Source organism: Serinus canaria, chromosome 2 (assembly GCF_022539315.1).
Source record: "Serinus canaria isolate serCan28SL12 chromosome 2, serCan2020, whole genome shotgun sequence".
Classification (NCBI taxonomy): domain Eukaryota; kingdom Metazoa; phylum Chordata; class Aves; order Passeriformes; family Fringillidae; genus Serinus; species Serinus canaria.
In genome coordinates this window covers 126,229,049-126,517,406 of record NC_066315.1, presented here as the reverse complement: position 1 = coordinate 126,517,406, position 288,358 = coordinate 126,229,049, and the positions used below count along the sequence as shown (strand labels likewise).

General features: G+C 38.6%; 6 protein-coding genes across 17 annotated transcripts; 2 read left to right on the top strand and 4 right to left on the bottom strand.

Moving 5' to 3' along the window:
* Positions 1 to 53,154: 53,154 nt before the first annotated feature.
* CALB1 (calbindin 1) lies at positions 53,155 to 69,250 on the top strand. Its single transcript, XM_030238521.2, has 10 exons — positions 53,155 to 53,226; positions 57,681 to 57,755; positions 62,384 to 62,467; positions 62,556 to 62,612; positions 65,575 to 65,652; positions 67,912 to 67,967; positions 68,065 to 68,104; positions 68,196 to 68,249; positions 68,382 to 68,453; positions 68,862 to 69,250. Exons 1-10 carry the CDS (start codon positions 53,161 to 53,163, stop codon positions 68,973 to 68,975), a joined length of 696 nt encoding a protein of 231 aa, XP_030094381.2. The 5' UTR covers positions 53,155 to 53,160; the 3' UTR covers positions 68,976 to 69,250.
* A 7,178-nt stretch (positions 69,251 to 76,428) lies between these two features.
* DECR1 (2,4-dienoyl-CoA reductase 1) lies at positions 76,429 to 92,922 on the bottom strand. Of its 2 annotated transcripts, none has more exons than XM_050971855.1 (10): positions 92,775 to 92,922; positions 87,539 to 87,741; positions 86,562 to 86,619; positions 86,331 to 86,417; positions 83,847 to 83,994; positions 80,532 to 80,631; positions 79,209 to 79,281; positions 77,102 to 77,248; positions 76,724 to 76,786; positions 76,429 to 76,631 (listed from the first exon to the last, which is right to left on the bottom strand). In XM_050971855.1, the coding sequence occupies exons 2-10, from the start codon at positions 87,658 to 87,660 to the stop codon at positions 76,572 to 76,574; spliced, it is 858 nt and encodes a 285-aa protein (XP_050827812.1). In that variant the 5' UTR covers positions 87,661 to 87,741; positions 92,775 to 92,922; the 3' UTR covers positions 76,429 to 76,571. The 2 variants fall into 2 exon arrangements, with proteins under 2 accessions (XP_050827812.1, XP_050827811.1); XM_050971854.1 differs by lacking the exon at positions 92,775 to 92,922 and adding an exon at positions 90,972 to 91,118.
* A 168-nt stretch (positions 92,923 to 93,090) lies between these two features.
* NBN (nibrin) lies at positions 93,091 to 116,022 on the top strand. 2 transcript variants are annotated; one of them, XM_018911315.3, is made up of 16 exons: positions 93,091 to 93,252; positions 95,016 to 95,149; positions 96,713 to 96,858; positions 98,123 to 98,282; positions 98,696 to 98,799; positions 103,545 to 103,662; positions 103,930 to 104,120; positions 105,207 to 105,307; positions 106,759 to 106,900; positions 107,333 to 107,593; positions 107,869 to 108,337; positions 110,548 to 110,619; positions 111,825 to 111,980; positions 112,988 to 113,101; positions 114,068 to 114,117; positions 115,822 to 116,022. In XM_018911315.3, exons 1-16 carry the CDS (start codon positions 93,222 to 93,224, stop codon positions 115,850 to 115,852), a joined length of 2,280 nt encoding a protein of 759 aa, XP_018766860.3. In that variant the 5' UTR covers positions 93,091 to 93,221; the 3' UTR covers positions 115,853 to 116,022. The 2 variants fall into 2 exon arrangements, with proteins under 2 accessions (XP_018766860.3, XP_030091788.2); XM_030235928.2 differs by having other exon boundaries at positions 110,548 to 110,637.
* A 2,787-nt stretch (positions 116,023 to 118,809) lies between these two features.
* OSGIN2 (oxidative stress induced growth inhibitor family member 2) lies at positions 118,810 to 139,113 on the bottom strand. Its single transcript, XM_030236044.2, has 6 exons — positions 138,836 to 139,113; positions 135,797 to 135,951; positions 130,963 to 131,099; positions 129,198 to 129,389; positions 128,445 to 128,536; positions 118,810 to 126,494 (listed from the first exon to the last, which is right to left on the bottom strand). Exons 1-6 carry the CDS (start codon positions 138,877 to 138,879, stop codon positions 125,447 to 125,449), a joined length of 1,668 nt encoding a protein of 555 aa, XP_030091904.1. The 5' UTR covers positions 138,880 to 139,113; the 3' UTR covers positions 118,810 to 125,446.
* Positions 139,114 to 170,583: 31,470 nt separating this feature from the next.
* LOC103813390 (Y+L amino acid transporter 2-like) lies at positions 170,584 to 189,758 on the bottom strand. Of its 8 annotated transcripts, none has more exons than XM_050971850.1 (12): positions 189,405 to 189,757; positions 189,212 to 189,306; positions 189,052 to 189,100; positions 182,259 to 182,776; positions 180,744 to 180,869; positions 178,058 to 178,202; positions 177,070 to 177,193; positions 176,236 to 176,339; positions 175,863 to 175,959; positions 174,696 to 174,845; positions 172,257 to 172,440; positions 170,584 to 171,570 (listed from the first exon to the last, which is right to left on the bottom strand). In XM_050971850.1, the coding sequence occupies exons 4-12, from the start codon at positions 182,758 to 182,760 to the stop codon at positions 171,479 to 171,481; spliced, it is 1,524 nt and encodes a 507-aa protein (XP_050827807.1). In that variant the 5' UTR covers positions 182,761 to 182,776; positions 189,052 to 189,100; positions 189,212 to 189,306; positions 189,405 to 189,757; the 3' UTR covers positions 170,584 to 171,478. The 8 variants fall into 8 exon arrangements, with proteins under 8 accessions (XP_050827807.1, XP_018767324.1, XP_018767298.1 ...); XM_018911779.3 differs by having other exon boundaries at positions 189,249 to 189,306; XM_018911753.3 differs by having other exon boundaries at positions 189,212 to 189,757.
* Positions 189,759 to 190,305: 547 nt separating this feature from the next.
* RIPK2 (receptor interacting serine/threonine kinase 2) lies at positions 190,306 to 213,734 on the bottom strand. 3 transcript variants are annotated; one of them, XM_050971847.1, is made up of 11 exons: positions 213,404 to 213,734; positions 209,552 to 209,705; positions 208,249 to 208,404; positions 205,816 to 205,973; positions 202,725 to 202,774; positions 202,199 to 202,360; positions 200,737 to 200,822; positions 200,448 to 200,537; positions 199,500 to 199,605; positions 195,506 to 195,685; positions 190,306 to 194,380 (listed from the first exon to the last, which is right to left on the bottom strand). In XM_050971847.1, the coding sequence occupies exons 1-11, from the start codon at positions 213,592 to 213,594 to the stop codon at positions 194,055 to 194,057; spliced, it is 1,659 nt and encodes a 552-aa protein (XP_050827804.1). In that variant the 5' UTR covers positions 213,595 to 213,734; the 3' UTR covers positions 190,306 to 194,054. The 3 variants fall into 3 exon arrangements, with proteins under 3 accessions (XP_050827804.1, XP_018767354.3, XP_050827805.1); XM_018911809.3 differs by lacking the exon at positions 213,404 to 213,734 and adding an exon at positions 212,152 to 212,307; XM_050971848.1 differs by lacking the exon at positions 190,306 to 194,380 and adding an exon at positions 194,470 to 194,717.
* Between the last annotated feature and the right edge of the window lie 74,624 nt (positions 213,735 to 288,358).

Sequence of the window (288,358 nt, the reverse complement as noted above, 5' to 3'; positions counted from 1 at the left end):
TTTGCATATATTTACATATTGCTACCTGCTTCTGTGTTGCAAGTCTTGTAGAAGCCTGGACCTCCAGGTCTCCAGCAAGAGGCTTGGTGCTGATGGAGGGGGAGCTCTTCTCATGGTCATCTTTTAGCATGCACAGCAAAGTGCCTCAAATGGAGGCTTTCACACAATTTCATTTACTACCAGAGTTTTCCAGGATCTCCTGATCAGCTGTTGGACTGACATGAACTCAGTGACCTGCTGGAGGCCAGCAGTGCTTCCCCCATCACTGGTCCCTGCAGAGGTTGGGCAAGTGGGGGTGTCAAAGTCTGCCTCTGCTACAAACAGCTGAGAAAGGAACTAGCTTACATCCTGATCAGTGGAGGTGAGAAATCAGCCAGGGGAAATACAAAGGTATTATATAGGTATATAAATATACTAAAATAGAAATAAAGATATATATTTAAACCTTTACAGGATAAACCATAGATATATATAGTTTATCCTGTAAAGAATTCAAACCCAAGAAAGTGGAACAAAACTGCACCCCACGGTGGATGCTATTGTTTAAGAGATATATAAATCTCTGTTATGTATCTCACAAAGGAAGACAAGGCATTTTTTCCTCATTGGTAATTATATTCCAGCCTGCCATTTTGTTTAATGAACATAGTACTAGTTCTGTGAATTTTGTACAGGAGCAAAAACCTAAAGATATGCCAGTGTCTTATTGCATATTACTGACACTACTTTTGAGTGGATAAAACAAAGGTAATGTGTTAAGTAATGCATTAAGTAATGCATTAAGTAATGCATTAAGTAATGGCTGATTATTTTTAGGTACATGTTTATCTAAAGAAAAAAAGGCAGAAAATATTTTTTTGTAAACATCTGCTTAAAAATTACAACACGCTCTTTCTAAAGGCTTGATAAAGATGATGAAACTTGTCTGTCTAGCTCAGATATACTTTTTAATATACCAAAACTGTGGTATCCTAAAGACTTTATGCCCGAATTGAAGAAGTTTTTAATATCACAGCATTCACTGGAGGGCACTGATGACTCCAGAATCCCACCACTGTGACAGGGTGCATCTTCCAGTCTTGGGAGTCTCTGTGTTCAGGATGGGCCCTGAGGTGTTAGAAAGTCTCTTTTTCCCAGCCCCGAGATCGAAGAAAGAGGCAGGATTCCTTGACTGTGGTTTTCAAGGTTGTTTATTCTCTGTTATCTATAAAATTCTTTTTCTGACCTGCTGAGGTCTGTCCAGAAAGTCAGTCCGTGGCACACTGACCACCCCAGAGGCAGTGTTATCTTTTTATACTTTTTATACTGTACATTATCTACAATAATTTCCCAATACCTATCACCTATGTTAGACAGTGTGTTTCTACTGTCTAGAAACAATCACACAGAAGATGGAGGCTAAGAAGAAGAAGAAAGAAGAAGGACAGGGCACACCAAAATCCCTCCATATTGGCTTCTGAACCCCCATTCTAAAAACCCCAAATTTCTACTTTTCACCCTGTGACAAACTAACTATCATTTTACTTAAACTGTCGTGGCTTGCAGATCCTCATATAAACTTAGTAATTTTTTCCATGGGTCAAAATCAGAGGCACAGGTATCTTGGGATCTGTGCCAAGGTGTCTGAGACCCCTGCCAGGGGCTTTAGCCATCCAGGGCAGCCAGAGGGATGTCCTGGGTTCCAACATTCCAGGAGAACCTGTGTGCCAATGTACGAAAGGGAGACTGATCCTGACAGAAAGGGATAAAAGAAGGAAGAGCACTGCATCTAGACAAAGCAAGACCAGAAAAGCAAAACCCCCAAAACAGCACCAAGAAACCCATCACTAACAAATATACTGAAAATCACTGGCTAGCTGCTGGATTATGAAAGCTGAAGTTAGAGAAACAATTGATTTGTCTCATATTCCAGCAAAGAGATTATCTGGCCTATCAGCACTGGGAAAAGAAAACACAATAAAAACCTTCTTATCTTACTGATTTCCACTGAGAGCTGTCTGGTTAGGGGTGACAAATAGGCAGTAGAGTTTGTCTAACATCATTGCTAGGAATTAGAAGTAGGAAGGTGCCTGCTAATGCCATCATTTTATTTTATAATAGAAAGATGGAGACTGGAAGGAAGAATGTTTGTGTCAAAAAAACCCCAGCTTGTGTAAAGCCTGCCATGCTTATAGTTGCCTGCTCTTAAGGCAGAGGGAGCCTGTTACATCCTTTTACACAATTTCTGCTGCCATGCAACCATTTTCAGAAGAAGAGCTGTTATTGTAAGGTTTTAGCTAGCAAAAGCATTAGAAGTTTGACATAATAAAAGTCTAGTTGTAATTTTCCACTGTACCCACAGCTAGTACTCATTGGATTAGAATGTGCTTGTTCTCTTTCACTGAATACAGTTCAGAATTTTTCATTTCAGTTTCTCCAGTCTGAAATCTGTCTAATGGGAAGGATTTATCTCTGGATCAATATTTTGTTTAGTCTTTTTTTACAAGCACATAATGCATGCAAATATGAAAAGAAAAATTTTTAATGTTACATCAAATAGTCTGGATATAAAAAGTCAATATCACCAACATTCTGTTTTGACTTTAGAATTCAGAATGAATTATTTTTGTTTAAAAAGTACTTCTGTCTGCAAACCAGGCTCATGTGAGGTGTGTTCTCAGTGAACCATGGTGACATCCATCATCAATGACAGCAGAGGAGATATGTAAGGGAAAGCTTTTGTCCAGCTAGCACAATATAAAATCTTTTTCATTGAAGGACATAATCACTGTCAGGTGAGAAGAACAACAACCACCCTGTAAGCAAGGACTGCAGGGAAGTCTCTGGGAAGCAGGATCAGTGCCTTCCTATACTGCAGCTACTAAAGGGGACCCTTTGACAAATTACTTACCTTCTCTGATCTCAGGCTTCCTCCATTAAAAAATAGAGATAAAAATATTTCCATACTCCACTGAAATGTTTTGAAGTTAAGAACAGTAAAAAGCTGAGATAGCCTGATCCCTTTACAATAGGCCATGTGAGTGCATGTGATAGATGCTACAAACAATATTTTTGGCTCTGTGAGTTACCACCATTGTGCTAACAATAAAACAACTGACCTCCTCAGCAGCAGGAGAGACAGCACTATCAGGAATCTCTCATTTCCTTGCTGCAACAACATAAATCTCTCAAATCAGAGTATGTTCAGGCTGGGTTTGAAACTGAAACACTACATAGCAGCATCTAAGATGAAACACAGGAGGTTCCCTCTCGAGCATCAAGAAGCACTTGTTTGCAGTCAGGGTGACTGAGCACTGGCACAGGTTGTTCAGAGAGCCTGTGGAGTCTCCATCCTTGGAGTTATTAAAAAGTTGTCTGGACACGCTTCAGCACAAACAGCTTTGGGTAGCCTTGCTTGAACAGGAGTGTTGGGCCAGAGGACTCCTGATGTCCCGGCCAATCTCATCCATGTTGGAATTCTGTGAGATTCTGTAGCAGATGTCAGATCCAGAAAAGATAGCAGCAAATTTCCAGCCCTCTTCAGTTAATGCACCTAACTGATGGAAAAAATTCTATGTAATTTTCCTTCAGGCAAAAAAATCATTTGGGGAGGAGTAGTGTGGTATTGGCAGGAGAATCCTAGGAGTTCTGAAAGCAGAACTGGGATTTTAAAAGGTTGTTCTACATTTACTAGGAGACATGTGAACTTAACTAGGATATACAGATTTAGGAGGTTTTATGACTCTTTTGCAATCACTGTGCTCTAAAACCAGGTGAACATTTCATACCCTTAGGAACTGTACTACTGGTCTCATTATCATTGCAAAACTAATCACCATTCCCATCTAGCTGAAGAGAAATCTTTTCTTGGAAAAAAATATCATATTTTCTGTAATCTAAATTATTTAGAATACTGAGAAAAGGCTTTGCTCCAATTTCATTTCCTTGAAAACTATCTGTTACCTTTGCAACATTCAGAATGCTTTGTCTTTTAAGTGCAAATAATTGAAGTGCAATATGCCCATATGAAAAGAGAGAGCTCTTTCTGCTCCTGTTACACTTCAATATAAATTTGACCTCTTTGAAAGTAAAGAATAAAATTATGAAAAATCTAAATTTAATTTTTGCTTAGAGATTGTCAGTGATATGATATTGACACTTAGCAATAAGCTAGGCATTGGTGTAGGACAATTAAAAACTTGGTACTCTTGAGCAAATCCTATGGAAAAAATAAATGAAAAACGACAACAATAAAACATCTACCTGACTAATTATTCTAGATATAAATTAATGGGAAAAAAAGAAGAACCAAAAAAGAAGTCTATGATTTACCAGCAGAAACTCTATTCCCTCATTGTGTGAGAAGTCAAAAAGGATACAGTCCTTTCTGGGAAGGCATTCATCAGCTTGTCCTAGATTTTGGGGTAATTTCACAATATCTGACTGAGGAAATAAAATTTTAAAAGGATAGTGCCCATGTGGAGGGGAGGGGAATTTTATTTCTTTTTTTTTGTTTTAGTACTTTCCAATACATGTTATGCTCATAGGACACATTACATTTTTTTTGGCAAAAAACCTATTTGGTGGTGCAGCATGCACATTATGTTACTACAAGGTGACAATCCAGAGCTGAGGCTGCCAGAGCCCCTGATTGTTCACACTCACTGGACATTAGTCCTCTCTCTGGCTTTCTTTCAGAGAAGTTAAATTTGGGGGCAGCTCAGGCATGGTGCAGGCTGTAGATGTGCTTTGCTCCACAATACATGCCCACCTCACTCCAGAGCACAGGAGACAGGTAAGGGAAGCCATAGCATGGTGCAAAGCCCAGCTACTTATTTTAAAGACCTGTGAAATATCTGCATTGAACAGAGTGCTAGGAACCCTGATGTCATGAAAAAACACCCAGGTGACTGTAGGCAGTTTGGGAAGCCATGGCAGGACCCCCAGAGCACCATCACCCTGCCACATCTGCTGTTGGATACTGAGCACATGTGTCCTGTGCACCGCATCCCAGGAAAGAGGAATGGGGGCCTGCCCATGTGCAGGCAATATTTCCAAATATGCTTCATGAAGATGTGCTGAGCAGCTTAAAAGAGAGGAATTTTTCTATTCCCAGTTGTGTAGGAAGGGATTTCTGCAGGGGAAGGTGTTTTGTGTCCTGCAGTATGAGAAAAGCTGTGGCACTGTGTCCTGGCATGGATAACCTCACCGTGAGAACCTTTGAGGAGAGGTCTGGTGTGAGAGACCAGGTTCACCAAAATTATCCTTTGGTTTAGTGGCTTGGGATGGTGAGTGCTACTGAAAGTCAATGTACTTGAGCTCTTAAATTGATTATGTTTTACTGCCCTGCTCTGCAGAGAGCAGACTGCTCAGTACTATCTTCTGATGTTAGTTCTGCTTGCTAACATACATTGTGACCTCACATCAAAATTGAAGAGTCTATTTTTATTGTTAAAAGACACTTGAAAATAATCAGTGCAGATCAGATGCAAGGACTTTCTGGACTGTAAATGGACAGCAATATCCTACTTTGACTGTTACTTTCATCTCAGCATTTGTAGAGAACAGGTTGCTCTTACATTTGGTGACTGTCCAGGGGCCAGGCTTTCTATAAATATAACACACCTAATTCATAACCATGCAGCTAATATGTACTTGTTATCTAGGGGATTGAATTTATGCGCCTAACTCTTTGTAACACTAATTGCTCTGTTGTAGGTTGCAAGGTGAGTCCTCTGTGCATAGGGGAGGAAAAAGCTTTCTCACTACCTGCAAATCAGTAGAACACAAGATTAAATTCCTGCAGAGAAAAACTCTTTCTTGATCATATAGGGGTAAAATATAACTTCAAGGCTCAGTTTGAAGAGAGGATAATGCAGAACAATATGTCCCAGAGGAAACACTGTGAGACGTTCTGCTTCTTGGAAATGCTTGGAAACATTTCAATGCCTGAGAGTCTCACTATATGAGAAGAGTATACCTGCATGTCAAGGGTAGACAGTCCATGTCTTAGTGCCCAACACCTTTGTTTGGTGACCTGGAAAACATGATTAAAGAGAGCCTGTCTCCCCTCAGGCAGTACTGACATCTTGGGGAATATCACCCACAGGACATTACGGGACAGAACAGGAGAGGTGAGTATCTCTCTTTAACCTCAATTTCCTTGGTCAAAGGTTGACTTTTGCAAGACCCCTCAGAAACACATAGAAAGTAGCCCCTCCCCTTGCATCCTCCCCTTTTCCATTTTCTCTTCTCCCTCTCTGCATCCCCCTGCAAGGATCAGGAAGACTTCAGCTTACAGGCATTCTCAAGTATTCACTGACTTCTTAAGGAGGAGTGATAAAACAAGTGTCCCATCAAGCTGCAAAATCAGAATAATGGAGGTGACAGAATTTAGAACATAACCCACATTTCACTTGGACCCTTTCGGGACCCTTAGTCACTTTGTTTCTTTCATAACACATCCACACACAGAGCTTTCCAGAGAGAGCAAAATGGACAGGAAATAAAAAAAGGCAAATTCTTTCTTCATCTTTCTTTTTAATTTTATACTATGCTAGAGTGACTCAGAACTAAAGCCAAAATCTAAATTTTTAGTTTTGATTTTAGCATACAAAAATTATAGATATTCTTGACCAATACAGTTTTTTTTTCAGGAAGTTAGAGAAGAAGATTTTGAGATGTTTCAACATCCACTGTTCCATGTAAGGAGTTACTGCAAGTCAATTAAAAGAATCAGTTAAAAATAGCTTTCCCTTGATAAAGGAGATATTTCTCTCATTAGGACACATTGCTACGTTCTATAACCTTACAGGGAAACAGCATTATCAGCTAAACTGCCCCGGTTTACTTTCTTTTGTCTAATTCTGTAACACCCACGTGTCTTACAGGGGAACCAGTTATGGTAGGTGTGGTGGAGGGTTTTACCAGTATTTGTCCTGGGACCTGATGCAGATGAAAATAAAGAAAATATATCCAAACTCAGGGGAAATTAGAAAATTATCTATTTAGAGAAAAAGGCTTATGCAGTTTTAGGATAAAAATTAAAACAGTTTAGTTTTGCAGGAGGAGGGAGAGAGACCATGCAAAGCAGCAGATTTGGAGAGAGTTACTTGTATGAACCACTTGTATAAACTTGTTACACTATAATTACAGGGAAACTTGGACCTTGAGCTGTGGCCCTTGAGAGTGCTCCTTGAGCTGTATCCCTAGAGAGGTGGCCTGAAGGTTTTTCAGAACAGGAGCCCTGCACTGAGAACGTCTCCAGGATGCAGCGATGAGACCGGGATATGGGCACACAGGCTCACGAGAGCCCTTGCATCATCAGATCCACTTCCCTGCTCCTGCAGACTGACAGATGGCACCACTCTGTCCATCAGCTTATAAAACCCATCTTACAGCTAATCAGGCTGCTGGGTCTGAGATTTCTGTCCAGGAGGGCTGCACAGAGCAGTGGCCAGGTGTGGCACCTTTTGCTCTGCAGATGTTTTCCCCTGTGCCCTTGTACAACTGCTGAGGGCTCTCTCCCATTGGGCCATGGAGAGAGAAGATGCCCCTGACCACAGAGTTATAGTTTGGGCTCAGTTATCAGGTTACCTGAAGGTCTAATGCATTTTTTGTAACAGTAAAATCTGCTAGTGAACTGACTTATTTTCCAGTAAAAATGCAGATAGAGTTGGAGGTTTTCTCTCTGTTCAGATATTTCTTTCTAAAACTTAAATAAAATATTTCTTTCATAACCTTTTAGTTTAGCAGGTAATGTAGAAGCTCTCTTCACTGTAGCTTTGCTGCTGCTTCCCCATCAGGGAAAGAAGTTTGAAAGGTGCAAATTTCAGAAAGACATGCAATATTTGTAGGCTGTCTGATAGAGCTTTGAGTCCTGTGGGGGCTTTGTGTCTTTTTCTTACAATCTCAGAGCAAGCAATTACATTGAAACGAGCACACATGAGAAGCCCAGAGCTCAGGGAAGCTGCTGTTGATGCCATGCTGCAATCACCTGTACCTGCTCCATCTGCAGTGCCTCAGTGGGCAATGCCTTTCTCCACCCAGCTCCATCACAAAATTTTTAGCCTTAGGGTTTCGGTGTTTTCTCAGCGAAGGCCATCATCCCTCTTAACTGGTGCATGGCTCACAGAGTGATCACTGCTGGTGGCGAGAGAGTAGCAAACATAGAACCAAGACTTAAGTTTGCCACTCACAGAGCATCTCAACCCTATGCCAGAAATCCTCAAGACCATTCTGGTAACACTTAACACTGAGATTTTTATTCCTCAGGCTACCCAGGCAGAGCTTGCATGTGGACAGATGCTCCAAGACAGGCATGCAGAAGGAGCTCTCACATTCTCTGCTGCAGCTCCTCCCGAGGTGTCCCCTGTCACAATACAGCACGAAATGAATGACAATTGCACTCTGAGATGTCCAAGGTGAAAAAGGGACGTTTATTTTTTGACCTTGATATTTATAAAATTCTCATAAGTGACTATGGATTGGAGGATGAAATTGCTACCTCTCCAACCACTCTGGTCAAACCAACAGTCCATTAATTCTCTTTTTCTCCAGAAAGGAACGCAAAACAATCATTATTTACATGAAATGTGCATGAGAAACTCCATTACAAAAATGTAAACATTAGAAGGCTTAGAAGAACTTGAGAAGAATGGGGGGACAGTCCCCTTGTCCAGACTCTCTACAGACTATGGGATCTATTCCTGCAATACACACACTGGGGATACCTTCAGGACAGGCTCTGGGGAAGTGTGAACGTTAACCAATGAAGGGACTGGGCTAGGAGCAGACCATGGAACTCTAAGGTCTGACAGAACATTGCCCTATTCCCAGGAATTCCTGTCAAAGTATCTGCACACATTCTTGCCCATAGCTGGCAGAGAGCTTTTAGATGTCTCACATAAACAAGATGCCTCTTTGACCCACACAGGTTTTTCATCTTGGTCTGAGGGCATGGAGATTTTACTGCAGAGCACAAGGAAAAGCAGTTCTATTTCTGCCCATCAAATGACCAAGAGAAGGAGCCACCTTTCCTCTTGATACAGAATATTGCCATGGTTTCATGGAAGAAAACAAATATATATTTCATCTTCTGAAAAATATAATGATTTTACATTTCCCCAGTTCCTCCTCATACAGTTCTTGTCAGACACAGGAACACACTTATTTATTTCCCGTCTGTGTTTACAAAGTCTTGCAAATAGTCATAAAGGATTCTGACACCTAGAATTATATTTCAGGGCCAGGATGTTTTTCCCTGCTCCAGCAGCACACAGCACCTGTAAAACTGCCTTCATTACCCTGCTCTTGGGGATTTCTTTTATGTGAATCCATGGTTTATAAATTGCTCAGGGTAGTAGAGCATACTGATCCCCAAAGAGCCAGTTTTTGCAGCCTCACTCAGAAGGTGTGCCATATCACTTCATCGTGCTTCTCACGGATTCCAGTGCTGAATACTGCAGCAGCTTTGTATTAGAGCTTTGATTTTGGAGAATATCTGCAACTAGCTGAATTTTCCCTCCAGCAGCAGAAGATGTCTGCGTGTCAATTCACACAGTAGTTCACCAAGAAGCTTGTAACAAATTATTTCCAGGGCAATCCTTTCAGGTCAGCAGTTTGCAAGAAAATTTTCAGATACAATTAAAATGTTTTATTTCCCCATAGGCATGAGGGTAATAAACAAAAGAATCCCTGTAGTCAATATGTGTCTCCTTCAGAAATTCTTCGTTTTCCTTGGAGTCTGGCCTGACATACCTCCTTTAAATTTTAGTATAGGATTTTGCTTTTAAAATGTTTTAAAGAACCATATAGTTCATGTGGTTATTAAGTTAGATGAAATTTAGTCTCTGAAAGGTGGGGATTATGCCTGACAGAAAATCCTTGAGTAAATAAATTCTTGTAAAGAATACAAGTTCAGTTGCCTTTTCTGTAAATAAGGGAGCAAGGTCCAATTTTTTGAGGTTATTTGAATTGTCAGTGAGTTCAAGGAAATTAAGACCCCTGATGCTAGGAGCCATTTAAAGAGAGGCCTTTTGAAGTAATAGCTACATTGTCTATTGCCTGTTTCCCACAATGTTCTGGTAACAGCAGATTCACTAAAATGGCTTTAAATTTTAAAGAGTAAGGTATTAAAATGAATAAAACACTACAGAACCCCAGGTGTCCAGCCAAGATTCTCTGCAGCAGAAAAACACCCAAACAGAGCTGATTTTTTAATATCTTTGATGCGAGAGAAGGCATAATGAGCTCAACAGTATTAGTTTCTAAGGAGACACATGCAGACATTAGCTCCATTTTGCTTAATAAACTGTTAAATAAAAATGGTTTTGATGTTAGACTTGGCAAAGATGAAATCTAAATTTTTTTTTTTCATCTGCTCTCTGGGATGTTCTTATTTGAACAAAATAAAACTCATCTCTCTAAATTAATGAGATTCTTCATTTCAGGATCTTAGTTTGAAAAGTGTGTATTAGATCTAGTCAACATCTGTTAAATTAAAACAGCTATTCAAGTACAATTAAAATTTTTCTAGTAATTTTTCATTTTGGTCCATGTTATAGTCTGGTGTTGACAAGTAGATAAAGTGACTCAGATGAATTCATGCTATCTTCATAATAAATGTTATTGTCTGGAGCTTGTTAAAATTTTGGGTTTGAGGAGTTCATTAGCAACATCTTCACAGTGAACCTTACCCTCTTTAAACAAATCTTTTTGGGTTTTAGAGTCATTTTACCATGTGTAAACAAAATCTTTGGAAATCTAGAAAAAAAAAAAAAAAAAGAAATCAAGCGGCATTTAAGCAACTTAAATAGATATTTCTCCAAACCTAACAAGTGAAGGAGATACTTCCTCACTCAGACTTGCTTTCTAGTATGGAAAACTGGAGCCACTTCCACAGTGAAGGCAACTTGCTGCACAGCAGATTCCCACTCTTTCCTGCGGGATCTTCAGGGCAGCAAGGCCAGTGGGGGTGGTGGGTCTCCCCATGGGCCACAGGGTTCCATCATTCCCATTCCCAATGGCAAGGAATGGCACACTGTCAGTAGACCTGCTTTCAGCCCAGTCCTTTAGCCACAGTGAGGGGATTTAAGAAGAAGAGCTCAGGTGTTTCAGCACCACACTGAGATGACAGTGTTGGCACACTGCATCCTTCCAGAAATTTCTGCAGCATTTTGAAGTACCTTGAGTTCAAGGAATTGAGGCAGCAATTGTAAAGATTAGCTAGCTTTACCTTGGTTATAGTGACTGACATTTATATATATAGTGAGTACACAGAGCTGAAAAACTTAGTTTCCCTAGCCTGCTTAGTCATCAGGATAGGTTGATCACTTGTTAACATATTAAATATTAATTTCTGTGGGAAAATTTCTGTGGGTTCATTTAGGATATATCCACACCTGCATACCTGTCCATAGATGCATGCTAACTACATGCCTGAGCTAAGCCCTGAGGAGGAGCAGAGGAATATGTAGTCTGGTTCCAGCAGTAACTTCTGCATGGAGCTGCCCAGAGAGGCTTGCCCTGAATCCCTGAGGATGTCAATCACACCAGAGAGCTTGTAGTAGAGCTGTGGCACTGCAAAGAGATTTCACAGGCATCAAACCACATCTGGCACCACAGGTGGTAACTTGCTGTTGGGGTCTGCTGCTTTACTCAGCATTCACCCCTTTCTAAAGCTGGAGGGAATATTAAAAGCAGAGTTCTTTAACACATCAGCCAAAGTTTCAAATAGCAGATATCACTAATGCTTGCTCAATTCCTTCTGAAATTTGTCATTCCAAGTCTAATGTCACTGCCATTTTCTTTTTTTTCTTTATAAATAAATAAGCAAATAAACAACCCTTAGACCCATGGAATAACAACTGATAACATTTCTTTTAATGACTACATTTTTCCAAGTCAGTGGAAGAAAATTTGCTGTGTTCTAGTCTCTCTGGCTCATTAACTCCAGAAATCTGATAACGGTTTTAATGTAAAAGAATCATGTTAGGTTTTAAATGGGGACAAAATAAAACATGCAGAGGAATAAATTAACCTGTTACATCTCCCGAACAATTACTTGCCCTGACCTGGAATGCATAGACAAGTGCCTTATAAACAAGTACACAAACCTGTGGTTCAGCTCAGAATATTGAAAATAGTTGGGAAATTCTGTCCCTATAGATAAGACCCTATGTTAGGCATCTTCTGATCCTGCTCCTTCCCATGGTATCTCCAAATCCAGAGCAGTGCACAGTAGCTGCAGCAGGTACAACAGAGCAGAGTAAGAATTAGCAAAGGACAGAAGCACTTCTGGTCCTTGGAGCATCAAATGCAAAAGCAAGCACATTAAGGCTTTTATTAAACCAGAACAGTCACAGCTGTTATTTCCATTCCAGCTTCTAGTGACTGTTGCTCAAGAAATCTCATGTTCTAGCATGTGTTTTGAGCTCCAGCTTTGGTGTAAATGCGCATTAGAAGAACAATCTCTTGGTTGAAAGGTGGTAGTCCTTAAATGTGATGTAAGTTGAGAACCACCAAACTTTTTGTCTTCAGAATTAGCTGGAGGAGAGTGGATTAAGGAGAGCTATGGAAGATTACAGGAAGTTTCTCAGAACAGAACAAAACCACTCTGGGCATCATATAAGGAGCTTGACAGTTTGAATTGCAGAAGTCAAGAGGCAATGAGCAGGAACTGAAACACAAGAGGTTCCTTCTGAGCATCTGAAAACACTTTTTCACTGTGAGGGTGACTGAGCACTGGCACAGGTTTTACAGAGAGACTGTGGAGACTTCACTCTTGAAAATATTCCCAGTTTGTATGTACATAGTCCTGGGCCAGTGGCCCTTGGTGGTCTTGCTTGAGCAGGGGCGTTGAACCAGATGACCTTCAGGGGTCCCTTCCAACCTCCACCATGCTGTGGTTCTGAGAGATCAGAACAACTAGAAATGAGCTAATGTAATGATTACTAGGTAACACTACCTAATAGGTATGCATTTGCAATGCACATGAGGAACTGTTCCCACTGACCTTCACGTGTAAGCCAGAGTATAAGCAGCAGAACCTCAAAATTGCAAAGTTACAAGTTATGTGAAGAAAGGGGAGTTTAAGAGAAACTTAAAAAACAACTGGAAACAGATCTGTTGACTCCTCAGGAAAAACCCTGGGAAGTCATTAGACAATTAAAGTTTTTATCCAAAATACAGTTCTTACTAAGGACTGCAGAAGCATATTTATTTCCGCTGTTCAAACTTGGTAAAACTGTCAGCTCTTCATGGAGAGCATGGCTGTCCAACACCTTCAAAACATTTCTGTTATAACCCATCAGAATGAGCAAGAAAAAGAAACTATGAATGAAAATTTGTATTTGAGAGAAGAGTAATTCGCTGAAAGTCTGAGCAAGGCTCAACCAAATCAGGTAATCTCTTCATCTACTCTCCATCCTTGGCACTGTCTGAGCATACTTCACAGGGCAATGTGTTCCTGCAGGATATTTGGGCAGCAGCAGAACATTTTCCACTCCTAGGGAAAGGAAAAAGGCTACTGCATTTATGTGTTTTCTTCAGGATAGTGCTGAGAACTTCAGAAAACATTTTGACATAAGTATTCCAGAAGCAAAAAAAGAAGGAAGTCGGAGGGGTGGTTTTTTGGTTGGCTCTTTTTCCCAAGTGGAAGTATAATAAATACTTCCTTAGATTGAAGGCACTGTTTGTCTGTGGAAGGAGGAATTATTCTGTAAATCTGGTTTGAAAAAGAGTCCATGTGTTGGAGAGGTCTGTGTGGAGGCTAGGTGAGAAGCTGCACCTCCAGAGGCACCAGGGAACCAGCCAAAATCACATGCTGGGTTTGTGAGAGCCTAAGATACAGGGAGAAAGACAGCAGCTCTTGAGTTTGCCAGCTGGAGTCTTAGGTAGGGTACACATCTGTGTTTCTGAATGCTTATCTGTCATCATCACATGCTTTGTCTGGAAAGATTTCCAGTTGCTCCAAAATGTACCAGGGAATGAGCTAACTCTGAGACACCCAAATCCACAGGTCGGCAGTGAGCATCTTCATGCCTCTCCTTCCTTAAAGGCAGCAAGCAGATCTAGTTTTAGAGGCTGGATGCAGTCCTTCTTCCTGCTGCAATTGGATCTTTAGCCTGTATCTGAGGCACCCATCACTGCAATGTAATCCCCTGTGATATGGAAATCCTTACCTGGTGAAACAGGACTCATTTTAGGAGTATCCTAGTCCACCAGGCTCATTCTCTGCATTCACAGGGGAGGGAATTCCAGGTTCATCCTCAGATAAAACATCCTGCTCTGAAGCAGGACACTGATGTGTTGACAAAGCATATGGTAACTGTGGAAAGGCAACATGATGCCATGACATGTGATGCCTCTATCCTCTATCTACAAGAACAGGAACACCATCACTTGCAGACGTATCAGATTTTTCATCAGTTAGAAGTGCAAGGCCTGAAACATGCTGCTAGCTCCGTGTCCATACAGACCAGCTTTTGGAATTGAGACATGCATATCACTGGTAGGGGCTAAATCAGGTTTGCTGCTGGTCTAGCAGCTAAGCAGTGCCTCTCTCTGCTCCTTTCAGAAATGTATCCCCCACTTTTGGGGAACCTGAATTTAAAAGAAACAAGCCTGTGTCCTGCCCATCATGCAACTGCCCAACACAGGCTGGCTTTGAAGGAACAGCACTTCTGGAGATGACACCTGTGGATGATTCAGAGGTCAGTATGTGCTAGTGACCATTCCCATTTATTAGTACACCCCTTTCATCTTGGTAAGGGGTGCAGATGCTCCTTAAGCAACAGACAACCTAATTCCTCTGGCTCCTCATACCACAGTGAACATCACAGCACCTCAGGGAAACCCCATTGGCAAAAAAAGTTATATAAAACTTGTAAAAACACTGATTAAGAAACCTGTCCTCCTTTCTTTTACTGGTCAAGTGGTGATACCTTCCACTCATGAAAAGTGATCCATGGGTAACTAACTACTTCCTCTACCTTTTCTGGATATTGAGGTAATAATCTCTAAACTCCTTAGTGTGGCCAAGGGCAGAGAGAGCTACAAGGAGAGGAGATGGCAGTCTGTATCCCAAACATAGAATCTGCCTTTCCTCTACCATGCCATTGGTTCAGAAACCAATGTTTGGTTTGGAATTAACATAGCAGGAAGCCACAAACCACAAGGACAAGACACAGCTTCTCTGGCATCCACTCAAACTTTGTAGACGAGGAAAAGTTAGACCTAAATCATGTCCAGGATGGTCTCTCTCCAATCATCCTAGGAGTGTTGGAGTCTTCAGGGAATAGACAGAGCAGAGGCCTCACCTTCAAATCTGGCTCTTTTTAATTAATGGAAGGCTGAACCCACCTGCACAAGAAACCACCTGTGCAGGGCCACGTACCCATCCTAGTTGGGAGGTTTGGCTGAGGCTCTGCCTGGAGTGCTTTCTGTCTGTGACTCTGGCCAAAGACAGCAATGCACTGTAGTAGCACTTCTCACCTGTCTTCAGAAATATTCAACACCCACTTATGGGATATGCTGTCAAATATAACCCCAAGATTATTAGAAGTTACTACTGACACTCTGCATGTGTTTTTGAGCAATTATCCTGGGGTGACTGAAGGAACTTTATTGCTTTAGAAAAAGAGGAACGACAAAAGTTTTGGGGTTTATTTTATTTAGTACATGGAAACTATAATTACAAAATTAAGGTTTAAAATTGCTGAAGAGTCTTCATAAAGGCAAACAAAAGAACAAAGAATAAACAAACTTCTGTTTGAGCAATTTTCTTAAGCATTTGGGAAAATAGAAAAAGGGAAGAGGTCCTTTCAGCCAGGTTGCTGAAAGGAGCTAACTCATACAAAGAGAATTTTTCTCCTCCTAATGGATTATTTTTCTGCTAAAAGAAGCATACAGGGAAGAATAAGATGACAAAAAACTGCTTTATCACTTTACAAAAAAAAAAAGAACAACAAAAAAACACTCACCATGCTCTGAAAAGCAGGATGGGTGAGTGGTGAGCAAAGGACAAAGGGAACTTCTGGAAGCCTAATTTTCCCAGTCAGCATGTAGCAGACCTTCCTAGAGGCTTCTCTTCTCAGTTTACCATGGCAAAGGAAATAATAGTTCAGCAGCTTCTGAATGCCCTGGCAAAGTAGGCAAGTGTAGTGACCAAAGGTGGAGGGAATTGTGAGATATCTGGGAGACAGTTCTGTATGAATCTCTATTTTACTAGCACGTGGTATCCCAAATTAGATGTATCCTAGAGGTAGCCAGGCACTGAATTAGAAAGAGGATCAATTTTGCACAATACCCCTTGTTCAAGTTGTATGCCAGTAGGCAATCAGCAGCTCCCTGGAAAGGTGACTTCTTTTTTACAGGGAATTGGTATAAGATATACTTTTCTTAAAATTGCTTCAGGTTTCCTGAAAATGGTGGTGTTATCAAGCAGCATTCTGAATAATCAAAAATGTTATCTTTCACATGGGATATAGTTCAAAGGTGGAACTCTGATATAGGGTGTTGGGGAGACCAAAATATCAGTGCATTCAGCAACTCAACATATTGCTGGAGAATTTATAGATAAATGCAGCTTCCTACTCCAGAGATCTCTAAAATTTTTTTTCCACAATGGAGAAATTATGTTAGGGAAAGAGAGTAAATTAAGAGGTAATATCCAGGAAGATATACAAAAAGAAGCATCAGCCAGTCATGTCTATTTTTTACACACAGTCTTCAAGACTTTCATTACTGGGTGGTGCTGGAGATACAGCTCTCTGCGCAGTATTTTCATTCATTCTTCACTCTGTATATTTTATTGTGACAAATATTATGATTAGATACTTGTGTGAATATAAGATCCCACTTATCTTGATTGTTTCCTAAGTGCTCAGCCACCAATGCTCGGCTCACTTCCAACCAGAGGTAAGAGCGAGGAGGAGCATGTCATGGACATCAGTACTTTGGCAATGTTGATAGCCAGAATACCACAGTTCCACTATTAAAGGCCTCTATCTACAAAGTGGGCAAGTTTGCCCTTCATTTGAGCAAGTCTCTTGAAATTTACATGGCTACATTCAGTTTAGAATAGGCAGGAGGGCATTTTAAGTACTTGCTATCAGAGTCACGAGATGTCCTAAAAAAATTCCAGGATTAACCTTATCAAAGTTCCACAGCTACCTATTAGCCTTTGGTATAACTTGACTCAAGAAATGTGAAGATGTACTGAACTATTCAAGGCCTTCATTGCTACCAAAAAAAAAAAAAAAAAAAAAACCCAAGGAAGGTGAAATTGCATACAGGCCAGTCAGCAGGTTCGGTGTTTGTGTTTGTACTTTCTTAATTGAAGCTAACAGCTCTCCCTGCAAGAAGTCAGCTGACAGAGATCTAGTTCTGCAAAATTTACAGTTTGTGGACGTACAGATTAGAGCTGACTGCAGAGTATGCACAAGCATTATTTTTTGTGGAGCCATTTGCCTGACAGCTGCCTTCTCAAGAGGAACAAGATACAAGCTCGTTCCGGTTTACAATTGATGGAGGAAACAAGAAATCCTTTCTGGTGTTTGGGTGGAAGCCAGGCGTGAATGAATGAAAATGTAGATCTACGTTTTTCTTACACTGACAAAGGATGTATGCCTCTTTCTCTGCTTTAGTACAGGGAACAGCCTGCCATCAGCTCTTTGAAAATCAAAACAGATTTTTGAAGGAAGCTTACCATTTATTGATTCAAGAAGTGCACGAAAATCCTATCAGTTGTACAAAACTTGAGGAATCTTCCCTCAAAAATCTTCTGAAAATTTAAGAAAATAACTTGGGAAACATATGAATCGTTCCCCTAATGAATGATTGTTCAAATTACAGTGGAATAAAAGTTAGTGAGCAAATAAATAAAGCCATTCTCACCATTCCAGAACTCCCATTTTGCTAATTATGAATGTTTCAACTTCTGTACTAAATTTAGGAGCTCTACATGAAATCTTGGCTCTATTGAAATTAATGGGAGTTTCTGTCATTTTGAGGAGGTTCTAAATTTAGCTAAATGAATTTTCTCCTCAGTAGTTCAGTGCCTTCTCATAGTTTTGCTGACACTAGCCAAATCTCCTTGTCCTTGCACTAAACACTAACAGCCAGTGTTTTGGGTGTTTTTTTCACATTAAATTCTTGTTTCAGCCAGTATTTAATTATTGATCCCCACACTCTACTTTGCTTCCATACATCTGAGAGAGACCTTTACAATTTGACAACTCTGAATATGTTCCTAAAAACTGATGGAATATATTCAGTGTTGAATACATAAAGGTGTCAGGCATAAAAGAGTTTAGAGCCTCACAAGGCAGAGTGATCTGTAAATCATAAAACTGTGCTTTTTTGACTGTCCCATAGTGAGATAATCTGACTACTGGTGGTCTGAATAATCTTTCAAAGTCTTCTAATCAATTTTTATGTATGTTAGACCCCTCTATTCTTGCAAAATGGGAAATCTTCAGAGATGGAAGAAGTTTGGTAATTGGTTTATTTTGCATTTCCCTCTGAATCAGGCTTGATGAAAATTGTAAGTTATGTCACAAGCTGATATGTGTAAAAAAATCCTTCCCTGATCCTTAGAATTTCCACTGGTGAAATTTGGGCTAAATTGAGTAACAGAAAGCAAAGACCTGGGGATGTCCCCAAGTAACCTGCACCAAAATAGACAAGTAAGAGACAGAGATAATGACCAAACTGTAATATTTTATTATGCAGAGGTAAAGAACCAGACATAGTGGGGACAACCTCAAGTGATTTGTGTTCATCTTTACAATATATTCTTTTTCTAACAGGAAAAAGCAATACAAAATGTCAACACATTAACACAGCTAACATTGATGAAGCACATGTCCAGAACAACTTGTGAGAAAACAAAAATGGAACAGGAATGTCCTGTCTTTTTTTTTCAAACTGCAGAGAATCATTAAGTTTCTCTGCACAATCCTAATTGAGCAGAATATCTCAAATCGTCTCTAAATGAAATAGTAAAAGAGTTTAAGTCCTTTAGGAGGTAAATCAATTAGAGACACAAATGCATCTGTAATGCTGCTGGGATTCAATCTGGTACTTTTCTAATTTGGCTTCAGATCTAGGATTTCCATTCTTTCCCTGCCTGTCACTGAAAGAGCTGCATGCCTTTCCAATAGTATTTTTCTCTCCAAAGCAGTGTAGGTAGAAAAGGTAATATCAACTTCTTTCCTTTGCAGAGGGTAGATTTAGGATGAGGCTCTTACAAACCCAGCATTTAGTGATATTTCTGAATTTGTGTGTTAATGGCTGCCCCAGGAAAACACGGAAAACCAGTTGAAATTTTGCAAATCTGTCTTCCTGGGCAGCCAGAAGACACCAATGGACTCCAGTGTCCCAACAGGTCCCATATTCCCATGCACTCAGGCAGGCTGCAAAGCAGCTCCCAGTGTGGGTGTGGGGCAGGCAGATCCCTGCCCTGGGCACCATGGAGAGAGCCATTGGCTTCAGTGGGACTTGTACAGCAAGGAGCTTTGAATTCTGTGGGAATGACCTGCAGGCTGCTTCTGGTACCACATGAAAAGACAGACAGAGTCTCCATACTTTAGGTTCTATTTCCATACAAGAAAGGCACATGGATAATAAAATAAGAACCCACTATAAGTATTTAAACAACTTGGTTCAGGAAATACTTGAGTCTTAAATTTCAGACAGTTGAGATCTTGGAGGACATGATGCTCTTGTCCCTTCTGTGTACTTTTCCCAGTGTGGGTTATCATCAAAGAAGGATGATGGGCCACATAGATCTTCAGTGTTTCTCAAATTCTGGTACTGTCTGTAGATTTCTTGTCCAAATACAAGGTGGAGGAGCACAGAGCCTGGTGGTGATCAGACCTGGTGTTGGCAGCATTATCCTCACTGGCATCTGGAGAGGAGTCAGTAATAATATAATCTGTACATCTTTTCCAGATGGGCAGCAAAGGTGAGGTTCGTGCCTAGAGTAGCTGCATATGAGAAGTTTGGTAAATACAAAATGCAGAGGCAGAGTTAAGGAATTTGAATTAATCTAAAATTGATGCATATTGATCTAAGCTCACTGCTGTCCAGGGCTGTCATCCCTGGACCTCCTGCACATTTCATTAAGAGATCCAGTTATCAAAACACACTGGTCTAACCTGAGTGTCTCACCATCCTCTCTTGAAAGATTTCATAAGAGTCAGAGTCTGCCAGCTTGGAGAATGAAATAATTGTTCTTCCTCCATATCTTGAAGCTATCTAAATGAGTAAGCTGAATAAAGCTCTGTCAGTTTTCCAGCTAGAAAATTTACACAAAAATATTTATCTGTCTTCGTAGGTAAACTTCATCCTTCTCCTTCCCTACTCACCCATCACACAAGGAGCAAATCTTGAGATTCTACCTTATCCTAAATATCTTTATCACACATACATCATAGCAGAGCAAACGTAAGGGCTGCAGTGACGGCTAGAGGCATTTAAGTACTAGAAATCTCTTGACAAGAGAAGCTGTTAAGAACCCAAGGAGACATTGATCTTTTTATACATTGAGTCTCTTGCAAATTCAGTTTATTGACATGTCAACTGATGCAGTACACAATAGGGATTTTTCTGCTACAAGTTTTATTTAGAACTGGCAGATTCCAGCAGAGCCAATTTTGGCTTAAATCTGTTCATACAGATGTAACATTGGAAATCTGTTGGGATGCTCAGTTGAGTTCTGTGTTCAGAGAGTTCCGTTCTCCTTCATTTCACAGTGGAGTTTGGTGGTAGTAACACCAAACCTCATCCAGATAAGCATCTTTAAAGATATGGTGTGTGAGTTTGCATCCAAACCTCAGGACTTGGCCTAACTCTCACTAAAAAATACTGGATATGGTTCAAAAACTCACTGTAGTGAATGTGTTAGACCAGACAATCCAGAGCTAGCTGAACTTTCTGGTGAACAATTTATTCACTCAAATATTCAGGGCTTTTTTGGCTTAAATTCCTAAAAATTTTTTAGGAAATAATGTATACTTTAAAAAACTTAAATTTAGAAAGGACATTTAAAGCTGGTTTGCCAATGAACCCTCCCAACACACAGACTCAGTATATCATTTTGAAACCAACTTAAAGCTTGGCAACTAATTCAAAATTAGGAGATTTTTCACTCTATTTCAATATGTCAGAAAATATAAAATTGACACTGAATATATCATTTAAATTATTCTCCTGTTTTGCCATGAAAACAAATGGAATTATTGTGTATCACTAATGGAATTTGATTCTTTGTTGTAAACATAAATAATCCATCTGAAATTATTGCTTTTTATAAAATTGAAATCAACTTCCTAAGCCTACTTAGGGAGGCTATAAAAACTCCAGGTGGGAAACAGCTTGAGCAGAGCAGATATAACCTTAGCAGCCTGAGATCCTGCACACACAGGAGCAGCCAGGAGGGCAGGCACTCACTGCCCTGCAGCAGCGTCACTCAGCCACAAACACCCTGAAAGAGACTTTAAAACTTCTGAATATTTTATCCTTTACTTTCTATTTTATTGCATTTAGTCCTGTTGTGGACTTAGGCAGGGACCATTGTGACCATCACTGAAAATACTGAGTTGTAGGAGCCTCTGCCCCAAAATGTGCTGAGAAATATGTATAATCTTGCAAGGCTGGGGTGTCACCAGACCAACATTCTTTCTCACTGAAGCTTTAAGTACATCTGGAAAACAAGATTTCAGCACAGACCTGAGGTGTGGCTGTTTGTAGCATGCCAGTGTTAAATGCAGAACCCCAAACCAAACTTACTGCATAAAAACAAGCATCCATGACATGAAGTACAGTTGTTAAAGACTCGTCTCAAGTGGGGATTGAAAAGCTTCAGCTGGAGCTAATGCAAAGAAAAGAGATTTTGCTGCATATCCTGTTGAATTTCTTTAACAGGATCAAAGTTGAAGACACGTAGGATTTCCATAAATTGCACTTTTGGTCAAAGTGTTGTGAATGCTCAATTTACTCCTTGATCAGCCCCATGCTGTGCAGGTTGAAATAAAGCAAAAGACAGACAGTAAAAACACTGAACGGAAAAATCAGTATTGCTATTGTGCCTGTTTATTGTTTGGAGCAAGAATTTGAAATGTTAATCTTATTCCTTTTAGCTATGAATGACTCACTTTTTGCCAAAGAACAGCAGTTTTGAGCCATTTTAAACAGCTGATGTCATCTTTATCTTGATAAATCAGGAAGCATGAAAAGAGATAAAAATCAAGCTCTCCAGAGAGTGATATTAGGAAAAGAATGACACCCACTCTCCCTAATCCATCATACTCCACAATCAGACACAAATGTGTGCAATAACAATGTTTGTGTATAGTGTGAAAAAAAAAAGATTTTAGGATGCTTTAAGGGAAATGCTTTCATTCCTGACTTCTATCAATGCCATGTATATTGAGATTGCAAAGACAAAGCAACAGACTTGGACCCCGGGAAAATGGGATTAACAGTGAATTGGATTAATAACTTCCTAGGAAAAGAGACTTTTTCTCTATGCAATTTCAGGTGGCCCAACATTCAGTGTTATATCACTTAGATGTAGTTTCCCGGCCTGGCAGAGTTATTCAGAACCCACAGCTGACCACTGTCGTGGAGATGGTCAAAAGGCTGAAGGTTTTAACTTAGTGACTTTCAGCAAACACCCTCTTCACAGAGGTGGATGAGGGGCACTACTTGTCCTCTGGTAAGATGCACACAAGAAGCCAAGCACAGCAGCAGCAAGGACCTGAACCACAGTGTCTCAATTGCTAGCAAGAGGCAGACTGCATTTCAGGGTGATGTAGACTTTGTGGGATCCAGCTTGGTGACAGTCTGGGCTGTCAGACCCCACACAATTTCTTTATTTTGACCATCCTGATCACTGTCCTGGCTGCCTAGGAAGCCCCATGACTGCATAGGGAGCCCTGTTGCTCACAGCCATGGTAAACTCTCCAATTCATGCCAAACATTTATATTACATAGCTGTAGAGGGCAGCCTGAATCCAGTTCCCATTTCTCTCCATTGCTTGGAGAAGCCAGATCTGGCAGTGTGGACTATCAGGTGTGCTGCCCTTGAGTACAATACACAGCATGAACACCTAAATCTTCAGGACATCTGAGTGAAGATCCTAATTTTCCTCTTCTGGAAAGCCCTGGGCTAACCACGGATCAAATAAATAAGCAGATCACTGTTGCTAAGATAGTCTGGTCTCCAGTTCTTTCTGACCTAGGTCTTTCTATTGAAGCTGTTTACAGAAGAACTAATTATAATGTCAGACACTTTTATGCTGAGACATTCTCAGTCAGGAAGGAAACAAGGAGCATTTAACACTGCTCTGTGGGCAACTTCTAGAAGATAGAAAGGTATGATTGCAGCCAATCTGCATCAGACTTTATTTACTTACTTTAAAAGAAAAGCATTCAGTGTCCTAATTACAAGACTCAGACTGCATGGCAACCAGGTCCATTTTAGTCAAGCATGTTTGTTTGTTGCCTTGTAAAAGTGCAAAGGAGGGTGAAAGGTTTGAGGGACAAGGTAAAAGAAGAGGTCACAAAGAAATACAAGAGGGACATTGGACAAAATAAACAAAATAAAAATATGTAATATCAAAACAGATTAATTTTCTTTATTTAATTGAATACCCTTATTTATTGATTAAAACTGAAAAGGACATTTAAGAAAAATTAAAGGAAAAGAAAGGACTTTTCTTCCTAAATGAGAAAGAGAAGCAATCCTGATTATCTCCTGTTCTCTTAACTTCCAGGAAAATATTGGATTTGCCATAATGTATGGTATCTGCTCTTGTATATTAGAAGGTTTCATGCAGTGTATATCAATATAATATCAGGGTCAACAAGGGCAGGAACCAATTTGATTTGCAAACTCTCCTCCTGCTAAACTAGGACTTAAAGCAAGTAGGCATTGTTCTGCAGGTTCAAGAGCAGAGCCTTGGTCTCCTATAAGCTTCAGCTCACCTTAAATCTTATCAGTTCAAATGTGCAGCAGTTTTGTGAGATCCCATATGGACCTGGAAAACGACGCAGGTAATCTCAGGATTCAGGCTGGAAGGCTTGAAGTAATCTAAATGTGAATGACAGAGGAAAACCTTTGCTTTAACCATCACCCAAATTTTTCACCATACTCTAGACAAATTTCTTCATCCTTTTTGGCAAGTAAGAAGGTTAGAAAGTAAGACCCACAGATTTAGTATCCAAAAAAGTCCCTTGAAGAAGTTTGCCTTATTTTAGTAAAGAACAGGAGCTCAAGATATATGCCTCCTTTGCATTCCTGCTTTGGGGATAAAAATACTAGAAATCACACACAGTGCTTGGAGATCAGAATCAAAGCTTTTCGTAATTAAAAAAAGAAAAAGAAGAAGAACTGGACTAATTTACTGGGAAAAGAAACAATATAGCTTTGGCCACTGACCGAAATGCCACATTCTGTCGAGCTACCTTGTCTACGTAATGCTTTTCCCCATCTCCTTTCACATCCCATGACTCTGATGATGGTGCTAACCTGAACTTTGGATATCATGCTATCCCTGCAGTCTCTGTAACTACTCTTTTAATACTGCAGCTGTTTTTTACCCCTGAAAAGAGACATCAGGGCGGAGAGAGAAAAATGCAAGCACATCAGGTTCCTGTACATAACCCTGAAAACTTTTTTAGCAGTGTAGCATGAAACTTTGTGTTAGAAGGTGAGATGGAAATCAGCCTTAGATATGAAGATTAAAAGCAATCAGGGAGTTATCTCTTCCAACAGCTGTTGGACTCCCAAAATCTTCCATCAAGAAGGGGCATAAACAACTTGGTACTCAGCTTCCCTATCTCATTGTGCTGATTTACTTTCAGGATGTAACAATTATTTTACACTGGGTGAATGTGTGCAGATTGTGGAAGTATTTCACTCACAAATCCCTTAATAAGACATTCCATTCCCCAGCATATTGCCTTACCCTGCATCCCATCCTGATTGCACGTGCTTCAGCTTGGGAACAAAGCTGGAGTCAAAAAAGGGAGCTTAACTTGTATTTTTCTCATTGATACTCTGTTTAAAACAGTCATCCCTTTTAATGTGAAACTTCTGCTGAAAAGAGGCTAATGAGTGGGAAAGGAACAGAGATCCAGTTACTGGCTGGATGCATAAATTCATGTTCTCTGTTCTAGACGCATTTCCTTTCCTCTAGATTCATTTCCTATTCGATTATTCCAAAGTGGTCTCAGCCACCTTGTGATTTATTTCTTAATAAGAATTTAGGGACCCATATCATTTACACTCTATGTAAGATTCTACATGAGATTCTAAACATTCTAAGCAAGGGTCTAGCTTTGTTCTTTAATGCCTTGGACATGTTGTGCTGCCCAGGATCAAGGTCTGCCTGTGCTAACACCAGTGTGGAAAACTCCTGAGGAGGAGGGGAGCCTCCCATGCACTCCTGGGTCCCTGGGCTACACAGATGACACAGCTGGTGAGCTAATCACAAGTCATAGTGTGCTTGCTGTTTCAGCAAAGCCAGATGTCCCTGCACTTTCAACCCCTTTCTGGCCTCCTACTCACCCTCTCTGGTATCGGCCTTTGTCTTTTTCCTGAAGGAATTCTTCCAACTTTCTCTTATGTCTGGGACCATAGTGCCCATTTCTCATCTGCACATATCCTCTGGACACCTGAGTTTTAACACCCATAAAGTGCTCCACAAAACTGTTCCCAATGACAAACTCAGCTCTTCAACCACTCTTCCCAAAACCAAACCACTACTTTTTCAGAAGCAGGAACACAATTTATTACACCAGGAGAAGAGCACATCTCACATTTAACCACTCATCTTCTAACAGAGACTGAAAGATGCACTGCTCTACAGCCAGCTATGTTTGCATTAGAGTTATGCCATTTCTTTATCACCAAACAGACTGTGACCATGGTGTTAAACAGCCTCCAAGACAAACTGTGCGTGGGTAAGAGTCCCCAGCTTGCACTGGGCCTCAGATTTCATGGAAACTGTATGGAAGAGTGGCAGCCAGCCTGAGCTGCAGTGGGGACAGTTTTAACAGTCTAGCATAGTGTATAATAACATTTTACTGCCCAGTGACATTTCCTGACACCGTTTGGCAGAACAGACACTGCAGAGAGCCCTGTTAGCTGCTCTCCAGTGGAGGAACCATTCTTCAGAGGTCCATGGAGACTATGTGTGGCTTCAGCGTGTCTCTGTCCCAGCTATAAAACAGGGAATTCTTCCTTTCATGGTGAAATTCTTCCTGTTTTCCTTTCTTTTTCCTTCTAGAGACTTTGTATGGAGAGACAAACTGGATTTAAACAACTAGACTTTAAAATCATTAGAACAAGAGGAATAACTGTCTTGCCCCTTCATCCCTGCTGCTGAGGAATGCTTCTCCATGGTCTAACAAGGAATCAGTGAATGCATGAATGAAGAAGAAAGATGGGACTTGCAAGGAAGCTGGATGCACATTTACTCAGTGAAGGTGTGTGTTTCCCTGCTAATGTTCCCATAGAATTGGGTCGTGTCAGATTTACACAATGACTATGAAAAAGTTGTGCCTTTAAGATCATGAGTTCTCTGCCTTGTAAAGAAGTTTGATAAAAAGCCCCAAGCACTTCTCCCTCCCACCACATGTTTGTGGAGGTCTCATGCATGTAAAAATCTGTTTCTATTAACCTGTCACATATGACAGTTCCTCACACCATCCCACAGCCAGGCAGCAGAAAATTCTGCAGAGATGAAGATGCAAGACACTTAATCCTCTAATACACTTCTCATAATATCAAGGAAATTTAACACTCATAGGGAAATGGTAGACACGGCCAGCATCTTGCACTTAACCTCTGAATATTAACATCAGGATCTCCCATATAGGCAGACCCACCAGATTTGGGGCCAGCTATGTTCATGGAATTTGTGATGTCACTCTCCATCCACATGGAAAGGAACACCTTACAGAAGTTGAAGCATCTTGTAGCAGTTTTAAGCACTGCTAACAAGAACTGGCTGTGAACCAGTTAAGGGACAAAGGGTTAGTTATATACACATCTATACATTTAAAGGGGAAGAAACATTTTTGTTGATTCTGCTTATCTATCTTCACCTGCTTTCCATGAATTTTTCAAATGGTGGTGTTGAAGCAGGAATTTGCTGTCAGTCCTCATTAGAAGGCTGCACCAGCTAGTACATGGAAGGTATATGGTTTTCTGTAGGAGTACACTCTCTCCTGCTCCCTCTCTGCAACCAGACTGCTAATGAACTTACTGCTTATTCAGTTACAGGGCTCCTCATGAAAAGCTGGGAGGTGTTTATGGCTCCAAAGGCTCATAAATGAGAATGGAAAAATTATTCCTGCTGACTGCACAGCAGGGCCCAGAGAATACAGCTAGCTCTAATAATACTGTTCAGACACTTCATGCTTCCAAGTTAAAGAGCAAACTACCTAATTGAAGTAATACACGTGTCCAAGATAAAGCATAATATCCCTTAAAAAGGAGTTTCCAGTAACTTGTGTCCTCAGCAAGAAGTAATTTACATGCACTCTTAATTCTACTGTATTGCTTTTTTTTAAGCAGGTCACTGCTTTTTAACAGCTCTTGCTCTGCTTGATGATGACATCTCTACTATCCCAATTCTACTTTTTTGGGAGGGATGTAGAAACATCTTGTGCTCTTTAAATGACTAACTTTTCTGAAATGGGATGTCTAATGAATCAACATTCAGACATGAATTTCTGAATTCCTTTCCCTGAATAAGGGTTTTGCAGATCCACTGAGTTAACTGTAGTTTTGTTTTAAAATTTAAGAGCCCAGTTTTCATGCTGAGAAGTGTTATGGACTTAGACTGTTCATGTTTTCTTAAAGGAAGGCAAACACTGCAGTAGAGCACAAATGAAAACTACTCCCACTGCACAATCATAGAGACTGAAGACCATTAATTAAAAATCATGTAGAACTGATTAATGTTTCACACCACTGCAGCTGCTGCAATGTGAAAAATATTACATTTTTCAAACCTTTCTGGAGGTTTGAAGAAGATCAATTCATTACAAGGCAGCAAAATGTACATAAGTCTCTGAAGTGCCTTACACTTACTTGTAGCGCCTCAAGGTCAGTATTAAACAGGATTCAATAGGCTGCCCAGAAGTCTTTGAATCATAGATTCATAGTATACTTTGGGTTGGACAGGACTGGCCAACCTGGCCTTGAATGTTTCTAGTGATTGGGCATATACCACCTGTCTGGGAAATCTCTTAGAGTGGCTAAACACCCTCATTGTAAAAAAATTCTTCTTTTTCCAGTTTAAATAGACACTCCTCTAGATTAAAACCATTAACCCTTGTCCTATGTGAACAGGTTCTACTAAAAAGTTTGTTTGCATTTTTCCTGTAGGTGCCCTTTAAATATTTAACAGCCTCAATAAAGTTTCCCTAGAGTTTTCCTGTCTCCAGGCTGAACAGTCCCAAATCTCTTACAGGAAAGGTGCTTCATCCCTCTGATCATGGCCCTCCTCTGGTCCCACTCCATCAGGTTTATGTCTCTCCTGTGCTGAGGACCCCCAGGCTGGACACAGTGATCCAAGTGGGCACAAGGGCAGAGTAGAGAATCATCTCCCTTCACCTGCAGACCATCCTTATTTTGATGCAGCCCAGGACATGACTGGCTTTCTGGGCTGTGAGTGCACATTGCTGACTCATGCACAGCTTTTCCTCCCCCAGTATCCCCAAGTCCTTCTCCACAGGTCTCCTTGCAACCCCTTCATCCTGCAGCCTGCATTATACAAAGATTGCTCTGATCCAGGTGCACCACCTTGCAATTGGCCTTGTTAAACCTCATGAGTTTCCCATGAGCCCTCTTCTCAAGCTTGTCCAGATCCCTCTGTATGGTATTCCATCTCAGGTGTGTGGACTGCAGCACTCACCTTGGTGTCACCTGCAGACTTGCTGAGGGTGCACATGATCCCCCTCTCTGTGTCACTGAGGAAGATATTAAACCATACTGCTCCCAATAAAGACCCCTGAGGGATGTCCCTTGTCACCAGTGTCCATCTGGACATTGAGTCATTGACCACTACTGGCTGGTGACCATCTAACCAGTTCCTAATCCAACAAACAGTCCAAATTACAAATTCATCTCTTTTCAATTTAAAAGGGAAGGATGTTGTGGGGACCACATCAAATGCCTTACAAAAGTCCAGATAGATGACATCTGGAGTTCTTCCCTTGTCCACTGATGTAATCACTCCATCATTGAAAGCCACTAGGTTGCTCAGGCAGGATTTGTCCTTGGAGAAGCCATGCTTTGGCCAGCATTTTGTTCATAACCAGTTCTTTGTAATTAAGAATATCCTATTGCTGTGAGGAAGGTAAAAAAAAAAAAATGTTCTACCCATCTGTTATTTGTCTTTAAACTGTAGTCCTCTAACCTGTTTCTCATGGAAGAAGTGACTCTGTACAGCATTTTACCTCTCTTTAGTCTACTAATTAACCAGATGTTTGCTAGTAGCATAGAGTGAGTCTGTTGGGGAGGGAGTGAACAGACCTGCCTATCATTTTCATTAAATCCTTTTTGTTATATATATGTGTGTGTGTGTGTGTGTGTGTGTGTGTGTATACATACACACACACACAGTAGTTTACAACTGGCATTGGGATCTTTCACTTTGATGTTGCTTTAATGTTGACAAGCTCATGATGATACTGAGTTCAGTGGCTGGAGAGGATATGTATGTGCATGACTACTTCCATTGAAGTAGTGGGACTCATGAACTGTAATGTACATATATGAATTGTGTGGGACATGGTGGTTTTACCATCCTTGGAAGTGTTCAACACCAGGTTGGGTGGGGCATTGAGCAATCTAGTCTGGTAGAAGATGTCCCTGACCATGGCAGTGAGGTTAGAACTACATGATCTTTAAGTGCCTTTCAGCCAAGCTTTTTTATAGTTCAATGTATATATATGATTTTAAAAGTCACTCCTGTTGTACAAGACATCTGGAATAGAGCTCAGGGTCTTCATATTCAGAATTCAGCAAGCTGATGGAATAGGTCTTCACCCAGAATAAAAAGGTTACAAGCATGAAACCTTCTGAAAAGACCCATTTATACAAAACCAAAGGAGGAAATTTGAAAAAAGGGTTTTGCATTTCTTTAAGCCTTTTTAAGAGTGTTAGAAACTCTGGACTCAGTTTTTCCAAACAACTGGGGCAAACTCTCAAAATCCTGCATGCCAAGTCATACAACAGCACTTCAAAGCCTTGCCTCAGCATGTATCAAAGTGTCCCATTCATCAACAATATGTCTCAAAAATATTGCTTTTAGACAACTATTTAAATAGCTTCAGGATGTGTAAAAGATTTGGGTTTTTTCTCATGTCACAGAAGGATGTTTGGATATTAAACAATAATAAACTAAATTAAAATAACTTCTGCTTCTAGTCCTCTGTTGCCCCTTGCTGGGATTAAAATACAAGATACATGCTGCTGGTGTTTGACTGCTGTTGTGGATCATTCAGTTGTTTTCCTTCTTCACTTCAAGTTATTTGTAAAGGATGAACCAAACCCAGCTGTTACTGAACTACTTGCACCTGAAAGAGAGCATCTGTGAGAAAGTGAGTGATGCAATGGCTGACATACAGGATGTGATATGTCCTGAAACCTTCTTACCTGTATTTTTGATGTCATCCTTTGAGGTGATCTTCTAAATCCAGCTCTCCTGGACACTGAGTCTTTCCTTTTTTCCTTTCAGGTAGGATGCCACGTGAACCCTTTACCGCCCTACTGAGACCTGGAGCCACTCTATTGCACCACAGTCAGCTGTCAGGCACCATGTCACGGAGTCACCATTTCTCCCTTGCCATACTGTAAATGCCAAGTTTAAAGTTCATAGGGATAGGAAGATATTTTCCAAGCAAACTAAAAAATTACAAAGGCATTGTGTTGCTTTTGCTACTCAAAGAGTTCACCAGGCTAACAAAGAAACCTAGTGCATTAATTTCTCCTCAAAATAAAAGTAGCAAACTGCAGGAAGAAATAAGTGTATTAATAAGGTCAACAACAGCTCAATACCCAGAGCAAAAGAAATCCAAGGGAGACAGTAGCCCTGTTGAAGAGGAGGATTACATTTCCACCACCTGAATAAGATGATGAATTCAGTAGGTGCCTGCTTGTTGGAGAACTGCAGAGAACCTCTGTGCTGGATCTGCTGGGATCATGTGGGATAACCTTGGCCAGTGAGTATCTAAAAGAGCTCTCCCACCTGACTTCTGCTAAGTGCCCTGCAGCAGGTGTGAAGTCAAAACATGTGTGGGCTCCAAACAGTGCCACTAGATAATGAAAAATTTACTCTCCATTCAAATTTGTTTGAAGATCTCCTCAGCCAGATGCGTCAAAAGTCTTCTGAGGTTTTTGATAATTAACATTATGCATAGAAATACAACTGGAAATATTTGCAGACACACAGTCAGAGTGGAGTCATTCACAGAGCTCCCAGAGAGCCAGGATCTGCTTAGGGCTGGGGACTTCAGGGGCTGCCCACAGGGCAGGGCCAGGCAGCCCTCAACCATCCCAGTGCCCCAGCCAGGGAGCCGGGCAGCCGGGGCAGCTCCAGACATCAGGCACCTCCCTGGGCAAGGACACAGGCTAAGTACTCCAGCAGCATTTAGGAGGTCACCACAAGAACAAAGGGGTTTGTGGGCTCTGCCTTCACCTTCCCTTTTCCTCCATTCCTTTCTAAATGGCCAGGCCAATCCCTGACTGCTGCTCTGCAGGCTGGCAAACCTGCTCTGAGGAAACACTGAGGAAACCCTTTGGATGAGAGAAGGTGGGATGGAAAGCACCACTCCATGCATTCCACTATCAAGTCCTGCTTTCTCAGCCTCTTCATGCAGCTGAATCACTACAGAGCAGCAGCTCACAGCTGGATTGAAAAAGCTCCCTGAGGACCTGAGACAGGCAAAGACCTTCACAGAGCTGCTCTTTGCAGAGCTAAGCTGAGGAGAGGGTGGGGTTGATATCCAAAGTGGAGTGATAAGAGATACTCATTGGTGAAGAGGAACGATGCTAAATGGCTTATTTACAACATCATTTCCTCTTGACTTGCAGATGCTATCAATATTTGTGCATGTGTGATATGCCTCTCTATTTCCCTAAAATTATGTCCATTTTCTGCACCCTAATAAACAGATTTCCTACAATTAGAGAGAGCTAGCAGTTGGAAGTTCTGCCAGCACAGGGCACAGCTCTGTGATTTGGGACTGAACCTTGCTCTGTCACTTGTGAAGAGCAGTCCTAGACATACTGAACCTGGCCTTTTTGCTGCTATTAGTTACCTGGCAGAGAGTTTACAATTGTCCTGGTATGTTTGCCCTGACAAAGTTTGGTTCTGAACATGCCTATGAACTCTGATAATTGAGAATTCAAAAGAGCATCAAAGACAGAAATTATTTCTACTCTGAAACTGCCCCAATCTTCTTCCTCTGCTCCTAGACCAGCAGTAGTAAAACTAAGATTTGTTACAGAGATAATAGGAATTTTAACACGCCATCTAACTGAAGCCTTTCAGGAAAGACAAAGTGGCAGAGCACAACTGAATGGCCCAATTAACCTCAGCGTAATATCTTCAATTGGCAATATAAAAAGCAAATGCCAGAAGTTCCTCATCTAATATCATTCAACCCTCTGCCATGACTGCTTATATTTTAGAAATGACCAGAGCTGAGATGCAGTTTAGATACTAATTTATGGGGCTTTTTTTTTCTGTCAAAATAACAGTGGCAGAAAAAAATGCAATTTGAAACTAGCCCTCAGTCTGGGAGAAATTCAACTTTTGGATATAAATAGCAGCAAAACCTGCCTAACCTAAATGCTCATTTTACTTTAAACTAGTTTAATTTAAGCAATAGAAGTTACACTTACTTTTAATGGGCAGCAGCTGTTCATTAAATTTATAATGACATTTGGGTACCCTGGTGATAGACATTCAGAAATATCATATACATAGAGACAGAAATTCATTAGTAGCACTACTGAGATGGCTTGGAAATGAAATTAACTTGAAAAGAGACACTTGTTTCCCCTCCATCTGCAGTTTGAAAACGTAGACTGTTATCTAAGGCATGTAAATGCATCACAGAGTGGTATTAGCCAAAGCCCATCCTATAAAAATCTGAAGAATTTTCACTGTGAGGACACACACATGCTTAGAATTTTTCTAAAATTTATCATGGTGCTACTACCACTGAAATATACATTGGTTTCACTTTCATTTCTATACAAAGACACACAAATCTAATACAGAGATTGATATATTACCACCACAGCAGTGGTGAGTGCATTAGGGTTTATGCACGTGATGGTATTTGCCTGTCAGGGAACTGCTCATCTCTGATGGACCCTGGCTCTGTCCTTCTGATGCCAGGTGGATTATTTTTAACAGCTTCAGTAGACAAAAAGGTTGACCCACACATGGTGAACTAACACAGAATGTAACTACAGAACTCTGGTAACCAAACAGCTTCGGTCTTTTATGAATACTGTCTCTTGGTCCATTAATTATACATTAAAATCCAACTCCAGTCTCTTAGCTTGGGTCTCTTCTTCATGCCAACTCCATTTCTCCTCTCTGCAAGTAGCACTGCTAGGATCTACCTGTACCATCTTACCTGTACATATAAGGTACATGCATTACAGCCCAGAGAACTCAGCAGGGGATCAGTACTAAAAATGTTACTCCTACTTGCATTAGTAAGGCAGCCAAGGTCAAATAAAGCTGTGTGCATGGACTCCATGGCATTTCAAATAGTCTGCAGTGAGAGCTTTGTAACCTTTTTTACTTCAGTGCAATTGCCAAATGCTATCTTTCGCATTTCATTGAGCAAGACTGTTGATTGTACATAGGAATGGACCAGAACATGACAGGATTAGAAGAAAACTTGTAAAATGGCACACAAAACCAAACAGCAGCTTTGTTAGTTTGGTTAAGCAAGAATTGATGATACAACCTCCATCTGTATTATTTAATTTTGTGGATCAGTAGGAGTAGATTTATACAGGGAAAGAGTCTGAGAACCCAACATCCACATAGTACCTCTCACAGGGTTTTGTTTTGCCTTTTTCTCCAGAGCAGCTCTAGTCCAGTCCCACAGACTGAAGACCTGTTTGAGGTTGCAATGCATTAGCTAAAATACTAGTGAGCATTTTCCCCTTTAGTTTGATGCAGAGGAATCCAGTTCAAATTTCAAATACATGACAGGAACCAAAGCATGAGCAGAGACATTTGTTTCAAAACACTCTTCTGATCCAAAATAGTGCAATAAAGTAAATAAAAAGCATATAAAGCAGGGGGTTTTTAATGTATAGAAGCGACAGCTCACACTGGACCTGCTCTGAGGACTGTGTCTGAATAACTCTGATAATTTAGAAGCATTATACCCTCACTTAGTTCTTTCTGCACGCTGTTCAATATTTTTTCTGTTAAGTAAGTCCTCCTGTGGCAGGAAACTCATTAGCAAATTCTTTGCTGAAAGTACTGCTTATGTAAGTTGAAGAATAGCACATTATCAGAAGAATCTTTTGATTAATTTGCTGTTCATTAATGATACATCTCTGTGGCTTAGAGTAAGTTCTCTTTTGAAGACAACTATAACAATTATACACAGATGCATTTTTTAAAGAAACTAGTGTTCTGAGAACACTTAATAACTTCTAACAAACGTTTGGTCTTTGTTTGCTTCAGGTCCCCACTTAAACTCTAGCCCACTGTTCAATATGACTGGTAATCTGAGGTCCCAGAGGGCTTCTTCCAAGAAAGCTACAATTGCAGAGCCATAAAAAGTCTTCCTGGTGTTAAAAGGTGACCAGGTTTGTGTGTCCTGTCAACCATGAATCAGAGGTAGAGAACATATATCAGCTTTAAACAGAAAACTTGCAGTAATTGCTTTTTCCAGCAGGTCAACCTGGGTGCTTACTATGATGTACCTTAATCTGGATCATGCTTGCTTTACTTCCAATGTCATTGCAAATCCAAAACTTTGACCCTATTTCCTTAAATGATATGCACCTTTTTGTGACCTTTGTCAGAATACCTAGCTTGTGTGATATAGCTAAACTGGATATATCCTTCTTTTTATCATATTAACAATTAGTGTTCATTGTGAGGAAAGTTAGTGTTTCTTGTGAGGGAAAGTTTAAAAAAAAAAATAAATTCGTAGCTTTGCATTTTTTACTCTGGGAAAAAAAAGATTTTAAATGAGGGCTTTATTTCTGTACTGCATCTCTGCACTTCTCCATTTTAAGGGGTATTGTGGTGATGAAGACATCATCAGTGTTTTGACAACATCTAACAGCTACAGGTGTTATATCACTCCCAGTAAAAATAGCTGTCCTAGTAACAGCACTGTGCCAAGCTGGTACTAGGTAGTTATATTTGGCCAACACAACCTGCTACTAGATAGGGTGTTCTTCACTGCAGTGCTACCATGTGTGCTAACAGCAAGGCCTCTTTCATTCACTTATTGTTACTACGGGTAAAGCAAAACAGTCCTCACACACTGTGTGTATTTCTAGGTTTCTAAAGAGCTTTATGATACTTAGGATGAGAACACGTCTATAAATGTAAGTAGGCATACTCTCATTTTCCCCACCGTTTGTCATCTGCTGAATTTTTTCAACAGGTTTGCCCAGAATAATATTTTTCTAGCATTTGGTTTCAGATAAGCCTGGTCTGCTCAAAAACCTGCTCACAAGGTTCACTCAGCTGAGCAAAGATTAGCTGGAGTGACTTACCAGTTAATAATTGATTAAAAGAAAATGGCTCTTCCTCCAAGACATCTTCTCACTTTTCCAGCCTGTATCTTTAGATGAGTGGGAGTCTGCTATCACTGCTTCCATTCCTGTTTCTGCTGGAGCAAAGAGGGAGAGTACTGACCAACAAAAAGACATCAGAAACACAGCATGGTATGAACAGCTCTTGATCATTAAGGAAAACAAAGGGCTATATTTCAGGCTAACAGCACAACATCTGCCAAAAATCTTCACAGAGCAGTTATAAACACAAATGGGTACTTTGTGAGCACACTTCAACCAAATAACTTGAGTGAGCAGGTAGCTTTTCAAATGCCTTCCTAGCTTTAATCCCAAGGCAGGATGCTGTGCACAAATCACGGAGCTCAATAGCATTACCCTATGGAAATGTGTCCCCAGGGTCCAATGTTCCCTCTTCTTTCTCTAGTACCCTGAAAATGACTCCTGTTAAAACCAGAACTTGCTGCAGAGATAAAAAGAGCTTGAAGAGTTTTGTCCTCACATTTTCACCAAACAAAAGGGAAGAAATTGAAAAGCATGATCAATAGGAACATCATGAAGCTCTGTGGAACATTCCTTCCTGCCTTGCTGTTAAAACAAGTTAAAAATTTGTTTCATTTCTTTCTCTAAAGACAGAAAAGATCTGACTGCCTTCAGTTTTGAACTATTGTTATGAATACTAACAAAGGGCTAGAGACACAAGGGATCTTAGACAGCTGTCCTCTAGCCCTGAGAGGGAGCCTGCCTGGCTTACACAGGCTGGAAATAGAGCAGCATTTCTAAAGAGACAGGCAAAACTGCTAACCCAGGGGAAAGCCACCTGAGTCAGCAAAGCAGAAAAGCCCCTAAGATGTGTCTTAAAATCATCCCTTCTGGCAAATGTTAGCTCAAAATCTCCTCCCATCCAGGTAAGCCCTGAGGTCCTCAGGGAGATGGAGGTGGCCTTTCAGGAATTGGTGTCATACCAGGCAAACTTTTCCAGACTGCAGGAGTTACACTGGGTGCTGGTTAGTGCTGAACTGTTGTTGCCACAGTGCTTGTAAATCCTGCTGAAGTTTGCTTCTTTTCTAAACCAATCATAACACAGCCCTTTCATTCAAACCTTTGATGGGGTTCTGCTTCCCCTGTTGGTGTCTCCAGCTGCCTGAGATGCAGAGCTCTGCATTTAGCTTCTGCTTTTGTCCTAACAGGTTTGAACTCTGAGCATAGGAGGGCCCTGTCTACGCTTCTTTGTGGCCTGCGAAAAAGGCATCTCCTCCCTGACACAAAAGCCATTCATTTTGGCATGGAAGAGGAGAAAAAACATTTTCTCTGTCTAGCAGCTGAGGAAGTTTATATGAGAAATAAGAAACCTACGAGTTACTATAGGATTTATATCAAGTAATTTTCAATAAAAGATCACCACAGAAAATCTGAGGAGTCAATTTTTATAACTTTTCAGGAACTAAAATGGGTTGGTTGCATAAAATATTTATTATTTACTTTAGTATTTACTGCAAATGAACCCATTTTGCCTCAACGGGGGGATGCTAGTTCAGCACTTCACACTGGGTGCCACAGCTTACCCAGCTCCCCTGGTCCCAGCTGGAGCCACAGGAATGGGTCAGGTTTGTTTGCATGGCACTGAACTGTGTGGCATTATACTTTCATTTCTTCTGCATAGAGAGAACTTGCTCAGAAAAGTTTTGTTTCCCATCTGAGACATCTCACTGACTCTAACAGTCCTGCCAGCTGACATCACCTTTCCTTGCAATGAAAAGCAGGTATGCTTCAGCAGAAGTGGGACCTAAATTCAGAATATTTTTCTTCTGAGCAAATATCACAGGAATAGTCATGAGTCTTTTGGACTCTGCAGCCTGCAGTCAGTCAAATAAGTTCATTACCTTAAATACATATAATAATTTCCAGAAGAATGCGGTTTAATTTTCCAGAGGTCTCAAGAATGATCAGGGACTAAGAAGTTTTGGAAACAAACCTTGTGCTTTCAAATAAGGTTTCTTATAGCCTTCCATATTACAGAGCTAGCTTAGCATGTCATGGGAAAACAAGAGGGACTTTAACAAAAGAGCATTGTCGGCCCTTCCAGTTTTCCCACTATGTTTCTTTAATCCATTCAGAAGAGACTGACCTTTTTTCTTTTGTATTGGTCTTCTATTCTTACCATATTGCACAACTGAAAATCTGACATCCTTAGCTTCTCAGGTATTCATTTTCACCATACTGCTCCAAGAAAGAAAATTCATGAATGGGGAATTGAAGCACCAGAGACCCAAAGAGCTCCCAGAGCCATTCAGGGAGTCGGTTCAGGGAGCACTGAGTCCAGACCTCCTAAGTCTAACAGCAGGACCTCAGCTATTCAATCATCCTGCCTTTCAATTGCACCATTTACCTGTCCAGAGATCACTTTCACATGATAAGTCTTTTTAATTTAAAAAATACTTATATTTTCAGTGTATGTTCATAACAAGAGAAGCAGAATATTTTTACTGAATCGTGTTCATTCTCTATCAGTTATTTATGAACACCAGACCTGTCTCTCCTTATTCAATAAAACAGCTATGTATTAATTTAAATTAATGCAAATAAGGACCATTGATTCCTCTGACCCCTTTAATTCATTAGCCAGGCTGATTAGTTTTTTAGATAAAGTTGAAGGGAAAAAATATACCCAAGGTGAATTTTGAAACAACTGTGTCAAACTGAAACTGAGCCTGGAGTGATCCTTATCTGCAAACTACAGGATATTTGTTCCACTGAACGTCAGAAGGATAAAATCTGTCTAAAGTCTCATGTTAGCAATGGACAGCCACTTAAGAGCCCTGCATCTGAGAACAGGCTTTACTTTATTGACCATAAAAGTAAACAGTGTGTTTCGCCATCCTCCTACTTAGGCACCAAAATTCTCTGAGATGGCAAATTTCTAAGTTTTACATACTGTAAGTATACAATTTCTAATGGGCCAGTACTTTGTTGAAAGACAGTCCTCAGCACAGACCTTGAAAAACCCATCCATTGCACCAGTAAATGTTCTGGCCAGGTATTCTGACCTTTGCCTCCAGACTTGGGAGCTGGGAGCTGGACCAAGGCAGGGACGAAGATTCTTACAAACCAAGTGGAAATTTCCAAAGTGCTCAGTCTGGTTGGGGCCACCCAGGCCCCAAGGGTATTACCCACAGCCCCTAAATGCTGGCTGCATGATGTGATAGTGAGGTATTTTAAAGCATTTCTCCTCAGAATAGTTATGTCTCCTCTTACAGAGTAAAGAACACTTAAGAATGGGGCAGCCACAGAACAGTACTCCTTCTCTTTGGACAAAGGAACATGCAGCTACACAAATCAGTGTCAAACAACTGCAGGGCAGGACGGGAGAGAGCCCCAGCCTGAAGAACCCCACCATGTGCTGACTCACAGGCAGAAAGAAGAGGGCAAAACTGCTCTTTACAGTTTTGGAGAGGAAGGAAGAGAAAGGGGAGAGGTACAAATCCTGGACTAAGTTAGATTCCTCTCCAGGGTCCACAAGAATTGGAGTCCACTGCAATCTGGAGCAACTGTAGTTTTGGGAATGATTCTCCTCTCCTGAGCTCAACCTACCCTTCAGCAAAGAAAGAGGGATTTGAGGGAAACAGAATTAAAGAAAGGTGACATCTAGGGCTGCACTAGCAGGTGTCACAAGCCTGGGAAAAGCAGCACTAGGGTTTAATATCTGACATTCAGGAGAAGATCTCACAACCTCTGAAGAGAGAATCGAGGCAGAGGACCCATGTGTCCCAGTTTGATGGAAGCTTATGGCCATCCACCCTACACATCAGTGAAAGCACGACTTGCATTCCTTGGTTATTTAGCTCTGAATCACCCATGAAAGTGGGAAAATATTCCTTGAAAAATGTACCTGTGCTCTTTATATGCTTAATTTTAAATGTGAGTCATAGAGTCAAGTGCCTTCTGGATTTTTAGGTTATGCAGAAGAAATGAAAGACAAGAGATTCCTGTGGATAAAGAGAATTTGTCACATCTATGCCATACCCAGCTGTCACCACACAAGCCATGGTAACAGGGTTTGAGCAAGCAGAACCAGCATAGAAAGAGGTCTGTGTCCTTCATCAGATGCAGGTCACCAGCAAGAAGTCGACTTACACAATAAAAATTTAATTCAAACCTGTATTAAACAAACTGGAACTTTTTATGTCTAACATGTAAATAATGAACTCTATGTCACGTATCTTCGAAGACTGATTAATCCTTTCCTGCATTTCATATTACCCAAGTGAACTAGATACGAAATAGTGTCTTGGATGGTTTTAAGAGATACAAATCTGCACACCTGGGACAAATCTGCACACCATTTTCAATACAAATGCATTTCAGGCTTCACTCAGATTCCTCTGGAGAAAACGGGATTCTTTTCTTCTGGGTCAGACTTGCTCTGCAAGCAACATTTGTACTAATACCTTAAAACAAAGAAATACTTTGTAAAACAAAGTATTTCTAAGCTTTGTCTACATACAAATGAAGAAAAGTGGGATTCGTCAATTTTGGAGGCATATTTACCTCAGGTGCAAAAATCTTGAAGATTGACCCTACAGGTCTTGAAGCTGTAAATGTCAAGAAAATACAAATAACAGCAACTAACTTAGAAAAGATTCCCACTTATTGCTTTTTTTCTGAATTCCCTTCCTTTATTAGATTATTATATCTATTCTGCAGGAGTTGGCTTTCCCTCCAGGAACCATATTTTATTTAAAGCACAGGTGGGAAGAAGAAATTGCCCAAATCATTTATAAGCAGGTTAGTCACTAGTATAACAGTAAATGTGGAGTACCATGCAGTGAAAACCAAAATTTAGGCTTCTATGCATTAACACAAATATATAGCCACAGAGACCTGCGGTGCTGCTCATCACTTTAATGAGGAAGCACTTAGGTGGCTTTTATGCCCTCTGACCTGGGTGTTCACCCTCTTCTTTGTCTCCCCTACATGTCCTGTCCTGGTCATTAGAGATGCTGAAGGATTTCTCTAATTACTGAGAGTAATTTTCTCACCTACCCAGCTGCCTTGGTCCACCGAGGTGCCATGGCAGTTGTCAAACTGATTTTTCTCAGTACCAAGGGTCACCCCAAGCTGGGGTTCATCTGGAGACCAGTTAATCTGATGTCAGGGCTGCTTTGTGTGGGTGATACAAAGCTGAGCTAGAGGAGTGTTTGGACAAGAGTATTTGGGACTCCTTCCAGTGGTGTGAGATTTCTTGGGCATGGTGACCTGGTACTGGTAACGAGGTGCATTACTGAGCCAAGACTGCAGGAGCTGGTAAAACAAGGGTATTTCCTGCAAAAGCTTAAAGGACCTCTCTCCTTACCTTCTCCCAAATAAAAACCCTGAGAGGGAAAAAAAAAGGAAAATGAGCAACTAATTTTCTTGTTTTCTAACACCACAGAAACTGACACATTTGAAAGGTTTTGTTATCACTTTTACCCCTCACAAACTAAAAAAATAAAAAAAACTCCAGAATATTCAGAATTATACACAAATGGACAAGTTTTTTCTTAGAAAAGAATTCAGGTCCAAAGTGAGATAGAAGAAAAGCCACAACACACAAATCAGAAAAGCTGATAGTGGATACTGAAGCCAAGGTACATCTCTAAGACTAGCACTCCCTGACAGCTAACAGCACCTGCATGAGCAGTGATTTAAGTCATATTTTTATAAACACCACATACTTAAAGGCATTAGAAAGACTTCAACATCATTAAGGAGAGCTACTAAAACAATTGTACCAAATTCCCTTTGATGGTTCCAGACACTTTTATTTGCCAATGTCAAACACTTATCTGTGATCACTCTATAGCTGCTTTGTCTCTGCTTTAAAGAAAGTGACTGTATAAAAACTATATATTCTAGTAAGAGAAGGAATGAGAAATTTTACCTGGTAAGGACAACACCTTCTAACAAAAATAGAAACCTATATTTAGGTTCTGTTACTTCATGCCTGGTTAATCTGGAGAGCATGTCCGGGAGAGCAACTGGTGTTAACCAGTCTGAGAGTGTGATGCCTGCAGCAACACAAACTTGTTAATCTTAAGTTTAAAATAGATCTTCACAAGCAATTCAAATTAACTATATCTGATCCAACTAGTTTTATCTTAGACTAGTCACTACATGTCATCTCTTCTCTTTCGGTGGTGGGAAAAACTGATACAACATTTTGATCATTATGTAGCCTGCACTGAATTGTAGATACAGGAAATTTGTGGACTTTCCAAACTTATAACTTGAGCTCAGGGGAGTTAAATGATACATCAGACACCTAAATATGAAGACCATTCAGGCACAGTTATCCATGTTTCTATGGCCCTTGCAGATGTAATCATAAATTAGCTATGGTCCTGATAAATAAAAAATATTATTCCACTTAGGAAATTCACTTTCTTCCATCTTGAGCTACAGTACACACCACAAAAATCCTAAAACTTATAAGGATGATCATCTTTACCACCTTCAGGAAAAAACCTTCAGGAAACAATGGTGAGCATCTGCTGATTCTAATGCTTAATAGGATCTGTGTGTATTTGACTTTTGGAAAGTCATGCAGTGTGTTCACAGGTGCCTAGATACAGACTTTGGAGACAGATACATATCTCTAAACTGTATTGCCTTTATCAGGCAATTTGATTAAACAATACGTATTATTCTCTTGCAAAATTTTCCTCCTTTTAGGAGAAAGAAAGGATCCACTTGAAAAACCAAGCTGTGGAGTGTTACATTTTTACTTGCTTTCTAGCACTTTTAATGACTCTGGTTCCAAGAACAGAAAATCACATTGGGCATTCACTTAGCTCAGTGCATAGATCCTGCTTGAACTCCTGCTGCTCCATGGGGATCATCTCTGGTGGGTTTTCCTGGGCCATGTCTTCAACATGCAAGTTACAGATACTTTCTGGCTGCCAACAGTTTAGCAGCACCTATTGCTGTTTACTTGTGCTTTACTGCCTTTTAATGATATGGAGAGAGAGGAGACAGTGAATTGCAATTACCAGTGCTCTCCCCATGAAGAAGTGACCATGAAGAAAGCTTCCGCCGACTTTGTTGCCTAAAGAATCCAGCCTGCCCACTGTGCCTCCTGTGAAATCAAAGCCTCCTCCCACTTTCTTGAATTGTATCTGCTTTGGACATTAGTTTTAATACAAATGACCTTGAAGCTGTATGTGTAGCAAAAGGAAAGAATATGAGTCCTGTGTAAGAAACTGGAGATGTATTATGGCTTTTATAACAACATGCAAAGCATCAACAAGCCAGACACACACATGTGCATTGTGAACTAAAAAAGTCCTGCCCTGGCATCCAGGGAAGATGCAGCTTGCAGTATTTAAAAATACATCTTCAGGTTTCTGAAGATGTAATCTTTACAACATTATTTGTAAAGATTAAAGATTGATCCCACTCTAGGAACTCGGTTCGTCAATGAAAAATGTATTGTGAAAGAGATTGCTCTAAGTCTTTAAAAACAGTACTTGAAAGGCTCACTGAAGTTAGCAAACTTTTCTCAAAGCTAAAGCTCTATGTGTTTTAGAATCTGAAGAGCAGCCATGCAAAACACACCTAATCTGCAGACTAAAGAATATCACAAGAAAAGTGGAAAAGTGCCACCCCTAAAGGCATATAGGATATTCATGAAATATAGGGAACGATAAAGTTTGGCAAATCAGAATGGCAGAAGAACAGCAAATCAGAATAAGCCTGCTCTAAAGTATGTCAGGTACCCACAGTGCAAGATTTTGGTCAGTCAAGCATATGCTCCATTACCTAAATGCAGGACTTGAATGGAGCTTATTACCAGAACAAATATTTACTTTCTGGTGTGTCTGTCCCTTAGTCTGTCCTTTAGTCTGTCCTTTGGAATGACTTCAAGAGAAGCTACTGGAGCTGTCTGCATCAGAACAGTTCATCTTCTTAGGTATGGCTGGATAGAGACACCCCCTCATACAGGTGGAAGAAGAAGAATAATCCTTTCTTGGGTGCTCCTTCAGATCTAACTCAGGCTCTCTCAGGCTGCAACAATGCTGGTGTTAAAGCTCACAAGTTCCACTATTTCTCAATTTCTCAGTTGGTTTATTCTCTTTTTTTTTTTTTTTTTTTTTTTTTTGTAGCTTTCTTGGATATTTTCCTCTGTCTATTCTGGCCACAGATTCATAGATTGTTTCAGGCTGTTTCACACTCATTTTGGGAGTACAGTTTTTATCTGTCACTTTTGCCTTTTCCATGCTTTTCCATGGCACAGAGGCAAGTACTGCCTTACTTTCCTCCAGGCTTTGGGAAGAGTAGGGATATGTTGAGAAGCAGAGGGAAAGACATTTCAAAAGAGTAATTTTGAAACTGAGTGACTGATACAGCCAGTGAGATGTTGCTGAAAAGTTGTGGGGAACCTCTGGCTATTATTCTCATTCCCAGCAAGTCTGAAATAAGTTCACTGCAGACAAACAGGCATCTGAGAGCCAGCCCAAGCACCTGAATGTGTTGGATTACTTCATGTGAAGAGCCTAACTACAGCTAATGGTGGAACATAAAGAAAACCTGTCTAAAAATCCTGCTGGTTGGACTGTGGAAGACAAGAGGCTGTCTGGAAGTGTCTTTATGATTCTCACACAAACTGCTGTGGGACTAGAAGCCTGGAGCGGAGGTCAGTCTTGTGCTGCGATTGGTGAGACCAAGACAAAACCACTTGGGCAATTAAGTTTGTGCCCTGAAAGTACAGAGACCAATTGAAGTATGAATGGTAATTTTTCCAGCATGAGTGCAAAATTTCATTGGTTTTGCCTAGTTCAGAGTTATTTAAATATAGGATGAACTTTTCCTGATTTACTTTGCGTCCACTTGGTCAAACCGGCAGCCCTGCTGGTGGCCCCAGCTAGTCCTTAACTGAGAAGAGAAAGTAAGCACCTCAAAATCTTTCCATGAAGGTACTAAATTCTCACATTCCGTGCTGAGGAATAATGCAGCAGGTTGGTCTGCACAGCCCATACACTTCTGCTGGCTCCCACAGCAGCAGTGCTGCACGAGGGACGGTGGGAATAGCCGAGCAATCCAGGTCGATCTCAATCAAAGAGTAACAAAGAAGTCAGTGAGTTTGGAAAGAGGACTATGAGGCTAAAGTTGTAAACTGATAACAGGTTGGACACACTGCACTGTTGTGTTGTGAAAGCCTAATGTTTAGCTTCTGTTTGCTTTAACTTGCTAACATTTTCCATTCTCTGGCTGTTGTAAATGTCATTTCTTTCCACAATCATGAGGTGAGGCCCTGATCTTTGCTCAGAAAAGGGTCCAGCTTTTATATCAAACCTTCTAATCATAATTTTACTGCAAACCTTGGACAATTTTGATAAGTAGTTATGTTATGAATTGTTGTAAGGAAAGCTTCTAATATTGAACTTGAGTGCAGGCATTTACAAGGTTCCAAGAAGCCGCTGTTCTTATCAGATGCTGCAATCATTTCCAGGAGCTACTTAGAAGAAGCTGTCAATTACCTTCAAAAGTAATATGCCTAAGAGAATTAAAAAAGGGATTCCTTACTAAATTTCTCTTTTCTAATTTTGAACTCATCTACAAAGTAAATGATTTAAATTTCTAAAGAACTTTTTATTTTTAATAGATCAGGGGGATGGAAAACAGTGCTCTAAAGTCTGCTTGCACAATAAAATATTCTATATTCTTAAAAAAACTCACACACATATTTTAATATGTGGATAAGAAAGAAGATGGTGGAAACATGAAACGTAGAATAAAAGTTAGAAATAGAAGAATGCAAAAGTCTATGTAAAAAGAGCTCATATAATTTGGGAGATAAACAGCATAGAGAAGAGTTATTCTCCCTTTGACTTACAGGATTACCAGGCACTGATCTTCATTGAGTGCTGTGCATAAGAATGGACTTTACAGCTGAATTACAGTTATGGTGTTTGTGTGGAAAAAGTAGACAGAGTTACATGCCTGCTTCTTAGACTCCTAGTTGCAGTAATAATTGATTATACATAGTTTTGTCCATACCAAGAACTCACAATGCTGTGCAGCAGCATGCAATGACTGAAATTTTTATTACAGTGGCACTTACATCATTTTTGCTGAGCTAGTTTTGAGTTCAGCACAGTTGGAAGATGAACCTGTTCACCTTATAATATTGTTTGCTTTATTTATTGTTTTTTCCATATTACCCTTTGAGACTCTCACCGTGTAATTTTATGGCTTTGAAGTTGTTTGGGTTGACCTATAACTGTAATAAAAGAATTTGGAATGAGATAACACAAGTTTTTCCATTACTTACAAAAGGTTGAAGCTACTTATTAAACAACTTCATATTCTGTAACTTTGCTAAATTTAGTACTTTTTCAAGCAACTGTTATGTTGTGGTAGAGCCTTGCAGCACACAGATTGTATGGGATATGCCTGTGCTGTGAAACCAAACAAGAAAAAGACTATGGTTTATGTTTTTAATTCAACCTCTATGAAGAACATTGCATTTCCTAGTTACAAATTAACAGTATGCCATCATCCTACATAACTACTCTGGGACACAGGTTGTGTTTCTCATGATTCATGCTCTTCTTGAAGAGCATTGAGTTCAGCTCAGATGATGGAAAGAAAACAGAGAGGAAGATCTGTCTCTCATTCTGTCCCAGGGCATTGACCCACCAAACCACTCAACACGGATCCCATCACATCTAACATACCCCTAGGTTCCATGCCTTTGGTCACACAATCAGCTTTTCCTCCAAGCAGAACAGTGTCCTGTGGATGTGCCTGGCCTGCAGGGCAGGTGTGCACCGGAGTGCTCCCCACAGCCCTGCTCCCCCACTCACCAGGACAGCAGGACCTGTGGGTGTACTATTTTTCCTTTCAGCTGTCAGCTCAAGTTTCTTTGCAAAAAAAAAAAAAAAAAGAAGTCAGTGCTCAGGAAGTGAGGACTCTGGGAACAGGGACCACTGACACACACCCAGCTCTCCTCCCACTGCAGAGCTAATGCTTGGCCAAAGCATGCATACTGCCCTGTAAACTAGACAGTCTGAGTTCTCCAGAATGCAAATGTCCTAAATACTCTATAGGAGCTCTAAAATTCTCCAAAGAAACAGGCAAACATTTTAAATTAGATCCTAAATTTCCAGCTGTCTTCCAGTAAAATGTCTCACAAGGCAGATCTCTGGAGGCTTTAGTAACTACCACCACTAGTAGTAGCACTACCATCCCAGATAAGTACTTACTACAATTAAACTAGGCTGAATTTGCTTGGAATTGCACACAAACATACATTATCCAAACAGTGGAACAGGACAAAAATCCAAACAAAAAGAAAATAAAAATCCAGTCTGTCCTATAGCAACAGAAGCCACTAAAAATCCCACTGAAATTCACTGAAAATCAAGGATGAACACTGATGCAAGCAAACCTTGATCAGGCTCTCATGGATAGCACTGTGTCCAGCAACCTGCAGCCCATCCCCAGGCAGTGTGTGCCATGGAGAAAACCCAAGGCAACAGCTGAAGGTCTCCTTGTGCCCCAAGAAGCTTTGGCTGTAGCAGCAGCTGCACAACACCTCACAAATCACCAGGGTAAAGGTATTATGGGATTGTGGCAGGTGGGCAAGAGGATCTGCTTTTCCTGGCATGAGTTAGGTCATTCCCAAACTGCTTTCTACTGGTATGAGTTAGGTCACCCCTAAGGCTCTTTTAAATCTCATAGTTAGCCAGGGACTTAGCAGTAAAATACAAGACAATACAAAGTTAGGCATTATCTTGGGAAAGCTGAGGCTACATGCAAGAATGCTGCATGATTTCTGTTTTCTGCTTGGCTAGAGCTGGTCTATAGCACCGAAAAGATCATCACACAGATCCCATCCACATCGGGTGTTATTCCTGGTGGTACTGACTCTGACAACCCAATACAACTTTCCATGCATGAACATGGTGTTGTGTTCCTTCAAACAAAAAAGCTGTTTCCCCATGTCTGGAGCCACAGGCTATCATGCTCCCAGCTCTTGGGAATGGCTGGGTTGGAGTCAGGTCAGTGCCACCTATGAGGTCTGTGCTGGGCATCCATTTATTTCTTGAAGGAAGGGAGCTGCAAAGTAAAAAATGAAATGTTCTGATGTCTCTGAGGTTCTTACAAGGGATCCCTTACAAGCATCTCTGAGGATCTCTGAGGGAAGACATGGCAAAGCATGGTTCCATAGACTATTGGCCTTCTAATGCTAACAGAACTGCTAAGCATTGCCTTGTCATTATGCTCCTTGGTAAGCTACAGATGAGACTGTAAAGATATAAAGTAGATTAGAAAGGGATGAATTAGGCCCTAGCTTCACCTGTCAGAAGGTTAAGGCTTGGATTATGCTGCAATCTGATTCACAAATGACTCATCAATTTGCACTTTCTATTAAAACATATTTTAAGTCCTCAAAATTATTTTGGACAATTCTGTCTTGTGCATGAAAAATATATTTCTGTCTCTATATAATACTGTCTGCAGAAACCAGCAAAGGCTTGTGTACTATTTACATAATATATTTCCTGTGCCAATAGTGGTTTACCATAATGACTGTATAATCCAAGGGCAGCTTAACACAGAGAGTGCATTTCAATGCTGCATTTTCTTTTTCATTTTTAAGGAATACAAATAACTGATTGAAATGTAGATGAAGAAAAAGTAAGCAATAAACTATTCTGTAGTATTAGCCACATATTCTGAAAAGACACATTCCTCCAACCACAGGCAGCCATACTTGGTGGTATTTGCACACATCTCAAGCTGCATTCTAGAGCCCAACAAATTCTGCCACTGCCCAGGTACCAATACTGTTCCAGCTTCTCTGCCTGGTTTATGTGTCAGGCATAAGCTTGGGGATCCTATTTGAGCACGTGGATCAAAGATTTAAAAGAAAAAAGTCTTCCAAGGTTTGGGTTCCAAGGATGACTTTTTAAAGCTCACCTATCATCTGGTCTGTACATCTGTCACCATTAAGACTGACAATAGCAGTATTTATTATGTTATGCTATGCTATACTCTGTATAGGTACAAGGGTTTTCCCTTTTTGAGAATTAACGTAATCTTCATACTTTTTCTCTTATTGAAGACTTCCAGTTATTAGATTTTTCAGATATGTATTTTAATTTTAGAGTGCAGAAGAGCATGAGAGACCTTCTCTGTATCATGAAAAGGTTATAATTAAAATCTCTGAAATCACTTGCTTCAAAATGCTTTTTACTGTTATGGTTCCATATGGAAAAACAGGTAACTTCAGCCAAAGACCAGGAATTCCTTCTACATCTTTCAGGATGTAGCCACTAAGGATCTTACAGGAAAGAAGAAATTCACAAGGCAAATCCAGCCACAACTCAAGATTGTGGCTTTTCAAAAGAGAGGCAACAAAAAAGTCCCTGCCTTTGATATAACTTCTGATGAAGGACTGAGAACAGGTAAGTAAACAATTCTGTGGTCCTCGTGGAGCTTTTGTGTCATTCATGTTGGACATGTTCATTTGTTCATCTCTTTTGATCTCTGCTCAACAAAATCAAGTTTGTGTTGCTTCAGAGGATGCTTAAATTTTTGTGTTTTCTGTCTGAGAATTACTTGCCCTGCTATTTATTTGGGGGATATTCTATGTTATAATTGGCATGTTTGATTCCCACACATCTTGAGAACTCCTTGGGCTATTATCATTAGGTGCTTTCCTGAGAGTGAGAAGTCTGGTAGTCAAAGTTAAGAAGTCTCAGAAAAGCTACATTCAAAAAAATATTAATGAAAAGCATTTGAAAAACAAATGTTTTCAAAGAAAATCATCATCACTCAGATACTGGGTCAAATTCCCAGCTGGCTTCAGTGTAGGTCTTCTGATTTCTGCCAGATATGGATCTGGCTCGTGTAGCTCTTGTAAAAATGAACGACAGGGCTTGGGCTTCTCAGTGAAGTAATTCATTAATCAATACATGCTTATCATACATATAATTTCTGAAAATGATAAGAATTTTGTCCTTGCATAAAGCCTCTAGAATTACTGGGAAAATTTGCATGGATTTCATTGAGTTATGGATCACATCCTGTATATATCTACATTTTTAAATCTTTTCCAGTGCTTCCTCTTTCAATGGAAATTAATAGCTTCTTGAATTGAAATGACCAGTTTCCGATTTAGTTTTGCATAAGCAGAGTCCAGTGGGATTAAATATGAATGCTGGCTTGCTTATTCATTAATCACAAAAATATGGTGCACAGTTAGTTATGTAAGTGATTATTTTGGCATGGAAATGTCTGCTACTTTTATGCCTGTGCAGAAGGAACATGTCAAGTGCAGCAGAGAACTAAGAGACCCATTCACCTTGATATACTGTTTTATAAAGAGCACACAAAGATGCATAAATTGCTCTGGAGCCAATCCTGATTTTGTAGATGTTAGCATAATGAGAGGTCAACGTGTCCAAGCATCTGCATTCAATTGTACAGTTACAGGGAGAAGCAGCAAAAGTTCATATGAGACTTCTTTTAAATCCTCCCGGCCACATATGACCTATGTAAAATATTTTATTCTGAGAACATTTTAAAATGTAAACATCGCAGCTCCTCTTTGTTTAAAAGTCTGAAGAGTCAGATGAACAAGGTTGAACTGGCCCCATACAATTCTTTGCTCCCGTTGAGCTACAATCTTTTGGGTCAAGGAAAAGGGACAAGAACAAGATGTGATGTGCCATTGGAAAATGGTAAGCAGCAAGGAGCAAATCAACATCAGATGCAAGTCAGAGGTTTGTTGAAACAGGTTCAGTACTTGGTTTCTTTTCCTGCAGACTTGCTGGAAGCTGAAATTCTGCACTGGACAGGGTAATTCAATACACTTGGCGTATAAGAAGTTGCCTCACTGGCACAGACATCTTCTATCTAAAAATGAAGGAAATGCTAGTTCCACCTTTGTCTCCTTGCAGTGTCCTTGCGTCACTGGCACCCCATTGTCTTTTCCAAGAACAAAGAATAATCCCAGGCTTGATTCACTGTGCTTCCATTTGTCGAGGCAGAGCACTGCCATGTCCTTGCTCCTTGTAAAAAAAAGCCTCATGAATTCTCTCTTTTCTGGTCATTATTGCTATTTTATGGAAGGAAACGTGTTAAGTTCAGATCTTTATTTTCAAGAAAAGATGTAGGCAGATTACAAAAGTTTCATTATACTGGTCCCTCTAAAGTCACCTTCTCTGAGAAAGCAATGCCTAAAAAGTAGTTCCTAGATGGGAAATTGGTCCAGTCTTGAATTTTTATTTCTTTTTTACACAGTGAAACCCAGAGCCTGATTATAAGAAAATATAAAAATTTCTTCAGCCCTTTTGTAAGTATAATGGGTATCTGTGACGGCAAAACTAGTATAAACATTTTTCACTAATACAAATATTTGAACTGAAGAGATTTATTAATCAGTTTCTTGTGTCTTTTCTCTTAGCTGCTGCTTTGTTCAGTAGCTAAAAAACACAGGCCAACCTGGTGCAGCTCTTGTACAACTCACAGCCAAACAGCAGCACCAGAGGGAGAGAGGGCTGCACATAACAGGTGGAGAAACAGGAGAATGGAAAGATGGAAGGAATCAAGTATTAGGTCTCATGATTTCTTAATCACTATGTCCACATCTTGTTCCATAATGCATACAAGATTTCAGCCACCCAATCTACTGAAATCCCTCTCACAACATGTAGCCTTTAACTAAACATCCCCCCCGCCTCATCCTGATGGGTTATCCCTCCCCATTGGCATTTTGCTGTCTTCTGCATTACCCTGTTATTTTGTATGCTCACACTATTTGTGAGTCTTAACATACTATTGCCCTCATGTTAGTCATGCCAATCACTTAACACATGGAGATTTCTGGGTTTCCCAGCTGTTTACATCTCTCATCTTTACTGTACTACCTACTGCATTTGCCAGTGTCCTGCCAGCCAGTCATCTTGACCATCAAACCATCGTAATCCAGTGTAGCATCTGAAGGATACTGCTGGAAGGAGAAAGGCAGTTTCAGTGCTTCAGAGTATCCAGGTGGCCCTAATGACTAAAATTAATCATCCCAGAAGGGACTCAGTCAGCATTACCAGCACAGCACCATGTTTCCCCACTGCAAGAGGAAGATTTTTATAGGCTGCTCTGTTCCCTTCCTCCAACTCACTGCTTATAAGAGAGCAAGGCTCCAAAGCTGGTCTATGAAAAAGAAGCTCTTGCTCAGTCAGAGCAGACTGTGGTAGTGCCCCTTATGCCTCGGCACTGTTTCTAGGCTGTCTCAATATGGGTATCTCAAGATCCCATTATATCTCAGAAGGAAGATCAGGTAAAGGGTTGTGGCTCTTCAGATCATCTCTGTGCAAAACTGTCTGCAGCTCTGGACTGGGGATGGACCAGTGAAAAACGGGGTCCTTGCAGCCCACATGGTGCCCCCAGCGTTTGTTTTTGTTTTTTTTTTTCTTGTACCGGGACATCCTGAGATGCTGCAAGCCACGCTCTAAAATTCAGGACCCTCTTCGACATGGAAACCCCACGGCTAAACTGGGAGGCTGTGCTCACCCTCTGCCCCCAAGTCTCCCGGGCATGCTCTCCGCAGCAAGGGATGCGCAGTAACTCCTGAGTGGGTCGCTCAGCGCTGCTCCCTCTGCTCGGGGCTCCTCGCTCGGTACCCCCACACCCCTCCCACGTCGCGGGGTGTCGGTTCCCGAGGGCTCCGCCGCGGGGCTGGCCCCGGCCGCGGTGCCGCCGTCGGGAGACCCCGGCCCCCCCTCACAGGGCGGGGAGGGCGCGCCGGGGCCCGCGGAGAGGGAGGGCAGCGCCGGGGGGAGTGGCCCGGCCGGGACGGCCTCATAAATAGCCCTCGGCGGGGCGGCGGCGGGAGGAGCCGTCGGAGCCGCCGCTGTCGTTCCGCGCCCGCCGCGGTCAGAGGCGAGTCAGGACCGCGGACAGCGCCCCCCCCCCCCGCGCCGCCCCGCGCCCACCATGACGGCGGAGACCCACCTGCAGGGCGTGGAGATCTCGGCCGCCCAGTTCTTCGAGATCTGGCACCACTACGACTCCGACGGTGACTCCTTTCCCTCCGGGGCTGCGGGGGCGCGGGGGGCGAGGGGGGCGAGCCCGCGGGAGGCTGGGGGGACAGCACCGCTGCCCGCCCGAGAGCGGCCCGGTCCCCGCCCGCCGCCCGCAGCCCCGGCGCCATCGGGAGCGGGGCCGGTACCGGGAGAGGTGCGCGGGGAGCCGCTCGCCGGGAGGGAGCAGCCGGGTCGGAGACGCCCCTGCCGGCGCTGGAGAACGGAGAGAGTTTGGAGGGAGCGGTGACGGCGGCCGTAACTCTTTCTGTTGTTCATTCAGGCAATGGGTTCATGGACGGGAAGGAGCTACAAAACTTCATCCAGGAGCTGCAGCAGGCACGGAAGAAGGCAGGCTTGGTAGGTTAATGTTTCGCCCCACTTTTCCATCTTCTTCGGGAAAGAAGAGTTTTGAGCAAACTCCGGTGCCCCGGTTGCTTCTGATCTCTCTTGCCATCCCGCGGTTCACGCACCTGCCGCACCGGGCAAAGGGAAATAGCTTGGTTAGAAATGAGCAGGTTGCACATCTGATAAATCGTCTGCTTTGGAAAGGTGAAACCAGGGTCCACCTCACCGATGAGCGGCTCCCGCTCGTACCTTGCAAGGCTTCAAGCTGATACTTCTGACGGTGCTTAAAAAGAAAAGTCAAGGAATGTATGGATGCTGTCTTTTTGTCTTGGATGGGACCTTGTCCCATTGCAATCAATCTAATCTGATCCAGATATCTAAAACTGGAGGGAAGAGGGACACACACACACACACAAAAAAAAAAAAAAAAAAAAAAAAAAAAGACGAAGGAAAAGAAAAAAGAGGAAGAGAAAAACCCATCACTTCAGGGTAGCTGGACTCTTAATTTCACACCTAATGGGCAGCACGGGCTGAAATGCGTTTCTGCCCCTTGGTGGTCACTAAATAGATCTGCAGATGACTCCTAAACACTTATTGCTCTTCACCAGGAGTATGAGTACCAAATCCTGGCTGTTTAAACGGCTCAGAGAGACAGCAAAGTTTTTGATAGTGTTGTCAAAACACGTCTGTGAATGAGTTACTGAAAATTTATTATTAGTTATTGAAATTTATTATTAATTTCCTCCAAAATATGCCCATGCGAGGGGGAAAGGAAAAGGGAGAAAGAAAGAAAGAAAAGAAAGGTTCTGTGTAAAAATACAACCACTTTTAGCGTCAAAGCCCAATATATAACTTAATGGAATCGGTCTAAATAAATCTATGTTAAAAAAATTCTGAAGAAACAGAAAAAAAACAATTTAAGTCGATGATGTGTGCATGAAGAAAATAGATTAATATGTTTTAATAAGAATTCCTCCAAATTGAGAAATAGCTTTTCTATATCTAACTTTGCTTTGAAAGTTCCTATATATTTTAGAACTAAATGCAGAAAAAAATAATTAATATGAACCTTAATTGTTTTTGTGGAATATTGTATAATATAAATTGTATGAGGACAAACTTTATACATATGAAAATCTGTCTCTCACTAATGTCTCTAATGTTACTGCAGTCTAGGTAGCAGTTAATTCTTATAGGAGATGTTGGTGTAGGCTCTCATTTTCCTGAGCGTAAGTTCAAACTAAAATTAAAAATAAAATAAATCAAAATTGAAGTTTAAAAAATTCAAAACAAAACAGAAAATTGGAAAATCAGTGTGGGTGTTTTAGAAGGAAAAGTTCTATTTTTTTTTTTTTTTCCCAGAAAATATTAAACAACTTTGATGCATTTCAAGTACTGCAACAGAACAAATCTCTCTTCTATGCTAAAGTGCGGGAAACTCCCAAGTTTGCTCGGTAGAAAGAAGATATTGAAGCCTCTTTATATTTAGTATGAATGGCATTGTTAGTAGAAATGCTAATATATTATTGAGTAGTTAAAATTGATTAGAGGCTCAAAGTAAAAAAGTATTTATAATTTTAAGATCAGGATCTTTTCTCTCTCGAAGCAAGTGTGCATCTCTTTAAAACATAGCCTACTCAAAGCAACAGAGAAACACTTGCAGGATTATTCTTATCTGCTACAAATGTTATAATGTATGTGAGTTTTTTTAAATAACTCCTGACAGTATCTGACACTGTATTCTAAAAATGCTCAGATGTTTTAAGTTTTCCTGTCCCATTTCTCTGATTCAAACCTAGCTTTGGGGTGTTCTGCTGAAAAGAGCAATCTACAGTAGCAAATTCAGCAGCAGGTCTGTGGGCTCTGGAGTACAGCTATATGTCATCTTAGGTTTCAAATCTAACCTGATTCTTGCATTTGAAGGCTCATTTGCTAAACAACCATCTCATTAGTTCATTTCTTGTCTCACGGGATACTAATTCAGTATCTTGAATATCTATTCTTTTGCCAGGAGGGACACATTGAGAAACTAGTGTAGGTTATATGTCATTTCCTTGTCTGTCCTTCTTTTAACACCCCAAAGCTTCTTTGTCATCATTAACTTCTGCATTTCAGGTCGCTCTTCTGCTCACTATTTTTGAAATATTCAATTATGCATTCTTCATAGCTGGATTTTACATCAGTCATGCCATATGCATTAAAGAATCACATTGATGCTGTCATTGAATAGGATGGTTTAATATTTCCCAATATTCTTTCCAGCTGCAGAACTGTTCTAATTATGTTCTGATGCTAATCCTTGCATTAATCCACTCAGTAAGCCTGTACTTTCACAGCTGCTTTTTCTCAGACAGGCGAGCCCCCTGGAAGGGGGGAATGTCTGCTCAGAAGGTTTAGTGCTTGGGCTTTGGAAACATCAGGCCTTTTTGTTTCATGCCTCATGGTAGATACTAAATTAATCTGGTATACCTTCAGCCATGCTAAAAGAACTTTTTTTTAAAGATAAAAGTCACAAAAGTGTACCAACATAGTTTCTGTTTATTGTGACCTTCATTTATGCAATCCATTCTCTATTTGGGAGTGCCAATTGCCAAAAGAAATGCTGGGGTGTAAGTGACCAGCACAGAGGTTGATGAAGTGCCAGTAGGGGGGTCTTGTCTGAGCTATTCCACATCCATTTCCCACTTTCCCTGCCTGTATAGATAATGACAATATTTCTGCACAGAAGGATGTTTTTTATGAGTACAATTATGTGAGTGTTTCTGTAGTGCCAGTTATCCTTACATTGTCAAATTGTGTCAGGAAAAGCTAATTTTTTCCACTTGTTTGAGGTATCTTTTCTGAGGTATCTGAAGGGCTAGTTTCTTTATTTCAAAAATTGAGCACTGCATCTGTGTCAGCTTTTGGACAAAGTTAAATTTAGGCATTTTTTTTTGACCAAGAGCATTTATTTGAATAACATAACTAAAATAACTCTTCAAGCAGCTCATGAGCAGGTTAAGTGAACACCAAAACACTCACCATAATTTCTGAATAATGAACTAGAGGATAAGTTTCCTGGTTTGTTTAACCTGTAATCAACTGTGCCTCCTTCGATGGCTGGACACTGGATGAATGTCCGGCACTGCAGAGCTGCTCTTAGAAAGATTAGTAAAATATTTAACCAGGACTAATTAAAATCCAGCTGTCTAATTCTCCATTCTATCTGCTAAGCAAACTTGTCCCCCACACTGGGATCGTTAGATGAAAGGTGACTTTGAAGTCCATTGTATTAATAACCACATCTCTAATTAAAGCCACGGCAAATTACTAACTTGCTATGGATGACTTTGACAGAAATAGGATACTAGGCCGTGACTGCATCAGCTACAAGGAACTGACATTTTAGTTAGCTTTGGCAGGTGAAATTTGGGACAAGCTACAGTGGACTTTGTACAGCTGAGAGTCCCTGTGTCTCCAGTGAGAAAATCACTTAGGTTCTTTATAATCAGATCTATTATAACAGCTAAACCTTTAATTTCCAAAGTCTGACATAACTTCATTTATAACTGTAGAATTGTCCATTGTTTCAATATAACTGTAACCCTGTTCTTGCTGAATGGTTTCACTAGCTTCTACCTCTAAGAAATTCAATGAAAATTAAAAGTTTAATCGGTATTGAAGGTTGATGACATCTCATATCAAAGAAAGGCAGGTCCAGTTGAAGTGTAAAATCAAATATTTAGATATTTACCCCAAAGCTGGCACTTTTTGCCATAGCCTAGAATGAGAATAGTCTTTAGAAGACAGATGTTTAGCAGGGACCATAATTTATATGGACAACGACGATGGCTTTATTCTGTTAGATTTAAGGTACTGCTTAAAGTTTTCTCCTGACTAAATCTCCCTTTCTACATTTAATCAGTGACATTTTGACTCTGTTTCCATGATAACCAAATACTAAACAGTGAAAAATATGATATTGTGATGAGATTTTTAGGACTAAAATAGCATCCATTGTTCAGGAAAAATCCACTCAAAGATGTGGAAAGACTATTTTGGTGTTCAGATGTATAACACTGAAATTTTTTCCTTATTTTGAAAGATGCTGCACTGCCTTCAAGTTACTAATTTAAAAATGAAAACTGAGAAAATGGAGTAATAATTGCCTATGAACTTCACTGTCACCATCTCAAACAAAGGAACTGTTAGACACATCTTCCAACACATCTGTCTTTATAATTTCTTCATTCTGTAAAATAAAATAGTGTTCTAAGCATTTAGATGCCAATCATTCACACTGGCTATATTAGAATTCCCTAGGAAGTAAAATTTAAAAAAAAAATTTAAACTTGACGAGTGTAGCTGCAATGTGTGAGTACTTCATTAGATATGGTATATTATTTGGCAAATAATAGATTATTCAAGTATGTTTACATTTGTTTCTTGTATTTTAAAGTAATGATTCTATCATTGTAACTTTGTAGGATTTAACGCCTGAAATGAAAGCTTTTGTGGACCAGTATGGGAAATCTACTGATGGAAAAATAGGTATAGTTGAGGTAAGACAGTTTGTAACTTTACTTTTAGCACAGAACAATGTGAGCATAATGTGCCAATACTTTGGATTTTTTTTTGATTTTTAGAATATTTCTTCCTCACCCTTAATATCTTTTTTTTTCTTTTCACTAATGAAACTTCTTCATTAACAAGTAATGTATTCCTTACCACATTCCAGACATTTCACCACAAGTCATTCAACTTTTCTCTCTTCATTCAATACAAATAAGCATCAACAGCAATTTGGGTTTTCTACAAAGCAGAATAAAGTTCTATTTCAGAAATTTAAATTAAAAAGGTAATTTGAAGAGAAGTAATGTGATGTAGTGCTACCTGTGATTTTGAACTTGTGCTCTGTCACCATTCCTGATAGTGATGATAACATCTGAGTGAAGTTAATTGGGCATTCACTGTATGTAATCTATTCTAAAAAACCCCAAATATGTAACCCAAGTAAGCCAGCATGTTAATCATGACTAAGGATGAATTTCTTAGGATTTCCTTTCTTGAACTTACAGAACTTACAGAACTGCAGGCAGAAAATTCTCACATTCCTTACTCCCATTTTCTGAAGAGGCTGAAGATAACCAGCTTCTCTTCGTACAGCTGCTCAACAATTGTATAACTTAGACAACTTGATAGGAAGCAGGGAACCATTGTGTTTTCTCTGAATTTCACTCTTCAGCACTGCAATTCAACAAGGAGAGTTTGTTGGGTTATAGGGTTACAGTTTGAGAAGTCACTTCTCTGAACTTAAATCAACGACTCATTTATGTCACTCTGAGTGCAGTGAGACTGTGGTTTTATTATTAAATGATACTGTATTTTTTTCCTGATAATAAGAAATCTGACCTAGAGAGCTAATTAAAAAGCAGCTGGAAACAAGCCAGGCCTGCAAAGTTTCTACAGTGACCAGCTTTGGGTCAGTATCTAATTTTAAAACTGAGGACTGAATAGAATCTGTAGAAGTCAATAGAAAGTATCACTGCTGATACAATAGATCATTACAAGATACCTTTTCTCCTCTGCTGTATGTCTGAATTTTATATACTTGTTTAAAGGCATATGTAATTATGACTAAACTACCACAGAAATGTGAACAATTTGTTTCACTTGCAGCCACAATTGATTTTTAAAAGTGCATCTTTTAACAATACTTAGCATTGATCAAATAGCTTTGCATTTAGAAAGAAGTAGAGTTTATTTGGTATAACAACTCTTTTTGTTTTGGACTAAAAAATGCTAATTTATTTGTTATTGAAGAATTTTATTCAAATTAGTCTTTTTGAATATCTGTGGAGTCAGCACTGATGCAAGAAGAATGTGTGAACAGTGCCTGAAAAAGACTGTTCTTCTTCACTTAGGGAAGATAACTGGGAGTTTTACCTTTCAAATTCTATTTCTGATTCTGATGTTTACTTAATGAGGGAAGATGAGCAAATCCAATGGAGTCTGATATGGCTCACCACCCCCAGTGAAGGGCCAAGCATGCTCAGCATTCACGGAAGCAAGCGAATAGTGATAGTATGGAGTTCAGTGACTGAAGGGACTTTCTCCCTTAATATAGCAGTTTCCAAACCCAATAGCTGTATTTTGTTTCCCTTACATCAGCATCAAGCTAGATTTGGAAACTGCTGATGGGACTCATGAAATGTGTGGTACGTGCCGAGCAGTATGATATTAAAGTTGGTACTGGGACTTGACTCTCCTTCCTTATATTAAAAAAATTAACCAGTAATTCCAGATTGTTCCCATTTACTCAGTACATCAAATAATTTTTCTGAAAACTGTGTGAATGCTGTTCAAGAAAACTTAGGTAAAGCCATTCAGGCTCGCGGCTCTCAAAACGGACACCCAGCATTTGACAAAGAATGTGCCAGCCAATATTGAGTTTTCAGGAAAGGTCTGTTGACTGAGATAAAGAGGAGGCTTGGCTGGCTTCACAGAGGGAGAAGTGGATTTTCAGCTCAGTTCAAGTGTTGGTTCTGTCTTTGCAAGCACACTGCAGTTAATTTGCTGGCTATTATCCAGTGTCCTCCAGCTAAAGGCAGAGCCCGACCTGCCCACTTTCTTTCCATTGTGTAAGAGACCTTTAATTCACCTTTTGTACTCATTGAGACCGATGCTTTTACCAAAATGTGGCTGTGAAATCCAAGGTTTCAAAACTCAGAGCTGCAGCAATTTCTCATTCAAATTATTTGAAGATTACTGCTGCCAAAAAATCGACTACTTATTAGCCTAAAATATTCTTTGTACTCCCATGCTCTATTATGGGATTTTAAAAAGCAAATTCACTCTGTCAGGCGAAAGGAATTTTAAATAGCATTAAATATCAACGGAATTTACTTAGCGAACAATGTCTAGAAAATAGTTCTGATATTGGTTTAGGTACTGAGAGTATTTTTTCTGCTAGGTAGCCTATAAAGACACACCTCAGCCTGCAGCTGACCAGAGAGGAGTCAAACCAGTCTCAGGCTGGTAGTTGTCCTCTATTATTTGCAATCCAGAGACAACCAACCTTCTCTTGAGCAGCAAATCTCAAGGCTCACTAAACTACTATTGCTGCCCTACACAGACTTGCAGTGGTCTGCACTCTTACTCAAAGGTGCTCACAAAGTCCCCCCCTTCTTTGTGTGCTTATCCCCACAAAGAAGTCATCACTTAAAATAGCACCAGGTTTCCATCTTTCTTCTTGGTAGTGGTATAAAACTGGGACTGGGAAGTTGAACCAGTTTCCACACAATCTACTCATCCCTTTAATACTGCAGAGTTTTCCACAAAAAGCAATTTAAGGCTTTCCCCCGAGACTTACAAAGGGTGAGAGGTATAGCTTAAAATTAGGTAATTTTCTTTCAGAGGTAATATATTCTGTGCCTCAATTACAGTTTTGTACTGCTAATAAGCTGTTAATGATCCTTTGGACAGTTACTATTTTATGGTGCCCTTGCTAAAATTCACAGGAGTTAGCTATGTCATTGAACGACATCTTATTTATATTTTCCACAAAAGCAAATCCTTTCCCATTGTTATAATCAGTCACTTCACCCAAACTATCTTTTTTATTCTGAATAGTTCTTCCATTCAACATTTGCTGTGAAATAGGAGCATACTCCAAAAATCAAAGCTTTTCTGTCATGAGAGAAATGAAGATATTTTTTTCCTAAATCAGGACTGAGTTAGACACATTTAGCTATTGCATGCACATAAATATATACTCACCCATACGTGTATGTTCTATTTATGATGGAGTAGGTTTTGAAAGCTGCTGACAAAAACGCATTTCTTGGGTTGGTTTTGATTTTGTGTTCAGCCACTCAGCAAAAGCACTCAGAAGGTTCTGATGGGCCTGACAGCCTGTCATCAGCTGCACCATTCCGGTAAGGAGAGCGCTCTGATGTGTCTCTTCAGCTCTACAACACTAAAAGAATTTAACTGATTCCTTGCACATGTCATTTTAGAGAAACAAGAGATATGTCTCCATAACTTTGTTGTGTCTGTGAGGTGAGAGCTGAAGCCACTTATAGCTCTGCTGGTTCCCAATAAAAAAGCCTCAGCAATTAGGCAATGGCACTGAAATAGGCAGAGCAAAAGATTTGAGGGTGTGAAATGAAGGCAGAAAAAGAAAAATTTGAATCAAAATTTTAAGATGGGACTCCAGAAAGTCTGCAGATGTCATTTTACATAAAAAAATGCAGCTAAGAAATGCAGTCTTTCTCCATTTTCTCCATAGTAAGCACAGCTGGTCTATTCTTCAAGTAAAAAGTTTTTTTAATCAAAATATATTTCATACATTTTGAGGACAGAAAAAATATTGGGCTTTTGTTAAAAACAAATCATTAATTTACATTAAATTATACAGCATACTTTCCATCTTCTACATTTGTCACTTGCCAAAATTGAGTTATAGTAAATGAACATTTTCAATAATCAGTACAATAATGTCTGATTTTAAAAAAGCCTTTTGTAGAGAAGAGGCATTGGAAGAACCATCCCTGGTTTTGCAGGGCTAAAAGCCCTCTTGATTTCTTCCTGGTATTTATAGCTCTTTTTGAGCACATTTCTGTGACTGACAAATGAGAACTGCCATCCCTTACCCTCCCTATTTTCTGGGTTTTTTTCTCCTGGCTTTTCCTTATATTTAACCATTTACATTACACACACGTTCTTCATGTCAGTGTTCCTTTCTTTCTTGCTCTTCCTTGGTATCTGAGTGGTCTATATTTCTGTTTTCTAATTCGTGGTCCTTCACACTTATCCTCTGTGAATCCTTGTGTTGTGCTTTCCCTTCATGCTGATTCAATGGATTTTAATACAGATTCTAATTCTGCATGGGTGATTTTTTTCCCCCTTTCCCCAGCTACCCTTTTGGTAAAGTGCTACCTTACTCCCTCCTCTCAGACCTCAAGTTCTGTTTGACCTTGATGACTGTGACAAAGCTGCAGGCCAGCAGCCTTTCAGAGGCACCTTCCAAACACTTCAGCTAGCAGGATGAAGCTTCCAAGTGGGCCACAATACAGTAGCAGCAGTATGAGCAAAAAGAATTCCATACACTTTTAAAAATCTTCATGCTCTATTACAGGCTCAGCAGGCCTGATAAAGAGCCAAAATTTAATCTAAAATTTTCTTACAGCTTGCTCAGGTATTGCCAACGGAAGAGAATTTCCTGTTGTTCTTCAGATGCCAGCAGCTAAAGTCAAGTGAAGATTTCATGCAGGTACAGTACGAAAAGTTGTCTGTTACAAAACCATCAAAGACCTGCTTGCCACAAACATTTCATTAAAGCATTCCCATTCTGATTGCAGACATGGAGGAAATATGACAGCGACCACAGTGGCTTCATTGATTCTGAGGAACTTAAGGTAAACCAGTATCATCTATGAGCATGAACAACATGAGAACAGGTGTTGGATTACAGCCTGTGCAGCTATCTCTTTCTTCAGATACCCACCTGTGCATGTTTTTGCATTTCAAACATGACAAAAAATGCAATACAATTAGCTGATGTTTTTGTGGCCAGTAAATTATTTAAAGGAAAAGTCTAATCTCTTAAAAAACAATGGTTTTTTTAAGCCATGTTTTAATTCAGGTCAGTGTTGGTATCAAATGACTTGGGGTACCAGCTAGCTTAAAAGTAAGAAAGATTAAGAAAACAAGATGAGTCTCTGACAGCTATGTTGGTTATTTTTTTTTTTTTTTGGCCTCTTAGGGAAAAGAGCTGCTTTGTTGTGTTTTTTCTTAAGAGCATCACTACTATTAAACACTCTACTGCTGGACAGTTGATGCTGTCTCTAGTACCACATAACCCTGCAATTTCCTAACTTTAATACTGCTAGACTAACACTAATGGTACTGTGCTGCCTCTGCTTGGTTAACCCAGAAGGATTTTGGTATCAGCTTTAGTATGCACAAATAAGAGCAGGATCAAGGTTACCCCATTAGCCATCTCAGCCTTGCACAGTTAAGAAATCTTGAAACAAGGGTGATTTTATTTCCCTAGTCATACAACCGACATCAATTTGTCAATGTTGTGTTAGGATCACAGAATCATAGGGGGTTGTTAGGAACCTCAGGAGGTCATCTGGTCCAGCCCCTCTGCTCAAGCAATACCACCCAGAGCCAGTTGCCCAGGACCTTTTTCATTTGGCCTTTGCATGTCACCAAGAATGAAGACTCTACAGCCTCCATGGGCAACCTCTGCCAGTGCTGTGTCATCCTTGCAGTGAAAATCTGTTTCCTGATGCTCAGAAGGAACATTTTGTGTTTCACTTTGTCACCATTGTCTCTGGTCAGTAGCCTGGCTCCATCCTCTTTTCACCTTCCCTTGAAGCACTTATATACTTTGATGATCTACTGAAGCTCCTCTTCTCCAAGCTTAAGTGTCCCAATTCTCTCTGCCTTTCTTCATAGCAGAGATGCTCATATACAACAGCTTTCTGAGTAGAAAGGTGCCATTTTCCACAGCTGAACTGCATTTGAGTCATTATTGTAGCTAAAAGGAAGCATTGCATTCAAAGGAATCAAAGCAATTCATAGCAAGAGAACTATCTGTGTTTATCCATCTAATTTGGACTATTTTGTCCATATGTGGTATAAAGAGTGATGTAAGTTTTAAATAAAGCACCAGGAGATCAAACTGTTCAAAATCTTTACTGTTCTTCTGCTCAGAAAAGAAATCCATCACAGAAAATTCACATCTTTTTTCCTTTTCCCTTTCTCTTTTGAGTTTGATATCTGTGTGACATTTGCTGAGGATTTAAGCTCAGGGTAACCCTCAGGCAGACAAGCCCATTCTTTTGCTGACTGGGTGCACCAGGCCAGTGTTTTTAAAGTTGCAGGATCAGGAAAAGGTAGCACTTGAGAACTCTCCAGCTGTTAGATGATGCCTGCTGACTGCTATATTTTAAAATAGATTTTAAAAGGCAGGGTTGATTGAGGGCCAGCTGAAGAATGAAGACATTTTAACTGAATCTCTAATGGTTCATCTCTCTTGTGCTGTGAGGTTTCGTTTGCATCAGAGAAAGAGGTCATTTTAACACTGAAAATAAGACATAAATGTCCAGTTTTATTTTTAGATCAGTATTTCTTGGCAAGCCTAAACATTTTAAAGTATTTGCAATGGGAGGAGTACACCCACTTATAACTTTGTAAGTGAAATTTAAGCTGGAAATCAAGAAAACTTTCTAACAATAGTAATGACAGTAGAATATGTTGTCTAAGGGGGAGGCAGACTCTTCATCTCTGCCTGTATTTAGGAAAGGTTTGGCAATAGCTCAGATCAGAGACTAATTCAGGAAGTTTAGATAGATAGAATTCTTTCTTGAGACTTGGACTGAATAACCTTTTAATTTCCCTTCCAGTTCTATTTTCCATTGAAGCACACAAGATTAAACGGGTTTCTGTAACATCCATTCACAACATTTCAGTCCTGTTCTTCATTATACAAACTACCAGGAAGGGCCTCCAGCCTGGAGGGGGCCAGGCTGAAAGAACTATAGCGAGTGTTAGTCATACCACTATTGACATGGTTGCATTCAGGTCCAGGAATACAAGTATATTTTCTTATCAGCTCTCCCATTTTCTGTCTTGAAATGTGGTCAAAAATTCTGCAAGGATAATGACACTCCAGCTGATGACAGGAATTAGGTCTTTCATCAGGTCTTGCAAGGCCCTTGCTTTATAATTTGCTATCTTCCTTTATTTAATGTCACAGATCTAGTACAGAAATTTAAAACATGGAATGGGTGGAAACCATCTTATTTTTTAAAGTAAAAATGGCTGGTGTTTCAAGTCATGTGACATCAAATTCTCATTCAAAAATGCAATGAAATTGGCTGCACACATTTAAAATACAAACTAGGAAGAATCAATGTTCACTTCTAGCATGAGGTAATGCCATAGGCAAGGACAGAACTCAATTAATCATTGAAACTTTCTGTAAAATTGTTCAGATGCTGCAAGAAGTGATTAGGCATACAAGTTTTCAAGGAGACTCAAGGTTAATTAGTTTAGTTTACTGATAGTGCATATTAAGAAGCAGTATACTTGAAAGCCAAACTTTTTTCCAAATTCACAATACAACTAATTGCATACAATGCAGGAAGTTTTATTAGTTACTTTTTCCAAATAAAATGCAATATACTTGAACTTTCCAAAAGTTCCTCTTAACTGTTAATAACTATTTTTTCGTACTTATTGGCACTTCAGTAGTAGATACTAAAGTGAAAGTAAAATACTATTGCCCATTACTTTAATCTGAAGTTAGCAAGTCAAATCTTTTATACTGTAGATTAAAATTCACCTATTACTCTATTTATTTAACAGAGCTTCTTGAAAGATTTATTACAGAAAGCAAATAAGCAGATTGAAGACTCAAAGCTAACAGAATACACAGAAATAATGGTAAGTTTATTTAAAGGCATAATGGGGTAATGGGAAGTTACTCAGTAACTTTCCATAATGGGCAGTACTGCTCAAAAAGAAAAGTCCAGGAATTTTTAACCTTCTTGGTTTTTATATAGTATCATGCCATTCCATTGTATTTTCCCTGGTTTGCTCCCTCGTGCTGCTAGCTGTAAAACCAAAGTCTTCACATTTCATAAGAGAAAAATTGTTCTTGTCATAATTATATTGTTTAGATCAAATTAACTGGGTGTTACTTTCTATATTTTGCCTTCTTTCAGTGCTGTGTCTGTCTCTTGTCTTAAAAGATATCACTGCATGGTGGCCTCCTTACATTTACAAATACCTCACACTTTCTTTTCCCCTTGCTTCAAGGAAGATGATTGATATTTTAGATAAACATTATAGCAAAACTGTTGCTTCCTTGGTCATCCCATCCTTTGAACAATCCATCCATCCCATTGCTATGGCACTCCACGGTAAGGACCAGTACTGGCTTCTGCATGGGCTTTTCAAGAGAAAAAAAGACAGAATTCTGGTCTTCAGGAAATGTATAAATCTATATCTTTTTGTTTTACCAGCTTGTTTTCATCCTACAATACTTGTAAAAATCAAAAATGTGCACTAGGCCTCAAACTGGCTTAAGATTGGCTGAACAAAACTTGTGTTTCTCCTGGAAAAAGTCTGCTGGTTCATTGTACCAGTATAAACCATTTACATAAAATTGTCACTGTTCATTCACTGCTGAAGATAATATTTTCATTCAGGGAGCTTTTTGACCTCTATCCTAAAGTGTGCTATAAGTTCTGGCTTCTGCAGAGACACACATTGACAAAGAATTTAGGTAAAAGAGAAAAAATAAGCCCAGCTCTCCAATCATTCCTGGAGAAAACAGAAGGACAATAAAAAACACACAAATCCTGAGCAGATGCTGGCAGGCAGAGCCAGCCACTAGCACATCAAAATACAAAATAAATTCACTTCACAGCTGCACTGCTTACCTCCCTCAAATGTAAATGTGTGTTTCCTGGGAAATGCACACAAGGCAGATGCTTTTATACAAAGGAAGGAAATGTTAAAAGGAACCATGGTATTGTGTAGAAATAGGTGTTTGTAGAATTGGTCACTTTTTCTGGCATCCTTTGTCATTTATTGTGTATTAACAAAGTGAAATCAGGCCTTTTTTCATTGCATTACATTAGCTCCCTCTTAAAAAGGATATATATTTATGTAGATATGGCAATACAGGATGTTGCTTTTCCTCTTGTCTATAAATGACATCTAAAATTACTGGGATTGCAGGTGATGGGATGGAGTGTGGCTGGTGGTGCTTTCCATACAATGCTTTGTAGTCTGCTGCTTTTGTGACTCTTTTATTGCACAGAAAGTACAATATGGTGTTTGAAAATAGAAAAATGGAACTGTACAGACATAAATACTGGAAGAGAAAAGTCCTATGCAGGAACAATATCTTCATCTACTTCTAACAGCTATTATATGCTGTTCGTGCCTTTCAAGTGGCAGGAACTCGTTCTTTCAAGGCCTCAAAGGAAAACACTTTAATAGTAGAGCTATTAAAATTATTAGATATAATAATAACAAGTTATTTTGTGAAATTATATTAACATAGTTGTTACTATAATTTAATTATGCTTATTTTGAGAGACTTATTTTCCTATTTTCATGACATCAAGAAAATAGGATCATCTACAGCATCTGTTCACTTTTTTTTTAAATATTTCACAGTAAAAATATACTGTCTTTACTTATATAGTTAGACCTGTTCAATTGAATGAAATGTCTTTTGCTTTCTGTCTTGGGAATTGAATGCCTTGGATTCTATTCTTGCACTTAACCCAACAGTTTTACATCTTTATGACTAGAGAATAATGATTCTATTACCCAATCATGACATGAAGTCAAAAAAAGTGTTATCACATCAACACTCCTCTCATTTATAAATAATAACGTGCACATTTCTCATACAGGGAATTAATTCAGCAGTCTAGGCAGGCTAAGACTTACCTTGCTGCAAGTTAATCAGAATTGTTTATCTGTTTTCTTATCAAGATTTTGCAGTAGAATTATTTACTTTAAATTACTTAGTCAGTACATAAAATAAACTGTGTTACACAGCAAATGTGACCCGGGGACATAATTTCAGGACAAAGTTAATTGGATTTAAGTTTTCCAAATAAGTGTTTTCTGCATTAGGTTGATTAATTTTGATTGATATATTAAATATATAAATTCTTTCAGCTCAGGATGTTTGATGCAAACAATGATGGAAAGTTGGAGCTTACTGAACTGGCCAGGTATGTCTTCTATTTCTTTTCACAAGAAATATCATATGTCAAGTGCTCTAATGGGAACAGTTAAATATTTTGACCTTTGTTTTTTTTCCCTCCAAAGACTGCTCCCTGTACAGGAAAATTTTCTTATTAAATTTCAGGTATGAATATTCACATTCTTTAGGTAACCGCTTACCATCACACATAACTGGTGTCATTAATGGGTTTGTTTTCTTTCCTTTTGGCATTTAGGGTGTCAAAATGTGTGCAAAAGAATTCAATAATGCCTTTGAGATGTATGATCAAGTAAGTCTTTAAAAAATGTTTTTATTAATGGTGTAGTTTATTGGCACTTATTTTCTGAACACGTGGAGAACTAGCTGTAACCTCTGGAACTAAAAATAAATGTTTAAACTTGTCTTTCATGGTATTTTTCAGGATGGCAACGGCTATATAGATGAAAATGAACTTGATGCCCTACTGAAGGATCTCTGTGAAAAGAACAAAAAGGTAATCCTAGAGGGCTTCTTTCCCCTTAGAGATTAGATTTAATTTGGATTTTAAGGACACTTTAATCCACCCTAATAAGATAAATATAGAGCTTCTAAGTCATAATTCCTGAAGTCAAAGTACAACTAAAAATTGTGGTGGAAATAATAGCAGTGTAAATCCTGAACTAGGGGAGTTGTGATTACACTGTCAAGAGCTTGCTTGCTTCTGAGACACCAGCTAGCAGCAGGCTAACATATGGCTATCATATAATGGATAACATACAAATATATAAAAAACATCTTAGCGTGTTACTGTTGGACAGGCTGAGAATACCTGGGATTTTTTCTCATTTCCTGCCATTGGAAGTAAACTTGTTCATGCTGATAACTAAACAGGATTATAAAGCATTATCTGTTCTTTAAATAGGAACTAGACATTACCAACCTTGCAACATACAAGAAAAGCATCATGGCCTTGTCTGATGGAGGAAAGCTTTACCGAGCAGAATTGGCTCTTATTCTCTGTGCTGAGGAAAACTAGAGCTCTTCTATCATGTCCACTTAACTAGTGATGTACTCTACACAATAACTGTGCACTATAAGGGAGTAGGCTGTATTTTTAAACTGCATATAGAAAATTAGCCAGGATGTGTGGCACATTCCTTTCAGTTTGTTTCTATACTGTTTGTAATGTACAGTTTTTGTAACAATAAGATTGATAAAGAGAATGTCAGTGTTTGGGCCAGTCTGTATATTCAAAAAGAAACTAAATATGTCAGGGTTGGCTTTGGTTGGGTTTTTGCTTTCATAAACACGGCTGGAGAAAAATGAAACCTGCTGACATTGCTGTGGTCATCATATCCTTTGACACTTGCAACATTTCTTGTTAAACTACATAACAAAAAGATCTACACATAAACACCTATCTTTCCCAAAACAAATAAATGTGGGGTTTTTAAATATAAAACATGAATTCAGATTAAATATGATCTAGGTCTGAAATAGGAAAGAGACATTGGCATGTCTGAATCAAAAATTTAATAAGGCACTAAGAAATATTTTGAGTTGTTAAAACACCCACTCACAGGTCTGTACTCTCTGCAGTTTTACAATTACTCTTCTCATTGCAAATTCATAGCATATAGACAAAGCATTTATCTGGAATAGATCTCCATGCAGTAGTTGATAAAAATATAGTGTTCTCAATCTAGGTGTTTTACTGAATTTAAACATAGGCACTTCAGAAATAAATGCCTTTAATCTGTCTTGAAATCCTGGCTAAATGACAGGTAGTATAGTTAATACACAGATTAACATATGATATTATAAGTGTACCTTTCATGACTATTGCTGTGTCAGAGAATATGACAATCCATTTTCTAAACTATTTTCACATTTGCAGGTTATAATTATTCTAGTAAATTGCTGTTTTTACATCATATTCTGTGTAATCTATAATTAAATTTAATATCCTAAGATTATTGGTGTCTAGTTTGTGTATCTCCTGGATTCTTGTATCTGTACCATGTAAAGGACAAACTGACTATTTTAGAAAAATGTGCCTCCTTGGATCTTACACTGAATTATTAGTCTATCTCACTAGCATTAAAATTTGACATTAAATGAAGAAAAAAATAGTACAGATTTTATAACAATTTATTAATTTAGTTTACATGGTGGGCTCTGCTTTTTATTATATTAGAGATGTATTTTTAAATGGGAACTATACTATGAAGCAGCCCTCTCTTCTTGCATCCTTGGGGTTCTTTTGGCCTGGCTCCCTTTTTACTTTACACCAATTTTATGCCAGAAAACTTCATGAATGTCCAGGCCACTGCTCCCAGTAAGTACTGGAGAAGGAAGGAAATTGGGCTGTCTCTTAATGCCAATAAACCTATGCTGCCTCCATGTACAACTGTTTTGGAAGCAAGTCCAGGTTAGCAGATTAGCTGTATACAACTTCTCAGATGCATTTCTGTGTCTTATTTAACATATGGAAGCAAATGCATTTTGCTTGAAATGTGTCTCAAACAACGAGGCTCAATCCTTCAAGATTACATCAATGAACTCCCACTGAAATGAATCCTTGAATTCCTCAGGTGAACTCAAGCAACTCAATACCATTTCAGGAATGGCCTAATGGCCCTGGGCTCTCTCCAGCCTGAGCCTCAGAAAGTTAAGGGGTTGGTGGTGCTGAATGGGGTCTTGCTGGGAATAAAAACCACACAAAAAACTAAAATAAGGTTAAGCCAGTTCATTCTCACTGTTTTACTCCCACTCCATGCACAGTGATTTAACGTCTTACCTGCTTGTCTCCTCTTTTCTCTATGCAATGTGAAATACAATTGTGTACATGAAGTGAAGGAAAAGTGAATCTGCCTATCAGTACAATAAATGATTGATATTGTTCATATTGTCCACTTGAAACCCTGGATTTTGCCTTATTTTAACCATTTTAAAATTGTAAAGAAAAAAGCCCCAAACCTTGTGTGTAAAAATATGTTTGCTGCATCATTACTGTGAGAGATAAAGCTTTTAAAGTGTTTTTGACAGTCACCACAGAAATGAAATCTGTCTTCCTGAACTTAAGTAAGGGTAACTGTCACAGATCCGTTCTGAAGCCACCCTTTTGCTACTGCTGCTGCCCACCAGCTGGCTCTGCTGCAGGACACAACACAGAAAGCAGGTCTCAGTTGCCCACAGGCAGGCTGTTTCCTGCAGTTATTTCTCTAAAATAAAACTTGGATTAAAAGGCAGCAGTTTAGAACCCCAGTTCTAGCAAAGGTGCCTACTGTCAGTGCAAAGCAAATTGTGACAAGTATGGCTAAGTCAAAACTGCTGTAAAATCCCCTGGTTTTAAACTCTAAATCACTCCTGGGCAGACTGATTTTTAAATGTCAGGGTTGGGGCAGAACAAGGCATAATTATAAGAGAGGTGATGATAGGGAAGACTTTTTCTTCCTTCTGGTGACCAAAGAAAAATCGTAGCATACACAAAGACTATTTACATGTTGTAGTTCAGATATGCCATATTCCAGCTAAACACAGAAACTGAGAGCTACTTGGGATCCCCTTCACTGAAGCTATTAACCATTTTGCTCTCTATTAATACTACAATAAACATGCAAAGAAACCCTCAAACCAACAAATACCAAAAATCACTGTCCTCCAAATTACAAGTATGCCGTAAAATGTTTTAGCCCATTCTAGTTTAAATATGTACAGATTAAAACTTAACGTAGCACTAGGTAGTCAAATCAAAGATGGTGATCTAGAAATTTTAAAGCACAAACAAGAGAACTGAAAGAAAAATAGCAATAGTAATGATGAGGCCCTTCAAACTCTTGGCATTACAAATGCAGTGTTTGGTGACAGAAGTAAACCTTAGCAGTACCAAGTCAGGCAGAGTGAGTGCCTGCTTCCACCTGAGCCCACAGTACTGTCCACCAAGGCACCTCAGGGGCCATTAACAACACCCAGCTAACCATTATGGAGAATATCATGTGAATTTCCACCAACAACTAAATCAGGATTCAACACAGACCTTGAAACAAATACATTGGATTTCTTTTGTTCACTGCTTCACTATCATCAACAGTTCATGAGCAGCACTGATCTCATCTTCCCTGTTTAGAACTTAGTTATCCACCTTTGAAAATATTATCCACACAAGCTGATGAAATTTCTAAACACTATATTCCTTGAGCAAATGTCAAATACAGACTAGGGTGCTGACAGTCATCAGCACTTTTATGCAAAATGAACCTCATCAATTAATAAAATACATACACACTGCTGCTAAACTCCCCTTAAACCTCAGTTAAGGCTGTGTTTCTTTACATAAGGTTTGCTTTTCCTGATTTTTACTAAGCCCTCATCATAATCATGGTTATAGCCACTGATTATGGAGGGCAACTGAAATCCACTCCTACTTGCTGTGGCTTTGAAAAGATACAGAATACATACTTGGGCACCTGAATATACATGGCCTGATTTTCTGAAGTGTTGAGCACCTCCAATTCCCTATGAAATCAACTGAAGTTCTTCTTCAGCAACTAAAAGCAGGTCAGAGCACTCAAATCCCAAAGACTATTTTGTTTTATTGCATATTAAATTATTGCATATTAAAAGACTGTGGGGTTACCTTTGTTCAAGTGGCATCACTTATTTAGCAGTTGCAACACAAGATGCTATATTGGAGGAAGACAATGGTACAAAGTTTCTTACAGTTCAGTGTCTTTAGTTACATGTTATCAGTATGGGAAAAAAAGAAAATATAAATGAGCAGTTCACAAGAACTTGGAAGCCACTACGGACAGCTAGGAACTCACAGTTCCCTCAGATAGTATCATCTTCTGTTTGTAAAGCAAATCCCCAGCTTGGGAAATAGAAGCAATATTCTCAACAGTAATTAAAATACTTAAGAGGAGAGAGTTCCCAGAACTAGGAGAACTAAAGACTGACAGCAGTTCTGGTATCATAGTGAAGAGGAAATACAACAAATTTCTCTCATTTGCAATCTTAAATGATTTTCAAACCTTTTTGATAAGCCCCTACTATAGCACAATAACACTTTTGCAGCACTGAATTAATCTAATAAATTTTAACAGGTTCAAAGACAGTAAATCACCAGCAGAAATAAAAAGGGTAATATCAAGATTTAATTAAGCAGACAAGATGTACTTTTCAGTTGAAAACAAACAATGAATCCTCTTTGTGGGCATCTCCAAGTTGAGCTCATGGAAGTGATAAAACCTTTCACTGATAGACCATGCAAAAGTCATTTTTAAAAAGGTATTTGGATTTTAGGGAAGCATCCTTGTGACTCATAAAAATTAAACTGCCTCTGCACCCCCACTGACTCCTGTTGCAATCTCCAATGTACACCATCACCTTTTCTGACTCATGCCTCCATGATCCTGTCCCTCCAACTTCATAAAATGATTTTGCCACAAAACAATACTATTTTTTATCCTTCCCTTTACATTGGGGCTCACTGGCAATCTCACGGTGAGAAATGTAAAAATCTCAGGGCAAATATGCCAGCCTAAGACAGCATAGATATTACCTCTCCTACCAGTTTATCTATTCCAAGCTACTTTGGAATAAAGTAGCTTTTATTTCACTCTGTGAGTAATACAAAGCTGTGGGGCATGCTTATGGATTGGACACCTCTTGGGTTTTAGCAGTATTTTATGCCTTTTCCAGGACAGTCTAATCCTCATCAGCATTTAGGAACAGCTTCTTTTTGAGTTTCCAAATCAGACGCTGCCTGGGTTAAGTAGTAGTTATAAAGCTTCTTTTTCTTATTCTTTTCCTGAGTTCAGGTATCATCTGTTGCTACTTCAGTAACAATTACACTGTATTTAGGCAAAGCTGTAAACTTGAGATGTTTAGGATTCAAGTCTTCATAGTAATGTTCCTTTCCTGTCCCTACCAAGTCTAACAACTTTTACTGAAGGAAATGTGTCCCAGCCAGACTAGTCCATTACCCTGTAGCAGTGGATGACAAGATCAGTTACATTTTTTCACTTAACTAAGTCTATACATTAGCAACTATTTTGTAAATTAAGTAACATACAACTCTTAAAACATTAAATGCCATTTCTAAAACCTACATATTGTATACACCTTGTCAAGACAAAATGTTCAGCATCTAAAAGCAACTAACTTGTGTAGTTTGAAATGGATGTCACTGGCATAAGCAAGATAAAAGAAATCCTATTCTTATTATAGATGCTCATTAAAACTTAAAATGTGATTTCTACTTCCATTGCTTTAAAAATAGGTTTTCTGTCACTTTACAATTAATAATTCATTTAGATATGAACAGTTAACAGGTAGAAGACTTCAGAAGCAGTACCCATTTCTACAAATGACAAACGTTTTGTTAGTAAATAAATCCCCAGTATCTCTTTGCAAGACAGGCTTTAAGAGGCCTCCCTTCAATATTCTGACTATGCCAGATGAAGCAAAATCTGCTATCCTATGTTACTATTATTTTATACACAGGGAGATCCATATGACAGGCAGAAGAGCTTCCTAGCACCCAAAGCCAAGCACAAACTGGATCCCAGCTTCATGCTGAGACTAGGAATATGCCTCTTTCTTGATCTTTCACACCTGAGGCCCACACAGGACCTATGTTTTGTGAGCTAGAAGAAACTTGCCAGTCTTCTTGCTTCAGATGACCAACTCTGAGGGAATACTGCAAAGTACACCTGTCCTGCTGTTCACAGGCTACAGACCTGAAATGACTTCAGGTCACATGAAGTCTACAGCGATTTCAGAGACTGAACATGGTTATCTCCAGTCTCAGTCCAGTACTTAAACACACAACACACCTAGCTACAGTAAGTCGCAGAAACCCACAGATGCAAGAGACTGAGAGGAACTTATTTTTACTGACAGCCTGCCACCAGAGGATAACCTACTAGACATTCCAGAGAAATAATTGATGCTACCACATCTCACAAACATACATTTGAATTTTTCTCTGAAGCACTTTTTTTCAAATGTCAAAGTCTTATATGCAACTGTGTCCCGTACAAGAAGACACCATAATTATATGCAAAGGATGACCTGCAAAAAATTGTATATATGGGCCTAACTTCTCAATTAAATCACTTCTTAGGGAAAAGATATGGCTGTCATGTCAGAATTTGATTTTGACAACACACCTACCAAACCCAAGTTACCATAAAAAAGCTTTACATTGTGAACCCTGCTCCAATAAATACAGTTGATTTGTTTTATTATCAGTGGCTGTTCAATCCCAGACAGGACCATCACTCACAGGAGAAAGGCACATGGAAGCCTGCAGTCCACACTTTCAGCAGAATACATCTTAGCTTGCTTCAGATTTGTAATAAAGCAATCAAGTGACTTCAAGGACAGATGTTGGCACATGTTAAGTATGCCCTGGACTGTGCCAAAAAATACATGACTGCACCAGCATCTGAAGGAAGATATCCTTCAATTGACTCTGTTGTCCTGACTTTTAAATCACTGTATCAGTCTCAAAGCACATAAAACTATGTACATGCTTGTATGTGGTGACTGGCTGGAGCTCTGATTAAACACCAAAAAAAAAAAAAAACCATTGATTTCAGGTTGTAAAGGCCAGAGGCTGATAATTTCTTTGAAGAATTCCAGCCGTTGTCTGAAGCATAAGGGACAAAATCTACCAACTCTCTAAATTTGGATAAAAGAGGAAGAGCGATTTTTTTATCACCTGTTTATTTGGGATGGATAAATTGACTAGATTCAGCGGTAATGCCATCTAAATGTTTCTTTAGTACCAGCCTGCGAATGCAAATGAAACCTAGGGATTTTTATACATTTCAACAAATGAGGTTTCAACACTTTCAGTCCCAATATACCAACATCCCTTTAACAATAAACTGCTTTTTATGGAGAGCTGCCATAGTCACACATATGTAATAACAAATGATTTTCAGCTTCTCATTTTCAAGAACATTAACTTCATCACGACAAAGAGCAAACTCCTTAGAAAGGCACTGCAGGTCTGTAAATGCCATTTTTAAAGTTCAGAAAAAGATAATTAACAGACTGAAAATGTCACAAAAGATGAGATCAAGACCGTCAGGCATTTCAAGATTTCCTAAGTAACCACAGGAGTTACATCTTTTCTCAGAGTATGTAGTCCTGCTAATAATGTGAAACTGTATCTGCAAGTTTAGAACTTCTGGTTGAAGTGTGAAGATTAGGACTTAGTATTTTGTTTCTCTCTTCAGATTAATGATTACATTCAGTTATGAGACTACTGAAAAGCTGTTGGTATCACAATATTAATAGACACTTGCATATATTTGAGAAAAAATCCTCAGAGGATCAAAAAAAAAAAAAAAAAGGCTGATTGTAGACCATAGCATGGCTTTGTAAGACAATCTAAAGACCAAATATTAGTGACCAACTGTTGTTCACTACTGGCAAGAGAACAGATTTTACACTGAAAAAATATACAAACTATATTCAAAATACCACAATTTCAAAATATTTTATTGAAATTAGCATAAAAAAGATTTTGAAGGCTATTTCTCAATTGCTTATTTCTAAATATCAATGAAAAGGTAGTGGTTCATTTCCAAGAATCTCCACCATAAAGTCATGTACTTTAGGAGCCTTTTGTTTTTCTAATCATTGCTTCCATCATATCCCACTGCTCTTTGGTAACCTAACAAAAGAAAAGAGATTTTATTGGAATTTCATATAACACTTGCACATCAAAGTATCTGAATGTAAAATAGCAAACAAGGAAATTAATACCTTCTTCAAAGCGTTGAATTCTCCTGCCATAGAAACATATTCTCCACCATCCATTCTGATAACCTAGAAAGAGCACAAACAGTGTATTTAGTAATTGTGTGATTTCTGCAGTATTCCCTTGTTATGAACTGTGAAAATTAATTTTACTGATTTGGGTGAAAAATGCCCATACTAAAAATAATGCAATACAATCACTTTGAAAAGTCCTTTTGAAATGTGCTAACAACCATGCACTACACTTAAAAGATGAATAATACTTGTAAAGAATTTTAAATCAAGATGTTCTGTTTCATTTCTGAAACCAGGGCTTTAAAAAAAATCAGCAATACTCACACCCTCATCAGTTTAATTGTACAAACAAGATCAACCAAAACTCACTGCTCCATTAACCCAGCTTGCATAGTCACTGCAGAAATATGCAGCAAGATTTGCAATTTCTTCTATAGTTCCCAGACGACCACAAGGAATCCTTTCAATCATCATCTTCTCAAATGCGCCTGTGGGGTCAAGGCGGCTAAAAGCACCCTGAGAATTAAAAGGAACATTAAAAAAAGTCATACCGACACCAGAAAATAAAATCCAAGAGAGATTTGACTCCACATACACAATATGGAAGTTAATATTTGTGAGGAAGCTGTCTACACCCTAATTGTCAGTAGAATGAAAAAGAGAGAAGTAGAAAAGAAAAGCAATTTATCCCTGTTGCACTGATTTGCATCTACTGATGATAAGTTGGAATTTAATCCATTTGGGATAGTCACCCACCATCTATCTGTGAAAAACAAAAGGGTTTAATCATCTTATTTTCCTCAAACACCCTTGACAAACAGTTGAGGAAATAACCAAGACTCAAAATTGCTGCATGGGCAGAGGAGATGAACAAGAGGAGAACAGGAACAGGAAAGTGACCAAAAATAAAGTATAGGTGACATGGTAAATCAAATGGAAAAGAAAAAACCACCAAGTTCACTTAAATTGCAGCAACTGCTAAAGCTAAAGGAAGTCATCAGAGGCTTTAGTACTTGAATAGCTTAAAATGGCACGGGAAATAAAAGGAGTTTTTTCTGCTCCTCCACAAGGAAATAACTGCCTCACTCCAAATCAGAAATGTGTCAGTAACATTTAGGCTAAATTACTGGAGTTATGATTTAAAGCACATTGTAATTCATGTAATCATGGCTGCAAGCATGCCATTTAAGTCTACTATTGCCATGTTTTTAATTGCCGGTTTATAAGCCTAACAGTGTTGTGCTTGTATGCCTTGTTCTTTTCCTATTATGACTTAAAACAGTTATGTTTTAAAGCCATTGATATTGCTCCTAAGGCAGAAAACCTTGATTTTGCAATATGCTGTCTGCCCTTTTATGCTTTCAGGGAAACTTCCAGTTGGAACCATATACCAAATGTAGCATTTTATTAAGAACATACAATATCTCAAACAAGTTATACACTATTAGTTCAAAAAAGGAACATTAACTGGAGATAGCACTATAGACACTTAAATCCCTCAACTTGCCAAGTGTTTTTCTTCTACTAAAAAATACACAAGATACAAGGCCTGGAGAACTTTTGGTCTGATCCTCTAATGGTACTTCAATATTTTTATAATCCTGCTAATTTTGCCACTTAGTTTTGACTCTTTCCACTAGAAAGAAAAATAAGTTTTCCAGTATAGCATCTAAAACTGACAAGAGGGAAAAAGGAAAGAATAGTAAATAAAACAAACACATAAAAAAGTAAAAAAGAACCAACACTGCACCCCTATTCCCAAAACAACGGCAAAAACAACTGTGACATATTTTATGGAAGAAGTAATACCATTATTAGTTGTTAGTGCTCATAATCATAATAATTTGATTCAATGGGAAATGGATCTTCCTTTCTCTTCTTGCAGGACTGCTTTCTTTATTCTTCCTGTTCCAGCTGCTCTGGATTACTTCCTTCAAACCCTTCAGTCCTCCTTCTCACTCACTTCAAAGCTTCTCATTTCCTTGTCAACTTAGTTTTTCTCTTTCTAGTTCTGAGATTTTCAACAAAACTAGTGAGATTCTGTTCTCATATACCTAAAAGAGATCCTAAGATTTTGGAATGTTTCAGATGTTTTATTTAAAAATTAGGGGTTAGGCAGAAACAGGAACTTTACTCCAACAACTGTTAAGATTCACTCCACTTGACAAACTAAGTACACAGTACACTAAATAAGAATCATTATTAAGTACTTGGATATATCAATTCTTTGAAACACTAAAAAAAGAGGTTCTGTTTATATCAAGTGTAGTAGAGGGGACAGTGGCAGGTATCAGAAGTTCAAGAAATCCTATTTTACAAAAAGACTAGGAGGGAAGTGTGCTCAATATTCCAGCACAGTCTTGACTATCAGGGAAATCATATTAGAATTTACAGCTACAGAAAAGTTAGACTGTTGTGAAGTTAGGTCTGTACTACAAAGCATATTCAAGGCTGTGTTTCACTTCATGCCATGTACCTTTGTTTTTATTGGACCTGGTTGAATCACATTGAATCTCATGCCATATCTACCCCATTCAGCCGCAAGAGACCTAAAAATTCATTAACAGAATGCATCAATATTTTAAACACAATATTGTAATCCTATTCAGAAAAAATAAATTAAAATTTAATCAAATGTATAAATATTAGAACATTCCTGAACCAGAAAATTTCTACTTAAAATTTCTACTTACTCCATTATTTTGTGCTTTACAAAATAATTTCAGAGAAGCAAAAAAAATCTCATTCACCAACAGAGGAATATATTGCAATCATAGGTAAAGTGGGGTGAAGGAGCAATTCTCTCTCCCCTGCAAATCACGGATGGTGCTGGCACCGGAATTCCTTCATTAGGCCATCATCTTTCTGTGGCAATTTAGACTTTCCCACAAGTATACATTTCTAACATTTGCAACATAGCTCTCACATTATGTTTTGAAAGAAAACAGAGGATATATTTTAAAACATGACCACTAGAATAGTTTTGCTTTATGAGATTTTTCTCGGCATGAAGAGTACTTTGGACTTTGGATCTTCTATGGTGAATGAACTAGCTGAGTCATAAAGTCTCTGAAAAGTACACATTTCCATTACAGCTCTGCAGAATAGAAATCAAGACCATTACTCAGTCCCTCATTTTCTTCCAGATAAAGAATTCTAGTTACTAAGAGGCTTCCAATCTATTCAATTCTTTCTGCTGAAGTGCAGAGGAAAGATCTATGTGCTATGACGGACTAGCCTGAAATTAAAAATGAGATAAATCCTTTTGTTTGCTGAGCACAATGGATATGTCAACATGACGCTGTTCTGAACTAAGTAGAACTGCCGACTTTAAATAGTGACAGGAAACAAATTTGTTGAGTAATCTAAACAGAGCTGAAGCCACACTATACTGCACCCAAATAACAGGCATGTATTTTCCTCAGACAAAAGAATGTAGAAGGTGCTACAGATCTCAAACAGTCCCCTCATAGCTGTCTTTAGATGCTGGTTCACCAATGAAAATGGAAGAGAACCTGATTACCAAAACTCTGTGAAACAAACTTTGGAACTTGCCAACATAAGTAGTTCTACTTGTTCTTATCTCAGTCTTGTAAAAAAACCAGTAGCAGTTAAAACTTCCCTCTGTAAGAAGCTGCCAGCATACTATTTTCTTGCTAGGATACTAGAGCCTGAATTGAACTCTTGTGGAACAGTGAAACAGGGGGACTACACTAATAAGCTCCATTTTTATAGACCAATTAATTACCCCATGTTAAGGATGTGAAAACCAAAGCACACATTTTCCTGTATTACTCACTTGCTCATTGCTTCTACACCAGCTTTGGCAGAGGCACTCGGCAACACAAATCCTGAACCACTCCCTGCATAAATTGTTGTAATAGCCAGGAATGCTGCTCCTAGAAGGTGCAAAAAACATTTAAAAAACAACCCACACTACACAAACCAAACAACCCTAAAGATCAAACTCTCAAGTTCAGGTAAAAGCAAGATAATTGGTAGAGAAGTTTTCAGCTCAAGTAGTAGGGATACCTTTCCCCTCTGGGCAGTGAAAAGGCATTTTAAAAACATAGTGTTTGAAACTTTCTTTCCAAGCCTTTTTATTTCAGTTCCCTCTTTTGCATGAGCGTTAAAAGTTGTTCCAGATAAGTGCAAATAGCTACTGATTATGTTCTGAAGGTCTAAGCCCTCAGACTTCCACTGATAATGAACTTAACGCATAAATTAGTCTAACTGGAGTGAAAACCTAAGAGCTTACAGTGTTTTTTCAGAAGCTGCCCTAGCCTAGTTGTCACTAACCAGACATTTTGCTCTAAATTCATCAATTACTGAGTGGGGGGAAAAAACCCCAAAAAACACAAAAAAAAAAAAAAAAAAAAAAAAACCCAAAAAAACCCCCAAAAAAAACCCCAAAAAAAAACCAAGGAAAAAAAATCAGCATTAACAGTTAGGTTTGGCATAATCTCTAATTAACAGCTGAGGGCTTGAGTTAACATTTATGCAGAAAAAAAAAAAAGATTTTTAAGAAATTTCCAGAAGCTTTTTCTGCAGCAGAGCCAATTACAGAGTGAACCTGCATAACTTGTCCTACTATTATCACAACAAACTCCATTATAAAAGAACTACTTTCTTTGATATGCTATATTTTATAACAGAATTAGCAAAAAACATTCTAGAATATAATGGAAACTGCAACTGCTTATTTAGTCTTTCTTTTATAGAATCCTGCAAATTATGTCTGATCAATGACTGGCATGAGCTTACTGTAGCTGGGAAATGAAGGACAAGGGATGACAGTTCACTGCTTATGTCACAGTAACTAAAATAACTGTTCTACTTACTATATTTCAAAAATAATTTCATTAGAATAGCTGCCCAGGGGATATTTCTAAAACAATATACACTACTGATAAATTGCATGTAAGTAGACTCAGGTTAGAAATTACAGTAATATTACACAAGAGAAACTAGAGAACCAAAAACAATCACTAATTGAAATGCCAGCAGATATCCAGAAATCATGGGCCCTGTTTACAAAAAAGGAGTCTTCACTGAGAGACTTTGAAAGGCAAAAAAACCATAGAACACCTTTGAAGTTATCTAGAGATTATTGTTAATTACATATTTTGTAGAACTAAATCACGGATTTTATTTTAAAATATAGGTTAAATATATGTAAGCTAGGTGAACTTAACACAGAAGCAAGAATAACTGAGAAATTTACAGCTTGATATTTAAAGAACACTTCAGCTTTTATTTCTAAAGCCTATATTCCTAAAATGGACAATAACTGATCAATTAGCTCCTCTCACTTTGTAAAAATAAATAACATACAAGCAGAATAAAAATTCCTTTTAAATACCAGCACAAACTTGCAGTCTAAGAGCAGAGAACTTTTATTTACCACAGTAGACTTAATGTAGGTCACACTGCAGACCTAAAAGACATCCCAGTGTTCTAGAAACTGTCAGATTCATAGTGTCCTCATAGACTGCTCTGAAATATTTGCACTAGGTAGCATCACTTTAGAAACTAAGGCCTCTGCTCACACTAAAAAAAAACAAGCAAGTACAAATAAAATGAAGGCAAAAAGATAAACACATACATATGACTTACAAAAACATGCCTTAAGAAAGCCTTTAACAAAAAGTCTTATTTACAGATGGACTCCCCTAGAAAGAAGACATGCAAGTAATAGCAAAAGAAATTCAAATATTTTGGAAGCTTATAAGTCAAAGAAAGAGGGACAACATGAAGGTGAATAACGTCTGGATTTTACCAAATTTGAGGACAGAAGTAAGGAAAGTAATGTTGTTTTCATTCAACAACAGCAAAAAAAAAAGCATGTTTAAATTCATATTTCACATTACTATATGGGCACACCACATGCACCTGGAAGACCATAAGGCAACCTATTTCAATGGTCTGCCATAATGATATAGTAAGTCATAGCTGGGGATGGGTTTGTCATGTGGGAACATCAACACTAGAATGGTGGAAATTAATTTTTCATGCACTGCTAAAATATAGAGGGGACATACTTGTATACTAACAAAAACTGTTACAGAGCCACTGAAACAATATTAACTTCTCATTGTTATAATGAAATAGTGTAAGCTCATGGAACACTTTTTGGAGAGGATTTTGAAGAAATTAATTCAGAAGGTGAAGAAAAGAAGAAACTAATTCAGAGGTTAAATAAATACCGGTGTAAATACAAAAAGTAGTATTTCAACACATTTTCTGTGCCACTTCTGAAAACAGGGCTCAGTAGTGAGGGCACATGGAAAACCATAACTATATCTCCCTGCTTTTAAATGAATTTGACTTTATATTATTCTGATCTCATAAAATAAACTCCTTGTTTTTCAATTTATAACTGGAATGTAAAATGAAAGCAGTTCTTTGTAAATATCTATGATATAACATATAAGGGCATACATCACTTTTCCTTTTAAAACAACAATCTGTTTAAATAAATCTTTGGCTAAATAGTATATAAAAGAACTGTCATATTTTTAAGGTGAAACTGTGATATTAAATTAAACTTCAAGGTAGTCCAGAATAAGAAATTAAACCTGGAAAAATAAAATCCAATACTGATTTCAATTTCAAAGTTCTTTTTCAAATTATCTTAAAGGTAGTATTATCTAGTACTATTACTCATACAGCACAGCTGAAAATTTTATTTCACTGTAGGAGGAATTTTCAAAGGGATATTTTGACTTCTGGCTCATTTAAAGAAATATCCCATGTTCAGTACAATGAAATTAACATACATAGAGAAAATTTGGAAGAAATGACAGCTTTTTTTCTTTTTTACCACAAAGTTGTTTTTTTTAATTTTAAAAATGTTTTACAACTAGAACTCTGCAATTAGATTTTGTATTCGGCCTCAGTTGGCCTCTGGGTCCAATTCTAAGGCCAGATACTACAATGAAGTAATTGTTAGCCAGATCTACTGTGTGATACTTAAGTACAGCTTTCACTGAAAAATTTCCTTTCTAGAAGAATGTTAAAAATTGTATTTCTTTTCTCACATGAACTCAAAACTGGCTATAATGACAGGAAGGCAAGGAAAGCAAGTAATAACATGCCACAAAGCTTAAGATACCTTTTTTTACTTTAATTAGCTCCTTTCCAATTTCCAGAGTTACAAAAGCAGTACCATTAAGTACAATATCAGTTATTGTTTTCCAGGCATTAGCAGAAAGTCGTTCAGAAGGGGAAATAAAGTTTCCAGCTGCATTGTTTATCACAACCTGAAACACATGAAGGAAAAAGAGTTAACTAAAAATAACTCTTCCTGAGACAAAAGTAAAGAATTTACAAGGAGCTTTTTTGTGTTTCCAGGGACAAAAGTAAATATACTCTCACTGAATGAGGTATGGAGGGCAGGGGAAGAGGGAGAAAAATCCAGAAGAAATTTTACCATCTGCAGTACAGAAAAAGTATCAGTAACAGAAAATGAGCTGTATTTCCAAACTACTGTAATGAGGAACTGTATCATGTAGAGGCTGACCTAAGTCACTATTTTCTATAGTGTCTCAAGTGCATCCTAACAGAAAAGTTTGCCCCCATCAAATTCCAGCATCACATCTATTTAATATAATGGATGCATGGGAATAGAAGCAAAAGGCAGCAACCTGATAACTAAAGTCTGGATGAAGTGACTCTTGTATAACAGGAATTCAAATCAGTCATGATGAGAGTATTATGATACAATGTACTGCAAACAGCTACTACAAAACTTTTGTTGAATAGATGTACCACCATCACTTCCTATGAACAATCATCAGGCAGAGGATACTTTCACTTCAGGAGCCTAAGCATCACATTAGTAGTATTTAAACCAAAAATCATGAAGCCAGATCTAGCGTATTTAATAATATATTGTGTTTAAGAATAAAATGATGGACTATTGATGGAATGGCACCCTTGATTCATGTAGGTTTGCAGATAAAATAAACTATTTGTCCTGAAGAACTTCTGGGCTAGATTCTAATCAAGATATTTGAATTCTGAGTAACAAAACAGAGCACAGTACATATTGCATTAATGTAAAACTAATAATATACAACAGCCATAAATTATACTTATGGACAGCAAATTCAATTTAAAGGTCTCCTTGAAATTTGAAGGAATAAAAATCCAAACACCTTGAGATATTAAAGAGGCTACTTGAATCACTGAATAAATGCAGGAAAGACACAACAATAAAACTAGTGAACTAAGAACTGTACCATATGATCTTTGAGTTATGTAGGACTGCCAAAATAAGCCATGAAAAAAGAATTATTGCTTTCTAAATGGGAGTAACATTCTTGGGAATGGAATGAACAAAACAAAGCTGGAAGGACTTTCAAGTCACCGACATTAACTTCTGTCTTTGAGATCTCACCTCACATGCAGTGAGTGATACCCTGGGTCCATAAACGAACATCTCATGTCTGCAACTAAGAGAAAAACTGGACAAAAATAACTGAATGTTCAATTTACTCTGTGATCTATCTTAAATACACAAAATATGCAAAATTAAAGAGAAGGTAAATGCTTGCAAAGAACAAGTCATGGAAAGCATTTATTCAGAAAATTACTGGTGCTCTAAAAATGTACTATACAGGAAGAAATCGCCTCCCTCTCCGTACACATGTAAAACCTTTAACTTAGGCCAAAAACTGCCTTAACTAACAGTCAAAATAATATCCAGAGAATCTTGTCTACAAATCAGGACAGTGAGTTGCCTTATTTCTAGCACTCTTACAGCTATATAGCCTACAATTTTTTTACTTCTTACAATATTTAAAATTCAGTAGGTTCTCTGCCACATCTGTAGGAAACTCCTCCTGAGTGCAAACTGTCGACAACAGATATACAATAGTTTTAAATTTACAGTAAACTGTTTTAAATCTGACTGTCCTTTACAATGATGCTACATCATCACACTTTCTATCAGCTAGCAGAATCCAAGTTATCTCATAATCACATCAGAATTTGGTGATTATCATCTTTCAGACTCCACCAGATCACCCTCCTCACAATCTGATGTAAAGAGCTCTGTCAGCTTTGTGCCAAACTATAAAAAAGCAGATGCTTGGCTTAACTGAAGTCTTTTTTCTTCATTTTATGAGAACTTAATCTTCAAATTGGAACCTTCTTTGTGTATATTAATAAGGTAAGCAAGGATCAAAGAAGACATTTATGGTTATTTCCATTCCTAATTTGTGAAGCATTGTGTTAAGATGTAATTCAGTAAACACAGGTAAATCACCTTTTCAGGAGGATTTAAGGGCAATATTCCATTCCCTTAATTCAAAGAATCCCTCCAGAATTGTCCCATTATTTGAAACAAGATTTTAGACCTCAGAGTAAGGGTAAAAATGTTTTGTCTACTTGGCCACCAAATATTTTAAGAACCACAGGAATAGAGTAACTGGTCTAGCTATGAATGTTAGCTTTACCTTCAAGTACTGCCACTGTTCTGTCTAGTGTCTATAGATTCCATTAACTTTCTATCTTATTAAGTTTCTTCACACGTACTATGCAAAGTATTTTCACTAATGAAGAACGAGTTCTTTCTTTTCCCTAGAAGACTTACATCAGGATGTCCTGCCACTTGGATTGTTTCAGCAACAGCATTCTTAACTGAAACAGGATCTCTCACATCACACTGGATAGCATGAACCTAAAAATAATAGAAAGGCAGTTTTAAGACTTAAAAACTGTATCATTCATAAATTAAACAAGTCCATAGAAGCATAAAAATAAAAAAAAAATTCAAAATGCAGAGTACAATATGTAACATATTCATAATTCTGCAAAAAATTACCTTATTCCCTGTTTTAGAAGAAATTTCGTCTGCTGTTCCTTTCAAAACATCCAGCTTCCTAGAAATAATTATTAACATTCCTTATGTCAGTTAAATGTAATTACAATTCAGATTACTAAAATCTTTTTTTTCTGAGCAAATATGAACTATAACTTAAAATATGCAGTGTGCACATGCATATTGCTGATTTCATAAATTAAAACTAAGATTAAAACTATGCTTAACCACTAGCTTTCTGAAAGAAAACTTTAAGTAATTTATGGTTAGTGCTACTTTAAAGCAACTCAGAAGTGACAACGGTAAGAGACTCTAAAGCTAAAGAATATGTGATAAGCCAGAAAAAAAGCACACAATCAAAACAAACTTAGTTTTAGCTACTTCTCTACTAGTATTAATAACAGACATACATATTCATGTTTAAAGCTAAACAAATTACTATTAGGATGAATGTCACACCACTTCTGTTTATTTTGAGTTAAAATGAGATTGTTTTTCTAGACTTTACTGAAGTGCTTCTAGACTCTATTGCAGTACTTGAGAGCTGTAGAAAATCATTAAACTAAAATCAAGGCTCTTGCTGAAAGTCAGAAGAGGAATGGACTTAATTCTTTATTATAATTTAAATCTGTATCAAGAACACCTGTAATAACATTTATTACTGTTCAATAATTTGCCCACTGCAAATTTTTGTTCTCGTTAAGGCTTTAGTTGAATTTATGCCTAATATTTGAGGTTGTTTATTTTGCTGCCACAATTCACAAAACTGTGCTTAGTTTATTTCTTCCTACTGATTTTTATACCATTAAACATTTGCAGATAAATCTCCAAGTTTCTAAAATCTACAATATGACACTGTAATTTAAACGTGTACTGCAACAGAATAAATAGAATCAATTTTTCTGGTTTGTAAAGAAGTAAACATCTATTCAGCAGTCAGTACTAAATGCAAGTTCTAAAACACGTTCATTAATATTTACCGGCTTGCTATAACACACTTGGCACCTAAACTGGACAAAGCTGTTGTCATCCCTTTGCCAAGTCCAGTACCTCCACCAGTTATAAAGGCCACTTTCCCTTGATAGGTATTTGGTGGCAACATCACTTTTTGAAGAGGTGAGAAGAATGCAGCTTGTGGTGCACTGCTGTCTTGATGCAGCACATTTGGCCCACGGCTGAAAAACTGAAAGAAAAAAACCAGAAAAGTTAGTTTTTTCTCCTTTCTGTATGAAAGACTGTTACACAAGATCAGATTTTCCTATGCCAGTGGAGGTAACAACCATAACTCCCTTAATTATAAGTAAATATATATGAATATAAGAATGACTAGACTGCATTATACCAACACACATGGACCTTTACTTAAACACTATCACCTAGACTAGTTAAGCACTTGAGCTATTTTTATATATTATACTGCAACTAGAGAAGCACTGAAAAAATACTTCAGTCATGCTTCTTGCTACTTCATGGACTTTTTGTATCTATCACTTTTACTAAAGCATGAAAACTATTAACAACTAATTACAGAAGGACCTGGGCATCAGATTGATATATGCACTGTAATTTATGCACAAACAAATCCATGTGATTTTAGGTTACATAGGTATGTATTTACAAATTTAAAATCTTCAGTAACAGACTCATGATTTTGATTCTTTACTACTGCATTCAACCAAACCTTCTTCTCTACTGGAGAACAGGACAGAATAAAACTTCACAAGACCTGCCCTAATGACCACTGGAGCTGCTAAGGAAACCAATGCCATCTCCCAGACAAAACTGGGCAGGGCTGGGTTATCAGCATCACACTCTATCCCAGCAGAAATACCATCTACAGTACATTAGCCTCAGAGGGATTAATCCCCACAAAAAGACACATGGTTGGAACATGTTTAAAAACAGACATGAAAAAAGAAGAAAATTCAGTATTACATCTAGAAAACTATGCTAGTAAGAAAATACCCCACAAATGTAATGAGAAATTTGTGATGTCAGCAAGAAAGGTGCAGCAAATATAGCAAACAGGATATTTCTAGCATCCTAATATGCTAAGCTAACTCAAGCCCTAATCTAAGTATTGAATTAAATGTCTTCGGACAACAGCACTACTGTAATAATTGAGAAATTCCATTATTATTTAAAAGACAGAAGTTTGCACAACCTGAAGCTGTAAATGCTTCCAAGTACAAAAAAACTAGGTTTACTTTATTTTTGATGTGCAAAACAATTAGAAGACTGTAAGTTATACTTATTTTCTCAGGTTTTACCTTGTACTTGAGCCTTTAATGTGTTTATTTTAATACAAAATAAAAAAATCTAATACAATTTTGTGAAAGAAGAGTGAATGGTTACTATTGTATGATCCTGTTAAGAAAACCATGCAACTGTTCAACAGATTGACATGAAGAAGAAAGGTAGTTTGAAAACAGTAAAAATATTCCACCTTTTTGTTCTGTTTACTAATTCACAATTTGAATACTAAAATTAAGGGACAACATATTTAGTGGTAGATGATTACTCTTTTCTTCCCACAGGTACAGTGCATTGGGGGTTTCACAGAGTTTGAAGTTGGCCTGCAAAAGTGTGCACATGAATCTTTCTGTGTGGTAATACATATGTATAAGTAACTCAGGTGAAAGCAGAGAGAACCACCATGGAATTACACAGACAATTTAATACAGCTTAAAGCATGGTGCTAATAACACCAGGGTCACGGGCTCAATCCCTGTATGGGACTTTCACTTAGGAGCTGGACTCGATCCGTGTGGGTCCCTTCCAACTCAGAATGTTCCGTGAAAAACTAATATTGAGTTGAAGAGTTGGAGCCACTACATAGGACAAAATTCAGAAAGCAAAGCTTGAGCTAGAACTATCACATTTGTAAATCGCTACTGTTATTTAATTCTTCCAGTGAAAATAAAATTTGCATGCTTTCACGGAGTACGAGGATACTATTAAGCCTCCAGGAAAGGGAAATGTGAAGGGTTCTCTTTTGGCACTTTCCTAGTAGCCCCCTGCTCATGTCTCTTCAGGAAAAAAGCTCCCTCTGGAGAATTTCAGCTCACGACAGTCTGGCAAATCAAGACGGCATTTGGACTCCCGCTTCCTTGGAGATAACGTTACCCTGTGAGTGCTGAGACTCTCTGATCAGGTGCTCTGGTAGTGACAGACACAGCCCAGTTCTTGCTCTCCATGAAATAAACACTGCAAGCAGCTTTCCTTCTGCTCCAGGGGGAAGATTGGGACATGTCATAACAGAGGAAAAGCAGAAGGCTGCACCAAGACTAATAAAGTATGGCAATGATAACCAGCCAGTAAAGCTGATATAATTGAGCAATCTTTTAGTCAGACTCCCATCATCTCCTTACTGGCTTGCACAAGAGGCCTCTATGATAGCATCCATGCAATTTAATCATTCCACTGCCCAAGGCTGAGATTTTAAATTAAATCTCAGGTGTAAACACAGATATAAAGAAGCCAGTAAACAGCTCAAAAAACCCCAAACATCAAACAACTAACACACCAATCACTGACAAACCAAAAAACAACCCTTACCCAGGGGGTGGAAGTGAACTGTGAAATAAATTCAGAAAACCTTCTCAGAAACACAAAAGTAGTTACTAGAAAGAAGAACCGTGCTCTTGGAGAAGTCACTAGAAATGGCCTCCAGCAACATCCAGACAGTCACAGAATTATAGAATGGCTTGGACTGGAAAGAACCTTAAAAATCATCTTGTTCCAACCCACCTGCCATAGGCAGGGACACCTTCCACTGTAACAGGTTGACCAGAGATTCATCCAACCTGGTCTTGAACACCTCCACAGATGGGGCCTCCACAGTTTTTCTGGGCAACATGTCCATATCTAATCTAAACCATCTTCTTTCAATCTGAATCCGTTCCCCTTTGTCCGGTCACCGTATGCCCTTGAAAAAAGTTCCCCTCCAGACTTCTTGTAGGCTCCCTTCAGGTACTCTCTGCAGAAGCCTGCCATAACGCCAACTCGGTCACAAGTCAAGCCACGCCACCGCTCGGACAGCAGCATTCCAGCCATTTACCTAAATGGATGGCCCTGCACAGCTGTGCTATCGGGGCCAAAGGGCGACACTCTCAGCTGGGTGACACAGCCCGCCCGGCGGTGGGGCAGCAGGCCGTGCGCCGGGCAGCTCAGCCCGCACCTCTTCGGGGGCTCCGCGGCGGGCAGGGCCGGCAGCTGAGGAGAACTGAGGGGTGACCCCTTCCCGGCTGCTTCCCCAGTCCCGGCAGCGGGAACCGCAGAGCCCCGCCGTGCCCTCCCTCTGACGGGACACCGGCGCCCGGACAGAGCCGGAGCGGCGGGGCAGGAGATGGCGGAACACCTCCGCGACGCCGCCCGTCCGCCCTCAGCCCGGCAGCCCAGGCAGCGCCTTACCCGCCCGGTGCCGAACACGCAGAGGCCGCGCACCCCGCGCCGCCACAGCCGCGCCGCTGCCGCCGCCATCTTCTCTGGCCGCGCTGTGCGCCTGCTCCGCGGGGAGGAGCGGCCGCCGGGCTGGCAGCGGCAGCCACGGGCACCGGGGAAACGGCGGGACCGCCCCCGCCCCAGGTGCTGCCAAACGGATAATACCTAAAAAAATTATTTTAAAAGGACGTTGTTTGTTGTTTGATCTTTGAATACTTTCAAGCCTAATCAACAAGAAAGGAGCAAACATTCTCTAAGCGATGTTCAGGTGAAAGACAAATTATTTGTCGGTGGAATTGCCTTGCTAAGGCTTACGGCTTGACATGTTTCAATGATCTCAGACCTAGAGAGAGATCAAACTTGGGAAGAGAGATGTACTACTGACAGTGGACACAAAGAATGCAGAATTTATGGGCTACAAGGGCACTTGGCAGAATCCCCATGATAAACAAAAACTAATAAAGGCAACTTTGCTTAGGTCAGCTCTGACTGGGTATTTCTGACGGGGGAGATTGCCCACTGACCCAAAAGAAGAGAAGGACTGAGTATATGGACTAAACAGCAGGAGAAGTGAAAGAATCATTAACCAATAGAACATAGAACACTAATTAATGAGAGACCTAGGTAACTGGTAGCCAATGAACATGAATGTCCTTTTTTGCTAAAATGTTTAAATAGTGAAAAGTTTTGGTTTCCTTACGCTGGCCTTGTGGATTTGTCACCGACACGCCTTTCTGCTCAGAACTGTAAATAAATCAAATCTGGATTGGTCTCTTGCACACCAGGTGAAAGAACCTATTCTGGAACAACACAGGGGCACCTTCTCAGCCACAGCTGCTGTCCTGCTGCCTTCATTTCCAGCTGCGAGAGGTGGAGAATGCTTGATTTATCTGTGCTGAGCACAGAGAGTGACTGATGGAAAAAGCCATGACTGACTGATACCCACCCATTTGCACAGCCTTGGTAACCACAGAAACCTGCAGAGTCCTATCTACTCATAAGGAAGAGCAGCAAGGGGTTGGGGGAGTAGCATAGTAAGAACCTACAGATTTAGTAAAGCCTCAGGTTTTGAGGGGAGGATGCCACACTTGATGAATCTATGCAGTTACAAAACTTGGCACGAAAGACAACAAATCTATCAGTTGGTCTGTGCTATCAACTTTTGAGTTAAGAATTCCAGGCAAACTGATTACACACTGCTGTGGGAGTTCAGAGGAAGCAGAATTTAAATCCTACAACTTAGTCATCATTGCCCTGTATAAAAATGGCGAAACAGCCATTTTCTCTAAATGTTCAGCATTTAGGAAAAAAAAATAATTGTTGATGTTCTGTTGGTACAGCAAGCTCTAGAGTAGGTAACATCTTCATAAGTTCTGTACACTGTCTGGCAGGCATTGAAGCAACAGTGCCACACTGCTGGGCAGGAGTTGCCACATTTATCATTATGGCAGCATATGGAAAATATTTGGTAAGAGTTAGAGAGTTGTTCTAAGACTTACACAGTAACATGTCATTACAATCAGTTAATTCAACCACACTGAGTCTCAAGGCATCTGTAATCACTGGACAGGAAACAAAACTGCAACAACAAACAAAGAAATAAACTACCAGGAAAAAAAAAAAAAGTAGGAGAAACAGGGTGTATATACTTCAAGGGAAGCTTTTACATTGCCAAATACTACAGAATTTAGGAAGCTTCACAGGAACAATGCTAGCAAGAGGAAACAAACTTCAAACCACGCACTGGAAAATACAAATCTGCCAAACAGCTACCTGAGAAATAATTATTGTATTTCCATGGTGAAAGTGAACACGATGATACGACTGAATGTATCAGTTTTCCATGGCCTGGCTTTTTGTAGCGGGGGGGGCCTCTCTTCTGGGAGAGGCCAGCCCCGATCCACACGGACACGGAGCGAAGGGGACCGACCCGGCCCCGTCTCGGCTCCTCCCCGGCCCCGCCCCGCTTCCGCTTCGGCCCCGCCCCGGGCCCGCCCCGCGCACGCGCGCGGGCCCACCGCTGCAGCGGTAGCGCAAGGCCAGTAGGTGGCACCCTCGCTTGCGTCCCTCCCCTTCGGCCCCGCCCCAGTCCCGGCCGCGGCCCGGCCCCGCCCCGCGGCCTGGCGCGCGGGATCGCGGTGGCAGTGAAAGATCCGGGGATTTTCTCTCCCCGGCCCGGCCTTATCCGGGTTGCTGGGGGCTTCCGGGCGGTGCTCCGGGATGTGGAAGCTGGTGCCCGCCACGGGAAAAGGTGAGGGAACGCCAGATACCTCGGCCGCTCCGGCGGGCTGGGCCCGGGCACCGCGGGCCCCTCCCCGCCCCGACCGTCGCGTGCGCGGGGGTGTTGCCCTGTTGGCTTCCATAGGGCTGGCTCCAGCCGGGCGGGAGTGTTGGCTTCCATAGAGCTGGCTCCAGTCGGGCGTGCTTCCATGTTGGCTTCCATAGGGCTGGCTCCGGCCGGGCGTGCCTCCGTGTTGGTTTCTATAGGGCTGGCTCCAGCCGGGCAGGCGCGTTGGCTTCCATAGAGCTCGCTCCGGCCGGGCGTGTCCCGGCTGCTTCGGGCCGATGGTGGTCGAAGTCCTTCCTAATCTCTCGGGGCGTTCATCCTCGGCGAAGCCTCCGTATTTCTCTGGAGCGCTGCCGACCACAGCGCCTGTTAAACCTAGTAGAGCTTTTTTTCGAACCTGTGTGGGATGTCTTACGTGCTGCAGGTTAAAGAGTCCTGCTTTAAAATACCTGGAGAGTTGAACTCTGAGGCAGCAACCTCAGAAACGATATGTGTAACTTGTGTTGATGTTTCAAGGACCAGGTGTTGAACTTCATGGCGTTTCTTGCATGAAGAGTTTTGAAACTAAATCCCCTCTATACTTTACTTTGTTTTCTTGTCTATAGGAGCTTTAATAATAGGTATCATATAATACATTAATAGGTATCATATAATACATTTAATAATAGGTATAATATAATATATATTCCTTCTAAGTGCTTGTAAGGAACAGACTTAACATAACTGCATCTGCTCTATTTCCTTTTTCACTGGGAGGAAATTTTGGATGTTTGATTTATTTCCTGGTGGATACAGCACCTAATCATGTTGAAATGAACTGATTTAGCTCTTACTGCCTGGAAAGCTCTTGAGTGAATCAAAACACTCTTCATTCTATTCAGAATTATCATTTCTGCACAGTTCATATTTGGAAAGTTTTTTGCCAGGGTTGATAACTGGAATCTATCTTTACATACTGATATCTATCAAGGAACATTTTTGTTTCTGTTGACCAGTGGTAGCACACCTTTGGGAGAGAGTCAAGCCATTCACTGGGAAGCCACCATGCGGTCCAGGTGACAGGTACAAAGCATAAGCTAAAGCATAAGCATTGGTCAGAGGCTGAGCTTACTGTCAATTTGTTTTACATGAAGATCTGCTTACGTTCAATAGGAGGACATTTTCCTCTGAACCTCTTAATCAGTTATGTGAATAAATAATATAACCTCAGAAATTATGTATCCTTACAAAGATGTTTTAGAAAACCTATCTTAAATTGTGGTTTTTTGTTTTTTTGGTTTTTTTTTTTTTGGTCTAGTTACACTTAATCTTCAAGAAAGTATTGGTAAAAATATGTCGTCCTTGAAAAAATTGTGCTGCCGCTTTTGAAACTGCTTTGTTTATTGTAAAATGTATCCTTTTATAATGGACAGAGCAATGGAGCAAGAAAGGAAGAGGTTTTGTCTGTAAGCTAAATGGATAATTCTAATCAGAATCACAGAATTCAGAGTCACAGAATATTCTAAGTTGGAAGGATCATTGAGTCCAGTTCTTAAGTGAATGGCACACATGGGGATAAAACCCACAACCTTGGCATTATTGGTACCTTGCTCTGACCATAAATGATGCATGGCAAAGCTGAGATTCAGATGTACTACAGACTTCTCAGTGTCTCTCCCATGTGCTTTGGGTATTTTGCTGGGTTTTTTTCCTAAATTGGTATCTTTCTGTCTCTTGTTGGTTTCCAGGAGAGCCATACCGGCTTTTAAGCGGTGTAGAATATGTAGTTGGACGCAGGAACTCTGCAATTTTAATTCAGGATGATCAGTCCATCAGTCGAAGTCACGCAGTTCTGACCGTAAATCAGCCTGAAACAAGCCCTGTAAGTAGCCACCATTTTACTGCATTACCAATGCACTGTGGGGATAATTCAGGCTGCCATGACCATGCATACTCTCATTTATCTCTCACCAGCTTTATGCTTGGAGTAGAACCATTGATCACCTGTATTTTTTTTTTTAAATCTTGAAATTTATTTTTTGTTCACCTTAGGTTTTTTTGCTTTCGTTGAGGAATTTTGTGGCATAATTTTAGTAGTTCAAACTTCCTTTTATCCCAGAGTGAGGATTCACTTGGAATTTGTATAAAAATAATCATAGCAGGAAAATCATGCAATTAAGTTTAATTACACAGACAAATTTTAGGTTCTAGGAAGTTCCTTCAGTTGTTTTACTGAAGGAACTTCCTAGAAGTTCCTGTTTTACTTAGTTTCTGTTTCATTTCACATCATTAATTCTGTATTTGCTTCAGGCATGGAAAAGAAAAATGTACCAAGGCGAATTAGCAATCAGCAATTTACTGTCACTAAGTGTTGTGACAGTTATGGATGTTTTGAAGCCAGTCAGCAGAAATTTCGTTTATGTAACCTTTATGTAGTGTTTAAAATAAAACATGTAAAATATATTTGTCCCTTTAATACTGCAACTACTGAGTGAGTCCAGTGGAGGGCTATGAAGATAATGAGGGGACAGGAGCACCTCAGTTGTGAGAAAAGGCTGAGGGATCTGGGCCTGCTCAGCCTAGAGAAGAGACAACTGAGAAGGGACCTCATCAGTCTCTGGAACACAGAAAGTCCCACCTGAACACGAGTGAGAACTTTGCTGTGAGGATGACTCAGCACTGGAACAGAATGCCCAGACGGGTTATGAGTCTCTACTCTGGATGCTCCAAAGGAGCCTGGAGACAATCCTGAGTAGTGTTCTATAAGGAAACCTGCTTCAACAGGCAGCTTGGATTAGGTCACCTCCAGTGGTCTCTTCACACCTTACCCATTCTGTGTAGTAGCATATAACTGCATGGCAGAATTTCATAAAAACAAGCTGTCAGAGTTCTCATTGGCTTGTGAGCCACTTTGGAAATCTGACAGTATCAAATCTCTTCTCAAGAGATGCTGGTGTCTCCGTGTCCTGCAGCTGGGGGAAGACTAGCATTCCTCATGGAAGGAAGCACAAGAAAGTGCTCTCAGGTGACCTTAGTCTTTTTCTTGCTATTCAGCCCAATGCCCAGGATAGAACTGAGCAGTAGATAAAAACATAATAAATCTCAGAGCCTTGCTAAATTGCACTAGCTCAGGCTTTGGGCTAATGACTGCCTGCTATGCACAGTGTCCAGAAAGACGAAGTGCTCTCTCCAAAAATACTAAGTTTAAGAAACACAAAAGTTCTAAAGCTAAAAACATGTATATTTTCTCTAATTCCTCTACAAAATCCAGAAGATAAATAATTACATATAGCAAGCCTCGTTGTCCAAAGTCCTTATTTAAGATGATATTTTGTGGGCTGCTTCTTATTTATCCATTGATTTGATTCACAGTGATAGTAACTTGTTTCTGATAAAGCTGTCTCATTCTGATAAATTATAATGGCTTATTTATGTTTATTTTCAGAGTCAGTCTCCCTCAGTACCTATATTAACAGTAAGAGATACATCCAAATATGGTACTTTCGTTAATGGATCAAAACTCAATGGTACTTCAGTATCTTTGAAGTCTGGTGACAGAATCAACTTTGGAGTCTTTGAGAGCAAGTTTAGGTAAGTGTTTTGATTATAAATATCAAGTAAAAATTAATTTTTTGGAAGAATATTTTAGCACATCATGCAACTTCGCAAGTGATACAGCAATGATTAATTTTTAGAAAGCAAAGGAGGTAAGTAGCATTTTGCCTGTGTTCCACCCTTGCTTCTGAAATAGTTTTATATTTTTACATAATTTATTTTAACACTAGGAGATTAAAATTGTAGATAAGAAAGCATTGGCATTTTAGGAGGTGATATGTCATGTACAGTGAGTATTTTCAGGCTCTTTTAGACAAAGAACAGAATCCTACACCAAATGAGAAGAAGGGAGGAAGGTTTAGAGTTTGTTGGAGCCCTTGTTAGAATGTAATGAGAAAAGAACTGATATTGCAGGAGAATGTGAACCCAACTTGACTTTTTTCCAAATTTACCATGGTAGCCAGTGCTATCTGTTTATTTACAAGAAGAACTTATAAAAATGAAGTAGCAGATAAATAGAAAAAGTCTAATGACCATTAAAATCAATGTTAATGTTACCAGAAGGTGGCTTTGTGCCTTAAAATTTTATTCAGCTTTATCAATGCTGCTGGTGTTACTTTTTGTTAGAAAAAACTTGGCATTCTCCTCCAATTAATGCAATAAATTATTTTTTAATCTCTTAGGTAAACATACCTGAAACATGATACAGGAATCATACCACGAGACCAGATTCATCATGGATATTGTAGCAGAAAGTCTACAAAGTAGACAAAAATTTAAATAAAATAAAAATGAAATCATTTTTTATAGGGAATTTGATATGGAAGATCTAAAATACATATCAAGGATTATGGTCAAGGATAATGGAAATGTTAGGAAGCTTACTTGAAATTGCATTTTATGACACTTCTATTTTTAAGTATTGATCTTTTGGCAGCCTGTGCTGTTGAACATACTTCTGCTTTTGGAGGGGCACACTCAAAATTCTTTTGATATTCCCAGACCTTGCACTATTCTTGAGGCACTAATTCTATGAGATGTCTGTAAAAGAGCCGCAAGTCCATAGAAATATTTCAGACATCAGGTCAAATTGTCATTAATTTTTCTGAACAAAAATTAATATTTTGTTTCTTCAGGAAATTTTAAAGCAGGAAGATTTTACTTTGATCTTGATTAGACTATGGGTCTTTTATTTTTTTCCTTCAGATTTCCATGAGCTACAAATAGTTAAGTCAGCTCTGTTCATCTTAATGATTGGCTGAATTTACTTAAGCAATTCTCTTTTACTTGCTCTTTGCAGAGTGGAATATGAACCTTTGGTTGTCTGCTCTTCGTGTTTAGATGTAGCTCAGAAAAATGCTTTAAATCAAGCCATCCAGCAGCTTGGAGGCCTTGTAGTGAATGAATGGACAGAAGAATGTACCCACCTTGTAATGGTATCAGTAAAAGTTACTGTTAAGGTATGTTGAGCTTTTGCCTGTTGATAGCATTGTTTTGCAGTTTTCCTGTGACTGCTAATTAAATACTAGACCTGTTCAAGATTTTTTCTCTACAAAACTGTAGTCAGCTCTTCTTTTTCCAAGTTTAGAAGCTATGTATGTCAACAGGAGATTGAAGGGAAAGAAATCAAAAAAGCCAGTTTTGAAGACTTAGTGATTTTCATCAGTTGCCTTCTGCATTTTAATAACTTTAATCAAGACACCAATTAAAAGCTAGGCTGTTAAAAGCAAAACAATCCTAGAAGCACAAACCAGTATTGTTTTATTTGTTTGGTACTTTTCACATCTTAGATCTTAAAAAAGCTAATGTCAGTTGAACCATATTCTATTTGAACTTTTTCTATGCAGTAAATTTGTGTTTTCTGGTTTTTCAGACTATATGTGCTTTGATTTGTGCTCGACCAATTATAAAACCAGAGTTTTTTTCTGAATTAATCAGAGCTGTTCAGTCCAGACAACAGTTGCCAAATCATGAAAGGTAAGTTGCCAAATCATCTTTTTTACTGTTGCAGAATGAAATTTATGGGAGTTAGGTTATCAGATAAATACACATTTATCTGATGATTTTTTACATAATATGCAATTCATAGTAATTTTATTTGTGAAGTAATGCTTAATATGATTAACATTTTAATATTCCAGCAATTTTATTGTTCTCATCTCTAGAGTTATAAAATGAGCTCTGGAATTCACTCTATACTTAGAGATGTTACTGTCTCTGAAAAGGAGCTTGTTTGTTGGTATTTAAATGTGGCTTCAAACGCTTCTGGGAATTGATATATAAAAATAAAGAAATTACAGTTTTATAAAAGAAATTGCATGAAGTTTATTTTGTTACATGGAGGTATTTTTCCAGTGCTGTTAGTTACTGAGTTTACAGTAAACTTTGGTCAGAACACAGTTAGCCTGACCCTTGAATTCTCTAAAATAGAAGAGGTTTTTAATTATCTGTTGAGAGATGAAGTGAGACTAATATGTGTTGGCTTTCACTAAATGCAAATAAAATATTCATTGTTTTCATGGTTAAATTAACTTCAAAAGGGAATTCTGAATTTGGAATCAATAAATACTGCAGAAAGCTCTTCTGGTTATTTTCTCAATGTGAAAAAATGTAAAATAGTCACAATATCGTATGTGAAAATTTAATCTGAGCCATATTGCTACTCATTTTATCTTGAAAAGGGAGACATTTGTGTTTTATTTGGGGGTTATAGTTGTTGGTTTTTTATTGTATGAACACGTGGTTTATACAGGTAAGAAGTTCCCGCTATGTATATACATTCATATGGCCATAAATATGCATTTATGTTAGGAAATGGCAATTTATTTTCTTTAATAGTGGTAGTAGCCATTGGTAGAATAGTTTGAAGACTGAGGCTGGGTAGATAGTAAACCAGGTTCTGGTGCACACATAAAAATAAAATAGAAATAGAAACAAAACAAGAGAAATAGAAAGAAAACAAGAGGATTCACAATAAACTGTGCTTGAGATGTAGAAAAATATATTTCACAGAACATGACACTACCTTCTTACAAAAATACAGATGCCATTCTGGAGCAATTGGTAGGAAATACTCCTTAGTTTCTAAGATGCTGCTTAACCCTGATGTTAGCAGGGTTTATGTAATATGTCAAATCAGTCATCTGTGAGTGGCTTAAAACTCATTTGTTCTTCAGTTTCAGAAGAAAAGGAGAATCTGAATGAATTGTAACCTTCCCTTCTACTTAAACTTCTGCATTGTTTTCCGAGGATGTAAGAAAACTAAACAAACTATTTAGTACTCTCTGAAATACTTTCCTGTGAGGTTTTTTTTTCTTTTGTAGTACAAGTCACACAAGCCATCAAAAGCTAGTGATTGGTTTTACAACTTGAAATTTGTTTGGTGGAATATTACCTGGTGGTAATGCTGCTGTTCCTGTCTGTTACAGGAACAAGCAAACAGTGTCTTTGTCTTGCAGCCAGGATGTGTGTCCATTTAATACAGAAGTGACAGTATAACTGGCTTTTAAGTGTGTAGCAGTGTGATGTCACAGTTTGTCTCAGGTATCCCTGTCCTTTCCCAGGTGCCAATCACCTCTCCTCTCCCCACCCTGACCCCTGCTGGGTGCTGTATGTCAATCTTGGCATTCCAGAAGGGCATGGAGTGATTGGCAGAGTTCAAAAGATGCCTTGCATTCCTGGGGTCCACTGGCCCACCCAGGTGTCCATTGCACCTGAGACCTGCCCGCCCTGCACCCGGTTGGTGGGATCCCTACTCCCTTCCCCGGGCTTAAAAGACCCAGCAACTACGCGGGTTTGGGAATTTCTGTTAGAGCTGTTATGGGATTCAGAAGCCTGCCATCTGTATAAACTCTGGATCGAAACTCTGGTAGAATCCACTCCTTTCCTTCACCTCGCCTTAAAGCATCTGCACAGAGGTAACACCGGGGCTTTGCATGTCTGAACTTGTCTCCAGGCCAGCTGCAGCATCCACCAGTCAGAGGTGTCTCTGAGGTGGAAACACCGCAGTTGCTGCCTTTCGGTCAAGCAGCAGAGGCTGGTCAAGCTGGACAAGTCCCATCTGGATATATATTGGTAAATATTCCAATATAAGTGCTCCCTGAAAAAGGAGCAGATAGATATGTTTACCTTTCTAAAATATTTTTGCTGACTTTTAAGATGCTGAAGGCTACAAGGTAGTGACATCAGCAGTATACACATTATGTAACTTTCAGAGAGAGTTCTGCATCAAGCTAAATGTAACTGCTGATTTAATATACAGATCTATGTTTAAAATAATTGCTGTATTTTAAATAGATCATGTTTTTGAGGTGTAGCTTGTGGAAGGATGCTGAAAATTTACTTAGCAACTATTTTCATTAAACTTCCAAAAATACTTGCAACTTCGACTGGGAATCTCTATTGTGCATCGTAGCTAGAGCTGACCTGAGCTGGTATAGCCACAGGACACCAGACAGCTTGGGGCAATACTGGTTTGGGTGTGAAACAGGAAAAGCATATTGAGCTAGCAATACTGGGTGACACTGCTAATTAAATCTTTACTATTATTGTAGAGCTGGTCCGTCCCCAAAAGCCTAGGGAAACATTATCTTAAACAGAAAAAAATAATTAAAGTGTGTTTGTTTACCGTAAGCCTTCATGTAATGGTAAACCTGCAGTTCCCATATGAATGTGAGACTTGAGTTTTTCATGGTGTTACCCCAGTCCTCTGGTACTCTCTGACAACCTATGCAAGGAAGAACAATAACTGAAGATTTTACAAATGGCTGCATGAGTGCAGTCCTGTGTGAAATGTCTTTTATTACTGCAGCCCAGTGTCAGTGGGGCTTTGAAAAAGAAGAAAAGTAACAGAGTTTTTAACAGAAACTCACCAAGAATCATAATCTATGTGTTGAGAGATTCAAAGTTATAGGTGATCTTTTCAAGATAAAGTTGTTACTATTAAAAGCTTATGAGGCCAAATATGAGGAGCACTTCAGAATTCTGACTGCAAAAGACTGTTGCCTATTGAGCTTAGATCAGCATTGAGTGAGAGTTTATAAGGAAAATCAGAGGTTGTTTTTTTGGGAGACAATCATAATTTAAAGTTGTATGCTGAAGTTAAAAGATGGAGATTTTAAAATATATTTATAAAGAAACTAGAGTCTAGTTTCAAAGTAGTGAAAACTGTTGTTTTTTCTATTTTTACTTGTCCTTTCATCTTTAAAGATGACTTTGTCCCTTGTATTTATCTTAGGTTAATAACTGTCTCTAGAGAATCTGTTATCAGAAATCTTCTGGCATAATAACTAAAGTCAGAATTGCCCTTCTTCTGCTTGAAATTAGTAGGCTTGATCATATCTATTCAATTTCAGTGCAACTACGTATCTGTAAACAGATTTGAATGGGCTGCTGAAATAGATCAAATACCTTTCAAAATCTGGTGGATTTAGGTTGCTTAATTTTCATTGTGTACATAAAGGTTGAAGAATTGATTGTGAAGAACACGCAAGAATGAAGATTATTTAAAAGCATCTGTAACTATATAGCCTATTCATAACACGTTTTAGCCTATCATTATTGAATTGCATATTTGGATGAAGTAGAAAATTTATGTGCCTATTTTTGTGTTCTGCTTTAAATATAGGTTTATTTTTTGTGTTTGAAGGATGTTTTTCTGTTTACATATGGTTGATTTTTTTCCGAAACATCAGTATTTCGGCATTTCATATGTTTCTTCCTTAGAATCTTCCAGTCTTTGCTGTTAAACTGATTTTTTTTTGATGTGTTTCTTTTTGGTTTTTTTTCCTGAATAGTAGTATGGAAAGGATACATAATCAGCTATCAGAATAAAGATAAGTAGTTCTGTTATCAGCCAAACTATGTACATAAACAGCTATTTGGGTAAATATTTGGTATAATTTGGTTAAAATTGACCTGTAGTTTCCATCCTTTCTAACATATGCCTATACCTTGCTCTGTCAGAATTGCTGTAGTGCAGTGAAAATGTGGCTAAAAGATCTTGTAAGTATCCTGAAATTATTGGTTAGATGCATGTCCTAACTCCAGAGGCTTTTCATGCTCTGGGCAGGCCATCATCAACTGGAGCTGAGGTCACAAGCTGTGATATAATTTAGGGTTTCAGGATAGTTTTATTTTTGCCTAATATGTTTCCCAGCTAAACTTTTGCTCACTTTCCCTGTATCGGACAAAATAATAGAGAATCTGCAGAGTGAATCCTTTCAGTTCTCAATCCCACCAGCAAGGAAAGTGTACTTGTCTGATGTCACTTTGTAGGCTGTTCTCGAGTGTGGTGGTACACAATTTGACACAGTAGAAGAGAATGAGGGGTAACTGTCCACACATGGAGGGTAGAGCAAGCAAGATGACTAATTTTGTGTGGAGTTTTACTGTTGTCTAGAGTAAGTGCAGAAGGAAGTTGCAATCTCATTTGTCTGTATTGTTAGTAAGAATGTGGATGTGTGTACAGCAGTTTGGGTGATTGCATTCCTTAAAGTGTTTTCTTAGTAACTGAAGTAGGAAGTCTTGGTGTTGCCTTTGATGTTGAGAAATTGGGGGCTCTGTTTCTTCTTAACAATCTCTTGAAAATTATTTATGTAAGTAGTTTTAACAGAGAAATGCAGGATTTTAACTTCAGAACTTTACTCTGAAAGAGAAAGGACTGTGAGTCAAGACTGATAAGTGAATCTGAATTTTGTAACTTTCATTTTCTGTTCTTGCAGCTTTTATCCTCCAGTTGATGAGCCTTCCATTGGCAGTGGAAACTTGGATTTATCTGAGCATCGTGAAAGGAAAAAAATATTCAGTGGAAAAACTTTTGTATTTCTAACTGCCAAGCAGGTAATCAGGCTTTTCATTGCAAAAATATTGTGGGGGTAGCTAAATTCAGACTTGTTCACTCTGAAATCACATTCATTCTGGGTTCTTCAGGAAAGAAGGATTTCTGTGTATTTATCCTATAGTACAGTGGCCTAAGCAAGATAAAATGTAGAACATATTTCATCTGCAGTAGTGCATCAGTGAGAAGCACTACACTGATCGTTCTGTATTCTGATACCTCTGAATTGACTGCATTCTAAGTTAGTTTTTTTTGCATTCTCTTTTTAGCACAAGAAACTGGGTCCAGCAGTTGTTCTTGGAGGAGGGGAAGTAAAGTTGATGACAGAAGGAAGAAAAGAAATGTCTTTACTACTTTCTCCTGAAGTTTGTGTAGTTGATGTGGGTTTGGCAAACTCTCAGATCTCAGGATCTGACTCTATGACAAACTGGACTGATTCCATTCTGACTGACTTGGAAAGGTGCAGCATTGTTCTCTTGTACAGTGGCAGGGTAATTTCAGAACTTCTGCAGAGACCTGGTCATGGTGTTTACATACATGTTTAAGCAGGAGGCTGCTTATAAAGAGGGCATTTTTACATTGTTCTAAGTATTTAGCAAAGTAACTAAAACTTCTTCAAGCAGTAAAGAAAGAACTTGGCAGTTCTGTGAGGATTTGATGGAATTCCTGCTTTCTTCTTTTTTATTATATTTTTGTAGAACTCAGTTCTACAGAAATTCATTATAATGAAGCTGCTTTAAAGTTGCAGACAGCAAATAGTTTATCTTCTACTATTTAAAAGAAGTTAAAATTAATATATTTTAAGAATTCAAAATAGATAATTTATGATATTTCATTGATTATATGTAATTTCATCAAAAGGAGAGGAGATGAGATGGCACCTTGAGGTCATGTGGTTCACTGTTGTATAATTATTTGTACTGTGTTTGAAGAACAGCTTCTGTTTAATGAAAATTACTTTTTGTTTTGGTGGTAGGTTTTGTTTGAGAGGGCAGGCTGCATATATTATAAATGTTAGGATTATCATTATGCCATTTTATTTAAACAATGAGACAAAATCTCAATCCTAACATGTAAACCTAGATCCCCTAAATTTTCCTGCTGGTAGAGAAGACAGGACTTAATCTCTCCTCATGACTGTAGTACAGAAGATTTGTGGGGGGGAAGGGTTCCTGACTTGTAAGAAGTGGTCAGATCTTTTGAGTCTCTTTTCACGCATTTTTGAATCAGAGGTAGAGCATAGTAGGTTATACGCCCAAAAATCAGGAAACAAGAGATGTATGGGCCAGATTACTGGAGCTAGACAGTGGCTACAGCAGCAGGAAACATGGGAGTTCATACATATAGGACATGGCTGTAATGAAGGATCATTGTGCTGACTTACTGTATTGGGAAAAACGGTCGTGTTCTTTGGAGGCAGATTTTTTTTTTTTGGAGGAAGAATGGAACGTTTTGTACTTTGCCATACCTGTGGTCATTTGCCTGTTCATCTTTGACTCTGTACTGAAAAAGTTTTTTTTGTTTTTTTTAATTTTTATATTAACAGCAAGAATCTTAGGGCTATTCCAGAGGCAGAAATTGGATTGGCAGTTATCTTCATGTCTACAGAAAAATACTGCAACCCTCAAAAGCAGCCTGCTTCCAAAGGTAATTGGAAGAAGGGTAGTAATAAGTTAACAGCCTCAAAGAGGCAGTATTTCGTTTTGTGTAGGAGTATCAGTTATGATGTTCAAGTTGTTCTGTTTTGCAAGACTACTAAAAAGGAGTGACATTCTATGAAAAATGTATACATCTCCTAAGAGGTAATTGGTTTTTAATGGTCTTGCAGTAAATTGCAGTGAAAATTATATGACTCTTAGATGTAAATAAAAAAGAGGATCTAAAACTAGCCTAAAAGGCAGTCACACAGAGGAGTGACCTTGAAAGGAAAGGTAATTTAAGAATATCTGAAGGTCATATTTTTAGTGACCACTGAATTCATATGTATGTGGTAGTTTGAATTCCATGCTATTCTGTCTTTTCATAAAGACTGGGGTAATGAGGAGGAAATTAAAGATGAATTTCAGAAATCAGGAGAATAAGAATGGAAATAATTTTTTAAGGCTTGAATTTTTTTCTTTTTTGCCCTTTGCTCTAAACAGAAGTTGCTTTAGGAAAATACAGACACTTCCTGCACAGTTCAAAACTAAAAATAATCTTTCCATAAGTTAAGACAATGAGACATGATCACCGCATTTGCTGAAGTAGTAGTTTGGGAGTGGACATTCCAAGTTTTGACTTGAAGCTTCTATTTGCTAATGTGGTAATAACAAAAGTCAGAGACAGAGAGAGACAGATTTTTTTTTTCTCTTTTCATGCCTCTTCATATTATTCTGTATTTTGTTGCTATGAAATTTTCAGAATTATGTTTTATAGATTCTGGTTTGTTGTATCAGGTAGAAAATCCTACCATTATTTTAAAAATAAAAGAAAAATACCCCTAAGTTTGTATTTACATGCAGGAACATTACTTGCTTGAAAATATATTTTGAATAAAGACATATATGCAATGCTGGCAGAGATGCTGATTCTTGTTTCCAGTCTGAACAGTTTAACTGCGTAAAAGTTGTCTGAAATTGTGTAAACAGACTGTATATCAGAATTTAAAGGGAGCAGTGTTTAAAATTGAAAAAGCCTGGATCCCAGATACAATAATCACATTAGAAATCATCATACAGAAGTAAATATAAGGAATTTTGTGATCTGACATTTTTACATGATCTATATATTTTATTTTTTGCATAAAATATATGCCACATGGTTTTTTTCAGTACATTGTGTACATACTGGTATATGATTTCTCCTTATGTTTCATTTTTATTTAAGCAGAATTTCATTACTTAATCAGTAGAATATGTAACTAAATCTGAATTCCAGAATATGGTTCTTTAGAACTATTTCTGTCAGTTTTTTTAAAATAAATAAATCTGCTTATTTTTTAACGAGAACCACTTTAATATCATTTTACATAGATCTCACGTGATCAGGTAGTAATGCGCAATAGCACATGCAAAGAAACACAGATTTTATATGAATCTTCTGATTCTTCTCTTGTTTAGGTCTTGCAGCTGTACCTGAAAGTTCTGCATCAGCTGTCGTAGGCCGAGCCATTTCGCAGAGTCTGGCTGTGGATGAAACCGTAATGCCAACTGCTGCAGATAGCAGCCCCTTATACATAGCTGATACAGAGGAGCAGACATGGTAAAGTATTCATGGCAATTTCTAAGCTAATACTTGCAAATAAAGCAGTCTTTTATGGCAGAGGAACTGTATCATTGCCATGGGGAAAGATATACAGGGTTAGAAATGTCATTCACTAAATTGCTGTCACTTGACTGCAGTGAGATAATTTCTGCTTTTGAGTACTAGATTACAGAAGGCATCCCATAGGATTTATATGACTTTCAAATGCACAGGTAGTTACTGCATATCTGTCTTGGCTGTCTGAACTATTAAAAAGCTTCAAGCCATTTCAGAATTATAAAAATGTACTGATTGTAGCAGATTTCACAGTTTTTTTATACAAGTTTATTGAAAGGACAGGTGTAGCCTTTTTAAAAGTGTGTCTCTGATTCAATGTATCTCTGGTAGCCTCCTGTGTGTCATTTAGTATTTCTTTCCTCTCTTATCTAGTATGGAGATAGAGAATACTTCCCAGGTGCATAGACAAAGGAAAATGGCTTTCCAGGATACAACTGGAAAGAAAAACAGTGGCACAAGTGGCAGTGTAAATGCAGGAGCATCGATACCTAGAGGGAACAGAACATCTGCATTCAGTCAAAGAAGTCAGCCTGTCTCACCGTCTAAAATTCCAGAAGCTGGCAAGCCTCGTGAAAGTGCTGCACGTCACCAATCGAACTCAATTACAAATTACTTCCAGGTTTCTAGAAAAAGGTATGTTGAAATGTTTGTGACATTACTTCCCTTATTGGCATTTTCATGGTCTTTCTGGAAAATTTTAACTCAAGCAATGTACTTTAAATTTGACATGTACTTATAAAGGTAATTTTTAGATCAAATTCCTGGAATGGAAAGTTTTTCCTCAAGGGTACTGTAAATTTTACAATGCAGTCCCTAAAACACCAGAAGCTGTTATGATGTGGGTACAGCTAATCATACTCAAAAACACTTTTGTAATTTCTTTCTTTTGTAATTTATTTCTGGCTAAGGGAAAGAACTGAAGAAGAAGAAACATCTGTACCCAAAATAGCAAAATTGGAGGAAAGGTCATCATCTCTTCCCAAGTGCACTGAATCCACAACTTCATTGATCTGCAACAGTGAAGCAAAACAGCATCAAAAGAAAAATAACATCCTCGACGCAAACCCAAATTTTGCAGAAGACAGGGGTATAAAGCCTATGAGGGAAAGTGTCAAACTAACAAGTGATAGAACAGACACTGAAACCACTTCTAGTGAAAATCGTGCACCAAAAAAGAGAAAGGAATTAGATGATTTTTCTAAAGATGCAGAAGCACTAGAAATTGTGTTTGGAAGTGGAGATATAGACTGGGAAGATCAAATTGCAGATCATGACCAGGAAGCTCAAAGAAGTAAACGAAAAAAACAGTGTTTGGAAGCCATAGGAAGCAGGATTCCAGAAGTAAATGTAAATCAGCAAGAGGAGAATAAAGCATTGGTAAGTTTTATATTCTTCTCAGGTGCCTAATCTTGAAATCTGCAACTTTGTTAGAAGGATGCAATTAACTCCTTTAAGGGGGAGGTTGCCTGCATACAGAAAGTGTAAAATTTGTAAAATTTGTTTGCTTAAATCTCATACATCAATTTTTAGTTCAGAATGATTCATCTTTTACATGTGAACATTGCAGTTTTACACCTGCCTAAATTTTGCAGAAGACAGGGGTATAAAGCCTATGAGGCAAAGTGTAAAACTAACAAGTGATAGAACAGACACTAAAACCACTTCTAGTGAAAATCATGCACCAAAAAAGAGAAAGGAATTAGATGATTTATCTAAAGATGCAGAAGCACTAGAAATTGTGTTTGGAAGTGGAGATATAGACTGGAAAGATCAAATTGCCGCTCATGACCAGGAAGCTCAAAGAAGTAAATGAAAAAAACAATGTTTTCTCATTCTTTTGGGCATTTTTTTCTTTGTGTATTGAAAGCTGCCTGAAATTCTGAACTTTTCCTATTTTTTTTACTTTATATACTGTAAGTAGAATCGGAGAATATATTCCTGGTCCAAGAAAAGTTTCTCATACTGCTTGTTGCTGTGTTAATTATAATATTGTTATTTATACTAAGATAGTACTCAATTATATTTTTGTAATTAATTTTCTAAAGAAACTTCTAGTTGATCTCTTCTATTGAATACCACAGTAGTGTTCAACATCTTTTGAGTCTTTGGTACTGTATGAAAGATTATTAAAATTCCTGCATGAGAAATTTTAAACCAAAACCAACAAAACAACAGCAAAACCAAAACACAGCTTGTGTTTTTGTGATTATTTTTTTGTTTTTGTTTTTGACACTAAGGAAATTTTCTAAGAGGTATGAAGAAAACAATACACCTTGGGTTAACAGTGGTCACTTTGTTGAAAAAAAAAAAAGCAGGTTAATAAAGGAAAACAATGTTGAGAGGTGTAGAGTATTAACAATACAATAGGAATAAGAGAATGAGGTTTTTTTTGCTGTTTATTTAGAATATATATTTTAATGCTTACTGTCCAGTCCATTTACAGTGTAGGCAGTGTTTAAGTGTTTAAAAGTTTCAATGCATGATTAACTGGAATTTGCAAGATTCTTTGGACCACAGAATTAGTAATTGTGCATCCTTAGGTCAGAGCAGCTTGACACCTGGTTGATGCTTTACTGGAGTTTGCTTCTGGCAAAGTGTGAACTTCATTATAATGCTCTTTTTTCTGTGTGTTACTAACAGGCAAACTTTAAAAGACAAGTCCTATAATTTAGAGAATTTTGTTTCTTGCTTTTTATCCTATCAGGCAATAGGTACTTCTTATTAGGTCTGAGCATACTGACAGACTAAAATTGGTGCTTGCAATAGTCTATTGAAATTTGTTCCTTGGTGCTTGGAAAGTTTTTCTAGTCTAACTTCTTGTCGGGATTCTGAAGGAGAAAAATAATCTTATGTGCAACTAACCTGCTAATTTCTCAGATAAATATGCACTTAAAGATTTCTGCTGAAAAGAAGTCTTTTCATAGTTTAATAATGACCTACTTTATTCAAGTAAAATACATTTCCAGTGGACTGGGAAGGAGATTTCATGATAAACCTCCCCAGGCAAATTTGATAACTATTTTTTCCAAGTATAGATGCACCTTATGTATCTGGCAAGACAAAGAATGTAATTGACTCAAAACCTACAAGGTGCATAAAGCTGATTTGGTATTTTATCAACCATTGAAAATAATTTATGTGATACAAATCTAGTTTTAAACTATAGGACATAATCAGCCTGCAGAACACTTTCTTGTGCTGATAATGAAATGTCCTTTCTACACATACGTACATTTCAAATATCAAATTGAAAATGTTACTTTTTATATTCAAAAGATTTTACAGTTTTCCAGAACCTGACAGAACTTTGAAGATTGTACAAATGGACAAAACTTCCTAGTGTATAAGGAAGAAAGAAAAAACAAGTGAAGTAGTAGTGATGTTTTAATGGAGGAAAATCTCCAATGATTGTTACAGGGTACATAAAATCATAAAAAAAATAAAGTATGGGGCAATTGATTTCCTGTCTAAAAATTTATATTGATTTGAATATGTTTATTCTACCATAAAGAGCAGAAAACAATTTTATGTAATTAAATTTCCATTTCATTTCAGTTGTATATTTAAAATAATTTTTAATCAAATAGAAAGAAGAGGAACTTGGATCAGTTCTATCTTCAGAAATGAAAAGTAATATCAAGCAAGAGTCTCCAGTGTTGGTAAGGAACCAGCTAATTGTAAGTTTGAACAGCAAACTTTAAGAAGCATTACAAAAGCACATAAAAATTTTGCTCTTCATAACATAGTATTTTTAGATCCTGTTTCAGGATAAAGGAGGTTTGGAGGATTGTACTCCTTAACATAATCATATGTAAAATTGAATAATGCAGTCCAGCTTGTAGATTGTGAAGAAAATTAGGTAATCTGTGTGCTTCTGTAACGGCATTTGGGTGGTTACTTAGAGGTGACTGAAACTACATATCATTGTATTAATTCTTCGATGTGGTTAATAGTTGTACTGATGATTTTATTAGATTACATCCCTGGCAGGTCTTTAAGCAGTAATCTTGTCTTCTGTAAGATCATAACTAAAATGGAAGAGATGGAGCATTGGGAAAAGAGATGTCATATACAGTGATTAACAGTAGATAGCATGCTAACTTTTTGTAGGTGAGATGAAGGAAGGAAGGAGAGGATAATTGCTTGGAGTGGCAGTGACGAAGAGGAAAGGGAGACTAGGCTGAAATGAAACTAAAATAAAAAATTCTGAAGAGAGTGTAGCCAGTCAACAAGGGACAGAATAATACCATTTCACCTACATACAAAAACAAACGCAAGAAGAGGGAATGATGAGCAGGTATACCAAAGTGCAGGGTCAGCTCAGATTAAAGGACTTATAGTTATATTTTACTATAAAGCAGCTCTACTGCAGCTGGGCTGAGTGTCCTTGAACATAGTTTAATGGAACTTGTGAGCTTGTCCTGCCTCAGACATCCTTTGGAATCCACACAGACGTAGCCCCAGGCAGCAGAGTGTGCATGCAAACTTGTTGATGTATGAGCATTCTCATGGACAAGAAAAATTTGATAAATTCATCAAATTCGTCTTACAGCCCTAAAGTTGGGCAGATATCTGTAGGCTGGAACTGAGCTGAAGATGTTCAGCTTTGTCTGCCATGGAGCATTTAAATACATACTTAAACACAAACAAAACAAATTTACTCTATTCATGGTATATAAGGAGGCTGAGAAGTTTGTACATCATCTTAGCTTCTAGCCCTGCTGCTGCTTTCCCTCACTGTTCTGTAATCCTAACTTTTGGTTAGCTCTGCTCTACAGATAATTTCTCTACAGTTTGTACTGTCAGATATGCTGTATGTCTGTTAACACACTTGAATGTTTCTTCCCTTTTCTTCCCACATAAGAACCACAGCAAAATGCAAGATGACTCCAGCAATCTTCCTAGCAGGCTTCTGTTGACAGAGTTCAGATCACTGGTTGTCAGCCATCCAAGACAGAACAGTCATCTCTCTGGAAATAACAGCTATGGGGGAAAGAAAAACTTCAAAATGTTCAAAAAGGTTGGTGTGTTTTTTGAATGGTCACAAGATGGCACTATTGAAAAATACTAAAAACTGTTGCCTTCAGATTGTAGAAATATGTTGCTAAAGATTGTTTTAGAAATTAATAATAACTAAAGAAAGAAACACTTTAAATACCATATTATACTGTAAACAGTATTTTGTTAATTGCCTGAAGAAGTATCAGGTTGACAAAGGCTTACCTTGTGCTAGATTATTTAGATACTTGTACTCCCTATTCCAAGCTGTTACTTGGAATAAGTTGTTGAGTGATAGCTACCATAACTTCAGGTTGTACTTCCAAAAGTTAGCACTTCCACTTCTCCAAAGACCTATATATACAGCATAGACTGATTCAGAATCTTCCTTTTTAACTAATAAATCTTGGATTTCTAAATAGAACTAAATCTGTATCAGACAAAAGTAAGATGATTGCTTGCTTGGGTTCTGAAGACAATTGCAAAATGATTCTTCGTGTTCAGTGTAAAAGTATCACTTCAAGTTATATTAAAAATAAAATAAAAAGTAAAATCATATGGTATGAGATGACTAGAAATGCATTTCAGTAAGATACTATGTATAGAATGTGATCACATAATACTACTTCCTGAGAGTATGCTCTCATTTTTAGATTATGTTTTAATTTTCTGATAATAGTTTTTTTTCTACTGTTTTGTAACAGATGATTATGCAGTCTGACAATAAATATAAAGTGATTTTTACTGATATTTCAAACTCCGTTTAATGCATTCTGCAATTTATTTATTATATTTAACTTACCAGATGTATTTTTGTTTGTTTCTTTTGGTAAAAGGAGGGAGTTAATAGCTTTCTGTAAATGCTTTTTTAACTTCAGTCACTTTTAAATATGATCTTTGAATGTTAATCAAAGAAAGACTGCCTGCCTTTCTTCTGTGATGTCTGAATAGACTTTCTGAATTTGTTAAAATAGATCTTTTATTTGCACTGTGCTTGCCTTGTAGTTGTAAGAATTTATTGTCCAACAGGTAGCTTACCCTGGGGCAGGTCAACTTCCACACATTATTGGAGGATCAGATTTGATTGCTCACCATGCTAAAAAGAATTCAGAGCTAGAAGACTGGTTAAGGCAAGAAATGGAGGTAAGAAATTAGTTTTTAAACATGATCAAATAAAGACTTGAGCAATGTAAGTGGTCATACCAACCTGTGATCGTTACTGGAGTACTTCAGGATTTTATTTTTTAAATTAAACCTCAGCTGGTTATTTGTCCATGCATGCTCATGGGAGCATGTACAGTAGTGAAGTTACAGAATGTCAGAGGTCAGTGGTAACACTCATCTTTTTCTGGTTATTTAATTTCATTTTGCATGCAACTCTCATGTAATCAGAAATATTTATAGAAAGCAAAATCAGTAGCCTAAATGAGAACAATCTTTGGATGAGTTAAATAAGCGCTGTGTAAACTTGTGACTTGTGAAAATGTGACAGGAAGCTAGAAAGAATTTCTGTATGGCTGACTGTGTCCAAATAATTGTACGGTGCAGTTGATATTCTAGTCTTGAATGGAACAGGAAATGCATGAGTAAAACTTTATTGCAGTATACTGAAGAGATGTAGTAAGAATAAATTTAATATTTTTTCTTTTGTGCGCCTCTTTAGATCTAAAAGTCCTGAAAAAGCACTTATCATGGCAGTTCTTTCCCTAAAAATACTTACTGATGAGTCATATGGTTTCCAAAGCCTGATTGAGATGCAGTTGCATCAACACTTCTTATCTCATTTTTTTAGCCCTGAATATAGATAATGTTAATTAAAATTCCTCTTATACACAAATAATCAGATTAAAAAAAATATTTTTATTATGGTGCTTAAACATGTTTCTGACCAAAATTGATACCTTTCACAAACTATTCCATTTCATTAGTTGTTAGCAGTAGCCAAATTTGGGTAGTGAAATAATTTGTCTAATGTGAATATACACTAAATGGAGTACTTAGAGAAAACTTAATTCTTTGGGGAAAACTGTGTTAGTGCAGGAATATTGTTTTTCTATATGGCTCATTAGAATTATCCTTAACTATCAAATATTAAATCAACTTTCTCAGGAACAGAACCGACACGCAAGAGAGGAATCACTTGCTGATGATCTCTTTAGGTAAGAGTGTTATGTTTGTACTTAGAAAAATACGTATTTTTGCATCACATCTTTTTTTGACAAATTCTGATTTTGTAAAAGATTACTTTGAGTATTCTTTACAAAATTTCACATATTCTCATATATAGAATGTAGTCAAAGTGGTTCAGCATTTTCTTTGGGGAGAAAAACCAACCTATTCAGGCTTCATTTAACATGTAAAATGGGAGGAGGTGAGGTGGAGGAGCTAACATGACAAGATGTTCATGACTGTCAGCGTCTCTGTAGCCAGTCACAGACAGGGTTGAAGCTGCTGTTGTTCTGATGTGAGATTTCCATCATGTATCATCTCCTACTCCTTTCAGCTGTAGTGCCTAATAAGGAGTTGGGCATGGTTTTAAGGGGCAGATTTTAGAATCTGCTTTAACTCCCCACTTCTCCCCTGCCCATAGAAGAATAGATAGAATCCATATCCAATCCATAGATTCTTCCATAGAATTTGCTGTCCAGAAGACATTTAAGTGTTAGAATGATCATGTTACAATGCTATAACAATAAAATCAAATAACTGTTCTGAGAGTTAATACAGGGACTTCATTTTGTTTTCCAAAAACTTCATTACTTTCTGTTTTTTATGTGAAGAAACAAATGACCAGTGTTTGACTTTTCACCTCTCATGAATTTGACTAACACCAAAAGTTTGCATTCGGGTAGAGAAATGTATGTGATGAAGAAGGATTTTTTTTTCCTGAATCACTGTCAAACAAACATGATACTAACATAGCAATCCATGTTAGAGCCATTCAGAAAATCCTACTGCATTAAAATTTGCTCTGTTCATTAACAGTTAATAATAGAGCATTTCTTTTAAAGGGTGTACATTTAATTTTTGAAGTCTGAGTTGTATAGCAACAACAGTGACTTCTTACACCTTTCTAGATACATGGTGATGTAATTTTGCTCACAAGTTGTCACATTTTTCTGTCTAAGCATAAAGTCTTGATGAATGAAAGGAGAATTAGTGAAAGTAAAACTGCCTGATCATTCAGTTGTGTCTGTAAGTTATTAATGCATGAATACAAAACACGTCAGAATTTCAAAGAAATGACAGGAGTTTGGGAGATGAAGCACAAATGGAGAAGGCCAAGGGATAGCAGTGTCAAGTAGAGTCAGACTATAAGCATGTTACAGCAAATCAGGTAACTATTTAGTATATCCAGAAAGTAGCTCTAAATTTCTAACAGTCAATCAGAAGGGCAAGATAGGGTGAGGATCTGTGGTGGGAGTAGGGAGCAGCAGAAAGGTTTTGTCTGAATGAGTTGTGGCCAAATGTACGTCAGCATAAACATACAGGGCCCCTTTTCCCTCCCTCCTCTTTTGTTTTTTGTGGTGTCCTTTTCCAGTTAAGAGCTTAGTGCTGGGACATAAAAGGCTTGGAAAAGCTTGTTCATGCATCAGATTTAAAGGTTGTACATTATGAAATCTGAAAATTTCAGTAAGAGTTATCTTAAGTTCATACAGAGGTTCTTCTACCTTATGCATCCTTCATTCCAATAGTAGTAACTATAGTTAATTATAGGGGTGTAGTCAGGGAAAGGACTGAGCACTGGCTATTCCCCTGTTAGGAATATATAATAAAGCTGTTTGCATCACACTGTATATCTATATAAACTTTGAATATGCTTGTTTTACTTATTTGTGGCAAATTTGATTTTTTTCTTGCAGATATGATCCTAATGTGAAAAGAAGAAGATAAATTGTTACCTGGATTTACAGTGTTTCTCTGGCAAAACCTGCTTTCTTTTCCTTAGGTTTCCTGGTTACAGTGTGTATGATGTTCCTGTATATGACCATTTGAATATCTCTTATTGTAAGATATGTTTTCTAAGTCTTGCTTTTATTAAAGAAAAAGAAAAGTTCCTTTCACTGCTTGGTACTTAAAGATTGCACCATTGTCAAGACCTGCCCATTAGTTACTTCAGAGTGATGCTCAGTAAAATATTGTAGATACTTTGGATTTCATTTTAGGCTATTTCTAATGTTTGGTTATCAGTACTGTTTTGGGAAAAAAAAGGAAGTTAGCATCAGGCTATTTTTTCTTTTTTTAGAAAGGCTTTGTTGGGAATTATCTTAAGAATTGAAAATCTGTTGAGGCTGAGATGCAACTGGTATTTGATCATGATATGATATGGTTGATATGATCATTATATGATTCATAATGAACCACTTCTCTGTGGTTCATTTTATAGAGCATATGCTATTGTTACTGGTACAGAATATCTTGGAACTGAAAAAACCAGCTTCTTTTTCTCTTGCTTAAACATATTTTAATTTGCACTTTTAAATCAGTGTGGTTGAATGTTCATTTGTTAAAACTTACTTCCAAGCCAGACAAAGTCTTAAACAGCTGTTACACTTCATTTGGAGTTATATGACCCATTTCTTTGTCTCATAGCCATGAGACACTTTTTGCAACTGTGTAAACATCACTGTGTAAAAATACAGTCTTCAAAATAGTTTGATTGACAGGGAAAGCTGTGAAACAATTACCTGTTTGTGGATTAGGAGAGCTCATCTTAATGATCTGAGAATTGCAATTCCTGAGATTACCCAGGAAGTACAGTGAGAAAAACTTTCCAGACTTCCTGCTCAGGTGTATGAAGTCTGTCTCACATACGGATTATGATGGACAGATATCACATACAGATTAAGATGGACAGTAGCTCTATTGCAACCTATTTCAAGGGAGAGGATCACCTTCCTCATGTGAGGAAGTAATCTGGTTGATGTAATTGAATTGACACAAACAGAATCACTCCCTCTGCCAAGAGCTCTGAGCATACCATCAGCATGAGCTGCCCCATTTGAAGCCGCTCCGTTGTGTATCAGATCTGAGGAGCAGCATTGTGAGATCTGTGCATGTCAGGATAGCAAATGTGCTGAAGTCATCATGGTTGCAACTTGCATAAAATATTTGGCCTTCCAAAGCCAATGTTTTCTTGGGTCTGTCTTGGTATCTTCTTGCTGGTCAGCAGTGTCCAGAGTGATACAGAAAGTGCAGCTCAATACTTCTGGGCTCCACAAAAGCTGTGAGAGTGTTTGCATCAGGGCACATCAAATCTTATCCACCAAACACCTTTCAAAATACTTAAACAGTTCTTAAGCAGTTGAAATTCTTTCTGGAGGAGATGTACTGACTGTTCTATCCTCAGGTGAGTTTTTCTGCTGTCGCTGTGAAAATTTCCAGGTTTTCCGGCTGAGGACCTACTGATCCAACAGTTCTTCTAGACTGCTGACATTCTGGATTGTTGTTACTAAATTCAAACTAATAGTTTGGATAGCAGAGTATCAATGAACAAGATTTTCCAAGATTCTTCAGAAAGGTTGTATTTACAGTTGTAAAAAACAGCTGGAGAATTTCTGGGACAAGACATGCAATGTACAGGGGCCTTCTACAACAAAGTAAAGACTTAGTCCTTTGCTGCTCAGACTGCAATCTGCTAGGGGCTCAAGCAACCCTGGTGGCATAGCTGAGAGCACTCTTGTACATATTTTATGGTTTAGGGCTCTTCAAATCCAGTTTCCCAGACAGCTGAATTAACCAGCTCTGATACTTTTTTTTTTTAAATTTAGTCTTTAAGAGTTGTGATTCCCTTTCAGCTCAGAATATTCTGAGGATTTCCACTTGAGGGTGTCTAGAAGGTGATATAGTTTGGTTTGCAATCCAGTTTCTGCTGCTGTCTAGTTGATGAAAAGCCTGCACATAAGTGCACCTGAGCTTCTGCTATTTCAATATGAATTTAGGCTTGACTTAAAAAGCTTAGATGTACAAACCCCTGAACCATGGCTTTAATTGTAACACCAAATTCATGTTATAAGTCCTATTCATTATTCTGAAGTCTTCCTTCCATTTTAACTTATTTTTTGTCATGATTTTCACCTCAATACTTTAGAGGAAATGTGCTTGTTGGCTTAATGGTTTGGCCTTCTGTTACTGAAGTTTTTGAGGTAGATGGTGGAGGACATAATTGTGTCCAATTACCATAATTGTGTCCATAACATGATCCAATAAATTTCAATTTCCGGTAAATTAGATCAATATCTGCCTTATCCCTGGAGCTAGTGCATTAACTTCACCTGGAATTTCCTTTATGGTTAGAACATACTGTTGTAGGCTAACCCTACATTAGCCAGCTAAACCCCAGGCAGCCACTCACACACTCCCCAGCGGATGGGAGAATCACAGAATCGGAAAAGAGAAGGATGGAAAGCTCATGGGTTGAGGCATTTTTATAGATAAGGCAAAGGTTGTGAGCACAAGCAAGGGCAATCAACTTTGCATCTTGCAGTTCAGAAATTTTGCTGTATGCTCTATTTTCACTGTGCAGCTTGTGCTCTCTGGTTTCAACCATTCAGTTCCTGGGAGAGCTTGGTTGGTTCTGCTTTTCTTTAGAAGGTTAAAAAAAGTTCAAAAAATCTGAGAGGATATCGAAGGTTTCTTTCATCTGCCACACTGATGGTCTGCAAGTATACTCACCTTTTTGACAAAGTTATGTTCTTCACCTTAAAAATACATCTAAACAGAAATTTCAGGTCTCATTTCTTACAGTTTTTGTGTGTAACCAAGTTTGAGGGTTTGTTTGTTTGTTTTTTTTTGGTAACACTTAATACTTCGGATCATGCTGCTTACAGGAAGAAGATGCACACAATATATAAAGTAAATAAACTTTTTATTAGCAAGGCTCTTAACATACAGTCTTGCATTCAGCAGTTTAGCTGATAAAAACAGTTCAAAGCAGTTTGAATCACTCTAGGTACTAATAAAACTGTGGAAAGGTGCTGTAGCCCTGCATAAAAACGTGTTTCGTTTTCAGTTTAACTCACACCAATTTCAGCTGACTTCTCACTTTCTACATCAGCTGGGGAAGCTACAGGTTTGGGTTTTTTTGAAGACTACCACGATATTCACACTGTAGAAGTGTGATTTCTATTTCTGTCCATTCACATCTATGAGTCTGTCCTTTTTTCTCCTACCCTTAACTCCCCCATCTTCTCCCAGAATGGTGGCGGTTGTGCGTCATGGCTGCCCTCTCCTTTGTCATTACAGCAGTTCCTATATGTGGAAACTGTATTTGCAGTCAGCTTGAGTTCCTCCATCCAGCCACCTCCCCATCACCTGCCTCTGAAATGCCAAGTCCCTTCCTTGCCTTCATTCCTGATATGATAGGCTCTATTCCACATTAAATCCTAACTGAGACAGTAGCTGAAGCTTCTACTGTAGACCTACCTCTAATCCACTCCCCATCTTGCTCCAGTCCATCTTATACAAATGATTTCTCAGTCCATGTTTTTCCTGTTTCCCTCTCCCATAAAACTGGAGGGAGTCTTGCACCCTCTTCTCTTGTTCTTTTCCCTTTCTTGAATCAATCCTCAGTTGCATTTGGCCACATCTGGTTTGAGTCACAAATTCCCAAACAGTTTTGCTTGATTTTCAAATTCCAATTGTGTTCAGTTTGTTCTGGTATCTCATTAGAATTGAAGCCAAATGTGCCAAAAAATGATCCCTCTTCCTTACCATTATTCCCCCCTCTTCCTCTTGCCATCTCTGATTTGCCATCACCACATTCCAGTGAGATAGTTACAAGAATGCTACACAAAATCAGATATCCCTGACTAGCAACTCTCTCTACCACTTGCTTTAGCGCTCGCTCTGCCTGTTCTGCTCTGCTGCAGCTTTTACTACTGGAATCTGTCAGTCATTGGTTTCAGTACCAGATCCATGCAAAACATCTTCTCCCTCATTCAGAACACTGCAGCTCTCTGAATGCCTTTTCCTCTGCAGTTTGATCTTTCATTTGACTTGAGTTCCCTACTTCTCAAAATCAAAATAACTGACTTCTAGGTGACACTATTTTAATTTTTTTGCCTTCAGTCTGTAATCAGTTTTCACACATTAAGATAAAACAAGCCTAGAATGCAAACCACAGGAATATTTATCATCTAATCAAAAGAGGTTTTGCTCACAAGTTGCTTACAGAAAATGTTCTGTATGTGTTTACATTGCTCATCTTAAAAAAAAATGATGCAAGCATACTCCAGCAAAAAATGAGAACTGGCACTGCCACACACAAAGAAATTATATTTACACATATCTCCATTCCAGGGGCATTGTGTGTGAGCAAACATTGGTAGGTGAATACAGTCCTTTATGTAATTTCAGACTGAAATTCCAGCACACAACCAGCGTAGCAGGTCTAACAGAAATGGGCAAGGTCAGAGTATTGACTCAGTAAATTGTGCCAGGGAGATGTAAGGTAGCAGGATCAGTTCTCAAACAATAGCTCACTGTTCATATAGCAGCTGGTCCTAGCATCCAAACCAATGAAAAATATTCATATATCTAGTTAAAGGACAACCTAAAAAATGCCAGGATTCTATAATATTCTGTGAATACATAGCAAACCTAATTGTTAATTTTCTTTATGCTGGCATGTAAGTCTACAGAGGGTGTCTAGGGACAGTTTATTGAAGCATCCACTGTAGGCTGGTACATATTGCCAGTGATCTCAGAATAGAGATGGAGAAGGAAGGTGCAAATTAGAGTTACTTAGTCTTCAGAACAAGTTGTTTCCTGGTTTTGATGACATCTGATTACACCTAGGTTTTAAGAGTTGGTTTATGATGCCCCAAAAGTACAAAATTATCAGTTAGAAAATTACCTAACATGCAGAAAGATATAATATGAACTCGTTCAAGGTATGCTTGACCTGAAATGTTCCACTTTCTGTAGACAAAACCATCTTTAAAACATCACTTAGATTCGCCATAGCTACTAAATAACACTAGAAATGCTTTCCCCCTTGCCTATAATCCTCGCTCTTTACACCAAATTCATCCTTGACCACATAATTCTTTATGCAATTCAAGCTTCAAAATTAAATTAAACTGAAACTCCCAGTGTACTACATTCCCAAAAATACTGTTTCAGAAAAAGAGCTGTTTATAATTCCTCACTTCAGGTTTGTACCCCTAATGTCACCAAATCCTTTCTTTTTCTGTCAAAGATGCTTCAATTTCCATTCTTTCTGCTAAGTAAAATCAATTCTTATAGTTATTTCAAACAAGACTTTTCTTTCAGGTTGGGCAAGGAGAAATGCGGAAAATATTTATACAACAAGCTCTCACATCTATTGAATGCTCCTCTCTTGCTCTCACTCTAAAGTAAGAACCCAAAAATTAGGACAGAACATTGTTATTGTAAGGTTCTAATGGATCATCTAAATTAAGATGTAACAGTATAAACCTTTTGGCATTTTTGATTCCATTACTCAAAATTAAATCATTACTATATGTACAGTAATAAAATCAGCTGCCTTTAAAGCAAATGTGTGCTACCTCTTCCTGTTTAGAAAGGTGTGGGAGCACTGTCAAGATCCTGTTATTACAAGAAGATACTTCCTTGCTTCTCAGAAGTACAAAATATGGTAGCAGACTAACAAAACCTTATCTCTTGGCACTCCACATCGCTGATCCGGTCCTACAGCTTCGTCAGCAAAGACAATTTCTCACATGATACAAATCCCAGGCTGGGTGTTGGATGAACAGCTCCTGTGCAGAGCTCTTGTCACAGCCCCACATCTCCCCCCAGGAGGATGAGACACCCCCAGTCCATTGGCACTTCAGCACCTGTACATCTGCACTTTATACTGCACACGTTCTTCACAGCTTTCCTCCCATCATCCCTCACTGGCCATCACTTGTCAGCTGTGAAGACTCACTGCAAGTTTGCAAATTTTACTCCCTTTCATTCTCTTAAGAGCATTTGGCCTAAAAATGGCCTTTCAACTGGCTATGCAGGTCAGGCCTGTCTCAAAGTTGAGGTTTTAGTTTGATTTCCTCCAGCTTTGAGTAAATACCCTGGACTTCTGGCACTAGCCTTCTTCTCAGTTCTTGTGCTGTGAGAGAAAGAAAGATATAGCCACCTCCTTCTACAAAATGAATATTTTTCATTATGCAAACATCCCTCTATGAAATTACTAAAAAGAAGTTGCCTACATCCACTAGGCTGGAAGTAAAATACACGAATTCCCTATGACAAGGAGGAGGGACCTGGAGCTGTGGGATACACTTTGTTGTCCCTTTCTCAGTGCATAACCACTGTTCCTGGGAGCCATACTCTTTTCATGCAGTCACTGGCAAGCTCAGGCTTCTAGTCCAAGACAAAGCACTTTCCTGAGAGAGAGAATTCGGTGGTGTTGTCACCACTCTCTCTGGATTACTTGCAGAAAGAATCCCTGTGTTTACTTACTTGGGTGAAACAGGCTTACTCCTTTGTGGAAACAGTTGTAAGTACAATTCAGTCAGAAGAGGTACTGGAAAGAGATTGTTAGGAAAATCTAGTAGGAAAAATCTTACTCCCAGTTCAGCATCTGGGCACTCCTTGGAATACTCCTAGCAATAATTTAACAAGACACATTCACAGCATTAAGAACCAAACCCAAGTGTAAAAGCTGGTTTTCCACTAGCCTATTAGAAAATACACAGTATGGGTTAACACAGCTTTAAAAAATCTGTAAATCCAAATTAACTTACTTCAGCTAAAAAATTATGTTCTTCCTGTCTGCATTTTTGTGATAAATCTTAAGTACTAAGTACCCTTTTAAAATACACAATGTTTAAAAGTTTCATTCACAATAAATGCAGTAGGTAAAACTATCTTAAGGCAAACCCCAACCTTTCCTATCACCTAGTTCCTCAAAATACTAAACATAATAGAAACAGAAATTTCTCTCAGAAAGAGAGAAATCAGAAAGGTGAAAATGAAAAAGTCTAGCTACAGCTTGAAATTTAGCAATTCCTAGAAGACACAAGGTGATCTTTCAGCAAAGTTTTGGTTGAAAAAAGTATTTTTACACTGGCTTAATAAACATGACCACTGAGATTTCTCTGCCCAGCTAGGGAGTCTCACACGCAACTTTTTATCTCAAAAATAATGGCAAGATTGATGGGAAAAAAAAAAGCAATTAAACCTCAAGGTGCTGTAAGATTGCAGTGAAAGATACTTGAGTAAGAATAGGTAAAAAATCTCTGCTACAAAATTGTCACTACAATACAGAGAGCTTGTGAGTCGCTGCAGCAGCTGAGGCTAGAAAAGGGGCTGAAGTTTTTTCCCCCTTTTGCAAAATAACTGCGAAGTAAATTGCTTTTATGTTGGCATTTTAAATGTCTCCTGTGATTTTATGAAAAAGCAGTAACATGCCATGTGTTGTATTTGGACATTTATATCGATACAGAGTTGCAGGAAATTAAATCACAGTGCAAATGTGTTCCCAATAACTGAACTGCAATAAAATTCTATAATCAAGTATTTAACACTTAACAACAGTTAAAATTATTAGGTATCACAGGCTTAGAATTGGTTTCTATATACACAGTAGAATCAATTAAAATATGAAAAGAAACAAGCTTAGACTTTAGTGGAATTAAAATCAGCTCAATATCAGTATAAAAAAGTACCTTAACTAGTATTGACAATACATGGCTAAAGCCAACCTTGTGGGCAATGCAGAAATTGATAGAAATGCTCCTTTGTTTGTGTTTATGCTATTAAGTGGCTCTAGACTAAGATTTATTATTAGAAGTAGCGTAATATCATAAATTATTTTGGACTTCCACTGAAAATAGTAATTTTAATCCTTGCATCCTTTACCTTTTCAACTTCTATGTCCAAATTCTGAGTAACTTATTCAGATGCATAAAGACCTGCAGTAGCCACAGAACCCTGTAATTCAGTAGGCACAGAAAACAGGCATTTATTGAATATAGCTATCTACCATTTATGAAAGTTAAGGCAGATGGGAAACCAGCAACCACTAGCAGTTTCATAAAGCCTAACTTCCTTTTTAAAATCTGCTGAAGTCCAATATGGAGATTTTTAATCACACAAACAGAATACTTGAAACTAACACAGCATTCTTGAGCACAAAAAAAACCCAAACAGAAAAATTTCACCTTTTCCATCATATTGGACCCAAATGAAAAGACTGGTAAAGAAACAGTTAAGACCAATCACTTTTGTCTATTGAGAGTTCTGGGAATTCACTTTCCTAACTTAACCTCATGATGGTAAATAAAGTACAAGTGTGTTTAGTTGAACTAAATGCTGTAAAACCCAGCAAATGATATCTAGGTCTTACATTATGGAGTGGAATGATGAAACTTGGATTCAGAGGTAGGTACAAGTGAAGTCTTTGTCTTTCATTAGAAGCTTTAAGATTTAAAGGTACTATTGCATGGTTTTTTTGAGATTGGTTTGTTTTTTAGCTGTCTGTAAGATATAAGCCTTTCTCAAGTTTCAAAAACTGCAGGTTAAAATATTTTACTATCATGTGTTGCTGTAGAAAAAAAAGAGAACCAATTTTTGGTCAAATGGGAGAATATCTATCACCCAACCCACCTTCATCAGCCAAGTGATCCCATTCAGTCTTCCTGAGCTTGGAAGCAAAACCCCCTTAATTTTCTTATGTACCTAATTTTTCAGTAGTACACTAGATATTCATGATATTGACACTGTAATAAGAGCACTTACATCAGTACTTTATTGTTTATGTTAATGCGAATTCTCAGAAATGTACATATCACTGCAGGGGAACATCTCATGTTAGTCTTTGGGCACTCACCCAAGTCTAGGCATAGTGTGAAGAAACATTAATGGATTGTGTTGTGTCAAATCATTAAAGATTAAATGGGAATGCTTATTCTTTTATTCCAATTACCAGGATAATTTAAAACTGTTGAGGAATACTTCTTGCTTATAAGAAGTCCTTCTTATAGCAGAAACCATTTTACTAAGTGCTCATTCCAAGTATTACTGTGGCAAATAAATAAAATCCTTGTTTCAAGCAGAAGGCTCCAAATTCGCTTTGGGACAAAGAATCCCTTTGTACAAAATAAGCTTTCTGCTTTTAGAAGTTATTTCAATTTCATGGTAAGAGTATTCATGTCACATTTGACACTAAAACGTGAAACCACTCTGGTAGGCATTGCCTTTCACAGACGAAGTCTGCTCTTATAGTTGAGCAAGAGATGACAGACAGGCAGGCCAAGATAAGTTAGTCTCATTTTCTGTTTATCTGGAAGCAATTCCAGTTGAGATCAGTTGAAATAGCAGATCAATTTTTTGTATTTTTAAAGAGTGAAGTATCGTAATATCAGCATCCTTTACCAAGCAATACAAGCGCAGGTTACTTGTACACAACAGAAATGTGACTGCTATCAACTTTTGCTGCCAGTGAGTTTTCTGTCAAGACTACATCTGTAATCCCGGATGTGAGAGTTTCTAATGTCTCGTTTATGGTACCCCCTCACCTCCTCCATCCTCACTTTCAATCAATTCATGTTTCTTCTTTTGCCTTATTGCCAAGCATCGTGCAATGCCCAGGGCACCTCCCTTTAAAAACCGTACAAAGTTGTCTCCCACCAGAGGCCCTAAAGCAAAGAGGTTGGCTTCTTTAGTGCATTCGTAAGTGTACGGATCAATCTCTATAGGATTCCCCTTGCATGTGATGGGCTGATTAGAGTGATGACCTATGCTATGTCCTTGGTCCTTTAAAAAGAAAAGATTTGGGTGAGAACCTATCAGAACTAATGCTACAGAAAACTTCAAAATTTTCTTCAGTCCAGAGGCACTCTGAAGAACACACTTCATCTCAGGCTTGAAGGAAAGTACATTGTGTTCAGGGAAACTAGTGTAAGCAGAATGTTGGTTAGAGTCCACGGTATGAGACTGAGTACACATCATGTGATAGACCTTATGGTATTCAGGGTAAAGCTTTTTAGGTAACTGTTTGAAAATTAGGCTTGTATCGGTAACTCTTCTACGAAACACATGGACTACTGGGATGTTGTTGTTATAGGCACATAGTACTGCATCAGCTGCTGTTAGTCCAGCACCCACAATCAACACAGGGTCTGCCTTCCCACGTAACTTTCCTTTGCTGATTGCGGCTCCAAAGTCAGACATGGAATGGAGGACAAAAGGAAAGTCTTCTCCTTCAACTTGCAGTCGGCCAGGAGAATCAAAGGTTCCAGTTGCAAGAGCCACATTCTCAGCAAAGAGGCAGAAGGGCACATGAGAGCCATCTGTTGCTCGCTGATAACCTCTGACTTCCCAGTTTCTCTTAATAAGTGATTTCTGTCCATCTTCCATTTCCAAATGCTGTGTTGAAATATCTTCATTTTGGTGACTCCTGCCTTCATCATCCTTTTCTCGGTAAAGCCTGGACACTGATGTTATGTAAACATTGTCTCTGAAATTCTTTTGGAGGCCCATGACTTTAACATAGTGTTTATAATAACAAGCTATTTCCTCTGGCATTACTCGATCACTCTTTATATTTCTGAAAGAAAATTGAATGGTTCTGGTTAATAAATAGACCTTATTGGTAATTTGAATATCAGATATGATATACCACATGACAGGTCAAGTTTATGAGGAATGAATCTGCTCAGTGTAAATGACACTGAGTTCAGCATCTTTAAAGGCATTTGATTTACTTGTTCTCTTGATACACAAGACCAGCTAACTTTTTAAACCTAGTTTTAAGTGACTATACCATCAAAATTGCTATGGTGATTAAGAAATTAGGTGTAACAAAGCTCCGGAGTATCACGGCAGTTCCATGTGGAAGTGGTTTACAAAGTTTAACATCACAACTATCAACAATACAGTATTGGCTAAATTTGTACCCCGTGAGAATACACTTACTTATGATCTAATTAATTAAATGTCATAGTTAAGTGCTAATTTTGAAACTCTAGGTTCAATATGTTACTGGAACTTAGTCATTATACTTTACAAAAGACTTCTCCCTTGGGTAAGGTTAAGTTCACTAAGTATCAAATGAAGTAGTTCCATGTCACATAAATGAGCAAAGCAAACATGACATAGAGTGTTAATGCAACTATGTAAACAGGATTGGGAGGTTCAAGTGTTCAATAAAAACCATTTTAGCACTGCAACCCTGCTATTACATCTGGGCTTTTCTCGTGATTATTGCAGTGTCATTTATAAGAAAAATAGCTGACAGTGTAATTATTTGGAACAGTTGCATGAATTTTGCTGCTTCTTTAGAAGTAAGCTCTAGGAAAAGGGCAAAACAAACTGTAGTGAACATAAGCATTGCCACTAAATTAACCTTAAAATCATATTTACAAATAATCAGGTTATTCATTTTCTTAGACTAACAATATAATAGCACATGTTCTTTTAAATGCTCAGGTTACTACTCTGGAAATCCTCATTAGATATTTATTGGAAGAGAATAACATGACAGCGTGACACCTCCTGAAAGGAAACTTAGGAAACTATTCTACATAACTAGAATTTTACATTATCATCAATCCTTTTAAATAAGCTTGTTTAATTGTAGTGTAACAGGTCAGCATTTCTGGTTTTAGCATTGTTGAAAACTATAATACAGAGCTTCAGATAATAAGCAGCTTATGGGATTTCAGTTAGGCAAGGAAGCAAGATTGCTGTGGTTATCTAAGAAAAGGATTAAAGAACAAAGCTACAGTTTCCTCACTTCTAACAGTCTGCCCTTAAAGACATATGCTCAAGTAACTGTACTTCTTCTTTTCCCATACATGTTACAAAACCAACTTCCTTTAATTTTGCTAGAACAAAGTAAAAAAATTTTAAATTTTAGAAAAAGCTCATGTAGAGTATTCCTAGGTTCATCTGCTGACACAGGCCTTTATGAACTGAAGTATTGGCTAAATTTGAGTGAGCTTGCACAAGATTAACTTTTCTTCTCGTGTTTTTTCAAGAAACTCATTGCTAGAAATTAACACAGAAATACTGAATTATTCTCTTAAAATTAAAATTCATAGATTTCAGATGCTGCAGCTTTGCCTGTAAAAGCAAATGCTGAAATATGTAACTTCCTGAATTGCAAGAAAGCTGGTGTGCGCAGCAACTTCAGCGGCATGGCTGTTGAAAGAGGAATTTGCAATACCTCCTTCAGTGGATTTGAAATTCCTTCCTCCATCTTCCCTCACCTCTGATCAGAACTGCTTTCAGCAAGTGCCTCTTTCTGAAATGCTGCTGGAACACACCACTGCCTGTGCATTTGCTTTCCGTGCACTCACCAGCAATTATTCTGCCTGACCATTGTCCAGTTTTTTTCCCATCAGATTACACACAGCAGAAGAATTTCCAGTGCCATCAAACAATTTAACAAACTAAACAAGAAGCCCTCCTGTGAACAGTGAAGTTTGAATATTTTCCAATTCTCTGGATTTTTATAGACACTAGGATTCCCAAATGGATTCTGCAGTATCTTTACCTGCGTTTGCTAGCTGCCCACTCCTTAAAGCTGAGGCCAGGCAATTCCATCCAGTCTCCAAAACTGATGGTTAGCATAGAGCCCTCCATGGACTATGGAGAAAATATGAAGATGCATGATCAGACACATTTCAAATTCAAATTTCAATTCAAATGTAGAATATAATTAAAAAAAAAAATTCAAATGTAAAAACCAATGAAGCTTTTCTCGTTGTAGAGCAACAAAATACCAGAATACAACATAAAAACCAGGACATTAAATGAAGAACTGAAGAACTGCTTCTGTGTTACACTTAGATAATAAGCAACCACATGAGCTAATAAAGAAGGTGAAGAGAGAACATGTGAAAGGGAAACTAGAAGCAAGTTATTTGAAATACAAAAGAGGAAGGAAACACAAAACATGTGAAAGCAGTATCATATAAAGACACCAAAATTTAAGATTGTGTATAAAAGCACCTGGAAGCAATACAGACAAGAAAAAATAGTTACAGAAAATACTCTTCATTATAATTCATTAAATGTGAACTAACAAAAAACCTGGTAATATAAGACAGCACTCATGGTCACAAACAGCCAAGTAAAAGGCAACTTCTTCCTTCCTTTCTCATATCCCCACTCGGGCTTTGCTAATGAGCAGCTGAAACTGCAACTGGGATACCATCTTAAACAGCCCTAGAGTAAGGCAGTAAAAAAAATCCCAAAATTCACAATTATCAAGTTACTCTAGGAGTGAGATGAAATTTTTACTCACGTGCCAAGCCCCGCCAGGTGGTCCTTTTCCAAGCACTATGTGGGGAATATAATTATGCTGTTCTAACTTCCAGTGCAGAACAGGTGGGTAGTCATAGCCAAAGTCAGCATCAGGGTGAAGCAATGTATCAAAAAGCACTGCAACTGGGTTTGAGGAGCGTCCTTCCAGGCCTTCTGACAGGTACTCCAGATCCTGAAGGATGACAAATTTTAAAATTTTAATGTTCATCATGCTATTCTGATGTGCAGAAGTTGAATTGCAACAGAAAACACAATTCAAACTGCATTTGAGGTAAAAGTATTTAATGTAGAGATTCTATCAAAACACTTTTCAGAAATAACTGCTATGATTCAGTTCTTTGTAACTCTGAATAGTACATCTCACTCATTTCAAAATTACATGTTAATAACAGCAATTCTGGGGCAAGTCAGTATTTGTAGAACAAAGAAGTATGTGGACAAATAGAGATCAGAGCAACTTAGTAACATTTATATTTACAGACAGCAGACTGCTTCTAACAAAGGACTGCTAATATTTCTAGGACCCCCATTTTGATAATGCAAAATTGGATTCTAAAAATATTAGGCTTTAAACATCAAGTACAAAAGGCTCTTTTGACAGCTCTTAGCTAGCTCCAACACTAACTGTATTATATCTTAAAACAATGAAGATAAAATAAGCATTATTTTTAAAAGTAAAACTAGGATTATTTTACACAGCAGGTAATGTTGAGAAAAATTTCTAGAACTTTGTGAAGTTCACATTTCAGCATCTCTTAACCAGTCTTGTTCTAAAAATTGCAATAATTGCAAAAGACATAAGACCAATTGTTGCTGACAAAGTCAGTACAGCTTAGCTTCCTAATTAGTCAAAATATCAGGGGGTTGGGAGAGGATGAAGTACATGAAACATCTGTAGCCAAAACTTAGGCAACCCACTCTCCTGCAAAAGAAAAAGCCCTTGAGACATATAGTAAACATTACATGCAAATAGCACAGCACTGAAATAAAAACACCCTCCAAAATCCAAAGCCAAACAAACTCCTATTTACCCCCTACAAATATAAATCCATGTTTGTATTTCAAATAAATTAGTCACAAAGGCAATACAATGATAACATTGTCAGTAATCCATCAGGAATACAATGAGGTGAGTGGAAAACAGTGTTAACATGGCAAACCAATGGACAAGTGGAAAGAAAAACACTGGAGAAGAATTAACTAATCAAACCAGACAGAGAAATTGGACGTATACATGGTTAACAACTACAGCACAAGAGCAACTATCAATACAACACAAACACTGAAGGATGCATACTGTTCCAAAAAGAAAAATGGATTGTGTTTATAGAGGATATATGTCCCCAGTACAACTAAAAATGAAATCTTAGTAAGAATTGTAGTATTTAAGAATATTTTAACTTGAACTATGTGTACTTTGTGTATGTTAGCAGCATGTGTTCCTTGGTGATAGTGCCCAAACATCCCAGGACATGACAACTGGAATTTCTGCATCAGCCACTGACCAAGTCATGCTAATACACTCCTGGCAAGTAGTAAGAACACACAAAAGAGCAGACTGGAAAACCAAAAAACACCACAAACTAAAAGCCTTCAAGAGCCACAAACAACACTACACAGTCCAGGTTTGGATCTAATGGTCATGAATTGATTCTATTTAAATTAACAGAATAACAAAATAACTTCTTAATGCACTAATTCTTACAGTAGGAAGAGAGCTAGACAAGAAGGCAACCAAAGCTTACTTGGTCAACAATGGAAAGATGTCGAGCTTCTTCTAATTTTGTATGTAGAATGGGGTTTGGGTGTATAGCTTCAGGAGACAAATATGGCCTGTATCCAGAGAGCAGGTAAGAAAGGCAAATTCCTGAAGGTCCATTTCCTGTTAAAGAAAAAATTTACTGTTTTAGCTGCTTTAGTAAAAATGTTTATAATCTACACTTTGTTAATCACTAAATATACAGCAACCAAAATAATAATGAAGTAGTATAATGCCAGACTGTCTTGATTTCAAAGCAGCTTATAAACTTTGCAGTAAAATAGAGCTTTTACAAGGACCATCCTCCAAATAAAGAGAGCAAATTTTTTTTTTAAGTTAAAGAGAAACAAGCCTGACTTTTACATCAGGAAGCAAAATGCATATAAAGAAGTTCCCTAATTTACTATGTCAAATTCACTATTGTGTGAAAATGGCCTGACAGCTAATGGCCTGCCTGTCAGTCACAGTGAAAACTGAATATTATTGCCATCTTACAACTTTGCATTCCCACAGGCACTGTGCAACACAGAGCAGAAAGACAATCTGGATTATATTCTCTTCAGGTCTGTAGATAAAATAAAGGGAAGAGAAGCAGAAAGCTTAAGACTGAAAGAATAGAAGTTACAGATACCGCAAAACAGCAGCATAAAAGCTAAGTGACCTCAGACCTCCTGTGGGTAAGTGGTAGAGAAAAAGAAACTCATGTAAGTCCACACTCTTTGTTCAGGAAGAGTATCAAGTCAAAAACTTTTACCAGCTTTGTAGAATTTTCAATTTGTCTATGTGTATTGCCACAATTTTAATAGACAATTATTTTTAAAATGTTATTAAAAGTATGAGATAGATGGGACCAAAACATTACCATAAGGTAAACATTTCTATTTATTTGACAGTATTAAACAAAGTAGGGGACCATATTTATCACATGCAAATACAGAAGTAATATTCATATTGCAAACTCAGACATCAAAAGTTACAGAAAGAGAAATCAGAAAAGTATGTGCTATGATACAAAATTTAAATATGTGGCTATGTGTTGTTATTTCTATAGCTCCTCTTACTCATTAGCTGAATGAAAAGCACAGTGTTCTCCTAATGAGGCACTTGCAAGTACTTTGTTTTTGTTTGGACACATGGTATTTAGCACACACTGCAAATTCTGGGTTTAAGTTATTAATTCATTCATACTTTAATATAGCAGGCATTGTTGGATGTTTGTTCTTACTTCTAACCATTTCATCTCTTGATGTTAAGAATTCACAGGTAATTTTCTTTTCACCATCACCTTTGCACATACTATTTTCATCACCTGTTAACAATCACATTTCTCCAATGCCTGTCTCTCCTCCCTTTCCTGATTCCTCAGTCCTAAATCCCCCATTACTTTGCTGAGGCCCTGTTCATTCCCAGTTTCTTCATACATTGGATCTCTTTTTCCTCTTTCACCAGGCTATACTCACCTGGTCCCCAGTGGCAGAATATCCCATACTTTATTACAATTCTGTGCACATACATTGGTCACAGTCATAGGCTACAGGAAATCATCTAAAGAATCTAAAGACAGTGAGAAAGATCTTCCTTACTCTTACACTGTTCTGCCCTCTCACAAACAGATCAACATAAGATAGCTGGATATGCTTCAGTCTAGGAATTTAAAGCTTAAAGAAGATGCAAGCCCCTCCTGACACCCATTTGCCATGAAATGGATGTGAGAGAGAACTGCAGCATTACAGAGAAACCATCCTTAACAAAATCAAATGAAATGACGAAAACACTTTAATCATGCCAATAATTCACAAGCATTTCCATGGCTGAGTAAATTCTTAATTGTTTTTAGAATTATAACATGAATGCATTAAGAATTTTTAATGTTTTTATAATTGCACAGCTAACTTTATTTTTCCACTGGGATATAAAGAAAGCTCATCCACAATGGAAAGAGGAAAATGTATGCCATAGCCAAGGATGCCATGCTAAAGAGCATTCCTCCCAGATAAGGCTAAAAGAAGTAAAAGGTTAACAAATGTCACCCAAACAAAGACTGGCAAGGCCCAAGGAAATTACTGAGGATGGGATGGATGGGTTATGTCTAGGGCTTAAAGGGATCACTTCACAAGGATCCATCCTCACACCGCTGCCAACTTTAACCAGCCTCACCTCTCTGAATGCAAATTTGTTGAGGTGAAGTCCAGCAGTGTGCCCAGATGGCCAAGAAGGCCAATGGCACCTGGCCTGTATCAGCAGCAGTGTGGCCAGCAGGAGCAGGGAGGTCACTCTTCCCTTGTACTCAGCACTGGTGAGGCCACACCTTGAGTGCTGTGTCCAGTTCTGGCCCCTCAGTTTGGGAAGGAGTTTGAGACACTTGAGTGCGTCCAGAGAAGAGCAACGAGACCGGTGAGGGGCTGTGAACACAAGCCCTGTGAGGAATGACTGAGGGAGCTGGGGTTGTTTAGCCTGGAGAAAAGGAGACTCAGAGGTGAACTTATTGCTCTCTAAAACCTCCTGGAAGGCGGCTGTGGCCAGGTGGGGGTTGGTCTCTTTCTCCAGGCAGCAACTGACAGAACCTGAAGACAAGTCTAAAGCTGCACCAAGAGAAATACAGGTTGGATATTAGGGAAAGAGTGACAAAGTAGTGGAATGGCTGGCCCAGGGAGGTGGTGGAGTCATCATCCCTGGATGTGTTTAAAAAAAGACTGGATGTGGCACTCATTGCCATGGTTTAGTTGAGGTGTGGGGGCATGAGCTGGACTCAATGATCTTGAAGGTCTCTTCCAACCTAGAGATTATGTGATGTTAAGGTGAATTACTGAGTCACTGAGTTCCCTGAACTTTTCTGGGACCATCCAGAGAGCTGATCCAAACCCAGCTCCTATTCTTTAAGCAGACTGAATTCAAGGGAAAGGAAATCCCTTGAGGATATGCTGTTAAGAACACATAGGATGAAGGCTCAGCTGCGAAGTCTGCAATTAGACTTGCTATGCTTTTTTCAGAAAATTCTTGGGAAAAGAGAAAAAAGTCTTTTTGAAATGACAAATTTTGTTTTTTATTTGCACACAGTGCCTTCGATAAGATCTCTGACTGCAATTAAGAGATACTACTATTACACAAACTTTAGTTGTACAATGAATATAATCAGAAACCCCATGGTCCTGTTCATTTAAGAAGGAGTTGGAAGTTTGTTTGAATATCAGCAAAATCTTCTCTTGATCAACAGCAAACTGTAGTACAATTACCTTTACATTATGTGTCTAAATTTAAAGCAAATATTCAACTCCAAGTATCATAAAAGCCTTGTTATTTGGCTAAGAAGTGACAATGTTCCACATAGTAATGATCAAAACTAGTGCAGAAGATAAAAATGTTTAGCACAGAACACATTCTAAACTTAGGAGTTTCAGCATGAACTTGTTCAACCCTGATGGAATATATCTGTTTCTTCCCAACACAGGTACACAGCTACTGCACAGAAGTTATTAAACCAGTAGAGAGTGTGTTCATATATGGGGGGCAGGGGGGATGACAACTATTTTCATACTCCTCTACTACATTATCAAATCATTTTAGAACCCTTCAAAGGCTCTTCAGTGATAATAGGCTGTCAGTGGAGAAGATCAGCTTGCAAGGTGTCTCAAATATATTTGTGAAGAAGCATTTTGATGATGGAGAAGTGGTCAAGGCAGCTGTGTTTGGTGTCGGCACCTAGAAAGGTGCTCTAGATAAAGTAAGCATTGAGCACAGGTATTTGCATAATGCATTTTGCAAAACTAAACAGTGGAAACTGAATCATAAACCATATGACAAACCTATACTAAGACTGATGAAATGCCAGGACACCGTTCTCTTCAACTGTGATGCAGAACTCATCAAGTGATTCACATCTGTCACACACACCTAAGTCTGCTCCATGAGCACTATTTTAAACTGTCATAAAGAGATCTTTGAGAACAGGCACTGTGCAAATACCAGTCTTTCAATGTTGTGGAGACACTGTGAACACAATTATGTTCCAACATCAACCTCCAAAATCTTTGCTTGTTTACAGGTAGGTACTTGCTCTAGTCCCAACAGCTTTGGACTTGATTATTGAAAACCTTCTTTACTTCAAATCTTTTCTTTATTCCCTCATGAAGTCATGGCAAGAACGAGCTGGCGATCAGCTGTTGTTGAAAAAGCTTGGCCCAATACATATTCTGCTGGCGCTCTCAATTAAGCTGTGTACCTATGGAGCCTCCTCCCTCTGTTACCCTGTCATTTTACAAGTACAAACCCTTAAGTGTTCAATCAAGACTACAATTTATTTTTTAAAACTAGCCAAATTGAGATGGATCCATTTTGAAAAAGGTGGAAGAATATTTAGGTATTAGTGATGGATGCAACAGAGAAAGAGGCAATTAATGACAGGTTAGCACCTAACCAACACAGAGCACACATTATGCTTTTCACTCTTGACATGACCCCACAGATTTCTACTGGTGTATCACTGACAACCTCCATGCATACAGAAATAGACATATCACATTAATCAAAACATATGTTATCAACACTAGAATCAATACAGTTCTTCTGTTAATACTCCCATATCTGCTGCTAAATAACACAGCTGATTTTTTCAAAGCACAATTTAAATTCAAATATACTCCAACAAATCCCTTAACATATTATAATGATACTGTTGTTAATTATAACAACTGTATTACTCTAATAAGATCTTCACTGTAAGGGTTCTAAGCATTAGTTATTTATTGATAAATTATTTCATGCAGCAGGTCAATAAAGGCAATGACAGTGACAGTGAATCTTTAAAAAGGCAAAAAACTCACCTATTATTACTACAGGCAGGGTAAGAAGGGAGTCCCCAGGCAGAACAGTTTCTTCAATTAAAGGCATTCTTTTAATCTTCCTCCCAAGACTGTCACCAAAGTACTGAACAAAGGAATTCAAAAGCTGTCCTTCGGTTTCAGTGCTGCTGTAAGTTCTAATTAAGAAGGACAGATGGGAGAAAACTAAAATGAAACAGTGAACTGTTGTCAGAACAGTCTCTTCAAAAATAGTCGCTTTTGATGCTTTACTTTAAAAGCTATGAAACTGGTGAAATTGAGACGAAAACAGATATGTTTTATCTAATCTACACAATTTTACTCTTCAGCACAGCTTTTCTAACAGAAGATTTTTTAAAACTACTTTCTCCTAGCAAGTCTACAGAAGGATAACAAAAAAGCACAGATGGCTCTGCAGAAGTGCAGATTTCTAATCTCAGTTTATACAAAGCCAAAGTATAGCCACAAGCATTATTTTCATCCCACACACAGTAGAATTCATTCCTCATTATCCTTATCAAATCAGGAGATACACACTGCCTAGCCAATTAACAACATTAAGGCCAGACAAAGCCTGAAGGAGCAGCTAAGGTACAACAGCAGCGTTCATATCCCTTCCTGCTGGCTGAACAGCACACAGGACTTCACCTCAACAAATTTGCATTCAGAGAGAAGCGAGGCTGGTTAAAGCTGGCAGTGGTGTGAGGATGGATCCTTGTGAAGTGATCCCTTTAAGCCCTAAACATAACCCATTCTACCACTATTAAAAGTTTTTACAGAAGGATTTGCCATGTAGTCAGGTCAGCTCCTGTACAGCAGACTGCTTTCACTGCTGGCCATTTTCCTAGATTTTTCAGTTCTTTCTCTGAAAAATACACTTAAGTTTCTCTTGTAACTCTTCACCATGCAGATGTGCTTCTAGAATACAAAGACTTGTCTTATAATGTTTTCTATTTAATTATTTAGGAGTCCTTTCTGAAACCTTTCCAGGTCATTGAAGAAGCACACAAACTATCAGTCTAGCTAGAAAGACAGAGTCAAATTAAAAACAGTCTGTTACTGCAGTTATTTTGTAAAGTCTTTTGTGAAGTAAGCACAACCAATTTTTCATCAAAAATACCTGTATCAACAAGGGGGTATTTTTCTAGAAAAATTTCTAAAAAAATTTTCTCTTTATAAACATGGTAATTATCAAGAATAAATAAAACTACTCTTATCTATTTCCTAAGACTTTGCATATCTTAAAGCTATTCTAGCATTTCAGCAATTATTTTCCACACAGGATCAAAACTGTAAGATGCTGATCCAATTCCCAGAGCCTTCAAGAAGCCACGTAAACCATGTACTGCCTCAACTCCCACAGCACCCAAGATTCTGTTTCAAAAGCCTTTCCTCAGTGGGGAAGTCTGAAGTAAACTGGAGACAGAGCCCTGCAGTAACAACAGCAGTAGCACAATCTGGAATCCATCTCTCTGATGGCATTGTTAAAAAGGGTGGGGAGATATTCTGAGCTTGCACTTATTTTGGAAAGTACTTGATATCACTATTCCCTGCAGTACAACAAGAAAAAAAAAAAAAAAAGGCAAATTATTTGCTAACTGTTTGATTACAGCTGCACATTAACTCTTGCAGACAACTAACACATTATCACACTGATTTTTTTCACCGCTGCATTTAGAAAGGAGCAGGTAGACTGTTTTATTTTCCAGCCATTGCTCAAAGTTGGCAAAGGCATACTACCTTATGTTTTGCAAAAGACAGGCAAAAGACAGGGGAGCATGCCTGCTTTAGTGTGGCTTTACTATACTTGCTGTGCTTGATGGAAAGATACATTTCAAAACTTCTTTTAAGAGATATATGCACAATGCTGTAGAAGAATCTTTTAACAATAAAAATGTTGCTTCTAGCAGCTTAGTGCATTACAAATTACCAAACTGGTGATTTTGCACAGGAACATCTGCACACAATGTGCAGTTTCTTGTTCTTTGCACCGGAATACCTGCACACAAAATGCAGTGCATACGAAGGAGTGTTGTCAGCAGCATGTACTTCCTTTGCAAGAACATCATACCAGAACCAAGCAAGATCTGAAGTTAGGGGCCACCACCTTCCTAACCTCTGAGCAGCACTGAAAGCCACCAAGTACCAGCAGTTTTTATCTTGATAAACCTCATGGTAGACAGCTTTGCAGTGGTGGGGACTCGGCACAATCACCTACGGCTCTAGTCCTTCAGACATGCAAGTGGGCACAAGATGAGTCAGTTCCAACACTAGAGCCTAATTTATCTTATACTGGTCACTCAAATACGGAATTACATTCTGTCAATCACCCAGCTTCTAAACATATGCAAAAATGTGCCTTCATGGTTTTGCCTTTTTCTTTTTAACCCATTAAGAGAAAAAACACAGCATACACATAACAGTTTTTCTCCCATTTGAAAAAGCTAATAATAATAATTTGATAACAACGCGTAATTTGTTGCAGGTTTTTAAAATAAATGGTACCTTTTCCAGGTAGCCGTTTTGAAAGATGCTAGAATATACTGCGTACTTTCAGGAAAAAAAAAAAAAGAAAAAAAAATAGAAAGGAAGAAACGGATTGTGGTGGGCGGTTAACAGAAAACTCGTTATATAATAGGCATCTGAATTTGGTCTTAACCTGACACTTCGAGAAGAGAATTCACCACAGACAGACTGTTGGATTTCGTTCAGGTAAGCGGGCGGAGCGGTGCCCCTCGGGGCCGGCATCCCCGGCGGTGCAGCGCTGCGAAGCCCGGAGCGACACCGAGCATCAGCGGCCGCGGGCTGCCCCCGGCCCGGCTGCGCCTCGGCGCTGCCCAAGGTCACGGCGCGCCCGCCCGGGCCCCGCCGCCGCCATACCTTGCTCGGCGGGGCCGTGCGGAGCCGGCGGCGCCGCGCTCGCCGCCGCAGTCCCGCGGAGGCCGCACCCAGCCGGTGTCCCCGTCCTGCCCGCACCGCCCCCGCCCGCCGCCCCGCGGCCCGGCTCCCGCGCCGCCCCACCGCCCCCCGGCGCCGCCTCACCTGAAGTGACCGGTCAGGGAACAGCGGCAGCACCACACGGGCATGGGGAGCGCCGGCGGGGCCCAGCGATGAGGCGGGGGGACACCGCACGCTGGCTCCCGCTCCTGCCGCCGCCACAGTAGGATCCGCGCCGCGCGGTCCCTCCTCCTCCCCGCTCACATGCGGCACCGGGTCACACGCGGAGGAGGAGCCGCCGCCAGCACCGGCAGGGAGGAGGGACGAGCGGGGTGAGCAGAAAGGAGGAGAGAAGAGAAGCGGAGGGGAGGGGAGCGGGGAGGAGAGTGCCGCTTCCCCCTGCCGGCGCCGCCGCGGCCTCCGCGGAGGATGCGGGCTGCGGGCTGCGCCGCCTCCTTCGGGGAGGGCGGGCAGGCAGCCCCGGCCCGGCGCGGGCGCAGGGTCGGAGGAAGGCGGCGCGGCGGCTTGGGGCAGCCCCGCGGCCCCGTGAGGGGGCTGCCGTGCCTGAGGGGACTCACACCGGGCTGCGGGGCCGGCGCGGGAGGATCCCGGCTCGCAGCGTCCTGCTGTGCCCCATCGGGTTTCTCGAGAGACGCGCATGAAGAAGTTGACAGAAATCAAACAGTTAAAAAATTTTCGACGTACCTTTTGACTAACTGCCACCTATTAGGGAACAATGCTTCATATATGACCAGTTAATAGCTTTGAATTGTGTTTTATCATAAATATTTTGCAGAAGTGCTTATGTGGGGAGGAAGCATTCCTTCCCTTGTCACACCCATCTCAGGAACTGTGGTTGGCAGGAGCTCAGGAGGTCATCCCGTCCAACCCCCTGCCCGGGCAGGCCCCTCCTGAGCCAGCTGCCCAAAGCCAAGGCCACATGAGTTTTGAGTATCTCCAAGAATGGAGAATTCATGACCTCCCTGAGCAGCCTGCTAAGGTGTTTGACCACGCTGACAATCGCGTTTCCTTATGTTTGCGTGGATTTTTTTGTCTTTCAGTTTGTGTCCATTGACTTGCATCCTTTCCCAGGGAGCCACTGCATTCCCTCCCATTTTCTGATCAAGTCTTCTTCTTCCTCTCCCATTTATGGATTAAGGATCCCTCCAACCCTTCTCTTCCACAGGCTAAACAGTCCCAGAAGCTTTCTAAGCTTCTGCTCATGCAGTTAGTCTGCTGAGACACCAATGTCTTACACTGCTTTTCTCTCTCAAAGTCTACCAGACAATAAGAGTGAATGTCAATAAATCTATGACTGTTAATTAAACAATTACAGCCTTCTGCACAGAGTTAAACCTGACAATTAGATATTTCTTAATTGTAAATCTGTTCTATAAATCCACAATATCAAGATCTTACAAAGCTGTGGAGTTGCTGTGTAGCTGTTGGCAGCTGACAGTCCCAGTGCACCTTAAGGCTGCTCATTCAACACTGCCATGTCTGTAGTCAGAGAATATTTACTGTTTATTAGTCTAGTCTGGTTCCAGTACAAAGAATGACTTTATTAGATTTGTGCTCTGTAAAAGCTTAAGGTAAAAGAACACAGGAGCTGAGCTGTACCACTGAGGAAATATAGAATATTGATAAAAAATCTATATTTTGAAAGGATGAAACATTCAGTTAAACACATTGTTGTTTAAGTGCAGCACCAGGTCTAACATGTCATTAGACCAGAGTTAGCAACATGAAGCTGCTTTTAGCTTGCTCTGTCCTCAAAAATACTGTCTTTAGTCCAGGCAACTATGTGAATGACTTTTTTGTTGCCCAGATAACTCATTCTGTTTGAATAGTCATACTGTTTTATTAAGGTTGTGTTCTGCTTTTCAATGAGTTGCAGAAAACTACAGCAGAAAGTGAAAAAAACTATTAATTTTTTCACATAATAGTTTGCTCACAGTCAGGACAATCTCCTCCCAGACACAAAACTCCATGTCTTCAGGACCTCACATTTCAAGGAAACTAGCTATAACCAAGCAAAAGTTTTTGGGGTTTCACCAGTTACTTGGTGGCAGCATCAGGTGACATTGACTTCAAAATCAACATATTAAAGATGTATTTGGCTTTAAGTACTGCCCTTATTTCCTCCCACAAACAAGTCTGGCCATCTAGAATATAACACAGAACCTCAGCTGTACTGGTCCTGTTATTAGTTTGTGCCATCTTTATGTATATACACTTGAGAAGGAAAGCAAACACATCAATGTCCATGTCTAAGGTCAGGACGTATCTTCCCCCAGTATGCTTTCACATTTAAAATTAAAGGATTATATTGGACCTTATGTTTGTGATATAAAGAGGTGGTTTGGAAAAAGTACTAGTGGGCCCTCCTTGGAAATTATATTCTGCATGGATGTCCTGATTTTCAATGAATTATGTTTCTCCCAGAAATAAAATTTTCTGTTCCCTTTAAATTCTACTTGTTAACTTGGATTTTTCAAATATCTTAGTTTTGTGGTTGGGATTTATTTAAATTACGTGTGTCAGAATAAAATATATTTTCTTTAGATGTACCTTTCTATTAGTTTTTTTCACTAAGGTTGGAACACATGGGAAGAGAATAAAACACATCAAACCACAGCAGACATTTCCTCACATTTTAAAGGGATCCATTTTTCCTGTTGAGTTCATTTTTGTAAAGAGATTTGGGCAGTTATTGGCTGTTAGCTTTATTCCAAATCTTTGCATTTTAAATCATGCTAGCCAATTAGCTAATTTAAATCTCCTTTCTCTTGCTAACAGTTATGATACTAATTTAGGTAATAAAATTGTACATTTGTTCAAGAGTATTCTCTTTTCAAAATAAATTTAATTTGAAAATATCTTTCCCCAAGTATTCAGGAAGTCATTATCTCAACTATTGGTGTTGGAAAATGCATTAAACAGCTTTTTGTTAAGCACAAGGGTATTATTAACAAAACTTGTAGCTTCTCCTGATCAACTACTGGTAACTAAATATGTTTAGTACTTAATGCTACAGAATTCTTAAAAATCCTGCCTGTGTTGGGAGCATCAGAAGAGGAGACTGTTGCCTCAAATCAGGATGCACAGCATGGGAAAAAGGACTGCATCCTCTTCTGTAGAAGTGACAAGGTCATTGAGTAGCTGAAGAGTGACTAACAGTGTGCTGAATGCAACCTGCAGGTTGTCATACAGCATGGGAAACAAGGAAAGTGACTGCAACATTCTGGTAAGATTCCCAGGCTCCACCCACTGCAATATGATATTAAAGTACAAAATAAGTAGAAAAATAAACCTGCAAGGCTTCAAATGTCACTACGGGATTATTATCAACTCTGTCTGAATGAATAATGCAGTGTCTCAGCTCTGGAGTTTACCCAGGACAGATGTCTCACCAAGAGCAAACTTGCTCCCAGTGACATCAAATGACTCCAAAAGATGTGTGAACTGCAAGGCCCAGCAAGTGACAGAGTAGTGAAACATTTTCTGACATGAGCAAACAGAAAGTTTGCCACAATCCTGTGGCACTCAGCCTGAAGCACGAGGTGCTGAAAAAAGGCCAGGAGAGATTAGGAGGGGTTGAGTTTATTTGCTCTCAATACTGTTAAGCAAGATGGCAACTAGACAGCCTAGCTGAAAAACAACTTTCTGCCTGGCCAAGTTTAAAAAAAAAAGAAAAAAATTGTAAAAATGGGGGAATCTCAGTGAAGAAGTTCTGTTGCAGTTGTAACAGATCCTGCCAGAAAGCCAAGATACTTGTCAAGAGGAACCAAGAAAAGATGCTTATAAAACTATCTTAAAGGAGCAGGTCTGTGAGGTTCCTGGGATATTTTCATCACCTGTGAATGAAGTTATTTTCAGTGGTCCTTTTCAGATGTTACTAAGTGCTAATGAAATAATACTTGCTTGATAATAAAGATTCAACAATTTCTGAGTCAAAGAATTATCTTACTAAAAGTTATTATCTTATTCTAATTATCTTATAGAAGCTTTGCAGAACAGTTTTCTGGGCCTTTTGCACCTCAGGGTGCAATTTCCCTGAACATCCCAAAAGGTGTCTTTGCAGTATTCTGTGATTAAAGAAGAGACAAAGAATTCTGCCATTGGTTTAACTGGGTCTGGAAGCTAAAACTCCATATAACCACTTGCTCACTGCCTCCAGTGGAATGAAGCAGAGAATCAGCCAAAAGGTAAAACTCACAGGTTGAGATAAGTACCCTTTCATAGAACAGAAAAGGAAAGGAAAATAATAACAACAACTATAAAAGAATATACAAAAGTTCACCATCTGCTCTCCAATGCCAAGCAGTGCCCCAATGTTTTATTCTGTAAATAATCCTACGTAAGGTCATGATGATATTGATGCTAGCAACTAATAATTTTACTTTATATCACATGTAACTATCAAGAAGCACATTCATTTCTAGGGAAGCAAATTGCAGTTTTTAATTAGGAAAGACTTTCTATTACCTCAGAGTTTTCCTATTTATAAAAAGTACTTTTTTAGAAGAATAAAATTTTCCCCTCCCAATTTCTGCCATTTATTTCTTTGTACTTGTTATTTTGCCAAAGTACAGCTCCCAGAAATAAATGATTATATAAGCTACATCTAATCCTCTGTTCCCCAAAAACCTGCAAAATGTGTCTCAATCATATTTCTGATTATGCAAAAACCTCATCAAAAGTAACTCCTTAACTATAAATTAACTTTAAATCCATATTTTTGTAAGTCTGATTTATAATTTCTTAAAGAAGTGGGCCTATCTCTATTGTTTTGCTTTGCTTTCTTTTAAATGTAACTCTGTGTTACTAACAGCATTTTTTTTGTAAACATGAGAATGCACAGTTTGTTCCTGACAGTTTCCAGTGGATGTGTTGTGCTGCCTTCTCAGCCAGTAGGGCACTCTTTGTAGGGAACTGAGATGTCATAGGAGATGTTGGAAAAAGGGTAACATAGTTCTAAAAGTGTCAAAAACTGCATTTGTATTCATGTTAGTTTCACGTTTCTCAGTTCTTCTGTTTTGAAACACAGATTGTTCCCAGCCATTGCCCAAGCTGCCCGTTATGAAAGTCAGGTTGCATCTCTTAGGGATAGTGCCAAATCCGTGGGGAAGCTTTGTGTACTTGCATGGATGTTTGAAGAGTGTGAGGAGAAGATTGTGTGCCAAGCAAACTGGTCAAGGCTGGCATATACAAAGGCCCGAGGGATTTGAAGAATATTATAAAGAATGATAACAATAGTTTTCAAAACAAGGACAAAACCTCAGGGGTTGAAAGAGCTGAAATTATTCAGTTACTGTAGGTTGAATTTACTGTGCTCCAGCCTACTGAAGGGTTCTTGTTGTGGCTTCTGCATTCCTCCCTCCTTTAATCTATTCAAAACCCACTTGTCATAAATATCCTATTGCTTTTTTCTACTTTACACATTTCTTTAAATCACACATGGATTGTACTGCCCAAGTTGGGAGTGAAGGAGATTATGGGAGAGAGGTTATCAAGTAGTGAGAGATGGAGCATTCAAAAATAGCTCTTAAAGATATTTAATTAAAAAGGAAAATAAAGACTTTCATTTACTGAACTGGACAATGCAATTACTTACTGGGTCATAGAGTAACAGCTGTTTTTTTCCTTTCCTGCTTTTCCTATTATCTGCAAGGTCTATTTGTAATATTTTATTTCTAATTTGGTTCTTAGGAGAGCAGTGTGTGTTTGGGTGGGCACTGCTGTCCTGGAGCCTTGTTCCTGATTAGGCCTTTCACCTTATGCAGTAAACCAAATTCATTAAGTGGGAATGAAAACAAACCCAGAAAATAGGAGATGATGAAAATATTTTGGTGAAAATGACAGTTACTGCTGATTTGGAATTTCACTAAACTTTATGTAGCAGTCAATGTCACTTTTAGTGACATTGACTGCTACATAAAGTGACATTTAGTGACATTTTACGTCACATTTAGTGACATTTTACGTCAGTACTTTTATGATTCTGCCACATGATAATCAAAATGCTAGTCCCTGTTTTTTCTAATACACTCATTTCCTAAAGTTGACCTATAATAATTAAAAGTGACAAATGTTGGATTTTTTCCCCTCTATGGTTAGTGATTTGCAGCTTTGTCACAGAATGGGAGTTGAAAATTAAGGCAAGTCCCTTCTCACAATATCTAACACCCACCATATGCTTATTACAAACTTTCTGCCTTTCCTTTCATTAGGCACCAAAGGAAACAAAAGAACAGCCATACAAAAATTTTTCTGTCTTTGAATGTTAGATTTCTGTATTCTAGGAGCCCAGTGCCCACTGACAGCTTGGTTATAGCTGCACCTCCATAGCAACAACACTTCAACCACACTTTGCAGTTCATATGAACGTGCCTCATTATTTTAAGTCACACTGTTTTAATTGTCTCATCTATTAACTGCTTTCTGTCTTTAAAAGGAATAAGACTGCTCAGACCTTGGAACTTGAGTGGAATTAGGTATGACCAGTCTGTAATGAGGTAGGTAGGTGGAAAGCAGAGACTGCTGGTTACAGGAGAGGAAACCAAAAAGGTGTTATCATGCATGTGCCTCTCTGTGTGCTTTAACTACACATAGGTGTCCAAAAGAGTAACAAAATCCAGCCCAAAAAGCAAACCAGCCCATTGACAAGTATTGCAGAAAGCTCTAGAAACAACAACAGGACTTTTTGCTTATATTTTGTACCAAATATATTTTCAAGCCTCTTGTAAGCCTGCCTAGCCATAACTTTTCCCATTCTTTTGTAACCCAGTCTGTTGTTCTGCATTGTCTTGTTTTTGCAGACCGCAGGAATGGTGTGCAGCTTGCATTTGGTTTACACGATCTTGAGGATAGAATGGTGTTTGTCTTGGGTGGTTACTTGGCAAAATTTTTGGAAGCATTTGCCAGTAATAACTGTACTCGTGGATTGTTTGTTTTTCTAAAGAAAGTATATATTGTACTAGATGGGCATTTTTAAGGAGCAATTTGAGGCACAGAAATAAATAAGACCTTACTATATGTTTTTCTGTCTGAGAGTAAATGGATTATTCCAAAATTTTTTTTCTCTCTCTTTCTCTGATTTCCTTGTACATGGGCTAAAGGATAATTTGCCTGAATGTGTGATTATTCCTCTCTCATTGCTGCAAATTCAGCAGCAGTTTGCATAAGATGTGATGGATTCCAATGCAGTTGTTCCTCTTTGTGTTAGAGGAAATGCAGAGTGAAATACAATTTCAAGGACACATTTTGAGAATAAACACAGACCTCTTGGTGTAAAATGTTAAGAGCCATATTTTTTTATGTGGCTTTGCTCCTTAGGAAATATCAAAATTTGGATCCAAATATTTTCAGTTTCCCTTCCTAGATTTACAGAGTCAAATTTTCCATCACAGTTTCTAAAAGATGATTCATATATATATATATATATATATATGTGTGTGTGTGTGTGTGTGTGTGTGTGTGTGTGTGTGTGTGTGTGTGTGTGATTAAGTAATGAGTACATCTGATGTGGTGTCATATAGATATGTTTTTTTAAATATTTGAATTTAATTTTATAAAATTTTATCTTAAAAACTGTATTTTGAATTCTTCATGTTTCAAAACAACATGTTAAAACCAAGCAAATTACCTGACCCAATATTGTTATGGTTTTTTATACCAAAGGGCTTTTAGTACCAAAGGTGAGGAGCGGCAAATGCTTTTAAACTAGAAAACCCATACGATGAAGGACAAAAACATAGAATATACTGAGTTGGAAGGAACCCATTAGGGCCATTGAGCCAAACTCCTTGATATAATGGAATAGTAGGAAATGTTTGCTAAGCTCACCTGTTTCTGAAGCAGATGACTGATCATGTTACAGACCGCCTGTAATAGCTGTGATGAATTCCAAAAGAAAGCTTTAAAGAAACTGCTCTTTAGATACTTCAAGATCAGTATTATATAAGGACATTAATTCCTCGAGGAGTATTTCTGTCTGACAAAATTAGCAGCTTTGCCACTACACATCTTTTTTTTTTTTTTTTTCCCAGCAAGCTGTAAAACAAAGTTAAACACTTGGCCACCTCCTACACATTTCACAGCTGAAACGTGTGTACTTTTTTTGGAGTTAGGGAGTCTTCAGTTGTAGAAGAAGTGAAAGAGGTATAAGCAACCACCCTGAACAGGCTATCTGATTTTTTCATTAAATCTGCATGAGTAACACAGTGATGATGAAAGTAGATAAGAGAATCCAAACCATCCAACTGAACCAGGATGCATTACCTGAACTCAGCAGTAAGACTTGCTTCATCTTAGCCATGTCTGAAGAAAAACAATAGCAATTACTTTGAGGAGAAAAGTAGGGAAATAAAATCTAAGGGCTATTTTATAATAATGTTTTAAAGTGTTTACAACAAATATTTCTATTTTTCTAGTTCTTACAGGATGATCTTCATCACTCCTTTTTTTTTTTTTGTCACTCCTGTATTCAATTCTACAGAATCTGAGAGAAAAGTAATATGTTTTTACTTTATTTCTAGAGTATGCAGTGCTCTTATACTGTAGTCTGGATTGTAATAATTGAGAATATTACAATATAAAGGCATATTTATTATTATATTTTAAATAAATAAGCAGTGTTCAGTACCAGGTAAAAGCAGATGCTATTATACCCCCCTGAAGTATTTATCTCAGTGGTCAAATATACTTTCCTGGTATATTTGCAAATCAGATGTACTGATTTGCATCTTCAATGAATTTTCTTTGATGAATGCCTGATAGAAATAAAGTCATCGACCTCCTAGCTGGCATTGCATGAAAATCTATGGAGACAAGTTGCTGTGAACAATTGGTTCAGGAGCAGACCAGACCCCTAATTTGGCTTGTTCTTAAGTGGCTTAGTGTTTCTGGCACCTTTGTTTTGGGCCCAGCCTCAGTAATGCACATAGGTCTCTGCATTTGCTTAAAAAGCCCCATGCTATATTCCTGAAACAACAGATGGAAGTCTCACTGATAATAGCTTTATTCAACCTTGCTGAAAATGTTAAGTCTAGCAACAATAAAGGCTTAACTGTTCTACATGCCAGCCAACTGGCCCTTGCGTATTACAGAAAACAATTGCGAGCATTTAGCGTTTCAGTACACATTCAGCCGAACTACTTGGGAATGTGGGATCTGAATACTTAGCCCTGATGCACCCGCACTGCTGAGTGATCAGTATTGGGGACCTCATCTTTGGAAAACCGTGTGTTAGATGCATTTCAATTTTGCTGTCACATATTCAGATGAAAGTGAAGATACTGTTTTAAATTTTCAGTAACTCTAGGGACTTTAGGACAGAATTTCAGCTTGCTAATTTTACACTGATCTGTCAGGGTAAGGAAGATATGAGACTCTAGTAACCCACTTGGAACTGGAATTAGGAATGATTTCTGGCTGCTGCCTGCAGAGCCCAGTTTGGTGTGCAGCCTGCATCAGCTGGAGCCGGTCAGGTCTGCTTGCCACAGCTGTATCGGATGGCTTTGGGAAATCATCATCTTTCCTATTTAGTGTTGACCTATGCAACTCTTCTGGCATGCAGAGGCATTGATAAATTAGCAAAGGATTTTTAGCAAAATAGTGTAGAGTCTCTTTATTTGCACTTGTCCTTTTGTGTCCTTGACGTGCTCATGCTTGTAAATTCTACATTGTAAAGGTGGTGTAAAATAAACTAGAGACAAGAGAAGGAGAAAAACAATACTTTATATATTTAGAATTTAGTTTTTGTGATTTTTTTTCCCCTGAGTATGGGTCACTAGTTACAATTAAAAATATTTCTTTTGATAATTTTTAGTACGAAAACCAGATTTTTTCTGGTTGCCTTTAGTTTCTTGATTGCATTTTTATTATATGATTATGATGTAATTTTGCTTTTTCTGATATGCACTAGTGTTTTTTCACTCTTCAATTATGTTCTTAATTTTAAAAAATCCACTTAGCTACAGCTGTTCATGACTTTGGGTTAAATACTTGAAGATACTTATGACACTGTTTCTATTTTAAATATCAGATATACTTTCCTTCTTCTCTTGCTTTAAAACCATTTCAATTTCTCCAAACCCATTCTCCAACACTTCATGCCTCAGACCACCATATGTTCAGCGTATGAACATTAGTGTTTAGGTTGCTTGTATTAAACTTACTTTCCCTACAGGACTTTTCTTTGTGCTAATACCTTTCCTTTATTTGCTTTTGTTTGTTGTGATTTATCTAACATATTGTTTAGAAATGCTTCAGCTGAGAACAACAAAACTCCATCACTATAAGAAATTATCTTAGCAGAATATATATAACTGTATATCATTTAAACTATAATCAAAATCTACAGGACTCTTTTAATTTGTGCTTAGACTCTTTCTGGAAAGTTTAAAATCAATCCTTGGATATCCACCGGCCAAAATTTTACCTTTTTGGGTGTGATGTTACTTATGGCAGCAGTGGGCTACTGTGCTCAGTATAAAACAATGACAGAAAAGCTTTATCTCAGAAGATGACAGATCATGACAGCACTTTTTGCATGAAAGACCACTAGAGCTTTTAACACATTAAAAGCAATGTATTTTCATAATCTTCCTCTCAGAAAGTGCTGAGTTGTAGTCTAGGCATCCTGTCATGGCATTCACTTACAAAATCTATTGACTTCATAGTCACAGACTAAAGCCCTGTGGCTTTGGCCGTCTATTCTTTCCATAGTGCCTAATACCTAATACTAATACCTAGTCCCCTGGAAGTTCAGGGCACTGTGTTCATAGTACTCCTGATATAAACAGACTAGCAATTCTGAAGTAATTTAAACTTTTTTTTTTCAGTTGTGATAAAAGTATAATGTTATGTTAAGCAAGTAGCTTGCTTTAGAATACTTTTTAAACTTGCAGTAACAACGTCTTATTTGAACATGTGGTTCCTTGTTTTCTCCCAGTAATAAGAGGTCTCTGCTGTATATTTAGGGTACTAGTTTAAGGTCACTGGAGTTTTTTATTTTGTTTGATGTCTTTGCTTTTGCTTTGAGAAAACCAAGAGGGCTCCTGTAACTAGCTTGTGTCGCATTTCTGATTAAAAGCTTTCCATTATGTGAAAGAAAAAAGTATTGCAGATGCCTAGGCTAAATTCATCTAATCTCCTAGGAAAAATCACTCCATAGCTGTATCCCAAAGAGAAAGAATGCTTTGCTGAGGCTGGGATCACATGCTCTGTACTGCCAGTGTCCTAATCCAAGGCAAACTGAAATGTTTCATAGCATCCATAAAAGACATCACAGTGCTTGGTGCAATGGGGCATTCAGCCAATGCCTCTAGAATCACTTTTTCTATTGCACTCTCTTTGTTATAGTATAAAAGCATTTCCACTTTTAGAGGAGTATGGCAGTATTTTCAAAGATGCCCTTGTTAACTTTACTTTTGAAATATTATCTACAAGAAGAAACAGTAAGTCCACCAACAGCGTGCCCTTAAACATTGCCTCATATTTGTGGCGTTCGGGACACATCCTGAACAGCTCAGCTGCCTTGTCACATCAAATGATTGGAAGGCATTTTGACATCATTTAGCCTCTGACCTTAAATTTCACTCTCAATAAGCAGAAACCAAAACATACCCCACAAAACACTGAAAAAATAGAAACTGCGGCTGTGTCATCCAAAATGAATCCCCATCACTACAGATGAGACATTTCCCTGCTTTCACACAATAGATGCTTTTATTTATTACTATCAAGACTGGAGCCAAATAGAACAATCTCTCTTTGTATACAGATACTTCTTTTAATTTGCTAGTGAGTTGATCCTTTTAAAATTGCTAATTAGCTGAGCTGTTACTAATGTGACTCAAATAACTGGAAAATCTCTGATCTTGTGATCACAGGGCTGTTTAACTGTCAGGTCTGCAAGTACCACTCATTCACCTTGTAAGTAAGGTAGTGTTTAGCCCAGAAAGAGAAAACCGATAATACATGCTGCTCAAATTGCCAGTAAAAATAGTGTTCTCTCTAAATATAGCATTTTAACACTTCATATAATTAAATGCTCAATTAATTTCTGTAGCAAAATAAGCACAGAACAATTATTGCAAAATGAATAGGTAATTTTTATGCAGAGGACACTTTGTTAATTTCCAAGGTTTCTGGCACGTATTGAAGCATCTTACTTGCAGTGGAGTTGTTACTGCAGAACATACATCGTCATCTGTATTTTGTGTACTTTTTATTACACTGTTAAATCCTTCAGTTTCCTGGTATCAATCATCACACCTGTGTTTTCAGTGTGTAAACACTTGTTATTAAATAGGTTCACATGACTACCACACGCACATTTGTCTAATGTGATTTACAAATAAATTGTAGCATACTTTGCTCCAGCCATTATTCCTCCTTATGTTAAATTCCAGGGGTTTTTAACTAAGTCTTTTGCTAAAAAAATTATATAAATCTTTCTCATTTTACTTCCCTTTCCCTGCTGTGGAGAACCATTCACCAAACCACTGACCCTATTTTAGTAGCTAACAGCCAGCTGGGGAGCCGGGATTTGTGAGAATTCTTTCTTGCCTGTGAATCAATTTGCTGTTTCATCCAAGACAAGAGTTCAGCTTAAATTACCAGATCTGGAATTGGTAGTGACTGGTATTTAGCCAAACCTTTTTTTTTTCCCCCTTGAATCCAGACCTTCTTTTTGGTAGAAACAGTTGGAATCTGGTTGTTTTCTAAAAATGCCATCTGCTGAAAAGAGCTATCAAATTGGAGCAGAGATCAATAGGGAAAAAGTTACATTCAAGCTCATTTTAGTGGTAAATTATAGTTTCATACCAAAATTCACTACCACTAATATATAACTTAAACTGTTTATTCAATCAGATGGTAAGGGTACATGACACAAAGCATGGGCTGGAGGTGGAAAGTCTTGGCTAGGTGAATAATATTGCCAGAACTTCATTTATTTGTGTAAAATGAGCAGTGCTATAAGAACTAAGTCCATATCAGATTTGCTAGCCTGAGCAACTACATTTTGCAAGGATTCTCCATCTTATCAGCTTTATTGGCCTCATGAGTTTTACTTTTTTTAAAAGTGCTTGTATGCTTGCACAAGATGTCCTTGCTGAAATTACAATATTTGACTATGTTCCTATATTCCTAGGTTTTTTTTCTATTAAACTTAAAATATTATTTTACTGATTCTCAGTTTTAATGCTTTGCCAAACATGATGGGGAAAGCCCCAAACATGGATATTGCACAAAGCATCTCTGTAGAAAAATAAAATGCTATTTCCAGATAGGCAGGTATGTGTTTGCTCTTGTAGTCTGTGTGGCAAGATTTTAATAGCAGAATAGTTGGATAAATGACTGTGTCTAAGCCCTGCTCTCCAGAGGATTTTATTAGCAGAAGTACAACACTAATCTAGTGAAAAAGTCACGGCCAGGTAGGAACCCCATAATGGTGAACTGTCTGCACCCATCAACAGACCAAATCATAAGTTATTTTCAAATAAGAAATATAATCTAATTGCTGAAAGCATTGTTGCAAGGTTTGCTCATGGTTTGAAACAGGAATGGGATGGCAACTGTGCATATGCTAACACCTAAATATGCTGGTGGTGCAATTTTTTTCTGATTTTAGTACACAAGCCTTATTTTTATGTAAGACTCCTGTCCATGCCAACAAATTCATCAAAGTGAAGGTAGGAAAACTGTACTTTAGAAGTCTCTTCTGCAAGTATTACTAATAATTCAGTTTAGAACAGAAAGTGATGAATTTTGAGAGCAAGGATATGTTCCACTGGAGGCTACTTTTTTTCCTCTCTCTTGTATTTGCAGTAAATTTGCACTGCAAATCACAGACTTATTGTAATGGTCTTTTCACCAGAGGCCACATTATTAGTTTGAACAGACACTACTTGCAAAAAACCCCAAAACCTACATCTGTTTTTTTTTTTTGTTTTATAAACAGGGTATTCACTATTGTGGCTAGGCAGCCTTACTTAAGCACAGTAGTCTTACACAAATGAGCAATTCAATGAGCAAGGACAAATTCTCTTGTACATTCATTACTTTAATGTGTGTCAGTCAAGAAAGAGCTCATACATGAAATGAGTTTTAGGTAGTAAAGGATTTTACCATCTCGCCTGACTGGAATTATTTTGGTCATTTGTCACAGTTTAAAGATAGAAATTATTATAAAAATAAATGCTGCATAGTATAAAGTTTACTTATTGGCAGAATTATTAAATTTTACTTACATTTCTATAAATATTAAATTACAAGACTGTCTAACATGTAGATATTCAGTGTTAACAGAGATACTAAAAAACAAAATATTGTTTTGTTCTTGTTTTTTTCTTTTCTTTTTTCTTTTTTTTTTTTTTGAGAGTACTTAAAGTGAAAAGCTGATAAAAAATTGTCTGAATTTGAATACAAAATTTACCAAAATAGTTTTTAAATTGACATCATACAATCAGACTTTCCACTTCTATAATAAGCTGATATGGTTGTTGAATTCTGGAAGTAATGAATCCACAGTTTGGAATTTGAACAGCGTTTTTTAAGCTTGGTTGCTAGGTGCACATATTTCAGATTACAAATGAACTCAGTTGACACCTCATTCTTGAGAAGGAAAGCTGCTGTCCAAGTAATTCATTAATATGATTACATGAACAGAAAATTAAAAGCATGACCAGAAAACCCAACAGGAGTTCTTATGGAAAATACTCACGTAATCAGACACTTAGTAGGGGAAGACCAGAATGCAAGAAATAACAACATTATTTTAGGAAATTAGATGTTTTTCTGCAACATGCCTGTAACTCTAGCAATTGTTGGGCCTCTTGAGAAAAAAAAAACATGAGTAGTTTGTATTAACCTACTGTTGTGGTTAGCTCAGTTCTGTACATTTCAGCAGGACCTTTCCTGATGATTATCCAAGCCCTGGGATAATTGGACTTGTGACATTAAGGTTGAGGTATTTTGTATGTTTTTTATGTGGTGTTTTTTTGTTTTGGTTTGTTTTTTTTTTTTAACAGGAAAAATGTAATCTTTTGAAAAGTAAATGGGATGCAAGAGAGTTAGTAAGCATGATTTGTATTTTGAAATATGAATGAGAAAAGAAAGTAAGCTCCTCATAGTTCAAATTAAGAACAACAACAGGAGGAGCATTATCTTGCAGAGGAAAACTAATGCAGAAAATTTTGTCACCATACTATGTTCTCACTGCCCAGCTCAGTTTTGTCTTTTTCAAAACATTCTTTCTGCTGCTCAGATGGTATTGGGGAGTTCAGGACTTATGTCTCAAATACCCTAAGGAAGAGCACAAATTAGATACAATAGGTAAGGCACATCTCAGAGCTTTTGTTAAGAATTCCATGTCTTTATGGAGGGGAGCACTGTAACAGGCATTCTTGACTTATCCATGTTTTTTAACACTGACAATTGAGTGTAGTTGCACCTGGGTAGAAGATGATGCTCAGTAGAGATAGTAGAGATAAATTCTTATCCTGAAATTCAGATTGGTCTGGTTGTTATGACTGTCCTTAGAGAAGGCTGAAGAATGATTATATGACTAAAACTCTGATGGATCCAAGCTGGAAGTCTGAAAATATATGTGAAGATCTCCCCACTCATTTCTTTAAATAGACATCTTTTTCAAGGAAATACGTACTTGGAAGCAAGTTGCTGTTACTCCCTGAAAGCAGTACAGTAGTCAATGAAAAAGATTGATGTGACAATGTTTGCTTTACATTTAGCAGACCAGGCACTTAATAAAGTAAACTAATCTGAATATATGAAGCAGTTGTCACATTTAGAAGCTGAGTTTTATAATAAATGCTGTAGCTTGACATTAAATGTTAACATTTTATAACAGAAATTATGTGAAAACAGTGCACAAAAATCAGCTTTCTTGAATTTCTGTTTCTGATGCATAATTAGTAAAGCTATTGGTTCTGTTTCTTTTTTCTGTATGGTCTTTTATGGAGGCTACAATGCTGTCACAGGACTCACCTTCCTCTCTTGTTGATCAAGCTGTGTATCATTCCCCTCTGTCTCTTCACAGGTACTTTTGATCTACATCATGTTTCCAAGAGTCACCAATTTTTTGCCTTTTTGGACATCTAGTAAAATATTTGCATCTCTTTTATTTTCTCCATTTTCCTTTTCCTCAGTGTGCTTATTCAAACACTCCTGATGCCTTATTTTGCTTATGTCCTTTTTCACTCTGTGCTTGTATTCAGCCCTGTATTTGTTTGGCAAATTATCTCCTTCTGTTGTTACATCTGTTTTTTTTTTTTTTTCTCGTCTGCTTCTTCTCAAAATGACACTTCTAACAGATGTGAGTCTTTAAAAGAAATAAAAAGAAATCTGGAGCCAGAAGTATTCAACCTCAGTGTTTGATTAAGAGTAACAGTCAGTTTAATTCAACATTATAAGTTTCCCACAAATAATATTGATTCATGAGTTTCTTTGACCTTTAGATATCATTGGTTGAACATAACTGTCTGTTATCCCCATACTGTGGTTCTGAATTTATTTTTTTAATTCAGGTGTTTGTAAATGTCTTCTGAAACCACAAGTTCCCCCATCTCTGCCCCTTCCTTTCCCACACACACTTTCTGTCTGAATTATGGCTCTCCTGGTTGGAGTACTATTTGTAGTTCTCTCTTCTTCTTTCTCTGAGCCATCAATCTAAAAAAACCAAAACCCAGTGCCTGGTTTATTTTAGCTTCATGGATCACTTATGGAAAGAGAGAAAATATCTACTGATTGACTGTGTCACATGAAAAATAATGATGGTGATGCTGTTGTTATGACAGCCTAAAGACATAATCAAGACAGATTTTCTTGCTGAAAGCAGTATCTTTTATTAGACCAGCTTGTACCACTGGCAAAATTAGATGAGTTTTTGGGCATGTGAATCCTTTTTCAGGTCTGAAATAGAAGCTAAGTACAAGTTGAGCACATTGTCTTATCAGGTTAGTTGTGCTCAGACCATCTCAAAAAGAAAGGGAAAATTAAAGGAAGGAACAGTAAGAGAAAGAAGAGTCTGAGGAAGAGATACATCAAGGGGAAGGTGGGGAGGTTTTTCTCTCCCAGAAGCACTGACTCTGAACTCATGGGTTTTGATATCCAGCAGATTTTTGAAAGAACACAAGATTTGCTTTGGAAAATGTTGTAGGAGTCCTCAAGGATCTGGCCTAAGATATTCAAAACGCAGTGCTCATCTTCTGAGAAATACTCTCTCCCTGATAACTGGGGAACTTCTGTCCTTTACTTGTGTATATTCTTTCTTTCAGCTGCCCAGTAGTTGCTTAGTTGCACCTGCATAGTTACTCTGAGAGCCCTTAATGCACGATAAAGGGTCCCAGAATTACAGGCATCAGCTTTGATTGCTCTCTGTTAAAGCATATTTGTTGTGCTGGAGGTCGAGACATCTTGGTCAAGTTTTGTTCTTGTGAAGGGCCTAAGTACATTTAGTTTGTTTTTGCCACAGGCAACTTGCCTCTCCTAGTGGGTTTAGTGAGGCTGGGGCCTGTGCAATCGGAAGGGAGGATCTGGAGAGCCCGATTTCAAAAAAGGATTGTTTTCTAACACATCTTTCAATGTTTGTATGTGTGTTCCAACACATGCAATTGCAAGTGGGAAGGATGTACAAGGGCTTGATGATCTGATACCACTATGCTATTTCAACACTGTGCATGTCCAACAGTTGGACCTGTTTTTCTACTTGTAGCAGTCAGGCTAATTAAATATATTATTAATAGAAATGCATATTATTGATAATAATAAGCCCTTGCTTTTTAAAAAATAAGTCCTAACATCATAAAAAAGGGAGATAAATGATGTTAAGATTAGCTTTTGTAGAGTCTGTGTCATCATTTGTCAAGAATGTTGGTTGCACTGTAGTTAAAACAACATTTATGAATCACTCCATGGGGAAGGATTTGCTTCTAGTGTTACATTTAACCTTTTCTCTAAATCTTTTTGTTTAAGAAGGAGTGCAACATGATGATCAGTGTGTATGAGCCTTGTTAACATTTGTTATCAACCCTTTTCACTTTTGCTACCAATGGTCTTTCTTGGTGACAGCACTGAAATATTGCATCCATACAGTACAAGTGAATAGCCTACACTGTTCTGTTCACTGTAGGGAATCCAATCTGTGTCTAAATAACCAGACAACTGTGCCTTCTCAATTTGGGTAGTGATTTACAGTCCACTTCTCCCTAGGTTCCCATAAAGCTGTCTCATGATATCTTTCAGCCAAATATTGCTTCCCGAAGCTGCAGTCATGTGTTCTGTCCCTACATGACCAAGTGTTCCCGAAGAGGGAAGTCTAGAGTTTCATCAAAAACACAGTATAGGTGGGTAATTGGCTTTTGTGATGTTTATAACATGAGTATTATGGCAAATAATAGTAGCAATATTATTTAGTATTAGTATTAGACATTAGAAAATGTACTGAAGTGGTGCTATGAGTACCTGTAATTCTTCAGGGTTTGGAGATGACAGTGCTTTTCAGGAAAACTTCCACAAAGCATCATATTTCTTAGTGGAGCACAAGGGAAAAGAGCTTGTAATTATTTGGCAAAGGGCAGGGAAAATGTTCTCACTGTGTCCCATCTGAGAGAAGGATCTGAGGAACTTGCAGTTGGGGCAGAATTTTTTCTAAGGGTTCATTGGTTAAAAAGAGTGGAAAGGAGGGATGACATTCAGGCAGGCCATGAGTTTTGGGGAGATAAAAGTAGCACTTCTCCATGGGAAAATAATAATAGTAAAAAAGAAGCATAGAGCATTGCAGCAGTTCTCGATCCCCAGTGCTTCCCGAACTTGAAGTTGTTTCTCTGCTTCTCACTAAAAAGCAGACACTTCCAAAGCAATTCATACTGTGCAACTGTCTGATTTGCAGCTAGGAAAATATGTTTCCAAAATGCCTTTCCTTTTTTTTTTCATCCTACAAAATCACAGGAAACATGAAAAAGCCTGAGGTTTTAGTAGTGGCATCGTGTGCTGGTGTTTTCAGCATTTACAGGATACTAATTTAAGGATAAAGGCTCTTTGACCTGTACTTCATAGTCTGATTTTAAAATATTGAGCAGAAACATTTTATTTTAAAATTGTCTTCTTTCATGTCAAAACTTCCCACAGTGTTTTCTATACCTTCCAGCTGGCTCTACCAGAATTGTGTCATTCCTTCCCAGTAGAGACATATATTATGGAAAGCAATTTGTAATCGTGTATGTTCAATAGAAAGTATAATGTGAGATAAATTCTTGGTGCTTTGTGGAAGACTAAATATCTGAAAACAAGCAGTTCCTTAGAACATACCTGCAGAGGTTCTCCCTCCCAGGCTGACACTTTCGAGGGTCCTCTCACACTTGCCCCCAGTCACCACCGTGCTCAAAAGCCATCACCTCTCTGAGTGATATTTCTCTTTGGTCTATAAAATCATCATTCAGAATACAAAATAATTTTTCAGAATATGTCTGGGTCATTATATATTACATGGGATGTAGAAAAATGGTTTCATTCCAGATGACCTCTTATAAGCTTATAAAGTATTAGGATTTGTCATCTTGAAAAGAGCTTTTTTTCCCATGTTTATAAAACAGAAAGCATGTAGTTTTGTTATTAGCTGAGAGTACTATGCAATTCTCCATTAGAGCAACTGTTTAAAATTTATTTTCCAGAGAAACGCAATTTACACTTGCATTTTACCATTATTAATTAATTAATAATAAATAATAATTCCAAAGTAGAAAATGAAGTATTATTCAGCAATGTTTAAAGGGATGTTGTACATTATAGACATACAGTATTTAAAAAATAAGGAAAGATTCCTTCTCTATTTTGGTTTTTGTGTTTGCAGCTGTAGACTACACATTCAAATATAGGTGAAACAAATTGCAAAACATCCTTGGTGACAAGATAAAAGGGTAAGATTTTCACCACAGAAACAAATTTTTCAAATGCTCTCAGACTCAGTTTAATCTTTGTTCATGAGACAGTGAGGAGGAGGTAGAGGGCATAAACTCCAGTGTACCATTTCTATTTTATGTAGCTACATTCAGCTTTAGCAGGCATTCATTTATTTTAATCAGCATGAATCTTGGCAGTTGAATTTAGTATATGTGGCTCAGAATAATCTGTTTAAAGGCAGAAATCTTGAAGTGCACTGCAGCCACACTGTACTGTGACTTGATTACCTCAAGAACAGAAGGTTTCTCAGACCTTTAAAGACATAGTAAGCCACAGAAAACTTATTTCATCAGCATCCTTAGGGGAAGCTGATGACTCAGTCCTTGTCTTTCAACAATGTTCATCTTGCACACCTCTGTATGCAAATCCTTCACTCTCCCTGTTTAACCAAGCTAGTCTGTATTACCTGCACACAACAACATTGCTGCTGGGTGTCTCAGTCACAGGTTTTCAGAGTTCTGTTGCAACTTGTGTGTAAACAGCTTAAGGTCTGCTGCAACACAAAATCTCCAGGGGACTTAGCCAGTCACCCTCTTTATGCTTACACACTGCTCAGACTAGTGTCAGTAACGGAGTAAATACAACGGATACCTTTTTATCAGACACCTTATTTTTAAAAGGCTAAGAAATTAGCTTCTGTGTGTCTGACAAGTGGGAAGTTCTTGCCTTCACATTTACAACCTGGCAAAGAAAGTCAAACAGATCAAGTGCCTTGTCAAGGACGCACCAGAAGAGAGCGAGGTAGCTGGGAAGAGCTATTTTCTGCTATTGAGTCCATGTGCTTTAACCCCAGGATCAGACAAATGAATGCAGGCAGAAGCCTGACCTGAAAATAGCAGACTTTCAGTTAAGTTCACTAATGAGGATTTTAATTAGTTGAGTAAGTTAGCATCAATACAATCAGTAAACCAAGCTCCATGACCTGGCAGCCTACTTCTTTCTGAAGGAAACTGTACCGTAGACAAGTGGATATCAGGCCTTTCTCAGCCACTTTTTACCATTTATTAGCACAACTCCACCTTCATTGCTTAGTATTTTAATTAATTTTAAATAACATGGCTCTTCTTAGAATGTAAATCCATTCTGAATGCTCTCATCTGGACTGGGATGGCTACCCATTTCCAACAAGGGCAGGTATGGCTCTGTGGCTCACTTGTGGGGACCTGCTAGCCCCATGTCTCCTTCTTCCCTGGCAGTTGGGCTTTTCCCCTCCCACCTCTCCAGGCTGTCATTACTTCTCTTTCATCTGGTCCCAGGAGTGGCCCTCCCTGGTTTGCAAAGGGAACTTTCCACTCTGTGCCCAGTGGTTGTAGGAGAGCTCCCTCCACAGCATTGCGGGACGTGGCTGCTCCTTAGGTAAAAACAGCTAAAATAAAATATTCAGCAGATTTCACTCCTCACTCTGATTCTTATTTTTTTAGCACATTACCCATTGTGAAAAGCTTGACACAGTCTATACTATCACAGCTTGAAATTAATCTAGACAGTGTGTCCATAATATGTCTATGTTCTGTGATAGAACAGGGTCTCTGTCCTTTTAAAGCAACATGATCACCAGTGGAAACAATTTTCTTCATCAAGGTGATTTCTTATGTCCCTGGTGTGAATTGATGCTTACAACAACAGTCAGGGATGCTTTTTAGCTGAAGGTTTGTGAATATGCAACGACACAGTGATTTTTCAATTTGCAAATAGCTTAAGAAGACTGCCTGCATTATAAACAATAGGCTTGCAACAATCACAAGTGCAATGCTTTGTGCAAACCGTGAACTTCCACATCCCACAGAGCTTATAAACAGGACTGGGTGAAAGGGGAGAGGAGGGCTGAAATACAGATGGATAGAGAATGATGCCATAACTGATAGACATCAGGGCAAGGAGGAATTAGGAAACCAAGACAGGAATAGTAGGACAAACAGGTAGCTTCCTTACAAGGTCCCTAGGAAGGGAGAATAGCTGCATAGAAAAGGAAATGTGGAAGGGAGAACATAGTACTGCTTTGCTGGGCTCTGCTGGATGAGTTGCAGAATGTCTCTGTTATCATTGCACTGGGAAAGCTGCTCTAGCCTGTGAATACATCACACAAGACAGCCACAGGGCAGAGTTAGTGCTGGAACCAAGAACTATTTCACCAGTAGGATTAAATGGCTTGCTCAATAGCAGTGGCAGAAATGTATTTCTACATTTTATTTATATCTCTCTTTTATAGAAACAGTACATATTAGTACTACATATCTGTAGTAGTTTAGTTCTCATTCATCTTTTATCATTTTATGTATTTTATGTATTGCATTTTAATTTTATGAAAATGGAACAGGCTGCCCAGGGAGGTGGTGGAGTCACGATCCCTGGAGTTATTTAAAAGATGGAAGACATTGTTCTTAGGGACAGGGTTCAATGGAAATGCTGGATTAACAGTTGGACTTGATGATCTTATTGATGTTTTCCAGCATAAATGATTCTATGATTCTCTCATTCTAAGGAAGAAAAGCCCCATCTGAATTAAATCTGCGCAGAACTAAATAAGAGAAACTTGATGCTGGAAACAAGGTGTTGGCAAGGGCAATAGAATGCCTCTGCAGCTCTCCATTCCATTGGCAAATCTGCATCTCCTAAGACTGAATACAGACAGAAATGTAAAACACCCTCAGGAATAAGAATGCAGAGCAAAATTGTCAGGCTAGGTTTGATAAAGAAAAAAGCTTGGAGTTAAATCAGATATGTCAATGAAGTTACAGGTACAAAGCCAATAACATTTTAAAACCTTTAAGCTGGTATCTAAGTGCTATTGTGAATGAAATGGTAATGCACAAGAGGTACACCAAGCAATCAAAGACAAAACCAAAAAATGTTGTAAATTAAATCCTTGTGTCTTGGTTTTACATACTATGAGGTGGCAAGAGAATAACATCAATTTGTATTGATTTCTGCCATTTATAGCAGATGAAAATGGGCTCCTATTTTTACCCAGCACCAGTGATGTGCTGGTAATTAAAAAATATCACAACTTAAAATAATTTTCTAGTTCAGTCACTTTTCTTCTACCCTTTTACCCAAGTTCAGAGTGAATGAAAGGAAAAAAAATCTTAAATGCTCACCAATTAAAACTTTAGCCAAATTGTGTGAAGATTACTTGATTAATTTTTCATGTCTGACACTTTTTACAGGAGCATGATTTTTATGAAAAAGAAGTGGCACTTTTAATGGAGTTTGTCAACCAGCCCATTTTGACTGTTTCAGAGCCTTCTTTCAATTTTCATCCTTTCCTTACTAGACCAAACTCAGATCAATTTGTTTTGATTTTTTTCTGCTTTGCAGGGCATTCCTAGAAAATCTTTAACTCAGATCTTGCACAGCTCTCTTCATTATATGGAAGACTTCAAGGAAGCTAAGTTACTGAAGTAGGCCTTTACCATCCATCACTTATCTTTTTAAAGAAAAGCAACAGCAAGGCAGAACTGCTTTTGAAAAGATATTAGGTCAAGTTTTCAGGTAGCATAGCTTGTTTTTACCCTACAAACATTGGTTTGATTTTTGGTCCATTTCTAATGTGCTCAGAAGTATTTTTTAATTTCAAATTCTGGTCTAATTCTTACCATACCCAGATGGTACTCAGCAGATTCTCTTTTTAATAGTTAACGATATTATATGAGAGCAATAAGCACTTGAAAAGCTAATGTATTTTTTTTTTTGTATCCTGTTTATTCCTAAAATGTAACTGTCTTATCTTCCTTGAGTGCAAAGATATAATGAAAGCTAAAAGGGAGGTAGCAGGTACCAATTATAATAACCAGTCTGCATGGGTACCAAATCTTCAATTATAATTTACAGGTTAAGTGATCACACCACAGAAAATCTGGGAACGTAGTAAAGAATTTTTTCAAACTTAATTAGGACAAGTAATTAAGCAAATTTGGAGGGGGAGGAGGGGGAAAAGGAGGCAATGAGAAGAAATCGCTGTCCTTAATACTTCTGTACAAAGTAAAATCATTCTCATGTGAATTCTAGTTATGGCAGTGAAACGGCAAGGAAAGGAAGAGTAGATGGAAAGCAAGGGAAAGAAAACAAAAAGAAGTAAACTGTTGGTATATGAAAGGAGAAAGGAAAAAAAGAGGCATATGGCATTCTAAAATTGTTGTGGGCTTTCTGCTGGCATAGCTGTTGCAGAAAGGTTGATATTATCCTTTCACACCAGTTGCTGATTTCTTCCCTTGTTCCATATCAGTACTCTGCATTCTGCAATTGTTAATTGCATTTCTGATTTTAACTGTTCTATATTTGTGGTTAAACCTGAACTCGAATCTTTTGATTCCATAGTACTTTCTCTTCTTAAAATCAAAAAGTAACTAATAAAAGAACAAACCTACCTGAACAAATGCCCTTTCCATGCCCCATTATTGCAGTGAAAGGTTTGAAATGCAGCTAAAGAATAATCAGAGAAACTAAAAGGCCTGACAGAAAAGAATTCAGCACTGCTCTATTAGATCTCAGGAGTTTTTTTAGGTTAATTTATTTGAGAGTCTGAATACTAGCTCTGTCCTCCCTTGCTCCCCATAGGCACTGCCCAGCCATGCTGGCTCTCACAGAGAGAACAGCAGAAGCATATAACTCACACCACTTAAAGGCTGACAGCCTCCAGTCTATCAATGCAGGATTTATTAGGAGTTTATTGGGATTATTTATATCCTGGTAGATGTTAGAGTGTGAATATTCCTGTTCTGGCTGAAGGATGCTGAGTGTCTGTTCCCTTTGTGCAGAAAGCTACTTGTACCCCTGTTCACATCCTCAGCAATGCTATTGCTCTGTCTACATGGCTGTCATCTTCAGCTCTGCTCAAGCCACTGTCATTTACCCCCAGGTCTCCCTGGCATCACAGGACTGTTCTGATGCCTGTGCTCAGCCACAGCACATCATTTCTCTGACAGTGCCCTACAGTGCACTTAGGGGTGAGAAATATATATTGTGGCTCTACTTCACACAGAAATCATTCCCGGCTGATTATTTCCTAGTGCCCATGTTTGTGTTACAGCCTATTTTGTTCTACCAAAGCAGTGTGGTAGAGCCACAGAGCAGCTGAAAACCAGCACGGCTTGAGCCCAGGGTGTTGAAGCCATGAAGATGATTCACTGTCAAAATCTTTTGCCCTATGTCCTATGTTTCCAGGCAACTGATTTTGCAAAAGCACCCTGCTTTGAACCATTAGCAGAAATTGATTGCCTGTTCTGTGTTCAGGAAACTGCACTATGCCACCCTGGCCTGTGCTGATACATCTTCCCAGCCACACAGGAGGCTGAGCTGTCAGTCCCCATCCTTTCTCTAACCTGGAACTTAATTTATTGCCATAGATGTCAACAGGACAAAAAAATTATGCTGCAGGAGCTCAGCGCACCCTCTGCTCCACTCAGCAATTTAGCCATAATGAAGAATCATAAACTCAGACTCATAGAATCATGGAATAATTTGGGTTGGAAAGGACCTTTTAAGAGTCCTACCACCCTAACATGGTCAGGGATATCTTTAACTGCATTAGGTTGCTCAGAGCCCTGTGCAAGCTGCTCTTGAATGTTTCCAGGATGGGGCTTTCTTTGAGCTTCTTTTTCTGTCAGACACACCTGTAGCAACCCTTTTATTTCCCTTTGCATCGTTTGCTAAGTTCAGCTTGAGCTGCATCTTGGCCTTCCTGACCTCACCCATACAAAACTGGCAAGCATCCCCTATTCTTCCCATCTCTTTACCATCTGGATTTGTAGCAAGCAGTACAACTAATGCAGGTATTCTGCCTGAGAGTAAAGTAAGCAAAATGAAGAAAAGAATATGAAATCTGCATACCCTTCCCCTTTTGCTACTTTTTGCTGCCAACTTCCTACAGATATCTTGCCCACTTTGTGCCTATTGTTTACTTGCAGATATTACTAGGAGGAGCTGATTAAGAGTACCTTCATGTATTGAGAGAATTACTGGCAGCAGATGGATATCATAAGCTGAGATGGAAGACAAGGATGGCTTGGTATTCCACTAAGTGAGCAGAGCTAGGGGGTTGCTCTAGAAGGCAGTTAAAGTGGAAGTAAATTCAACAGAGTGATATGGAAAAATAACAAATATAGAACAAAGGCCATAGCTGCCCATGTACTGACATCATATTAGCAATAAGTTAACAGGTATCTGATATCAGCATTGTATTTTCCAGAGTGTCTTTACAAATATTTCTTCACTACCAAATAGCAGAGAGACTTGGATATTTTACAAGTTTTATCTGACAAAAAGATAGAGAAGAAAAATGGGAGTATAAGGATGGAAAACTACTCAGACATTCAAGCAGAACAATTTTTTTCATTTCCATAAAATAGCTAATTTATTATCTATTAGCTATGATTAGTTCATTTATTATTTATGCCTAATGTGGAAATTCTGAAAAGGATGTCCTCGATCCTTTTCATTCATGCTGTTACATATTGGAAACAGCCAGAATGAAAAAAAATCTGTCTGCTGCTACAGACACCAAGGCAATCCTGTAAAGAAAGAGGAATGTTTGAATTTTCATTGGACTTGCAGCAGGTTGTTATACATGCATATAATTCAGAATATGTAGGTGACGCTTTACACTGGAGTTAAGCCTGCACATCTCAGGACTTTTGCTGGGGGCAGGAATATACACATAGCTCTGGTTCTACTGCTCTGAGCAGAAGATCTAAAAAACAACAGGCTCTTTTTCCTCAGAGCACCAGGCAGAGGAGTTCTCCCTCTTGTGGAGTCAAATGTGACTCAACTGGCAATTTAAATTCTGCTTCCAAGATGACCCAGTCTCAGAGACAGACAGGACCTAAGTCCTAAGATAGCAAGAGAAAGTTGGATGTAATTTGCGGGATTCCTCATATGATGGCACAATATGGGCAAGAGGAAGGTCTAATGAGAATTAAGGTGATATCACTATGAAGACCATATTTTGACCCAAACACACACTGCGCATTGCAATAGTTCTGAAATTCTTTTGCACATCAGGCATCTGGTTCAGCAGCTTGTCCTTTAACTTATGACCATTACTATCAAATTTGCCTTTCTACTGTTTCTAAATGACTCTTTGCACTTCTACATAAAGGAAGGATTTATTACAGTTTTAAAGCAGTACATGCTCTTTTCTTTCCCCCCCTCCCCAGTCTCTGCATGTAGGTAGAATGTTCTCAAACATCATCAAGCAGGTTTTCTTGGAGTGTAAACTCTTTTTGCCCTCCCTCCCTCCAGCAGGCGTGGCTAGTAAGAGCTTGAGACAAGAGATGTGGGACTTCAGGTGGCTCTTCAAAATGCTGTTTATTATATACAAGATGTTAAAACAGTCCAGGGTCATGGGTGACAGAGCCTGTGTCTACAGCTGTCAGCTCCAGCTGTAGACAAGCCTGAAGACCCTTTAGTTTTGGCTACAATGCATTATATACTTTTATTTGCTGAGCATCTTGTACATAAGAACCAATCAATATCTTTACTATTTACCTATAACCTATCATAACTACTATCATTACCATATTATGGTTAATACTATCCAATCACATGCGTTAGTATGTTACAGTTTAAGCTTAAAGTTGTTTTTCAGTTTTTCTTGCAGTGGAAAATTCTTAGACCTTTTTTCTCGTTCCCTCATCAACATGTCTTGTTTGCCTGTGGTATCTTTCTGCTTGGTAAAAACATCTTTTGTTTGCAGTCAGCTCATCCTTTGCTCTAAGTCATAAAATCTCTTTCCAACTCGACATAACCTTTGCTTTCTTAGTTAGCCAGTAAGACTGGCTCAGCATTTGTCAATTTAGACATTTATTGTTCTTCTATATCAAAACTTGCTTCCAGATCTATTTTGATCTCAGATTCTACATTGAGAAATCTTTCTGCCAAGCATACATATCTGTTAAACTTTCTTGTCAAATTTTCATCCTTCCCAACATCTCCCCTGTTCTGATGAACAACAAAGATGCTAGAAACAATCTTATTCATCATTCTCTGCACACATTGAAGTGCAGAGGGCACCACGACTATAATCACAATTATTACCACTAAAACAATCAAGCCTACTTTACAAAGTCCCTTTAGCCAAGGTGCAAAGCTCCAACCATCAAACAGTCTAGCCAAGATGTTTCATCTGTTGGAAGTTGGTTAGCTAAATCTCTTAAGTTTTGCAGCTGTTTATGAATAGAAGTAGAATGATCAGACAAGTTCATACAACACAATCCTTCAAAATCTTCACAGCCATGCCCATGTGCTAGTAAAAGAAAGTCAAGAGCAGCTCTGTTTTGTAAAGTGGCATGTCTGACTGCCTCTTCATCTGTCAGCAAATCACTAATCATATAGCAGGGTGGCATTTACTTCTTTACTGAGCCAACACCCTAATTTGTTTAACTGTTTCAGTGCAATTGAAGAACTTAGCTGAGGCAAAAAAGTGCTTCTAACAACCGATTTTCCAGCGTTCCAAGGGTGAAAATCACTATTGCAATTGCCTTTATAATGATGCCCCAAGGAAGATCTTATTTTTCTTTTTTTTTTTTTTTGATTGCTTTTTTGACACTGGGAGCAAGTATTGTAAGCTGTCCCAGGGCACAAGGGCCACCATCTAGTTTTGAAGGAATATCTTGCCAAGCTCTGTCTCCACAGATGAGCCAAATTATTTTAGGAAATCAAATTGGAAGTTTGTTAAAACAATCTGTGTGAGGTTCATCATATGAAAGAAGCTTAGTTTGATGACACCAAGAAGCCACAAACTGCTTGATAAGGAGTAAATTTAAATGAGGGCCGTTTTTCCCACAAAATGAAACTAGTAACAAGTGTCCATAGTTAATGAGCCTAAAAATTCTAATTCTTGAAGGTCAGATTTATCAGCTTTATAATTATCAATATAAATTTGGTGTCTTGGGCTGGGAGTTAGGGAAATGTGATGATCGTCATATGGCCAATATTTATCAAAAGTAACATTAGCAAAATTTCTGGGAAAGTCACTCCATCCAAACAAGTTGAAAAAGATTTATCAGGGGATTGTGTTGGATAAGCAGATGGTGTTGGAGCTTGCGGACTTGGCTAAAGAAACCCAAACATTCGTCGTTGGTTGAGTAACAGGTAAAGCTTCACTGTAAAAATAAAAACAAAAGGATAAAAGCTGCACGCACCCACGCAAATAATAATACAACTCCATTGTTTTCTTGAACTGTTTCTGGCAGACAATTTCCTCTGGGTGATTCTGTTAGTTCACGTTTGGGTGCTGGTTTCTTGGCTTCCACTCACAGGGTCACTGGCTGATGTGGAAGAATCCACAGGCTTTGATGGGTGGTACTGCTTCACGTGTTTTCCTGGTAGCCACTTGAATCTGTATCTGTAGAAATACATGCAAAACCCTTGCCCCATGTTATAAGATCATATGGTCCTTCTATTTGTCCCAATTCTAGATTTTTAATTAAACCTGGGGCGTACTCTTTCAGTTTTGCTTTTTTCTTGTTCATGAAATGTCTGTAAATGGGGAGATCAGGCTCTTCTGCAGAGCTATTCAAAAAGTTATAAACATACAAAGCTTTATTCAATCTCCTTTGAGGTGTATCCTGGGCTCCCCCCCCCTTTCTGTTGATCTAAAATGTGTTTTAGAGTTTGATGTGTTCTTTCTCCCATTCCCTGGCTTGTGGGAGAGTAGGGAATACCAAATGTACAGTGAACACCCCAGTCATTTAAAAATGTGGCCAATTCTTGTGAAGCATATGAAGGACCATTATCAGTTTTAATTTCTTGAGGGACACCTAATGAGGAAAATGCTTGTGAAAAATGCTGGCAAACATGCTTAGCTGTTTCTCCTGTATGTACAGAAGCGAAAACTGCGTTTGAGAATGTGTCAATAGAGACATGGATATTTTTAAATTTCCCAAAAGAAGAGTACTTTGTGACATTGCCCCTTTTGCAAACTTTCCAACCCTCTTGGGTTGGTGGCTCCTGTAGAAAGGATAGGTTGGACTAGCTGGCAGTCAGGGCAAGCCCTTACAATGGTTTGTGCTTGCTCTAGGGAGATGTGAAAATCTCTTCTGAGAGCCTGTGCATTTTGGTGAAAAAAGGCATGACTCAACAATGTTAGGCAAGGTAGCTGCGGGAAACACCAAAGTGGAATCTTCAGTGTCTCCTGCAGTTCCCTCAGCAATGCTGCTGATGCCAATGCATCAACTCGTACATTCACTTCTGCCATAAATCCTGGGAGACCAGAGTGAGCTCTAATGCGAGAAACAAAACAAGGATTATTTCTGTGTAACAAAATTTGATAAAGACAGGTGAGCCAAAGACACAATTTGTCATTACTAACATCTTTTAAAACATACCCTTCAATTCTCTTAACAATGTTAGCAACAAATGCTGAATCAGTGACTAGGTTAAAAGGCTCTGGAAAGATCTGAAATGCTCTTACCACTGCTATCAGTTCAACAATCTGAGGAAAACCTTTGACTTTTTGAACATCTTGTGTCCAGGATTTAGGGTTTTTTTTATTTTGCCATGTAACTACTGCCTTGTGTGTTTGTCCTGACCCATCAGTGAAGAGATTCTAAAGGTTCTTCCCTGGTAAGGGGTTTCTCTTTGTAGCATAATTTAGCTTTGATCAATTTGTGTGTTGGATAATGAATGGAGAAAGCACCTGGAAAATCTAACAAGGTGTACAGTAAGTCTTCTGACTTTTGCATGGCCCAATCAAAATAGGCTTTAATAATAGGTAAATAGATGATTGTAAATTCGCAACCTGCAATAGGAAGAAGCCTTGCTCTGCCTTTGATGATGATTTGAGAAATCATCTCTAAAGATTTAAAGATTGTCTTTGGTGACCTGAAAGCTAGAAAAACCCATTCAGATATCAACAAAGGATCATTTTGAGAGGAGTCCCATTGAAAGATGAGGCTATACAGTCTCAGTTTTCTCCTAAAACTGCAAGGAAAAAAGGTTTATCTGGAACATAGTGATGTGCTTGTCTATTTTGCAGAGCATCGATAATTTTCTTTATGGTCTTGCAAGCTTCAGGTGTAAGAGATCTGGGGGATGATTTGTTGGGCCCCTCAGTGCTTCTTGCTGGCAGCAGCGACCTGGTTAAAAGATCTCCTCCAGTCATGGGGGAAGCCCTGGGAATATTTGGAAACCAATCTGGTTGTTTTTTGGGGTTTATTTGTGTTGGATTTAAGGGATCCCCCTCATCCTCTGAGGTAGAGTAGCTTTTAGTTTGGTCTACCTCTCTTACTGCAGCCACAGTTGCTGTTTTCTTCTCCCTCTTCTTCCTCCCTCCTCTCACAGCTGGAGAGGTGGCAAGAAGGGAAGCAGCGGGAAGGGTTCAGGTGGAATGGTGGGGGGGAAAGGGCACTGCAGTGGGGGTTTCCCAGCAAAGATTTCTACAAGCACGTGGCAAGTGGGCAGTAAATCTGCTCTTGTTTTGTCATGGTGAGAAATAACATTGAATAATTTGACCCTGCAGGGAGTCCCAAAAGTCTCTGGTAATGACAGCCGTAGAATTGGCATTTGGGAAGTTGATCTCAGTCTATGGTAGAAGATTTTTAAGCTCTTGTAATTTACTTGGACTGGATTTAACTAAAGATTTTAAATTCTGATACACATCTCTCTGACTGGCAGACACATTCTGCCCCATTGATTCCCCAGTGCTCACCTGCTGTCCTCCTTGCAGCAGGCGCTGTACGTTGAGCTCAGATCCAGGAACTGTCCAGCAGCAATGCCTGTCCAGTCACCTTCCTTTCAGGTGCCTGTTCCTTCTTCTGGGCACTTCCTTCTGGGTTCACCAGGAGTTCTCTTACTGCTAAAAGTCTGAGTTTGCCTACTAAAATGTGGGTGCTCTTGCCTGAGATGAGAGATGCAGGACTCCAAGCGGCTCTTCAAAATGCTGTTTATTGTATACAAGATTTTAAAGCAGTCTTGGGTTGTGGGTGACAGAGCCAAGCCTACAGCTGTCAGCCCCAGCTATAGACAAGCCTGAAGACCCTTTAGTTTTGGTTACATTGCATTATATATTTTTTTTTGCTGAGCATCTTAATACATGACCAATCAATATCTTTACTATTACCTATAGCCTATCATAACTACTATCATTACCATATTATGGTCAATACTATCCAATCACATGAGTTAATATGTTACAGTTTAAGCTTAAAGTTGTTTTTCAGTTTTCTTGCAGCAGAAAATTCTTAGACCTTTTTTCTACTTGCCACATTGGCATGCTTGTTTGCCTGCAGTATCTTTCTGCTTTTCCTAAGACCTATTTCTGCTTGGTAAAAACATCTTTTTGTTTGTGGTCAACATATCCTTTGCTCTCATCATAAACCCCCTTCCAACTCAACTTAACATTTGCTTTCTTAGTTGTCCAGTAACAACTTGCTCAGCAGTTGTCAATTTAGACATCTACTGTTCTTCTATATCAAAACTTGCTTCCATCTCTATTTCGTTCTCAGATTCTACATTCAAAGAGCTTTCTGCCTAGCATACATATCTGTGAAACCTTCTTGTCAAACTTTCATCCTTTCCAACAAAGTGCTTTAGAGTTTCAACATGTTACATGATAACTCACTATTAACAAACAGAATTTTAAAAAGAAATCCTGGAAAACAGACTGTTTTATAAAGCCATCACAACTTAACTGACATCAAACCGATGCACAGTACAGTGGTTAGTGCTCTAGTATGAGTGAACATATGGGGAGAACTTCAGATGATAAAAATTGTTCCAGGCAGGAGATGTCAAGGCACAATTCTCAGTGTTGAGGCAACTCTATTTAGTCTTAGCTGCTGTGGGTTCCACATCTATGTCCAGGTCTGACAGAGCACAGTAGAAGAGCATCTGAACATACTTCGTTGTTGTAGCTGTACTGGCAAAAATGTGTGACAGAAATTCAAATATATCTTAGACATACATCTGGATTTTGAGGATTTGAAAACACTTCACAGATATTAGAAAAATCTTGAAACTCTTTAATCAATAGAATTAAGCATAAGTTATAAATAGCTAAAGGCAAAAGAAGCCAATAATTAAACTGAAATTGTTGTTTAATCAGATTTTCATCAACATTTTCATTGAACTGATAGATGAATTCAAAGTATAATAAATAAAAATATTAAAGATTTGCTTTTCAAGACTGCATGAATTTTAGGACTGGCAACTACCCTTCAAGCCAATAATTATTTATTTCATTGTTTCTGAAAATCTGTGGACTCCTCTGATTTAGATTGTTCCATTCCTTGGATGGAAAGTGAAGCAAAGATGTTCTGGTATTTCTGCCTTCCAGGGTATTAAAAAGATTAGGTTTAGTATTCACAATCCTACATGGCTTTTATTGAGCCAACATAGTTATGACACCTATGTATTGGACTGTTTTGTACAGGTAAGCATTGTTTTGTTTTCAGTACCATGTGATAAAGCAGATGATCTCACACATGCCACGTATCAAAGCATAGCAAAACTTCATATAAATAAGGATTTTAGGAAAAATTATTCTTTCCTTCTTCTGACCAAGGTTTTGACATGGTGATTGGGACCTGATGTTGCTTACCAGAGAGCCAAAGGAGACATTTTGGTCGTTTTTCAGCTGGCAGATAAACTCCCAAATAGTATGCAGGAATGCCTGAGAGGGCAATACCAATGCCAATAAGGGAATTGATTGTGTCACTGTAGAGAGGCACTATAATCAGGAATAGGGAACACAAACAATATACTATAGGGAAGAAGAGGCTAAGCTGTGAAGACAAAAAAAAAAAACCAAACCAGCATTTGTTAAAAGATGCAACAAACACTCTATTGTAAAAATTCAGGCTTTGTAGATTAAAGTTAGACATGTCAATAATAAAAATATGTACTGAATCTTTTTGACTGCTTACAGTCAGCATAATTTATTAACTTCAGTGTATACACTGTTGAGAGCCTCTTATTTGGTACACATCTGAGCATCTGTTTTATTTTTTTCAGGCCTGCATAAACTCAGTTCCTTTACAAGTAGTAAAAGATCAACCTTTGAAAGAAGTTCTTTAAGTAATGAGTAGCTTTCTCTCCAACTTCAGTTCAGAATTGTTGCATTTAGTTGTGGTTGGGAACTAGCTCTCTAAGACCTTCAGTTACCATCTTGATGGTGTAGAACTAATGGATTGATTTACAACCCTTTTTGTAACACTTAAAAAATATCATATGACAAGTAAGGCAAGTTAGGCCACGAAGCTGATAAGAAGACTGGAGCACCTTCCCTCTGACAGCAGGCTGAGAAAGTTGGGGCTGTTCAGCCAAGAGAAGAAAAGGTTGCATGGACACCTCACAGCAACCTTCCAGTGTCTTAAGGTGGCCTACAGGGAAGCTGGAGAGGGATTCCTCATCAGGAACTGTAGTGATAGGATAAGGAATAATGGGAACAAGCTGAAAGAGGAGAAATTTAGGTTAGGTATTAGGAAGAAATTCTCCACTGTGAAAGTGGTGAGATGCTGGAACAGGTTACCCAGGGAGGTTGTGGATACCCAAACTCTGGCAGTAGTTCAAGGCTAGGTTGGATAAATCCTTGAGCAACCTGGTCTGGTGGAAATTGTCCCTGCCTGTGGCAGGGATGGTTAGGAATAGGTGATCTTTAAGGTCCCTTCCAAACCTTGACATTTTATGATTTTATGAAAGTTTCAACAACCTCTTTATGAATTTATTTTTCACTAATTTTTTTTACTGTCTCTAGTAGTGAGCCTTTTCAAAGGTCCAGGAGATGACATTTGAATTCCAGCTGAAATTGGTGAGAGTTTACTGGTATGAATATTATTTTTAACCTTATAAAGGTTAAAAATGTAAGCTGATGAAAACCAACTGCTACATTTCAGAAAAGGAAATGGTGTGTGTGGAGTTGTGGTGTTGACTAAGCTGGCAAATGCTGACAGGAATTAAACAGTCTTTGTGTAAAATCTGACTGTAATCCTTAGTAGAGTCAAAAGAGGCAAAATTGCCAATAAGGCAAGATTTAATCTTTATCTTCCACATATTTTATGGGAAAGTTTGGAAATTGAGGGTGAACATGCTTCAGGAAAATTTGGTCTGCTATGGAAATTTGGGAAGGTTTCTAGCAGAAGGTGCTTAGAATATTTTATGCCTTTGTTTGAACTTTTTAAAAATTAATCAGGACATGACACTTAAATGGAAACAAAATGGGTTTGTAAAAATGATGCAGGAATTTAGGAAGAGAGATTGACAACGAAGAAATGTTTTGGGGGTGTTAATTTGTAATTCTCTTGATTTTTACTGCATCACTGCAGAGCCAAAATGCAGGTCACGGAGCCAACAAACAGGAGCCAGTGCATGGTTTTGTGTGCCTGCTGTGTGTTTCCATCCTTGCTTCCTGGACAATCACTGGATTAAAACTAGAAACAGGTTTTAGGCACACTTTGTTTCTGTGCAGTCTCCCTTGTCCAACTGATAGTCAAATGCTCTTCTAAGTCAATCATTAAACTTGCATTTTACTGTCTATGACCACTACACAGTGGGAGGGGAGTATTCAAAATATATTTGATAATTTAAGCTAACTTCTGCGTGGGCAGAATTGTGGACACTTATGGGCTTTGGAAGGATTTTACTGTGCTTGTTAAATCATACAGGTTTGATCATAGTGTTAACCTCTCTGGAGCCTCCATCACCACCTCGCTGCTGAGGTCTGCTATTCTTCCAGGATGGGCTAAAAACCCCAGACATTTATTTATTCCTTATTTGTTTTGAAACAAAAGTTATTGTAAGTCTGAATGAAAGAAGAATAAAGGGTATATATAATTTCAATCTCACAGCAGAACTACCAGAACAGATGTTCTAGTGGACTCTAATGGGTTTTTGCTCCCTCATCTTGTATTTTGAAAGAATTCCTATGCCTAATAAATAATCTATAATATTAACTGGTACGATTATGGTTGTGATATTAAAGGTCATATAAACACATGCATTAGCTGGATTTTAGAGCTTTCTTCCTGACTTTTTTACTTACTTTAACAGGTCGTGGTCTATGTGGCTGAGTATATCTCAGATATATTAGTCCTGCAACAGATAGACCCACAAAGAGCCAGTAGCTGAAGCAGTAGTAATTAATAAGGAGGAAAACATCTTCCACAAGGAGATAAAGCAAAGTCATTAAGCCCTAGAGATAATAAAAAACAAAGACTTTTTAATATGAAAATAAAGGCAGAGCAAAATGATAAACTGACCTCTTTCCAACCTATTTGTATGAGCTTAGGACTTAAATCCACTCATAAATTGAGACCATTAGAGTAAATTCTGTGCCCTGCAGGTGTGCTATACTGCCTGCACAGAAAGACCTAAACCACCAGGAATTCAATGTCTATTTTAACAGATGAGCAGAGAAACTTCCACTTTCCACATGAAAAATGTGAATGGTGGTATACTGGGAGAGCATAAATCAACTTGCTAGTGCAAACAGAGTCCCTGTGAGAAGAGTCTTCATAATGAGATGATAATTTTTAGTAAATTATTGTATGTCAAGTAGGATGAGTATGATAATCTGTTCATAAATGATATGTATCACAGGGCAATGGCAGACACCAAATAAAATGCATGCAGAAATACATGGATTATTTATGAAAATAATTTCCATAACTTATGGTTCCCCAGTTTTGTGTCACAAGATTTCATTTGTATAGTGACAGCAGAAATAAAGTCAACAGGGCTATAGGCATCCAATGGCAGAAATTTAACTTAAAGAGCTTTGCCACTGCTGTTATAACTACAGTTGTAGAACCTCAGCTTACAGCAGGGTCAAAGAGATGTTCCTGACATATTCTCCTCCAGAGGCACTTTAACAGGTCACATTAAAGACATAAACAGCTCTTGTCTCTATCATTGCATCTTTAGCCATTCTCTGTTTTCTCAGAAATGCTCTTGTACTTCTCACTAATATTATTTGGAGAGCCTATGAACAAATCAAACCATTCTCTTTGCACTGAAAAAAATACCCTCTATCAGACAAAATAACACCACTCCCACCCCCCCTCAATGAGGTTTAGAAGTTGTTGGCATATGCAGAGGATGTCTCCAGGGCAGGAGAAGTCTGTGAGAAGTCCAGGGCAGAGCAGAGATGCTTTACCCGAGGTGCAAACCCTGACTGCCCTGCCAGGCACGAGGCTGGGGTGTCACTTACATTGAACAGGAGAGCAGGGACTGGTGTGAAGCACTTCACATGAATCAAGCTCAGACTGACAGGGAGGTGTCCTTCCCTGGCTCCAACATAAAAAAGCCTAAAAAAAAAGACTAAGAAACTCAGCCATAGGAATAGCTTTTTGCTTCCTGACAAAGCAAAGAAATAATTCTTTTATTACTCTGTTGTAAGTGCTGCTCCCTTCTTAAGTGGCTTTAGTTTATCAAATGGTGCTAATCATGAGAAGACATTTGATTGTGACAATGCCTCCATCATAAGTGTATGACTTGACATGGCAAAAATTACCCAACAGTAGTAAAGAATGCAGATTATTCATTCCTTTTCAATTATTTAAGATAAGTCTTCTATTTCATACCGAGATGCTGCAATAATTGATGAGTTTAAGCCACTATAGCAAGACATGGCCACTGCTATAGGAATTATCCACTTGGCATGACTAAGAGTTTCACCTGCAAATGTCTGTAACAGAAAAAAAATAATGGTGAGGCCCACTGTGTTAGGCATATGGATAATTCTGAGAAATTCTCATGAAAACACATTATCCCAAATGTAGTGTCATAGCCCATGCTTTTTGATGACACTCAATAATGACTTAGGAAATTAGAATTTGGAAAAACTGATCAGCATCAAAATAAAATTGGCAGATACATTAGAAATATTAAAAAAAAAATCTAAGCCTAGATTAATTCAGTGATGGAAAAGAGGATGATGTATTGGCTTTAAAGTATTCTGAGAAATCCCAACTGTAGTAATCCATGAATTATCATTTTGTTTCTGTTTAAAATATTAATACAGTTTTAAAAAACATTTCAGTGCACACTTCTTCACTGAAAATATTGCTGTGGTTGTGCAGCTTTAAACATTCCATACTGTACATTACAATGATAACAAAAAAACCTGGTTCTCCAACCACCCAGACTTTCTATAGCTCCTTGGTCCTGATCCTGGCAAAAGCATCTTTCCTATGATGCAGTGTTAAGAGCAGGATTTAAAGAGTATAAAGGACAATTTGTCAAGAATATTTTTATTGGATATATTCTTGATATGCACCTTCTAATATACTGGTACTGTTACATGAAAAAAATGTTTTAAGCAGCCTTCAGCATGACAGTATTTCAACTGTTTGCCAAGCATGCTACCTGAAATTTTCTTGTAGTGTCTTTTGTTTGGGTTATGTTCCACAACTTACCACAGCCACTGCATCACTTGTGAGGAGAGCTGACATGTCCAACACTACATAGTAAGCTATATTAGTCAATAAGTAAATAATAGCTACAATAGGCATTGAAATTGCAATAGAAAGAGGTAGGTTCCTGCAAAAAAGAAAATGGAAAAATTATTCCATGTTATTTAAATGAGAAATAATTAAATAGAAGATTGTTCCCAGAATGGATACCTCCATCACGTCTTGTAATCCATCATTTTGAATCATGGGGTTACAAAACAGCATGCAGCCATGTGTGAAACAATGCCATGAAAAGCTTAGTTTGTTGCTTGTGTGTCTGTCACAAGTTTAAAAAAAAAAAAACCCTTAAAACACTCATACATGTAAATTTAATACACTGTCTGTTATATGCAGCAATCTAAGAGAGCTCTGAAACAATGATATTTAAGTGCAGATTTAGGTGTTTCCTTGACTCTGGCATTTTTTTCCTGACTCATAACCTATGCATGTCCCAAGACAAGAGGGACTGTATCAGCTTAAGTGGCTGACTCAAGCCAACTCCCACAGGGCTGACATCCCTACAGAAGGGAGGAGATTATATTTTCCCATAAACAATAATGCTGAAGATCACATCATAAAAGCCATAAATCTGACACAGTCTTACTCTACTGTTGGCAAAAAATGTCTTGGAAAAATAATTCTGCCTAACTGAAAAGATGCAGGGAAGTTTAGAGGGCTAGATGCACCTTTGCTTTTCCTTGCTTCCAGTAGGGATTTGTTCTTCTTCTTTAGAAACTGTAGCCTGAAGTGGAAGATGTAAAATACATATATACAGGTAAATAATTCATTAGTGTGATACAACTGATAAATGAGCACACTAATCAGAAAGAGTTCTCCTACTTACTCCTTCATTTGAAGAGAAGAGAAAACAATTTGTCTAATCAGAAACAAATACAGAGCTGCTTGTCCTGCCATCACCTGTCAGTGGTTCAAAGGAAAAGCCTGTGCTTACCTCTCAGGATTCTGCATTTCCTCGGTGACATAGTTGAGCGTGTCCCATCCTGAGTAGGAGAAGAGGGCAGAGTAGAGAGCCAGGGCAATCATCCCTGGGTTTGTTGCTGAGCCCTCAAATGGAGCTCTCAGGTTTTCGGTTTCCCCTGTACAAATGGCAGGTGCCAATTGCCTGTTACATTTCAAGGACTGCAACTGAGAAGGGCACTACACCTGAAGTGCCAGCTAGCCAAAAGGAAATAACACCCCACTGCACCCAGGTTCCATTACTGTATCTAAAACTGCACAACTTACATTTTTAATTAACAAACAAGAGAGATTCAGCCAGATGTTCAGACAGCTACACTTGCACAGGAAAAAACCAGAACATTTTCACCTGTGTTATTTGGATGTGACTTTTAATTCTACCAGAATTCGCAGAGTCCTCTCCTGACATTACTGCTGACCCTACCGAAGGAGGGAGCCATACCAAAGGCAGTACCGTGTCAGTCAGGATGAGGCACTTGGCAAACCCAGTTTCAGTTCCTGAATCTGTCTCCCATTTCTTCCTAACCGCTGTGGTTTTATTTTCCCCAGATGAATTAGTGGCCACTAGAGGGGGACCTCCTTTAGTTTTCAGTGGCATGCTCTGACCAGCAAGGGTGCTCCCAAAACTAAGAGGTGAGATTAAAAATCTTTCCTTTCAAAATTCTGCTTTAGTTAAGCTCCACCGGTTGAGATGACAACCCTTGGAATGCTGCATAACAGGCCAAATGTTAGTGAAACTGCACAAGCCTTCACTGCCATGCTGGAAAGGGGAAGAAAGGCCTTACTGAGATTGCAGAGGGAAAAGTCTGCTATCTAATGAAAATGGAAGTGGGTTAAGCATTAAGAGAAGACAGAAACATGCTAAAACCTCAATTAGAAAAGAAAGTCATGTCTTTTTTGTAAAATGAAAGCACTGATTCAACTAAGTAGTTTATAGATACTACAAAAGCAATTCAGCCATCAACGAGCAGGAGACTTTGAACCAAAGAAGAGAAGCTATGAGATGTACACATACTTTGGAGAACAAAATGGTTGGAAGGTAAAAGAAAGAAAAATCAAAAATGTTCAAGAAAAGTTGTTATTTACAGTCCTTTAACACAAGAAGGGTATCCAAGCACATCAGAAAGAATATGGCAGGGGCTAAAACATCATAACTGTTTTTTTCATTAAAACAGCTGCTGAGTTTAAAAAGGTCATTGACCTGATCACAGCTTCCTCCAGAAATCTACATCATTCCTCCTCTTAGTCTTTCCCTTATTCAACTGCTCTGTTCTGCTTAAACAAAGCAGAGGTGAGACCTTTACTAGCAGTAAAAGCTCTCAGCATCTTGTGTGCTTCACCATAATGTTCCCTCTATGCTTCCACCCTCCCTGAGCCCACAGAGCAATGCAGAGGAAACAAAATGGGCAGGATGTGGGACCAGAGGGAGCAGCCCCTGGATCCAGCAGCACACCAGTGAGCAGGAGGAGAGGCAATTTTGAAGGAGGCAATTTGAAAGCAGGGGCAGTGCTGCTACAGAGGTGACATCACAGCATGACACTTTTGCAAAACTGCAGCAGTTTTATGAGGGGAACTACTCCTTCATGCAACTGTGACCCTTAAGCAATGCTTCTTCTCTGAATCTTCACATCTCTGCCCTTAGGGCTGGGTTTGGTTGTCCAGGTTCCTTTAGACTTAGCTGACACTCAGAGATAATGTCTAAAGAAGAAAGCTTTCCTAAAGTCTAATGTAGCTTTACAGTGTAAGAGCTGATGCAACTGCAGCCAAGGACAGGAGGAGGCCAGCAAACATGGAAAAGAAAGCATGCTTGTTAGGTTTTATCAGCTAATTTAGCAGGAGAAAAAGATAATTCCTAAATTGAAGAGGGAAAACCACCTTTATTTCAATGGAATAAAGATAAAGGCTATACAATTTAAGAATTTCAAAGAAAATGAAAGTGTAAAAACCTTAGTAATCTAAGCATCAGAGCTAGAACTAGAGGAGAATTCACTGTACCAGAGGCCAAAATTAATAAAATCAAATCTATTGCTATATGCAAAGCTCTGAGGTAGCACCAGAATAAACCTCTCTCCAGCTTTGCAGTGTGCTCAGTTCTGTCCAGTTATTGCTGATAGGAGGTGGCTCATCTGCCCTGTGATGCCTTACAGTAACACCATGCCACAGTGATTCACAGAACTGCACTGTTACAGCCTCCTCCTCTGCTTCTAGGAAAAAACATGCCCTCCCACAAATCCCACCTATGATTTACCCTCTCTGGTCCTCTTCTGGGCAGGCTGCTGTGGCTGGGGCTGGTGCCAGTGGGGTGAGGTGGGGGGAGAATGGTGGTGGGGGAACTGTGAGGAGCAATGCAGTTTTTGTTTCCCAGTCCTGTTATAGGACAGGTAGTAATGCATGAGTCAGACCCCAAGGCTAACTTTAACTGGTCAGCAGTAAAGTGATGTTAATTCAGCTGCTATTTGCTATTCAGACCAAGCAGCACAGGACTTGGCCTGAATAATTAAACCCCTATTGCTTAACAAACCATAAAATACATCTGATCTTCCTAGGGCAGATTTTTTTTTTCCAGAATAAACAACACTTAATATGTAAGTCTTAAAGATCTCCTTACATGGATTTTGAAATCATCACATAGAATTTAGGCAAATGAAAATGATTCTTACCTTTGCCAATTTTGTAAAGGCCAACAGATATCACCAAGATAAGAGCCATGACTTTGGCATATGTGAAAATATCTTGTACACGGGTACCCCACTTTACATTAACACAGTTAATAAATGTTAAGGAGCCTGCAGAGAAAAAGAATATGTATGAAAGGAGTGCTGGATGTTTAACATCACTTAAGTCATATTTCAAACCCATCTCTCCAGATACCACTACTCTTTCAAGGAGTAAAACTGAATCAAATTTCACCACTCCAGGACCACCCAGATTTAGTAAAATGAAATACTTGGTTTAAAATTTACACAATGGTTTTCTGTTTTCGTGACAGTGGGTAAGACACAACACATCAATTTTTGAACTGTAGGACTAGCTCCTTCTCCTTTTAAATAATATTTAAATTTTATTAAACTCAACAAGAGCTATTTACATGCAAATGATAGTATTTCTTTATATCCTGTATATCAAAAGTTTCTTTCTGCTGAGTTAAGCTTTAGTTTTGGTACAGAATAAGGAGAGCTTCTGCATAAACACACTTTGCATGAGAAGATCCTGAATTGAGCCGGGCCAGTGTGCTAGTACTCTGTGCTCATGGCTGAGAAGTTGTGTCATTCACATTTTGGCCCTGAGTCTGAAGATTGCATAGCACTTACAGAATCCTCTCAAGTCCCAGTTTTGACAGAACCTAACAAAAATACCAAACTAGTTGGATGCAGAGAGTGGGTGGGATCAAACAATTTTCCTTTCCTCCTTTTGCCATATTCTCTGCAGTCAGGCTTGGCCCTTGGCTGGCAGCAGGTCCAGCCAGGGGCTGAGCCATGTGCCCACCTGCTCTCACTCTAGCACACACACAAGGCAGCACAGGCAACTTCTCCCTCTTGCAATCCCATGATTCAAAACAGAGACAGATGAGGAAAGGTAATGGTGTACATTGGTACCAGGTGTGAAGCCCAGCTACTGGAGAAGAGAGCAGAACAAATGTGGCATGGTGACCTAGAGTGCTCTCAAGCATGGATAAAAGTGGGCTTTTTCTTATCTAGAAGTCTTGCTGGTCTTTGCTTCTGTTTCCTTGACCTGCCTATAATCCATACTTCAGTTTTGAAAAGAAGAAAAAAGGTTTTGTAATGCTCAAAATGAAAATAATTTAGAAATCATTCTATATAATAAGGGCACCAGCATGCAACCACACATGCTCAAAGAAATTCTTGCCTTCATTTTCATAAATTAATCTGTGCATGTGACAGCATCCTATCAGCCAGTTAGGCCAGTGAACCATAGATATATATGTACCTTTAATCATCAGTCACAATTTCTCTCTGCCAAATTGTAATTCTCCTCTCCCCTCTAGTAATACCAGCCAAAACACAATACATCTGAATAAAAGAGTATTAGTTCCTAAGAGCATGTTTTTGATAGGTAATAATTATTTTCACAGAATGCAAAGAAATAGAAATTTAGAAAAACCTTTTCTGACCATGCACAATTACAGTTCTTAACTTCTAGCAATCACTACTTACAGATGCAGGCAGCTGCAATCAACCTGACTGCATCATAGGGCGGCTCACAGTGGGGGAAAATTGGCTGGACAATATAGTTAGCAAATGTGATTGCTATCACTGCCTGAGTTGTTGGTTCGATAATTAGCAAGGAAGACCAGAGTCTGATGAAGGCCACAAAGGCCCCAAATGCCTCCAGAATATAGGCATAGCTGCCTCCAGATTTTATGATGGATGTTCCCAGTTCAACGTAACACAAAGCTCCAAACAAGGAAAAAATCCCACCAAGTGCCCAGATGATCAGTGAGAGTCCATAGGAAGTGCTATACATTAAAACACCTCGGGGTGATACAAATATGCCAGAGCCAATCATGTTGCCTACAATTAAAGAAATTCCATTTAGTAATGTGATTTCTTTTTTCATCTGCATTTTTTCACTTGTCTCTGCCATATTGTCCATTTCAGCTTTTGCATTCTCAGTTCTGGACTTTTTATTGCAGCATTTTTGCCAACGGGTTGGCATCTTCAAATCCTGTTACCTGAAAGCAAGAGGAGAGAACATCTTTTGTAGTGCATGTGGCATCAGAGACATGGATAAGATAATTAACATAAAAGGCATAAATGATACAAAAAACAACTATTTTGCCTGATTTTATCTTGCAGTTCAGGAACAGCACACTAGTGAATTTTCTTAACTTTCATAGTTACATACCTTTTCAATGCATAAATATGAGGCCACTGTCTTTGGTTATAGATTCTGAAGCTTTTCTTAACTCTCAGTTCACTATTATTATTTGTCTTGAATTGTGATTCTATGTCATTGAAAATATTTTAAGGAAGAAGGAGACACTGTATCCCTGGAAACACATTCTAATGCAGCTGGAGTATCTTCTACAAGAATACCTCTTCCTAAAATTTATTCTAGAATTTTAATTTCATTATTATTTGTTTCATCAAATAACATTCACTTGAAACTGTTCTGCTGAGGAACACCAGAGAAAAGACAGAAAAAGAGCCTCAAGTCCTCTAATTTTACAAAATAAATGTTAATATTGAGGGTAACAAAAAACTTTTACTGCTGCTAGTGATGAGATCACTGCTACAGTGAATAATGCAGCTTGGTTAGCTATTAACCTCACTTAACTCAGGAGAAGCCACTAACATGCACAGGGACTGAGTCTGGAACACTCTGTCCCTGGAACACTTCTGTGTAAGAGTCCAACAAAACATGCCTGTAAAAGCATCTCCCTCTGGTGCAGGACAAGATCCAAGTGTGCTGGGAGCTGGGAAGCACGACCTGACTGCGCAGCTCCATGGATCACTCTGCCTTGTGCACACCTGCACAGCTCTGGGGCTGAGGTCCCTGGGGATGAGGAACCCAGGACTGCAGTGACTGCTTCAGTTCTTGGGTCCTGCTGGTGTATAAGGCCAATAAGCCAATGGCTAATTTTTGGTTTCTGTCTCAAAAGACATTTGTTTCTCCTTCCCTTCTCCCCCTCCACACACACTCTGAAGCACTTCTGAAGATAATTTCCTCAAAATCCTGTGACCTAGATCCAAGTTCCCTGAGTAGAAAAAAGCTCATCCATGCAACACAGCAAAACAAAACCCATTTGATTACAAATGTTTCCACATTACATTTACCCATTACATGCGATTCATAAATTTGTGTTGTTAAAACGTGGGTCAGTGGCCAGTTTAAAACAATCTGCCCTCCCCAAACTTCCTCAAAGATTTGCTTTCCTTTGGAAAGTATGGCTGGTTTAGCAACCCTGAATATATTATAATTCTATGTGTTCCTTCCCAGCTTTTTTGATGCAACTCACTTTCCTAATTGATCAAACAGCAAACAAGGCCTGATGAGTACTAAAAATTAAAAGATGCCAAACTCTCTTTAAAGATTAAAAGCTTTTCTCATCCCAATGGCACTTTCTCTTACCACAGGAGCACTGTGGGAACACTGCAATAAACTTAAATATTAACTCTTGCCAAAAGGGTCCAAGCATGACTGCAGTCTCCCTTTTGTCTTTTTGGCCTCCTGCTCACACACACAAGTGACTCCTGTTGCTTATCACATCATCCCTCTATGAATAAAAACACCATCCTGTTCTGCAAGGAAAAGTTTCATGCATCCAACACACTGATCATGTATCTTCCTTTAAATTCCTGATGAGCTTCACCTGTTTCCTTCTGTGTGACAGAAAGGAGGAAGAAGTCACCTTCCCCACCCCAAAATACAGGCCAATAGTTCAGAACCTCCTGCCTCCATTTCTCTTCTCGATGGCTACATGAAATATCAGCAGAAACCCCTCCCATGATGGCAGCTTTTGTAGAGATCATTATGATAGTAGCATTCTAAAAATCTGGACATAATTCTGTAATAATAGTCCTTTTCTAGCACAGCTGGTTTAAAATGGTTGTATGCTTCTTAAGCTTGATGTATGATTTTTAATTTTTTTTTTCAGATTCTTAAATGCGAGCTCTGGCTGTGAGCTGAAATGCACAACTATTTCAGTCAGCATAGCTCAAAGGGTGTGGGAATCTAAAATGCAGTTGTTACCCAGGCGATGTTAATGTGGAGCCATGCAAGCAGGGATCAAACCCAGGGGCTATCACTTCTCCTGAAATGAAGTCTCACTGATAAGTAAGATACAGTTATTTTCCTGTGAAAAAGAATACATCAAGTAATTGGTAGGGATGGGTAACTTGTGTACATGGTATCAAACCTGAACTTGGATGTCTAGTACAGGTAGCCTGCTAGCTAAAGGAAATTTGATAGTTTAAACTGGCAATGCTACTGAAGCCCAGTAGCACTTTTACAACCTGCAGCTTTCCTGAGAGCACTAAGGTAAAGTTTAAATTATATTCTTAGGAAACACAATGTTTTGCATATGCTTCTCTTATCTCTTGTGCTTCCAAAAGATTATTTCTGATTTCTAAAAATGTGTAACCAGAGCTGTGTAGGGAAGTATTTCTTTCATAAATAAGTGACTGCTGATGAAACCATTATGAAAGAAAAATAATTAGAAGAAACAGTTCAAAATTCAATACTTTGAGACATGTCACATTAGCAAAACTTTTACCCAGACCCTCAAATAAGTCCACAAATAGGTATGGCCTGAGAATCAAGGGGTAAGAGATTCAGTTTCCATAACCAAGATGTGCAACTTCACTGTAATTAATTTATATCATCTGAAAGTAGAAATTTTTGAACAAAATTTTTTAAACAGCTTCTGCCTGTTTTTCTCCACCAAGACAACAGTAGTATTTCTAGCAGCTTTGAAAGTGCACTGATTTCATTCAGTACCATCACAATGTTGGAGCAGTTACTGATTTCTTTATTCAGGACTATGTCTTTCTGAAATAAATAAGATTCACTGAGTTGTGACTGATGCTTGTTCTCAGCAAAGTTTTCATGCTATTAAGAAAATTAGAGGGATAAAGGAAATAGTCTCCTGTGCAGATCTCCCTGAATAATAGCATAAGAATAATTTTTTTGCCAAGTGAATAAAGAATTTACTGCTTTTACATTCCAGTCAATGACGAAAACTATTTGAGTCATATATTTGAGGATATGCCCAGTGTCTGTTGTCGAACTCTTTACCTCATTTATAGCTTCTGCTATTTTTTTCCTACTGAATCTGGTCAATAGTCCTGTCCTACTTTTTTCACTATCAACTCATCCTAATGCCACCATGTCCCCTTTCTGGGACCATCACCATTGCTTGAACCTCGAACTGGTGTGCCAAGAAGCTTCAGCGAGAAGCGTGCGTGTTCAAAGATGCTTCAATAGCTCTTCTCCATCATTTGGACATTTAGGTCACATTTTGAGGGTGCACATAATCCAAGTGAGAGACAGCAAAAGCTGCTAACTGAGAGAGCTTATTGGGGACAGCCATCAGAGCTGTAATAAGGTGATTTCTTACAGAAGTGGCCATCTCCAGTTGTAAAATCCTGTATTATAACAGATAACATATATGTAAGATGAATCTTCTAGCACTCAGAGTGGCTTCCTCAGATCAGAAAGTTTTAATTTATGCAGTAATTAAAAAGCTGAGATTCTTCGCATTCTGCCTTAACATGGTTGGGTGTTGTGATGATAAAATTTTACGGCAGCAAAATTATCAGTACAGGCATTTTAGTAACTCTTGAGTATGAAGTCTGAAGAGCAAAACATAAAAGCTTTCTGATGCTAAGGAAGATCCTTGCTGTCTTGATCCCATGGAGTGGGACGAGCAGAAAGAACTGTTGGTTTCTGGAATCCATGTGCCTCAGAGGCCACAGCAGGCTGAATAACACAGCTGCCATCACTTGCCTCTGCCTTGTCTCAGCAAGTGAGCTCTGCTACACAACTTCAGAACCCTATTTTCATTCAGTTCTTCCTTTTTCTTAGGCACTCTCTCAATAAATGGAGGCAAATTTTCCTCTCAGGGAAAGCACAACGCCTTGAGAGCCCAGACAGCCATAATGGCCCTAAATCCTTTGCAGCTTCATGTTTATCTCACAGCTCTATATGCAAAGAGCAACAGAAAGGACCTTGGAGACCAACACTCCTGAGAAATTAAAGAAAACAGTAACACCACATACAGGTAATTCTCAAAAGCTCATTTCTTATTTAAGCCACTGCCAAAAGTCATACACAAAAGTGAAGGAAGAAGGGACAAGTTGATGAAAACTTCTAGTAGTTGAAAACTGGAGCTGAAATCAAACACAGTTCTTCCATAAATTACTGTAGGGCTGGTTTGGTAGGGCAGGATTTTCTCAGACACTTCCCATTCTTCAGGGGTCTACATTTCACAAGTGATTGCTTCCTTCTTAAGGAGGTAATTCACCTTTGCCAAATGATTCAAGAAGGCTTGGCCAGGGAAGTGCTTATGTACTTCCACAGGAACTTACAGACTTGTGAAGTCTCACAAACAGCTTCCAGAGGGACTGAGGTGCCTCTGTTAGAGCATTTGGCAATTCTCATCTTTTAATTCAAGAAATATTACTAAATCAATAAGGTCTCAGAGATCAATTCTTGCTGCCTTCAGCAGATTCCCTTGGAAGCTGAGGGCATTTAGAAAGTTAGCTCCTATGAAAGATGTTGGAACATGCTGGCCATCAGATTTACATCTCATTTCATGGTCTTTTCTTTTAGTGAATTTTGTCTACCTCCACAGTATGACAGTGCCACCAATAAACCAGGCAAAGTCAAACCAGCTAAAAAAACTGATAAACTACCAATAGTTTTAAGTTTCAGTCAGAAAATTAGTGATATTAAAATTTAAAATTAAAATCTAGCACATTTTAATTATGTGTGTATTAGAAATCAATGTACATGTAGAAAGCCATTCTAAAAGTTATGAGCATCTCTTATTTTCTCCAACTACATTCTGGGCAATTTTCTCCTGCCTGTAGAAGATTGGCCAAAAGTTAAAAACCCCCAAACATATACATTTATATTAATAGCTATTGGAACATGAAATCAGATGAGCAAGCAGTTTTCAACATGACCAAAAATGTGTAGTTCAAACTTCAAAACACTACTACTGAGTATGAGCATCAACAGGTCTCAAAGGGAGTATTCATAACAGATTGTACTGTTGGACACTTCCCAATGAGGAAAACAAACAAAACAAGATTATGAAGTATGAGGAAACAGCATAAAATACTCTCAGAAATTATAATACTGAAACCTCAAACAACAGCAACAAAAAATCCACTTTGATCTCATCTGAAGCAAACATTTCTCATTCAATAGTAAACAAGCATATTTCCTTTTGGTTTTCAAATTCTATGTTTATAAAAACATTTAATGAATTATTGCTTCACATGCTCCAAATGCATTACTAGGGTCATAGACTGCCTTTCCCACACAAGAAGGGACTTGCTCCACCCCCAGCACTACATTCCCACCCCAAAGCAAATCACAGAGGAGGTTTGAGAGAAAAGCTACTGTAGCACAAATCTTGGGAAAGTATTAAAAAGAGAAGCTAGCAGCTTACCAGAGGGTAGGTGACATGCTTGCTCCCTTTAGCAGAATGGCTGCTGGAATAGAACAGTGCCTCTCTAAGGCTGCTGCTCTAAATAAACACCTCTGCTTTACCAGGATGGGTAAGTTAACGCCCATATGAATAGCCTCTTCTCTCACTCTCCCTTTAGCCTTCCATTACCTGCTATTTTTATTACAGTAGCATGAATATTAAAATCAATGAGAGCTTTCAAGAAAGATCTCAGACTCTCCTGGGAATGTGGTTTCCCCAAACAGCCTCAACTGAGGTCATTAGTAGCCAGAGGCAGGCAACTGCTGCTCTCTATTCATAAGAAAGTTGTGATAGAAGTAAAACAAATGGAAAATTGGGGTGGGGGGGGGAAATCCTTCATCCATATGTCACTGAAACCATCAATAACTAAAGCAATCTCATTCCTTGTTGCCTATTTAGAAAGCCATAATGGAATTTTTACTAACACTACACAAAGATGTTTATTCTGGTGGCATAACTTGCTAAAGCAGAAAGTCTTTCAGAGGGATAGACTGGCAAAATGTTGTAAACTGAAATTCATAGCTATTATTTAATTTCAAACAACAAAGTGCTTTTCTGGTTTTTTTTTCCAAATTTTCTTCTAAGTTTAATCTACTCATTGTTAAATATTAATCAACTCAATTATTTTTCTTATTTTCAGAATTATAGATCTGTGTCTTTTATAATAATTTATGACATGATGCATGAGACACAAAACAGGCTGATCTGGTGTTAAGATCTTAGTTTAATTAAATAAGCTTTAAAAAAAAACCCTAGGATAAAAATAAGCAAAGAAAGAAATTATTTACCCAGTGTATTCAGTTAGTCTTCTGAAGTAATAGGTTGTCCTGTGATGTCCTGTAGCAAAGCCAGTATGGTATACAGCATTAATATCTACTGAAACAAGTAAACATCCACAAAATAACGTCTTCTTGGCAGAGCAAAAAGTTAATAAATGCAAGATTTAACCTGGGATTTTGTTTTCCGTGAAGAATGATGTACTCACGTGCCAAAGGGCATCTGGAAGGAGCTGATCCAGCAGGTCAAGAGTCTTGTCCCTAGAGCTGAGGCACCAGATAACAGCACTTCATCAGACTGGACCAGTAATCCACACAGGAAAGTAAAATATTTGAATCCAAGCACAGATATTCCTCCAACACACCTGAGCAGCCCAACTAGAAAACAAGCAGGAGCACAGAATCGTGTTGTACGTTCCATTCTGTAACCCACAGTGACCAAAAGGACTAATAAAAACACAAATCTTTCTTTTATAAGCCAGTGCTCCTCCTGCTTCTTAATTTTAAAGTAACATCTTGTATAAACATGCTTCTTGTCGTAGACTGAGACAGCTATACAGTTAATGTTTACACAGAAATGGCTGAATTTTTTTAAAACCTTCCTCAAAGCAGGTGTAGGACAAATTCTTTGAATAAACAGTTTTCAAGTTGTTTTATCTATGAAAGATGAGAGCTCTCTGAGTCTGCCTGCCTGAAAAGATTGCACAATTACAGCTGCTGCAAGTTTGTGGTTACGTACATTATAATGTAGCAAGAAGGATTTTGGCAATGGGATTGTTTTGCAGGGATGTTGTTTCTTGTTGGACAAACAGAGGCAGAGCCCCATGTTCCTTAATCAGGACCTCTGTCATCTTAAATTCTTTTTCTTCTGCCAAAGTAAGGTTCACAAACTACAGCCTAAAGCACAGCATGTATATTTCCAAGAATGTGTAATTACTTTCACTCTGAAATTTGAGCTTGAGTTTGTCTTTTTCTGATTTGGGGGACCAAACTGGTTTTCTGATTAGGTGTACTGAGGGACTTTGGTATCAGACCACCTTTATACTGTCCAATTATCCTGCTTCTGAGCCAGCCTCAAATCTTTGTTTCAAGCCTGTAGAAGCTGCATGTTCAAACATGAAACAGTCTTTTCTTCATTAATGTCTCCCATATTTCTATTGGTCTGACCCTCATGGTTACACACTCCTGGACATTGGCCATAGATTTACAGGAACAGCACATAAATCAACATTGAGCAATCATAAAGCATGCACTGTGCACAAAAAGGATTTTTCCTGAATATTTATTCTGTAAACACAAAATCTAGTTCCTTTGCCAAGGAAGATTACATTTAATCATGGATAATGTAAAGAAGTGAATGCCAACGCCTTTGTAAGAAGTTTTTCTTACTAATTTTTACAGTATTTCAGGTCTTGATAAGAATTTTTGCAGTAAAGCTTCTCCTGTACCAACTTATTGTTCACAGTAATTCTTCTGTGTGTCTTAGTTACACATAAACACACATTTCTTGATTGAACAGCAAAGTAAGGCATGCTTGCCTGAATAAACCTGTGGCATTTTCTGGTTTCTTGCCCACACTTCTATTACTGCTCAGGAAAGCTTTTCATACTCTGCACTGGAAACAAGGCTATTTCAATTATTTCCAGAGCCCTCTTCATTCACACCATTGCTCAGCTGCAGCAAACAGCTCTGTGATGCCACTGCCAAGTCCTCTGCTTCCTCCTGTTCAATAACTCTGCCCTCTGTGCCTCTACAGCACAGACCCCTACAGTCCTCATCCAGAACAGATGCACTTACACTGAACCCTGACTGAAAACACACTGCCAAACACCCTCTACCATTAGCTGCAAGACTCTGAATGACAAACAAAGGCCAAGTGTCATCTTGCTAAAATCAGATCTTTACTTTGCCATGAAGTTGATGCAGGAGAGAATGTAGCTCGCAGACCAACAAACTTCTTCCAGCCATGTTAACTTCAGGTATGGGAGCAGAGCACAAGGAGCAGCCACTACTAAGTGACAAGGTGCTAAAACACCATACAAAATCTAATGCCAACAAACACTAAATAATGTGTGTAGTCCTATGTTTCTGTTTTTCGCCGTGTACCTACAAAAAGACATTTATATGTGAACATTTTGAAAGGCTTTCAGTGAGCTGTTACAACTCAGAGAAAAGCTTTTGCTGTCAGCCTGAAACATCAGCAGCATTTCCCCTTGGAGTGAAAAAGCAGGAAAATCTGTTAGTAATTGCAATGAACAAATGAGGAACGTACAAGATACTGTTAAAACAACTGTAAAACAACACAAGTGTCAGACTGTGGCTCATACTGACTCCCACATCTGTCACCTCCATAAACCCTTCACTCTGTGTGGCCAAGCACACAACCTCCACCTCTCTTCCCCCATGCTGACCCCAAATCATTCTCCTTATGCCCTTGTCCGTATCTCTCAAGCCTCAACTGTGGCTGCCTCCTCCTCCCTTTCACTCAAAGAAATGTGTGAGTGCCTTACATGTTGGAGAGGGCTGGTTGATGTTGCCCAGAGTGGTAGTGTCTGATGCCCTGGAAACATTCAAGGTCACAGTGGCCAGGGCTCTGAGCCACCTGATCCAGTTGAAGATGTCCCTGACCGTGGCAGAAGGGCTGGACAAGCTGACCCTTAGTGGTCCCTTCTAACCAGAACTATTCCATGATTGTACTCCACCATGGAGAGAGGCTCAGGGTCCAAGGAAAGAGGAGGGAGATTGGCCTGAGCTTTTATACTGAATAGCCTCAGGGTTTTCTTGGAGGGCTGGGCTTTGGCTGGAATGCTCATGGCCTTACAGAGTGGGCATATTCAGAGCTGGGGGTAGAAAATTACTTTTTCTGCAGCTGTGCCACCACCTCACAGTGATGGCACACAGAGGAGCAGCTCTTAGTGATTGCAGCAGTGTGATAGCACCATTCCTGAATGTGACTCCATAGGGCTACATTTAATTGTAATTGAAGGAAACAAAACTAGCTCTGTACTGACAGGCAGGAGTCAGCAGGGAGATTTTGAAAGCTGCAGGATGCTCTTTTCCCTCACATTGCTGTCTTACAGTGGGTCCTCAGGAAAGTTCCTAATACATGAAGAATTTTGGACATACATTAAAGAAATGTTACTTTGCCACTTTGCAAGACACAAGTCTTATTTTAAGCACCAACAATAATGAACAATGCAGCTAAAAATGTGATGTGCAGAGAAACACAGTTCTGGCACCAGCTTTTCTCAGACTTCTCCCTGCTAAACATCATTAGGTCTGCTCTAGGTAGAGCACAGCCATTCATTGCACAATAGTCCTGGTTTCAGCTATCTAACTTTAATTTTACAGCTTCCAGAAGGAAGCAGGATAAAAGGCAAATACCCAGTTTATGTCAAAAACTTTATTAAAAACAATTTTAATCCTCTCCTATCCAATAAACTATACACTGTATTCTTGTGATTCAGTTTACAACATCATAAAGATACTGAAAAAAGTAAGCTGTTGGCAACCAGTAATAACCACACTGAAACTTGAATAATTGAAATGGGGCAGATCTCACATCTCCGTAGGTTTTGAAAGAGCCATCACTTAGGATTTTTCATTTATCTGCTCCTTTTTATATGGTAAATTAAGTATATTTTACCATTGTTTGTGGAGTTTGGATTTTCCTGAATTTTAGATAGCCTGAGCAGAAATTGTAATTATTTATTAGTGCCTGTGAAAATAATCTGCCTGTGCTGTGTTCTGACAAATTAAAACAAGTAATTTTTTTACTAGTTTTGAAGTCATCTAGATAAAGTCACTAAGGTCTTGTGGAATGAACTGAAAAAAATACCACATACCTTTTCCTCTCAGGTGGCCCCATTTGTGCCTCAACATAGCACCATCCTTCAACCAAAAAGGACAGCAGAGATGTGATCTGGAGAAGGTTAAGGCAGATGATAGCAGAATTACTGCACATTACTTCCAACATGGCAAAGCAGGACATGATTGATCTCTGTACAGACCCAGCTACTTATGTAGTTCATTATGTAAATACCAAAAATAAAATTGAGTTCGAAGTTTGATCTAGCAACATGACATGAGAAGTATTTATGGCAGATGACAAAGGTAAGGGGTGGTAAGATGGCAGGTGACAAAGACAAGGCAGATGACCATGGAAATGTTACACAGGTATTAAGAGAGGATGCCCTTATGTAAGTTCTTCCTAGATCTCATCCTACTATGATTTCAAGAATGGCTGAAGTGGTCATAACAACACAATGTAAAATGCTATAGCTGCAGCCTTTCTCCTATATCACTTCTGAACAGGACAAAGATGACATCCTCCTTCCCCCTGGGCTCCTCTTTGGACTAAAGTTCTTCCTATACTGTGGTCTGAGGAACTTGCTCTGGCAACAAAACGGAGACAAAAAAAACCCAAACCAAAACAATAAAAAAATCCTGCAAAAATGCAATATAAACTTTCTTCCACCTACTACTCCTCTCCTGTATGCACACCAGCATGGCTCAAGGAAGGAAGTTTATTATACACACAGCAGAACAGCCCTGGAAAAGAGCACCTAGATTTTTCTTCCCTCCTCTGTGAGAAAAAGCAGATGGAACGAGAAAAACAAACATGCCACATTAAGATCAGATGTCTCAATCCTGTGAGATGAAAGGAAAGGATGTGTATAAACAGCAAATATGTAAAATTGTGAACCTTTAATGTTTTTCTTTGTCATAAGAACATGTATAAACAAAATACTTTTTGTTTATACATGTTAAAACAAAATGTATAAACAAAATACTTTTACAAAATCAGTCAGCAACTGTCAAGTGTTTGGTTTTATGATTGCACTCCAAATTATTAATTGGTCACTGACCAAGTGCAGGCTAGAAGAACTCAGGGTCATTTCTGATACTCTACAAAGGCACAGTAAAGACAAAGCTGCACATAAATAAAATACTATCTAGAAACAAGAATCATATTGTAAGAAATATTCACAAGGTTTCACAAAGAAAGAATAAATTTAAAAATGCAGTCTTTGAGAATTAGATACAATGTCTGGATAAGGCTGAAGTCCTAGCTGTTTGTTATCTTTCAACTTCTGTACTATAATTCTGGCAAATTCCTCTCCTTGGCTGTCTGAAGTATCAAGCAATTGTCGTACTTTTGATGTCCTTGTAGGTTTGGTGCTTATAAGTTCATAATCTTCTTTCATGAGTAAAAATCTTGCTAGAAGAGCATCCAGTGATTGATTCAAACATGCTTCAGTCATCTGATCAATAATTTCTTCTCTCTTACTTTGGATCCACTGATGAGCTACATTCTTTTGTATGGTTTCCAATACAAAATCTGAGATTGGAAAGGATTAGAAAAAAGGAAGGGATTGTAACTGTCAACAAATATTGCCACAGAACAAAGAACAAGCTGAAAAAAACCTGTTAAAATGTTCCAATTGGACAAATTTAATGGTTAGAGTATTTATTCTATCTGAATTACAGAATAATTTAGGTTAGAAGGGACCCTCAAGAAGGTGATCTGATGTAATGGCCTGCTCAAAGCTGGGCCAACTTCAAGGATAACTCAGGTTGCTGAGGGCCTTGTCCAGCTGAATTTTGAGCATCTCCAAGTGTTGGTACTTCTGCAGCCTCCATGGGCAACCTGTTCCAGTGTTCAACCCGACCTGGTACTAAAAAGAGACAGGTGGTAAATTCACTTTCCAGGGGCATTTTTATTGAAGATTACTGAAAACATCCCTGTAGTTTCCTGGTATTTTTCTCAAGGTTTCACACAGTGAAAGGGTGTTGTTTCTCATATTTCCAGAAGAGGGATGATGCAATAGATCTTTATAAAGCTGCATGTTATTGTGCAGAGCCTCAAAAAAATATATCTGAATAATTAATCATTAAAATTTCTTTTTGTTAACTTTTGTGTTAACTTTTAACAGTTATTTGACACATAAAAATACAATGTAGTGGACTCCTAACTAACACAGAGGATCACTACAGGTGACATGCTGATAAAGTTGCTGCTTCTCTCAGCCCCACCATTACCAAATGGAAGACTGGAAAGCCTAAAAAGTGAGAAGTGACAGACAACAAGGTGACTAAATTTGATTTAAGTTTTCCTCCTGTTCTGCTGGACTGTAGCACTGCAACAGCAGTAGGAAATAACAGAAATGCTAGGAGCAAAGGGAATGGGATAAAGAAGACCCATGGCAGCAAGAATCTGATTAGGAGGAGAGAAAAAAAGCTAGTAGCTACAGGTACCTGTACTTGGCCACATATTACACTGCTTTTGCTTACTTTGTAATGTAAGTCTACAAGGACAGAATGACTTAATTTTGCATTCTTAATTTGCAGATATTTTGTTTTCATTTGCAGGTGAATAACAGTTCCAGTTTCCATTTCATACAGACATACAAGCAACGTTAGAACACTTATTGTGGGTCTTGGAGTCAAGCAGTGTTTGCTGTACCTGAAGGAATCGGCGATGACCGCAGCACATGGGATGCAGAACTCGAGGCATCTGAAATACTCCTGGCAGATGAGACACCAGCACTGTATGGATGCACAACAAGTTTGGCACTTTGAGTTACAGACAGATTTTCATCTGTGCTCTGGCTGCTAAGAGAGTGTAGACATCCAGAATTTCCATCTTAGACAGAAAAAAAAGGAGAAGAAAAAGAACAAGCTATATTACTTCTGTGTAAAATAAAATACACCCATCAGAGACTATTCAGAGCAATTTCACAAAAGAAGTCATAAACCAACTACTTTCACATGATATACAACAAATTAGTCCTTATACTCAAATTCTGAGTACATTTATGTCCCTCATATTTTACCAGGGTCTGACTTTAAAATAAAGTAAAGTTTGGCATCCTGCTTTATTTTAAAGAAATATTGGGAGTATAAGTCTGGTAGTTATGTATTGTGGTGTAAAGCTAGGTTCTTCCCCTCAGCTGTGACTACTTCCTCCTTGCCTGTCCCCTGCCCGGTTGGCAGGAAAGCAGACTAATTTATTTTTATGAAGTTTGGCAGTGTAAGAAAGATGAAAATATTAACATAAAGATTCAGATGGGGGGAAAGGACATGAAGAGCAGCGGGAGAAGTTAACATTCAGTGGGAGGCCAATGGAAGATTTTTGTAGTCCATCAAAACAGGATATGACTTCATGTAAACTTTTGCAAAGAAAAGTAAAAAGGATTTATATCGGGGGAAGTTGAACAGTTTTTAGCTTTAGAATTTTTTTATAGTAGAAATGGTGACAGGTATGAAAGCAGCAGTAGGAATAACACAAAGAAGAGATAACAAACAGATTGTGAGAAACAAACTACAGGTCATGTGCCTAACTCTGCAAATAGCTTTGATTAGACTTTCATAGTGTCACTTGATAAAGACACAATAACTAAGATGTTAATTAAGAACGAGAGATGCAAGAATTCAGATGAGCATCTAAAGATGCAGTGAGGTAGCCCCATGGACAATATGAGATTACCTGTCCAATGGGGAAATCTGAAGTTGTATTCCCAGCTCTTTCTTGACCTGTAGAAGAATATGTCTGTAAGTACACAGAGCAGGAATAGGAAAATGTGGAAGAAACTCCATTCCCAGTATTTTAAAATGGTGGACTAGAACTCACAGTAACTAGTATTTTATTTCATGAACACAGCAGAAAGTTGGGCAGAGCAATGTACTGTGAAGCAGCAGATATTACCTACTGCATGAAAAAGGGGAGTAGGAGACAACAACCACTGTGAGTGAAAGATCATTTCACGAAAGTATTCCAAGCAGCTGTGCTGGGATAGATTGTTACACATTTTTAGACACACAAATTTAATTTCATAACATAAAGACAAAACTACTGGGATTGTACTGGTATGAGAAAATGAGACCAGTGAACAGGACATAAGAAAATGCAATCATAAAATCACACAATCGTTTCTGTGGGAAAGACCTTGAGATCATCGAGTCCAGCACTGCCAAGTCCACCACTGCCCCATGTCCTGAATGCCATCCAAAAGGATCTCTACATATCCTTTAAATACCTCCAGAGCTGGTGACTCAACTGCTTCCCTGGGAAGCCTGTTCCAATGCTTGACAACTCTTTCCATGAAGGAATTTTTTCAAACATCCAATCTAAACCTCTCCTGGCACAACTCTGGGCCATTTCCTCTTATCCTATGGCTTGCTGCTGTTGCTTGTCAGTTAAGGGGCCCCCACTGGGCCATAACCTCCTTTCAGGTAGCTGCAGAGAGCAAAGGAACAAAATTTCCTCTCTGAGCCTCCTTTTCTCCATGCTAAACAACCCCAGTTCCCTCAAAAAAAAAATTCTATTGAGAGTTATTCAGATGTTATTAAAAAAAAACCAGATTGACTCAAGTTACTCAAAAAGAACCTAGGTGACCTGGAAGAATGGAGTAACAGAAATAGAAAAAAGCAGGAAAAATATCAGATCTAGACTTTCTGTTTCAAGCTGGGGCTAATGATTAGAAGTGACATGAGAAATAAAAACAACCCCTAAGTAGATTATTCTGTAATAAAGGATCTTGTGAGAAAGGAAAAATAAAATTCTAAGGTACAGTAAGTAAGGGGTATTTTGTAGACAAAAAAAGTTTGTCGCGTCTCTCATAATACCACGTAACCTTAGTTCACCAACTTAAGTCAGAACATGCACCAGGAAGACTAGTTAGGATACTATGAGAATAAAGAAGTTTATTTTACAAAGGGATTTTAAAAGTGCATTCTGTTCATCTAGCAAAACAAAGCATATTAAAGGATTACTCTCTGTATCAGAAATTAAATGGGAAGAGGGAAAAGAGCTGTTTAAGGAAATATCCAAGGAAAGCTCACTAGGGAAGGGGAAAAAAAAAGTAAAGACAGAAAGAAAGGCTAAAGGCAAGAAGACAGGTCTTAACTCTGAAGATGCAATTTTCTGAATAAGTATTCTGATTGTACTGATGGAAAAAACAAGCATCTATAGTCATTAACTCAGCTACAGCTACCTGGAATAGAATTTTCACCTGAAACAACTGCAAGTGAGTTTGAAAAGCAAGATGAATGTCAGTTGTGCTTCCCACTACAACAGTACCTGATGCAGCTATTGGCAAAGTAATAAACTCTTCTGCAGTAGAGTTTTGTAGGCACTATTTTCACAAAGCTTTATAGTATCTATACATAAACACAATAAAGTCTAAGCAATGACTCTATAAAACAACCACCAGCTGACCAATCAGATTAATTTTACCAATAAATTTTCATTGATTCCCTCCACAGGCAGACACAACAATACATAACAGGAACCAGCAGCAAGAAAAGGTAATGATAAATATCAGCCTATGTGATTACCCTTACAGTCCATGCTCAAGCTCAAACTAATACTCTGTGTTCTAAAATTCATCACAACATACTTATTAAGCTGGGAAAATATGAGTTATTCTTCATCTTTCAGGTTTTTATGCTGTATAGATAAATAGTTCAGGTACAGCCAAAGTACCCTGCACTTGCTTTCTGCTATTTCCCCCCAGTAACTGGAAGTCCTTAAGCCTCCTGTGATTTATTCACCCACGTTCCTCCTCTATTTATACTTTTCTAGTACACTGAGTAGAAGTTTAAAACGTGTATGTGTTCAAATAGGAGCTGAAACAGGAACTGCCTGGGCTCTCCTACGTCTACCAGAGTATCTCTAGTTTTGCAGCACCTCAGACTACTTTTTTATGTCCATTTTTAGCAGTGAAGTCAATAGTCTTATCTGCTTTCATACTCCTCTGCAATGGCAGAGGACACTCTATTCCTTTGAAATATGTTTGCATTCTGTCAAGGGAAGAAACTTAGATGCAGTTTTAGTTTCACAATGTGTTGCTATTCCACCTGGGTTCCATTGTATGTTTCTGGCTTCTGATGTCAGCAAAACCTCAAAATTGAGTTTTCTCAGGGAATTTTGCCAAGTTTTATTCATAAAAGGGGACATCTACAAAAGGTTTGTGCAGATACTTTTGCAAAGAAGTCTATTAAAGACATTTTTACTTATTGAATAAAAAAATTATCAGGACACTTCCACTGGAAACTTTGAGCTTACTCACCTTCTCGAATGTATAGCCTTTTTTATATTCAGAAGCAGTTCACACAAAAAAAAACTCCACAAAAAAAAACCCAAAAACAAACAAAGAAACAAAAAAACCCTCAGTTAACTTAACTGCAAGAGTCTGAAGGGACAAGAAAATGTTAGCTCTGCACTCACAACTCTGAATAGGAAAACTGACCCTGTGAGCTGTAAAGATTTCTCAGGTGACAGGAACATAAAATCAGAGTTTAAAAACTCTTTTATTACCCAGAGCACAAAGTTTCCAAAAGACATTTTTTTTCTGACATAGAGAGACCCAACTGTCTACTACACAAATGCAGTATCACAGTGTGAATGTAAAGCTGATATGGCAACTTAAATTTACACAAAGTCAAGAGTATCTCACCTGATGAGAGGATATTGTACTGAGGAAGAGACTTGAATTTTGATGGATCTGGAGAGATGCTCCGAAGGGGAAGTGCATCACACTCTATGGAGCTAGAGTATGTTGGCTGAAAGAAATCCAGGTGTATATTGAACAGGTACATTAAACAAATTTGAAGTTGCAATGTTTTTACAGAGAGCCTTCCCATCACCATGTTTTCCCTGCTATCTAAATGCTCAATAGACAGCAGAATTAAAATATGGTAAATCGGAAGAAAGAATGTAATCCCAATACTTATAGATTTTCAAAGATGACAGCAATTTTGTATACAAGTTTAACTACTACTAAGAACCAAAAGCAGCAACATTAAGAATCAAAATAAAAATGCAAATCTATGTGACCCTATATGACAAGCAAGCTCCGTAGAGGTGTAAGGGAGCAGCAGACAATCTCTTACTATTGGCAGGAATTGTGTGCTGCATTCCTCCTTGAGGGGATGACAGACTCACTGAGTGGGAAGTGATCCACAAGGATCATCAAGTCCAACTGGTGGCCCTACACAGGAGCACCCCAAGAATCATTTGCCCAAGAGCATTGTGTAAACACTTCTTAAATTCTGCTGGGCTTGGTGCTGTGATCAATTCCCTAGGGAGCCAGGTCCAGTACCTGATTGCCCTCTGGGTGAAAAACCTTTTCCAGATATCCAGCCTAAACCTCCCCTTCATGACAGCTTCATGCCATATTTAGAGCTTTCCCATATTTAGATGCCCTTCTAATTTCTGCATACTCACCCTTTTATATCTTCACATATATGGCTTTGCATTTGTTACACCCTGGCTCAAATAATGCATTTTATGCCTTTCCTGAATGCACAGGAAATAAAGTGCAGAATAGCTCCCCTTATCAAGTTGAACTTCTTTTAATCTCTCAGGATGCTGACATACCAAATGCAACACGTAAAGTATTTACCTTTTCAGGATTCAGAGGTATATTTAGAGGTATCTGCTCCACATCCGCTTTCTTTCCACTCTTGTAAATACTTTGTGATCCATACAGTGACTGGAAGAGAAGTATTTGCCCTGTATTAAATTTTTGCTGTAAGACAAGACAACAATCCTGCACAAATGCATGTTTCAACCAGATACAAGATCAGACAAAGGAAACTGAGGAGAAATGACAAAGGAGATTACACTTCTTTTAGCAAGTGAAAGTTACCAACTTACTTGACCAACTCATGACTGTGACAAAAGCCACTTACCTTTGACCTCTTTAAGAGAAGTACTGCTTCCAGCATAGCTATTTCATCAAATGTTCGCAGAACTGGCTCCAGGTCTATTAAACATTCTGAACAAAGGAAGAGTACTTGATGAAAGGTTTGAAGTGGAAATCAAGTTTTCACTGTATTAAAGTGTCTTTCTTACATTTACAAAAATAATTTTTCTATAGACACGTATCAAACCACTTATGCTGCTAAAACAGAAGCTGCTTGCTTCTCTTAGAACAGTTCACACCCCTGAAAGACATGTGTACCAAAAGAGATCCAGGACAATGCTGGACCAAGATAATGCAAGTCTCACACTCATGGAATGGAGAGATTGGAGAGTTTGCTGTGTTTAATCCCCCATCAAGCCTGATTAGCTGAATAGGACCCAAACACCATTAGACCTCAGCGTGGGCTGCTGTCTTCTCACTCCAGAAGAGTGTGTTAAGGATTTATACTGGAAATATATACAAACCCACCCCCAACACAGGAATATGCAGAACACATGCCTAAGGCATGAGGCAGGGCCAGAGAAGATGGGACAGTCAAAGCACTGACCTATCACATCCAGTGAAACCAAATGACACTGGCCTCAGTGTGTCTGTGTTCCTATGCTACGGTAATTGTTTAAGTTCCCCATCAGTGAGCTGTACTTCCCCTAATTTTGCAATAGTTTTGCAACTTCTTTCTTTTTATGACAGTAAAGTAAAAGCAATGCATGGATTTTTTTTGTTTCCAAAGACCATCTTACTACACACATGGCACTAAAAAGAGAATCCAAGATAGCTCATACTATAGTACATATGCCAGATAATTTTCCCTTCAGTGTGACCACACACTTAAATTACTATTTTTTTTGTTAATTGGCATAGGAAAACAAGAATGCATACGGAAATGTCACTATGTGTCTATTTTTTTTTTTTTAAATTTTAGCAAATATTGTATTTAGATACATTTCCTTGCTTGGAAAAAAAAATCCAGTTTTTTCTTGATAAAGGAGATGCAACAAATAAGGTGTCAGTGAAAGATTTACACTGAGATGCAAATACAAGCTAAAGTCACTACAACTTATCTGATGTGCAATGGTTTGTTGGCTTGGTGCTCATAAATCCCACAGTTCTCATTTTATACTTCACTTCTCCCACCTCCTCTTAAAAAAAACCCCAAATTATTTTCAACAATAAACAAAAAACTTCAAAAACAAGTAGTTAAACAAAACATGCTGCTTTTTCACAGGTAAATTAAGAGATGGTAAATGTGCAAGACTCCAACAACCAACCTGGTTTTATGGCACACACACAATTCCATTCATAAAAGTTTGTTTACAGACACAAAGGAAGCAACCAAGCACTTTATAAGCAGCAAGACCAAGCATATAGATCTGACATATTTAACACTTCCCTTTCAAGACTATAGCCTTGGTCTGTAAGTACCATGTTCAACAGAAAGGTAAACTCACTTAAGAATGATGGTCTTTCATCTGGGTTTTGTGCCCATCCACTTTCCATCAGTCTTATGATAAGCCCTCGATGAGGAATGTCCATTGATAGACTTCCCTCACTCAAGTCTAGTCGCTGTCCTTGTGATACGCTGTACATTATCTGCAAGGGGTTTATAACTTCTGTCAAAACAGACATTGTGAAGTCATTAGAAATATATGCAATATAAAGAGCTTACTGTACAGGAGGAGTAATTCCATTTGCACACACAGAATTTAAATAATCAAAATAAGGTTACATTTCTTGATTAAAGAATGGGTATTCCTAATTTATGAAACAACACTGATTAAAAAAGAAAAATATACTAAATTAAAAAAGAAAAATATACTAAAATTATAGTCTAATTTGAAAAGTATTTCAAAGTGCTCTTCAATAAGCTTAAAAGTGGAATTATTAGAAAGTAACCCCTATAATTAAGTCCCCAGGTTTCATGTTTAACCTCTAGGCAAGGCATGAAAAATAAATTAAAGGAAGACATGGTCTTACCTTCAAATGGCTGTTTCCTTGACATCACTTCCCATATGATAACGGCATAGCTGTTTACATTATAAAAAGTACAGAAGATGTTATTTTAGACTACAGACACTTAACAACACAATATGCTCAGCTTTACATTGTATTTAAAACATTTTGGTAAAATGGTCCTGCAAGCACACATGGGACTGACTGTAGCTAATTAAAATGTTGACATGAATATTTGAAAACTAGCAGGTGAACTCATCTTGAACGAAATAATACTATTAAGTACAGACAAGATCCATGGCATATAAACTCCTATTCCAAATCTCTACCAACTTGGCTCTGCTAATACATTATGAATTATGTACATGGAGTTTAAATCTCAGCACACAAATTAAAGTGAGCCCTAGAGAGCCAACTGCTCTGTCCAAACTGCAGTATTCTGGCATCTTCCCGGTATGGACTGACATTCCTAAGGGAAGCTGGATATTAGCAGGGAGGATGGCTTTGATCCACAGCTCTATCCCAACACACTGTCACAGAGATAGGTAAGATACAAACTTGCACTTGGGATGCCCACTCCAGCTTCCTCCCTCCCCATATATGCTTTCAACATCTGCAATCATCCATAGGGAGAGATGTCACTTACACACAGCATTCACTTTCCAAAACAGACTCTTGGGAAGACTACTCTGAACTAATGCCACGAGACTGAACACACATGTGCTTCCTCAGTGACCTTCTTTTCTACTCACACCAACGTGAATGGCAAGTGGTTCAGTGAGCACAAACTTGCCCCATCTTTAGTAAACTAGTCACTCTCTTCAGCCACCAGGATATATTAGAAAGAGGTAACTTCAAACAACTTTGTAATTTAAGTAAGGTTAGCTTAGATTTAGATTTCATTTAAAAGCAACATTGAATTCTCAGTCCTCTGCAACTTTTCCTTACATACTCTACAATATCTGGCTGAAGCTCTATTCCATGAAAAGATCCTAGTATTAATCACGGCACTGTATTCAAATATCTGGTTCTGGATTTAGAAAGGGCAACCCAGGCTAAAGCTTTAGAGCTTCCATAACTTCAGAATACACGCGAGGTGCTGACAAGTGTGTATTTCCATGTTTTCAGTTCAAGTCTTTACAAGCATTGTGGGAGTGACATTCCAGAAAATAATCACCATGATCAATTGCTTTTAAGGCTTGCTCCCCACCCCTGGTATAAGGGTGGGGAGCAAAGGCTTTTAAGGCTTGCTCCCCACCCTTGGTATAAGGGCGGGGAGCAAGCCTTTCCCCACTAAGAAATAGCAAATTTTGCATACAGTTACATTCACTGCCTTAAAGCACTGTACCATTCGACAGCTACCAAGTCAGACTTTAAAAAAATGAAGTAAAAACAAATAACTGATGCTTAAAATCAAATAATATGAACTGATTTTTCCTATTTACTCTGTTTACATTTTAACATTCTTCATTGATAAAAATTTACTCGTGAAGCTTTTAATAAAAGCAGTCCTCCCTGTTAGAAGTCTTCTTTTGATGTATTCCTGTCAAATCCATGCAATTGGTATAGCAAATCATCCCTTTTGTAGAAGTTAAGCTGCTTGACTGTTGTTTAAATAATTTGTTTCTTTAAGAAAGATCCCTCCTCACAAACTAGCTTCAGTATCTCAACAACACTCAGCTGTGATCAATTAATCTGACATCCAGAAAATATCCAGCTATTTAAAATTATCTTTCAATCAGTTTGGAATCTCTCTATAGTTAAAGATTATTTTCTCAGTTCTACAACACTGCAGCATTCCCCTTTACACTATTTGTTTTCCTTTCTTATTTCTGCTTTGTAGCATCTCCTGATCTTGAGCATGGAACCTCCTGTGTGGCCTTTCTGGTGGTCCTTCACTGTCTCTGCACTTTCATGTCTTCCTCACTTGAACATTTCTCTTTCCAATGTTGTTTCAGTCTCTCTTCTTTCTTCTCACATAATCTTTTTCCTTCCTAATTAATCTGGTTTTTATGCCTTTCTGATTTGTTCTCATATTTTCTCCTCTTTGGTTGTTATTCCTCTGCAAATATTATTTTTTTCTAAGAAACATCTTCTTCCTCTCCACACATTCATTAAGCTGCCAGTTACCCTTTCTTTCCCCTCAATGCACCTTTTTTTCTTTTCAATATTTTCCTTATCCATGTCTTCTCATCAAAGGGTAAAGAAGGCAGGTGTGTTGTCATCTGTAGTCTTTGAAAAGGGATGTCAAAGAACTTCATGTGCTTCTTAGGGTTAAGGGATAATCAAAGGAAATAGTGTTTTCCCTGGAAGTCAGTAGGACCCTCTGAGACTGAGTCATTTCTCACCAAGATATAACCATGTCAGAGATCAGTGAAGGTAAAGGTGGCAGACTGCACCAGAATGATGTGACAATGTGACTTTGTCACCGTGATTGGCAAGTTCATGCCTTCTCAATCTTCCTTTACATGTGATAATTCCTCCCAAAATTCTTCAAGTAATCTCTGAGCTCTCTAAGCCATTTTAGCCAGTTATAACTTCAATATCCTCAGAGAGATTTCCTGTTGTTATATGGGTCACCATCACTCTGTTTACTATTCTACTACTTGTACTCAGGAGTGCCAACAGAAAACTACCACAACTTTCATAAAGTAAATTATTCCTTAACAAGATTACTGTAACTACTTTCTCCAACCCAACTATTCTGTTTTTATCTACCTCCTTTCCAAAAACACATTTTCTTCTTTCCTCCAAGTACATTCTGAAAATTGTATTATTTAATTACACAAATTATTGTTATCTGTGCAGTATGTGCATTGACTTGATGGTGTCAATGGCTTTCTTCTTTCCCTGCATTGTCTGTTTGTGTACACTCATTTACAGAAACCAGTCCCCTACCTATTTCTGTTGTCTCAGCTTAAGTTTGGATCATTACACTTGTCACAGCACAAAAGTCATTAAATCCAGCTATCAATCAATTCTTTATTTCCCAATTCATTTAGCCTATATAGCTATGATATTATCATTGAATTGCTGAGAATATGCTAAAACCTAAGTTCAGTAAATCATATCTGAGCTCAGATTTCAAGCCCCACTAGAGAACAGCAGGAGTTACCTGTAGATATCATGTTTCACACTTGCCCGGGTTTTCTGACTGGGGTTGTAATCCTCAGGTGGCATGTAGATAATTGTCCCTCCTTCTGGCAAGGAGGATTCACTTCGGGACTGGGACATGGATATGACACGCCATTTGGACATGCCAAAATCTGCAATCTGCAAAGGTCAAAGCAGTTGTTCTGAGAAGAAAAACCAGTTTTATCTGCTGACAGGTGCTAGAAATTCCTGATATACACCCAGAAAAGGGGTCACCCAAAGCTCTTAACCTTAACACAAAAAGTATGTGGTTCTCCTAGCAACAGGAAACATCAACTCCAGTCCAGAAAGAATTCCCAGGTCGTGACCCATGCTACACCTACAGCACTGCCCTATGCTGTTCTTTTAAGGAAGGACTCGTACACTATGGATGAGGAACCGGTAATAGATAGCTGTGCCATGTGAAGGAAGTCACTTTCTTGTGCTAAAAAAAGCAAACAAAAAACTTATTGATTACTTGTAGCTCCCTGGTTGTGAAGAAAGAACAAGGTTAGTATAAATTGTAGTAGTTGTACATAATTCAGCTTGCCAATATCCAAAGGCAGTTCTTCTCACAGAACAATTTTAGGGCACTTCACCTCACTCCCAAAACTATGATGTATTAATCCTGAGTTAATAAATTTGATATTCTGAAATTCTGTGCTGCAAAAAGTTGCTGAATATTTTCTTTACTGTGCACTCTGGGGCCTTGCTCCTTTCTACAGGATACAGTGAGTGCATCTAATGAAGAAGTAACTGACTTCCCTTTACATCCTCAGACATCCACCAGCCAGGGCACCAGATGTCAGATTAGGTTATGGATAAGGAGAGAGACATTTAGCAGAATGCACCTGCCAGCTGAGCTGCAGTGTCTGGCACACATGGGAGATAAGCAGCCAGCTACCAGCTCTGCACTTGTCCAGCATTTGCACAATATCAAAAACATTTTCAACAAAGATGCCTGTGAAGCACTAAGTCAATTAAGATAACAGAAACAAGCTTTCTGAAGAGCATACATCAAAATCCACAATGAAAACTGGATTCTTCTCTACAATTCACTCTCAACAAGCCTTCCTCATTGTAATTTGTCTTAAGTCTTGCTCATTCAGAGACAGTCAGAAGCACCTTGTAAATGCTGTTACTTTTATACATATGCAGTATCTCCTCTGTTTGGCATGCATGATAAACCTTGTTTGCATTTCCTGTCACTGTACTAGTTTAGAGAATCTTGCTTCACTTAAAACCCCAAGGACACTCCTTACAGGAGGCAGGGCAGGTCTGCAAGAGTTAACCTCTTCCCTTCAAGTGCCTCAGCAAAGGAACTGTTCAGATATGATCAGGCAGAGCACCAGGCCACACCAAAGCTGCTAGGGATCAAAAAGGGAGCAGATAAAAAATGAGTTGGACTAGCTCCCTGATCTGGTTTATCAGGAAGCTCGAGAGATGGCAATACCAGCACAATTGAGTGGGAGGAAGTATGACCTGCTGAGGGTGTGAGCAGAGACAAAGCCATGTGAGGCACTTTGCTGCCAAGAAAAATTTCTGTGCAATGGAGAAAGAAGAAACCAGCAGTGGATCTTTGCTCAAAGGAGTCACAAGGAGAGTCAACTTACAGTAGCAACTGAAACATTCACTTTTCAATAAATTTAGTGCAAAATATCTCTTATTTCCATTAACTTGAGTAAAATATTCTATCAAAAGGAAAACCAGATCTTTTTAAAATAACAACAAACAATAAAACAAGCTCTTGCAATTATGGAAGCACCTAAAAATTTTGTCAGAAATACTTTTAGTCTCTTTTTCGCATCACGGCAGTGATATTTTAACAGGCAGAATTAAAGTTTTTAACTACTGATACTTCTGCATGTATGTTTGCTTATTCTAAGGAGCTTCACAAAAGCCACCTTCCAACATAGTAAGATTATGAAGTTTTGCTTTACATGTTCTGTTACTACCCCAACAGAACCGAAATGTCCAAGAAATGTCCATATTGCATGGTAACTATCAAATGCAGCATTAACATTTGAACTTGACCTACTGCCTATCAGAAGTAACTTGTCAGAGCATCTCAGGCAGGAACACTTTATGTTTTCTTCTCGGGAAGGGCCAGATGTAGCTAGCCTTGGAAGGCTGACAAACAAGAGTGTCACCACTATTGCTTTTCAGCTACTGCTATAGCAGAAACAGCCTAACTTCTATCTTCCTGGTCTTTTCAGACAGATAAAATCCACAACTGAGTAATACAGAGTTTCCAAAAGAAAAACTCCAAAATTCTGTCTGCAAGGATAGAAGAAAAAATCCACCAAACAATTATACCCTCTCTGTATGGCCACAACCTCACCCTTCCTCCTCTACAATAATGAAAACACTTTCACTCATTCTGGATGCTGAAGAACATAGAATTAAATAACCCTACCTTGACATGAAACTCATCATCCAACAAAATGTTCTGGGTTTTTAAGTCATGGTGCAGCAATGGAGGATTCATGTTGTGCAAATAGTTTACTCCCAAAGCAATTTCATAAAGAATGCGGAATCTCAGGCACCAAGGAATGTTGGGATATTCATCTTTCTGCCAAGATAAAACCACAAAACCAGAATATAATCCTCTGTTCCAACAGCACACACAAAGACTTATTTTATAAAAAGAAGAAAGTGACTTGGGCAAACAGTAATCTTTTAAAACATACATTACACAAACTCCTTAAAAAATTGTAATGGTCCATTAAGACTCCTTAGCTGTTAAAAGAAACATTACCAAAAAATAATAATTATGCAGTGCTATGTTTCCATTCCCTAGCATTCCCATAGTAGTTCATGACTGCTATACAATTTTGAACATTTACTACACTACTCATTCATATGGAAATATGAATTACAGATGAACTTCTGCATGAAACTTGTAACCCACAATTTATGAGTCCGACACAAAGAATGGCAATAATCATAACTGTAATTGACAATGGGGAACAGAAAAAAAACTGTATTGAAACTATGCACAAAATACTACCATTATAAATAATAATACAGCAAGAAAAATGCAGTAGAATTTAACCAAAGCCTTAAATGTTATATTGACATTAATGCCTTTATGAAAAACACAGTTGAGCTCTGAAGGGCATGAGATGTGTATTGATTAAAGGTAGAGAAGAGGCTTTAGTGCTGTTGACAAACAACTACAGTAGCAACACTGTTCAGACCAAACTAATGGGAGCAACTGAGAGTTCAGCACAGGAGAAGTTACTCAAAGAATAAGATCTGGAAGAAATAATCACACCTGTTTATATTAGCAATATTTAGCTTCATGAAATGAAAGTCAAAATCTTCATTTTTTAAAAAAATACTCAAACTCAGGAAAAAAAAAATTCAATATTTGTATTGGCAATAATTCAGAAACCCAGACTGAAGCAAGCATAAGTATTTCAGAATCTAATTAGAGAACAACAGAGATTTTTAAAGTGACTGTATGTAATAATTCAACATAAAAACTCATTATAGGTCACAACATTAAAGGAAAAAGTTTAACAAAACTTAAGTCAGCTCAGTTTAGTTGTGTTTTTGAGATACAGAAGGTCTATCTGAGCATCAAAACTACTAGGGACACTGACTGTCTTCTAGCATGAAATATTATAAATAAAATACTTTACTAATTAAGTATGAAAACTGCAATCTACTTGAAACAGCCAGGTATCATATTTAAAGACCATAAGTACACTTACCCCATGCAATAGCTGGTTTAATGACCCATTGGTCATGTATTCTGTTACTATCCCCAGAAATTCAGGCTCGTTGCAGATTCCCAAAATTGGCAGAATATAACTAAACCTGGCTTTGTGTAATATCTCTGCTTCTTTTAGAAGGTGGTTTCTATCGCTTAAAGAAAACAAGCAAACAAATAAAATAAATTACCATACCAGTACTAAGAAACTCTAAGTAAATGCTGGATTCACTATATTCTCTGTGAAATCTATCCCTGTATGCAGTACTACCATCTTGTCACCACTTTATTTCTACCATACTGCTTTGAGAACAAGACAGTGTAAGACAAATCCGAATCTGCAAATGCAGACCAGACAGCTTCCCTGGTTTTGTTGTACCACACAAATATATTTCCATCACACACATTTCATTCATGTTTCCAGTAAATAAGAATAAAAGTCAGAACTTCCAGCTTCCACCATTTCTTGTAACCATAATGGTAACAACCAGCTGCATTTCTCCCACTTTATTGAGCACCTTCAAACCCCAACTTTTCACTCAAGCCCAATATTTATCTTCTAGAGAGTGGAGATTTTAATACACGTTTCTCCAACCATTTAAATCTAGTCAACTCTAATATATTAGAGTCTAATAGAGTCTGTACACTAATATAATAGGGGCTAAAGGAATGCACTTTTGACTTCTGAAGGAAAGTAAGTTCCTTTCTGAAGGAAAAGGAACAATTAACTATGCTTTGTTTTCACATAAATTGTTCCCTCAAAAAGCTCCTGCTTGAATTGCTCTCTGGAAAAAACATCCCCTGGATGCACAGGAAGCAGGAATAGACCAGCCTCATGATGGGTGCCTTTGCATGCCTGAATTTGACTGTGTGGAACCACACAGTCAAATCCAGGCATGAATTCAGTTTACCTCAAAATTCCTCATAAATATGGATTTGCTGCATCTTTACAAATTCAGGCCTTGCAGCATGTGGATTTGAGAGGGTCAAGTTTTATTTAAGATTGAGTATGATTCCACCCCTGAAAATAGAAACCATTTGGTATGCCTTATATCTCAAATAGTCTTGAAAAAAATGGGTTTGTTGTCAATGAGGATAGTTAGACCATGAAACACAATACAGTGAAAAAAGCACTTAGATCTTAGTGGAGACTGGTACAGGTACAAGTAGATGACTAGAATATTGAAATACAGGACATTTACAGCACATTTATCCTTTGGATGTGAGCCAGTCTGACTCAGAAGCAATAGGGCTTTGCTGGGGCCAAGGCTATGCCCACCACGATTTGTTCAGCAGAGCACTGTGCTATGTGCACAGCACAGCTCCAGGGTGAGAGCTGGCTCAGGGCACACCTCGAAGCACTCAGGGCAGTCTGGATGCATCAAGGTGGGTTTAGCACTCACAAGGAAAAGGCTCTCAGGATATATGGGGAAAAGAGGAAGCCTTGTGAACTCAAGCCTACAGCTCATAGCAGCAAGAAATTTTGAATTTAGACAGATACGAAATTAAGGTCCTTTTATCTAGGTGATGGAAAAAGACTTAATAGGAAACTCTAGGAAATGACAGAAGTAAAAAGACAGCCTTTGAGACAAGCATGGGACTGAAGAGACAACTCTACACCTTCCTCCCTCTCTCCAGAAATGACTAGGTTAGAGAAAGTTTGGGGTTTTCCCAGACAGTAACGCACATTAGCACAGGATTCAGCTGTGGCTGGGAAATGAATTGCAACATACTGCAGTCTATTCCTGTGCCTGTCAGTCACTTCACCTTTGTCTGCTCCATGCCAAAAGGCACTGAGTAATGCCTAAATGAGCACATTCCCACAACAGCTTCCCACCTGGCTTTGCTCTTTGGCTAGTCACATACATACATTCTGGGATGCACAGCACATGCTTCCCACTCGGGGAATTAAAGGCATCATGAACTCATCCCTTTTCCTGACAACACTTACAGGCTGGCATTCTATACTGCCTACTGTACAACCAACAAAGTACTTGCTGCTCAGACTTGGATATAATGGATTTTTTTATAGCTTTGAGTCTTCTGACAGCATTTCTGGGCTTTGTGTGACATATGGTGATGCTTTATCAAGGCTGACCTAGAACAGAGGCTAGACACAGTTAAAGAATAAAGCAGGTATTTATTAAAACGCCTCACTGGACACACCTTGGGCAGCAGAAGAGCCCAGCCAAGGCTACACCCAAGATGAACCCAAAATGGTCACAAAATGGACAACCAGTCACGAGGTATCTCACTTTTATAAGTTCTGGTCCATTAGCACACTGGAGTTAATAGTCCAGTTATAGCTTTAGGTTATGAAGTCTGATCCTTCTTGTTTTTCTCTCTTCAGTCCATGCTGGGCCTGAAATTTGGATGGTTGTCCTTGGTTCCAAGCTGGACAAAAAGAATTGTTTTGTCTAGCTTCTCTGTGAAGAGAGCTTACTAACCCTTAATATGAAGATCAGAACTATATCCTAAAGCAGTACAGAATCTGAGAAATATAAAAGCTAAAACCTAAGGCATCATGGTAGGTGACTGAATTTTTATTATTATTATTATTATTATTATTATTATTATTATTATTATTATTATGTTGATTACCTCATTTGCCCTTCTAATCATAATTTCACAGGTTAGATGTCCCACTATTCCAAATTCTTGCAAAGCTAATAATAGCCTTGGTGGTTTCTCCTAGCTGTGTTCTGAGGATAAATGCTGTATTTCCAGTTGGGGAAAAAAAAAATCCCAAAACAAGAAAATCCCCCACAACACCCATCCGTCCCCTCCCTCCCTCCCCTACCTTATCAGAAAACACAACATAACTGAGATTCCCCTTCTGGCAAGATTTTAGAGATAAATCCTGTGTATACACAAACCTGGGCAGTAAGAGGTGAAAGAGCTTAAAACAACTTGTCTTGTATTCGAGTATATTGAGTCACAAGACTAGAAGTCTTTCTGGGTGAAGCTATCCAACCTAAAGGCCTAATACTAGATCAAAGAAACCTGAGGCAAAAGCTTGAAGTCGGGTAGGCTTCAGACAGCCTAAGAGGAGGCAAATTTGCATTGATTCGGTAACAAATTGTAACTATGGGGATTGAATAAGACAGTCGGGAATGAAAAAGTACAACTTGCTGTCTCCTTACATGGAGTGACAGCTCCTGTAATAAATATGCCACTTGGGTACCTAGAAAATGGGGAACCTGAATGTTGCATGGAAACTACCAGTTTTACAGGGGGGTCTACAAGCAATTATTTTAAATCAGCTTCTCTCAGTACGGTGAGATCTGAGGGAAAATAATAATTTTGTGTGGTCTCAGAGAAGCTTCTTCTAGAAGTCTCTAGTGGATAGAACAGCATACTTCCTATATTCCTCTATGTAAACACCAAATCTACAGTAATCACTGTACTTTAATACCTGCAGATACCTCAGCAAAATGGCTAGCAAAGAACAGACCCAGCAAGAAGCCAAACTCTGTCAATCCCACCATGAGGAGCGCTCAAGGTGCACAGTGCAGAAGGAAAAAAACTCCAAAAGAAATAACTTAGTGTCTCAGAGACCGAGACCGAAACCAGCCCTTTACAATAATCGAAAGAGAGGAAGCTCCGGGGCCGGTCCGTGCTTTCTCGTGGCCCAAGCTGAATCATCCTCGTGGGATCCCCCTCTCCCCGTGGAATTAAAGCAAGGCTGCCTACCGAAACACCAGGATCTGATCCACAGACCTCAGACACTTACGCCGGCACCTTCGGCCGGCACCCAGACCCTTTCTGGGGGCTGCCTCCGGGAGAGGCGGGCTCGGCTGGGCCCTTGCCCCGGCGATGCCGCACGCCGGCGGCCCCCTGCCCACCCCGGTACCTGTCTAGCAGCGGCCCCTGCAGGCATTTGAGGGCCACCGGGACCCTCCAGTCGGCGTGGCGGGCGGTGGACACGATCCCGTAAGCGCCCCGGCTGATAAAACGCAAGTCCGGGAGTTTGCTGGAGGGGATGGAGGGGAGGCCGTAGCTGAGGGCGCCCGCCCGGCCCCCAGCACCATCCCCGCCGCTCATGCTCGCACTGCCCCGGGCTCGGCGCGGCCCGGAGCGCCGCTCCTCTGGCCCCACGCCCTCGCTCCCCCCTGCAGCTCCCTGCCCCGCCTGCTCTCCTGGCCAGCCCTTCTCTCCTCCTTCTACCCCACAGACGTGCCACTTCCTCACGGAAAAAGCGTCCCACGGCTCGCGGGTCGGGGAAGGCGGAGCAGCCGGGATGGGAGGAGCGAGCCGGGGGAGCGCGGTGCCCTGAGAGCCGTGCCGGGGTAGCGGCCTCGCCCGTGGGCCCCGCGGGAGCGCTGTGGCGGCCGCGTCCCTCGGGCCCTGCCTGGAGCATCGCCCCGTCGCGTCCCGTCCCGTCCCAGGAGCGGCCCCTGCGCTGCACAGGAGGAGGCATCCCCCTCGAGTTCTGCGCTCGAAGAATGGTGCAGGATGCCAGAGCCGAGGGCAGATCACCGCAGTGAATTGTTCGCTGCATAGAATTATACAATGATGCGGGTTGGAAGGGACCTTACAAATCATCAAGTCCAACTCCTCTGCCAGGAGAGGACACACTTTCCACTAGCCCAGGTTGCTCAGAGCCCCATCCGGTGTATTCTCGTTGCTCAAGTGAAGTGGGAAAATCTTTGTTTCAGGCACTCGCTCATCTCCTCTGCGCTTGTCCTAGGAAGATTTTACAGGATAGCGGCATTTCAAAAAGATCGTGTCGAAATTTCCAGTAAGTGCGAGTCACCCTTGCCCGTGCTCATGGCGAGCTGATATCAGATGTATTTATGAGAGCTTTATGTGAAGGTTTATGCGCAGGAAGTTTTCTAAAGCCTGTTCACCAAACCAAGTCTCAGAAACTAAAAGAGTAATTTAACTTAAAGTTAGAGATTTGTAGCTTTCCACAAGGAGTGACTTCCACAGGATGAAATAAAGGTAAATAGAGCAACTCACTTGCCTTTCCATGTGTGTGGATCGTGGGCTAAGCGCCTGTGGCTTCTCTCCTCTCTTTTCTCCCACTCATGGATGTGGACCAGAGAATGAGGGAAAAGACCTAAGTTTTCAAGCTACAATATGTTCAATATTTCACAGCATTCATTTTAAGGCATGGCAACAGCTCTTCAGCTCTATCTAGGTCCTAGCACTTTAGCTTTATGACTTTTCCAATTGTATTTTGGATTATTTATGTCCTCCAAATGCTTCAGCATTATGAATGTATGAGCAATCATGTAAAGCAACCAGTGACTTACTCTCAGTTTTTATTTACTTACTCTACTCTGCTTTCAGTTCTCATTTAGTCTGTGTCCTTTAGGCACACTAGGTGGTTTCCCAAAATTGTAATCTTGAGGCAATGTTTACAATATGCAAGTTTTGGGTATCTGTTTATGCATATCCCTCTCTGTATTAACCATGTTGGTAGTACCATTAGTCATACAATTTTAAATTTGGTGTATAAGGAAGATTTTGTTTCGAAAATAAAGTGATATGCAAAGGACAATTACCATGAGCTTGCATTATAAAACCACTGTGTAAATACATACTTTACACTCTTTGCCATTAAAATGTCACTATACTGAGGATTTATTTGTGCAGCCTGTTACTGTATGCTGTGTTGATTTAATGTATGTTTATAGTGTTAAGCACACTGACTTAAACCCCAGGAAAATTATTGTAATTCTAAAAGTGGATGTGGAGGCAGCACTGTTGGAGCAGTGCCATGCTTCTCTTGTCATGCTTGTTCCAGGTACAGTATTCCTGGAGCTGCACTTTGTGACACCCCAAACCCTCACCCCAACCCTGTTGGCAGCTTGGGGATGATGCTGAGTTCCTAAGGTAGATTAAACTTTTGATAAAATTAAAGTTTTTGTTAAATACTGTTTCTAAATGATAGAAACAGTATTTATAGCATGTGGCAGATAAATAGCTGCCTGTGGTTTACTTCTTTGAAATTTTAACTGGTGAGTTTCCCCACATAGTCCTTTTCATGTTGAAGTGTTGGATCTGACTTGTCCCTTCCCATGGAAATTTTCTGAAGGTTCCCACTGATAATGAGGTAAGCAAAGTCCACAGCAAAGAGGATACTTCTTCTGTGTGTGGTATTCATAGTGGTTTGATTAGTGTTGTTGTGACTGTAATTTACTTGAATTTAAACTAGAAAAAAATGGTTCTGAAAGTGTGAAAGCTGTGATAGCGGGCTTAGTCTTCCTTCAGCTTGCGAAATCTAGGAGGGCAGCTAGCTACTATGTGATCAGTACATCATGATGCTGACTTGTAAAACACTTTCCATTCCTCTGTAAAAGATCAAGTAAAATAACTGAAATTAAATACACTTTCCAGACTGAGGTGCTATTTGTTTTTTGACATTCTTCCCTGTGGGCAGCATAGTCTGGAAAGAGCTTTTACATTTCTACTGCAAACAGGTATTCACACTGATGTTGAGAAAAGGGTACAAAAATACATATCTTTTCCTGTGCATCTCCACCTGAAAACCAGATAGATATACATTCACCCTTTTATAGTCATGTATGTGTTTAAAAAAAATCACACTACCTGCATGTCTTTACTAGTATAAGGACTTTCTTTTTTCAGTTTGTTTCAGTCTTGTCCCTCCACCAAGAAATTTTAGTGCCTTCATTTTAATGGCTATTAAGCACCAAATCTAGTTGTGGTTTTTTTGCAGTTCACCAGATTCACTGTGTTTCCACAATGGCAGGAATCTCTTTGTTGTTAAGACAAGATGTTCAGATTGAAACAAGCTATGGCTGCATGATGATGATTTTATCATATTTTTGCTGTTGGACTTAAACATGGCAGGCCCAGAATACTAAATATTCTGAAAAATTTGGGGAAATGACATTTTTTTTCCTTAGCGCTTGATAGTCTCTGATTCTTAGTTGTGTCTTTGGAGCTGCATAAAAGACCCTGTTTTAGGAAATGAGTTTTCATTCAGTAATCACAGTGCTTTTGTCACTGCTTCCTATTTTGTGGATTTTTTTCGTGCTTTTACAAAAAAAATATAAGGGATATTTTGTTATAACAGCCTTTTTTAAAGGAATATTTTGCCTGAATATTTTGTACTATTCACAGGAATAGTACAGGAATGAAGGACTTTGGTAATAACCTCTTCAGTTGTGTTTGGTCTTACTGAAGCAAGTATTTTTTTTTAAATGCATCAGGTGCTTAGATCCTGGCTGAGATCCTGTTTTGCCTGCTGTCACGCTGGCAATGTACTGATACACTTGCTCAGATCTGTTGGTAATGAGCGCTACAACCATGGAAACCAGCAGCCCTTGAAATCCTCCGTGTATTCTCCTGCCAGCCTCAACCAACCCTTCTTTGTTAGTATGTGCCACACTCTAGGTGGGCTGTTCCTGAGCATCTGAGCTCTTTTGGAAGTTGTTACCTATGGTTTTAGATGTCTGTTGACACAATTTTATATTAAGAGAGCTGCATGAAAGTACTTGTATCCAGGTATTACAACATGTTGACACTACCCAGCTGACTGAGCTGCTGAGAGCTTTTCTAGAAGTTTGGAGGGAGGGAGGGAGGAAGGGAGGAAGGAAGGTAGGGAGTGCTTGGGGTTTGTTGCTTCTGAGTCACCTGGATTTTTATTTCAATGTTGTGCTACTGTTGGTGCCCATGTGGTGATGACACATCATGAGTGTAACACCAGGATAAAATCTAGTGCTCTTTTGAAGGTAAATGACATTTCTTTTCAACCCTAGCAGTTTAACAAAGCTACCCCACACTTGAATCATTTCAGTGTTTATTTGCCATTTTCATTGAGCTGCCTCTTTTCTCCATTTGCTTGAACAACTTTATGAAGGTGCTCCTCTTCCTGGCTCCTGCCTTTGCATGAACACAGTGAAGCTTTCACTGTGAAAGTAACGCAGAGGAGGAAGGAAAAGGGGGCGATTTTGAAAGATTCTCCTTAGAAACAATAACACTGTGGTACTCTTCTATAGTTTTTTTAGCATGTGGATTCTCTGGGGCCAGGTGAAGCCCAGGTCCATCCGAGGTGCTGAGTCAATTTTTTAGCAACAAGGACAACTAGCATGGGATGACTGTCCTCCATCCAAAACAGAACCTGCATCAGAAATGCCTGTTAAGAGTAGTTCCTAGCTCTAATTTCTGAACCTCAGGGATTATTGGAAGAGCAGTATTTCTCATGAGCCAAAAAGGATTATTCTAATAGAATTCTTACAGAATTATCTCCTGTTGGAAGATGAGTGCCAGGCCTAGGAGTATTTCCTGACACCTCCAACTTTACAAGCATGGGTAGTGTTAGGTATTCAGTGGTCTGCTGCATTCAGGATTAGTCTACATGCATTTTTTATGCTGGGTATTTCCTGAAATACTTCAGCTTCCCCTTTCCCCCTACTCCTAGGTTTTAACCTTTATTTTAGTTTACAGTCTAAAATGCTGCTGTTCTTGGTGTTTCCCATAAAATTAGTTCAGCTGAGAGAAAGCTGAAAAAATTTCTTTCAGCAGTGAATTAGAGCAAGGTTTTTTTCCCTTTTTTTTTTTTTCTCTTTCAAAATTTAAACTATCACACCAGTTCAGCAGATTTGATGCAAAGCCAACAGGTCAGGAGAGGGGATTCTGCCCCCCAGCTCTGCTGAGACCCACCTGGAATGCTGCATCCAGCTCTGGGATCCCCAGTACAGGAAAGACATGAACCTGTTGGAGTGAGCCCAGGGGAGGCCAGCAAGATGATTAGAGGGATGGAGCATCTCTTCCACAAGGAAAGGTGAGGGAATTGGGTTTGTTTAGCCTGGGAGAGAGAAGACTTTTTGCTATTTGCAGCCTTGCAATACCTGAAAGGACTGTAAAAGAAAAATGGAGAAAGTCTTTTTACAAGAGCATGTTGTTATAGGAGAAGTAGAATCAAATGGAAAGAGAGTAGGCTTAGATCAGATATCAGAAAAAATTCTTTACTGTGAGGATGGTGAGACACTGGAACAAGTTGCCCAGAAAGTTGGATGCCTCGTCCCTGAAAGTGTTCAATTCCAGGCTGGATGGAGTCTGAGTGAGATGATCTAGTAGAGGTGTCCCTGCCTATGGCAGGGGGGTTGGAAGTAGATGATCTTTAGGGTCTCTTTCAACCCAAACCATTCTATGATTCTATGATTCGAGGCACATCCTGGAGTGTAACAAATCTGCTAGGTCTGTAATTTCAGTTGCCAGAATTACATAATGTGTGGAGCTCTGTCCTCTAGCTTGAATAGCTACAATTCTTTCCAAATAGCTGTCAAGCTGTCAGTCATGACAGAGTCATAAAGGAGAGCAACATTCATTACTTAACTACAAAAATGCAAGGCAAGGTCTAGATAATCAAGTGGATGCACTAAACCAGGTGGAAATATGGCAGTTAGAAATGTTATACATTTACATTTACTTTTTTTGTGGTTTGTGTTGTCACTTAAATAAGGGGAAAATTGGCATGTTTATTTGACAACATCTATGTGCTTTGAAATCAAATCAAAATGCAGCTTATCTGTAAATGAAATGAGGAGTTAAGACTTGTAAGAACTTAACATACTTAGTAGTGTACAGGACTGCAATTCATAACAGGAAAAATAGCCCCAATTTCCAGCTCCAGGTCTGAAAACCTTCCAATGAAAAATTTTGCCTAAATTCTTTGATTCTGATAGTCAAAGCCTCAGTAATTTTTTAGTAAGTGCAATTACTTCTCATTCATTTAGGAGCAGGTATTTCCTGATAAGTATTATGTTGAAAGTCTCTGACTTTTAGCAACAGTGCTTACGCTTCGAGGAATTTATAGTAAGCCAGAATGAATCAACCCATTAATCATTTTTTCAGGCAAAAACACATGGCTTCTCTTCCTGTTTATATAAACAATTAGCTTGTGTCATCTGGGAATAACGTAAGGCATATTTTCATCACAAGTGTAACAGTTTCCTGTGGAGTAAATGCTAGAAAATAGTGTAAAAAAAAAAAAGGCCAAAAAAACCCCAAACCAAACCAGACCAAAAAATCAAAACAGAAATGAAGGTGGAATATTTTCTTTAACAATATATATGCAAAGCCTGTATTAAGTGAGGGCTCTGTTTACACAGGGTGCAACACTCTTACAGTTTCAATTTGTCTGAATGCCCCTAGGTCATTAACATGACCTTTTCACAAGTGTTTATAGAGTGGAGCAGATAGACCTTTTCTGTGACTGTCTTCCATGAACACACTGACACTTGGCCAATATAGGAAATGCCTGTAAAGAGTGAACTGGCCTGGGGTTACCACAGCTCACCTTTGCACAGGGTAAAATAACTCAGAAAAACTGAGATTGTAGTTGGGCTGGAACAGAAAGATTGGGTTTGGAAATGCATTTGAAGTGATCTGAGGAATGAAGGTGTTTCTCTGGAGTGCAATTCAGAAAACTGGACGCATCAACATGATTCAATTTTTGCTGGCAATTGCAAAAATGTAATATTATCATGTTGGGTAGAGCACATGAGAAGAAGATATCCCAGCAATCACTCCTAACAGTAAACACTGATCTTTGGTGTCCTTTAGGCATCTCAGTGGCATCTCCTGAATCTGCTGAATTTAGAAATATGTGAGATAAGTGAAAATCTTTTCATTGTACTCAGACTTAAAGGCTTAAGTATGAACAGACTCAGAACTTCCATGGTGAAGCAAAACAGTGCCAGATTCCTTATTTTTCCATTTTGAAATACAGTTTCATGCTTAAGAAAACCTCCTAATAACTTTTCACTAAAATGAAGCTTTAGCACACCACAGCTGCATACGTGATGGTCATCTAGTTCTTATGGCTAAATGAAAGTCCTGGAAGAAATTTGCTGGAGTTCACTCTGATCATTCTGTGGGTAACAAGGCCCACTGTCTCTTAGAATGCCTTGATATGCTTGTATATTAAAAAGAATAATCCTTTCTTGTTAATAAGATGCTTGCACATCTTGTTCCTTTTCCAATGCAAAGACCTTGGACTGAAAAAGGCAAACTCCTACAAAAGACTTAGACTGGTTCTTAAAACTGAGTATTCATGTGTGGTGATCTGGTAGAACTGCATACCACTTTTCTACTGTATTCTTTCAAGTATGTTGTTAGTATTACTGTATGTTTCACCTGCCACCTTGTGGTCTTGAAGGAAAAAGAAAAATTGTGTATGATTTGGCAAACTGGAAATACATTTCTGTGTAAATATTTTCAATAAGTGAAAAACTCTAGTATTGATTCATATCTCAGTGAATTTATTGAAGCCAAGTTTTCAAGAGTTTTATAAAGTACCTTTTAAGAGTATCAAATACAAATTAGTTTAGAACATGACCTTCAAGCTGAAGGCATTTCTATTGTAGTAGTTCTGCTGTACACATAGGCAAATAAAAGAGGAAATATGCAGGATGTGAATCCTTTTCATCTCTAGCATAGAAGTAGGATTTAAAGGCTTAAGCTTGGGTTAGAAATATTTTTATTTCAAATAACACAAACAACCCAAAAGATATATTCTGTTTTCTTAAATAGTGTCTAAATTGATCAAAGATAATTGAAGAGTACAAGAGATAGATGGGAAAGAGGGAGAAAATAGCGAGGAGGAGGACAGGTAAGATGAGTTTTGAGCACTTGATATTTAAAAAATATCTTCCAGTGTCCTGATTATTCATTTATTTTGCAACTGCTAGCTGTCCAATTCTTTTTAATAAGACTGTCAGCTTAGACTGACAGGAAGTAGATAATAGCTTTAGGTTGGCTTATGTAAGATGTTCAGCTCACTAAAAACTTCTGTGCTTATGAATGTATATCATCATATGTTGCACTTCTAAAACTGTTTGCTTTCTATGTGCTATGTCTGCCTGACAAGTAAAACAGAATTATCAGCCTTTTGTGATATCTGTCTCATACTTTTTTGAAAATCATGGCCATTGAACATTTTGGAGTACAAATTGAGAATTTATTTTTATCCTGTTGCAGAGTAGATGCCTCCTTCTAAGCTTTTTGGATACCTTTGCAGCAGTCTGTTTTGGTGTCAGACAAATAATACAGATGATTAATTGCTTTATTGATGGAAATAACTAAGAGTCCTAGAAAGACACATATAGAAGAATAATTGGGCTGTAATTGGGCTGTGACCTTTCAGAAGTTCTTTTGTGTAATGTTTTCACAGGGAAGGGCTGGCTGGGAGGAGCTGATTTTGTGCTGTATAAGGTAGTGGTGGGATGACCTTGATTCTCTCCAGGTGCCCACCCAGCTGTTCTATCACTGCATTCCTCAGCAGGGCCCAGGGGAAGAATGTAGAATGAAGAAGAGTTCATATGCTGATATGAAAGCAGTTTAATAAAGAAAAAGGAAAGGCTGCACAGGGAAGCAAAGGGGAATAAAAAGATCTATTCTCTACTTCTCATGAGCAGGTGATATCCAGCCAATGACTGGGATATAGGGTTTTGGTATGTGTAGTGGATTCTCTGGAAAATAAACACCTAAATGGCAAATGCCCCTGTTCCTTCTTCTTTCCCTTAGTTTTATTGCTGAGTACAATGTTATTTGGTATGGAATATCTCCTTGGTCAGCTTGAGTCAGCTGTCCTGGCTTTGTCCTCTCCCAGCCTCTTGCCCACCCCCAGCCTACTGGTCTTTAGGGGTGTGGGGGGATGTTGGAGACACAACCTTGATGCTGTGGGAGCAGTGCTCAGGAGTAGCCAAAACACTTGTGTGTGACACTGACACCTTTCTAGTAGAGGTACAAAGCACAGCACTGACAGCTGCCATGGGAAGGTTGACTCCATCCCTGCCACACTCAACACAATCTCCATGCCTTATTCCATACCATTTGCATCGTGCTTATGTCCCACATAATTTAATACAATTGTACATCCTTTGTCCTTTTGTAATTAAATCTCATTACTGAAATCTCTTCTTAGCAACACAACTTATGCTACATTATTTAAATGATCTTTTTACTCAATGTACAGATTTATACCTTCTCATCAAGTATTATCCTGGGTCCCTTAACAGATACTTATTATTCTCCCATTCCATGGGCCTCCTCTGTTCCTCCAAACATTTATAAATACAAGCTATGTTTTGGGCCCAGCTGCTATCCTTTTACATCTTTGTACATTCTTTAGGGGCTTGAGAGACATCTCCCTTGCTTCCTGTGCTGGCTGTGTCTGTCAGTGCACTGAGGTGCTCCAGCACTGCTGCAGGTCTGTGCTGGAATCCTGTCAGTTGCAGAAGGTCTTGTGATACTTCAGCCCCCTGTGTACTCACCAAAGTCTGCTGTGTTTTTCATCTGCTTAAACCCAATTGTAAATATCCATTACTTTAGTATTCAATTAGTTTTCTTACAGAAATCCTGTACAAATAATTTATTTCCAATGTAGCATATCAGGCAATAACGACTTGGGAACATCAGAACAAGAAAACAACCAGCCAGTGAAACAGGGTGTTTTGGGCATGCCATATGAATTTGAGAAGGGGGTTACTTTTCCATATGGGCTGTATTACAATAGTAAAAAGGTTTTTCTTTTCTGAATTATTGTTCAGTTCCTCCAAAATCTCATACCATATGAAGAAGCTTTTACATGTCATACAGACAAAAGACCACTCCCTCCTCGAAATCTGAAGATCAAAGTCTTTGCATTGGACTCTTAATATGTTCCCTCAGTATAGCTCTAGATACTGATGAGAGCTTCCTGTTGAAGGCGCAGCCTGCAGATGCAGGGCATGATGTGGAAGTGTGTTTGAGCAGAGAATGTGTTACTGAGATGTGCTCTGAATGAGAGCCATGTTTGCACTCAAACCTGTGAAGAGTTCCAGTGGTTTCTGAAGTTTGTCCCTGATGGAAGGTGTCTGCACTCACAGCTAAGGCTACACACAGCCTAAATGTGTGAGCAGCATTTTTAAACGTAGAAATGAAACACTAATGAAAAAATAGAGAAGTAAAAAGGATGGAGAATTTTTAGCATAAATCCTGTCTCAGTGTGGCAATGGGCACTAGGAAGGCAGTGAAGAAAGAATCAACATATTAGGAACGTGATTTAGTGAGCACCAAAACCACGAGTGGTTCATTGAATCACTGACTGTGATCTGCCTCTCCTGCTGCCCAAGAGAGCAAATTGTGAACTTAAATTGCACGCTGACAATCTGTGATGCATCTGTAGCTGCTGTACAAGCAGTGTGAGCTGACCCTCCACTGTGTGCCACTCCATTGTCTGCACCTTGGCATTGCCACCGCAGCAGGGCTTTGGTGCCAATACACAGCAGCGTTTAACAATGGCCGCTCGATGTCACTGTTGTCATTCAAATCCGCACTTGAAAAGGCTTCAGCTGTGTTTTGATACTCATGAGGATGTGAATGTGGCATCTCAGATGAGCAGCTTGACACATCTTTTCAAACTGCTGTTTAAATAATCAGCTTTATTAAACGCACTCGAAGACAGATTTTTCTTCTGTGTGTTCCTCAACTACTTGTAGAATATAAGTATAGAAAATGTTATGATCTACATTTCTTATTTTTCATAGAATCCCTTTAAAATATACAAAGGCTAATTTAAGGTGCCATCTGTATTATAAATCTATGGATAGAAGCTTTTACATGTCAGTATATTTTTAGTGACTATCCCTCATACACAAGCACATTCCAAGAGATCATTTGGTATTTCAATTTTTAATAGAGATGTTTATTTGATGCAGTTTTAAGTATTCATGTACATTTTGTAGTGCTAGAGAAGAACACATGACTTTTTAGTAGAACAACTGATGATAAAATTATTATCATCTTTGGTAATTATTTGCCATAAATTGCTATTAATGATTGTGTCAGAGTTAGAAGACATGAAAAGTATTTTAAAATAATAACTCAGATATTATTTCTCTCTTGGTATATTATCGAATTTGCATTTGAGAGGAAAGCCAAAGTAACTGCTGATCAGCTTTTACATTAGTTGGTCACAATCTGTGTTTCTTAACTTCAGGTCAGCACAGAGAGATTAAGAGGACAAGAAAGAGATTAAAGAGAAGTCTCTTTCAGTGTACTCATAAATTTCAGCCTGGAGAGGAAGTGCCAGAAAGACAGAACCATTTAAGTGTTACTGTCTAAATCCCTGAAGAACTTTACAAAGAGTAAAGAAAATTCAGACCTACATACATTTCTCTGAATCAGGTATTTCTTTTATGGCCTCTACAGGAAATGCATGAAGTCTTGAAGACTAGACACTTGTTGACACATTCACTCTTAGCCCCTGGGGACCTTATTTATCCTTATTTAAATGGCTCTATCCTTCCCTTCCCCTTGGTGCCAAGGCTTGTATGAGAGGGTTTGTGCTGCCTTTGCCAAAGAAACTCTATCCTGAACAGGGGGATATTTTTATGCATGTTTCCTGTCTTGATCAGTGGCAGAACAGCTTGGAAGCCACATAGTCTTGCAAAGCAAGGATAACCAGCAAGGGAAAGGTGCTAAGTTCTGTGGCAGTTTGATGAAACACATCTCTTGAAGGATATCTTGGAAATAATTTTTTAATTGCATTTCTTAAAAAAAATTTTATTAAGAGAACATGCTGAACTTTCTAGACATCTGAGGGTGTGCATTTAAGGCAGGTGTTCAAAATATGAATGTGCTGCTCTGACTATTTTTTCTCAGTAACAGAAGTTTTAATACTGTTAATAAATGCTTTCAAAATTAAGGTTTGAAATTCCTTCCATACCTTTTCTTACCAAAGAGGAAAAGCAGAGTGCAATTTGGAAGTACATGACTTGAGACAGCTTATTTAAATTGTTGAAAATAAAATTTAAAAGAACCCAAAACACCTTACCAAAAAGCCAGTACTTCCCTGCTGAAATGTTCCTGTTCCCTCTGTAGCAGACATAAATATTCAAGTTAAAGGACAGCAAAACAGGTAAATACAAAATAAGCAGCCTTGGGAGTGGAGAATCTCACATCTTTGTCATTGGTTTATCTTATTTTTTCACAGAGTTTAAAATCTAGAAGGTGTTTCTTAAAGAAGGTATTTTATTGTGCCATACTATGAAAATCTAACTTTCTAGGGTGAAGAAGATAACTTTTCATAGCTTGTCTTTTCCAGATGAGTATTCAGTTTAATTGAGGGACTTGTTCTTTTGGAAAAAAAATATTAAAAAATTGTGTAGCCTTATATCTGAAATGTCTTTTTTCTTCGTGATTTTGATAAAAGCATTGTGGAATAAAGATCACAAAGAAGTTTTCAAAGTCCTGTGGCCTACCTTGCTGAAAGATTATTTTGAAGGACTTAATTAATGAAGGAAGCAGCTCAATCCCCTGCATCAAAAACCAGTGCAGGTGAGTGTATTCTAAAAATAAAACTTCACCACCATAAGTTGACAGCTCATACAATATTTGGCTTGGTGGTAATTTTCTGTCAGTCATTTTTCATGTGCTTGCACTAGACTTTTCATGTGCTTGCAATTTCATCAATTTGATAAAATGTTTTTATTTATTTAAGCTTGGCACCCATTGGAAGTGCTGCCTGAAGCACCACCACCTGAGCCTCGACAGCTGACAGAAGCAATAAAACAGCTGGAGGAGCAGGAAAAGGATATGTTGCATGAACTTGGGCATTACTTAAGGGACATGAGTTGTAGATTTGTCACTGACAGGTGTCTCAGAGTATTTTTGAAGCCTCTTGGCCCAGAAGAGGTCAGCTAATGTTGCTCTGTAATGCTATTCTAGCTAAGTGTATTCACAATGTCTCTGTGTGCTTGTGTTTCTTGGTGTTTGTGTGCCCTTTACAGGAGGTTTGTCTTTGTTTTTAGGACTGTATTGTTCTGATTTTCCAAGGAGCAGGAAATGAGTTTTGCTGTTCTTTCTGTTGACTCCTTGGGGGTCTCAAATATCTACTGTTTGAGTATTCATTGAAAGCCCTGTGTTCCTTCTAAAAAGTTTTTAAAACTAAAATATTTCAGTTGGAAATTACTTAGAAGGATCATCTAGTTCAAGTGCCTGTGACAGCAAATGCCAGCACAGTTTGCCCATGGAAAGGCTTGGATATGTAAGCATGTCACAGCACTGAAAAGCAGGGAGATCTCTTTCTTTATAGTTATAACCTGTACCTATATGCTGTTTTAGTAAACCCTAAAGCTCTTTAATTGACCATCAATAGTTTCTTTGAGAACAGGAGTAGAAGCAGCAGTTTGTCAAATAAATTGTCAGATTCTATTTTCAGTTTTATCTGGGGCTTTTCTCAGTATAATATCAACCATAAGGGCTGTGTATGTGGTGGGTTTTTTGGGTGTGTTTTGGATTTTTGTTAGTTTATTTTTGCTTTTTGTTTGTTTGTGGTTTTGGCTCCTATACGCTTCTCATTCAATGTGCTGAATAAGTCTAAGCAATGGGCTCATTAAAATCACCTACAGTTTTAAGTTTTTTGCTTTTCAGCAAAGTCCCATTCTCTTAAGTATCCACTGACTTTCTTTTTCTTTTCTTGTAGAGTCTGATATGTGAATAACCTAAACAAATATAGATGTGTCTTCATCTAAACAAGTTAGACTCCTTTCATGGTCTCATTAGAGAAATCACTACCTCTGAACCCAGTTATCTCATTTTAACATAGATGCCTAGGACATGTGCTTCAAAAGTGCAATTTCTGCATTTTCCTGATACCTGTACAGTGGTAAATTCAATCTGTTGTTAAGCAATGCCAATTCAAACAATTTATGGGAGGGGTGTTTAGTTTGTGAAATAATTCAACCTTCAATGGAGTATAACTATTGTTTCCACAGCCAGTGCAAACTGTTGCTCTTGCTTTTGGTAAACTACATTTTTGGTGACTGGGTTCTCTTCCAGTTGTTAATGTAGAAGGCCTTGATAAATATTGAAATAGCCCACTGACAACCTGCTAGTACTGTTGATTCTTAATGTCCTAGCAGTACCTGGAAGATCTGTAGCCTGGTTTCCAAAGACACATTTTCCTGTATTGTATTTCCAATGAAATACAGCAGTGGCTTTGCTGTGGCAGTTACTCTATGAAAAAGGCGATTGTGTTGTTCCCTGCTGTTCTGGAAGCAGTTGATTAGCAATTGGAATTGCTGATGTCCTTGATTGATGAATAAGAAAATATTGAAATTTAAACTTTCCTTTTCTCTGAAGTATGAAAAACCAACTAATTTCTCAGGTTAAATCTTGTGAGACATTTCAACGGTTGCCTGAAATGCTGCTTCCATTTAACAATGTAAGAATGTAGGATGGATGTATCTGGCACTAATCTGAGCCATAGTTTCCATTTTGTCTCAGGATACTTTGTGACAGCTCTCCTCTTACTGCGCTTTGCCATCAGCAAAGTGCTGAGTAAGCTCATGCTACACCGGCATTGTTACACACTATTCCACATCTGTCAGGCAGAAGGACATAACTAAGCTGCTGACAGAATGCTCAGGCAAGCAGCTTTTTACAAGTGAAGCACTCATGATGATTTAGTGAGGAGTTATATTCCTTGCTTTGAAACTCCATCTCTGCACATAAAAATCACATTCAAATTATGCCATACTCCTCCAGGCGAACATTGGAATACCCCTTTGGAGCCAATTTTTTAAATGAGATCTCAATTTTTTTCTTTATCCTGTATGTCAATAAAGCAGCAGAATTCCCTGAATATTACAGGTTAGTGTTATTGTGAGTTTAAATTATGAATCAACTGTTTTGGAAACAGTTGATTAAAATCTGACCTGATTTTAAAGACATTGTTAATAGAAATAGATGAAAGTTTACTATTGTTGGTAAAAAATTACAATGTGGGGAGACTTCCCTTAATATATACTTTTGTTTGGTACCAGATTTTCCAAGAAACCATGAAAGGTTTGATCATGAAAATCAGTTAGACTTTCCTTCACCGCAAAGGAAATGTCTCTATCCATAACAGAGACTCTCTTCCAGTGATTTTATAGCACCAAAATCATTAATGCACTGGCACTAGGCCCTCAGAAGTACTCTCTGAAATGGTTCTTTTGGGAATCATGTCTATGCTAGTTGTATAATAAATTCAGGAGTATTTTTAGGAGCTGCTATCACAAGCAGTTATTGCCATGACAGCATGTTCTTAAGTATTTTTAAAATTTACAGATTTTAAAATTATTAATTATTTCTTATTATCTCTTCAGCAACCAAATGGTCTTATGAGGGTCAAATAAATCTGTAAAGAGGCTAAACTGGTATCTAGCACATGTGTAGAATCTGGAGATGTAAATTTTTCAGTTCAGAAGCTGTGGACTGAAAGCAATCATTCCATTAGCATGCAAAAGAATTTTAAAATAAAAACTCATAATACTCATGATCACAGTATTATGATACTCATATATCACAGAACGTGAGTTAGAAGGGACCCACAAGGACCATCAAATCCAACTCTGAAGTGAATGGCCCATATATAAAATTATGCTTTGGCAAAGTATATCATGTAACCTAAGATACCTGAGAACAGAAAACGTTCATGTCATAAAACTAAGTAAATGAAGGACTGGGGAAGATGTTTCTTTTTTCATTTTTTTTCCCCTAGTTATATGAAGGCAGGTGTTACTGGAAGGGAGGTAGTGGCACTTGTGCAGGGGAAGGCTGGCGTGCTGGGCCCGGCGCTGTGCCGGGGCGCGGGCAGGGCCGGGCGGTGCCGCTGAGCCGGGCGCGCAGCCCAGCCCGGCCCGCTCCCGCACGGCCGCTGCCGCTGCCAGCTCATCCCCATCCATCAGCAAAGCAGCTGAGCCAGCACTCCCTATCCCAGCGCCGAGCCTGGCAGCAGCCAGGAGGGGCGTGTGCCCGGCCTGGCAGGCTGTGGCTGCTGCAGCAGGAGGGCTGGGAGTGCTCGGCTGGCACTGGGCGAGCCTGGCCCCTCCGCTGTCCCTGCGCAGGGACAGTCCCGGCAGGCAGCGTCTCACTGCGGCGATCGGGCTGCAGCGAGTTCTGTCCGTCCGCAGCGCTGCGGAGCCCAAAGTGACACTTCTGGACACTTCTCCGCAGGCGGGAGAAAGGCAATGAAGAGGTTTTTGTGACAACCATGAGCTCCATTATAAAGTAAACTTTGTAGGTCATGGAATGAAAAATATAGATTCACTCTTTTGCTGACATTTTTTACTTCATAGATTCTGCTACATTGTAATGAGATTAAAGTTAAATACATCCTGCCAGAAAAAAATTTGTGATTGATTAAAGCTGATATACCTAGCTTTATAGATAACATAGATAGATATAGATATAAGATACATATAGATAAAATTTAGCAATTACAGCTTCAAGTTATTAGTTTTCATAAGAGAAAAAAAACCTGTAAGCAAACATACAGACACAGATTTGCATACATATTCCTTCTCAGAAGATACTGCAATAATACATGTAAGCTAAAAATTCTTACAGATAACATTTTAATCAACATTGAAATACATGTACTGCCATGAAAATATGAGAAAAGGAACTTTTTCTGTCTCTGCCTTGTCACTGAACAACACCGTGGAGGGTCACAGATACAGACATCTCTTGCAATTGAACCTGACCTTTTGCCACCAGGAGAGCCCATGAAGTAATTCTGGGCTAACTGGAACTATAGCAATGCTTATACTGTCCTTTGAGAAAACCTGCTCTATTAAAACAGAAATGCTACCGGCTCCTATTTTGTTTTGGCTTTGAAGAAAACACTGCCTTACAGTTCAATTTTAAATGCTAACATCATCTCAAGTAAATGAGATAAGATTTAAATTTTAAATGCTAACATTTACCTCAAGTAAATTGGGACAATATGTAGTCTCTCAATATTTTTGTGAAATACTTTGACCCTCTTTATCACAAATTATTTTTTCTGTGGGCTTTGTATTTTTACTCCCATCTCCATGCTTTAAGAACAGTCCTGTGGAATTTTTCATTAGCTTATCAAATATTACAATTTGTTGAAAAGTTTTCACAGTGTACAGTATTTATTCTGATTTATATTTTATTGACTGAGCTGCACATGCTACATTTCAGATATATTTTTTAATTGTTGCTCTCAGCCATGGATACCTAGGAAAGCTGATCACATATACTTCATAATTTAGTGTCTCTTTCAAGGTACTTGCACTTTGGTTTAAATCCAGCATTTCATAAATGTGTTTTTCTTATTTATAGCAAACTTCAGTTCAAATGGCTTGTATCCAGATGAACACATGTTTGACCAGAAGTATCACAAGACCACTAAAATTGCAACAGCAATTAGCAAAAAGCTAGTGAATATATCCCTCTCACTTTGGTGGCTTGTTTTATAGCATTGTATTCAAAAGAAGCATAAATATTTAGGCACACTCTGAAGAAGGAAAAGAATCACTTAATTATAAGGTGCTCTTTTATTGAGGGGTTCTGGTATCCCAAAAGAAGATTTGGTTGTATTGCTTTACATGCATGCAAATGTGGGCAAAAAAGGATTTGTGCTCTGAGAAGTACAACTGCTCTAGCAATTAATTTAAAAATCTGTGTAGACTCTCTGTGTTCTTCTCACATATATTTGCTACAGCTGATTCTAGAGGAAAATGCAACCTAAATTAAAACTCTTCCTAATTAAAAAAATCAACTTAGATATACATACACAAATTGCATAGTAAACTTAAAAATACAAGTCCATGAAAGGTATTATCAAAAAAGTAAGAAATAAAAGCAAAAAATAGTTAAGCTAATAGATGTTAGGCACTTTTGCTGGGGCCTTATGCTTTGCTATTATATATTTTTCCACAATACATCACGTCAGAGAAAATGAAGCATGTAGTCTGAGCAATGGTGCAAGGAATGAAGGCCTTGCCACCCTTTCTCTGAAAATGATAAGATTTCTGCCTGACTGGTAGTCATGCTGTGAAGCTTAATTAAAGTTTATGAAGCACACCAAGATCTTTGGATAAGAGGCATGGTACTATGAACTTGGTAATTTGTTCTTTCCAGCACTAAAGAGTGGAAGACTAAAATACAAATGTTTTGATCTTGGCATGCCACCTTTGGTTTGGTTAGAATTAATTCTGCATATGGATTTAGCCACAAGGAAATACAAAGGGGCTTGTAATTTTTGGATTTATTACCATGTAAGAGTATTTGTAGTGGTCTGAAATATCGTAGTAACCTTCTCTCTGAGTTTAAAATATTAATAGTTTTCTTACCCTCTACAAAGTTTGTCCTTGAAATAAATAATCAGTATCATTATACAAACAAAATTTTTATTACACCAGAGCAAGTTCTCAGATGTAGTTCTACAGTAATTTTAAATATTGTCATTATTTTTTTTTCTGGATATATTTTCAAAGCTTGAGCTGCAGGAATGTTGTAAGAATTGCACATGGCCACGTTTGTTCATATATTTATTAACAAATCATACAACTCAGAGTGTAAGCAAATCCTTCCACATACATTAATCTGGCCGTGCAATCTCAGCAGATGACAAAAAGTTTTATGTGTTCAAGAATCCCATGGCTGAGCATTAATTTTATATGACTCATTCCTTATTCAAACTTGTAAATTCTTAGTCTTGGAATCACCCTCTTAAGCGAAGCTCATGTTTCATTATTGGTTTTGTGGGGAAAAAATAATGTGATTAAGACAACCTAGATAGGGCTGAAATCAATGCAATTTTTTGATATTTACATGCACCTTCTAAGCAAATATAGATTATATTTTTTTAAGTAAAAGGTAAATCAGTGCAAAAGATAATCTTGAATGTGCTAGTTTGACAAATTTTAAAAAATTCAGTAAAACAAAGTTGAATTTTCAGTAATCTCTTGATCTATTATACCTGATGCCATCATTATATTAGAGTCCATGATCGTGGGAACACAATCTACAAACTTCTCTTGGTGATTTATCGACTGAGGAAAAAATTACATTAGTGAAAATCGAGCAAAAAACCAATAAATATTAGGAAGTTGAATTATCAGTGTAGTCTTCTTACTTGTAGTTTTCTTCTTTTTTAACTATGATAATTTTAGTGTTTGTCTTGATGAGAGTTTTACTGTTTTAAATTTGTGGTGATGTAGGTCAACCTTCTACCCTTTCCTAAGTTCTCCAATATTTCATGTTCACATGTTAGTTTCACACTAGTAATGTGTTGGTGTAGCTACTTCCAAGCCTTTTCAGTTTTGCTGTATCTTCCCTTGATTCCACCTAAAGTCAGCACATAGGGAGTGTCCAGGCAAGTGGGACTCACAAAGGGTGCCTGATGAAGCTGCCTTAGGTTGGGCAAAGTAAACAGTGCTCTTAATTACAAATATATTTCCTCCCTAGACCTTGCTCTGCTAGCAGATCTCACCTTCAGAACTTGTCTCCCAGTGAAAGAACCTCAAGGTGAGGTTCCATATTATATTACTATTCCTAAGTTATATAAATCAGAAGCTCATCTAACTACACTCATGTGTCTCAGCTGAGACTGTGGCCTTCCATCTTTATTTTCATGATCTCCTTTCTTTTTCCTTTAGAATCAATAAATGAGCTTGGAGAAATTTCTGCTTTGCTTAGCAAGTGTACTTTCTGTAAGTCATTAAGACTAATCAAGATGTAAATCAAAATCTGAATGGCTGCATTAAAACAATGGCCAAAGATCTAAAAAAAATTCCACAGTCCTGGAAACAGTTCACCACCATCATCACAACAGCAGAGAAAAAAAATGGACAAAGAGCTCATCAGTGACAAATCTGATGCTTCTGATCAAGCTTCTAGGTGAATCTTTTGATCTCTTATTTTGTACTGTGCCTTAATTTAACATCTTCCCTAGAGCTTTGCTTGTTTCAGTGTTTTTGTCTTACCCTTTCAAGAATCCTTAGGAACAATGATGCCATTAGTTCTGCATTTGTTTTCATTTTCATATTTTATTGTGTTTTTGTCTTCTTGTATTAGTCTTCTTGTATTATTTGCCATTTCCAGCACTTGTGTTATTTTACTGTCTGTCGTTTGTTCGGCAGCTCATATTTCCAGTACTTGTCATTTCCCTTTGCATTTAATTTCAATATTTGTGACATGACTTTTTTTTTTCTTTCCATGACTCATAACTCATTTGCTCCCAGTGCTTCTCCAAATGGCTGCAGGATAGAGGAACAGATAATGTGGAAGCTTGGGAAGTTCAGAGAGGTGGCTCTCATAATTGTACATCTTCTTCCTTTTCACTGAAGAGCAGAACAGAACAGAATAATTTAATACATTAGACATAAGACATACAGAAGACAAGACAGCTTTCTTACTTTGACTAGAATTAAATTAATGGCATTGCACAATAATTATTGGTACATTTGTCAGTCATGTCAGAAGTATCTAGTAAGAATGTGATACCTCAATATGCTCAGTACTGCTTTTCAAAATTATTAAAAAAAGGACACATTTGTAAATACTTTCTTCATTGTGCATGTTTCCACATAGAATTCAGCTAAAGTATACAAGGTTTTTGGTTTGTTTGAGAAAGAAAATGGGGAGATCCTTATGTATAAATAACTTTTGAGGGTATTACTCTACATGGCGTTGCTTCAAGGGCCTGTTTGATAATGCCTTATGAATGTTGTATTTTCTTCTTATGAATTTGCAGTTGAACCCTAAAAGAAAAAACCTGACAGAAGAGAATTTACAATGAAAAATAGCTAAATGAGTATCTTATAAAAATACTTAGCTTTTATATAGTATTTTCTTAAGCATCTACTATCTATTTGAGAGGTAGTGTCAGAACAAGCCACCACCCCCAGTGCTGTGGAGGATACAACCTCCAGGAGGGTACATGCAGTAAACAACCATGCACCACCCAAACAAAGCAGGAGATGGGGTTTACATGCTTGAGGGTGGTCTGTGCAGGTTTTCAGCTCCTCAGCTAAGCACTGTGCTGGTTTCACTTTAGTGGTGCTTGCTTTTAGTCTCGGGGAGGAGATGTCTGACAGTTCAAGCCCACTGCTATATCTGCCTGCACTGTGGGCTGCTTCTATAGACTGCTCAGCATTCTTGAACTCTTATCCCCGTTGCAGCCTTCTCCTTTCTTTTGTTCACTTTGGAATAGAAAGTGAGCAGTGATCCCTCCTCTTGCATCAGGTGATATAGTTCCATTGCCCTTTAAAACACTTGCTTTTGCTCTCTCTCCATTTGAACCATGTATTCTGACATCAAGACACATGAGCAAGTCTGCAATCCTTGGGAGGATATATGCTTGGACTCTGGAACATCTGCTTTTTTCTGTCTTTCCTTAGAAGTAAAAATGTCAAGCTGCTGGGCCCCATACTTAGTTTCATTTTGATTTTTTTCCTTCATGTCCAGAAAATTTTCTGGGTACCAATAGATGTCACTGCAGTCAAAAGAAATTTTCCAGGGGGTTTTCATTATGAAAAAAATTGCATTCTTAACAAAATACGAATGATAAAACATTGTTATTTCTAGTACTACTCCCAAATATTTTTATTTGGCAGATCAAACCCTTGAAAGGATGAGGTATGCCTCAAGAAGAAATTCAGGTTTTAGGTCCAGATTATTAACTTATTCTGAAAGTCAAGTGATTAGAAATTTCTCAGTACAATGTGTTTTCATTGGAAAAAAAAAGAAAGTGATTCATTGAAATAGTTTGTGTAAGTGTGATGCTCTAATGAAAAGTTGTAAAAAAATCCATCGTGATTTCTCTAGTGTACAAGAGTGATTTTTCAACATTGGGAAAGGAGTTCCAAAGCCAAAATACTACAAACTGCTTTGTTTATGGATACACTTTATAATACAGAGTTCTGGATGATCTATGTAATTCTCTCTTTCCTCACAGACAACACTTGAACCCCTCTGCTAGAGCAGGAGAAAACTCAGGATAGATCAGGTGAAAGAGCATCTTTCCCTTCAACTCTAACCGGGCTACCTTCAGAAGGAAGAACAATTTTTAGTAAATGATAATATCACAGGTAAGGCTGAGATCAATATGTTTATGTTACTTTTGCAGTTCTGTCACTGAATTTTTATTTAGTATGGAGAACTACTTACCTTGATACTACGTTTTTCTCAAAATTAGGATAATACCTACCTCAAGGAATCCATCAACATGAATGCCTTAATTCCTTAAAAATGAATATGAGTTCTCAAAGGATCACACAAGTGCAAAGCAGTACTGATTTTCCCACTCTTGTGGTACAGACAGTTGTGTTAAACTCAGGAAGAAATCTTTTCCACCTTCCATGATGATTTTTTTTGGTGCAGATTTGATGTTTTGAGGCGTGTGTAGATAGTATACATTGAGATGGCATTAGGACATTTCAAAGTTCCCAGCATAAAAGACAGTCCATATTATGTAATATCTCAGCAACTAGCACCCTAGAAATCTAGAGCTCTGTTAAAGTTTCTGTTCTGGCCAAGTACATCAGAGGAGTGAATCTCGTTGATATCGTAGGCAGGATGAAGGCGAAGGGGAGGCCAGGGAGCCTCAAGGACGGAAGGAAGGAAGGCAAGGCGAGGAAGGAAGGAAGGTAAGGAAGGACAGGAAGGAAGGAAGGAAGGGAAGGACGGAAGGAAGGAAGGACGTGAAGGACGGAAGGAGGAAGGAAGGAAGGAAGGAAGGACGGAAGGAAGGAAGGAAGGAAGGAAGGAGGAAGGAGGAAGGAAGGAGGAAGGAAGCAAGGAGGAGAGGACGGAAGGAAGGCGGAAGGAAGGCACGGCCGTGTCCTGAAGGATGAAGGCAAGGCACGAATGCCGTTCCGTCCTCCGTCACTTTGCCTTCCTTCCTCTCCTTACTGCACTTCCGTATCATTCCTTCCTTCCTCTTCCTTCCTTGCTCTTCCAGTTTTTCTCCTTTCTTCTTTTTCTTTCCTCTTTCTTTCCTCTTCCCTGAAATGGTACATTTTAGTCAAATGCCTGAATCATGGTTCTGAGTAAATCTCTGTTCCTCACTCATTCCTGTGGGAGATACTATACTTCACATGGATGACTGCATTATCTGCTTGGAGAGAGCATATGGGAAGATGACTTAATAGTCCAGAAAACAGAAAACCTGCTGAGTATGTGGGTGTGTGAGTTTCAGATCCATGAACTGACATACGCAAGGCAGGAACGTCATAGTTGGATTTTACCGCCGAGTTCCTGCCTGAAACTCTTTTCAGGTCAGTGAACATCTGTCTTCCGTCTGAATTTGAGCAGTCCAGCTTTGCCCTTTAGAAGTAGAGTGAGTACTTCTCAGTGATACTTTTCTATTTGGGCATATCAATAGTTTCTGACTAACAATTATTTAATCACAAAATTATCTGCTGGCTTTACTTCAAGCAAACCTAATTTTGTAATAAAAATGCCCGGTGGTAGAACATATAGGGACTGACTTGCTGAACAGAAAGTACATTTGTTTTACTGATTCTCTCTGTTGCCCAATATCATCTAGGTTAAAAGTTCCTGCTGTGTGGGCTGAGGGTCATCATGGAATCACATTAAACATTAAAACCAAAGCATGCATCACTTTTGCCTGACAGTGTATTTTCATGTGCAGCAGACACTTTCCTCTAGGGACCTGCTTTTCAGTTAGAGGAAATGAACCATGCCCTTGCAGCAGAGAAATTGCTGAGTGAAAAGGGATGTGTTCCCTGGACAGAGATGTAGCTTTGCTGGCAGTACTTAACTGTGGTACATGCCTCATGATGCAATGGTGTAAGAATATAGTCACAGAGGTCTAATATACAGACCAACATGAAGCAGGGAGCAGTTTTGTTTTGGGTTTCATACAGGTGAATAGTTGAGTATTTTAAAAATGTAAATAGTATTTGTAGTAGCTGTGAAATTACACTATTGTCAGCCCTTGGGCTAATAGGAAAAAGATATATATAAAATGTATATACAAAATATACCAGCCATGGCAAAAATGAAAAAAAGAAAGATGCTACTGCAGAGAGCAGTAGATGTAAAAAACTGATACAGTGCTTAAGGTCAGATTTTGATGCAACAGCTGCCAAGGTGTTGGTGTTGGAAGGTGTTGGAAAAGCGCTGCAACTACAGAAACTGTAGCTGGCTCTGTACCATCTCCTGTCTTCTCAGCAGAAGGAATCTCTGCTCCTGCAATACAAAATAAGTCTTGCACTGATTCTGATACAAAACAGCACTACTGAATAGCAATTAAATTCACTTAAAAACCCAGCTCAAAAAAACCGAGTGTGCATTTTACCTGGAAGGTGTTCCACGTTTGCTTGAAGTCACCAGAAAGACTTCCACACAAGTTCAGCAGGTGTTCAATCAGTTCCTTAGCAGAAAGGAAGATATGACTCTGTTTTATGGGCTACCATAAAATCAGAGCCAAAGAATGTAGGAGCTGTTGGGTCATAATAGCTTATTAATAGTATATATGTAATTCAAGGAGGCTAGTCTCACAAATGTGAGTTCCCTAAAGATACAGCTGGGTAGACACTACAGATAGAAGGCAGACACATCTATAGACTTTATGTCTAGGTGTTCCAGTTTGGATAAGGAGCAAAAGTGTGAATTCCCTTGCTGATCTCAGAGTTCACACTTGGATAAAGCAGACTGAATTTCTGTTTTTCTGAAACCAGCTTGGTAGAAATGCTGCAGGAAGATATGTGCCCTCCAACAGTGTTGAATGAGCAGGATCAGACTAGGCTTGGTTTTCAGGAAAGTGTTAAAACCATAATGTGGACATTATGTCCTTGTCATCAACTCCTCTACCTCCCATACCTCCCAGATTCTCCTCTTTTGAAATGCACTAGAGTTTAGGTTAGCTTATATGGCTTAAGTTCAGTAATTTGGCTCTGATCCAAGAGATCTGACTGCAACACCTATGCATGAATTAAGGTCTGAGAGATGTCAGCCTTCATTAGAACCTAACTCTCCCTGTTGTATTTTATATCTGGTCTTTATTTGTGGCATGTGGAAGCAAACATCTGTATAATTTTTTTTTTCTCTGTGCTTACTTTTGCTGTAATAAATGTACACTATATGCTCTTGTAGAATGAGGGGAAGTGAATGCTGCTCCAGTCCAGAACACTGTGTTTTCTGTTGTGTCATTTCCCTGCATTGCATGAGTACACCCAGCCACTTTTCTCATTGTCTGGTGAATACTGCTTTTGCTGCTGTGGGATTCATTCATTAAAGAACAATTTAATGGCTAACACCTACTAACTTCAGTGGTTTGTCATCAGTTGTCCTCAGTAACTCTGCCTTCCAGAAGCCAGCCTTTTATATCTAAGGCTGATTCATTCAACCATCAGCTGGCAAAACAGTAGGGCCAGGGACATAGGTCTGAGGAAGGTGGTACCATGAAATAAAAATTAAAGTGGAAGAAGACAACTGTGGCATTTGAGAAAATAAAGTTTGTGAGATTATATTTTTATAAGTAACCTGCTGCTCATTGTTTTGCCAAATGGAATAAGAAGTTCCTATTTTTTTTCTTTTAAAACTATGATTGGTGGCATTTTTTTTTATTAAGGGACAAAAGGCATTTGTGACATATGATGGCTAATATGACTATAAAGATATTTAATTGCAAGGAGTTAATTCAAGAGTAAAAATTCATTTACATTTCAAAGATTACTTGCTTAGCATTTGATCCCCCTTTTGTTTTACACAGTGTTGTCAGGTCCTGAGTTGCAGCTTGTTTTCTTTCCCTGTTGTCAAATTCAAGTTATAAAGCTCCAACTTCATCACTACAGAGAAAAGACCATGCAAGCCATTCTACTGCTTTAGCTGATACAGGAAAAATGATATGAACCATACTGAACTGTTCTTTTATATAAAAGACTTAGTGGTTATCCTTCTGAATGGTCCCATGGCTGTAGGATAGTGATAATCATATAAGCACTACTTTGGGGTTGACAGGCTGAACCTCCTCAGAGAATGAAAGAGAAGAAAAAAAAAATCAAGTTGTGGGGGAAACAGAATGAGCTAACTGATAGAGCAGGCCAGGTACAAACATCATACATGTGATCTGATTCCTACTTTCCCAGATGTGAGAAAAGGGGAACACCTCCAGAAATTTGAGTGTATTTCTACCTCCAGCCTGTGTTTATTGAACTCTGCTTGTTTCTGTATTCATAAAAGAGATGGGAATTCTTCTCTTGGACCTCTTTTCACCAGAATGTGGTACAAAGAAGCACCTGATAGCATTGTTTTGGTGAACTGAATGCATAAAAATGCCAATTAGATTGATTCTGAAATTAGATATGGTTCTCTTAACCTTTTACATTCCCAGAACACACAAAGTTCTTTTTTTCTAGAGAAGCTCTATAATAAAAAAAGCACTCTAATTAGAATTGGAAGCAATGCTAAAGAAAAGCTACTTTAAAATTGATGCCACTATCATGAGAAAATAGAAGGACATGTCACCAGTTGCCTTGAGAAGGCACTGAAGCCTTCATTCACATATAGAATGAATCTATAAAATAGAGTTGTTGGCTTTTTTAGCAGAAATTGTAGTAGTCTTTTGCCAAGACAAAGTTGAAAGGGCTTCTGAAATAAAGTATATAATCTTTCCACCCCTACCACCCTCTGATCTCAATGAGACTTTAGAAAAGGTTACTTGCCTGGAATTGAATCCAGTTGTGCTTACACATTTAAAAGAGATTTTGGATATCAGATGCCTGTGTGCTAAACTGGGATTGCTTCAGCAAGCCTGAAAAATGTTCTCTACCTGCTGTTCTGCTCTTGGGAGCTCTGAGCACGGAGAGCATTTTCAAGATCCTCTTTACAGTCACATTGCATTACATAGAGAAATAGAATGAACCACAGTCTATACATGGCCATCTTCCTACACAATGTTCAGCACTGTCCAGCTCTTAGCCAAACACAATTGTCTCCTTCAGGCTTTGTTCAGCTCTGCCTCTGTACCAGAGGAAGTTACAATAGTTTTATGACTGAACCTTAGCCCTGAGTTCAGTCATCAATGTTCCTGCTAACATGCTAAATTTGTATTTGGGTTTGGCATGTCAGAGTCTGGAAAGCCCAGACTCATGGATTCAGTCAGGATTTCTATCTCAACTCAGCACCAGAAAGCAAGAACCTGAGGTCTTGTCGACCTTAATGTGCACTTCTAGCTCATTTCAGGTCCAGGTGAGGAGAGCTTTTTACTACACCTGAAAGTGGCTTAAAACACAGCAGAGCAGAAAGAAAATTTTCCCCTCAATTCAGAAAGGACACTGAGGTGCTGGAATGTGTTCAGAGGAGGGCAATGGAGCTGGTGAAGGGTCTGGAGCACAAGTCCTGTGAGGAGCAGCTGAGGGAGTTGGGGGTGTTTAGCCTGGAGAAGAGGAGGCTTGGGGGACCCTTATTGTTCTCTCCAAGCACCTGAAAGAGGCTGTAGTGAGGTGGGGTCAGTGTCTTCTCCCAGGCAGCCAGTGACTGGACAAGAGGACATAGTATTAATGTGCATCAGGGGAGGTTTGGGTTGGACATTAGCAGGAATTTCTGCACAGAAGGGTTGATTAGACATTGGAATGGACTCCCTAGTGAGGTGTGGGATCACTGTCCAGGCAGGTATTTAGGGAAAGACTGGACATGGCGTTTAGTGCCAGGGTCTAGTTGACATGGTGGTTGGTCAAGGGTTGGATTTCAATGATCTCAGAGGTATTTTTCAAACTAATTTATTCTGTGATTCAGCGATTCTGTGATTTGTATGTGTGTACTCTGGTTTCAGCTCCAGCAGCCTCTATTTCTAGTGACAGGGCAAGGAAACTAAAATATGAGACGAGATATCTAGTGTAATTTCTGCTTCCTTCAATATATTCTTACATTCTGTGACTGCAGCCAGCCTGCTGATTTTGGCCTGGAGTCAGCTGCCAGGTCTCAGGTGACAGCTGTGACTAATGACTGAGATACTGAAAGAGGAACTGCAGCTCTCTGCACCAGGATCCTCATTTGCCTCCTCATGCCCAGGACAGGAGGGTGGTAGGTCAGTGTCACAGCTTACATGCTGGCTCACTTTCCCTGGTAAACTCTCAGGCATCCTAAACTTGGGCATTTCCCACAAGAATACTCTGACTCAGCATTGCATTTCTGTGACAGCTCGGATTCTCACCCAGCCCCCTCCTGAAGCAGCAGCTGTCTCAGGAGGTAATTTTGTTATTTTTCTCCCAAAACCTCCTCCAAAGGGGGCTTTAAATATAAGCACTAAGATCTTGAGACACCATTATTTTCTTGGGAGAAAGAAGTCAGTTAAACATTTTTTTCATTACTCTCCCATCTATGATGTTGAAGGTTTTTTTTTTTTTTTTTTTACAGCCACATTTTATCACTTAATGTTTTATTTCTTGCTTTTAATTTCTATCTGGCCATTTACACTCCCTTTCTCATAACCACACAGCAGCCTCAGATAAAACAACTGAAAACTCAGATGGCACATACAATGCTCACAGCTTAATACAGTATAGGTTATGTTCTCTGTGCATAATGTTATTTTATACTTACAGTTGTGAGGATACTTTTAAACATGTAACTGTAGCTATGCACCTTCCTGAGAATTTTTCAAGTACATGCAATATATATGAGAACTTTATTAAAAAAAAGAAAAAAGAAATTCTAAAAATCTGTTGAGATTATTCTAAAAATCCATTGAGATGGTTCCAGAAAAGAGCCAGACTAGAGCAAAGACAATGAACATCTAAAATAAAACACCATCTATTTATTCTGACACGTGGAAAAACATGTCCAGGAGCTAGCAAATCAATGTAAAAATATATACTGTTAGCCTTCACAGAAAATTCAGGGCAGCATAATGCAAGTTCTCCTAGAATTCAGCATTGATTATTATGCTAATATGGCCATAAAAATAGGAGCTTATGGCTGGAAGAGACAGTCTAGGTCATGATCTAATAGACAGTCTGAGTCATGTGGGTTAAAACACCCAGAGCTGTGGGCAACTGAGGAAAAATCTCTAGTTCCAAAGACTGTAGAGACTCCACAAGTAACTAATCCCCTAGATAGAAAAGCATCTCCATCACCCTGTACTGAATTTATAGTTTTACACAGGCTAAGTGTCACAGCTGTGCCATGGGAAGCATGAGTAAGAAACTGAGAACTTCTCTCTACTAGAATAGTATATGATAAACAAAACTCATTCAAGGACTGACTACTTTCTTCTCTATATAGAAAGGCAAAAGAAAGAAGTCCTTTTAACTAAAACTTGGGGGGAAACCCCCCCTCTTGATCAGTAACTTCTTTAACCCTTAGTGTCAGCCTTAAGCTCTACAATGCACTATGACCCTCAAATGTATCTTGTAAACTTCCTCCCTGCAGTTATGGTGAATACTTTCCAGTTTCAAAACTGAAAGCAAAATCTGCCTCCCCTAGAAACTAGAGCATCCACCTGGGGAAATCCTCCCATGCCTCCCTATGTGACATGTAAAATGTCTTGAAATCACATTATAAATTCAATACAAACTCATAAAGTTCCAGGTACTTAGACTATGTCTCTGCCTATGCCATATGTGAAGTCTGATTGCCCACGCCCACAGCCTAACTCAGAAGCTTAAAGATGGTCACCTAATGTCATTTGGGATACTATAACTTATCTGAAAAATCTACATAGGTCTGGCAAAAACTACTCAGATCTTGTAGAAGAACTTTTCTGGGCTGAGAGGTGGAGGCCAGGAGCAGTGCCTGAGGATATGGCACTAGCTGCTGCTGTCTGGAGGACTGAAGTGAGCCACCAATGTCCTAGTCCCAGATATTGCCTTACTCTGTTACCTAGCTGTCCCCACACATCAACTAAAGTTCATCTTAAAACAAATTCACCTTCACTTTTGCCCAGAGCCTGTGTGGGTGCTCTTAAAATTTTGCTTCTCAGATACTAGGAATGTCCAGAATAGATTTATTCCTGATGAATTTACAGTGATTTGATTTTATGTTAGTGCATGTATTCAGCTTAAGCCATTCTTTTCCTCCGAAGACATATTTATAGAGTCCTCATTTATCCTCTTCCATTTCTTTTTTTGCTTGGCTAAACAACCTTGGCTAAAAAACCTCTGCAAGGTCTCATTGTAAGTCTTTCTCATTACTTAATCATTTCTATAGATAGTTTCTGCTTCTCTTCCAGTTCAATTTTATCTATTTTAAACATAGATGACCAGCCCAGCACACAATATTCCAAATGACACCTCTTGCAATGGTTTGTTGTAGTGGCACATCTGCAATTCCCTATCTCACTACAGCATTGTGCTGTGTGCCTTGTAACATAAAAAACTACTCAATTCTGGAAACATTTTAGAAATTTTGGGCACTTAAAAGTAATAAATCTGAGGACTAAAACGTTTAACTTACAATTTCTGTAGAGCTAGGAAGGGGGATATAGGATTTTTGTGCAGGCAGGAAATTTTACGTGGACTCTTTGGTCTTTTGTTCACTTCCCCATTTCCTCACGTGCTGCCAAAGAGATTTTCCATCAGCACTTTGTCATTCCATTGTAAACAGCCATTGGTTCTTCAGGTTCTCTGTATATCAGTAATCAAGGACACTCTTACCACTTTTTTTTCTGTTAGTAAGGCAGTTAGATTTACCTTCATCATGTATTTTATATCCCTTACCTACAATCAGCATCATTTTCTGGTACATGTCTTGTGCAGTTCAATTGCTGAAAGGCACTGATGTCAAGGTCTGAGACCATTCCCAGCAGACTCTTGAGAGAAAGACCTGTCACAGTTTGCCATAAACCTATGTGAATTTAAATGATGCATTCACACATGATATGTGATTTATGTTACAGTGGGACAGAGACAGAAATCCCAGTTTGCAAAATGTAATCAAGATACTCACCTCACTCACAAAACCACAATGTTTCACCTCAGACTGTCAGGAAATAAAGTTTATCTTTATAAAACAGAGATGGCCATGCTTAAAGGACATTATAACAGAAATTTTAACCTTGGTTAAGATGCCTGACTAGGAGAGGGATATATACAAACTCTTTCCTGTCACTAAATGCCTATAGAATCACAACCCATCATCCCAACTGCAAAGGACTTGCTCCTTACACTGTTGGCATTTAGGTCCTGGAATGTGAAATGGTTTTGCATTTCAAGTTAAATAAGCTATTTGCAGAGTGGATAAATCAGGAATAAGCTCAAGCTAATATAAATTGGTGTCACCCATCTTTATAAGCGCACTAACATGAAGCAGAGGAAAATAGAGAGGAATGCTAAACAGGAAATGTAGGTAAAATCCTTATTATCAGTGCTTCTGTGCTACAGCCCAACTTGAATATCATGTTGTGCAGAGAATATTGGTGGAAGTTTTTTATTCTTTTCTCCTGCTTTGTTCTATAAATATCCACATTCCTAATGCTCCATTTAGTACCTACAAACTCTATTAATTTTTACCTTTTCTTTGATGGCAATACTTTGTTCTAGCTTCAGTTGTCTTATTTTCTTGAACAACTCTGCAGTCTGTCATTACCATCTGTCACACATTAACCTGTGTAAAACTTTCTTTTGGTAAGAGCAACTGAAGAGGCTTTGGCTTCTGTGTTATCTTACCCCTCACTAACAGAACATAGGGATTACATGAAGACTCCTTTTTTTATCCAAAGGTAAAGACAAAACTCCAGAAGAATTAATATTTGTGCTGCTTTCATTACAGTGATGAGCCCCAGCTTCTCTTTTAAACAGAAAGTGCAAATATTCCCGTGGCAGAGGAGAATCTGCTATTCAACCCAAGAAATGGAACAGTAAAGCCAGCACTAACAAACTGTTTTTGGGGGGGTGACATAGCACATGAACAACCTAAAATACTATATTTTTGACCACCTGGTAGTGCAGATACTGACAAAATAATCTCCAATATTTCTGTCACTTAACAATGTCCTTAGACCTCATTCAGTTACAGACTTCATCACCTACCATACAAGTGCAAGAGACTGAGGCATATCTTCCCCATTGCCTTAACACTTATACAAGCCCTTAAACACTGCTTCTGACATCCTTGTGGAGGTTCTCAAAAGCCTTCTCTTCTGTACTTGGCTGTTTTAAGGCTTGTCTGTGGATGCATAATGTGCACCTCAACCCTTGCCCTCTGTGAATTTGGCTTCCGGATGGAGTCCTGGCAGACAGATACCTGTCAGCAATTCACTGGAAGGATCCTGCCGTCATCTGTTTCAAGCTCTCCGAACGGGAAAACGAGAGGAGGGTTTTGTATTTCAAAGGACTATAGAGCTCAGGGATGGTTTTTACAATTGAAATTCTGCCTGGGAGAGTCATTAAATATAGTTCTGCTTCTCTTCTAGACTGTGAGATCAAACAGCTCAGGCAACAGGAGGAATATTTGCTGACTTACGGTACATGTACAGTTTTTGCAGATTGGCTGGCTTCATTCTGCAGCTTACTATGAAAAGGACATAAAAATGTCATTGACATGTCTGGTTTTGTGCTGAAAAAATCCTATGCTAAAACATTTTTCCCAATCTGTTTCTGAACTTTTTCTTTATGGATATTCTAGTTCTAGAACTTGTTTTTCTAGAGTCTGTTGATAGGTTTTTAAAAAGACTATATGGTTTGAAAGTTAGATAACTTTCAACTTTCAGTTTTGACTTGCTGAGCAATGTTTGATTTGAAGGATCTTGTAGGAAAATCATTATTTTTTATGATAATCCAATCTAGTAAAGGGGAAAAGAAACCATAAAAAGTTATGCATAATTTTGTAATGTCCAAGACCGTTATCCAGAAATCTTGATTCCATGCTCACTACAGAACCATAATTTTCACTAAAATCATCAGAGGACTGTCTTTCATCTTAAGGTAGAAATCACATTACAAAAAAAACCCCAACCAACCAACCAACCAAAAAAAAACCAAAAAAAAACAAAAAAAACCCCTTCCCTTATAATGACTTAAAAGAGGGAACCACTACATTATATTCAGTTTATCACATTTCAGCTTCACAAAACCAAGCCCCCAAAATATGGAAGCTGGCAGCTAAGCAGAAGGGTATCCCTAAAATCCCTATTCAAGCCTTTTTATTTTAGCATGCCTAACCAGAAGTACATGTGCTTGTACAATCTTCATCTTGAGTGTGTGGGCAGTGCTGATTTGCTGTAGTAAGAAATGTGGAGTATTTGGATACAGTTTCATTACTTAAGGAAAAGTCTGTTAGTGGAGGTTAATGTATTGCATCTAAAGAGTCCATTTCACAATTACACTACTTTAAAGTGGTTGGTAGCCAAAGTAAGAGAGACAAGATTATTAACTAATATAAAATGTCAGAAGAATTTCTGTTACTTCCTAGGAATTAAGAGAGTCTTTGAATAATTGGGATCTATAAATATTTCCTTATTGCTTTTATTTTTAATAAAAAGAAACATCCAAACCAAAGGCATGTGGATGTTTTGTCCATAACTAATCTGAAGATTAATGAGGAAATATGAAAACATGCAAGATATGCACCCTTTATGTAAAATATACCAAAAGAACCTGCAAATTTTTGAGACATGGGACTGTCAAGTATGAAGGACAATTTTAGAATATATCAAAATGGAGGAATCATGATAAATAGGTATGGGATCTGGTAAGGAATGTGCAGAATGAGGTCATCACAGCACAAACCCCAAGAGACTGTTCACTGCACCACACCGAAAAAGAGACGGGATCATAAGAATTCATCAGCACATCACCAACAGTTTGGTGAATGGGCCATTGTAAGGACCCTTGAAAGAAAGATTTGTGGCACCATTTAGTTTATGGACTGTCCAGTCCTTTTTGAGAGATTTCAGTCCCTGTTTGAGTGCTACACTATAGGAAGACTTTAACAGTTTTCTAAGCAACACTAAGTGTTTGTGCAACAGGTTACATGAAGAAAAAGAGGATTTAAAATCTTAATGTAAATACTCCTACCATAGTTACTCAGCTCTTTAGATGAAGCTGGTATTTTTGTGCCTCTTCACAAAGAAATAGAGTCATAGAAACACAGAATCATGGAATGGGTTGGGTTGGAAGGGACCTGACACAGGCAGGGACACCTTCTACTAGAACAGGTTTCTCAAAGCCTCATCCAACCTGTCCTTGAACACTTCCATGCACTGGATATTCAGAACTTGTCTGAGCAACTTGTTCCAGTGTTGCTCACCAGACTCACTGTATAGAATTTATTCCTTGTATTTCTTTATTTACCCTCTTTCACTTTAAAATTGTTGCCTTTTGTACTGTCACTTCAGGATCTGATAAAAAGTCTTTCTCCATCTTTTTTACAGGACTCCTTTAAATATTGAAAGGCTGTTTTAAGGTGTCCCCAGAGACTTCTTTTTCCAGGCTAAACCTGGAAGCTAGAATACCCTCTAGAAAAATAAAAAAGTTCTGCTACTGTATTTGAGCAAAGGCATGATATAAAAACATGGCTTGCTGCAATCACAGAACCCTGGGATGAACTTGGAGGAATTGCACAGACATACCTGACCAGGGACAGCAGTTCTGACTCACTTGAAGCTCAGAGGAACCCTCAGAGCATGACTCCCTCAAAGTTAGGCAAGCTTTAGTGGAGGAATTCAGGCAAGGAGTTAAACCTCTGCCATGGCAATGTAGAAAGAAACCTTCTAAAGGGAACTGCAATATCATAGCTGGGAAGCCAAATGATTTCAGGAACTGCACATAAGAAATTCAGTACTTCTACAGGTAGAGTTTTCTATTAAAAATTTAGACCTTAAATCCCAAGCCTGGTTTCTGATGTTGAGCCCTCACATTCTTTTGGGCTCAAGGTCCACATTGCCCAGAACCATTTCTGGAAGCTGAGTTTTGTCACCTCTAGGACTTTTAAAAATGCTGAACTCCCTGCCAAGGAGTAGTGGGTAGGTCTTACAGTTCTTTGTAGGCCTTCTTAACTAAGCATAGTGAAAGATCTCTTTCTGAGATTGTGTGTGGAGCAGCTGGATAGATCAGAGCTGCTACTGGAGCAGTGCTATCTATAAAGAGTGAGAAAGTAGACTTGGCAAAGGGATCTGGCTGTACCAAGTGGGTCCCACTGGCAGATGAAACTTCAGCAAGCTGTCTGAGTCATCTTATTATGCATCTGCTCCTTGTAGTTTATCAAGGCACCCAGGGCATTGGTTAGTCTGACAGAACTCTGAGATTCAAGTTAAATTACACCCCATGCCAGCATGTCTATGCTGAAATAATAGTTCTTTTTCTTCTATTATGGGATTATTATGAGATTAAAATTTATGTGTTAGAATTTGCTTTTCAGATAATGCTTCTGTTTTTAATGGGTTCACTGAATAGTTTTCATGTACTTTCTCAGATGTCTTTATACAGCAGAAACAATAAGAATGACATTGATAATGAAAGTTTTGCAGTACTTACTGTTCAAAAATATTTACATTTTGAGAAAATCTTGAAATCTTTCTTCTAGCGAAATTTTCCCCATGTTTTTTTTTTCTGTTTAATGCTCTTTCTGCATTTCAAAGCCTAGCGATTTTATTTTCTGAGCCAATAATCCACCTTTGCATTTATTGTGAGGCTGTGTACTAAGCAAACCTATTTGCATTAAAGATGATGACATTTTAACAAAGTTTGGCTGTAAAACTGGTTCAGTACTTTTGCCAAGCAGCAGCATACGTTGCTAGAAAAGTTCTTAAAAATACTTTGCAAAATTTTACTTTTGGTGCCATAGATATCTCTCCAGCTGTTATTTCCACTGTTCTCTTGCAGAGTGAAGCTTTGATATATGTTTGCAGACTTGTCTCATTTATTTAGAGAAATCAAGACACCCTTGCAGGTATAGTATGATTGCAGAAATGAGGTTTGCATGCCTGACCACTGCTGCTCCTCGTACCAGCCTAATTCTTCATCATAGCAGTTTTATCCCTCCACATCAATTATAGAGCATGTGAACTCCCTCAGTCCATCTAAACACCGATTTTCACTGTGCCCCTCAGACTGTGAAGGCTCTGGTGCTTATCCTCCCTAAATGAGCAGCTCCTGTCATTCCAGTGCCCCTCACCATATGGCCCAATGCGCAGTCCATTTTCTAAGCATCAACTCATGCATGCTGCATGGGATCTAAAACAATCAAGGGTCAATTCACTCCTGGCTGCTCTGCATGTCGTTTTGGCTGTGGCTGAGATAATTTCTGGCCTCACTGTTTCCTTGGAGTGAGAGGGATTCACCAATGTGGATGTCAGTGGCAGATGCCAAAAGAATGTTAACTGGTGTTAAAGTTATGTCAGGGAGCATGGAAATGAGCCAGGGGGGTAAGCTGGCAAGTATTGGACCCTCCACCTACAAAAAATAAAGACTTCTGTGTGTGCAAGCCTGAAATGGGAATGCGAAGAGGTGAGGGAGACCCGCATCAAACCAAGATCAGGTGAGAGTGCTCAGGAAAAATGACATTAACAAAAGAGAGCAGTATTTATTACTCTTAAGATTTATGTTAGAGAGGTCAGGGAGCAGCTGCTGGCTGAAAAGGGACCAGTCACCTCCATCATAACTCTGATGCACAGCAGGCTGTGCATGGAAAGTAGTCATAGCACTATGGGTATCCAAAAGTGGTTAATATGACCTCTTTCCCTGAAATGACCTAAGTTAAAATGATCAATTAAAATGTTAGCAGTAGCTGATTTCCTAGAGATTGTTAGGAACATGGGTCAGTTGTTTGTGGCCATGATGACTTGTCCTCTTTGGGCATAGATAGGACATATGTGATAAAAAAAGCTTTAATTGATGACATGAATTAATCATTAAAATGTATGAATTTTTGACAGGACATTGAAACCCTAACTTACCTAATTTGGCACTTGAAAGATTGAGTATATAGAAAAGGAGCATTCCTAACTTTGTTAACACAAGGGGAGATATTATTTGCAAATTTCTTAGATAAATTTCATAAATGAGTATATAACAGACCTCAGTTATGGGTGTGTGGATCCTTCTTTGAACAGTGACATCATGAGATCTGTCCAGAACAAGCAAAGAGGCCAGGCTAGATGGGAAAAATACTGTGAGGCAAGTCACCTCAGGCTAGGGCAAGCAGGCAATGCAAAGAAGCTGATGGTGGAAGAGGAGTTATCTGGGTGTTGGTCTGATGAATGGATTTTTTTAGAGATTGCTGTGTTTCTTGATTGCTTGTGTGGCCAGAAGTTTTCCAGATGCTAAGGAAGTATTGTGGTGGCTGGCATCTGGGATATGAATGAGTGTGTTAATATTTGTGAAGTCAGTTGCACTGAAAAGATCAAGGACTAGCAACTGCAGGTGTGCAATCTTACTGAGTGAAGAGGACAATTTATGCTGTGAACTTTAGGGGAAATTTTAGGGTAGGACTCTGGATTTCACTGGATGAATAAAAACCACAAAGAAAATTACAGGAGTAAGCAGACACCCTACCAGGAACAGGAAAAAGTTATATTTAGCAATGCAATTATCTTTAGAAGATCAAGTAGTATGGGGATAATGTGAGACATGCCAAAAGACTTCCTGGGCCAGACTTTGTCAAGGAAATTAAGCAAATAGCAAAAGGTTGTTCAGCTGAATAAATAAAAAGAGCACAGGAAGGTATGAGCCCACTACACAATAATGGCAGAACAGAGATTAAAGGTAATCTTGCTGTGTCCTCAAAAGTAAATTGGGGACAACTGAACACAAAGCCCTTGGAGTCTAATAAGAGAAATTTCTTCTGTAGGCTGGGGTTCATTAGCGTAATTGGTGGAAGAATCAAAAATCTGATGTTTTTGTCAACACCAAATCTTGCATGGGCTCCAATGAGATGTTTATAAATCATTAGTAACTCTCATTATCAACACATGTTATCAATACGTGTTAAGAGTGAGTAATATCCACATGAAAACCGTCATCAGCTCTACAAATAAATGGCTCAATTTTAATTTTGTAAAAAGAAGAGAAACAGTAGGATTGAAGGGAATTGACTACATGTGTATTGCATCTTTGGCAAAATCCTACAAACTACAACTATTTTAGAAATAAATGAATAAATAACCACAACAATGTACAGAATATGTACAATTTGAATTTAGATCTTTCTTTTCCCTTCTGATTGCTCTTATCTGACATTTTTTTTGCATGGCAGATAGAGATGCAAAGCTAGAAAAAGTGTTCTTGTTTACTAAGTTTGCAAAATTTTCAGAGGGTGAAAACATTGACTTTTCCAATATCCAGAGTCAAATAGGACTAAAATGCTTGTATCTGTTTCACTTAGGCAGTGCTTGAGTGCTTGCTAATTCCCACCTGCAGTTTTTCAGTAGCATAAATACTGAGCTGATACTACCAAGTTTGCCTTCTTGTAGCACATCTTGTATAGCAGCAGATTTCCATGCTGAATCCAGTCCCTTTCATTTTCATTGTTGGAATAGAGCATTGATAAAACTGACATGGTGGTTCTTGTTACCTGGACATACGAAAATAACCATATTGGTACATGGAAGAAAGATAAAGAATATTTAGAAAGTGTTTTTTGTATCTCTCCATGAAGATCATTTACTGTCCTCAATGTAAAACTCCTACACAGTGAATCAATATTCAGATCACACACAAAAGTCTGTGTCTCAAAACTTGATCTAAAAAATCCTGAAATGAATTAGAAAGTTTCTTCCATTTACACAAAAGGATTTTTTGGTCTTACAAGAATTTTGAACAGGTCAGGCCTATAAATTGTGGGGGAGAAAAATACCAATTTCTGGTCCTCAGATGGAGTTAGAGGAGTTTAAGAGGTTAAGTAATTGCTTGAAGCTACACTCTTAAGTTTCTTCCATTGAGAAAAGTTCATATCCAGTCCCGGATTCTATGCCCACAAGCACATTTATTCACTCAAGTAACGTGGTGTTTTTAATTCAAAATAGTGGACTCTTTAGTAGTATAGGCTAATCACAAATGAAGCACTAACACAAGCACTGAAATACTTCATTAATGCCTGTAGGTTTCTGTAAGAATACAATAGTTCCAACTGGGGATTATAGGAAGCACAAAGAAAGACTCTAGTAATCTTTTGGAAAACAATTCCTAGAATACTTCAGCTTAATATTGTGCAAAGGGAGCTGTCATTTGAGGAAGTCCATACTGAAACTGGTAAACTGAATAACTGAAAAATCTTCAGTAAAGATCTATGCACCTGAGAATCTGAGAATTGGACTCAGATAGTCAAAGACTTAAATTAAATATTTTGTCCACAGGAAATGTCTGTTTCTTTCCAGGAATGGAAAAGTCTGTTCTTCTGTTCTGGATAGGAAAGGACTTATATGATAAGATGTCTAACTAGGTGTTCACAGTAAAGCTTACACAGCTAACATTAATTAATTAAATTAACTATGCAGATTTTACATCTTAATTTCATTATACATAAAGTGTTAGGTCCTAAGAGACAATGATGTCTTAAACAGAATAGCAAGAAAGCACAGAAAGCAAGTTCATTCCAAATATATCCTTTTGGAGACATGAGACAGTTTATGTTATTGTGAATTTTTTAGGGTGTTTTATTTTGTGGTCAGACACTTTGTTGCTGTGAATATTCAAAGTTTGTGACAATAAAAACTAAATCAAAAGCTTTGGTAAAATTATGATTGTCCCGTAATGGCCATTGTGGTGTTGGGTTTTCATCCTGTGTTCTAATATTGCTTACAGCTATGAATAATTTTGTTTGGAAAAATAGCTATTTTTGACTTGAATGAAAAACTTGTTGATTTTAGACAGTGAGACATGCATTTATTTGATTAGCCTTATGTCTGTGCTTTTGAAGATACACTTTCTTCCAGCGGAATAAAAACTAATTTATAATTTCTTTCTAGACCCAAATAGTTCTAGAAACCTTATACTTAATCTTTCTTGTGTTTATGAGGGTCTCTTTAAACTGCTTTTTCATGCAGCTTGTTCCTGCTTGCCTTAATGATCTCTCTCTTTTTTCACTCATGACTTTTGGAAGGTGCTCACAGCTGACACAGCACCAAGGCCTTTTTTGCTTTTCACAGCACCCCACCAGTCAGGAGGCTGGGGGTGTACAAGGATTTGGGTGGGGACACAGCTGACCCCAGCTGATGAAAGGGGTCATATGGTGTCATGCTCAGTCTATAAAGCTGAGGAAAAAATGGGGGGAACATTTGAAATGATGACTTTTGTCTTCCCAAGTAATCATTGGGCATGATGGAGCCCTGCTTTCCTAGAGCTGGCTGAATACCTGCCTGCCCATGGGAAGTGGCAAATGAATTCCTTGTTTTGCTTTGCTTTACCTATTAAACTGTCTTTATTGCAATCCACAACCTTTCTCACTTTTGCTGTTCCAATTCACTCCCTGTGCCACTGCAGAGGGAGTGAGCCAGTGGCTGTGTGGTGCCCAGTTACTGGCTGAGGATGAACCACGACAACCCTCTTGGTGCCCAACATGGGGCTTAAAGATTTTGAGATAAAAGAGGGCTTGGTTGGAATAAGCTAGATCAAATTTATAGCTGATATTTCTCATTAGCTATGAATTGACAGGGTTTTATGCTTGCCATGGGATTTGCTTGCTTGTATATTAGGGTCTAGTGCTTCTTAGTGACTGCTTTTTTTGCTTTCACAAAATGTATTTTGCTTTGAAAAAAAATGAAGGCTTAATAACACATCTGAAACCACAAAAAGAAAACCCCACAACAAACTACAAACAAACCCACAGTAAAATGTTCTTTGTGTTTTAGTCCTCCTTGGTTCTTCAATATGTTTACTCTCTTGTATTTTTTTTATTGGAAAGTCAAGACCATTGCAGAGGCAAATATTTGTAAAAACATGGTTAGGTTGATTAAAAAGCGTCACTACTATTTCATTAGTAGAGGAATGTGCCTGCTGAAACCTGCAGCAGAAACCTGTATAGTAATGTCTACATTTCATCTTGTGCTTTTACTGCAGAGCCAGTGCAAAGGGAGGCTTGTGTCTGCTCCTTTTCACAGAAAACCCCGTTAGAGTCTGTGCTTTCAGACAGTGAGTCATCCCTGGCTATGTAAAACCACAACTTTCTTTCTTTTTGTTAAGCACTGACCTGTTCACATTGTGACAGATGAACCACACCTACCTCATAGCTTGTATAACTTTCTGTCCTTTTTTTGCCTTACTTCAGCAAACACCACACCTGTGCTTCTGTGTTGTACTTTCTAGTCCAACATACACGGAGTGTAATGGAACCGTTATAGAAATTTAAAGTGTGAAAAGTTTTTAGGGAGTGGTAATGTCAAATTTTCCATTCCTCAGCAGTGAATGGGAAGGGGCTGAACACTAATAGTGGTGTATAAAATAAGGCACCTGTTAGCAGCTGCTGCTCTGCCTCGAGCCTGCAGCTCTGCCATGCTGACGGATTGCTGCTTTGTGTTGCTTGATGCCCATCAACTTGCTGCAACTAGCTGTACTTCAGGCACGATGTGTGTTTACACTGAGAAAGAAAAATATTTCAACACCTGCGTGTTAGAAATACGGAGACACATTCATCTTCGTTTTGGGATGTGATTGCCTTTTGTGTTAAAAAATCAAACACCTGTAGCTGTGTTTCAAGGAGAGGAATTAGAAGTACCTTCCCAAAGTACAACTAACTCACATACTTACCTCGCTTTCATGATTTGCTGTCACTGCAAAGACAGGCAGTGCCTCAATCAAGTGATACACCTGCCAGAGTATAATACCCTGTACAGTTAACGTCTCTCTCCTAAGTTATTGTCTGTGGGTAGATTCCCAGAGTGCGGGAATAGATTCAGTGGTGGTGGGTGTTCAGTGTTCTACATTCTACCCCAACCACAGTATGGTGACATCCCTTACCCTCTTCTACCCACCCCTGCACATTGCTGCTTAGTCTTAGGTCCTCTCCACCAGTAGCTTGACTTTTACTTGTTACTTAGGGCACTGCTTGAGCCTTTCCATATTTTTCCCCCATTTTTATTCTTTAGCATTTAAATTTACTTTTTTTTCTAGGACTCTGTTTTTACTCATATATTTTTACAGCTATGCCATCTGCCTTAATGTCATTTTTCACCTGAGACATCAAGCTTAGTAGAAGAAAAATGCTTGGAGGAACATCAAAACTTCATCTTTGGCAAGGCTCTGTGCGAGAAATTTGAATTGAAGTGCTTAGATTTTAACTTTGTTCCATAGCCTTCAAAGAAGAGCTCATTGAACTTGTGATTAGGAGTTCTGAGTTGGGTTTTCATGGCCATTTTAGAAGTGGGGGCCTTCAGCTGTAACTAGAAACTTGCCCCGTGTTTGATAGAGTCAATGTCAGACAGCTCCAGGATGGACCTGCTGCCAACCAAGGCTGAGCCCATCAGTGACAATGGCAGCACCCATCTGGGATAATGAATGTAAGAAGGGGAAAATGACCTGCACAACTGCAGCCAAAAGGAAGCAGTGAGAATATGGGACAGCAACAACTCTGCAGACACCAAGGCCAGTGAAAAAGGAGGGGGAGGAGGTGCTCCAAGTGCTGGAGCAGACATTCCCCTGAAGTCTGTGGTGAGGCAGGCTGGATGATCCACCCCTGAGATGTACAGTTGCAGATGTTCCTGAAAAGAATTTTTCCATTTCCAAGCTCAGTAGAAGGAATTCTTAGACGACACTTTTGCTTGTTGTTCTTACTTGCAACCCAGTATCATAGGGCAGCATGTTGGTAATTTTGCTTTTCAAATTCCTCATTTCAGGAATCTCACAGTTTTTGAAGCTGTAATTCCAGGACCCAAGAAGAGTCATTGAAGAAAAAGATGCTTACCTGAAGACAGAGGGAGAGCTGATAATCAGAAAAGTTTTCTAAAAAGTGGTTTCACAGCCTCACATAAGCCCCATCGAAGAGTGTAGAGGACTGCAGGAGGCTCTCCTATTCCTGAAGCAGCATCAGGTCACAGAGCTGACTGCTCATTGTAATCTAGCACATATTCATCTACAGAAGTCTGTCTTAAAAACTCTGCAGTTTGCCCACAAGATGTGATTGACAACCTGGCCCTAAAAAGAAGTCCTTTCTTAAACTGATTTCATGGTAACATGATAGATAGAGTTCATGGTGTCATCTTTATTATCAAGCACTGATTATATCTGGCAATTTAAGGTCAGAAAGCTGTGTTCAAAACCCTGTATTTCAGGCAGAAACATTTTCATTCCTGAAGACAGTAAGTACATTTTTTCCCTAGGCTGATTAAATCTTTTCCAGAGATTATTTTCTAGAAAGACACAATCTCCTTTTTTCTGACTCTCCACTAGCAGCTGGGCTGAATTCTAAATATTCTTTGTATCCTTGACTTCCCTGAATCTTTTGATGAATCCACATATTTTCCACCTGGAAAAGAACATAGTTCTACTGCCAGAGATTTGGTGAAACTTGTATTACTCTCTAAATTGTGATGCACAGTTTACCTTGTCTTCATACCTTTCTGCTGATTCTCTTCTAGGCCATCAGATGACCATTTTTATTTGTCTCATTATTTTCTTTGGTAATAGTACCATCCACAATGCAAATCAAAACACAAAAACCAGTTCCCTTTTAACCTTACTTGTCAAAAGAGATTCCTTAAATGCAGATGTTGTTGGCATCCTGCAGAAAAAGCTGAGCCAATAAAGTTGTATTGAAGCACTGTAGAAATAGAAGAGACTACACACACAAATAAAAAATTTCACCACTAATATTCAAGTGACACAAAAGTTATTTAATGTTGTAGCAAAGTATTTGAAATATGTCATGGGACCCCTGCCAAAAGATTTCTTGGCAATGAAATAAACAAACAAACAAACAAAAAAGACAAACTTACATACACATTTAAAATGTTATAAAATTAGGTCTTGTGGGTGTCCAACTGTGAAAATATATTTTATTACCCAGTTCTCTCTAAGATTATGAAATTAGTTTTGAGAAACACAAAAGCTATATGGATGCATGTGATGTTTGAACAAAACTGTGGCTTGAAAGAGAAGATTATGTGCATATGTTATGTTCCTGATCCTGGAATGTGTATGAATGTTGTCCTGCCATTTGTTTTCCCGTTCAATGGTTTTCAGTGCAATGACTTACAGAAAAAAAGAGTATCCATCACATCAGATTTTGGGTTGGAGTTTCTCTTAGCCTCTGTAAAGAGGAACAATATTTTCCTTATTTTTGTCAAGACAGAATACAATTTTTTCTAGTGATAAATTCTTGCAGATTTATCGGGAATATACTACGTCATGTAAAGTTTAATATATGGCTTTTAAGTGCAGTTTTGGCTGTTATTTTTTGGTTGTTTGTTGTTTTTTTTTTTTTTTTATTTCTCCCTTAACAAATTATCCTGTCTCTAAAGAAGATCCAGATCTTCTGGTATTGTCACATGCTGAGAGTCAGCGAACAAAATTTTTTTGTCTCACTTTACCAAAAGACATTTTAATCAATTTATGTATGAACATTATTTTCATGTACCTTGAGGATGGCATGAAAGACAACATAACTGAAACAAAACCAGGACTTATGAACTACATAAAATGAAAAAATGAAAAAAGTAAATTGATTGTGAGAAAGAGAGGAGGTGGAGGAAGATCCTGGAAGTCTTTGCACAAAAAGAGGCATCTGTGTCCAAGCTAGCTGACAAAAAAAAAAAGAGAAGCTGGAGGTGAGTCATCCAGGCTTCTCTACAATCTTGGATTCTGCACATATGTAGGCATGAGTGTGTGTTTGTGACACATGCAAAATGATCTACCTCACACCACGGGTCCAGCTATGACAGCAGTCACTGGATACACTCCAAGACTGAACATCAGGGAAGAAATGTTATTATATCTGTTCTGTATGTCAGGCTCATAGTGACATGCTGAAATGTGTTAAACTTAATGTGAAAGCCATAAATGGCAAGTCCATCAAAACCAAAATGAGTTATAAATCTTTCAGTCAAATAGAAGTGTTTCATTTTTTATTTCTTGTGGAATCTGGGAAAAGAGCCTGCTAGTTTGACGGAGGGATTCAATGAGACAAATGTGGTTATTAAAATTGTACGCTTTTCTTTTGAATCATGCTTCACAAACAGGTGTACTTTATTAGTGATCTTGTATTAGAAAAATAGACCCTTAATTAGGGTCTTAAGACATTATTTATTTTCACTGCATTTCAGCTAAAGCATTAAGATTTGTGTCTTTTTATGTTTTATAGCTCCTACTTAGAAATACATATACCACTCCCTCTAACCATAAGTGAGTAAAAGAAAGTCTAAAAAGTGAATTATGACTACAAATATTCAAATAACTGACATTTAACACTACCAAAAGAATAAGGAGGGCCAATTTCAGCTCATAGCACCACAAATTGAGAAATTCTGTCAGAAATTTCAGCTCATAGGACCACAAATTGAGAAATTCTGTCAGAGCCTGCTGTGCACAGGAGAGCCAAGGGGAGGAGGTACAGAGGCAGCACTCACCTGTGCAGAGTGCTGCCCTTCAGTCACCTTGAAGGTAAGATCAAATACAGTCTGAGTCCCGGGTGCAGCCTCCTCCCCCAGGATGAGAGACCCAGTTCTTACATCTGCACTTTCAGGTGAACGAACTGGAGGAATTAATAGGTTGTTACAGCCTTTGGGTAGTGGGAGTCCAGCACTGGTGGAAGGCTTGCACTTGGTTTGCCAAGCTTGTGTGCTGCGTGATCATGAGTGAAGAGCCAGTCTGAAACTTTTAGAATGTGGTTCTGACCATTTCATGAGGAACTTTTCTTAGAGGCATGAAAGTTTTGTTTTCATTCCATGCTGGTCTTAAATTCCCATCCACCTCTCTGGAAAAGTACATACAAACTATGTTGCATAAACTGAAATATACCTGACTGAAAACAATTATTCGTAAAAAAGGGATGGCCATTAGAGAGAGTAATTTGTCCAAGAAACACTTTTAAGGTTCAATAACTTTATATCTGCCATGCTTACTCTCCTGAAATATGAAAGAACTAATCTTCACTAAAATACTACCCATAAAATGTAACCTTAACTTTTGGGTTGTTTAAGGGAATTATTAAACAGTGATAAAAAATACCTACGCTAATGCTGGCCTTTTATTGCTGGTGCTTGATGCTCTGTGCAGATAATTTCAACTTTATCTTATGCTCATTGATTAAAAGAAGTGGTCTACTGCTACACTAACGAACATCATTTCTTTCACCTGTTGGAAGATACAAGATATTAAAATTTTGTTATCTGGAATAAGCTCTGGTTTCGTTGCTACAATCCCATAATTACATAAAGTTAGAAATAGAAAAGATACATTGGAAAGGAACAGCAACTAACACCAAATCCCCCCTAAAAAAAAAAAATCCCATAATTTGTTAGGCAATGAGGACTTTAGTCTTAAAACATTTATTGTTTTTTCCTATATATTCCCAGGGAATTTCTTTATCTAAAGAAAGTGTATGGCCACTCTTGGAAATAGTTGGTTTCCATTTTTATTCTACATATTCCTACTGTAACTAATTAAAGTCTGGAAAAGAAGCTATCCTCCTTTTACATGGGAAAAATTTGGGTGCAGGGAAAGCAACTGATCATCTCAAGTAACAGAATCTGTTTCAAAATGGTTCTAAATTCTTCTCCACCAGGTCTAAAGTCTACATACTGAATTAACCGTAAAATAATTCATTTATTTAAGCTAACTAAACTCATTTGTTAGGATGAATAATTTATCATTCTCTTGCTAAGTGGTGCCATTACATTAAAAAATAAAAACTAACAGTTCTGGCATGAGATGCCGTGCTGAATAATTATGATTAATTTTATATTTGTACTGCTTTATCACTAGCATTTGGGTGTATATTTATTATGTAGCATTTTTTTAACACATCACAGATCTTTGGTATGAATAGATTTTAGAAGGTTACACAGTGTATCTCCCAGATCCAAAGCAGTGTAAATTGCACTTGTTTTATCTCTAGATAAACATTCTCATCAGACTTCCAGGGGTGAAAATTTCACATTCCAGTAACCTATCCTGTTGCTTTTCCCCTTTTATGTTCAAACATTTTCCTGGTATCTAACCTCAACTTTCCTCACTGTCTTTTAAGATTCTTTTGTTTACTGCAGACATGAAAAATATTTAATTCTGTCTCTTACTTCAAGTATTTTTAGTGATTTGTATACCAGTAACTGCCACGCTCTCCTTCCAGATTCCTTTTCTTTAGGCTGAACAACCCAAATTCTTTCAATCTTTGACACCTGTTGATCTTCCTTGGACTTCCTGCTTTAGTCCCACCTTTCTTAAGTATAGTCCAGTAGAGATCTCAGTGGACATAGGTAAAGAGGGAGGACTTCATTCACTGACCAAAATTAAGTCGTCACCACAGGAAGCTATCTCTGTTCTGAATAGCTATAAAAGTTAGCCATCCAATTTAGCTATCCTTTTCCCTGTCCAATAGTTTTGTCACTTTGAAAGCTGTCCTGTAAATGCCAGCGCATGACAGAAAAATTTGGGGGAAATGGGGTTTTGTGATGAGAAAAACTGTCTTGTGTATAATTCACTTACAAGGCTGAGTGGGTCCCACTCACATTTTTTATTGGCATTTAAGGCAGTGTTTGCACAAATACATCTTTGTTTCCAGGGCCTCAAGCAATTTGAAATTAGCCTCTGTGACTGCTAGCTCTGGAAACTAACCAAGAAAATGGTTCTCTTTAAAAATCTAATAATGAAATGGAACCTAGAGTGCCAGGAATATTTTATAAATGATACTATGTCCTGCAGCATTATTTATCTTCATGGCTACTATACATTGCTCCTGAGTTATCCCTCTCAGTGTTGCAAAGATAAATGCCTCAGCACAATGGTTTATTAGATATTCTCTCTAGGTATACATTATATAAAATAGAGATGCGTTACCCAAGCATTGCTGATGGAAGACAACCTGTGAGCAGTTGCCCATTTTTTAAGAAAATGGCAAGAAGTGGCAGGGGATGTTTGGTACCAAATCTGCAGGGCCAGGGCTGAAGGCCTGAAACATCTCCTGTCACTTGTCAATGGCCAAATGACCCAAGGTGGGACCCTGAGCTTCACTGGTTCCTTGAGATTTTCTTTGTTTCTGGTGTCGTGTCTTAGTCTTAGGAATAGATGTGTTCCACATTAGATTCCTGAGTAGAATTTTTTTCATTTTTAATAGAGAACAAGAGCTCTTTGATCCTCTATCATAAGCCCAAAGGGTTGGGAAAGGAGGTAATGAGCAATAGGTCAGGCAGCTGCAGAGACCAGCTGGCCCCTAGAAGTCAGTGTAGCTAAGTCCTTCAGTGACCTGTGGACCACATCAAGACAAAAGGTGGATCCAGAATTTGGAGAATGATGAGCAGAAAGTGCATCAATGAATTATGTTTGGAACAGGAGAGCTAAAGGCTTGTCAGGGTATAAGCATATATATAAATATCAAATGTTACTTACAAAGGTGAACAAGGCTTTTAAATTCATAAGAGATCCCCCAGATCTCCATTCTTGTTTTAGAAAGTGTCTATTGTAGCAAGGGACATTTTGTAGAATCTCTGATGAACCTGTATGCACATGGGAGCTTAAGTGCTTGAAATAAAGACTTAATTGCCACTTAATTGGTTCATTTCAGACAGCTGATTCTACAGTTTCTAAATTAAGAAAAAAAAGGCAAGTGCTCAATCTTCAAGAATTTCTGCATATTTTATTTATTTGAGAAAAAAATGCTGAAGTTGAAAACAGACTTTAGTGTGGAGGGTGAAACGACATGAACTTAGACAGGATTTCTGATTATGTAGAATTCTTGTTAATGATATTTTTAAAGGAAAAGGTACCTCAGTATTTCCATGGTAAACTCAATGCAGCTTTGAGAATTTAATCTTCTATTAGCTAAAATAGTAAGTTAGACTGTCTATTAACACACATCTGATAACATAAAATTTCTTTGGGAAAAATAAAAATGGTTTGGATCTAATATTCTTAGCATGTCCAGATGCCTCTGGTTTGTGTAGCCAGGATACTGCTTTTTATGGCCAAGAGATATTTGCATCCAAGATTATTACTATCAAACTTGGTTCATGCAAAACTTCTTACCAGCGGTACTTCTTTTAACATGGACAGTTATTCTTGTCCTCATTTGGAATCTGCATGAAGTTTGCCTTTTTGATTAGTACATTCAGTTCAACAAAACTTTCCACAGAACAGGAACACACCTGTATTTAACATGATACTTAGCCATACAGCAACCTGTTTTTTTTTTTTAAATTACAGCACTCCAACATCTGTTAACAACTTAAGCAGAAAATCAGGAAAAGAAAGCTCACATCAACTGTAATCAGCAAAATGTTGAAAATCAAGAAGACTGTTTAAAAATTGCAAAATTTTGTTGTCAAAAATCTGCATATTTTATTTGAATACTGGGAATGGGAGCACAAAGAAGTTAGCATTTCTGTGAAAAATACTTCCTTCCAAGAGATTATGAATATATATATTTTTAAATATGTTGTTGTTGTTGTGGTTGTTGTTATTGTTGTTGTTGATTGTGATACTCTTTGGTTTTTTCCCAGGGATCTCAAAATACCTCACATAAACTAGCTGAGTCCTTTCACAACTGAGTGCTTACATAGTGCAACATTCTTTTTCTGCCCAAATATGATTAAATAAATTTATTTGCATCCAAGATGATGATTAGATGAATCTTACACCAAAGGAAAATGAAAGTAGAATCCTGAACCATGTCGTATCTGTCAGATGAAAATGTTGCCAAGCATTAATATTTGATGTTCTTTCTCTCTCTGTAGTTAGTGCACAAAACCATTATGGCTTTTGAGGAAGAATCATTCCAAAGAAAGTAATCATTTCAGTGAAGGTGATAGGTTAATACAAACCTCTCCACCACAGAAATCTATTTGCCTTTTCTGATATCTTATTTGGAACTTTTGCCAGCACATTCCAGATTAAGAAAAGAGGATTTTTTTTCTGGGTCAAAGCCCCAGAGATTATTGTGCCAGGAAAGATATCACTATTTTACTCTCTTTCATTTCCTATTCCTTGCTATTTTTGATAGCACCTCCTAAATTAGTAAATATCTCACTTTAGGGAGCAAGCTGTATGACCTGAAATGTATTAGTTTTTTCCAAAGTGAAAATGCTGAAGTATAGAAGGAGACATTTTATTTCAGTGCACTATCTCAGCTCTTATCAAAAGGTTAAACCTGCATGAAAGGTTGGTATTTACAATTTATTGCCCATTTTACCAGTGATCACTTTGATGCTGTATTACAGGTCTCCAGCAGGAGGACTGAACAGCCTGAAAAGTCAAACAGCTCTAGCAGAGTGATTGCAGAACACATCAGGATCAAAACAGTTCATATGAAGTGGGAGAGAAAAAGCAATTTATCCTCATTCCCTTCAACTTCTTTACAGCACTTGAAACACTTTCTGTTTTGAGCTTCTTCCTGAGCTCTTGAGCTTAGCTGCTGCCAGGGGTCCAAGTAAAGTGGCTAGACATGCCCCTGACAATGTGTCCATTGCAGGCAATGTGTGATTAAATCCTGCATAATAGGAAATTTTTCCAATTTTTTGTCTCTGCGTGAATCCAGCAGTACACACTCCTCTTTCAAAGCAAAGAAAAGCTGTGTGGTGGAAACAATGTTAATGGAGATGCTAACTGCCTTTTTAAAATATAATTCCTGGCATTTCTGAATTTACTTAATGATTCCTACTATGGGAAACAGTTAAAAGGGAAGAGAAGGGGAGAAATCTTCCTGATCATAGATTCTTAGCAAGGATTGACTCCTAAGAAGAATTTTCTACTTTCTGAAACATTTTAAATACCATGGATCTGACATGTTTGTCATCCTAACCTGATGGTGATTTCCTCCTTAAAAAATGGGGAAAACATATTGATTTTGTCCAAATTAGATCTGCTTAATAATCTTTGCAGTTTTACTGCCATGTATACCCCTGATAATCCAGCTTGGGAGAAGCTGCTATTTTGCAATAAAATTGACTAAATCTTTTCCTTCAGCACCAATTAAAAACACATAATAGAAGCAACCAAAATAAAAAAAATATTCTTCAAGCATAGAACATCTCTCATTTTACAAGATGTTGTTCTTGCTTTCCTTGAATACAGATTTTTTCAATTACAACCTTACTGACCCAAAGATCAGTATAGGAAATAATCTGCCTCAGAAGAGCAAATTCTTGCATCTTGCTAACAACTGGGTTTTAAAGTATCTTATTATAAAGCAGGTTCATAGCTGGGTTATGTAAAGAAAATCTGTTTATGGTCTGCTTCCTTAGCAGGGATGTTAATATAGATGTATTGTCAGGCTAGATGACTTCCCTTGATGTTCAGGGCAATGAGTAGATTGACAAATATGAATATATATATCAACTTAGATAATGGTTCTATTTTTACCATTATTTAAGTTATGCTTTCAGACAACCTAGATCAGTAAAACTGATAAAGGTGTAAAAATTAAATTTGTTTTAAACTCTTTTTCTATGATTTCCCTTTAAACTATTTTATAGTTTGTCTATTTTTTATATCTTTCCTATTTTTTCTAATTTTTCTTTATAGTAGACATAGTGGAATATACCAAATTTATTGAAAATCCTGTAGTATCACCTAAAACTTGTACACACATATCTCCAAGTCACCACTTGTACATATGATTAAATACCAGAATCAAAAGTGTAAAACACTTAACAGTATATTGGCATGCTCTCTGTTTCCTGCAAGTGTAGGTTACGTGTGATAAATGAGCACTTGTATTTTGTGCAGAGAGGAGGCTGCACAGAGGCTGGAAGCCCTGGGTGCACATCAGTCCCTTTTGTGCTTACCTATGTCCTGTGGGTGGAAACATAATTACTGGGAAAAGGCAGGCCAAGGAGTGGCAAGGTAATGAGCACAGGAGTGCACATTATGAATTGTTCTGCTGTATACAATTCTTTACTAAAAAAATATAAACCAAAATGTAGATGTTCAGAATACAAATTGCTCATGAAGCTTTGCAGTTTTCATGTGTTCAAAACCAGCAAAACAAAAAAGAATGATGCTATGACTTTTTAAAAATGGGATTTACTTGGCAGGGAGAAAGATGGAAAGAACAGAAAGGAGACCAGAGATTGTTTGCTGGTTACTTGAAGCAATCAAGTATGAGAGTAAATCAACTGTTTTGTGTAATCTGGAAATGACCCAGAAATATTTTATTCTGGAAGGATAAGAATTAATTAAATCATTACATCAAAACTGAGAGCATTTATCTGAGATTATCAGTGTTTTGAAGAATTGTCACATGGCAATGCAATTTTACCATGGCAGCCTGTGCCTGAGGTTAAGGGTTATAAATGAATTATTTAAGTCAACATTAGCTTATACAAATGCCTTCATTTAAATATAATTATGGGCAATTTGAAAAAAAAAAAATTTATTGCTGCAATATGGTACAAGAATAAAATATTTTCAAAAATTCAAACTTTTTATCTGAGATTTTGAAAAGTCATAAGATTTTTAGTCCTTTTGTCACCTTGTCCCAGAAGGATAAGAATGTCCATTCATTCTGAAGATCAAACTAGTTTGTGGAACAGTTTAACAGCAGCAATGGGTACAGTACATCTCCTGACCAGTAGAAAGATAACCTTAGTTTAGCATTTGGTATTGAGTGCACTCTTGATTATGGGAACACAAAAATGGCAAAAAACTGTGTGAAATATAATGATACTGTGTTATAACTGACATTTCAAAGGACTGGCATTTGGTAGATGGGTGCCACAATTTTTTTTTCTTTGATCAGAGCAAAACCTGTTTTCCTGCAGTTTTAAAAGTCTTGGAGTCTAGGAGAAAATACAACGCAGGTGAGAAACAGGGGTGCAGATAAGGAAATGCATACAATGCAGTGTTCCAGGGCCCCATTGTTCCAGGGACCAGCTGTGCCTGGTCTGATTTACTGGAGCCTCTCTGAGGACTGGTGATGGAAAAGGCCAACCAGCCTCTGAGGCTGAACTTGCCTTCTCTTGCCCTCTTGGTGCCACACACTGGTGGGAAGGGCATGCTTTCCTTAGCCACAGACCTTGCTTTCTCAGCCTGGAGAACAGAAGGCTCTGGGGAGATGGTGCAGCAGCTCTCCAGTACCCAAAGGGGCCCATGACAATCAAGGGGATTTTTTACAGGGCATCTTGTAACAGGGCAAGCGAGAAAGCCTTCAAAATGAAAGACAGTGAGCTTAGATTAAATATTAGGAAGAAACTCTTTACTGTGAGGGTGGTAAGGTACTGCAACATGGTGCCCAGAGAAGTTGTGGATGCCTCATCCCTGGAAGAGTTTAAGGCAAGTTGGAAGGGTCTTTGAGGAACCTGTTCTAGTGTAAAGTTTCAAGGAGTTTGGAACTAGATGATTTCGGCGTCCTTTTAATCCCAAAGGTTCTGTGATTATATGATTGTATTTGATAAGTAAACACTGGTAAATGAGTATGTGGACAAGTTCAAACCTCTGCACACAAAAAATAAAAATATATCAGCTGGTATTCTGCTAGGGATCATGTGTTTTCAATTTCTGTTTTGGGCTTTTCTTCTCACCTTGCAACCCTTCCTCCAAGAGCTGTATCTCCTTTCTCCCCACATCTAGAAATGGAAGCCTTACCCCAGCTTTCCCCACCTACAGCTGTATTTAGGGAAGAAATAAAGCATTTATCACATGCAATGAGCATTACTTTTGATGGATAAATACAATCCTGCCACTTAAGGCTGCTTTGTGACATTTATCTCCATGAGTTTGCAAAGATTTGTTCTGAGTGGAGCAGAAGAAGCTTTTCCTTCCTCCCTGCCTGCCCAAAGGAGAACATATTTTCACTTTCTATTACCACCTTCCACACAACTGCAGAGCATTTTCTCTCTTTTTTTCCTTTTTAAACATAACAACCAAAGATGGTTCATCTGTGATTATACTTTTCCTGTCATCTTTCACCTCCATTTTTCCCTCAGCTTGCTTGTTCCTGTGATTTTATATTTTGGGACCCACTGAGTATATGGCACATTTACCTTGCATGTTTGTTTCATTTTCTGATGGAGGCACTGAAAAGGCAGAGAGCAGAATTCACTTCACTTACAAACCAAGGATGAAAGCAACCTACCCTTGTGATTTTCCTGCTGAATGGGACTCAGAAAGTTGAAATACTACTTACTAAGCACAGGAAATATTATTTTGCCAACAAGCTTGTCTAAATTAACTGCAGAAAAAAAAGTATAAAATAAAGCTTAAAATATTTGTTTTGCCTTTAGAGAGGAGGTGAAAGCTGCATAATTTTTCTTTATTACCATTTGCTCCCCCAGAGGTGAAGTTTTCTCAGTATTTGCAGTTTAAACTCCTGTTTCCAGAGGTTAACAATGCAGCTGTAAGGCTTCAGTCTCAGTTTAACATTTGGCACTGTTTCTGCCTTGAAATAGTACCTCTGGCACATAGACATAATACCTTCTCCCAAAGGGTGTCATAGCACTTAAACACACTGAACTTGAATAGCTCATTTCATCCATCACCAAAATGCAACTGCTTTTGAGGTGCAATACAGCTTCAGAATGCAGAATTCTATACAGCAGTTTAGGTAAGGGAACAATGGTCATACCTGCAAAATTTAGAACATTTTGGTTTTGCTAGTATTTTGAGTGAGTAACATACTCCTTTCTCTAGGCATGTTTTTGTAGTCACAGATATAGAGCAGCAACAACAAGATTTGAGATCACATTAAAAGGGCAAAGACATTTCCATACACTTTGAAATTCCAAATCATTCATGCTTGCAAAAGCTTTTCTAGTACCTAGAAAGGTATTCTGTTCAATTAGATTATGGTCTTAGTTATCTAATGTTGCTAAAGCACAATGGAACATTTTTTAAAGCACAATAAAATTTAAGTCTCAGATTAAGCTAATATAAATGAAACATAGCTATTATTAGCTCAGTGCTTCCTACTAAAGAATCAATATTTTGGCACTGACATGTGAAAAAAAGCAGCTTATTTGTCATTTTCCTACTTCTACAGGATGAAGTTGTAGTGCAATTGTCAAGAATTTGTCAAGACAGACAGCAATGAACAGTTTTCACTTTTTCCAGAGAAATGGCATGCACCAGAAGCAGAGCCCAGGAGGCAGTTTAGACACTGACATCCTGTTGTGGGGAAGGAAGGGGAGAATTTGGGTTTGTGGATGTACCTTGTCCAAAGACTGGAGTTTGGTCCTGGCTTGTTCTGCAGCCGTGCTACTGATACAGCCCTGGGGATCTTGTGTGCTGAACTTCCAGATCTCAGAGAAACCTTAGCAAGACCAAAGTACCAAATAATTGCATCTAAGGCAGTTCTGAAGGAAAAATAAGGAAATATTTAATCTAAGGAGGAAAGCCCTAGTAACTCTCACTGCTTTGCAGCACTCTAGTAGGTGAACAAATTTTCTTTAGCTGCCTAAATGCAGCTTAAATCTTTCTTTATGCCTGTAAGTCAAAAGAGATTAAATATGGAGGCATAGCATGTCAAAAAAATGGCATGGGAAATGAACTTTGAATTGAAGCAGGATCTCAGCACCAAACATGTTAATTTGCCTGCTACTACTAATCAATTTATGAAAGTTGTGTCAGCAGGCTCTGAGTGCAAGCAGAATGATTTTGATTCTGGCCAAGGCATACTATTTACAGGTACTCAAAGACTGTGTTTCTGACCTTGTTTTTAGTGGAATAAACAAAAAAAAAAAAAAAAAAAAAAAAAAAAAAAAAAAAAAAAAAAGTAAAACTATTTTCTTGAAATGAAAATTAAGGCGATAACAGGATTAAAACACCTGGAGTATTTCTCTGCTGGTTAGGCTAGTTTATAGACAGCCTCAATCCAAAATACAGCTTGTGCCTTGTTAGTATTCTTTGAGAGAACATTGAGGGAACAAACATAGATCTATCCACCTAAAAATGCCTTTGTGACAGCCAATTCAAAGGATTGCAAAGGAATTTGCACACTTTGTAGCCCTGAAGCTGCTGATTCTGAGTGACAGGTAAATCAGATTTGACTTTTCTCTTGCAGCTTAATTTCACTTGGCTGGGAAAAAAAATGTAAAAGGGCCACAGATCAAAGAGAGCTCCAGCTGAGAAAGAGAAAAGATAGGGAAAAAGATGACCTAAATTTTCAAAGTTGCTAATGATTTTTGGTATTTCCATTTTGGGTCTCCTGATTTGAGACAGCTTAAAGGATCTTGATAACCATAGTGCAGTTGCTCAGCATATTGTTTGAATCCCCACAGAGAGTCTAATAAACATCTCTAAATCCATGTTCAAGCAGGCAAGGTCTAACCAGAGATAATTTTGTTAGAATTGGGAATATTGTATATTCCCAGATTTTAGGAAGAGATTGGTGGGAGCTGAGGTTTTCAGAGACGTTGCAATAAAAATATTTTTCCTTGTGTGTGTAGGTGGTTGTTGGCTTTTTTTTTTTTCTTCTGTTCTTGTTTGTAGGTTTTTTTTTTCCAAACAGAAATCCATTTCAAAGCTCTCTAATCCTCTATGCTTGAAGTTCCTTGGTCTCTAAGAGCATTTAGTGTGGTTTGATTACCTAAATTCTCCCAGCATGGTATGGGCATTATCTTCTCCAGTGACAACACTGAGCTCTTTCTGCCTGGCAGCCTTTTGTTTTTACATAGGTATACTCTCAAGCATTCAGGTATGTACATCTAAATTACACCTGGCCTGTTCCATCCCATGCTGTAGGGGTGGAACAGAGGATTCCTCCTCCCACAGACATCCTGCCCATGTCCTCCTGAAGCCATTCAGTTAGTTCCTTCATGCCAGTAGCATACCCTGTTTTCCCTTGATGCTCCCTCCTCTCCTGGGATTTCTGCCAAACCAGGGCACGCCTCCAGTGATTTCTCTTCCCTGGCAGCTGAGATGATGTCCCAGCAGCCTTGCCCTCAAGACATGGGGTGCCAGAAGGGCTTTGGCTCCAGCTCAGCATATGGAGCCTTGTTTCTATCCTGCCTGCTAGGGGCTAGGACCAATAAGTCCCTGCATTTCCATAATGAAGAGCAGCTCTTCTTGGCTTCCAAGGTGGGGTTGTGATTTTGGCCCATGACCCCACATTGCTTCATCCCAGTGAGCATCAGCCCACACTCAACACCTTGCCCATCAGCAGGAGTCAGGAGCATCATCCATCTCTTTGTTGCTGAAATTCCTGCACACTTTTTGAACTTTAGGTGCCCCACATACTGCACATGAGATAAGAGAGGTTGGGAAGATACAACCATTCTCTACTGCCCTTTTTCATAATAAAAGAGTACCTCTCTGCTAAGCTGGCACACTGGGCTCCACTCCCAGGGACATCAGAAGAATGTGCAGCATTTGCATGTGTTTCACAAAGAAAACCTGGGTGCTTTTCCCCCCCCAGTTTAACTCTTGCAAGGACAAAAATGAAAAGAAAAACCAAAACAAACCAACCCAAATTATATATATTTGAAATATGGTGTATGGTCGAAAACTGTAGAAAGTTCATGTGTCAAATTTTCCAATTTTCTTTGCCCCCAAAAAAACATAATCTAATTTTTCAGAAAAATCCAAACAACGGCAAGACTTGTCCTAGTGACTTCTGAAATTTTCTCTTCAAAGAGATCTTTAAAGTCTAGTGGCTTGGGAGTGTCTATTGTGGGTTTGTTTTGTACCTACAAACTCTGGAATCATTGTGATTCTTGTGAATCCTACGGTGATCCTGCAGGAAAACCTGGAGGCTTTCAGTCCTTACGTGCTTATTCATCAGTGAAATGCTTGACAACTGAGATCTTGCTACTGGAGATAATTTTTGATGAACTGTAATTTTTAATTAAGGAACACATTCAGCAAGAAATATGCAAATAATTTGATGCTAAAGCAACAAATGATTTTATAAATTTGTGACTGGATGAAGGCCATGGATCTCTCTCCATTTCTCACGTGCTTTGCTTGACACCTAAATCAAGGCTTTATTTCTTTCACTGGAGCTTTAATTTTTTTCCAGATTACATTAAGCAGAGTGTTTTGTTGCTTAAATCCAGATAGAACTCCTTTTCATGGATTACAGAGCATATGAAAACTAGGATTATTTTATTTCTGGATCAGGGACATCCACTAATTCTGCCCTTAATATGTCCTTTTATTATGAACAATTAGAGATGTCTCTGGAAACTGTATGATTCCACACAGGATAAAATGAGAGGGCTTAATGAGGTGTTTTATGGACACAATTCAAAATTAAATTTGAATTTCCTGGCTTTTGTTGATTTTTGTTGCAACCTTAACATTTTTCAAACATAGAATCATTACATTAAAAAAATAAATCTGCATTTTAGCCAAGATTTATTATACCCTAGTGAGATAAACCTTGTTTTCAGTTTTCAGTAATTACATGATTCATTTCCAAGCAGCTGAGCAGTAAAAATAAAAAAAGAGATAGATCTGAATGAAAAATAATACTTCCAAAGGAAAAAAACCCCAAATTTACAGGATTTTAAAAGAAATTTCAATGAGCCCCAAGAATGAATATATCAAATGTCTCATTATGACAGGTTTCTAATATACTTTGCTTATTCCTAAGTGAAAGCATTTATTTGGATTGCTATTTTGAAATTTTCTGGAGGATCAAGGATCTGACATCCCCTCATGTGTTTGCTGGACAGACAGACTCACTGACACTAAGTGATCAGCTACCATGAACTCCTTAGAGGGGATTGCTATTATATAACTTATAACTTATTTAGCCTTTAACAACTCTGGTCTTTGTGCCAAGCTACTGACAGCAAGTGTTTGGCAAGCAACTGGTGGCACATGGCTCATAGGGCTTTCTAACAGACATAGATAGATAGATAGATAGATGATAGATAGATAGATATGGATAGATAGATAGATGGATGGATGATAGATAGATGATGGATAGATAGATGGAAGATGGATGGATAGATAGATAGATGATGATAGATAGATAGATAGATGATGTAGATAGATAGATAGATAGATGATGGATAGCTGGATGGATGGATGGATGGGGATGGATGGATGGATGGATGGATGGATGGATGGCTGGATGGATGGATGGATAGCATAGGATAGCTAGATAGATAGATCGATAGATAGATAGCTCGATCGATAGATGGCTCGCTGGATGGATGGCTGGATGGATGGCTGGATGGATGGATGGATGGCTGGCTAGTCGATGATAGCTAGATAGCTGATGGATGGATGATGGATGGATGGATGGCTGGATGGCTGATGGCTGGATGGATAGCTCGATGATCGATAGATCGTAGATCGATAGATAGATAGATAGACAGACATACAGATAGATAGATTTTTTTTTTTCCCTGAAGAGAGAGTAGGAGGACAACGTTCCACATAAGGGCACAAACTGGAATCTGGTTGCTCTTCAATACATCTGGGTGAAGTTGGTGCAAATACATAAAGCCACTCCATTCAGTAGGGGTGGCAGAGTCCCAGTTTGCAGCTGATGGTGTCTCTGAGCCAGTTGGACAGCAAATGTCTTTTGCTTCCTTAAATTTCTATTTCTACATTTCATCCTAAGGAATAAATCTGGCAAACAGTCATTTTTATCCACCTGGAAAGAGGCTGTGGTTTATCATTTATTGATCAATGGCTTTAAGGTTTGGCCCCCTCCTCCCCTGTTGGTGAGGCTCTGTGTCTCCCCTGAACACCATCGATTCAGCCTTCCTATTTTGAAATACTTATTCCATGTTCATTGATTGCCATGCCATACTTCTGCATGTTTTCTTGCCCTGCTTACTGACTTTATTGCTCCTCTCAGTACACATGCCAAGACACAGAGGATGAAGACCAGAATCTTGCTTTGCCATTGCTTTCTTCAGCCCAAAAGCTGATGTCCAGTGTACTGCAGGAGGCTTTTTTCACACCTTTAGTTTATTTCTCCTTTTTGGAAAAGAATTTCTCTTAGAGGCTTGTTTGGACTGTTCTTGTCCAGCAATTATTATTTTACATCTGAATATGTCATGCAGTCTGAACCTGCACCTTTTGGGATCATGACCTCAAATTTGTTTACTTTTCTAGTATGTTGCCAATGAGATCACCTTTTCAGACTGTCATACCTCTTGCCTTTTTACTGGTACCTCTTTCTAGCATGACAGAACTCTCTGGGGATAGATCATCTTCCAGAGTAAGGCTCTGAACTTTGTGAATGCCCTCATCAGTTTTCTTATGATTCAAAGAGTGCTATAGGTCTCACTATCCTGTCAGCCACAGAAGATAGTAAAATGACAAAGAAATGGATGTTGAGGCACAGTGAGGACAAAAAATACTGACCCAGACATTTCTCTATGTGTTAGTAACTTGCCCAGTGATTTTTCACGTACCAGGGATGAGATCATGTATAAGTATCATGAGAGCATGATATAGGACACCTCAGAGGAAAGATATCTACTTGCCCAGACTGAGTATATTGCAAGAGATTCTAGTTAAACTTCTCTGCAGGATAAAAGTCTGAGTCAGGCCCCTTAAGAGTCTGATCTTATTATCAAAGAAAGAGAAGACATAACAGACTTCAAATGTAGTGGGTGATCAGACCACCTAAGGAAACCTCCTGCTTTTGTCCTTGAAAGTCTACCTCTCCACTGACTTTGAAGACAGTTAGAAAAGATGAACTTAGGAAATCAAAATTAGCTTCCTTGAAAATCTCTGGGGTCTATTCAGCATTTCCAGCAGGAGGATAAAATTTTAGCAAACTATAAAGATTTACATTATTTACATATAGGTTGCAATTATCTATTGAAAAAATATTTATTAAGAAATCATGGTAGAGTTTTAATGAACTGAAAAATCTATTCATATGTTTTCAAAGAAAATTTCCTTGGATAATTTATTAAATCAGAAAATCAGAAAACTTCCTTTGGATAATTTTTGGAAAATTTCCTTGGATACTTTATTAAATCAGTCTGAGAGTCAGACAAATTACTGGCAAACCAATGCATAAGAGATGACTAATTCTCATATAACAGTGTCACCTAGGCACTACTATGAATAATGCATTCCAAAGCATAAAATAGAAACCACCTGAATTAAACCCCATGTCTGAGAGTATCTGAAGGCAAAGAGGGGTGAATGAGGAAGGGAAATGAATATGAATAACCATTGAGACTTCTCAATCAACAGAGAGATTTAATCTGTTTCTCTACTGTCTGGAACTTTTCAGGCTGCATGCTCTGAATGAATGAAGTAAACCAGGTAAAATAAAGGATAAAAAAAAAAAAGCAAGCAAATCAGCAGAAGCAAGAAGAGATATATTAATTTTTTTATTCTCTTTTGAGGGTAAATGGCAACTGACAACTTTCTCTGTATTCATGGTGGCAGATGAATATATACTTCTTTTATTTTCACTGTACAAAGGCCATTTTCGCTTGAAAACCAGAAACAGACTGTGCACTAGTAGCAACTAGAACAGCCACCAGCAAAGTACAAATAATTTTCTTAGACAGTGTTACAAAGTCAGACAGCAGCAACAAGAATCGTGCTGAAAGGGTCATCTTTGCTTCTTCTCTCTTCTTCCCCACCTTCCTTCCAGACATGCAGTTCTGCTGCTTATTTTGTACTGACCTTAACTTGTGCCAGATCCCTCTGTGAGACACTTTAACATGATAAAGTTGCAGAAAACAAAACTAGAAAGCTGTATGAATTTTTTTCCTATTAATGAATTAAAGTGATCTGCAAAGGACCTGAGAGATGCCAGAGGAGGTCAAAGACTGGGGTAAGGCTGCAAAGCTGAGGAGAAGGGAGAAAGGGGTGGGATAGATTAATGTTTGCATAGGCAAGGGAGGATGGAATTGTGAAGTACAAGACCTAAAAACTGTCCCACCTCAGCACAAGGACTGAGATGTTACCAGACCATGTCACCATTCAAGAAAGTAAATTCTTGTCTCCAAAGCAATCTGCACATTCTCAGCAAAAAAAGATTTACTGGGGTAGAAAGTGGCTGCTTATGTTTGTCAGGAAGAATCAGGAACAGAGAAGAAATCACTCCCATTTTGCTCAAACTGAGTTGTACAGGCAAATACCTAACAACATGGATGCATGTCTGTATTCTTTTTGGTTATATTTTGGGTTATTCTTTTTTGGTGATTTTCTGGACACACTCTGGTGTCTGATGATTAGACAGAGCAAAGCCCCTGTAACACCCCCCACACAGTTGGTGTTTGGCCTCCTGTTTGTACTTTTGCATATTTTCTCCATAAGGGAAATTCATTGCCAGGTGAACGAATCATAAACCTTATCTGTATTCTTGAACTTCTATACCTTCCACAGCACACTGGTTACACTGCCTTTGGGACTGCCTTTGGGAATGGTCTCCTGCTTATGAGAGTTTCTCTGATATGCCCAGGAATATTCTGGGAATGTGTGCTAGTTGACATAAGTCAAAGTCATGCCAAAGTCTGTTCTCAAACCAATTAAATGTCTGGCTCTTGTCTGTTTTATATGTTACAATTCCTTAATTCTTTGATTAAATTTTCACCTCAGGTACCTACACAATAATTATTCTTCAGTGCCATTTGCTGTCATTCCTCAAAAAAAGAGTAGAAAAGTAATGGAACTATTTTAGCATATTATTTGAAGGTTTTGTGATAGAAAGAGAAAAATTTACTTTGAAACAGCTCTGTGGAGGTCACGTGGGCTGATCTTCTGCTTAAAGCAGAAAGATAAGCCAAACCTCCAGTCTGCAAAGTTGATTTTTAGTCTTTTTCACCCCAAATTACAGAATCACAGAGTCACAGGATAACTGAGGATGGAAGGGCTCTCTGGAGTTCATCTGGTCCAACTCCCCACTCAGGTAGGGCCACCTAAAAACAGCTGCCGGCAGTGTAAAATGGTTTTTGTGCATCTCCAAGGAGGAAGATTCCACAACAACAGGAAAAGCTGTGTCAGTGCTTGGCAACCCTCACAGTTAAAAAGTGTTTCCTGATGTTCAGAGGGAACCTCCTGTGCTACAGTGTGTTCCTATTCTCTCATAAAAATTCCAATACAGTCTAAAACCAGTCTCCTTGAAAGAAATAATACAGACTGTTGGAATAGCTAGTGGGTTAAGACATGAATAACAGGTTGGTCTAGATCATGTCTGGAAGTTCTTTCCAAACTCAATTATTTTATTATCCTATGATTTAAGCTAATATATGTGATTTTGCTAATGTGATAAAAAAGTTCTGGGGTCATGTCTTTCTTAAGCAGTCACAAAGCAGAAACTGTGATTCATAGCTGTGTGAAATGTAATTGAAGGCATCATAAGCATGAAATTATTGTTTTCACTGATTTCTCAAAATGTGTTGTCACTGTTATATAAACACTTGGTTTGTCCAAAAAGTTGCATTTTACTTAAAGTTCACATAGCTTGCAGAATAAAAGTAAAACTTGTTTAATTATTATTAAAATAGTCTTTGGATAGCGTGCATTAAGCAGAGCAGTTACTTAGACATAAAGGGTCAAAATGTCTATAATCACTGTGCAAAAATAATGAGACTGTTTCACAAGATAAAAAAAATTATTATAAATGCTTCTCTTTACTGGCAGTTCTGTTCTTTCCTGTTTCTACTTCTAATAATGCCATTTAATTCAGGAAAATACATTTCTCCTTGACCTTTTATTTCAAGCTATGCTGAACAATTTATCCCAATTATGTCACTACTGTATCTGGTCTCAACAAGTGGTAACATTCAAACCATGTCATCAATGTATTGCCTAATTTTCCATCCTACCTAATATAGCAGCTTTTTGGTAATCTTTTTGTTGTGTTGGTCTGTGATTGAACAAAAAATTTGAATTACATTCAAGTCTCCCAGGCATACCCCATTTGCAGCGATCCACAGTTTCTAGCCCAGCAGAAGAGGCTGTTTCACTTGACAAGCCTTTCTTGACACAGGTCAAACCCACTATTTACCTTCAGAGGAATAACCAAACTATGGAAACAGAGAGCTAAAGCAAATGAGCAGATCTAATTGACTGAAACAAAGACTGGGTTTGGTTTGCTTGGTTCTCTTGTGAAGGCCTCCAGTTGTTAAGCCATGCACATGTAAGTAAAGCTACCAAACAAAGCACATGGAATGGTGGATAGTCCAGAGGGATGGGTTTGATGACTCTAAGGATGAAGATGAGAGTGATGAGATGGAATCAGGAAGATGAGATTACCTTACAAGTCCAAGTGCAAGGTGCTGCACCTGGTTTGGAGCAATTAGAATTCACTGAGAGCAGCCCTATGGAGAAGTACTTGGGAGTTCTGCTGGATGAAAAGGTGGACATGAGCCAGCAGTGTGTTTGCAGCCCAAAAGGCCCAATCATATCCTGGGCTGCACCAAAAGAATTGCCATGATTTTACCCCTCTACTCTGTCCTGTGAGACTCCACTTGGAGATCTGCATCCAGCTTTGGGATCCTTAGGACAAGACAGACACAGAGCTGTTAGAGCAGGTTCTGAAGGGGGCCACAAAGACAATCAGAGGAATGGAGCACCTCTCCAGGCTGAGAGAGCTGAGAGGTTGTTCAGCCTGGAGAAGAGAAGGGGAGACATCATCGTGACCTTCCAGCTTTTAAAGGGGGCTTATGAAAATGAGGGCTTTTATGAAAAAGGCTTTTTATGTGAGCAGATAGTGATAGGACAAGGAGGAACAGTTTTGAACTAAAAGAGGAGAAGGTTTGATAAGATTTTGGGAAGAAATTCTTTACTTAGAAGGTTGTGAGACGCTGGCACAGGTTGCCCAGGGAAATTGTGGATGCTCCATCCCTGGAAAGGAAGGCCAGGCTGGAGGAAGCTTTGAGCAACCTATTCAGTGGATGATGTCCCTGACCACAGCAGGGGAATTGGTCTTTTCTAACCTGATTAATTATATGATTCTATAAGTGTTATTTTATTACCTACAAATGTACAACTGGGGAAGCCAGTCCAATTGAAATTGTTATGTTTGAAAAACCCTGCTCTCCAGATCTCACTCCATGAGTGTAGCTAACTCCCACCTGTGTCCATGATGTGTGCACGTATGAAAAGTATAGGGGAAAAGAGCAGCTCCTTACTGTGCTTATGGGAAAATGCTAAACTGATCAGATATTCATTTCCATTCTTTTGGGATCATTTTATTTCTGTCTCTGAGCATCTACCATAAATTATTTAAACTGCGAAAAGTGTGGGCAAAATCTGACCAACAAAAGTGACAAAAATGAATTATTTTGTTAATCTGTAAATGCCTGAGGGCACTTTGGGCTTTCTTTTCTTATCATTTCTCTTCAGAGAGAGAAACATGTAAGTCTATAACTTACATGTGCTTTCCTTCGTCCATAAATGATTATATAAATTTTTTACACAGTGGTTGTTGTACATAAATGGCCTGAATGAAATGAGCAGACAGACCATTTGCAGTGAGTAAAACTTGTTTCTCTATTATATGTTTTCTAATAAAGCTTCTAATCTTCAGTCAATAAAAAGAGAGAAAATTGCAGTTCCTGACAAAAATGTGAATTATATTCACATTCACAAAAATGAGGAACCACAGTAAGAGCTCCCTGATATGCTAAGCCACATTTAGATAATTCTTCTGTGATACTATCATTATTTGAAGAGGTAACTCAAGACTGACTCAAAACCATGGAATTGTAAATACTCTGCCAGAATTAACCCTCAAAGTTAATGTCCACCTCAGACCCACCAGCACTGAGTAGGATAAGATTTTACCTCAGTTTCTGTATTTTGCAGAAGATATGGAAAGCATTAAGAGGTTCTCATTCTCTCTCATTTTGTGAATAGAAGGAAAAAGAGCAAAACTAAACCCCTGTGTGAAACATGCAACTTAAGGCATAATACTAATCGTAGCATTTTTAACCACTGAACCAGGATAAGGAATAAAGTGCAGGCAAATTTTGACCTTATCAACTCTAGAAATTTAACAATAACCAGCTTCTTATTAATATGAAAGGAGCAGTAGTAATGTTGGTGAAAAGTGATGTATTGTTGATTCTTCCCTCTACAAAATACAGAGTAAAGGATTAGAGGGTTAATGAATGAAAAGAAAAAATGCTGATGAAGGCATCGTTGGAAAGAAAAAATAATGTGACACAGAAACATTAAAAAATCAGTATCACAAAAATTATCTAAAATAATGATCAGACCTGACTGATTTTGAGTGAGGTTTGTAATGAAAGTTGTTTCTGGAGCTCAGCCAGCCCAGTATAATATAGGGGCACAAAATACTGGGATGCCAGCCCATACTTCAGTTTGATTGTTGACCAATATCTCTCTCCTCACTGAAACCAGTGATATGGAGAATAGGAGCAACATAGATGTAGATAACAAACATCTTGTCAGGAACTGAGGAAGATGGCACAGGCACACAAAATGAATCAATACTGAGAATGCATTTGTTTCTCAGTAAATCTATCTTAAAGAATAAAACTGCTTAGTTCACACCCACTTTTATCTCCTTAAAACTTCCACCAAAGGAGGAGGAAAGTCTGTCTTCCTTAGATCAGGCTTATTACACAGCAAGTATGATAAAGCTGTGAGCTGCACCTTTCAGTAAAAACCTGTAAGATTAAAGAGTCTAAATTTTGAAGTTAAAATATATTCAATGGCAAGCCACATTCTGAAAATGTGATCAGACTTTGCAATCACTATTATCTCCCACTCATAGATTTCATAGATTTACCTATGAAATTAGATACTCTGGTGTCTCTGGGTGGACCAGGAGAGGAGAGGAGAGGAGAGGAGAGGAGAGGAGAGGAGAGGAGAGGAGAGGAGAGGAGAGGAGAGGAGAGGAGAGGAGAGGAGAGGAGAGGAGAGGAGAGGAGAGGAGAGGAGAGGAGAGGAGAGGAGAGGAGAGGAGAGGAGAGGAGAGGAGCGGAGAGGAGAGGAGAGGAGAGGAGAGGAGAGGAGAGGCGACGGAGAGGAGAGCGATGAGGAGAGGAGAGGAGAGGAGAGGAGAACAATAACATTAAATTTGAGAAACTTGCATTCTTTTCCTGAAATTTTGATTTTTATAAAAATTTTTCCACTAGACTCTTTCTAGCCAGCTCTATAGACCAACACAGAAGGTATGATGCAGCTCAGCTCTTGCAATTCATAAATGAAATAGAAATAGTTTAAATATATGACTCCAGCAAGCAAAAGCTCATCTGCTGCCAATTTTGAAAAGGTATTTTTCCCTTCCAATAATGTAACTGCTTCTGACCAAAACTGGCAGATATCTCCCAGAAAGTGCAGCCATTTGTTCCTATTTGTTTCAATTTGTTCTTAGTTTTTACAACATGGATGAGCATAATGATAAGGGAAACTCGTTTAGTATTAGGGATTTATAATAAAATAGATTAATTAAAACTCCAAATGCCCTCTACCTTGTAAAAGGAACTTCACAGTCTAAATCATAAACCTCATGCTTGTCACTAATTTTAGTGCACTAAAACAAAATTATCAGTGATATTTCATTTCTTTTTAAGCACTTCGTTAGTTTGATTTACTGTGATGATTGCATAAGAGATAATTTAGTGGGGAAAAAGTTAACAGAAATTATGTGTTATTCTACAGCTTTGTCAGGAGTGGCTCTTTATGTCAGGGATTTGCTGGAAACTGGGCCTCACTTAATGCAGACATATCTGGAACTGTGGTGATCTGTGAGGATTTTGTTCAATGTAGAATAGATAGATAAAAACCCCCAGAAAAACAACACTTTGTGTTTTATTTTATTGTATTTTAATGAAGTCACTAATAGAGATGGGGGCTATTTAATCATATTTTTCAAAATATCCACTTAGCATAGAAGAATGAAAGAAACTGTTGCAGATTTGGTTTTAGGAATGCATAATACCATAGAATTTACTGAGATCAACATCTTGTTCTTTCAAGCAACAAATTTATAGGAAAAATTTGATACTATTTGTCAAAAGTTTGAACCAACGTGAGCTAAACATCACTAATGAGATCAGAGGGTCTGGTGAAGCACAGTCCTAAACCAGAGACTGGAGCCATGAAATGCATTTTTGTGGACATAATGTAGATCCTTGTAATGCCATGGCTCTTTAATATCTTGGTCTGTACTTTTTGCAGTTCATCACAACAGTTTTTATGCTGGATTGAAGCTTGCAGTTCTCCTGGGAGCCTCCATATCCCTGGCATTGCTGGCACAGTGGTTCAACTTCAGCTGAGTCTTTTTTTCCTTGTGCAAACTGTGTGGGATGTGGTTTGTGCAGGATGCAGTCCAGGACACCTCTCTGCTGGTAGGATGGTCACATGGAGCTGGGCAGTATCTCCATTTCTCCTATAGATGGGTTTGGTTGCAGACCTTGCCATGGGAAATGGGCTGACTATTAGCCAGCACCTCTTTGCTTTTACTTAGTTAGTTGGAGATATGAGACACACAACTGTCCCCATGCACTTTTGGAATGAGAGCTGGGGAAACTTTCAGGCTAAACAGGAAGGTACTTCAGGTAATGTAAGACACTTCAGGTAATGTAAGACAACAAACAGAAACCCCAGCCAATAGACTGGATTAACTGTGTGTACCTTATGAGGGCTGTACTTGTCTATACCCACTTCAATCAAGATCATAAGGCTGCACACATTTTAACATTTGTTGTGGATACCACAGCATCAGCATGACTGGGAACCAAAATCCATTGTTCTTCTTCTTCCTCTTTTCTTACCAGAAGAGCAGTTTTTCCTACTGAGATCTCTTTCTCCATTTTGTTTTCCTCTCATTTTCTGTATATGTATTAAAAAACTCCTTTCTTTAACAAATCCTTTATCAAGGCAAAACAGATTTTTATCTTTCAGTTCTGATCCACTCAAGCTGACATGTACTATGATGATGATGATTGTGCAATGACATAAATTGCTGTGTTTTCTTCTTGGGATGAAAGTGCTGAAGATTTGAGCAATTTTTTCTTTTAAAATTCTACTGTTGAAAGAATAAACAAAACATAAAAATTCTGTGGTGAGTTGATTCTGGCTTGTGGTCAGGTGCCCACCAAAGCTGGCCTATCCCTCCTCTCCACAACTGGGTGTGGGAAAGAGAATGTAACAAAAATTCTTGGGGGCTGAGAAAAGGACAGGGAGAGCTCACTCATCTGTCATAGGCAGGACAGATTCAGCTTGGGCCAAAAATGAATTTAATTTATTGCCAATCAAATCAGAGCAAGATAATGAGAAATTGACCCAAATCTTAAAATTACCTTCCCAGCACGCCTGCCTTTTTCTTAGGTTCACATTTACTCCCTCCTCCCCTCCAGAGGCACAGGGGGACAGGGATATGGGATTGCAGTCATTTCATCTCATCTTCTTTCTGTTGCTTCCACCTCCTGAGAGGGAGGAGTGTTCTCCCTCTTACTCCTGTCCCAGCATGGGGTTCCTCCCACAGCAGACAATCCTCTGTGAAGTTCTCCACTGTGAATCCCTCCCATCAGGCTGCAGTTCTTTGTGAACTGCTGCAGCATGGGTCCTTTCCATGGGATGCAGTCCTTCAGGAACAGCCTCCTCCACTGCGGGCTTCCCACGGGATCACCATATCCACCTGCTCCAGCTTGGGGTCCTCCAGGGCTGCAGCTGCTCAGCCATGGACCTCTGTGGGCTGCAGGGTCACAACCTGCCTCATCATGGTCTTCACCAGGGGCCATCTCAGCTCTGACACCTGAAGCATCTCCTCCCCTCCTTCCCCCACCTTGGTGTCTGCAGGGCTGCTGCTCTCACGTATTCTCACTCTGCTCTGCTCTGGTGGAAATTGCCCCTACAGTAACTTTTTTCCACTTCTTACCCACATTATCTCAGAGGAACTACTGCCCTTGCTGGTGAGCTTGGCTTTGGCCAGTGGCAGGTCCACCTTGGAGCCAGCTGCCATTGGCTCTGTTTGACATGGAGGAAGCTTCCAGCAGCTCCTCACAGAGGATGCCCCAGCAGCCCCTGCTACCAAAACCTGACATGCAAACCCAGCACTGTCTTTTTTTGAGCATCTAATGAGAGGCAGCCAAGTGAAATGGGCCTGAAGCTTTGATTCCTGAACTTTGCATGAAAGTGCTCCATTGCATTTTTTTCTTCAATTTGATGGCAGTGTCACTGCAGATGAGCACAGTGAAGAAGAACAAGAGTTCAAAAGTACAGCGGTAGGTACAATTAATTCTGTAGTCTAAGTGCTCAAAGACTCATACAAGCAGAAAGTCTGAAGCAGATATTATTTTTGACAAAGAAATTAAATATAAAACCACCATCCTTCTGTTTTCATTAAGAGCCCTGTTTGGTTTCAGACTGCTGCTGCCAGCTGTTACAGATGAAACCTCATTAGGATCATCATTAAACACTCTGGAAGTTTTCATCTTCCTCTGTTAAAGCAGGTGCAGGTCTTACTGGTGAGAGGATGTGAGACTGGGTGAATCAACAGTTTGGCAATGGTTCTAGGGCAGTGCCTACATTGCAGTCACCTTCATGTGTCTCCTGAAGGCACAGGAGATGTCTTCCCTCTTGAGGGCCCAGCAGATGCTCACTGCCATATTTGAAAACCATAGTGTGCCCAAGAAACACATACATTCTATTTATGTCAGTGTTTTGGTGGCATTTCAGTTATAAAAAAATCTCTCTTTTGAGCTCCACTTTTGCAGGTTTCATTCCATTATAGTTCATTATTGTGCAGAGACAGGTTCAGCTTTCAGGATTTTTAAGCAGAACAGGTTCAAGTCCTTGGTTTAAGGTCTCTGGTTGAAGTCATTGAAGAAGCTGGAGTTTACTTCTATGAAGAAAACCAGGAAGAGGATATCACAGTGTGTCACTTCAGTTTAGGCCCTAAATGGTACAGAGCCTGGGGACAGCTCTTTGCCTCTGCCTGAACTGTATTTTAATCACTCTAGTGAAAAAGAAAAATTAAAAGCTACCTTGAAAGACAAGTTTGGGGAACTTTCTTCTTGACTAAGTACAAATCAAAAGGTAAATAATATTTTTTGATTTGCTTAAAAGTCAGCTTGTTGAGAACACTTTTATCACAAGAAATGGCAATTTTTTTGAAATAATGCCTAAAATAGACATGAAACTTTTTGATCTATTTGGAGCCATTCAATAGTAAGGATATTCATTTTAACTTGGGCCGCGGGTCCCATCAGTATGGCTGGAGAGTTTTATAAAGAGGATTTTCTGATAAATAGGTAGGAATTTCTGCCATTTAATACTACAGTTGTGACAAGGATAGTAGTAAACATTTATATTTAATTTCTTCTAGCAGCATAGACACATGGGGTCACAACACCCATGTTTACCACCATACTTGTACAAGAATCTTGTAGTTTCTACTTTTAATTTTTTAGTCTGAAACATTTGAATGAATAGATGTAGAAAAACTGTTCCTAGGTTGGAGCTGTTCCCAGTTGTGCTCCTACAAAGCCAGTGTATGAAGGAAGTACTTGGAGTTCTGCAGGGGACTTCTCTAGTCTTGAGTATGGTGTTCTTACCTCTTACATCAGTGTTAGTTTAAATTTGATCAAATCACGGTTGCTGATGATATCTTTGGAAGGAATTATTTTTGTCAGATGACTAACAAAATTTACCTGAGATTATATCTCATTGAAAATTTTAAAACAGAAATGGAAAATTATGTCAAAACAAAAATATTGCTGGGTTTTTTTTAGCATATGGAATCAGGTGTACTCATTCCCTCTTCTCTACAAATTTCTCCTTCCTGCCTGTCTTTTTAGTTTTGCTTTCAAAACTAAAAAAAACCAAAAAAACCCAATACCAAAACAAACAAACAAACAAGGAGTGAATTATACTGCCCTGAAAACATCAGTGAGATTTAGCTAAGTGCTCAAAAATTTTTTTGGTCCAGATCTGATATCTGCTCCATTCTTCAGTGATCATTACACAGTTGCTTGATATAATGCTGTTCTTGTTCATAAAAGAACTGCAACCCACAAGAAGGACTCACATTGGAGAGGTTTATGGAAGGCTGTCTCCCACGGGAGAGACCCCAGGCTCCCAGGAGCCTGGGGCAGAGTGTGAGGAGTATCTCAGGTGGAAGGAAAGGCAGAGACAACATGGAACTGACCACAGCCCCTATTCCCCACACCCCTGTGCTCCTGGAGGGGAGGAGGGAGAGAAAATCATGAGTGAAGTTGAGCCTAGCAAACTGGGTGAGAAGGCAGAAGGTGATTTTAAGATTTGGTTTTAGCTCTCATTATTCTGCTCTGATTTGGCAAAAAATTAAATTTTTTTTTGCCCCAAGTCAGGCCCATTTTGGCTATAATGATGACTTGTGAGTGATGCCTCTCTGTCTTGACCTTGACCCATGAGCCTTTCATTACATATCCTGTTCCCTCTTCAGCTGCAGAGGGGAATGATAGAGTGGTTTTGGTAGGAACCTGTGTCCAACCAGCGTTGACCCACCACAATCATATATTAGCACAGATTACAACTAGGTGATTTATATTAGAGAATTATTGAAGTATATTCATTTTCAGTCACATCAAGATTCTGGTAACTGCAATACAACAGTACACAAGTGCAACCTGATCTCCAGTCATTATGTATTACCACTAGCAGTTATTTCTGTGAGTACTGCACCAAATACATGGAGCTCTATCCTTCTCTAATAAGTTGCATTAACTCTAACATACTTGAACAATATGTTTATATTTTATAAGTGTATCTGGTTTTAAGTTGCACTTAGGAATTGACTAAGGAATTTTAGTAGGAGGTAGTGCATGCTATAAAGTTTTAATGGGATGTAAAATGCTTCATTAAGCATTCTCTGACATGTCTAAGACAAAATGCGGGCTAAAGATGTGGTGCCTTCAATGTTATTATAATTTCCCTGATCATCACATGTATAATTGCAATCCCAAATGATTAATTTCCACAGTTAGGTGCAAGCAGAAAATGAAGATCTCAGTGTGAGTCCAGAATATAAATATATGGCAGTAGTTGGAATAATCAAGGTTCTGAGGTTCTGATGTATTCTGTTGCAGATGTTTGGCATCCTGTTAATTTTACTAGGGTCCATGTGGGAGAGCAGGTCTACTCAGGCAGACTGCACTGTGCTGCTGTGACTCAAATGCTGTTAAATGTGTTTGTGTTCAGAGCTTGAGGAGTGCTGGGGTCACTGTTTTATATTTCTTTCGGGGGAAGGAATAAAGCTTTCAAAGGAACTGTATTTTGAGATTTCATGGTTTTCGGGCACAAGACCAGACAACTACCCCTGACAAAAGTAATGTTTTACAAATATTATTTTTCAACATTTTCACCATTTTTCTTTCTCATTGCTGCAGGCAAGTGAGAAAATGATTACACTGCCTTATAGTGGTAAAGTAAGTAGACATAATGAGTTTGTCAGATCCACAGAAATATACCTGGAAGTCATAGGGTTTTTTCTTTCATAATGCCTTGGCACACTGCTAAGAGGTGCTTAAACAGGGACTAATCACCTTCCCTTACAGGTACAATCTTAAATTTTTCTATCAATATTTTCTTACAATAATTACAAAACTCAGCTGTATCCATTTAAAATGTTTGTCAGATCTTCCCTGTCTTGAGAATTATTCAGCAGGGACCTGTGCTTGGTACTACCAGTCTGTTGCCTGTGAGTGTGAGGTTGCTATGGCTGAAAGGAGAAATGTGTGGAATTATCATAAACTCAGAGGAAAACAGCAGTGAGACCAGCCTTATGTCATTGATTCATAAACGTCAAGGAACACACAAAACGTTAAAAGTATGCTTTAATCCTTACAGAAGTGGGCTTCCAAACTTGACCATTAGTTCAAATCATCTCAGCACAAGAAAATTACTGATACTCTTGTTCTAGGAAAAGAAAGTCTGAGTATTTTGCTGTGTGAAGAAAGACAAATCACATGTACTCACTTCATACCTCACAAACACAGCAATCTGGGTGGTCATATTGTGACATGTGATGCTCATCTATGTATCTCTTCTCCTTTCTGTTTTTCCCCAAGATATTTTTTTTAAAGGGAAGCAATTGCATTGTCTTTTTTCTGCCATATTTAGTAGTATGTGTGTAGACTTTGTAGAGTATGTAGTACTCAATCTGATGATCAGCTTCAGTCCTTTGGAAGATGCATAGGAAACCAAATGTTTATAACAGATTTTGACTGAGGAATGCTGAGATGGGAGTTAAGAGGACATGAAAAATTCACTGATCCAAAGTAGATGTGGGGATGAAACTGGAAGTTGACTTAATGGATTAATACAAGTTACATGTGCATTTTTGTTAAAAGTCTATGAAATGGCCAATTTTACAAATAGTGCAGATGGTCAGCTGCCAAAGAGGCCAATTGTACAGGGCTGGAGAACAGACAAGAACTGAGCCATGGAATAAAGCTAATAGGAATAAACACATGAAGAATTTTGTGATATGTGGTCTTGGTTCCTACACTAAGACTGCTGCCTAATAAAGGTTCAACCTGACCTTTGCTCTTTGCAAGTGTGAATATTTTTGTGTACCTAATCTTCCTGATAACTAAGATGTTACATTTCATAAAGTGAACAGATTGTTAGGAGATTTTTACTGGAAGGAGTCCTGTTTGTACTTTTGTGGGAGAAGTGTACTCCTTGAACATGGGAAATCATCAGAGTATCTGTCCACTTCTCTTTTGGGTAAATCCAGCAGTTGTCCTCTGGATTCCTTGTGGCTTTAGAAATCCAGACAGAATCTAGTCCTGTGTCTAGACAGGAATGCAAAGTGATTTTGGCTGAACTGATCAGCATGAGTGCATTGGCTGCAAACATTGTCCAAAAATGGGTAAGGAGTAGTTTCCTTGCATAAAGGTGATGATAGCCAGAAGAGTGGAAATAATTTCTCTCCATTTTATTATTTTGTGACAATTCTGAGTGAAAAGAAGTAATCTGGGATAAAGTGAAACAAAAGACTCCTGTACATATTAAATTAACACACCACAGATAATTTAAAGCTAAACATAGTTCCAGTAGTATTTGCAACACAATTTTTATTAAAAAAAAAAAAAAAAGACATTAGAGCTATAAACAAAGAAGGAGGTTCAGCAATGATCCTTTTGTGCCAGTGATAAAGGTGAAGAAGGAAG

Coding starts and splice junctions, on each gene's coding strand:
- CALB1 (XM_030238521.2), top strand. CDS start 53,161: ATGGACGGGAAGGAGCTACAAAACTTCATCCAGGAGCTGCAGCAGGCA. Junction 53,227..57,680: donor CACGGAAGAAGGCAGGCTTG/GTAGGTTAATGT, acceptor GTAACTTTGTAG/GATTTAACGCCTGAAATGAA. Junction 65,653..67,911: donor CAGAATACACAGAAATAATG/GTAAGTTTATTT, acceptor AAATTCTTTCAG/CTCAGGATGTTTGATGCAAA.
- DECR1 (XM_050971854.1), bottom strand. CDS start 91,040: ATGGCGGCGGCAGCGGCGCGGCTGTGGCGGCGCGGGGTGCGCGGCCTC. Junction 86,418..86,561: donor CTTCTAAAACAGGGAATAAG/GTAATTTTTTGC, acceptor TATTATTTTTAG/GTTCATGCTATCCAGTGTGA. Junction 76,632..76,723: donor AATTCAACGCTTTGAAGAAG/GTATTAATTTCC, acceptor TTCTTTTGTTAG/GTTACCAAAGAGCAGTGGGA.
- NBN (XM_030235928.2), top strand. CDS start 93,222: ATGTGGAAGCTGGTGCCCGCCACGGGAAAAG. Junction 98,283..98,695: donor CAGTAAAAGTTACTGTTAAG/GTATGTTGAGCT, acceptor CTGGTTTTTCAG/ACTATATGTGCTTTGATTTG. Junction 98,800..103,544: donor CAGTTGCCAAATCATGAAAG/GTAAGTTGCCAA, acceptor CTGTTCTTGCAG/CTTTTATCCTCCAGTTGATG.
- OSGIN2 (XM_030236044.2), bottom strand. CDS start 138,879: ATGCCCGTGTGGTGCTGCCGCTGTTCCCTGACCGGTCACTTCAG. Junction 135,952..138,835: donor TCCCTGACCGGTCACTTCAG/GTGAGGCGGCGC, acceptor CTTCTTAATTAG/AACTTACAGCAGCACTGAAA. Junction 126,495..128,444: donor TGGGCAGCTAGCAAACGCAG/GTAAAGATACTG, acceptor ATTTTCTTTCAG/AAATATAAAGAGTGATCGAG.
- LOC103813390 (XM_018911753.3), bottom strand. CDS start 182,760: ATGCCAACCCGTTGGCAAAAATGCTGCAATAAAAAGTCCAGAACTGAG. Junction 176,340..177,069: donor CAAGTGATGCAGTGGCTGTG/GTAAGTTGTGGA, acceptor TTTCTGTTACAG/ACATTTGCAGGTGAAACTCT. Junction 174,846..175,862: donor TCCCTGCTCTCCTGTTCAAT/GTAAGTGACACC, acceptor TATTATCTCTAG/GGCTTAATGACTTTGCTTTA.
- RIPK2 (XM_050971847.1), bottom strand. CDS start 213,594: ATGAGCGGCGGGGATGGTGCTGGGGGCCGGGCGGGCGCCCTCAGCTAC. Junction 208,405..209,551: donor TAAACCAGCTATTGCATGGG/GTAAGTGTACTT, acceptor TTATCTTGGCAG/AAAGATGAATATCCCAACAT. Junction 199,606..200,447: donor TACCTCTGAATCCTGAAAAG/GTAAATACTTTA, acceptor GATTTCTTTCAG/CCAACATACTCTAGCTCCAT.